Source organism: Danio rerio, chromosome 13 (genome assembly GCF_052040795.2).
Source record: "Danio rerio strain M-AB ecotype USA chromosome 13, GRCz13ab, whole genome shotgun sequence".
In the NCBI taxonomy this organism is placed as follows: Eukaryota; Metazoa; Chordata; class Actinopteri; order Cypriniformes; family Danionidae; genus Danio; species Danio rerio.
In genome coordinates, this window is record NC_141033.1 from 27,130,188 (window position 1) to 27,418,545 (window position 288,358).

The 288,358-nt window shown below is 36.0% G+C and overlaps 14 protein-coding genes and 5 long non-coding RNA genes across 51 annotated transcripts in view; 10 read left to right on the forward strand and 9 right to left on the reverse strand.

The window, feature by feature from the left end:
* The first annotated feature begins 10,367 nt into the window (after positions 1-10,367).
* Positions 10,368-12,800, forward strand: msx3 (muscle segment homeobox 3). Its single transcript, NM_131272.2, is given in 2 exon segments — positions 10,368-10,887; positions 11,289-12,800. Coding segments are annotated over 2 exon segments (825 nt in total). The 5' UTR covers positions 10,368-10,478; the 3' UTR covers positions 11,705-12,800.
* A 669-nt stretch (positions 12,801-13,469) lies between these two features.
* On the reverse strand, positions 13,470-17,385 carry znf511 (zinc finger protein 511). The gene is given in 6 exon segments (NM_001004531.1): positions 13,470-13,636; positions 13,742-13,906; positions 13,997-14,121; positions 15,668-15,869; positions 16,981-17,054; positions 17,168-17,385. Coding segments are annotated over 6 exon segments (834 nt in total). The 5' UTR covers positions 17,369-17,385; the 3' UTR covers positions 13,470-13,569.
* On the forward strand, positions 17,060-27,821 carry adam8a (ADAM metallopeptidase domain 8a). Of its 3 annotated transcripts, none has more exons than XM_087277666.1 (25): positions 17,060-17,223; positions 19,849-19,943; positions 20,031-20,104; positions 20,188-20,266; positions 20,365-20,441; positions 20,656-20,839; positions 21,047-21,112; positions 21,198-21,266; positions 21,366-21,535; positions 21,862-21,946; positions 22,055-22,188; positions 22,687-22,864; positions 23,738-23,827; positions 23,938-24,133; positions 24,275-24,341; positions 24,424-24,592; positions 24,679-24,756; positions 24,982-25,066; positions 25,164-25,278; positions 25,373-25,556; positions 25,684-25,719; positions 25,810-25,866; positions 26,469-26,540; positions 26,653-26,727; positions 27,101-27,821. In XM_087277666.1, the coding sequence occupies exons 2-25, from the start codon at positions 19,875-19,877 to the stop codon at positions 27,143-27,145; spliced, it is 2,454 nt and encodes an 817-aa protein (XP_087133792.1). In that variant the 5' UTR covers positions 17,060-17,223; positions 19,849-19,874; the 3' UTR covers positions 27,146-27,821.
* LOC147841068 (uncharacterized) lies at positions 27,141-34,150 on the reverse strand. Its single transcript, XR_015505979.1, has 3 exons — positions 31,868-34,150; positions 31,613-31,822; positions 27,141-29,832 (listed from the first exon to the last, which is right to left on the reverse strand). It is a non-coding gene; the product is annotated as an uncharacterized LOC147841068 (long non-coding RNA).
* On the forward strand, positions 27,904-36,547 carry spef1 (sperm flagellar and cilia associated 1). Of its 2 annotated transcripts, none has more exons than XM_087277687.1 (7): positions 27,904-28,094; positions 28,323-28,434; positions 29,240-29,390; positions 29,524-29,566; positions 33,518-33,587; positions 33,695-33,791; positions 33,901-35,343. In XM_087277687.1, the coding sequence occupies exons 1-7, from the start codon at positions 27,980-27,982 to the stop codon at positions 34,021-34,023; spliced, it is 711 nt and encodes a 236-aa protein (XP_087133813.1). In that variant the 5' UTR covers positions 27,904-27,979; the 3' UTR covers positions 34,024-35,343.
* A 13,769-nt stretch (positions 36,548-50,316) lies between these two features.
* Positions 50,317-65,946, reverse strand: erlin1 (ER lipid raft associated 1). 3 transcript variants are annotated; one of them, XM_087277884.1, is made up of 12 exons: positions 65,873-65,911; positions 64,856-64,983; positions 63,457-63,538; positions 62,228-62,274; positions 62,031-62,092; positions 60,654-60,779; positions 60,416-60,489; positions 60,279-60,337; positions 57,741-57,832; positions 57,570-57,659; positions 55,310-55,389; positions 50,317-53,096 (listed from the first exon to the last, which is right to left on the reverse strand). In XM_087277884.1, exons 2-12 carry the CDS (start codon positions 64,960-64,962, stop codon positions 52,887-52,889), a joined length of 1,029 nt encoding a protein of 342 aa, XP_087134010.1. In that variant the 5' UTR covers positions 64,963-64,983; positions 65,873-65,911; the 3' UTR covers positions 50,317-52,886.
* Positions 65,947-66,437: 491 nt separating this feature from the next.
* Positions 66,438-92,245, forward strand: cfap43 (cilia and flagella associated protein 43). Of its 2 annotated transcripts, none has more exons than XR_015505967.1 (38): positions 66,438-66,503; positions 66,777-67,030; positions 67,450-67,546; positions 67,650-67,817; positions 67,943-68,093; positions 68,828-68,987; positions 69,083-69,162; positions 69,277-69,408; positions 70,029-70,145; positions 70,271-70,351; positions 70,454-70,602; positions 70,709-70,812; positions 72,470-72,619; positions 72,718-72,881; positions 72,977-73,135; positions 73,257-73,381; positions 75,040-75,181; positions 75,314-75,412; positions 75,934-76,011; positions 76,146-76,271; positions 79,018-79,122; positions 79,272-79,388; positions 79,559-79,738; positions 79,835-80,041; positions 80,268-80,357; positions 82,256-82,336; positions 82,438-82,563; positions 82,864-82,983; positions 85,793-85,900; positions 86,136-86,222; positions 86,309-86,397; positions 86,483-87,423; positions 87,469-89,161; positions 89,252-89,411; positions 89,720-89,884; positions 90,106-90,186; positions 90,294-90,447; positions 91,904-92,245. XR_015505967.1 is itself a non-coding variant. In XM_087279373.1 (38 exons), exons 1-38 carry the CDS (start codon positions 66,463-66,465, stop codon positions 92,077-92,079), a joined length of 4,929 nt encoding a protein of 1,642 aa, XP_087135499.1. In that variant the 5' UTR covers positions 66,438-66,462; the 3' UTR covers positions 92,080-92,245. The 2 variants fall into 2 exon arrangements, 1 of the variants encoding a protein (XP_087135499.1); XM_087279373.1 differs by having other exon boundaries at positions 86,483-86,675; positions 89,049-89,161.
* Positions 91,818-94,365, reverse strand: sfr1 (SWI5-dependent homologous recombination repair protein 1). Of its 2 annotated transcripts, XM_087278373.1 has the most exons (4): positions 94,117-94,365; positions 93,621-93,947; positions 92,251-92,438; positions 91,818-92,107 (listed from the first exon to the last, which is right to left on the reverse strand). In XM_087278373.1, exons 1-4 carry the CDS (start codon positions 94,201-94,203, stop codon positions 92,104-92,106), a joined length of 606 nt encoding a protein of 201 aa, XP_087134499.1. In that variant the 5' UTR covers positions 94,204-94,365; the 3' UTR covers positions 91,818-92,103.
* A 5,091-nt stretch (positions 94,366-99,456) lies between these two features.
* On the forward strand, positions 99,457-129,334 carry col17a1b (collagen, type XVII, alpha 1b). Of its 3 annotated transcripts, XM_087279374.1 has the most exons (58): positions 99,457-99,610; positions 101,421-101,481; positions 101,656-101,706; positions 101,884-101,994; positions 102,672-102,899; positions 103,014-103,061; positions 103,153-103,182; positions 104,233-104,280; positions 104,532-104,672; positions 104,870-105,052; positions 105,706-105,777; positions 105,881-105,955; positions 106,627-106,701; positions 107,923-107,997; positions 108,106-108,258; positions 108,370-108,459; positions 111,593-111,637; positions 111,749-111,910; positions 113,274-113,504; positions 113,593-113,643; positions 113,784-113,810; positions 113,891-113,917; positions 114,188-114,250; positions 115,843-115,938; positions 116,065-116,109; positions 116,308-116,325; positions 116,410-116,463; positions 116,547-116,582; positions 116,663-116,698; positions 116,801-116,863; positions 117,749-117,784; positions 117,897-117,968; positions 118,131-118,157; positions 118,247-118,282; positions 118,377-118,412; positions 118,497-118,577; positions 118,980-119,015; positions 119,604-119,687; positions 119,776-119,853; positions 119,967-120,008; positions 120,115-120,177; positions 120,266-120,325; positions 120,472-120,498; positions 120,587-120,631; positions 121,117-121,194; positions 121,278-121,325; positions 121,731-121,850; positions 121,975-122,082; positions 122,486-122,602; positions 122,696-122,812; positions 122,894-122,989; positions 123,124-123,261; positions 123,367-123,507; positions 123,709-123,894; positions 126,353-126,514; positions 126,601-126,681; positions 126,774-126,854; positions 128,842-129,334. In XM_087279374.1, the coding sequence occupies exons 2-58, from the start codon at positions 101,427-101,429 to the stop codon at positions 128,883-128,885; spliced, it is 4,629 nt and encodes a 1,542-aa protein (XP_087135500.1). In that variant the 5' UTR covers positions 99,457-99,610; positions 101,421-101,426; the 3' UTR covers positions 128,886-129,334. The 3 variants fall into 3 exon arrangements, 2 of the variants coding, with proteins under 2 accessions (XP_087135500.1, XP_087135501.1); XR_015505968.1 differs by lacking the exon at positions 116,308-116,325 and having other exon boundaries at positions 116,065-116,129; XM_087279375.1 differs by lacking the exon at positions 106,627-106,701.
* Positions 123,001-127,281, reverse strand: LOC147834206 (uncharacterized). The gene is made up of 2 exons (XR_015505985.1): positions 125,063-127,281; positions 123,001-124,618 (listed from the first exon to the last, which is right to left on the reverse strand). It is a non-coding gene; the product is annotated as an uncharacterized LOC147834206 (long non-coding RNA).
* A 1,009-nt stretch (positions 129,335-130,343) lies between the features above and the next one.
* Positions 130,344-175,169, reverse strand: slka (STE20-like kinase a). Of its 4 annotated transcripts, XM_087278376.1 has the most exons (20): positions 174,475-175,169; positions 164,114-164,278; positions 159,240-159,288; positions 158,240-158,389; positions 155,689-155,761; positions 155,342-155,536; positions 154,709-154,790; positions 154,492-154,623; positions 153,009-154,355; positions 151,839-151,969; positions 151,595-151,718; positions 150,681-150,860; positions 146,028-146,120; positions 144,054-144,125; positions 140,262-140,391; positions 136,423-136,547; positions 136,141-136,329; positions 134,843-134,968; positions 134,627-134,740; positions 130,349-131,867 (listed from the first exon to the last, which is right to left on the reverse strand). In XM_087278376.1, exons 1-20 carry the CDS (start codon positions 174,622-174,624, stop codon positions 131,721-131,723), a joined length of 3,774 nt encoding a protein of 1,257 aa, XP_087134502.1. In that variant the 5' UTR covers positions 174,625-175,169; the 3' UTR covers positions 130,349-131,720.
* An 822-nt stretch (positions 175,170-175,991) lies between these two features.
* On the forward strand, positions 175,992-177,399 carry LOC147841069 (uncharacterized). Its single transcript, XR_015505982.1, has 2 exons — positions 175,992-176,064; positions 176,675-177,399. It is a non-coding gene; the product is annotated as an uncharacterized LOC147841069 (long non-coding RNA).
* On the reverse strand, positions 177,021-178,373 carry LOC147841070 (uncharacterized). Its single transcript, XR_015505976.1, has 2 exons — positions 178,121-178,373; positions 177,021-177,552 (listed from the first exon to the last, which is right to left on the reverse strand). It is a non-coding gene; the product is annotated as an uncharacterized LOC147841070 (long non-coding RNA).
* A 5,391-nt stretch (positions 178,374-183,764) lies between these two features.
* Positions 183,765-184,486, forward strand: si:ch211-223p8.8. The gene is given in 3 exon segments (NM_001145626.1): positions 183,765-183,904; positions 183,980-184,197; positions 184,284-184,486. Coding segments are annotated over 3 exon segments (561 nt in total).
* A 3,507-nt stretch (positions 184,487-187,993) lies between these two features.
* Positions 187,994-191,962, forward strand: zgc:153981. Its single transcript, NM_001077609.1, is given in 3 exon segments — positions 187,994-188,287; positions 188,563-188,780; positions 190,712-191,962. Coding segments are annotated over 3 exon segments (555 nt in total). The 5' UTR covers positions 187,994-188,162; the 3' UTR covers positions 190,924-191,962.
* A 4,774-nt stretch (positions 191,963-196,736) lies between these two features.
* dusp13a (dual specificity phosphatase 13a) lies at positions 196,737-208,252 on the forward strand. Of its 3 annotated transcripts, NM_001442105.1 has the most exon segments (7): positions 196,737-196,813; positions 200,964-201,092; positions 201,177-201,394; positions 204,038-204,254; positions 205,013-205,150; positions 207,392-207,609; positions 207,800-208,252. In NM_001442105.1, coding segments are annotated over 7 exon segments (1,110 nt in total). In that variant the 5' UTR covers positions 196,737-196,811; the 3' UTR covers positions 207,988-208,252.
* Positions 208,253-223,622: 15,370 nt separating this feature from the next.
* kat6b (K(lysine) acetyltransferase 6B) lies at positions 223,623-273,769 on the reverse strand. 18 transcript variants are annotated; one of them, XM_087279364.1, is made up of 17 exons: positions 272,150-273,769; positions 259,420-260,278; positions 242,198-242,306; positions 239,237-239,352; positions 238,962-239,043; positions 236,500-236,632; positions 235,078-235,976; positions 234,300-234,421; positions 232,450-232,550; positions 232,143-232,284; positions 231,678-231,839; positions 231,351-231,444; positions 230,132-230,363; positions 229,764-229,920; positions 228,554-228,826; positions 227,589-227,865; positions 223,623-227,489 (listed from the first exon to the last, which is right to left on the reverse strand). In XM_087279364.1, the coding sequence occupies exons 2-17, from the start codon at positions 260,038-260,040 to the stop codon at positions 224,884-224,886; spliced, it is 6,126 nt and encodes a 2,041-aa protein (XP_087135490.1). In that variant the 5' UTR covers positions 260,041-260,278; positions 272,150-273,769; the 3' UTR covers positions 223,623-224,883. The 18 variants fall into 18 exon arrangements, with proteins under 18 accessions (XP_087135490.1, XP_087135484.1, XP_087135496.1 ...); XM_087279358.1 differs by having other exon boundaries at positions 228,554-228,829; XM_087279370.1 differs by lacking the exon at positions 272,150-273,769 and adding an exon at positions 263,703-263,875 and having other exon boundaries at positions 235,924-235,976.
* On the forward strand, positions 266,855-272,690 carry LOC147841071 (uncharacterized). Its single transcript, XR_015505984.1, has 2 exons — positions 266,855-267,044; positions 272,044-272,690. It is a non-coding gene; the product is annotated as an uncharacterized LOC147841071 (long non-coding RNA).
* The window catches only part of adka (adenosine kinase a), a gene marked incomplete at its 5' end in the record, with an annotated part of 289,242 nt that continues 273,227 nt past the window's right edge, over positions 272,344-288,358 (reverse strand). For both annotated transcript variants that reach the window (NM_212791.2, NM_001272084.1), the window contains 2 exon segments: positions 272,344-273,897; positions 279,647-279,733. In NM_212791.2, coding sequence (NP_997956.1) covers positions 273,773-273,897; positions 279,647-279,733 — 212 coding nt within the window. In that variant the 3' untranslated portion in view covers positions 272,344-273,772.

Consider the following 288,358-nt stretch of genomic DNA (forward strand, 5'->3'; position numbering starts at 1 on the left):
CGCCGCCTGACACATAGAGAGCCATGTGCAGGAATCACACAAAGCATTGTCAATTGAAGTATCTCCCAGCAGCTAATTTATGATGCCCTCAAAGCAATTTTCACAGTCAGAAAAGTGCAATTGTATTTTCCAGCTCATTAAACCCAAGCACAACAAAGCTTTCATCCTCCCGCAACCCCCTCCCTCTCTTTCCACCCCTCCAACCCACAGTCTGCATTTCAAAAGAGGCAACATGAAAACACAAGCCTCTGCTAAGTGTAAAATAAACATTTTGCTCTTATTTCTGTTTTTAAGCTCACCACCAGGAATCTCTCAGTGCGTACGGCACGGGTGAGAGCACGGCAGCTTCAAGTGTTCATAAATGTGGCGGAGCTCAGATTCACCCAGAATTTAAGGCTTGTTTATTCAGAGGGCCTCTTTGCTCTCCTCCCTCCTCTTTGTTCTGGGTTTCATGGGAGGACTTGGAAATTGTAATCTCAGGACAATCAGGCTGACTTATTTGTTCAGGCCCTGTCTCACTCGTAATCGCAGTAAACCCTTTAAATCATGTGAGTACCTGTTAAAGAGCCGCACTGTGAGGTGCCTGCATTCCCCGGCCTCTCAAATCTCCCTGCTTGAAACGCTCTCTCAGTCTCAAGTGCTTAATAAGTGTTAGCAGTTAAATCAATCTCGTGCTAAAAAGCACTCTTGATAGATGGCTCTTGTTGAGTTTTGATCTTTGTTTATGGGACTTGATCTGGCTTGAAAAATCAGAGTAAATGAGGAGTGATGCTAGGATATGCCGACTGAATTTCTGTCCTGACTGTGAAACTTTGAGCTCGAGCAACATATTTTCCATAAAGAAATCGAGAATTGCATTTGCAGTGATTCAAATGACAAACATAGTGTGAAAGACATACAGACAAAAACTTTTGGAGTGGTTGACAAGTAAGGTCTGTGCAAGAACAGCCCCTTCTTATGGAATACTAGATTTCTGCTGAAGGAAATGTGCTCTGAAGAACATTGAGCGCTGGTTTTCGGTCAGGCCTCAATCAAAGCTGGGCTGTGGAACCAGAAGGGATAATTCACACTTCTGTGAAAACCTAACTCATTGATTCATACAGCAAGCCACTGCGGGCAGAGTAAGAGCAGATGGAGCATTCGAATGTGTGGTCACATTCTTTGGTTCTTCACAAAACCACAAAATGGCCACAATTAGTTTCTCATCCCAATAGTCAAAACCATGTGACCACGCTCATTGTCCTTTGCTTTCCCTCAAAAATCTCGGCACTAATCCAAAGCTGAAGTCCAGAAATTGTCCACTGTCCTCTTTGTGGTGCACCTTATCCATGATTTGCTTTTTAGTGTGTAATGGATATTACATTTCCACTGGAGAGAAAACAGAAAAGTGACTGTAAATGCCAGTAAATGAAAAAAATATGCCTAGTCTGTCAGGACATGCAATTAAACTTGATAAACATTTAGGCAATTCCCTCACAGTGTGCTTTATAAATGATCCTGACATGAAAATGACACTGCAAAACCTCATTCTCATTTTCTCAAAATCTACTTGCACATAACAATATCCTTTTAGTGAATAGTTCGTTCAAAAATGAAAATTCTGACATCATTTACTTGAGTCTTGCCCTAATGTTGTACCAAACCTGTTTGATTTATTTTCCTTCTTCTGTTGGACTAAAAGTAGATATGCTGAAGAGTGTTGTTGTCTAAACACAATTGGAGCTCAATATATGTATTAAATAATTATTGTTATTTATTTAGAATTTTAAAAATGTTATAAAAAAGTTAATAAAAGTTCATTATTTGCATTTATAATTCCAGAAAGAAATCGTAACATCATGTTCCACAAAAGCTTTTTCATAGTTCAAAGAACATTTTCAAATTTTAAGAGCCTTTTTGTGCTAAGAAAAATTCACTTTTTCCACTCTTTAAATAAATGTTTACTGAAAAAATTTTTTGGCAACATTTTTTTTTGCAACCATAATTTTTAAGAGTAAACATTAATAAAGATAAAAAACAAATTTAAAAAAAGATGACCTTGAGTTTTCATTGTTTAATTAACTGTCCTATATGTTTATAATCCCTTTTCGCAGAAATATATTGTGTTATTTTGACAAACCAATATTATTTTATATTCTTGTTTTAATTTTTAAATACAAAAATGATCTTAAAGATGAAAACTAAAAACTAAATGACAAACAAACACAAACTTAGATATTGTATATACATACAGATATTAATATAAATATTTTTTCTTTATTTTTTTTTCTTTACATTTCTGTTTAAATTATTTCCAATAATTTAGACCAACTGTTTGGTTTGTAACTAATTAAGCAGTCAAAATAACTCATACATCATACAATAACTAATAAAAATCCATCATACAATAACTAATACAGTAAAGTACAATGTGTTTTATTGTATATAAATTCCTTATATTTGCGTGTCCATATGCATTGCACTGTGCATAAAATTAAAAAATGGACAAAAGCACGCACATCACTTTTAAGTGGTTGCTCAGCCAAACAGCAAAAAGTGCAAAAAATATATGTTTAAAAAGGCAGCAACACCAAAGCTCCAAAAAATGCCAATTAATTAAATGTAAAAGGTGGATACAAGGCGTGTAACAGTTTAAGCACAACGGCTCTTCATCTGTGTTCATCATAATATGTTGCTCTTTTTATACTCTTCTGGATCACATGATCTCACACATTATCTCACAACAAAAAATAAAAGAAATACACATTTATAAATTATACATATTATACATACATATTCAAAACGAAAATACAAAAACAAATACTAATAATACATCACAAAATAAAGAAAAAAAAAACATAACAGAGCATAACAAAGAAATACAACAAAATATAGCCAATTACTCTACCCAAACAATAACACTGTAAATCCCAATAAGTTAAGGTAACTCAAACCACTTGAGGAAAATTATTGCAACAAAACATTTAAGTTAAAAAACTAAACCCAATAATTACTGTGAACTTAATGCATTTGAGTAAATCAAGCAATTTGAGCACAGTAAAACTCAATAATTGAAGAGAACTCAAACCAACTGAGTACTGTAAAACTCAATAAGTTAAGGCAACTCAAACCGTTTGAGGAAACCAATTGCCACAAACCATTTGAGTTAAAGAAAAACTATATGACTATTGTCAATTTACTCCATTTAAGTTTAAGTAATGAGGTGTTTAACTAACTCATTACCTTCAACACTACTGTTCAAAACTATTTTCAAATGAGTAAAATTATCTTTAAGTACATTTTAAGTTAACTACACTAATTTTATTTGATAAAGTTGACTGTTGGGTTTTACAGTGTAGTTAAAAGTTAAAGAAAAGTACTAATATCAAACTCTTCATTTAAATCTCTTGGAAACAATGTATCTAGTGTGAAAATCCAACTTTTTGATTATCTATTTTTGCACTCTGCATAAAATTACAATTATTAATATATGCCTTTAAAATAATGTATACAAATGTGTATGACAGGAATGGATGGGCTGGATTAATAGGTTGATGGCTCTGTGGTGGGTTAAGTCTCTCAGCTGGGACACTCTGTGGTTCATGGGCAACTTAGCCTTATAATTGTTCAAAAAACATGAGTGCGACAGTTGAGCTAAAGCAGGCAAGATTTTTCTGCGAGGAAGTCAAATGGCTTTAGGATTGGGGCCATGATGTTAGCCTAAACTGATTGGGTCAGGTCAAGCTCTTGTTAAGTCAAATAAAAGGTCAAGATACTTTCTACTTATCCGTGTCACCCGAGGCCTCTGTTTTTAAGTGCCCCCTCTGGGCAGAGTAAAAAATCTTAAGGAAACCCTATGCGCATGGACATAAACACAAGCCCAACTTGCCAAAGCAGTTTCCCTTTCGGGGTAGTTAAGCATTTATGAGGCCTGACCTCCGTTGGTTTCTCGCAAAAAAACCTATTGGGTTCTAGTTCAAAAAGACAGCAGGAGTATGCTGCTCAGAATGTGTAGAAATAAGGAAATAACTCAAACAAGACTAAAGATATAACTCAACCATTTGACCATAGCAACAACAAGTTTAACTTTGTTTACACAAGCTTCCAGACGACAACCTTAGCTTTAAAATCCTAATAATGCTATGTATCACATAAAGAAAACTGAAAGGGGACAAAATTGACAAGAAAACATTTCTCAACAACTTTAAAACAAATCTATGATAAAAATAAAAACCCTACTTTGACTAGAACTTTTAGTAAAAACATTTTTCTTAGTGTTAAGATCAAGATCATTTAATTGTCAGAAGAACCACTTTTTTCTTTCAACCTTATTCTGCAATGCAAAAGTAAGCTCTTTTCTGCGAATGTGCTGCTGTGGGTAAATGACTTAGAATAACAAATGACACTAAACTGTCAAAATGCTTGCATTACATGATTATGATTATACATTACGTCCAGCGACATAATGAGATATATCAATGGAAGTGAAAAAGACCATGAAGTCTTGACATATTTAAGAGTTAAAGTGTGTGCGCGCCCTGTCTAATGTGAAAAATAAAGTGGATGAAGAACTTTTTGTGAAATGAAAAGGTTCTGTTGATGTAGTTTCTTCATAGAAGCTTCAATGTCAATAAATAACCCTTAATTTTAAGAGAGGAAAGAGGCAATAAAATAATAGCCCAACAACACTTCAGTGAAGAGCAATATACGTTTTGTTAACACATTTTAGAGGCCTGGGATTCAATTGATGTTCTTGTTTGCTGTCACTGATACAGCAATAATCATTATCCAAGAGGTAATTCTCCCCAGACTTGGCAAAGCCATGATTGTGAGATGTAAATGATAGTTTTAATTTTCCCTCAGCGGGATGCAGCCGATGTGCTCTGCCTACTTCTGTCACATCAACACTTCATCTTGGCCACCATTTCACAGAGGGCTATAACTATGTCCCATTGTGCCTCTGACAAGAGTTTAAGGTTCCAATTGTCTCTATAAAAGCTGGGAACAATGATCAGATGTAATCCTGTTGGAGCTTGATGCCACTTGTTGGATTTTTCTTTATGCGAGCGGTCAGTTAACTGACATCATGCGCCTTGTGGCGACAACTTCATCTTGACTTGAAATTTCAAATGCTCTTCTAAGCAAACTTATACTCTACAATCTTGAGATCACCTTGGCAACTCAGCACAGTTACTTGCATGCATTCCTATTACAGCTTTTAGCAGGACTAATAATTAGAGAAATTGCTCTACAACATACTTGTTTGCAATTCAGCCTCAAGTTGAAATGAATCATTGCACTGAATCAGCCAACTTTCAGTCACACTATGAAAATGTCCATCCTGCTCCATGGCGACCTTGAAGGACAGATCTGCTTTCAAGGTCTGAAATGACTTCTGACATAGTTTACTTGCCTCCACGCTGTGACAGAAATGTCTTCTGGAGTCAAAGGCGGAAATCTCTGAAACAGGGCACCACTTTAGAAGCCTTAAGCTAAACATTGTGAGATTATACTTCAAGGGGGATTTCTTTTTCATAAAGGTATATGTATAAAATGCAAAAGATAGTAGCCTAGATATATAATAGTCTGAAGATTGTCCAGCATAATTATGTTGATTTGACAGGATAAGATCATTTGCAGCAATAACCTTCTACCGCAAAATGATTTGGACTTATGAAACGGAGAAATAAAATAATAATTATCTAAACTTAAATCTTGGGCGAGAACCTCATATGCACAATAGGCCAAAGCATAGCCAAATTTAAGGAGAGTCATGAGAGCCTGCACCCCACTAAGGCACCGCTTGATACAGAGATGAAAACGCTCAAAATTGGACTACTGTAATGTGCGTATGTAAATTGATCTTGACAAGCCAAAGTATTATCCACAGAACAAGATCTGATTAAAAAAACAAAAACCATGAAGCCAAAAGTTCAAGTTCTGTGCCTTGGAGTATTCAAAAACACTGATCTCATTTAAAATGGTTACTCGCGCCCTTTGAAACCTCTGCAAGGATTTTCTTTGATCGTCTAAAAGCCTATGATTATCATAACATGATGCCAATACAATCTGTACGGATATGCCGCAAGATTTAATGTTTGTAGACGGCCCGTTTTAGCGGTGACTACAGAAAAGCGTACGCATGGTTATGAAGATGGAAATCTGTGAAGATGACAGTCGGAGATTTTAGATGCTCAGAAGTATTGCTTTCTCAAAGGTTTTCATACTCCAAAGAGAAACGAGGCACAGATCAGAAAGACACTAACATGCTAGGATGAGATCACAAAATAGAGTTGTAAAGCCACTGAGATGAGATGGGTCTGTGACCTTAAACTCTTTAAAGGGCAAATGTGTGTGCAAGGAGGGGGTCGTTTACTTTGTACTACAGCATAACCACACATCTGTGATTGGCTCAATGTACAGCATGTCAGCACGGCTGGAGAGGGTATGAAATGTCTTCAACTATTAATGTCAGTTGGGCCAAGATGATGGCAATGTAACTTGAACTATGCTTCATACATTTGCATACACTATCGATTCTGAAATATTAGTTTCAGTTTTCATTAAAAAGGTTTATACTTATACTTACTATTATACAGTTGAAATCAGAATTAATAGCCCCCCTTTGAATATATTTTTTTCTTTTTTTAAATAATTCCCAAATGATGTTTAACAGAGTAAGGACATGTTCACAGTGTATCTGATAATATTTTTTCTTCAGGAGAAAGTCTTACTTGTTTTCTTTTGGCTAGAATAAAAGCAGTTTTTAATATTTTTAAAACCCATTTTAAGGTCAAAACTATTTGCCCCTTTAAGCTATTTTTTCCTGATTGTCCACAGAACAAACCATCATTATACAATAACTTGCCTAATTATCCTAACCTGCCTAGTTAACTTAGTTAAGCCTTTAAATGTGACTTTAAGCTGCATAAGTATCTTGAAAAATATCTGGTCAAATATTATTTACTGTCATCATGGAAAAGATCAAATAAATCAGTTATTAGAGTTGAGATATTAAAACTACTTTGTTTAGAAATGGGTTGGAAAACAATCTTCTCTCTGTTAAACAGAAATTGGGGGAAAAAATGAACGGGGCTAATAATTCAGGGGGGCTAATAATTCTTACTTGCACTGTACTTAAAAGAATATTTTACTAAAAAATATTAAAAATTTGCTGTTAAAGGTGTTTATAATCCAAGATATTGGTGACTTTTTTTCTTTAGTTGAACATTAGCTGGAATCATGGGACTTGATTCAAACCAGCACTTTCAATTAAAATAAAGAAAACATGCAGGCGAAACAAAATGAATTGTACATACATTGAAAACTTTTCTTTTCTTTTTTTTTTTTTGAAGCCCCTCTTTTTTCTATTTTAATGTTCTTCAGATGAAAAAGTCTTCTATATCTATATTGCATGGCCTGAGGGTAAATATACATTTAAATTTGCTTTCGTCCAATGATCCAGCAGCAAACTGAAAATGTATCGCACCATAACGACAAAACTTTTCCCCAATAATTTGTACTTTGAAAAGATGCACTTTCCAACCACAAGAGACTCTCGGCAATCAGCACAGAATTCTGCTTGGCTTTATTTTTTTAAACATGAGAATCAAAGCTAAGGATGCATGAGAAATCTATGTAACCCCCCTTGGACATAGACAAACATTCCATCAAGAATCAGATCTTTGCAAAACTTTGAACTCATGCACAGAGGACTAACATAAACAGTATTGTACTGCTTAAGAGCAATTGTTCCATTGGCACAGCAATAGTCGAGTCATGAGGGATTCCCAAAGAATAACATTGTGTGTTTACATTTCTAGCAATTATACTAACCTCAAGAAGAGTAACAGGAAAAATTAATTATTCAATAAAAAAGGTTGAGAGTCAAGGGAGACGGGAGGAAAGTTACGCATGACATTAAATTCCCCAGAGATGAAATAACGTCCTGAGATGACGGCAAAGGAAATCACTTAATAGCTATATAGAAGCAAAAGGCAACAGTGATGTCCTCAGATAAAAATCTTAATGTGGTCTTTTAACATATCAACTTTGACATTGGCTCTGCAAATATGAAAATCTTGGTTTGTTAACAAATAATGAGGACATTGTGGCACACAATATACGGTACATTGAGTCTGGCTTCTGGAAGGACCAGGATAATCATATAATTGTCTTCTATGTTCTTGTATAATCATGTGAAGCTTTAACAGTTCAGTTGCACTATTATTGTAAAAAAAATAATGTATCTCTTCCGCTAATGCCTTGCAATTTCCAAAAGCAATTAATTTAATCTATTGCACTCCATCTTCATTTTGCAGAAAGCTAAATGTGTTTTCCTATTAATAATTGTCTACAAAAAAATCCTCATTAGACACTAAATTATTTCAATTTTGCATCAGTATATAATTGGCCTATAATTGTTGTTTTCTTTTTACATTTATATGAACTTGAAAGGTTTGTTTGGGCTCTTTCACATCTTAACCCTGTCAGCTACTACCATTTTGGGGTAATGAGTAGCACATAGACACACTACACTACTTACAGTATTTTGCTTTGTAATAAATCAGAGAACCACTTCCTTAGTAAATGTTTCAATATGTGCACTGGTTTTGAAGAACACTTGGAGTGGTATTCTCATGGGAGGAGGTTACATGGTCCCAGCAATTACATTCACCAAGGATTTCGCTGAAATTCCGCCTTGTCGAGAGCAGGGCAGGCACTCTGGATCAGCAAGAAAAAAGTTCAGAAAAAAAAAATCCAAAACTGTCATCGATCGCGTTGGCTTGACCCTTTGGAGCAGGACGTCATCGACATGAATGTTTAAAATACTTATTAGAAAACAAAGCAATTTTTTTTTTTTTGCGTTAGACTAGGCCTACTTTAAAATTGTTTCTCAAATAATGCCAAACAGTGTAATATTTAATAGACTGCATCAGTAATTTCCGTTAATTTGAACGATGAGCGTAAGAAGCCTTGCCAAACCTCGGTTTTGACAGATGAATCATGTGACTCTGAACTGAATCGTATAAATTACACATCTGGCTAATAACAGCTGGCCTAATATAGCAGGTCAACAGTCGAGGTTAACACACAAAAATAGGCTACGTTTCTAATAACATTTTTGATAGGCCTACTAAAATATCCCTGTCAAACAGCGATATTTTATTATACGAATGAATGCTTCTGAGATCTTGACAAGAATGTAACGTAAAACTCCCATCATAAATGTAAAAAAAAAACTATCATATTTTTTTATTTCATGAATTATGCCTAAATGCTAAATATGCGTACTACACACAATTAAACCAAATGTCACAGAAGTCGCTCATTTGGTTGATTTAGGCTAGACCGAAATCCGTTTAAAAAAACAGGCTTGTTTTTGGTTACTTTTTATCTTCTCGCAGTAAACTACAATGTAAACATGCTCTGATAATAAAAATGATCAAGTCTAAGTCTTCTAGAAGGAGACATATAGTGAGGCAACAGTTAACTGAGTGGTGCGCGCTGTCTGTGGGAACTGATTGCCCTCTGGCTATTGCCTTGACATTAAACTCTTCGAGGACAATTGGTTAAGTGGAGTTAACTGTTGCATATTCTCCCTGAGGTAGCTTCCTTTTTGATCTTGCCGAGACTGGCGCCTTCCAAAACAGGGCTTGTCTGCGTTATGAAATGCTTTGACTTACGGTGAGGGGTTGCCAGTTGCGCCTCAATGGAGGCTTTCTGCAGTCTTAAAGGGCCAAGACAAGCTTTAAATTGCTGTAATGCAGCGTGACAAAATCATCGTCAATTCAGTCACATCATTTTGTCCCGTCACATTTTACGGGAATCTTTGAAAGCGTTTCTTCCTCAGTTAAACATGATCCTGTTTATAATGTGAAACAGACGCATTTTTTAAAGTGAAAACTAAAATGCCAATCAAAAACATTTATTATTATTATTATTATTATTTTATGCATGTTGAACAAACACTTCTATGACACGTGTGATATAAAAATGTTCAGTTTATCCAGCGCTTTTATAAAGTAAATATCCCAGAAATCGTGGACGAAGAGGCCAAGGAAGTGGTTTGTTTCGCTGTATGTTTTCAATAAGAGTTCAGTTAATGAGTACGGAGGCCCGCTATACAGACATCCCCTCTGGTTAATTGCAACAAAACTTCTCAAATGGCTCCTTGCCTCCAAGACTGGAGCCCCCAGAGCAATCAATAAACCACCTCGGCAAGACAAGTATGATTAACCATGCAACATTTCTTTCAAAATCATTGTGACGTCTCAAAGAAACTGCTTGGACCAATCAGGACGAGTACGCGGAAAGTCATGTGGGTGAAATGTCAAGCCGATTGGAGGGCGGCAGGGAAAAAAGCGAACTTTTGGAAGTTTATAGCTGCGAGTGCGCTCTGCTTGGAGAGCGAGGCAAGCGTCGCAAAAGCGCGACGGCAGAAGGGAGGCGCTGCTGGACCAGAGTACAGTTCAGGACGACTCACATATTCTTGTTGTATGGCCCCTTTATCATCTATGATGAATTCTTTACAAGGGCCACTCTCCCAAGAAGGAAAACTACAGGAGCGCAAAAGCGCGGACAAAGAGGATGCTCAATCCAACGATAAAGCGGCTGTCAAAGGATGTAAAGGCAAAGCGCTGAGTCTCCCGTTCAGTGTGGAATCTTTAATATCAGACAGAACAAGCTCACGGACTTTATACACGTCTTCTGAAGCTGGTATTATATCTCCGACATCCGGTGCGGATGAGCGGCTGAAGCTCTCGCCCATGGCTCTTTACGCAGATAGGAAGATCCCAGTGGAGAGCGTCTCCAACCTCTCCGACTGCAAGAGAGGGGATATGGAAGAACTAAGTGACAAGGGACAGTCCGGCTGGTTTCAGACAACCTCGTACACTTCTCCGCCAAGTAAGCACCTCAGCAATAATTGTACATGATGATGCATGACAGTTTGACGATTATAAAATACATGCAGTTAAACGCGCTCAGGAATGAAGCTGAATAGCTGCTAATACATATACACAGACTTAAAAAAAATACACTACTATGTGATGTGCAGATGAAGATATTGATGTCATCTAATTGTAGAATTATTATCCAGTATTCCTGCTAGGAATACGCATTCATTTTAACAATGAAAATTTAGTGAATACATTTTTAAAAAAATGTTCAGGCCTATGTATAATTCAGACCTTGGGGATAGACTAGTCTTTAAAATTAACTTCGGCAGAACAAAAAAGTATAAATAGCACCTGTTACCTTGCCAATGTAATTGTAATTAATCTGTTGAATGTTTTTAATAATTTCAGGGCATTCAAGTCCACCCCCCTGTACCCTCAGAAAGCACAAGAACAACCGAAAACCGCGGACCCCGTTTACCACCTCGCAGTTGCTCGCTTTGGAGAGAAAATTTCGTCAAAAACAGTATCTTTCTATTGCAGAGAGAGCGGAATTTTCCAATTCACTCAACCTCACAGAGACTCAAGTTAAAATCTGGTTTCAAAACAGACGGGCGAAGGCAAAAAGACTCCAGGAGGCCGAACTAGAGAAACTGAAACTTGCAACCAAGCCGTTATTACCTGCGTTCGCCTTTCCGTTCCCACTCGGAACACATGTTGGTTCTCCACCACTCTACGGACCGTCCAGCTCCTTTCCCAGACCTGCCTTACCAGTCCCGGGACTTTTCGGTGGGCCAGTGACCTACGGAATGTATTATTTGTCTTAACAGACTGAAGCACGTCCTTCAATTCACCGTCTGTAACTGCTGCAATTCTGCCAGTCAAAAGACGTGTGAAATTGCAAATATGTTTCCTTTATAGAACTTAAGCAAATGCAAAAATTTAAAATAAATTATTTTTGTAATCCACACGGTTTATTCCAAAAGTAATAGTACCCAAATTGGTTTTAAAAGTGCAATGAATATTCCCCTTAATACAGAAGACTTTATGCTGTATTATACAAGTATAGCCTACAGACACACCGCTATGTGAATAATTGTCTTAGTCTCAGAGAAAATATTTCCAGTAGATTATTTCAAGGGCACAGCCGATCTAGAAAGTTTCTAGAGCAGCATCATTTGTTGATGTGTGATGCGAAAATAAACTCCTGGTTTGTGCCAGTTCCAAAAAGCTCTTAAAGAAGACCTTATAATTACTATTTTTTTTTTAATTAAAGTGCTTGTTTCGACTGGCAGCAGAATAGGCCTATACCGTAAAAATAAAAGTTTTACTGTGTCATTGCTACTTTCCATAGGTCTGCCCTAATTGGGGCCTAAATGGATTGTAAGAGCCTTTTTTAAATTAATCCATGTATTTTCACTCAAACCAAATATTTTGTAGAATATTACAAAGATTGTGCTCAGATATCAAAATTTGCAAATTCTCTACTGCCAATCTGGTTACGTGTTTTTATTTGTGCCCGCTAATAGTTTCAGATATTCGATTTGTTATTTGGTTGGTCTTTATTGAATATGATCAACGAGAAACAGCATCTTCAATTACTCTATACTTTTTCTTCCCGAACCTTTTGGGACACAGAGTATTTTGGCCTGTGTTTTTTGATTTTCGCCTGTTTAGCCATAATCCCTTAAGTAGACTACATGTATGCTAGTTTGCTAGGTTGTAAGAATAATGTCTAGATTTTTTTATTATTGTAAATACACGTATATATTACAGATTTTGCATTCCCTTTGAACAAAAATACAAACAGAATTGCTGATATTTATACACTGTTTACATTTATCTTCTGTAAATTATTGTATATTTTATATGTATATACAAATTAGAAATAATCTTTTGCATTAAAATAAATCTTCACAGAAACTGATGTGTACAATGTCATTATTTAAAACCTTTCAATTCAACCTAACAGTCCTGCTGTTTTAATCACTTACGTTTAGTGAATCTAAATAAAAAGCGCTTTGTAACATTTGTGACAGCAACGCGTTGCTCCATATATTTTTCAGAAATCGACGATTGCAAAGGTTTAATTACAAACGATCAGCGCTAAATATACAAAACGAACATTTACAAGATACACGAACATGCTCCTAAAATTAATATAAAGATATAACAAAAATAATCTATTTACTGAACAGACCAAACTGTAACGGTGAGAATTCCTGGCCCATTGGGTATTAAACGCAAGCCCTTCATATAACCTCTACACGTTACAAAATTCAACCCCTGTAAATCTGATTCAAAAAAACATGTTTGTTGCAATTTGTCACAAGTTTTTTATTAGGTCCCCCGACACCATAATTACACCCCGTGTTTTTTACCTGAAGCATGAAGCGATTCAGCAAACAATTCTGTGCCATTCGTTGAAAGCAGCATCTAGAAGCACTTACATTTACTGCAATGCATAACATCCCAGAATTGAAATTAAGATACTCCGCTTGACATTTTACTTATAATCTTTTCACTACAATCATCTGTCAGGTTTTGCATTCTAAAGTCATATGCCACATAAGAAAAAAAAACTTTTTAAAGTTTGCTTTCATGATTTTTATTATAAAAATACAGCTCTCAACAAACAAATGCTTTACTGAGCTCATGTGGTGAGCTGTTAGCGATGAAGAAAAGCTTTGGCCTATTTCTTCCTCCTTCCTCTGAAGCCTCTGACTGAGCCTTGACCGAAACAAATGGATGATGGAACTCTGAAGGAAAGATAATAATCAACAGATAGTTCTGATCACTGAGTCTACAGGGTAATGAAACTTAATCAAGTATTTATATTAATCCATGACCTAGAATCCACCCACTTGTATGAGTATCGTGGTTTTAGATTAGCTGCCTGCATTGGTTCTGTTTCCACAGGCTCTGGGGTCAGCGAAAAGTCCATGGACTCAGAGCTTTCTTGTTGCAGAACGGTTGCAGAAACTTCCATATGTGCATCCTTCTTCTGTTGAGTCTTTTTTTCTGTTGTTCTGTTGATGTGATTATCATGCTTAAAATTAGCACATAATAAAAAAGCCAAAATGTAATGACAAAACTGACATTCTGTATTAACACCAAACCTTCCGATCTTCTTTGACTTGTCAAATCTGAAGTCCGCTGGATAGCTATGCGTTCTGATTAGATGATCTTTCCTTTCTTTGCTCGTTTTGAATTTCAGTCCACATCCTTCAACCAAGCACTCATACTGAAAAGCAATATTAGTAAAACAGAATTAACAGATGTTTATCAGAGAAAAAGCAGAGAAAAAAATATATTTGCTGGTTTAAATGGCGTATCGAGAGTAGGGAAGATATATAATGATATATGTACTAATATTTAATTTCACTTATTTTTGGTTCTTTTAAAATGAGTTTCAACGTTTTAAGCGCCAAAATGTATCAGTATTTCCTCAACCAAACTGTTCCAAAATTGTATTTACATTTTTTTCTGCTGTATACAAAGAATATATTTTGAAGAATTTCGGTAACCCATAGCCACTGTCTGACATCCATCATAGGAAAATATACAATGAAAGTCAATGGCTAGCATTAAAAATATTATAATAAAAATAAAACGTGTATTTTTGTGCGTTTAACAGAAAATAGTAAAAGATGACAGAACTGTCATTTTTGTGTTAGAACTATTCCTACTACAACTTGCGGATGAAACCAGTAGATGGCAGCATTTCTCTTGGATCTAGTTAAATGTGAAGCTTACTTCTGTGAGTAAATGTTTTTACAGTTTTTCTAATCTGGTAGGCATTTACACAAATAATTCATATAAGAATTCTCTCTAATATATTTGTTTTATCAATCTGTGGTCAATTTATATATCTATAACAGTTAACAGTAGTCAACATATACACTGGATCAAAAACTTTTATCAAAGTGGTCCTAAAACTATTGACTTATTTAGAGGTTTTGCTAATGTCCTAAAAACAACAACACCCATTTTTAGCTTGACAATTTTGATCATTTTTTTATATAATTCAAATGATTTATCCACAATTCACACGATTCTATAATGAATCACGTGACCACAATATATATATAATACAGTTGAGTCAGAACTATTAGCCCCACTGAATAATTCCCCCTTCCCACCCTATCAAACATAATAGTTTTAATTACTCATTTCTAATAACTGATTTATTTTATCTTTGCCATGATGACAGTAAATAATATTTTACTAGACATTTTTCAAGAAACTTCTATATTGCTTAAAGTGACATTTAAATGCTTAACTGGGTTAATTAGTTTAACTAGGCAGGTTAGGGTAATTAGGCAAGTCATTGTATAACAATGGTTTGTTCTGTAGACTATCGAAAAACCAGATATCTTAAAACGGGTTGATAATTTTTAACTTAAAATGGTTCTTAAAAAATTTAAATATACTTTTATTGTAGCCTAAATAAAACAAATAAGACTTTCTCCAGAAGAAAAAATGTTATCAGACAAACTGAAAATGTCCATGCTCTGTTAAACATCATTTGGGAAATATTAAAAAAAGAAAAACAATTCAAAGGGTGATATCACTGCACTCCAATCTGGCTTTGAAAATGTCCTAAAACTATTAAACAACACCCATTCTTGGCTTGGGACCATTTTGATTAACTTTTTTTGATACACTTCAAATGTTGACTAAAGTAAAAATCTACATCTACCACACATTCACACAATGCTATCATTATTGGCCACAACACTTTATATATCACTCTCTACACTCCAAAATGGTATTGAAAATGAGATTACCATGCATTGTTTCTCCGCCATGATCTGGAAGAGAGAGTCATGCCACTCCAATATGTGGATCTCCAGCAGGCGATTTGATGGAAACGATCGCTTACAGTTGGAGCACACGTTTCGATGTAATGCATTGTAGTGGTGCTCATATCCTTCCAGTGTGTCGAATAATTGTTTGCATCCTGCAATGTGACACCTGAACTCAGAGATACTGGGAAGAGGTTTAAGATATAAGTGGCACGTTAGTATTAAGTCACAAGGATGTTGCTCAAGACGTTTCAGTCTTTTCCAATTGTGGAGTCATTAATTGTATTCTTGATGGTGGAAATTCACTGGCACAAAGGTTTTTAAAATAGGTCTGCAGGCTGGGAGGAAGCACTATTGGGAATGATTAAAATTTTTGGGCGGGGGAAAAACTTATAAAGTATAAAATAAATGACAATTAATAAATAAGTAAATACTTCATAAACAGGATGATGGTCATTTTAAATCATATGTAATAAAAGAAACTATTTATATAATTCATAAAATAATAAATAAAAATGAAATACTAACTAACAAATAAAGAAAATAATAAAAATAAATAGAAAAATGATATATTGTAAACAATCTCAAACTCAATCTCTCTCTCTCTCTCTCTCTCTCTCATATAATATAAGAAATTATCTTAACAAAAATAAAAAAATATTAATATTAATTAAATGAACATTAAAGACCCATATATACTATTTATTCTTTATAAAAAATATTAGGTCTTTATCCACTTTATTTTTTCACCTAGGGGATAGTGTTTTTTTCCAGTGTCTATTCCTGCCAGCTATACTTTTAGCTTTATAAAATTGCTCTTCACGCTGCTTGATTAGCATTCATATAACATTGTATAACTTGAGTGCACTGTATTAATTTAAACTCACTGGTGCAAACACTTTTACCATATGCAGATCCTTGAAATTATTCTGATTATTTTCCTGCAACAGCTAATGAAATCTTGCACATTTACAAAACACAGCTTACTTCCAAAAAAACACAGTTTACTTAAAAAAAAAAACACCCAGGGGCTTTTTATTGAACAATGATTGTATTTGGGAAAAGATTGAAAACTCTGTAAAAATCAAATTACCTTATACACAGTAACTGTTTTAATTCTGACAACACTAATACTATCAGTAGTCATCAGAAGTCACATAAAAGATACATTTGACAGCTACACAAAACAAAACCACCAACTAACTACATGAAACATACTTTAATGTTTAACAAACTCTGATTTATTAGCGGTTTTGATAATTAACAAAAGTCATCTCAGTAAGAAAATCACTCACGTTGGAGGCTGTTTGTCATCCACAAATGACGTCACGATATTCTGTAGGTACATGTGTCTGTTTATGTCGCCATCCTGTTGAAGAAACATCACACATGTCATTGCTGGTCACGTCGTCACGCTGAGAAGTAAACATGCGTTGTACGGCACTTTCCTGTAGTGCAACCGATAAAACACAATAGTTTTACCTCAAAATATTCATCTTCCACAGCAAATCGAAGTCGTTGAGGTCTGAATTCAAAAGGTGATACAGCTTTTTCTTCTCCAGCTTCGGCTTTTTGTTGTATATCATGCCTCTTGGATTCCCTGTTTTCAGTTACCGGTATATTCTTTGCCAGAATTTGTGGTGTAGTAGAGGCCAAAAGTTCAATTATTTCGGGTTGCAACATTATATGTTATTAAATATAAGTTAACACAAACATACTCTCTGCGAGCACCCGCCTTTCGATTGCCTGTTCAAAAGCCTTTCAAAATAAAAGCCGCTTTATTGGATTAACGGCACCCAGAGCTTGCGAGAAAGTATACATTTTTATATTGTTTCAAAACAAAGTGTTAGCCAATTAAAAAAATGTATTATATATACATCCATAGGAGGCTGTAACAGTCTGTACACACAAGTGAGACTACGTAAAAAACAAAACAAAAATAAAAGCAAAATAAAAGTAGCTAAAAACAAACCTGCACCTGCAAAATATAACCACTTGATGTCAGCAAAGTTATTTTCGCAATTCGATCCCTTTTCCGGACTGTTTGTCCTATCGAAGATGCTGCAACCGGTGTGCTCATGCAGCTGAAATTCCCATTCATTCATTTTCTTTTCGGTTTGGTCCCTTTATTAACTTAGGGTTGCCACAGAGGAATGAACCGCCAACTTATTGAGCATATGATTTACACAACGGATGCCCTTCCAGCTGCAACCCATCATTGGGAAAATACCCTCATTCATTTACATTTACATTTAGTCATTTAGCAGACGCTTTTATCCAAAGCGACTTACAAATGAGGACAAGGAAGCAATTTACACAAGAGCAACAATGAATAAGTACTAAAGGCAAGTTTCAGGTCTCATTCATTCATTCTTTCATTCATTTTCTTTTCGGCTTAGTCCCTTTATTAATCTGAGGTCGCTACAGTGAAATGAACCGGCAACTTATCCAGCATATGTTTTATGCAGCGGATGTATTTCCTGCTGCAACCCAACATTGGGAAACACCCACACACTCTTGCACACACTCACATACACTACGGACAGTTTAGCCTATTCAATTCACCTATACCGGCATGTCTTTGGATTGTGGGGGAAACCGAAGCACCTGGACGAAACCCATGCGAACACGGGGAGAACATGCAAACTCCACACAGAAATGCCAACTGACCCAGCCGAGGCCACCGTGTTGCCATATCCTCATATATTAAAGTATTAAAGAAAATATCACTGCAAGAAGTAAGCTTTAAAATATTTGTAAAAAATGTGTCACTTTTACTATTCATGGCATTTTTGCCTTGGCTATTTATTAATAGTCAAGTGCTTCATTGTTGGATTTTCACTCTAATTATTTTTATAATAGCTTATAACTATTTTAAAAGTAGGTTAAATATTTTAAAAAGATCAATCAATATATAACATCTGGATTTATTTGGTGATAATTTTTTGTTTTCTCCCTGTGTCTTCAGTTGAACTCTTTGTCCCGGATAGTCTTTTGTAATATCCTTTTAGTAATAACGAACAAAACCCACATCCTCAATGACATCATCCTCCAGGTGATGACAAAATCTCATCTCAGCACAAATTTACAAAACCGCTCTTCCTATAATTTCAGAAATTCACCTGAAACAATTTGTATGCTTTTGTGAAGTTGTGCCTCAAAGAATATCAGTGTAATAAATAAAATTAATTATAAATTAAATTAATTGGCACTGGAGGCCCAGAGTAGCATTTTATTAATGCAAATTGTTTAGAAAATGTTATACTATGTATAAACAAAATCACAATAGTCAAGAAAGAAGTCAAAAGTAAAAAAAAAAGAAACTAAAAGGACTATATAGTATTTAGTGCTGTAATATTTAGTTATTTTTTTAGTAGCACAAATTATGTATAAGAATAGTAATGTATACATTTATAGTCCAATTATACCATCTTGCTAAATGTTGACAATGCAAAAAAAAAAAAAAAAAATCCACCTTGGGAGCTTAACCAGATTGTGCAGCTTTTGTTTCAGTTACAGATTTGAAAAAAAAACAAAAAAACAAGTCAGCTGTTTTATTATGGAAAATAAATAAAATCTTAATTATAGATAAATTAATAATCAAACGCATAAGAATAAAAATAAATAAATAAATGTATGAATAATTATATTATATTATATTATATTATATTATATTATATTATATTATATTATATTATATTATATTATATTATATTATATTATATTTTAACAATCACAAAGTCCTAAGATACAGATATAATAACTATTAACTATTTAGCGTATTATGATATTGATGCTTCATAAGAAAACGGTCACATTGACCGGTCTGTGACTCATTACTGACCAGTTTGTTATTACCGGATGAGGAGGTCGTAAACTTCTATGCTAATTTACCGTATAACCGAGGCGGAGCTTTAACTTTCAAGTAGCCCGAGTTTGTTCCCACAGACAGCAGCAGCAGCCCTCGAGTCCCGGAGCGAGAGCACACACAGCACAGCGAGCCATGCGATACACTGGACTATTTATAACGCTGCTTTCTTTCGTTTATACATGGGGTGAGCGCACAGATATGTGAGGATTCTTTAACAGCGAGTCATGTCAGTTTGCGTGATGTGTTTTACATGTAATTTAATCCTGTGGTGGTGATTTGTTTGTTGCTGTAGAGAGTCTGGAGGCTTTACCTCATGTGATGCGCTATGATGTGGTCCGGCTTCAGGCACTGAGAGGGAGAACCAGAAGAAGCTCCTCTTCCCTCCAGGTCCTTACTTTAAAAACTGACATGTAGACATTTACACTGGATGATTGAGTTACTTTTATTCATGCTTGCTTGTTTTGATTTATTTAGAAATATCCTGAGCAACTTGAATATGATGTGGCCATAGATGGGAGAAACTTGACAATATCTTTGCACAGAAATAGGTGAGAATGGGACTGTCTATTGCAACAATGTATGTTAATACTATGTGGAGGCATTGCATTTATACTCGTCCTTTGTTTTATAGAGAACTTTTAGGGAAACAATACACTTTGACACATTATGGCGAAGATGGGATTTCCGAGACAAAGTCATCAAACAAATTTGTATGTGGAAATTTTCAACTAACATGTTAATTTGCTGTATGTTTGACACAGTGTGTGTATATGAAGCTTAATGCTATTGTCTTTTGTGTTCATATCAGAATCACTGCTACTATCATGGACACATCCATAATTTTGAAGATTCTTCAGTCAGCGTGGGACTTTGTTCTGGAATGGAGTAAGAAAAATTAAATATTAAGCAACTTTTGAAAAGAATAGATTGAACATCAAATATGTTGTAAAATATACATAAATATATATTAAATATTCTTGATGTCTACTTTGTGTAGAGTAAAAACATTGATTCGCAGTTGCATTTCTTTGGAAAACATTGACAAATGCTTACAAAATTTCCACTAATATTTAATGCATGTATTCTTGTTGTTGTACAGAGGATTTCTGAGAGTGAACGATCAGGTTTATTTGATAGAGCCCTTGGAAGAGTCTTTGGATGGGGACCATGCTATTTACAAGCAAGAGCATTTAAGGACCAAGCGAGGGGCCTATGGATACATTAATGACACAGTCTATGACCTTGGCCCAAAGTCTAGTGGGCTGTATAAAGGAAAAAATATGGTAATGATTTTATAATAATCTGTTATTAAACCTAAGCTGTAATTATTTCAGTGATATTTTTAGCATTTTATATTTAACCATATATTTAGTGACGGTTTTCAATGGAGAGAATTGTTATTATTATTAAGCAGAATGTTTAATTTGTACCTCAGCATCTTTTTATCTTACCAGTTTTATGACAAAAACTTTATGTCATCTGCCATTTAGAGAAACAAAGCCCCGAGAGGAGGACAGCAGATCGTTGAGATGGTTTTAGTTGTTGATAATACAGAGGTATGAAATGTGGTTTAATGAAAAATAGATATTGACTGCAGTGTTTTGTTTATATTATTAAAATTCATCAATACATTTTCTTTAGTACAAGAAGTTTGGAAGTTTTAAGAAAATAGAAGAAAGAATGATGCTGGTCGCAAACCACGTAGACAAGGTATACTACGACTTTTGATTTGTTTGATCTGCATGACATTATATATTGTGAAAAGGATTTTCAAAGTAATATTTTTAATATTTTCCTCCTTACCTTTAGCTTTACCGGCCTTTAAACATACGTGTCATGTTGGTTGGACTGGAGGTTTGGTCTCAAAGAGACTTAATTGATGTCAGCAGTAGGCCAAATCTTACTCTGGAACGGTTTTTAAAATGGCGTCGCGATAGCCTGCTTCAGAGGAAGAAACATGATAATGCCCATTTTATTACGTGAGTCACTGATTGCTCATTTTAATCTTCTGTGTTGATCATGTATACTGTCTGCATTTTTCCCTTTAAACAATTTTTATTATACAATGTATATGGTTATATCTCATGATGTCATGAGTATAGTATAACTACATTTTAAGTACTGTGCAATATTAAATAACTGCATGTGCTTACTAAATGTTTAGGTTTATGTTTAAGGGTTAGTTGCACACAATATTGCATAATTTATTATTATTGCTTTACTAATTACATGGAGCATGTGTGACAAACATACTGTAAATATCAGCGAAATATCCATTTATGACCGTTGTTCTTTTTTTATTCAGTGGTATTGATTTTGAAGGGTCCACAGTTGGGTTGGCTACATTATATGCAATGTGCTCTTCTTCATCCTCTGGTGCTGTGAATGAGGTATACCTATGAGTGTGTTTGTTTGTGTAAATAATGGATTAAGACTTATCACTGATGTTGGAAGGTAGTGGTAAATAGCATTAATTAAGATGTGCTTTCTTTTCAAAGGACCACAACAGCAATCCCATTGCAGTGGCTTCTACAGTTGCACATGAAATGGGACATAATCTGGGAATGTCACATGATGATTCAAGCTGTGGATGCTCCTCTAACAAGGGCTGCATTATGGGAGATACCATTGGGTGAGTCTCAGTAAAAATACTTCAGAAATGCAAGGCCATGAGAGAATCACTTATTGGTTTGCAAACATATGCAGTGAGGTGTGTGTGTGTGTGTGTGCGTGTGTGCGTGCGTGCGTGCGTGGGTGTGTGTATACACACATCTTACTGCATATGTTTGCAAACTAAAGTGCAAACATTATAAAAATGTATATTATTTATATAAACTGTATATATATTTTTTATAATCAGTGTGTTTAGTCAAAAGCCCCCAATAGACAAAAATGAACTTTAAATATGCTGATGATATATGTTCTTAATTGTAATAACAAAGTGTGAATGCTGGACACTTCGTGCACTCAACTGTTGCAGCTATCATTACGCAGTAGGAGGGCGGGGCTTTCAGACTCTATGCTGAATGGTAGAATGAGATCATAACGTTCAACTCTAGATAATCGAGTGCATTGCATAGCATTTTAAGTCGTTCACTGACCATAATTTTCTTACATACTCTTCCAACAGGTCTATTTACCCAGATTCATTCAGTACTTGCAGTCAGTCATCTTTAAAGGCGTTTTTGGAGAACTATGACACCAACTGTCTAATAGATGTGCCAAATGAGGGTCAGATATATGGAGGCCCAGTTTGTGGAAATGCCTTCGTTGAAAAAGGCGAGGAGTGTGACTGCGGAACTGTTGAGGTTTGTCACTTTGGTTTATATATAAAAAAAAAAACTGTTGGTTTCTCAGTTACAGCATGACATCACTAAAATTGATGTGTGTATTTGAGTCTATATATATATATACACACACACACACACACACACACACACACACACACACACACACACACACACACACTATATATATGACAATTTATTATTTCTCCAAAGACCCATGACTCTTTTGTCTCTCAGTGGAATTATATCATCATTAATATCATTATCACAATAAATATAAAAAAATATTGTGATTATATAAGTCCACATCACCTGTTGCTAGTGGAATGGCATTTGGGTGAATTAAACAATGATAATTAATAAAATGAATCTTCATTTTGGGTTTGCAGTTTCTTTTAATGATGAAAGTTTTGTGTCTTAGTTAGTGGTTCAAAAGGTGTAAATTTCTAATGTGTTTACAAAATACAGTAAAACAGCTATTGTAAATGTTAATATAGTTTAAAGTACAATAACTGTTATATTAACTGATTTCTATTGTAATATATTCTAAATATAGAATATTTTCCTATAACCAGTAGTTTTCAGTGTCACATAATCTCTCAGAATGAATTCTAATAGGATGCTGTGGTCCTAGAGGAACATTTGTTAATAATAATTCTTAAATCTTTTTGATTTCATAAAAAAATATTCATTTGTGCACTGAGGTACTCATTACTTAAAGTTTATAATCACATGAGGGTGAATAAATAAGTACAACATCTTTACTGTGTTGTGAACTAACCCATTAATTTTTCATGCTGAAAAAAGTTATATTTAAAAAAACATTTAAGTAATTGTGTGTTCAGCAAAAAAAACATGCATTTTGTTGACCCATGAAAACTGATATGATTTTAGGAATGCAACAACCCCTGCTGTAATGCCACCACTTGTCGACTAACTGAAGGTGCCCGTTGTGCACATGGCGAGTGCTGCCACAATTGCCAGGTATCAGAAAAGCTGCCCATCAGACTCAATACCGAACACAATTTTGAACTTGTTCTGAACATGTGAAAGTAAATTACATCTCAGTTTGTCTCATTCATCCGCCATTCTAGCTGAAACATACAGGCAGCCTGTGCAGAAAAAGTGCTCACGACTGTGATTTGGACGAATACTGTACAGGAGAGTCAGCTTTCTGTCCTGAAGATGATTATAAGATGAATGGACTCCCCTGCAATTATAATCAGGGATACTGTTACAACGGACAATGTCCAACACACAAGGAACACTGCAAGATGCTGTGGGGATCAGGTACTCATTTCTCAAATACTGCATTATGGATCATTTACTACTACTGTTTTACTATTTCAGTGTTTAATAATCAGCGTTTTTTTATTAAATGAAGTTTCATACAAGTATTTTTGCTATAACCTGTAATATCCCTGTGCTTAGGTGCTGATGTGGATGATGACGCCTGCTTTCAGTATAATGTGATTGACAGAACCTCCAAAAGCGCTGAGTAAGTTCAACCTTCCTTTTTTTTGATGGCTGAAGGCTAAAGACTTTTGTTTTCTAACAAGACTTTTTAAAAAAACCTATAGACACCGAAAATGTGGGAGAATATACTGTTATGGTGGGAATCCTTTTCCAAAAACCAACAAAAAAGCAAATGTAAATGTTCAATCAAGAACCTGCTACATGGCTTTGGATTCATCACCCACAGAAGACTTAGGCATGGTTCCTACAGGCACCAAATGTGGCACAAATAAGGTCATTAAAGAATCAATGTGTAAAAATACCCAGTGGACAAAAGCTTTATTTATTCATTTATTTCCAATATATTTTTCAATCAACAGGTGTGTTACAAAAGCCTTTGCCTCGATATCAGTATGTACGGCACTGAGAACTGCTCGGATAAATGCAACAATCGTGGGGTATGTGATTTAATTCTAACTTTTCGTTTTTATGTATATAAATTTTATTATTTATTTATTTTAAAGTGTATTTATCATTTTTAAAGTTATAATGTCCTGCTTGTCATTAATTCATTTTGTGTTCTATTAATAAATCATTTTAAAAACAGTATATTGTCTTGTCTGGAAAATATATTGTTGAATGCATAAACACATGTAACTTTATTGTCTACTTATATTTTAAAGGTGTGCAACCACGAGTTGAAGTGTCACTGCGATCCAGGCTGGGCACCACCCTATTGTGATATTCAACTCTCAGAACTTCACAAAAGTAAAACAATTACATTCCATTATATTCTGAATTACCTCAAGGTATTCAACCGAAAACTAATTCTATTTACTGTCAACTGTCTGATTTTCATCTTCAGTGAGAAAATCTGTGGTTATTGGTGTTACTACATCTTTAGCCATCCTTGTGCTGATCATTATTATTGGAGCGCTGGTGTATAACAGAAACAAAATAACAGAATTTAGAAAGAAAAGGTAAGACGTCTTATTGATTTCTGTGATCATTCATTTATGGTTGTATGCATTACAATTGTTTTGAGATTAAAGTAGCACTTTCTTTTTCTAAAAGGCCACAGAAGGGCATCCACTCTTCTTCAGGCCAATGCAATCCTGCATTTCAACCAGGAAGCGCAAAGAACAGCCCCAGAATTGCACAGCCACGTATCAGTCAACCAACTTTCCTTGAGTCGTCTGCTACTCAGGCCTGTAAACCTCTTCGGTCTGCGGCTATGCCCTGTAGACCAGCACCAATGGTAAAATTTAGGCTTGAAATGAGCTGCTTAATTTTATATTTTGTATTGAATGTTATTTTTAGAATAAATGATGAAGGAAATTACTGAATATAAATCTAAATACCACTTTTTTTTGCATTACGCACAGCCTCCAAAGAATGCACCACAGACCAGAAATGAACAGGTAGTTCATCTTCTGCAACAATTAAGCATTTGTATTTGATTCTATTCCTGAATAAAAATCTTTAATGTTTAAACATGTTTTTTTTTTTAGATAATGAAGCCTCCTGTACCACCTTCTGCCATTTCCAAAAATATTTATCCTCCTCAGGTGAGAAAATCTTAATTAGCATTTACAAAGTTGGGTATTTTGGTAATGCTTTTTGGAAATAAAGAAATACTTTTATTCAGCAATAATACGGTAAATTGATCAAAAGTGACAGTAAAGACATATAAAATGGTACAAAAGATATTTACATTAAATAAATAAGGATAGTTTATTAACACATTTTTGTTAACCTGATTAGAATAATTAAATTATTTTTGAAGAGTCATGTGACACTGAGGACTGAAAATTATAAGAATGATTAAAATTTTAGTATATAAAAAAAAAAATTATTTTTAAAATATAGTATTTTTTATGTAATATTTTTGTAATTTTTGTAATATTTGTTATATTTCTCAATATATTTATAATCAAATAAATGTGAACATCGAAAAGTCTTCTTTTAGAATGATTTACAAATCCTCTTTAAATTTTGAACAGTAGTGTACATACAGAACTGAATAATAATAGTCCATATAACTGTCAATTTAATGGAGGTACTTTTAATGACTAAGCTCACTTCAGAAGTGATATGAAGGTAAAGCAGTTTGTCCTTGTGAAACTAAAGAGTGTTGTGAGACTTATGTCTTGTCTAAATTTTGTTTTAGGCAAAACCCCTGCTGCCAGCAGCTAAACCCCTGCCTCCTTCAAGACCATTACCACCACTGGCATCTAAAGCTGTAAGAGCACATTTTTTCTAAAAGATTTGGTCTTGATTCAATTTGCTGCACTCTATATTACATAAATAACATACAAATATCTCTATTCTCTATTTGTTTGCATATACTGTAGGTGACTAAATCCAAATCACCTCCAGTGCCTCCTGTGAAACCCAGCGGGCCTCAGCCAGTATTCACTCCACCTCAGGTAATCTTTTATCACTTTGCATAGTGAAATATCTTAAAGAGATTCACATAAAATCTCATACTCCAATAGTTACAAATCTTGATAAGATATTGCTTCTGTTGTTCACAAAGGAAGATATTCTGAAGAATTGACCTCATTAGCCATTGACCTCATTAAACTTTTTTTCAACCTTTTTGTCCCCATTATGGATGCCAAAGGCTTCAACATTCTTCAGAATATCTTGTTTTGTGTTAAACAGTGGTTGAGTAACAAGTGATGACAAAATTAATTGAATAATGAACTGTCTCTTAATTCAAATATTTTTGAGCGTTTATACAGTTTAATTGTGTGAACGAATGTCAGTGCTTTAAAATCTCTTTTGCATCTACTGTAGGTAATCCAAAAAGTTGCACTGAAACCTCCAGCGTGGCCCAGATGATCTGGAGCAGTATGAGTTAACATGAATCACTGGGAGCTTCAGAAGAAGCGGTTCATGAGCTGAACAAAGCTCTTTCTTTGTGATGTGGCTCTGAATAGTAAGATGACGATAAGGAAGGGAAAAATGGTGACTGAATTTGCACTCTAGGAATCACTCACTTTACTGATTTGGTACGATTTGTTTGTACTGTCGTCTGCTGAATTTTGTGCTTTCTTTATTATCTATTTATATTAGGCTATTTTAATTTTGAAGAATGTTATGCAGCTGTTTACAGTCAGCAGTTTCTGACTGACTCCATGTAAGTCTACTAAGTGAGAAAGGAAACAGTCTGTCATGCAGTATAAAAGTGTGTTCATTCATGTTTCTGAAACGTCATATATTTTATATCTTTAAATTAAAATCTTATTTTCTTTATTTTAGGTAATTTCTTGTAATTTCAACATACTTTATCTATTTGGTCTTGTTTACCTCATTTCCTTTTTACATTATTTAATCTTCGTACGTTTTTCTTGTGATCCTTTTGCACTCAGACTAAGGCAAACATTTGTTTTGCCCGCCTAATGTTTAGACTTCAAGTTTGCAATGATCTCAGCTGGGCTGATTTTACTCCTTAAATGTGAGAATGCTCTGTTTTTTATTCTGTGTACTGTAATAAACTTTTTCACGTTTCTCAAAATGTCTTTATTCTCATTTAATATTTCAAATCGCATTTTCAAGTGAGCGAAATGACCTCTACGGCGCCCTGTATTTTGTTGCCTAGTAACAGGTCAAACATTTTAATGATACACCTGAAATAATAGTTGGTTTTGATTACTCAAAGGCTCATTTTAAATTATGGACGGGCCAAAACAATTAGACGAAGAAACCTTGCAAGACCTTTATGCGTGGATAGACAAGATACCGCTCTCCAGACCCAAACGCAACATAACACGAGATTTTAGCGATGGAGGTAACGTTAATGAATTCATCCTGGTAACAAACAAAACCACTTGTTATTTAGCCCTTTATGTTTGTTGACAGTGATACCCTCAGGTTTAATTTAAGCAAACCCGTGGTTATTGTTTGTAAAGAAAGTTACATTTTTATACGTGGTCATGATGTTATTTTAAGACTTTTAGCAAATTATCAATATAGCATACAGTATATTCCACTGCATTTTATCGATTTGCGCAAGCAGTTATGGCTGCAGAAGTGGTGAAGCATTTCTTCCCTAAGCTGGTGGAGTTGCACAACTACACGCCCGCACATTCCACGCAGCAGAAGCAGAGTAACTGGATCACCCTCAACAGGCGAGTGTATTTATTTGTTCTCCACTCACAGACGGCAATGCAAACAGCGCTCTGCTTATCTGACCCTGCGTGTCGCGTGAAGATTCCCCGAGGATTACGGGAATGCGACTTTACACCTCAGCAATAACAATTTTAAGATCTCAAAAACTAAGACCTAGTGTGCTGCCTACACATGTTTTAGTGCGACATCTTTCAGTACGTTTTTATATAAGCTTCGGGGTGTTTGTCACTATACAGCACAATTTGGATTTTATGTGTTTTATAGATGCCTAATAGACGTCCAAACATGGATGTCTTGTCTAACACAATGTAAAATGTAACAGTAGGCCAAAAAATGGTCAACAAAAAGACAAGAATGAGTCATTACACGTTTAAAGGCTGTCTAATGTGTGTATTTGATGAGTAGTCCATTCATTCATTCATTCATTCATCCATTCATTTATTTTTTATTCGGCTTGGTCCCTTTATTAATCTGGGGTCGCCACTGCAGAATGAACCACCAACTTATCCAGCATATGTTTCACGCAGCGCATACCCTTCCAGCTGCAACCCACCACTGGGAAACATGAGTAGTCTATATTGGATATTTAGATTTTCACTAGATTTTCAATTTATCCTTGTTTTAACCAAGATGTCTACATGTGGACATCTATTAGACATCTTTTCAATACATAATTATTTGGTAGGACTACAGTATATATTTTAAAACATGAATGAAGAGAACACAACACTACATTTTTATATGTAATATCATTATTTAATTTAAATAATTTGCCCTCCTTTTTAAATCGTAAATTTTCTTTAGAAAAGTTTTCTCCAAGCTAAACTTCCATATACCTGAGGACACGGTGAAAAAAATTGTAGTGAGCACACCAGGCTACATTGAACCAGCCCTTTGCTCTTTGAGAGAGAAGATCGAGGAAAAGAAAGAAGGAAAACAACCAGATAGCGCACAGGTGAGTACTTTTATTTTTATTCTGCATCTTTCTGTATAATTTCCTCCTTTTCAGTCTGACACTGAATTTAGTATTGACATTCAAGGTTTAGTCACACTGTCGACGTTATGATCCTTTATAATTGTTTTTATAGGACTTGGAGTATTACACCACTTCAGATGGACAGCAGAGATCAGGTAGATGCTCTAACAGATATTATGCATATAAATATGGCTCTAGCTTCCCAAGTAGAGAAGAGCAGTAAAGATAATTTAGAGGAGGTCTGACGTGGAGGTCACGTCCTGGTGAGCACCCCTGGACTGTGGTGTGCTTTAGTGGCAGACGCAGTAACTCGGGTTTTAAGTTGAGCTTCATTTATTTTTATAAAAGTCTCTCCACAATTGAATATGCCTTAGTTTGTAACTTAATGGGTTTGCTTAACAATTCTACCTTAATTTACGGACTCTTATTTCACTCCAATACTCATAACTTTGGTTAATCTTTGAAACACAGATTACGATATTTTAAATAAAATCTGAGATCTCATCTTCTCTTTTTTTATTTAATTCAAGGTTACCAAAATTACAGTAAATGACCCAAATAAGGTCAAAGATGTTTGATAATGGTCTGTTCAGTGCTCAGCATATATGATTACACCCAGTATGCGAATTATACATTGACCATTATGGGCGTCAAATTTTTCGACAATGTTAGTTTGTGTAATACATCCTTCAGTCATTTGTTTATTTAAATTACATCTAATTTATTAATTAAACATATTTAAGTTTTCAGTGTTTTTGGGGATATTTTGTGTATTCCGACCTACAGTATCCTCTGATTAGCTTTTTCAAAGGTTACTGTATCAGAGTTACAAACTATACATCTAATTTGACTTTACATTCTGGCTATAGAAACAAACATCTATTTTATGAGAAAACAGTCTTGTGAACTCTTACCGATTATCTGTTCTTTAGCTCTGCAGTTTCAAACTGATGAATGCATTTTCTTTCTTGCGTAGACTGCTTAGTGCGATTATGCATTCACAATGGTATGAACCATAATAGGGGTGGCCGAATGTATATTTATGTTATCTATTATTTTAATTGGTAACATTATTATTTAAAATACAGATCAGAGCGAACTATTTCTCAGTATAAAGGGCTGACCACCAATACATCTTGTTTTCATGTCCTTCAGGGTGGATAAAGTTTTAACAAGGGGGGTCAATGCCCTCAAACTCGCCTGTAATGCGCACCCTGAGTACACCCCACACAAATCTCTCATGTAACTTAATATTTTCTATAGGATGCTTTACAATTTTATATTTGTGCAAATGCATTAATTTAGTCAGTACTGAAGCAAATCTGGAGCTAATCTAACAAGATAACTTTTAACAGTAGTTGTTAAAAAATGAGTAGCCCAAATTTATATTTAAGGGAAATTTTTCAAAATTAACAAAAAACAAGAGAAACCAAAAATATTAAAAATTTCATTCAAGTGTTGTTTGTGATTTTTCTTGCAATATTTTGCATTAATTTAAATGTATTATCTTTCCATTTCTAAAGATGTTATACAGATTTATATTATAATTAATATATCTGTTTTATAAATCTGTTTTTTTTTTCAAATGCACCAATATATATTACCCATATTCACTGAGAAATGGATAAAAATATTCGTTTTCAGAACGGGGTGTACTCAATTTTGCTGAGCACTGTATGTGTTAAACAATTTAATTGAAGTCTTTTTAAGAAACATGTCAAATTTATACTGTACTAGTTCTCCCTGTCTTTTAGAAAAAAATAAATTTCTCATTTAATGTATTTTAGAAATGACACTTTGTCAGGGAACAAAATAAAATATGAAAAATGATAGTTTCATTGTAATTTTAGGTTGTTTTAGGGTTGTTTTAAAGCTTGTTTTGTCTTAAGGTTCTTTAAAGTTTGCTGAGTTCCAATAGTGGGCATTGGATATGAACCACTTTTTAAAATAAATGTGGGTATTTGTGTACATCTTAACAGTGATCAACATACTAACTACCAATTGCTATTTTGTAAATATTACATTTGATCATCATGGACGTTTAAACACAATGCATAACCAAGAGGTTGGTCAGGAGTTTTGAAGTCATACACCCCTCCAATAGATAAGCAAAGCCATTCTGTATACAGCTATTTAGTTCTTGATTAACACTATTTTTCTCACAATTATTTGTAGACATGGACTATTTAAGCCCGGCTAGCTCAGTCAGTAGAGCATGTGACTCTTAATCTCAGGGCCGTGTGTTCGAGCCCCACATTGGCCGTTTCTGTCACCTTTAGGCGAGGCAGTGGCGCAGTGGGTAGTGCTGTCGCCTCACAGCAAGAAGGTCGCTGGGTCGCTGGTTTGAACCTTGACTCAGTTGGCGTTTCTGTGTGGAGTTTGCATGTTCTCCCTGCCTTCGCGTGGGTTTCCTCCGGGTGCTCCGGGTTCCCCCACAATACAAAGACATACCGTACAGGTGAATTGGGTAAGCTAAATTGTCGGTAGTGTATGAGTGTGTGTGAATGTGTGTGTGGATGTTTCCCAGAGATGGGTTGTGGCTGGAAGGGCATCCCTTGCGTAAAAACTTGGATAGGTTGGCGGTTCATTCCGCTGTGGTGACCCCGGATTAATAAAGGTACTAAGCCGACAAGAAAATGAGTGAATAAATGAATGGACTATTTAAAAACTTCAAGGAGTTTGACATGACAGCCTGTTACTGCAGAGACATAGACGTTACATTTTTTTTAAAAGGCACTACTGATGGGCACTTCAGGCCCTATGATCCCTTTCACAGGGACTTTTTTTTGTCACAGGAAAGAAATTAATAAAGTATGTTTGAATGATCTCATTTATGCACCACCTCCTTTACCTAAAATTAGTCACATTGTCACCGTCAGTCAGCACACATCTACAGAAAGTAGCCGGAGTGAGATTGGTGTATGATCAAATATGGTGATTCTTTGATGCTACCAAAAGTAGAGATTAAAAGCCATTGCTTAATCTAAACTCCTGAGGATGTGTCAGCATGAGACTTTTAAGGAAGCTAAGTGTTCTTGGTGTCTGTGGTTATAGATAAACTCATAATACTCAAAAAAAAACTAAGCTCTTGCCTTAGTAAATGGAAAAAAAAACTTTAAAATTTGCAAGTTAGATGTTTTTAGTTCATAGAAGTTTATTTATGGCCTTTTTTTGTGCAAAGACGAGCAGCATTTCTTGAGAAAGTGTCACCACGTGTATTTTGAGATGGGTTTGTGTTATCTTCAGTTCATCCAAAAATAAGATTTTTATCAACTCACCCTGTTGTATTTTCACACATGTGTGCCAGTAAAACAGTTTTTTTGTACATACATTTAAAGTTAAAGCATTCCGAAACAAATCATGACTTCGCTTTTAACCAAGTATTTTCCAGCTGCGTTTTTGGCCAAATGCACTGCATTGTCAGCACACTTAACATAGAATAAATGATGTCACCTCCTTTATTTTTCACACCTCATCATCATCTTGGGTTAGTCATGGCATCATCTGGTTTCAGGTTTGACTCATGCTTTTCATGATTGAAAAGTTTCTGCACCCCTCAGCTCAATTCACCAGATCACTCTTATCGCTTCCAACAGGCTCAACACATGTAGCTAAAAGCTTTTCTCGTCCACAGCAAACTCAAGCCAAGAGTGTACTATTATTAAGTCTATTATGAGACCAGTGTGGCGAGATTAGTTCTGATATATTTTATTATCAAAGCACAGACCTCTTCTATTGAGGCAACAGGAGTCCTGTGTTTTCAACTTTTCTTTTTTCAGTAGGTGCTGTTCAATTTCAACCTGTTATTTTATCCTTATGGGATGTTTATAAGGTGAAGCACAGCTGGTGTTGATGATTCGAAGCTTAGAGCCAAATAAAACTCCTGCTCTGTAGTTACAGTCTGGTGCTGCGTCAATGTGTCTATTTGACCTTATTGTGTTTAATAGGTTCAAATGGAGTCTAATTAGTTTAGTCTTCCTGGCTGAGCAATTCTCACGAGCATTCAAATCTTCAAGTATGGGGGAGCTGCACTCCGCTAGAGGAAATTGAAGCAGGGTTTTATAAGGGTACAGTCTCAATGTCTTTGTTTTCCCAAATTCCTGCAGGGAATCATGTGATGGTTATTGAACCCAGTCATTTAAATCCAGCTACTGTGAAGAAAACAGAGAAAGTCAGGTATCAAGCGATGTGATTTTGTTTAAAATGTTTTTTAATGCAGTCATTAATGTAAGCATGTGAATCAAGTACAAATTTATAATTCAGTTGTTGTTAATCTTGCATAGGGCTGCTGCAACCATTGGACCAAATGTGGATCCAGCTGTACGTTTGCTTTTGGAGGAAAAGGAGCAGGCCATTTTGGCTTTACAGGAGACTGTTGGTGTAAGTTTTTAATCCTATATTTGATTTTAAAATCCAGTTAATTATGCAGGCAGGTACATATGGGACAGTTGATTTCTGCCACTTTCAACATTGTTCAATATATCTGCAGACCAAAATGGGGGATGGTTTGGAAAACCTGCATGAAAACAGTCATTATGCTTACAGTTGCTTTATTGGTGAATGTAAGCATGAAATGAAAATCAAAATCTACTTACTGGAAGCAAGGTTTTAATCCTATTGTGAATTAATTTAAGCATGTCTTATTTTGTCAATTGTTTGACATCATGTGTCACAATTTAAAGATTAAACTAGACTGCTGAAATGACTCCATTTAAATGCTTTTTCAATGGCCACATCTCAAAATCAAATGAATACCCCATGAGTAGAACAAATTCACAGGTCCAATTTTTTTTTTCCAATTACAGTCATATATGCATCACATTACATTTTTATTTATTTATTTTAAAGTATGTGTAATTTACATGTATTTACAGTACAGTTACCTAAAAAAAAATTACTGGACTATTAAAGGTTAGGTCATAAGAGTAGGTTCAGGGATAGGTTTAGGGATAGTTGTTCAGTACCTACACTGTAAAAAACTATTAGTTAATTTATTTTAAAAATGTGAGCAAACATGTTGTCTTAAAAGCATCAATTTGATTTTCATTAGAATAGTTTGTTTACTTAACAATTATAAGGTAACGAGTTTACTCTTTTTTTTTTTTAAATAGCCTAAACTAATCTAATTTTACAGTGTAGTTATTACCGGATTTTTGGGCAACACAGTGACTCAGTGATTAGCAATTTTGCCTTACAGCAAGAAGGTTTGCATGTTCTTCACGTGTTGACCTGGGTTTCCTCGGGGTGCTCCAGTTTCTCCCACAGTCCAAAGACATGCGCTATAAGTAAATTGGATGAACTAAATTGGTCAAATGTGTGTATGAATGCGGGAGTGTGTGGGTGTTTCCCAGTACTGTCCTGCGGCAGGAAGAGTATCCGCTGTGTAAAACATATGCCGGAAAAGTTGGCGGTTCATTCCGCTGTAGTGACCCCTGATAAATAAGGGACTAAGCCAAAGGAAAAGGAATGAAAAAATATAATCCTATTTCATATGTCCGTAAATCCAAAAAAAAAGGAAAGAAAGAAATATTTCAAAACTTAAACTAATACCTTTAAAGTAGGAATTAATTTTAAATCTTTGTTTCTTAAGATCTTTCAAAAATATTGATATTTCTATTATGACCTGGCAATCCCAAAACCTATCAAGTTAGTTTCAGCACCTTTAGCAAACAATGGCAGGTGGCGAGAGATGCTTATGTCGCAAAAGGAAATTTGTCCTTCCTGTGCTTTTCTGCAGGCAATTGGTCAAGGGCTGCAGGTCACATGTTCTTCCTGTCACTGATGCAAATGTGATAGAGTTTGCAAAAATGTTTACTGAGTCACTGTGAGTTCAGCAGCTGTGAGATTTGTCACCCAACAATTACTGTAGATCAAGCTAAATGTTAAGGTTGCATTAACACATTAGATAGAGAACTGCAACTTTTGCATTTTTCAATTTAAAAAAACGAGGAAATTCAGTAACGGCCTAGTTTATGGAAATGTTATCAATTTCTGTATCAACTAGTCAGTTTCTACGGAAGGAAATTACACTGCTCAATGTCACTGTGATTGTGACATTAGCTTTTGTTTGTCATTTTGTATCACTGCAAAGCAATTGGTTTGCAAATGTTATATCGTACACTTACAGCCGCTGTTGAATACCACCTAAATGTTTCACTTTGCTCCAGATTTTACAGATTAAAGTAAACCGATTGGAGCACCTTGTGCATCTTAAGGACCTACGCATTGAGGATCTCACAAAGCACTTAGAGCGATATAAAGCACGCAACTCATGAACATCATTTCAAAAAGTGCATAGGTATACGTAAGACTTACAAAAAGCTGGCCCATGATCCATATGAAATCATCTCTTTTTCCTCATTTGTTTTATGCTCTGTGATTGTTAGATTTTTTCTTTTAATTGTTGGCACACCAATTGCATTACCAAGGACCATCTAGAGCAGTTTATGCTTCACTGTGAAGTCCAGCAAACTTTGGCAGGAAAGTGTTTATTCCTTGATGCATTTCAGACATTCTGAAAATGATTCACCAGTATTAGTACTTGCTTTTTATTTTGGAATTTAAATGATATTTCTAAGTGTTTTTTTTTTCTTTCTTTCTTTCCCCATGCATTTATAAATTGATTTCAATCACTGTTAAACTTTATAAATCTTTAAGCAAAGCTTGCTCTCCAAATGAATGACTAAGTGTTGTAATTGCTCTGTGTTTTCCCTAAATTTTATTTTGGCATTTGTGTTAATGATACATTCATTTTTATGTTTCCATTCATGTTGATATTCTCAAATTTAGCTTTACTCTATTTTGGGATTTGCTGATCATTGTACATTTTTGTATGTCACAGTATTATTAGCTGTCATGTCATAAGACCAGTCTGTAATTTTTGTGGACAGCGTTAGATGTTGAAAGTAAAGATTTGCATTCAAATGGATTTGGTTCCTATGCAAGCATGGAGAAAAGTTGCAGAGGTTTTTAAGCAGATGGTTAACAAATAGTTATGGTTGTTTGTTTGCATGGACACATGCTGTCACTTACAGAAAGCAGAGTTAATTTTGACTAAATTTCACTTCTTCTTTCTTTAAGACCAAAATATCCTATTCCTACTGATGCTGACCTATAAAACTAAAGATGTAAAATTACTTTTTTTTGTTTGTGCTATTTACCAGCAATGTAAAAAGTGATTTGTTGACTTAAATATACAGATTTGTTATTTAAAAAGTGAGTAAACCTGTTGTCTTATAATTATTTGGTAAATTCATTGTGCGCAGTTGTACAAATTATGTTAACATAAAAGATTCAAGTTACAGGTTTACTCCCTTTTTTAACAAAGTCAACATGTCGGTTTTAAGGCAGTGGGTTTACTCACTTTACAGTTTTTCCTCAATTGCTTTAGCACATTTTTCAAAACAGACTTAACATTCTCTAAACTGTGTGCAAATCTCAAAACGATTTGTTGGAAATTCAGAACTTTGTAGCATGTCTGCAAAATGTACTCACCCGAAACATTTAATCTATGCTTCAAAACCAACTTGTTGTATCACTAATTTGGCCAAAACATAGTGCATTTCTGATTATGTGAGCCACACTTGTCAAAATGATTAGTTGTTTTTTCACCATGAAAATGAAGGTTTTAAAAAATCTGATTTTTACTGAGAAGAGTCAATAGTACATAGAAAAAAATGAATTTATACAGTACATTTATTTGAGTACAAATGTAGTACATGCATAGATCAATCTTGCTTGTCCAATAACTCTATTGTATATTTCTTATGTTACCACAAATAAATAAAAACACTACAAAATAAACATCCAAGAAAAAACAAGTTTTAGTGGACATCCTGTCGCTCTTGTTGACTTTGCCAGAGATTAAACTTCTTCCCATTTCTCTTCCACAAGCATGTTACTGCAGTTCAGGATTGTGAATGCAGTTGTGCTGTGGTCATATATATATATATATATATATATATATATATATATATATATATATATATATATATATATATATATATATAGTCAAAACTTCTCACAACTTCTCAATCAATTTTCATCAGCAATTTGTACACACACAAACATAAATATTTGTATAAATATTTATTTATACATAAATAAATGTATATATATATATATACATTTAGGTCCATAAATATTTGGATATCGACACAATTCTAACAATAATAATTATAAATCAAATTTTCTTTTTTTATTACTTGGATGGGTTTTTTTTTTTTTTTTTTTTTTGGGGAAGTGTAATGTTATGCAATGACCAAGTCAATCACCTGACCTGAATCCGAGTGAGCTTGTATTTCACTTGCTGAAGATAAAACTGAAGGGAAAATACCCCAAGAACAAGCAGGAACTGAAGACAGTTGCTGTAGAGGCCTGGCAGAGCACCACCAGGAATGGGTATCTGGTGTTTGGTGATGTCTATGCGTTCAAGACCTCAGGCTGTAATTGACTGCAAAAGATTTGCAGTCAAGTTTTAAAAAATGAAAATTTGATTTATGATTATTATTTTATTTCAATTACTTTTGGACCCTTAACAAGTGGGAGGCACATATGCAAACTGATTTGGATATTAATACCCTCAAATTAAAGCTGCCAGTCTGCAGTTAAAGTACATCTTGTTCGTTTAATTTCAAATCGATTGTGTTGTAGTACAGAGCCAGAAATGTTAGAATTGTGTCGATATCCAAATATTTATGTTTGTGTGTGTACAAATTGCTGATGAAAATTGATTGAGAAGTTGTGAGAAGTTTTGACTATTTAAATGAGAATTGACCTGTCAGTTTTGATCAACAAGTCAAATGCAATTTGGTTTTGTCCAAACTACAGAAATTTGTACTTGCTTTTTGCACATGTGCCAAAGCATTTGAAATTTGCTTAAATCAATAAAAAATGCCACTATGAGCTGAACAATAAGCTAATTGTTCAGAGATCTAAACTTATTCTTTTGAAAAATAAAACTTTCATTCAAGAATTGAGCCAAAGCAACTGAGAAAAACTAAGAAACCAATTGTTACTTTTTATAATGGTGAAAGAAGTTAAATGCCTTTTGAAGATTGCTATAAACAACCAGCCTGATCTCACGAGAAAACGTTTAGTATTTTACGTTTTGGCAGTTTAGTGGCTAATTCGTATGAATTCATACGAGTTTAGTCAAAAGAAATTGTACGATTTTAAAAAGGAGGTGTGGCACCTAACCCCACCCCTAAACCCAACCGTCATTGGGGGATGAGCAAATCGTACTAAAATGTAGGAATTAGATTGTATACGAATTCGTGCGAATTAGCCACTAAATCAAAAAGTTATGAATTGCCGTGAGATTGTGTTGAAACAACACTGCTCCTTGTGTAGACTGATCATTGGTAAGACCTCAATGTGCCACCATGAGCCACATCATTTTGTTTTGCCTGTAAAGGTTTCTTTTTTGCTTTTTTTTTTGATGGTAGCCTTCATCTTATTCACTGGTCTACTGAAGAGGAAAATGTAGCCTACATGTTGGATCGTTTGAGGGTGGCTAAAACTTTATGAAACCAAATATGCCAATAAAGACATTTTATTCAGCGGTCATCAAATCTCTATCCAGTGTTTAAAGGTACATTATATTCTCCATGATTCCCTGGGGGTTCATCAACATCTGCCTCTTTTCACCACATGCTACTCTTTATCACCAAGTCATCAAGGGGAGATCTGTAATTTGGGGGTTTCCGACAAACAATACAGATTTGGCTCCAGCAGACTTCTCTTCTCTCTGCTCTTTTTGGAGTTCACACAGCTTTTTTGGATGCAGGATTTTCAATCATTTTATGTCTCTCTCATGAGGCATGTGTTTGTATTCACATCAACCCCATTTGGAAACCTCAGACCAAATGTAAACAATTCGGCAACAAAAGTTGATAGCATAAAAAAAGCTTCACTGTCTATATTTGAGAGATTATTATGAATTTTGAAGGATTTCTTATAATTGGCTGGATGTTGCTGGATATATCCTGAAAGGGATATGTTTCATAGGGGTCATAAATATAAGATGCTGATCCTCATTTCACATCTGTCCATGAAGTTCTCCAAGCTCCCTGGTGACTCAAGCTGAGCTCTCAGAGAGAGGAATTCGAGGGTTGGATCTTTGGGTGGTAAAACAGCATTAAAGCGCTCTGAGTCACGTTGAATTACAGTCAGAAGCAGGCCTGAGCCCTTCAGCATACTGGCGGCAAATGAGGCACACTGTGAGAACGTCTGGAACGGGAGTTGTTCTGATAAAGAGAGAGTGAGTGTAAGACTCCCTCTGGTCTGTAACAATGTCTCATTATTAAGACCATCTTCCAAAGGTCAGAGTACAAAAGAATCCAAGAGAGGAAAAGTAAACTAAAGTTCTGAAGATTCAATTCTTCAGAGGGTTTTTCCAAGATTGTTCAAATGTCTTCTGATGAAAACAATAGCTTTGTTTTAGATTTTTGTAGTGTCAGCTTCACGTGTGCTTTTTTAAGTAATTTTTTTTACTTTTAATTTGCCGACCATGTTTTTGCACAAGCGATTAGTGGAAGGTCTGGCAATGTATGTTAATATAAATATTTATCATAAGCTATGTTTCCATCCAAATCATGCAAATAAATTTATGCGCAACACTGGAATATCACATTTATCACAATATCACAATAACACGTTTTCTATTTGTGTAACGTGGCATGGCAAGGATTGCTTCATGTGTGCTGTCAAACCAATGAAGATGTTTTCTTAATTTGCTGGTGTTTTTTATTTTTTATTTTTTGCACATGCTGAGTTCACTCAGCCATTGTTATTGTTTGGCCAAAGGAGAAATGGTCGTGCCCAATTGAGCCTGCTTCCTCTCAAGGTTTTTTTTTTTTTCCCTTCACTTTCGTCAATTAGTGAAGTTTTGTTTTTCACCACTGTTGTCACTGGCTTGCTTAGTATGGGATTTGTGGAGCTGTGCATTTATGGACTTGCTCTTTGTTTAAACTTTCAGCAGTAAAAATTACACAACACTGAACTGAACTAAACTGAACTTGAACTCTGAAAACTGGTCTGACACCGTTTCAATTCACTTGAACTTCTATGTTAAGCTGCTTTGACACATTCAACATTGTAAAAGCGCTATAGAAATAAACTTAAATTTAATTAATTATTATTAGATAAACTATAAGCGACAGAATAATATTAGTACAGCAGTGACGTTTGGGGGTCTAATTTAGCAGACTACCCTAGTCTGTACATAACTGTTTATTGATCGGACAAATGCATGTCGTATGAAACACTGGCGCAGAATTGTATAGAAGTGTTATAAAACATACACGTACAGAAGCAGAATTCACTTGCTGCCTTTATCTGCAGTTTTGTGTTTTTTTATCAGCTTTGGTGATGTGCAACAGCACCAGTCATATGGAATTTTTGCCTTTCCTTTTGCCCTTTTAATTGCACAACTTGTACATTCCATCTCCTTTAAAACAAAACCACAACAAATATGTTACATCAAAACTTCTTCCCTCCTCTACATGTTGAAATTGTTGAATGCTGGTTTTGATGTTGCTGTCATATGGCTTGTCTTACTTAATGTTTAAAGTGATGGCCATAATGGAGTAAAATTTAGTCCTCAGGGATCAGTATTTTGGCTTATAGTTATAATTACCTGATGTGAAAAACCCTATGGCAAACTAATTGTTCTGTGACAAACCAAAGATTATTGAAAACCAAGCAAACCAAAGTTGGATCTTCTCTAACATCACAGCAAAACTCCCCTTGTGAAACGTTTTTCTTAAAGATCCCATGAAAATTAAAAATACTTTTTTTTTTAGATGTCAGTAGTGTTAGTTTTTTAAATATCTATTTACTAAAGTGCCCCAAAACAGTACTAAAAGAAGATATAAATAACAATATAAACATGTAAAGCTTGTAATTTGTTACTTTCACCTAAATGGATCAACAATTTTATTCACGTCACCCCATACTACGGTTTTTCCTTAAATTATAACTCATCAAATGCTCTCTAGTATCTGACATGCCCCACCCCTTGAAGATGCTTCTCTTTAGCTTTTCATTTGATGCAATCTCAACCACTCTCACTGGCAGAGATGTGATAAAATCTTTTGCTATTGGTTGTTTTTAAAAAGCGGGAGGGGCTACATTATGTCTCACCCTGTTTTTGTGTTTTGATTAAGATGCAAAAAATATTAAGGCTCTATTTTAACGATCAAGGCGCAAAGTCTAAAGTGCATGGCGCAAAAGCATTAAGGGCATGGCTGCATCTACTTTTTCTATTTTAAGGATGGAAAAATACGCTTTTTTGCTATTTACATGGTGGACAAAATAGCACATTTGCTATTTACATGGCGGACTTTGTAAAGTAAATGAAAAAAACTGGATGCTTTATTAGCGAGTAAACAGTAAAACAGACCCTCTGCAGCACGAGGATAAAGACCGAGCCTCCTCCATTCATGCAGCCTCTTTACGTTTACTCTTTACTTTACTCCTTTACTTTCGTGGATAAGGAAATGGTGTTGTACTCACTCCACTGAAGACATCCATTAGCCTACAAATTTAATTTTGTTTGTTAAGTGCCAAGATTTGTTTAAAACTATTTCTAAATTCAGTTCTAATTTTCAGCAAACTAATTAACTAACAATAATAACGAAGAGTAGTCAAAACAGGTGGACAAATATAACAAGTGGACAAATATAGACTTGCTTTTATTATAACAAATATAAATATGCATATAATAAATAAATCTGTTAATAATAATTGCATTATACAAATGAAATTCAAATGTAAAGATATATGTATTGCTGTACATCCTGTGTGCATTAAGTAACGTGTACACTTTTAGGGTACATAACTAATGTGCCCTGTTCTGGACTTTAGACTTTTAGTTGGTCAGTGACACAGTCTATTTCAGTTCCTCAAAATAGCAACATACCAACAATGCACCTTAACAAATCTCCTTTTTTGACCAGAGCACTCATGAGTCCAAAATGTGGCGCAAATGGATTGACTATTTAAACAACGGGGAGCAAAACATGAAAATTAGGGTTGCGCTGGTCTGAAAATAGCCACAAATCGTGCCAAACACAACTTGTGCCTTATTGCGCCAGGTGTATGAGCATTTAAACATTAAAGTATATTAGGGTTTTTACAATGATTTGCTTCAATCATTGTTATGGTAAGTTTATTACTGTATCCCTGATTGCTACTTTTGAAGTATTTTCGTGGTAATCAAAATTCTGCCACAAATGTTCTCAATTCAGATAAACTTGAATTGAACCTAGACTATTCCTGTAAGAGCAATAGAAAATGCAGTCTTCATTACAGTGCTGTTTGCGGTTTAGCATTCAAGCCGTGTCCGTTATGACAATTTATCAACATATGGGGTTTAGATCATCAGGTCAAGTAAAGAAGTGTAAAATAACATGGCGGTAGTGTTGGTTTGTTTAGCTGACAGTAAAAACAAACAAAACTCAAGCCATGACACTGCACAGTAAATTCATAAAAAATGTGATGGTACAATTGAGCGAAGAAAAAACATATTTGTTTGACAGAGTTCAGATGTAAGGGATAGGCTTGATTACTATCCCAGTGCGTCTGTTTCTGTTCAGAATAAGACATGACTGTCTGAAGCCTAACTTACTTTTATGTTGTTTAAATGACTCTTGGAAGATTAATGAGGGAGGAGTTTGTAACGCAATGGAAACCACATGGTAATCAAACTGCCTGGAGAACATTTAAGTAAACATTCTGTAGATGAAAATGTCTTTTTTATCAGTTAATTGGCATGTTTATTGCGTTTTCTTCTTTTCTCATTGGATGACTGAAGATGATCCATAAATGTAGTTTAGGATTGATTTGCTCAGATGATCCCTTCTGCATGTGACTGCAGATGTTCACTTAACAGAATCCGTGCTCTCTTCTGAACTTAGGATACCAAACAAGCTGTCTGCTGTCATCAGAAACGCAATCAATCATCGAATATCTATTAGTCTAAATGAGATGCATCCCAAAAGCAAATACTTTACTAATTGCTGTGTAAGGCATGACAATTCAATGAATTGAAGATGGTTTCAGTTAGGTGTCATTTAACTTAATGTCCTTTAATATTGTGCCAATCTTGAAATGAACCAGTTCAGGAGTTGACTGATGACAAGCATGGGAAAGCTCTCGGAGTGGAAAACAGATTGAGTGTTAAAGTCAGTTTTCAGACAGGTGTTATCAGGAGAGATGTTAACCCTATGACACACCCAGGGGGTTAAACAAGACCTCAAAGCATTGCTTTCAAATCTATCCACCTTAAAAACAGACCTGCACTGAGTCAGTATGAGTAAGTGGTTGTGCAAGCTGTAAGATAACTGTTGCTTCCCTTGGCAAGATAAGAGAGCCACACACATGTGCACATTAACAATCACCAACAGGTACAGAAGCAAGTAAAGATTGACTTTAGCCAAAGAACTGACTTGCTTACCTGATTAAAATGCACAGGCTCTATTTGTTTAATTATGAATGCCTGAAGTCCTTAAGTCACTGATTTTTGCTTGATTCAGCATGTAGAATGAGCATTGGCTGTCAGTGAATGACAGCACTCCGATTTGACTGTTAAGCTATAAATCAGAGCACAGGTACAAAAGCTAAAGTGGCAAAACTAAGGCACAGGACACATCAAGTTGACACCAAACTTTTAACACCAACAAAACACAACTGTATTGGATCAAGCCTGGACCAAAAAGCTGCGTGAACACACCAAAGTGATGAAAGCTGACTGAAACAAGAGCCACATTCTGTGACTGCACAAGAGGACTTCTGCACTAGTTTTAGTTTCCTTGGTGGAATGACAATACAGACTACTGCAGGTATGGAAACCAACATCATCTCACATGGGCACAGGGTCATCCATTTGGTGTGTTCACATGCACATGCATGTCCCAGATGGGACAAGATGATTAGGAAAATTTGGACTAAAATCTCCAAAGTGACCAAACCTTCATAAGCAGAAAGAATCAAAGCATGAGGCTAACATTTTCTGAAGAGCATGTTGTGTGGACAGAGAACTTTACATTGTGATGAAAGCAAGTATAATTTATTTAGATACAATGGGAAACATCATGCTCATCAAACTAAAATCAGCCAATAATGTTCACACAGGACAATGAACACTATCACAGAAAAACTAAATCAGCAGTTCTTTGAACCTGAAAACTGAAGCTGAAATAATGAAATGGTAGCCCAGAGTCCTGACCTAAACCAGACTGAAAATCTCTGCAAAATCATGGTGACAAACTTATGGCTAAAATGCCACTACAATCACTAAACTGTGGAGGATTCTGGAGGATAAGTGGAGTAAGAACAAAGCAGAACAGAGTGAGAGTTATATTAAATCTTTTTTTTTTTTAAATACATGTTTTTTTTTTATATGTAAATAATTTCAAAAGAAAAAATCATTTAGTAAGTATTAAATAATTTAGCTACAATAAGTTATAGCTACAGTACACCATGTGTCGCAAAATCTGATTTGTGCGCATAAAACTCCCCTCAGAAAGTTCTGCATTATTGTGTTAATCAGAGCTGATTGAGAGAAGCCAGGCTCATCATCCGTCATGTCCTTACAGAAACGGCCTCATGACTGTCGCTTCAGGGCTCAAGCAGAACCATGAGGCATACTGAACACTGCACGCAATTGTTCAGGCTGATGCCAGTAATTCATAAATCTCATCAGGGTTGTCAGGGGAACAGGGCTGTCTGTAACACCAGCTAAAACCTGGCCACTGCCCTTCCTCAGACGTTTGCCATCGACTCCACACTACCAGGAAAAACAACATGCATGCGTCCTGCTGGGATGATGGCCTAGTTTTTCTGGTAAAAATAAATAATAAAAAGAATGTGTGGATATTTAATTTGCTAACAGCGTGCATGTGGTTTATTTTCATTCTACGTCAATGAAGGACGGAAAGAAAAGTTGGCCTTCATCCCTGTGCTGAGTAAGGCCGTGTTAGTGATCCTGTATAAGTCATTTGGGAGTCATTAAAATCTCTTTCCGGGCTGCTTTGTTATAGCGACTTTAGAGTCAGTTTTGTGCAGTTAATACAAATGTTTATTTGATGAGTAAACAATATTTACAGTAAATACTGATTATTAATGCAGTCTGCAATAATGTAGGTCTTAAACAAAAGCTCACCTCCTGCTTTCAGCCTTGGTGGAGCCACTTCCTTTGTGTCATCGATGAGTAGAGCAGGAAGGAAATATGTGCTTCATCCAAAATGTGTATGGGGCAACAAGCACAGATCTAAATTAGAGACTTTTTTTTAAACAGAATTTTTAAAATCATATTTTTTTTTTTTAACATTACCACATTAGTTCCACATTACCATTGTTATTTTACATTGGAAAAAATAACACAAATTAGCATTTTACTCTAAATACAACTATTAGATCAGTGAATATTTTCCATATTTAAAAGGAGTTTTTGTTCTATCCAACACCTGAAATTGTTATATTAGAAATGGTCTCTATCTCTTGCAGCTGGACAACAGAAAACAGACAAAAACAGGTACACCTCATGCGCTTTATTCAGTGTTAAACGCTAACAATGTGAGATTGAAAGCCATTTTACATGACATTTATTGTCATACTGCTGAAAGCAGCAGCAGATAGTTCACCTCTGATCTTGAAAATAAAATAAACCCTTTGAAAATGAACAAGAACTGAAACCCAACATATATCAGGGATTCAGCATCATTTAATAATGTTGAAGAGGTTTAATATGTATTAATTAGATTATAAACCTTACCATTTCGTGAGTGAGTGCATATTCTGTGTGGAATGGCTGTATTTAAAATTCTGTCGAATTTCGTCTGGTGCAAACAGCAGATTGCTTATCACTGCAAATCTTGTCACATAGCGTGTAGTTATAGGACATGGGGTTACAATGTAATCTGTTCACCTAATGTTTACATTCAGGGGCGCCGCTAGGGGGGAACGTTAGGACGAATCTAAGGGCCCACACATTTTGGGGGCCCCCAGAGACATTATCAAGTGCCCACAATCCGCAAACCTGCAGCTCATGTGGAACTCTGAATCTGTCTCATTTCAGAGTCTGCTATGAGGTCTCAGCACATTTTCAAAACAGAATATCTGACTTTAGCATTGTTTTTTCAAATAAAAAAAAAGAATGTTCACTTAGCAAGTTTCTTAAATATCTGCAAACGTCATTCCCTAAATGAATGTGTTTGACCATTGTGCTCGCATCTCCTGGTTTCTCCCCATTGCACTGCCACACATTTTTACTTGTACATTAAAAATTGAGTCATTTAACAAAATCTTTTATTCAAAGTTACTTAAAAAAAAGAAGGCTTCAAGTTATTTATCATAATAAATCAGTACTTGCAGCTAATGACGTTTCTGAGTTTGTTAGAAAAATTCAAGCTAGAATAGAAAATGATTAAAAATAAATAGGTTTTCATGATTTGATGATATTTTAAGTTGCCCGTTGCACATTACAAGAGATTCAGCAGTCTGTTTGGGATTGGGGATATTCCACCAGCAAGGAACAGATAATGAAAAGGTTCTGGAAGGTGACTTTGAGGCGGTGCCTACTTCCTGACAGCAGACTTCTTATTTTTCTAAGCTTAAACACTTTGTGTAAATCACCCTAAAAGTTTAAATGCAAAACCTTCTAAGGTCACCTTTATTGCCTTTCCGGAAGAGGAAATGGGTTTGTGTCTGGGGATTGACTTGGTCTGGTGACAGAAGCTGATCTAAATGGCTGATATTCGCTCAGGAGGTCCTGAGGGAGTTTGAGCTTCTGTTCCCTTCGTAAGGTCAGCTGAAGACCTTTTTGCCCACTTCCGTCAGTGACTGTTTCCTTCCTTTGTCCTTCTTCACGCACTGTTAGTAAGTCTGTGTCCAGTATCAAAAAGTTGAAGCAGGCTCATTTGTTAGTTGGAGATGAGAGTTCTTGACATTTCCTGTGCTTGGACAAATACCACTGACTGAGACGCTCTGAGTTTATTTGCAGAATAAACACTAATATGTGGGTCATAACTGCCTGTTGGGATTGTTCATCAACTTGATGAGTTGTGCTTGGAGAAAAACTGAAGGACTATCAGATTATTCCCCAAACGGGTTGTAGGACTGAAGATAAAAGCAAATATATCTCTATTGCACTATTAGAAAACACTAGGCCAGACAGACTAACATCATGGGCCAGATTAATCCCTCTTCTCCAGTAAAAAAAAAATACTGTTCCATTTACTATACTGCTATTTATAGTACATGTATACAATATAATGCTCAAAATATAATAATACAAATTTCTTAAAGGCACAAAGTGTAAGATTTTTATTAAATTTGTCCAAAAACCACTGGAACAGTGTTATATTTTGCTGACTTATGCAATCACATTATTGCAAACGTATTAAAGTATGTCCAAATCCAAAGAAATAAGCTATTTGAAGTAGTGACGCAGGTGTTTCCTGTCACTATGCTAATGATGTCATATACCCCTGATTTCCTTTTTTGTTTTATTTAAAACAAGGAAACTCCAAAGACACATAAATATGTTGTGTTTTATTAGATCATCGCGCAGTAGAACTGTAAGAACCCTTAAATGTTTTTAGTTTAATAAAACAGCACTGCTGCTTCTCCATGATTATGATCAGAAGAATCTGAAGCAGTCGACTCCAATGTTTTCAATCTTGTTTTGCTTCAATGGCTTTCAGCCTTACTCTGCGTCCTACTACCATGCTATTAAGTTTTGAATAGCTCAGTCATGAACATTACTGCAGGAGTCTCATAGGATGTAGAAGACAACAACTCCCATGATTCCACACTCAGTCATGCAGCAACAAACTATGCTTTTGTTTGTTGTAACTACATGCCCTTTAGTGGTAAACATGACAATGCACCTTTAATACATTTTTTGCACCTAATTAATAAGATACCCACGCCTGATTATCCTTGGCTGAGTTTGTTAGTACCCTAAGGCCCTGTCCACACAAACACTGGTATTTTCAAAACCACACTTTTTTTCTACTTGGTTTGTCCACACGAAAATGTTTCATGATGGAAACCACAACTTTCTTAAAACTCCAGCCAGGGTGAAGATTTTCCAAAAAGTGTGGATGCTAAAACCAGAGTTTTAGCCTTACGACATCAGCATGCTGGCTGTTTTTCTCCTCTTAGATTGGCAAAAATGGCTGGGTCCAAACCAAACATTAAACACATGAATAAGGCAAATTCTGCACATTTGAGGCAAATGAATAACATATTTCGTATTGTTCAACCACAGGACCATGAACAGACTCATTCACGTACTCATGTTTGCATTGACTTTAATGCTATTTATTCGGGAAATGTACTTAATTCCCCGTTTGATGTGAACAAGACAAAAGTGCCATTATTGCCACCTGTTGGTTCGGCCTGCCCATATAATGTATCACAGTGCATCGGAAAAACTTTTATTAAACTTTTATAAAAATACCCATGTACATGTGGACATGGCCTAGATCACGCTGGTGTTTATGCTCTTGTTTATATGATAATGTCTGTTCTTGATCATATGACCTAGTTAGTTTCTAATATACCTGCTAAGATTTTTTTTTTATATAGGTGTAATTTTTAAAACCACTTTTCATTTAAAGAAAAATTTGTAACCGAGTTTTCCAACTTAAAGATATTCTGTGGAATAAATCTAGAAAACTAGTTAGACAATTAATTCATTAATTAATTTTGAGTACCATTTTCAAAAAATCATCCTGAGGCCCCTTTGTTAATAACTATATAAAAACATATAAGCATCTAAAAACGGTTTATGTGATCCTGCGTGGACCACAAAATCACTCATAGGGGTCCCTGTTTTGAATTTGAATAAACGAGCTTTCTGTAAATGTATGATTTTGGGGATAGGACAATATTTGGCCAAGATACAATTATTCTAGTGTTAAAAAAATCTAAACATCGAGAAAACTACCTTTAAAATAAACAAATGAAAGGTATAGTTCACCCAGAAATCAAAATGTAACCTACCTCAAGTGGTTGCAAACCTTTAAGTTTCTTTTTTCTGTTTAAATCGGTTTAAATTTTCAGCTTTCTTCGTTATATATTATTCTGTGTTCAACAGAATAAACTCTAACTGCTTTTTGTGGACTGGACAATAATTGGCCAATATACAACTATTCTAGTGTCCAGAATTAAAGGGCTTAAGAAAAAAAAAATGTAAATATTGAGAAAATTATCTTTAAAATGAAAGGGACAGTTCACACAGAAATGAAAATGTACTCACCCCCAAGTGCTTGCAAACCTTTGTGAGTAGCTTTTTTGTTAAAAATCTGAAATAGTTCACTTTGGAAAAAAAATACTATTGAAGTCAATACTATCCTATACTGTACTAAAAAATACTATTCAAGTGGATTTTGTGTTCAACAGAAGAAACTGTTGACAACTCTTGCAAGAAAGTTCTTGGCAATGCATATTGTTAATCAAAATGTATGTCTTGATATATTTATGATAGGAAATTTACAAATTGGAACATGATCATGTCTTATTCTAATAATTTTTACTGGTATATTTCATTGTTGGCTACTCTTATATAAACCCATGCAACTTATGACTGGTTTGATTGTCTAGGGTCAAATACACAAACAACAGTGAGACTTTCTCACACTCCGTCAAGCAGGCAACAAAAACCAAGGGCCAAGTTTGGCATATACTTAAATTTATATTTTTATACCGCACTACTTACATATGAAAGATCAGATCTATTTCCTATTCCTCTATATTTCTTGGAAAATAGCTCAAACCAAACTACAACACAATTAATCGTGACACAATCTATGACATAAAGCTATGTGAAACACTTCCTTAATAGGACATGAAGTGCACTTCCCTAATGTGAAGGAATATGATCACACAAGCGTCGTTTTCATGGTATCAAAATAGGTTTTATTTCACAGAATTGAACATTGTCAAAATTTTATAAATTTTGCATATAAATGTTTTAAAATTAGGAGCTTAAATTACGCTGACATAAAAAAGTGACATTCACAGAGTGGGTTTATTCCAGGGCAGTCAAAGTCTGTCCTCTCTCCATTTAACAACCACAGGGAACACATCGCTTTAAGACAGTCATATTCACACTCTAAAGCAAAACCATGGATAAAGTCAAACTTAAGGGATAGCTCACCCAAAAATTGACGTTTCCTCATCATTTGCTCACATTTAAGTGGTTCTAAACCTTTAGGAATTTCTATCTTCAGTTGAACACAAAACAAGATATTCTGAAGAATGTTGAGAGGAGAAAGCAGTCACAGAAATCCATAGTAAAAAAAAAACTATTATGGAATTCAATGGCTGTTTTATTTCAACATTCCTCAGTGTTTCTTCATTTGTGTATTCAAAAGAAGAAACAAACTCAATTAGGAGCACAAGTAAATGATAGAATTTTGGGTGAACTATCCCTTTAAAAGGGAAAATGGCAAAGCAACAGGATGTAGCATCAACAATCGGACTAACTGTATTAAATCAGTGCTCGTCTCTTTAATCGACCAGTCTGCAAATGATGAAAAATCAACATGTCGTGTGACAGATTCACACAATCAACACAAACTGACACCCGACTCAAATTTCAGTCAAGTTTATATTGTTTTCTAAGAAAGAAAAAAACAGGCCATTCAAGTTAACACGCAGGTCTCTTTTCCTGAGATAGTACTGACAGACGCTATTCGAAATGATTTGATGCAATGCATTGCTATTATTGGCATATGACTGCAACTTATACAGATTTGACAACTTCCAAGAAAAGCTAAACCACAACGTTTTTTAACTGTTTGTTGCCTACTCTTGTAGTTCCTGAAGATCACTGGCTTCCCCTAGTGGTGACACTTTTCAGTATAAACACCCGCTCATCATAATGCTAAATGTTTGACAGTGCCTAATAATACAGCAGCCCTTATTGTTACTGAATTCCCTTTGAAATAAACTCATTCCAGTAATGACCAAATAAACAAGTTCAACTAAAGTCAGAAAGGCATTTGTTAGTCACTTCACTATATATACACGACCATCCGAAAGCAATCCAATCTCATTGCTTGTCAAAGCCCTGGAAAATGAAATCTGAAATTGTATGAAACCCTGCTCAGTATGAACCCAACAACTTGAAAAATCCACAGGGCCGCCACAAATGAACATGCTACACAACACTATACCACAACCCACTATTTCTGACATTACATGAAATCCAATTCACAACAAAAGTATTCAGGCGTCAATGATGTCAAAAATCTTCATCTTGAAGACCAACAAAACTCAAGCAAGGGATGATTTTAAAATGAGATCATTCTTACAAACATATAATAATCAGAATTATAATTAATAACATATAAAAGCCGCTGATCTTTGCAGTCTTGGCTCAACTAAATTAAGATTTTAGTGCTTATCAAGTTAGTGATGATGGACATGAGCACTTTTGCAAAAGGACTACTCACCAACATTTAATATTGTCATTGCTTACTCATCCTCACATCATTCCAGACTGGATTTAACTTATTTTGGAAACAAAGTTATTATTTTTTAATTATTTTTGTCCATTTAATTAAAACCAAAGTGATCCAAGCAAAGTTCAACATTGGAGACTGTTGGTTTGCACTGTATGGACAAAAAAAAAAAAAGATATTGAAAAATGTAGTTTATCTTTTCATGTTCCACAAAAGAAAGCATCACCGCTTTGAGGATGAACAAATGATGACTATTTAGAGGTGTAGTGAAACATCCCTTTAACAACATATGAAAAAAAGAAGATGACAGTTTGGCTGCAAAATGAGTTTGATCATATTGTAGATATATAAAGGGATAGTTCACGCAAAACTCAATCATCATTTACTTGTTGAAAACCTTTTTGAGTTCCAAAAAATGGTGGACACTGGTAGCCACTGACTTCCATAGTATTTGTTGTTCCTACTATGGAATGTTATTGGTTACATGTTTTCAGCTTTCTTCAAAACATCTTTTGTGTCAACTATCCCTTTAAGCCACTCACTGCCTTCTAATTAGTGTGATGCCTTATAATTCCAGTTTCAAAAGACAACACAAAAGATGAACCTCCAAATGTTCACATACTTTACGCAGACGCATCTGCATCTAACAAATAATTAGCATGGATCTGTAAAAGAGAAGAGAAAGCTGAGCAACAAAAAAAGGGGGGAAGAAAGCATGCTGATGTGAAACAGGAACATTTTAGCTTCGAATCTGGCGATAATCAATAGCACAATTGCTGGACGTTACCATTTAGTCCACTAATGACTGCTGGAAAACCAAAGGCTCTGTATGTCAGTCTCCTCAGCGAGCCAAGCACCCAACACCACTGCAGCAGAAGAGGGAAAATATCCATGTCAGCATGCCTCACAAGCACCCCTGCCCCAAAACAAGAGACAGAGAATGAGAGAGAGAGAGAAAGAGAGAGAGGAAGAAGGGGGTGGACAGATCTCAGGCCCTTCAGTGGCCTTCTGAGGCTTTGGGCTTGGACGCTTTCTTAAGACTCTCTCTCATGCTCAAGGACTCCAGCTGCTCGGATTCTCCTGCGGCCGGACGGGAGGCACTGCTGTCTACAAACATGTTTGGGATGTCCTGACCGAAGTAGATCTTGCTGTTGGCAGCTATGGCCTGGTACTTCATCAGCTGCAGATACTCTGGCGTGAGCTTGAGCTGTGGAGGAGGGAGACAGAGAAGTGTCTGATGAACGATCTGAGCTAGTCCTGTGTGGAATGTGCCTTCGTGTGTTCAAGGTAGACGCTACAGACTCCTAGAAGAGCTTTCGTAACATAGCATAGCTTGAATGATGTTTGAGGTTTGTGCAAGCTGAAAAAAAAAGTACTTCAGTATGTGGTTTTATTAAGTTTCTTTTTTTTAATCAATTTATCAGACTAGACTGGTGTATGTAATTTAGAAACAGTGAACAAAGCAACAGTTAAGTGTCTGATTTAAACTTGTACGTTAAACAGAGTTATAACACGGCTGTCTGGAATACTCGATTCTGATTGGTCAGTCGTGACATTCCAAGGTATGTTATTCAGAGTTAACAAATAATACAGGCTCATATGGGATCTTCGAATCGTTGAGCGTCAGTGAATAAGTTCAAATCCTTAAATCTGCATTTAAATAGATCTCCTTGTTTGTACTGCTGTGGTTTTAAACTTGTTTGGCGACATCTTCTGAATAAATAATGTATAGTTTGGTACATGGTTTGTTCAGTCGGTTTCACTTCTGTCAGCATAATTTTTTGGACTGTCTGGCAGCATCTTGTGACTGAATAATAATGTACAAGTTAGTGTATAGTCCATTAGCTGTTTTAGTTTTTGTCAGTTTAATTAAAGTCTTATTGTCATGTTTTGTGGCAAGTAGCCATGCAATAAGCAGCATAAAGTAAATCCAGGAGGATTGTTTTTTACAGAAACAAAGCCCTTGAGTCTTTGCGTCAGACTGCTTATAAGCAGGGCCAGACGGAATCTGCTGACATTTTTTGCTAATTCTGCTGAGAATTTTGCTTAAAATCTGGATTTCTGCGGAATTATTTTGGGAGTATCATAACTAAAACCTTAAAAAGTAATCCATCTTTTATTTAATGTTTAAATTGCAAATCCAATTATCAAGTCTCATATAATATATCTACTAAAAGACATTAATCAGATGAACATTTTCATATTAGTCAATAATATTACTGTAATTAATTTAAAAACTAAATAAACTTAGATTTACACACATTTACTAAAGCAAATAAACAGAATCAATGATGGGCTAAAAATCTGCGGAAAATCTGTGGAATTTTGAGCGTGCAGATTCCGTGTGGGCCTACTTATAAGCCAGTCCGGCTTTAATCTGAGGTGATAACCCAGCGGATGTACTTTATCTCTAACTTAATGCACTTAATAACATATTAAAACATCTTTAAAATAAAAAAACTCCCTTCATGCATTTGTCGAAATAGATTTTCCAGAATATGAAATAAAACAATTAACATCTAGCATGCAAAACATGCATGCCCAGTGTTTGAATTTCTTTCTACTAAGATGTAGGTGTTTGTGTAGCACATTTCGCAGACAATGCTAAATTTCAGTTCTGCTTTACGAGTAATAAAATGCTTGATGTTTATAATTGATGTGGTTTACAGTAAATTCCACTAAACCTTCTGTTTGTTTTATATGCGACCCTGGATCACAAAACCAGTCAACTTTTTGGAAATTGGGATTTATGCATCCACAATATTTGGCTGAGATACAACTATATAAAAATCAGGAATCGCAAGGTTAAATAAATATCTGATAATTGATAACATCACCTTTAAAAATGTCCAAATGAAATTCTCAGCCATGAATATTACTAATCAAAAAGCTGATATATTTACAGACAGACATTTTACAAAATATGTTCATGAAACATGATCTTTACTGAATATTGTAATGATTTTGGTAATTTAAAATGTATTTTAGGCTACTGCCAAATACATACTCATACAACACAACATTTTGTGGCTCAGGGACACATATATGTAGAGTTTCAATTAATTTAACTACTCTAAATACAGTTTAAATAAAACCCTCTATTTCGGAGTGAGGGAAACTAAAATAATGTCTATCATTTCAGTACATGTTTTACATTATTTTAGAGCTACTACTAACCCATTTTACATATCTTCTTAAAATGTGAATAGAAAAACTTGAATTATCAGTATCCTTTCATTTTCCCAACTTTGAACTGGAGAAAGTCAGGTGCAACATCTTTTCTAGAAAATGTTGGCAGGTTTTAAACGCAAGCATGTATTACTAAACATCTAGCCCCATAAGTTGTACTAAAACACAAACACACAAACAGAGCAACAACAAAAAATCTGATTTGTTAAATTGTAGTTGTGGTTTATTTACCGTGTTGGCTTCAGCAAATTTTGCAGCGGTGTAATATTCAGCATCTGCTCGTGCCTTCTCTCTCGCCAGGAAAGCAGCATCTGTTAAAAGAAAATCAACAAATCTGATAAATATGCATCTAGATCAGTCTCATAAATAAAACATTTACAAAATAAAATTTAAACGTGCACAGCAATGCATTTGTAAATTCAAAACACAATTCATAAATTCAAAAGGCATAAATATTTCCCCAATGCACATAAATGCATGTTACCTAAATACGTTTTTAATACTTATGTATTATGTAAATATGTATATAGCATGATCTTAAACAGATTTTCACCGCACATTAATAAAATATGTTAGGCACTGAATATGCATTTGAAAATAGTCATGCATACATGAAGTTCTTTGAACTTGTGTGCAGTATTTTTGAGACCTTCCTGGCAGGATATGATTCATAAATATTTTTTGGATGATATTTTGATTAGCCAATCATGGTGAGGGGCGACGCAGTGGGTAGCACGTTCGCCTCACAGCAAGAAGGTCGATGGGTCGAGCCTCGGCTCAGTTGCCGTTTCTGTGTGGAGTTTGCATGCTCTCCCTGCATTCGCGTGGGTTTCCTCCGGGTGCTCCGGTTTCCCCCACAGTCCAAAGACATGCGGTACAGGTGAATTGAGTAGGCCAAATTGTCCGTAGTGTATAAGTGTGTGTGTGTGTTTGTGTGAATGAGTGTGTGTGGATGTTTCCCAGAGATGGGTTGCGGCTGGAAGGGCATCCAAACTTGCTGGATAAGTGGGTGGTTCATTACGCTGTGGCGACCCCGGATTAATTAATGGACTAAGCCGACAAGAAAATGAATGAACCCTTCTTACTGAACAGACTCAAGAAACTCCACTTTGTGCTTGTACACCGCATGCAGCAAGTTGTAACAATTTTATTATCATGTCATTTTACTTGATCAGGATGTACATGCCAGGTTTTCAAACTCTTCCACACCCATTAGGACAAATGGAATGTCGTTATAATAGAATATGTCTGTAATCTGTAAAGCATGGAAGAAGTTAAGCCTGGTTTATACTTCTGCGTCAAGTGACCGTCGTTACCCACGGCGCATGCAACGCGCGTAGGTGTGCATTTATACTTCTGCGCGCTGTCTCTGTTGGTCTGCATTAACACTTCTGAAACGCTAGTTGGCAGTGAGGTGTAAATGTTCCTCTGTGTCAAGATTCTTCACTGCTGTTTTGGTTTCCTGAACACTTCTAGGATGTACAAGTGGCTCAAACTCGCTCATTTTGAGGCAGGAACCGGCGGACGTGCAACAACTTTAACTATGAGGTAAACACAAAACAAAACTTTCCATCCGGAGCTCCTTCACGGGACTCCACACTTGTAAACAATCGCTCCATCAGGCTCGCACTATTCACGCGGCTCTCGGTCCCACCCAGACTCGTTAGCGCTACCAAGCCGACCAATCACAGAGCTTGTGCTACGCTTCGTTGCGACGTGTAGTTACATTTTTTGAGAGGTGCACGTCAGCGACGCCGATGGCGAAGGGCTATGCGTCAGCGCTGTAGCTTATGCCGGCGTTTGACGCAGAAGTATAAATCAGCCTTTAGCTGTATGAATGCACTGTGCATTTCGAGCATGCAGTTGTAATACCAAACATCTGCTTGTTTGAGATAACCCACACTATTCTGCGACCGGCTGGCAAGATCTGCCAGTTGCAGAGGCAGCATGAGTAAGAGATTGCGAACGGTTGGACACTGTGCTATTCTGCAGGCACCAAATAACAAAAGCTCATTCGTCATAAAATAAAATAATGAACATTAAAACTGCATTTACTATCATTTTAACATTAAAAAATTATACGTTTTCAGCTTGTTTTCATTTTTAATATAAACAATTACATTTTAATATTAATAATCCAATTTTTGATGTAAAAAAATTTTAACTGTTGATGCGAACAATTGAATTATTGATATCAAAAAAAATAAAAAAAGAGCAAAAATATCCATTTTGTTTTTCATGTTTTCTTAAACCAATTGTTGACTAAAATTGTATATTAAGTAATTAAATGACATCATTGGCAACCATTCAACTTACATTGTTGGATCAAATTATGGAAACATTTATGTACTCTACTGAATTCATGAACTGTGTTGCAAAATGGATTTTGTAAATACGAACTGTGCTGTGCACATATATACATTTTGGTAAATTATTATTTTTAACCACATTTTGTGACATGCTGTGATAATACAAAGTAGACAAACCAGACCTTCAATTTCTGAGATCTTTTTCTCAGTTTCCTTCTCCATCACTTTTTGTTGGAACTGAATCTCTGCCACCTGAGCCACTTTCTGAGCCTCTAAAGCAAGAGCAACACACAAGACGAATGAAGACAGAACACTAGACATGATCGGCAGTATATTTGGATGCCTAGACTGACCTATGATGGCCTTCTTTCTTTCAGTTTCTGCCTCCTTTTCCACCACTTTTTGTGTCTGAACGGTGATGAGCAGCCTGGTCTTCTCTGCTTCCCTGCAGATGTACAAATTTGATTAAAATGACAGACAGATGCATCCAAGAACAGCTTATAAAGATGTCTGGTGGTTTTCAGCACACTAAAAAAATTCAACCCAGAGTTCAGGAACATTTTGTTCTAAATGTAATGTTACACAAGTTCCAAATAATGTTTATGAAAAAATGTACATTTTAAATAAAAGCTGATTGTTAGAATCTTCCGTTCACCAGAAAATCCTTAATTTTTTTATATTTATACAAAAGTATTAGTTCGTATGCTCATTTCGGTTTTTTCATTTTGCTAACCGACAACCGCCGCTCATTAATCGGTTATTAACGGTTAACTGGTCAGATTACTATTAATTTTATATTAAACAAATTGACGTGTCTATTTTGTGTCTGACACATTAAAAATTGCATAAAATACTGATTTATTTTTATATGCTAGCATATTAATAATAGAACAATACAACAGAGCATTTTCACGCACCTGCAGTGTTTAGCACAGAAGAGCAGAATAAACTAAATAAAATGAATAAAATAAATAGGACTGCCCTAAATTATTTTCCATTTAAATAATTAATTTATATTTCAAATCGAAAACACTGACTGATAATTTTTTAATAACCGGCATATAGGCTGTTTTTTTTTCCAATCATATTTTTGTCTTCTGTCAAATAAAAAAGCTGACTTCCTCAAATTGCTCGCTCCACGGAAAATATGCATTTATTAAATGCCCCGCTGTTAGTATTATAATAATCACAAAACCTTTTTACATTTTTAATAGAAATCATTATTTTAAAGATTATGTCTTGCTATATGGTTTCCTTTCTCTCCTTCGCGGTTCAAGTGCACGCTGCATGATAAAAAGACAACAACGCGCGCATATGTTGACTTTTTGTAAACAGTTTTGTTTTTTAAATATGATATTGCATTAATGTGCATACATGCTTTATAAGCTGTAAAATAAAGGTAAAGCCTATTTGTTGCGTTTATGACGCAGATCCAGGTCAACATAAGCGCTGGTTTGGCATCAACACATCTGTTTCAAACAGCAATATTCTTCTTCCATTTTGCTTCTTTGGCAAATGTGTCTGTAGGCACGGGTTATACGTTATCGTCCCGCAAGTTAAGTAGGCCTATTTCTTGCAGTTGAACAAGTGGCCAACCACAGCTAACATGCTTTTTTCATTCCAAAAACGCGAGGCGCACCTTACTGCCTTTATGTTGACAAGGAAAAAAGAAGAGAAGTGCAGCCCTCTTATGAAACGACTGAATCAGCTGGGTATCGATTGAGCAAAAGTGTTGCTGTCTATGTTGTTACAATTTTTATATTTGATAATATTGTGATATTGAAGATTTGTACATTCATACAGCTCTGGATAACTTAAAACAGCGATTAGACCTTCAGAGCGGTGTTAATGCATCCTGAAGTAAAGCGAAACGGCTATAAACTCCAGCATGATAGAGTGATTATATGCAGAGTCATACTTTATCTATAAATAAAGTATAACTATAGAAACAGTGTTCATCTTAACTGAAAGCTTCGGCGTGTTTGCTGTCCTCACGCATCATGCACCTGTCAGTCAGTCAGTCAGCACGTAACGCCAAAGGATTAAACAGATAGCGCACAGCACTATACGGTTACAGAGAAGTTTGCGCTGTTATAATTCACTTTCCTTTTAATACGTTTTGATGCGATTATAATCCGCTATTAAAAACAAAAACAACTATAACTGAATGTTTTGAATGGGTATGTAGCTGTGGCGGGAAGCATTATGGTCCCCGCCATGGAAGAATGAATGTAGCGGAAACCAAGCTCTTTAAAAGTTCTCTCTAGTTGTCTTGACAACACAAACTGCTGCTCTGGGATGAGCCGCGCACAAAAGATGCTCCTCTTAACGCAAAGGCGCATTCAATCGGCCCCTTATGCAGCCAAACTAAAACTATATAAAATAATAATTTTAATCGTTTAACTGATAGCATTAATCGATAACAAACGCACCCTTTCGGTTAACGGTTAATCGATTATTTTGAGCATCCCTAATTAGTTCCTATGAAAAACTATTTAAAAATTGTGAAAACACTATTTTCAACATTGATAATGATACTGTTTGTTAATAAATAATAATTAAATCTTCCTTAAAAATCAAAATAGCCTATTAGAATGACTTTTTAGGGATTGTGTGACACTGAGAACAGAACAAATAGTTGCTGAAAAATCACAAGAACAAAAAAAAACATATAAAAATGTCTTACCAATATTATTTTAAACTTTAATATTTCACAATATTCTCTTTTCAACTACATTTTTGACGAGCAATGAGAAACTTCTTTTTATTTAGCATAAAAACTTTTTATGCATAATGTATATTAAATGTTATCAAAATATTTTTCAAATAAAAGTGTGATTTAAAAAGACTTAACAAATATGTAATATGGACAGAACAATATATGAACTCACATGAGCTCATAATTTCTTCTGATTGCCTCTGGAATTTTAGGTTTGGTGACTCTCACGGCCTGCAAATGTTAACACAGAATTAAATAAATCAAAACTAAAACCTTATTAAAAAATAGCAATATAAAAAAAAATGATACCTGAATGGTGAGACCAGGGGCCATACAATTCAAGTCCTTCTGTAGTGCAGTCTTCAAGTTCTCATCAATTATGTCTGTCATAAAACAAACAACACAAATGCCAGTTCAAGACCAATGTTCATCAAGTAAAAAGGCGCCAAATATGAAACCAGTGACACAACAGAAACAGGGCTCACATAAACAACAGAAAGTTCAGTACACTTAGCAGAATAAACTGTTTGACTTATCGGTGACTTACCGAACAGCTCAATGTAGACTTCCTGTAGTGTGTGCACACTGCAGAACTGGTTTAACTCATGGTGAATTTTATTGAAGATTAGCGTCTTGTCATAATCTGCAGTGTAATTCCTCACTATATCCACCACTGTGAAGGAAGAGGACAAATGTATGATCTAATTTAGGCATTGGAAAGTGGTCAGTTGAGTTAACTGAAAAAATATTACATATTACAGTTTATGGTGAGTGGAAATGTAAGAAAATGAATAGGATGTGAATGACTGATTATAAACCATGTGTTTTTGTACAATACAGTGACATATAGATACTTTATTTACTCATCATTTCACGTTTGTAGACAATGTGCTAGTGTGGCTGTTAGATTGGATTCAACCATAAAGTATAAGTGTTATTTTGTGAAAGCAATCAATCTAATGCATTTTTTGACTACCTCTGGAAGTGGCCCTCAACTCAGTTTACACCTATATTTAGTGTCATCTGCTTCTGATTGGATTGATGAAAGCACTTCTTAATAGTATATGTAAACAGAGCATTCTACAGACAGCATCTTTGGATGAAAACAGCTACTGACTTCTAATTAGACTCATGCCTTTTTCTTATATAATAAATTACTTGCACCTATGAAGATAAACAATGACAAAAACTGAAAAGAATGGAATGAACGTGTGGCTTTTGGAGGCACGGAACCACTCTTTAGGAGTGCAGCCGCTCAAGACTGGGAGGTAATAATACCCAACAAAAAAAGGCTTTTCTTAAGATTTTTTGTGTTATTGTCAAAATATTTAAAATTTCTTAAAATCAAAAAGCATTTTTAAAACAAGCAAAACATATCATCATATTTCTAGCTTAAATGGGGTAAGCAAAATAATCATTTGTAAAAGGGAAAAACAACATTACTCACCCCGTTTGGACTAGAAACAAGACAAAGAATATAAGAAACATTGTTGAAAGAAAAGCTTTTTTTTGCAGTGTACTGAACCACTTTAAAGACAGACTTTGGCTAAGGGATTTTAAAATGACCAAAACAACATTTCAGATGGTCTGCTGGTTGGTCCATAAATGTTGTTTCATCCTGCCCATTTTTTGTTATCACATAATCTGTTGCACCTGCTGGAATTTATTGTTTTCATCATCTAGTCTTGCTGAATAAAACGTTTATCCTACTCAGATGTGCACGTATGTTTTTAGTGCATTTAAAAATTGTGTTCACATCTTTATGTTTTCATTATGCATTTTTCATGTAATATTCCAAAATGTGCATAAAAACAGGCAAATGAAAACCGAGCTAGTTATACAGGTTTGGAAAAAAAGATTGAAGGTGGAAAAAATAAAGACGGACCATCCCTTGTTGTGTAAACTCTCTTGTTAAGAGTCTTACCTGAGGTTGGAATGAGCATGTTAACCACTTCAATTCTGTCAAAATAGATCATTACACCCCCACTGTGGACGAGACAACAGAGAAATTGTTCATTCTGGAGTACTAGAAAATATCCTATACACAATTATGACATTACTTTTCCATTTTAAGCAGTTGTTTTAAGACCTGTTCAATTAAATAACAACAGAAAAGTTTACCTAGTTCCACAAGGCACATTTTTTATTTCATCTGTTTGCAGAGTTGTCTATAAAGATGAAGGGGAAAAAAGATCAGTGTCTTCAACAAACATTTCTAATAATCCTGGTATTCACACATAAAAGGATGGTTCACCCAAAACTATAAAACTCAAGCTGTCATCATTTTCCTCAGCCCTCATAAACCTGCTTGAGTTACTTTTTTCTGTTGATCACAAAAGATTATACTTTGTAAAATGTTGGAAACCTGCAGCCATTGATGTCCATAGTATTTGTTTTTCCGATGCAGGTCAATGGTTAGTGGTTACTAACATTCTTCAAAATATCTTATTTTAGGTTTAACAGAAAAAATAAAACTCAAAAAGGTTTGGAGCCTCTTGAGTGTGAGTAAACAGTGAGTACATTCTCATTTTAAGGTGAATTACCCCTTTAAATTCCAAACCCCAGATAAACACAATCTTAAGTTATCTTGTGGCACAATTTACACTTCTCATAATTTACTTAGGATTAACAACTCATACTGCGTATTATTCATACACTAATGTTTCACACTGTAAATTCCTAAATCCTGGGATAAGATCAATGATTTGCATATTTGCAGTGTCATTGACTGCATAAATGAGGCACATGTCCGTTTTACATCCACACATCCTTTTACATTTGCATCCTAATTATATGTTGACAACAACTATCAGTTTTTTCCTTAATTAACTTTTCAGAAAATAAATGGAATACTGGTTTCTCCTTGACTCCAGTTGTGATTTTCCATCACAGCTTCACATCTTTCCTTGAAAATGCAAGACTATACAACACACATTGCTTTTGTGACTTTCCAAAGCATGTGAATAGGAGTCACATGATAGGATGTCGGTTACTGTGCATTTAGCTGTAGTATTTGAACACTATATTATTTTATAAATTAATTTTGGCACCACAATGAGGTGGTTGACAGTGTAAATGCAGAACTAACTTGGCTTAGAAGTACTGCTATACTAAATAAAAAGTGTGAAATGGTCTTTTGCCATATAAGGTGTAAGCACAGTGTGAAAAGCCCTTATAAATATCTTTGGCTCAGTTAAAATGAGTTTCTTTAAATAAAAGCATCTGCTAATTGCAAAATATTAGATAACCTTATAAATAAATTAATATAAAATTAGCATCAATTTACAGCTTTAAACAAAGCCATAATTCATTCATAATTAGACCAAATGATAAATAAATGACAGTCGTACCTGCACTGATCTATAAGAAGTGATGAAAGGCAGCATTATATGGTAACCTGGGCCATTTGGAGAGGTCAACAAAGCTCCTCCTCTGTCAAAAAAAAAACATTATAAATATGGCAGCAATGTTATCTTCATGTGCATAGTGTTGTAAAAATTGTTAGAATAAAGATGATAATTCACCCCAAAATTAAAATTGGGTCATCATTTACTCATCCCCATGTCATTTCAAACCTGCAAAACTTTATTTTTTTCCTGAACAAAAATTAAGTTATTTTGAAGACTGCTAATAACTACTGACTTTCATTATATATTCAAAATGCACACATTTTGAATTATTTGGGCACAAGGGGTGTCTTTATAAACCACCTTACCCATGTCATTTTACAATTTGGTGTCTTCATAATCCAGCACACGCATATACACACTACACACATACACGAAAACACGTCAAAATATTATGTCCCCACATTGATCCGAACAAAAAAAAAAAAAACTAGTAAGACATTTTCAGAAGTGGACCCTGCATCTAATCGGTGTGAGCTAGAACCGGCATCCCTGGCTCATGTTCTGGAGCTGCCCAAAATTATCATCTAACTGGGAAAATATTTTTCTAACAATCTCAAAAATAGGTCAAAATCCAATAGATCCAGATCCCTGTATCGCAGTTCTAGAAATTTCTGATTTCTAGATAGCTAAAAACAAGACAGAACAAAATAGTTCCATTTGTCTGTCTACTAGCAAGGTCAATATCATTAAACTGGAAACAGAAAGCTGCTTTACATATATACATCTAATGACGGTTGTAATGAAATAACATTTGTAACTGGAGAAAATCAGACTCTCCTTAAAAAGAAAGAAGACTAATTCTATAAAATCTGGCAACTTTATTTTAAATACATAATTTTTGCAAGAAATAGTTCATTTGAAGAGGATTAGAGTAATTTACATAAAAACAGAACATTATTGTTTTTTTTTGTAATATTTATTTATTAATATTTTTCCTATTCAATTTTAGTTTCCTTTTTTGTAAAAATAGTTTTATTTTGTTATTATTGTATTAATCTTTTATCAGGATATTTCTGTAAGTATTGTTTGTATATTGCAGGTTTTATTGTCACTTATTGTGAGAATGTTTGTTGGATCAAAATTGTAAGTCGCTGTTTGAATTTCTAAAAAAAATAAAATAAAATAAAAAAAATGTTCCACATGGAAAAAATGTCAGCCGAACAGGTTTTGAGACAATATGAGGTTGAGTAAATGACAGAATGTTCATTTTTAGGTACGCTATGATTTCAGTGAAAAGCACACAATATTGTCTTTAGCCTTTTATAAGTGTTTTACAAATTAATAACATCGGCAGAAAAAAAATATCAATGCATCTGCAATCCAACTTCCTCAAACTCACCTGTAATACACAGCTAAATGTCCTTCCTCGATCTTGTGTATGGAAGAATGAAGCAGAATGGCCATTAGACCGGCCATAGCAGCAACAACTGCCCCAACATGTGCCATTATCCCTCAGTCTGCACTCACCTGCACGGAGACAAAGGGGAATGTTAAGCTGATCCTCTGGATATGGATAAACAATCAATTTAGGTGACAAAAGATCAGCTTATAACACAAACTAGTGCCCTGATTGCAAACATATAATCAGATCAGCCTGTGCTGCATAACCTCCATCCACACACAAATAAATAATCTCTAGGCAAACCGAGATAACAGGTTTTCAAAGTCCAACAGACCCACCCACAGCCCCCACACACGGAAGTTATACGAAAATGCAAATGCACAATACAAACATATGCAAATAACTGCATTCTTATGGCAACAGGGTGCATGCATTAGTGAAAGCTACACAAGACACACACTGCTATTTTAGGGAAACGACAGACTGTCAGCGAGCAGGCGGTTTGGCTGTGCTTTAACACCCAGTAAGCCTTCTACATAGGCAGCAAGTGAAGAAGTGCAGCTTTTTATTTTAAGACGCCTATTAAGCTTTCTTAGTAGCCTATTAAAACACAGCCTGCCCATTCCCTGTCCAGGCTATGTAGGCTAGCTCTTACTTCCTCAAAATGAAATCATGACTCGCCTGTATTACTGTACATTACACTGCAAATTCTGACATGAGTGAGATTATTCTGTAAGAAGACTGGTACATTAATCTAGTCACGTAATCCACACATTGTAGACGCCACAGCACCACGCACACACGACTCAATTCACGCTAACCAACGCCCGCGGCTCGCTAACTAGGCTAATTATATGAAATGCAAAGCAAACCTTGTGGCAAAACGAGCTTCTGTCAAGTTAAACGACATATACGAGGAGCTAGCAGCAGCCGCAGGAAGCATTTACAGACCATTCGTTCAGTTGACGGACAACGCCGTCCCTTCACTTTTGCAAGACATTACTTTTTACTCACGACGCTGTGCCCAACATTGTAGGTTGGAAGGTTCCCACTGAAACGCTTTGTGAATCCGATACAGATTCCCTTTCAAAATCTGCCCAAACAACCTTTCAAAATAAAAGTCGCCATCTGGGATAAAACGAAAAACATAGAAACAAACAAACAAAAAAGTAATGATAATATTGATGATGATGATTATTATTATTTATAGTAGAAGTAGTACTGGTAGTAGTAGTAGTACTACTACTGAAATGGCTGTTATTTTTATTACCTAGTAACAATAAAAGATTATTACAATAGCCTATTTATTATATAAATTATATGGGTATTTTTAATCCACGGACAGTAAAAATAATCAGTAATAATTTTAATAGCGAAAGCTTGAATCTATAAACTCTGTAGTCAAGTTATACAATATAATTTATATTATATTTCGTTAATCATTATAATTTTTAAAACATATAATATATATATTAGTAGTTTAATAATAATAATAATAATAATAATAATAATAATAATAATAATAATAATAATGTGTTAAAAGCTATGGTTAAAAGTCTAACGTTATGTGGTGTTGGTTGCTAAGGAAACGGACGCAAGCACAGATGGTGGCTGAAATGGATGTGCTGCGAAACTTCGAAGTTCAGTGAGTTACAGTCCATTGATTAAAAAGCGTGGATAATCTTTGATTAATTTACGTAACTGTTAAATAAATTGTAGCTTGTGAAGGTATCCAGTCTGTAAAACAGGATTATCTATGCTAACGCTCTACCTAGCACTAATGGTAAAATGCGTCTTCAACGTGCTAACTTTAATCCAATCTCAAAATATGTTACAAATATTGTAGTATTCGTTGCAAGGGCAATATGGCATACAAAAATACAGAAATGCTGTTTTAATGTTGATTATTATCTTCAAGATGGGTGCAAGGATTCACCAATGGCACATTTAGGTTTGTCGACAAGAAAACAGTTTGCTACACCTGCGGAAACTTCATCGTTTTCCTCAATGTGGAAACTAAAGAGAGGAAGACGCTGCAGAGTCCCGGCTCTGGTATTGGAGCATTTACAGCCAGTGGGCAACGTAGGTGTATTGCTTTCTCTGATCTCGGACTCAAGCCTTCCATCTTTATCTACAAATATCCAGAGCTTGAGCTGACAAGTGAACTAAAAGGTCAGTCAATGCTTAGTTACAGCTTTAGCACAGGGGTTGTCAAACTGGGGTCCAGGGCAGGGACACTTGGGAGGAGCAGATGTGTGTACTGGGGGTTAGTGGAAAAGTTTTGAGAAACACTGTAAAAAAAAAAGTAATTATTACAGATTAAAGTAACTAAATCAATTTAAAATTAAGGCACTACCCAACGAATGTAGTTTATTAAAAACATAAAAATACATAAATATTTAGGACATTTAGCATTTATGATATACATTTTTCACAAGTATGAATTGTGTCATTATACAGGAAACTATATCAAAGTGTGTTACATTTTAGCTGGTCATAGTGGTCATATCTGGGAGTCTGTGTTGTCCAATCTGTTTTGGTACAAAGTTTTTATACAGTCTATGGTACAAACTCATACCGTTTTTTTTTAGGCACAACTAAACTGGGCTATACGGCTTTGGCACTTTGTGATACTGGTCCTTATTTAGTTAGTGCATCACCCATGCCTGATCACATCATTACGTTATGGTAAAATACATGTTTCACTTGCAATTTTATTTAATAAATAATAGCTTTTTATTTTTATGTATTTATTTTTGTTTTATATTACTAACTAATACCCACTTTTTAGGAACTGGGAGAGTGGCCTTCCACTTTGTAGCCATTCTCTTTTGGATGAGGACATCTCAGCACTGGTTTTTAACCCCATGAACTGGTGTCAAATTTGTGCAATAAAATCAAAGTCTCTAACCATCTGGAATGTTGAAAGATGTGACAACTACCATTTAATGAAGCCTAGGTAGAGTGTCTCTCCAGCAGATGTCACTGTTATTTGCACATGGATTACATATACTGTACCAATGATAGTAATGCACAGGCATAATTTATTGTCCACGTTACCCTTTCTTTATGTTTGCTTGGCAGTGCTGTCAATCTCCCTGGCACTGATGGGTCAGCTATTGAGTGTGAACCAAATCAGTCTCATTTACTCAATGGGAAGCTGACATACTTAGGTCCTCAAATGCCCACTTCAGCAATAGCTGGACTGATTGGAGACCAAGCTGACAACTTTGTGGTATAAGCTATATCTTTAGTAGTGTATTTTTGTGTAGATATCTCCTGAATATTTATTAATGTTGTACAATTATTTGAAATCTTTTTTTTTTTTTTAGTAATACTGTTTTCAATATTAAAAATCTGGATATTATAATGCAATTTCCTTTGTTGAAAGTAATATAAAATAAAAATTTAAAAAGGAAAATGTGACTTTTATTTCATATTGCAAGCGCAAATAAATATTTAACTACTGAGAGAGACTTTTCTTCACAGAATTGCAAATTATATAAACTCAGCTACACTGTACAAAATTATATGAACAATTAGTTATTACAGCATATGTTTTTAATTCATTGTAACTTATTAAACTAAGTTTTCAATTTTGCACAAGCTGTTTTAAGTCAGTTTAACATATTATAAGTTCAGTGTACTCATAAGGTTAAGTTGATTCAGCTTAAATTTAAGGCAACCAGTTTTTTTTTACAGTGTATTACACTTTGTTTTAATTCAGTTTACATCTAGATTAAGATATTCTATTTTGTAAACTTGCAATTCTAAGAAAAGTTTTATCTTAACATTAATTAACTTTAAAATTTCAAGTTTACATACAACAATAATGATTTTTATATCTTTTATTTATGAAATATTAAGTTTCAGTTATGAAATGTTAATTTACATTTACAATATAATAAAAACTCGCATTCTCCTTTAAAAATGTTTATTCTAATCATACATTGTCTCTGTCCTTTACAGCCTTTGAAACTAATAAAACCTAGACTGTGTCCTAGTGCCATCTGCTGGTCAATTTCTTCTGACCTGTATGTTGGTTGCAAGGAAGGTTTTCTGCTATGTGTGAATCCTGAAACTTTGCATGTCTCCGTTTTATATAAACCACAGACCGAAGTAACCACAGGTATGCATGATTCATATTGAACTAGATGTCTATTTGTTTATTTTTAAAGTTTTGTGTTCTTGAGAGCTTATTTTAATTGTTTTAATGCATGACAGGTAATAGTGAAATGCCCATGCAGGAGGGCAGTTTCCAGAGCTTAGTCCTCCAAGACTCTAAACTCTTTGCTGCAGGAATGGTAAAAACTGTTATTTATTTTTACCCTAATAATAGCTCCGAAACTACAAACTACTCTCTCTTCAACTGAGACATTATTTCACCCTGATTCAAAAAAAAATCTAAATGATTACAGGAAAGTGTTTTACGAAGCATACAAATTAAAGGAAACAAACTGGAGGTTGTGCAGACCTGGGCTTTAGAAGAGGCAGCCTCTGCTATGTGCTTTTCTCCTGATGGTGAGACACTGCTGCTAACTTCTAATACAGTAAGTGTTTTTTTATTGTTCTTACACTGTCAGTGTCATTTTTGATGTTTTTTTTTTGGCTAAAATAACGTTAATGTAAATCAACTTATACAGGAAAATAATATCCTGTATATTACATGGGTCCTATTGTGCTTTTTACACAATTTTGGTTTTAAAATATATTTATTACATTTTAGAATATTATAGAAACAACAAAAAACGGGCAAGCGAGACAAGGGGAGAATCAAAATGCAGGAAAATGAAGAAAAAATAAATAATAAAATATTTCCCAGTACTGAGTTACAGCTGGAAGGGCATTCGATGTGTAAAACTTGCTGGATAAGTTGTCGGTTCATTCTGCTGTGGTGACCCCTAATGAATAAATTGACCAAGGGAAATGAATGAATGAATAATTAAAATATAAATAAATATTTTAAACTGAAACATCACAATCTGGGACACCTGAGATCCAAAAATGGCATAATAGATTATAATAGATAAATTATTATTATTATTTTTCAATTAAAATGTTATTAGAAAACCTGTTACAGACTTTGTATTTTTATTAAAACACAATGCAGAACTTATAAAAGAAAGGAAATTCACGAGAATGCTTAAAATCTTTTAGTTTTCTTTCTTAGGGCTGTGTTTACAGATTCAAACCACTGCTAAAGGATAAAGCTGTCAAAGTCCTGGATGTCCTTTGTGGAGATTTTGTGACTGTTGCTCCAGTTTACACTGATAGAAGCATTTGTTTGGTAATTATAATACATATATTACTTTAATATAGTAAAAAGTAGAATGCAAGGCAGATCTGGAATGAAAAGTGTTTAATTCAGTGGTTTTAAATATTAATAAGGCATGTGCATCTCCATTTATTCAGTCAGTTAGAGAAGCAGGAGTTGTACAGCTTTGGACTCTGGATGATGGACTTTGCATGGGCTCCATCTCTCTGCAAACTCACGTTAGTGCTGTATTTGAGGTTTTGTATGACACACACACTATTTTTCGTAAAACAAGTGAATCAGTACATAAATGTTTGTCATTTGGTGTGACTTTACTTCAGGTAACTAGTATGGCATGCTGTCCCATAGCGCAGTACATTGTGGTAGGGACTGCCACCGGAGATGTGCTGTTTGTGGAGATGACCACAAAACAGAAGCCCAGACTAGTTCACAGAGTTCATCTCTACCACGTCCCTGTAGACCATTTGGTGTGAGTTTCACAGCTACAGTATTATATCATATTTCTTGTGAAGGGGAAGAATGTGAAGTGAATGTTGAGCAGACTGTATTATTATTATTATTTGTTTGTTTAACAGATTTGATCAAGGTGGCAACTGCTTAATCACAGGGGCGTCAGACTCACGTGTGTTTGTGCTGGATTCAAGACCATCAAAAGGATTTGATATTATCGGATGGATTGGTAATTTATCATTGATCATTTTGCAACATAGCTTAATGCAACAATGGTAGAAAATATACATTCTTTTAACACGTTTTAATTAACAAATCATGAAAAAAATTGCATTATGATTTCCAAAAAATATATAGGAGCACAACTGTTGAGATATGCTTCTAAAATATCTGTTTTAATCACTTAAAAAGGCAATAGATAACCTTTTTTTTAAGATTCATTAATTTTTTTATTTTGTTCATTAACTTAACCGTTCCATTAGTTAAGACATTTTTACCTCCATTTAACACCCCCCTTCCCCTCCCCTCCCCAACAGCGACAGTTACTGTAATTAGATGTTGCAATCATTTATCCAAATATAGATAAATAATATATTATCAAATAAGATAATTACTTTTACCGTGCGTCTCACCACTGTGACCTTATTTGGTTTCCAAAAATGCCAAATAGTTTCCCCATATTCTCTGATAAACATACAATTTATCAAGTAATCTACATGTCATTTTTTCCATATGCTGCCGCATTTGCTAATCCCGTAACCCATTCTTGAAATGATGGTTGACCTGCTAAACGCCATCCACTCATAATGATTTGTCTATCAATCATAATACTTATTTGAATCCACTCAAACATCTTTACACCAGACCCCAACATCAACGGGTCTCCCAAATATGTATTTATTTTTATTGATTTATTTTTCTTGCAATACATGTTCACTTTAACTCAGAATTTCTGTATTTTAGAACAGGACCAGAGGGCATGTCTCAAGTCTCTTTCTTTGCTCTCACATCTTCTTTGCTGCCTTTTCATATATATATATATATATATATATATATGTGTGTGTGTGTGTGTGTGTGTGTATATCATATATGTGTACTTTTTGTGCATGCTTTTTTTTAATAAAAAATATCTGTTAGAATTATATCTGAAAGATCATGTGACAACAAGGATTGAGTAAAAGCTGCTGAAATTTCAGCTTTGCCTTCACATGGATAAATGACATTTTAAAATGTAATCAATTAGAAAACATTTCACAATATTACTATTTTTATTGAATAATTTATATAAGAAAGCATTGATGAGCGTAAAAGAAATAAAAATCTAACCAAACTCAAACTTTTGAACAGTCCCAGCAGGCACAAGACGTCAACATGACATCAGACTGACGTTGTACCCCAACGTTGTAGGACGTTGTTTTTTGTTTGGAAATGAAAATCAGGTTGACATCAGAACCCAACATCAGGTCGACGTCAAAGACAATGTCAAACATTTGACAGATGTTGCATTTTGGTTAATTTTCAACGCAACCTAAAAACAACAAAATATTAACATCTAATAATGTTACAGCTTGTGCCGATATTACCAATATGATGTCTATCAGACATTGGATTTTGGTTGCCATACCTGACGAATAAATGTATAATAAATTTGATTACAATATGATATTGGTTTAAGATGTTAGTTCAACGTTGGATTTTGGGCACTTTTCAACACAATCTAAAATCAACACGTTGTTATTGGACCTCAAAATAATATTGTCCTTAGACACTGGTGACCTAAATCTAACCTAATATTAATGTATTAATGATGTTGTGTATCTGCTGGGGAAGAGTATTTAACTTTTTTGCCTACAGTTTGAAATCATTTCTAACTAATCTTTTTTCAGAGGCTCCAGGTGCGATCGTAGGCCTCTCCACTCAGTACCACCAAGAAAGTAAACAGATTAAAGTTCTGGTTTTATGCAACAAATCAGAGAAAGAAATCAGCGAGGGAAATGTGCTTCTGCTACTGACATTATTTGCGCAACAGCTCACAGGTTACTGAGAAATATAAAAAAAACACATTGTCATTTTTTTTAAATGAGATTATGGACATACATCATAACTCATTCTCATAATGTCTTGTCACTTCCAGAATCAACCAGTTGTATGGATGCCCATGGCTGTCTGCGTAAAGAAGTGTTTGACAGCTGTGTGTTGGAGCTCCCTAACTCTCTCTGCTCTTGTGTACTGGCCGTAAACAAGATATTTGGTTACTGCCAACAAAGAAAAGTCCTGCAAAGATTCAGTATCCCTGAGGTGCTTTTATGTCACACAACACCCACAGTTTGATGACAGTTTTATTATGTGTTTCTGGAGGTGCTCTTAACTGCTTCTTATGAAATGATATGCAGAATGGAGAAAACCCTAATAATGTAGTTCAGCTGATTCCAGAGAAGGAGACAGGAGGCCATTTATTGAGTCCTGCATTTCTCCAGCTTTCTCCACATCATACCTGGCTGGCATCGGTTGGCAGAGACGGGCTGCTACGCATCTGTGAGATCTCAGAAATGGTATTTGCTTTTAAATCTGCAAGTTCGCCCATGTTTATGAGCGCTGGGCTAGGAACAACATGTTTCTCAGAAACTGCCCAAATAACTGTTTAATATTAATGTGCATACCTTTGACGTTCAGGACAGGTATGTGCAGCTGCAGTGCCACTCATGTTGGCAGGGTGGAGTCGGGTCTGTTTGTTTCACCCCAGACAGTCAGACCATCATCACCTCAGGCCTAAGGGATGGCTCACTTGTCTGCAGCAGGTGAGCGCAGAGATCTACAAAAATGGACAGATCTTTCAACAGATCTTTGATCTGTAGCAATGTTTTCTCTTTTTGCCCTTACGAAATCAAAATATACAGGAATCCACTGGAAAAGAAAAGGCAATATAATGCAGAATATGTTTCTATGTATGAGAAACGTTTTTAATATTCTGTAATATAAGGATGGGACATTTATGGCTATATGCTGATACTGTAAACGAAAAGTATCTAACAAGATTTGCACCACATTTTTAAATGTAATTGAAACAGTTAATTCTTCTTTCTTGAGGTAATGTATATTGTATTATAGAATAATGCAATAACATATAGTGGATAAAACATTTCGAAAATTATAAAAATAGCAGGATTTTGAAGAAGATGATGATATAGATGATATTTATACTGATATATATATATATATATATATATATATATATATATATATACACACATACATACATACATACATACATACATACATATATATATATATATATATATTTATATATATATATATATATATTTATATATATATATATATATATATATATATATATATATATATATATATATATATATATATATACTGTATATATACATACACACACACACACACACACACACACACACACACACACACACACACACACACACACACATACAGTTATTTATATAAATATTTGGACATCGACACAATTCTTACATTTTTGGCTCCATACACCAACACAGTTTGAAATGAAACAAACAAGATATGCATTAACTGCAGACTGTATTTACATCCAAATCAGGTAAACAGTGTAGGAATTACAACAGTTTTCATATGTGCCTCCCACTTGTTATGACAGTAACAGACTCCAAATGCAAATAGCACACTTGAAATGAACTCTGGACCTTTTATCTGCTGATTGTACTTGGGATAATGAGGGAATTACACACACCTGGCCATGGAACAGCTTAAAAGGCAATGGTCCTATTACTTTTGGACCCTTAACAAGTGGGAGGCACATATGCAAACTGTTGTAATTCCTACACCGTTCACCTGATTTAGATGTAAATACCCTCAAATTAATGCTGCGGTCACACTAGAGTTTGGGTGTATGAAATTATGTTGTACCGTACTGCGAAAAGGGCTGGGATTAAACAAGACATTAAAAAAAAAACAGAGTGATTAGTCCATGTTTTAAATTTCAGTCCAGAGAGGTCATGTTTTGATCTTCGATTGGTCTCACGCAATCATGTGATGCAATTTTGCAGGTCAAAGTTCACCAAGGTTGAACTTTCCAACGCAGCAAACTGCGAAACTTTTTGCACAAGCTTACGTTTCCTGTCTGATGCATTTACATGTTTATGAATGGAAGTCTATGGGGGGAGTGTACAGTGTGACTGCAGTGTCAAGCTGACAGTCTGCAGTTAAAGCACATTTTGCTTGTTTCATTTCAAATTCGAATGTTAGAATTGTGTTAATGTCCAAATATTTATGTATGTATGTATGTATACTGTTATATATTAAAACAATAAATGATTCTATTTATTTACAGTATAGATTAAATGTTCTATTGATTGTTTATATATAAGAAAATACATTTTATTGGTTGTAAAGGTGAAGATTTGAAAATGCTTATGAAACTGAAGATTTAAAATACATTCAAATTGAACAGGTTGAAGCTTTCTGGAGTTGGCAAAGCAAATGCAGCTACCCAGTATTCTCAGTCTGTTGCTGATTCTTTTGAGTCAGTGGTTTCATCAGAAAACACTGTCCTCACCAAAATGACCGACCGGGATTCATTTCATACAGGAGAGGTATAGAAACACAGCATTTTCTATCGTTTAAATAATATTTAGACACAATATTGTACCTAGCAGTTTTACTTGAGGAAATATTCTGTTCACTGGGATACAAAATAATAAACTGTCTCGGAATTCTTCCCGCAGGTCAGTCTTAAGGGAAAGATGAGTCACGAAGCTGAACAAGAGGAAAACTATTTTACATCCCCAACTAGTTATACTTGGCTTGATGGGAAACTTGACGCGGTTAGTTCTTGTCTTTGAATTTATTTATATGTTATTGTGCTTAATTAAACTATCAATATTATGTCACCTTGCGTTATCGTTCCTTAATATACATATTACATCATTTGTTGGCAGCAGCTAATTCTTTTCAGCTTGCAGCACAAACCATGGTTGATCATAAGTCTCCAGGAGATGGAAAAAACTCCAGTAATTACAGAACTTATTTATGTTAACAGATTAGATGTTTATCACCTATGTGGTACAGGGAAAGGTATTTTAATCTTATATAACATTGCTACATAACCTTGTCTGGGATAATTTCAGTAAAAATTATATTATATTCATATTATTTAATGAATTACTCCCCAAAATAAGATACTATTGAAATGATTGCGATCAATGAATTATAGAAAGTAATGAATATTTAATTAATATTTTTTTATATATTTTATTAAATGCCACAAACCTCAAGGATCTTACTTCAGGGAGAAACATAATAAGTGAAATATAACTATTTAAAGGAATATGTGGTATTTCATCAGGTTCTCCAAGAGGAAGCCCAGCAGTATGCAGAAACCAAGAAGAACCTAAGAAGAAACATAAAGGTTCTTCGTGATACAGTAAGAGAAATAATCTTCTATTTTAAATTTTTTTTATTTTGTTAAAACTTTCTCATTTGTTTCAATATTAATCATTTGATTCCAAACATTCAAATATTAAGTTTTAATATTCTTTGTTTCTGGATCAATCCAAGATTAAAGCTATGATGGAGGAGAATGAGAGTCTGGCAGACATAGAGAAACTTGAGCAACAGGAATTTAACCTGGATGTGGAAGAGCAGCAGAGGCTGCAGCTCGAGGGAGATCAAGAAGTCAACAGGGTAAACACAACTCTTACTCACTATCTTTCAGCTTAGTCCCGGATTTAATAGGGGTTGCCACAGTGGAATGAATCACCAATTACTCTGGTATATGTTTTATGCAGTGGAAGCTCTTCTAGCAGCAACCCAGCACTGAGATTACATTAATGAACAACTCGTGAAGCCCCAGAGCTGGGAAACAAGCACACACTATCCCAATAGATCCAACGCAATGTATTTTTAGTTCCAGTTTACCTTTGAATGAATGGGATACTTCTCTGGAAAATTTACAACTGAAAATATTAACATTGCACGTTGTGATTTAAGACTATAAAAAATTTGACCATGTGTCTGAATGTTTCTGTTTCAATACTAAACAGCGTTCTAAGTTTGAAAATGACTGTTTAAATTATTAAGAATAGGAATAAGGATGTTTGCAACCTTTTCACTTATTAAGTTTTTGATTTATTTTTACTTTGATGCTGCAATGAATATGAATGTATATTATCTGTTATATGTAAATGTTCCAGCATGAGTAAAACTCTTTATTAAATCTTCACATATACCTGGTAAGTATTTTGTCTATAAATGCAATCAGTTTCATCATTAATTATTTAGTGATCCACTAATGTTTTTTTCAGTTTCTTTATATTAATGAATTAAGACAGTGTCCCTTAATTTGATATCTGAACTACCTTTTAATTAATAATGTTACAAATAATTTCATAATCTAATAATACGGAATTAAAATACAATCTTGTTGGTGTAATTTTTGCAGCTGTACATTTTTGTACATTAAGAGACACATACAACACTGTTATTCTAATTAATTTAATATGAATACTAAATAGACATAAATGTTTTATGTTCATAAATGAAATACCTATATAGAAAAAAAATGGCAGCAAAGACAACAGTAGAATGTGAATAATATAAATGTTTGTGAATCAGCTGTCCACTGTTAACAAACACAATAAAACACCCACATATTTATTTATTACTTATTCTTTAGGACACAAAAGAAAGAATAAAACAAATTGACATAAAAAATATTCAGCAACCATGTAAACATCTGAAATCTTTATTTGATAAATACTGTCAAGTGCATACCAACTTCATCTACAGTAAAGACAGCAACACAAAGCAATACAATTAGTTTAAAGTTCCATTTTCTCTGTTCAAACGTAAATCTGGCTGACCTGCAAGTTTTTTTTAGATGTCAGTTGTCTCACCTTGAATGCAGACAACAGAAAACAGCTGTAGTCAGTCTAACCATCTCTGTAGTAAATATCCAGCTGACTAGGTGAGTTCTCAATGGGGAGTTTTGTGTAGGCGGAAGTAACGATACACTGTGTGGAGTAAAACCGCACACCACTTGATGTCATGTAAAAAGGATCTATTCACAACCACTCATACACTACCACCAATTCAGCTTATTCAATTTACTTACACCGCATAACTAATTTCTAATAACTGATTTTTTAAAATCTTTGCCATGATGACAGTACATTATATTTTTTCAAATATTAGTATTTAGCTCTAGGACTTAGTAGATGTAAATGTCCCTACCAATAATTTAGTTAACTTTAAAATAAAATCATACTCCATCAACCCTTAGTAACCTATTTGAGCACAAAGGGTTAAAGTCAAGCTTGCTATGAGTTCACTATAATACTATTAACCAAGGCTGTGCAATTAATCGAAGTTTCGATTTGGGCCTCCATGATTATGAAAAATAATAATCAGGATAAAACCGTTAAATTGCGTTACACACCTCTCTGAATTTCTCTTCATTCATACAATCTTAAAGCCAGATTGCAGTAAAATCATGTATATTGACTTTTGCAGCATGGGACGTCATTTGTTAATTGTTATTTGTATTATTAAGTGTTAATTTTATATTATTAAGTACTTTAGTCATGTTTTTAAAAGCACAAAAACAATTTGCGCAATGCATGCGCTTTAGGGATGTCAAGAGCGAGTCTACGCCCTTGATTTCGCTTAAAATTCAATTTAAAGACTTAACTATGTTAATAAGGTTAACTAGGCAAGTTAAGGTAATTAGGCATTTTAATTAAGTCATTGTATAACAGTGGTTTGTTTTGTAGCCAATCTGAAAAAAAACATTGCTTAAGTGGGCTGATAATATTGACCTTAAAATGTTTTTTAACAAAACTTTTTAACGAAACAAAACTAGTACGATTTTCTCCAGAAGAAAAAATATTATAGAAAATACTGTGAAATTAATTTGGTAAATACTTAAAAAAGAAAAAAAATATATAAAAAAATATATTTTTTTTAATGCATGTATATTGCATGTATATATTTGCATTTGCATGTATGTATTGGCTGCAAGGTGGTGCAGTGGGTAGCACGATCGGCTCACAGCAAGAAGGTCGCTGGTTTGAGCTTTAACTGGGTCAGTTGGCGTTTCTGTGTGGAGTTTGTATGTTCACCCCGTGTTCGCATGGGTTTTCTCTGGGTGCTCCGATTTCCCCTACAAGTCCAAAGACATGAGCTATAAGTGAATTGGTTAAGCTAAATTGTCCGTGGTGTATGTGTGTGAATAAGTGTGTTTGGATGTTTCCCAGTGATGGGTTGCAGCTGGAAGGGCATCCGCTGTGTAAAACATATGCAGAATAAGTTGGAATTCATTCCGCTGTGGTGACTTCAGATTAATGGAGATTAAAGGAACTAAGCCCAAAAAAAAATGAATGAATATGTATGTATGTATTTCAACATTTGGATGCGTGTTTGTGTTGTTAAGGTGAGAAAGGAGATCGAGATGGAGAATCTGGCCAAGTCCTATCAAAGAGAAGTCTTGAAGAGAGAATGCTGGGATTCTATGCAAGTCAAAGGGAAAGCCATTAAGGTCTCTACCCCAAAAAAAGAAACAAATTATATGGAGAAAAACTGTAACAATATCCACATCCACAGATTTCACCTGGCTCACCTGTAAGTACTAGAATTACTATACAGCTGCCAAGTGTCAGTGTCTTTTTGTGCTCTTTGTTGCCTCAGGCTTTTCATTCAGAAAACGAGGTGAAAAACTACCCAATGAAGGAACGCACTGCAAAAGAACTTGAAGAGCTTCGTATGGTTGAGAACATGAGGCAGATTGAACAGGAGGATTCACAAGTAAGTGTACAGTGCATTACTCAAACAATAATGAGTCAGTTTCTGGAATAGGTTTATCCTTAGCAACCAAACCCTAACATGGTACTGAACAAAACGCACCGTACCATGACGCAGAATGCACAGTGTTCTGTGAATGCTAGTGTCACAAATAATATAATAATTTTTCATAGCTTCAGGAGGGGGTTTTGGATACACTCTTTGGAGACAAAGAGGAAGAGGTCAGTTTGACTGAGAGTCCTGCTCTAACCGGCAGTCTGAGCTCTCTATATGCCGGTGTCAACCCTTATCTCTACAACCAGTTTAACTTACACATAAGAGAGCAGAAAATCAACCAAATCACCTTGCTCAAGGTGAGGAGTTCTCTGCTTGTCTTGGTAAAGTTTCAAATACACATTAAAAAGCTGACATGTCAACTAATTTGTGTCTTTTATGGTTGTTTTATGAAGGATGTTATATACAACGTTAAGAGTGCATTCAACAAAGAATTTGAGGCAGTTTACAAGCAGAAGGAACAGGAAATCCACAGAACCAAAGAGAAGAACAAGCGTATCTTTCAGATTATGGCCGAGCTGGGCATAAGTGAGACCCTCTGGGAGCCTAGTCTCACTGATAATGAGTGTCCTGAGAGAGCTCTCACTGTGACCGACTCAGAGGTAAAACAGACAGTTATAAAAAATAAAATTCGGTTATCTTACTTTCATTGGTCCAACCATTAGATGTTTTACCAGCGTTACCCAACAAGTTTAAACATGGACCTATTTTATGGCTTTGAAACTAAAATAGTTTTTTTATACATAAAATATAATTCATGTTATTATGCCAAACTGTTTTTTATTGTAGTGAATGGGCCTGACAGGGAATTTGTGTGTGTGTTTCTAGATCAAGGTTGAGAAATACCTCACCCTCGAGCAGAAAGAAAAAGAAGCAAAACTCAGAGAGGAAGAAGAACGGCAACGGCTTGCAGCCAAAGTATGACATTACTGTACCTCACAACTGGTGTTCTAGCTATTTTTTCCCATAACCTGTGTTTAGCACAAACAATAATTTTTATTACAGTGATAGAATTGTATTAATCATTAATCTTTTCCTTATGTGTACATATAAAGTTCATTATTTTTAAATGTTACAATTATTTTTAGAAATGTTATAATTAATGTTATAATTAACACTTTCAGTAAGGATGCATTAAAGTGATCAAATGAAGGATCTTAAGTAATCAGATAATAAAGATCTTAAGCAGCACAATTGTTTTCAATGTAGATGATAAATAAAGTATTTCTGAAGGGTCATATAAAACTGCACTGAAGTAATGCTGCTGAACTGAATGTATTGTATTTTGCTTAAATAACTGCAGCATTGGTGAACATGAAAACTTATTTTAAAAGCATTTTAAAATCTTACAAAACCTTTTTTACTTTTACTGTAGAATCATACATTACAATCATACACAACAAAGGGTTGGTTCACCCAAAACATTTAATTATGTTAATAATTCCTCACCCTCGTGTTGTTCCAAACCCTGTTAGTCAGTTTGAAACACAAAGTAATATTTTGTTGGAAATCCAAGTGCTTTTTGACCATTCATAGAAACAAAACATTGTTAATACATTTCATGTTACTTCAGTGGTCTAACTGTAATCATACAAAGCCCCAAGATCATTTTTGTGCACTAGAAAAACTGTAAAAACTACTTTGATCAGATCACATGATCAGGGTGCACATTTACTATCGGCAGTACAACCAAAGTCTCTTTAAGTTAGGTCATTTCACTCGACGAGCATCTTTGAAAGGCCTCTCGGGCAGTATACTCTGGCATTCTGTCTGAATGGGGAAACTTAAAATACTTAATCAAAACCGTTTGCTAAGCTTACGATTACATTACATATTTGGAATCACCAATAAAATTTAAAAAACACTGTCTTTTAAGTTTCATTTCTAAACATTAGAATTAAATAAAATCAGCATTTTTTTAAGTTCGCGACACCAACCTCATTTACGGTCATGTTACACATTATTATTCTCTGGATAATGCTTTGTCAGATCGCACTGGTCTTCAGAAGTCATTCACAACTTACTGGCCAATCTCCTACAAAAATAATAGAGACTTTTTATTTACAAGTTTGTGGGCGTTTGAGTACATGCTGTCAGACTCGAGCTTTATATGCATATATTTCTTATGTCTGTGAAGCATGTATTCGCTGACATTCCAGTTTGACCACAAAAACTGTTGTAAAAGTGCACCGAGCTTCTGGTCCGAGCTTCTCACCCACAGAAACGTCAGACTATAGTTATCGATGATTGGCTCCTGTACTAGTAGGCGGGGCTCATTCGTCATTGGGACTGTTACACTTTTCCCTATTCAAAACTATACAAGTGACATGTCTTGTGTATTTTATATATCTTTGGTACAACATACTGACAGTAAAGTCATCAGTGCAAGACACAAGTGTCATATTGTTCATAGTAAATGGGTACCCTAATCTAATATGAAAGAAACAGGCAAACAAATTAGTTTTTGCAGTTTTGGTGCACAAAAGTGTCCTTGGGGCTTCACATGATTACAGTTGAACCACGTGATGTGCAATGTTTGTACAATTTTTGTTTTTCCTTTACTTTAAATATCTCAGCAGCATTGCTGTTTATGGAGGATGAGAGAGATTTGTATTTCGTCTAAAATATCTTAATTTGTGTTCCAAAGATTAATAAAGATCGAATGAGATTTGGAAAAACACGAGGGTGAGTAATTATTAACAGTTCGGGGAAACTAATTACTTAAACTGCAATTTGAAAATGATCTTATATTTACTGATATTGTAAAATATACAATGTATTATGTTATAGCTGAACTGTTCACATTTCCATTGCAGTCTGAAAACATGAGAGATCAAGGACTCAGTGTGATGATGGGTGGCGTTCTGGAGCTTAAGAAAGAGGATGTGCTGAGGATGGTAAGCTTGAAAAACTCATCTTAATGGAATGCATAAACTTACTTACTAAAAAGGAGATAAAAGCAAATGAAGATACCATTTAATATATTCTGAATTTACAGGAAGTACCTCAGCCTGAGTTCATGTCTAAACCTGAGGCCCAGTGGACAGAAGAAGAGAGAAAGAGCTTCAAAGAGTTTGAGAAAAAAGCAAAGGAGCTCAGTGAGGAGCAGGAGAAATATAGAAAAGTATGACTTTGATCACTTAAACCTTAAAGGGATAGTATGAACTTTGTATAATTCTTTTTTTATTTGAATTGCCAAACTCTGAAAATATACAAAAAGCAACATAAAAGGTATTATTAGAAATCTTCTGAAGGCATTCAGTATATTTTTGTGAGAAAAAGATGTCACAAAATCTTACTTGCATTCAAGGATATTTAAAGCTAGTGCTTTAAAGTAATTCACAGCGAATGCTTGGTGTCATTGACAAAAAATCATCTTCATTTCAACACAGCAGACCCTTTTTCTGTAACTGTGTTTTTCTAGACACTGGAGACAGAGATGAAGAAACTGCTGACATCTATTAAAGAGGCTACTCAGATGTTTGACGAAAGACTTGCCAAGCTGTTTGAAAGGAAGGTGAAATCAGAGATGGTCATATACCAAGTAAGAGGATACAACACTGCTTTATATTTTTGAAGGACCCACCAACAATGTAATTACGTAATATTAATGGCCTGTTCATTCCGCTGCGTAAAAACATGTGCTGGATAAGTTGGAGGATCATTCCGCTGAGAGACTAAGCGATAAGAAAAAGAATGAAAATAAAAGGATGAGTCCACACCAACACAGTAACATTCTATCTGTGGCTATTTGTGTTTTTATCATTAATCAGCTTTTTTCATTATTGTCAAAGTATTTCCAATAACGTACCTCTGTGTCTTAATAATTATAGCTGCAATGTGGGATTTGCTTTTCTTTAACATTTGAAATTATTTTTAAAACTATATCTATTATAAAGGATTTAGATCGAATAAACCCCACACAATGGAATATGTTAAAGAAAATGGGAAAAGGCAAGTAATGTCATTATTTCCGATGATGGTTGGACAAATGTAGATTTACATCAAAATGTACTATCTGACATAAGTGGAGAGAATTTGGATGCAAATGTCTAATAAGATTTTTGAAATCTAAAAAATACTTAATTGATATTTTAAAAATCAAGGCCAAAAAAAAAAAACAATTACAAGACACTGGTTACTTTCTGAATCCCCAACAACCCAAGAAAGGCTAGAAATAGTATGTGATATTTATGTGATGTAAAAATGGACATTCTCCCTTCAACTCCAAATGAATGTATTTAGAAATATCTGGTCCAAGTGGACCGGGTACTCTAGATTGCTCCATACAATCTTTGCAGTAATTTAAAAATATTACTACCCAATTCCAATCCACAGAACAAACATTTTTCAATTTACTACCCATTGCACTCCCTCTCCCAATCCTCTCTTTAGATTAGGAATTTATAGCCGAATAAACAAAGATTTGAAAAAATAAAATTCTGCCATTGGACATGCACACTATTTTCCAAGTGTTTATGGTTATATGTTATGGACTAAAAAATGACATTTAATGTAAATAAAGTCCTGACTAATGGTTATTTATCTTTTTTCAAAACTGCATTCTGCTTTTAGTGTCAATGTCAATCTGACTAGATAAAATCCACTATTTTGATGAATCAGGGTAATAAAAACAGAACATTATTTACAAACCCTGTTTCTGAGTAAAGTTGTCAGATGAATGACAGTTAACATATAAATTCGATTAGGATCACATTCGTCAAATTTAGACAGACAGACAGACAGAGTGACTGACTGATTGATTGATTGATTGATTGATTACGCAGTTAGAGTTGGCGGGAGGGTTCTGTTCTAGGCAAAGCTCCATGGACGTGTCCATGCAGGCGTGGATGGACAGAGTGGGGAGAGCAGCAGCAAGTCAAAGAGAAGATGACAGAATAGAATCCAAAAGTGTTTATAAACAATTTAGAGACATAAAGCTGAGTAGCATAAACTAATACTATGGATAATACTATGTACAGATATCAGAAATGAGCTAGGAGGAGTTGGGGACGATGAAGGGAGTATAGAATTTGTGAGCAACCGAAAGCTGAAGAGAGATATGATGTATGATTTTAAATAGACCACTGTGACAGATGACCGGCTAACTGTCAGCTGATGCAAGCTTGACTAACATGTCTAATTGAGCTAACAATATGCTCCATTAATACTATTGTGATAAACTCAGTAAAACAAAGTGCATGGATTGTATTGTGTGTCACGTTTTAACAAAATGTATGCTATTTTTCTAAACTAATTAAAATGAGCTAAGGTCAGGATTTTTGTTAAATTATGCACTATTATTTTTCCAGACATCATCATAAACCCCTAGAACTTTTAGAATGTTTCATTCTGTCAGACTTTCACTTTTTTTAAGCTTCATGCTGATCACGATTGTAAGCACTCCTGATAATTTTTTTCATTTAATTATTATTTTTTTTACAAATTATTTCCCAGGTGATGATTAACTGAGAAATGTTTTTCATTCATTCATTTTCTTGTCAAGTTTTTACGCAGCGGATGCCCTTCCAGCCGCAACCCATCTCTGGGAAACATCCACACACACATTCACACATACTCATACACTACGGACAATTTAGCCTACCCAATTCACCTGTACCACATGTCTGGACTGTAGGGGAAACCGGAGCACCCGGAGAACCCAGGCAGGGAGAACATGCAAACTCCACACAGAAACGCCAACTGAGCCGAGGTTTGAACCAGCGACCTTCTTGCTGTGAGGCGAAAGCACTACCTACTGCGCCACTGCCTCGCGGAAATGTTTTTTCAACTCATTTTTAAACAATATTTTCAATAGCTAATTTTAATAACAAATTTCTTTTGTTTTCACCATGATAACACTTAATAATATTTTACTAGTTTTTGAGCAAAATACCAGCATTCAGCTTAGTGCGATTTAAAAGTTTAACTCGGACAATTAGGTTAACTAGGCAAGTTAATGCAAAACTGTGGGTTGTTAAGTAGCCAACTGAAAAAAAAAATCTTAAGGGGGCTAATAATATTGTAATTTAATTATTTATAATATTAAATTATCTAAAAATATTTATAATGAGTTTTAATCCATCCAAACTAAAGAAACAAGACTTCTTCAGAAGAAAAAAATGTCATTGTAAATACCGTAAAATGTTCTTGCTCAGCTTGGGATCACTTTTGATTTTTAAAAATCTAAATTTCGCTTTTTTTTTTAAATAATATTTCAACTGTACTTATGAATAAGAGCAGGTCTTATAAAAACAACAGGATGAATAAATGATAATGGTATCATTTTTATTGTGTGAATTTACCCTTTAACTGCTCATCTATTACTTATCAATAGTGACTTTATTTTTCAGGAGGAGCTCAAGATTGCAAATCTGGTTCTTTCCATTCAAACAGAAGATGAGATCCTCACCAGAGAGAAACAGCTAAGCTTTAAACTAGAAAAGGCACGAATTAAAAAGGTGATCTTCGTTTGAATAATGAATTGCCTCTTATCTCTTATTCAGCAGTGACGTTGCATGTTTACAGTAACTCTACAACATCAGAAATTGGCAGTTCTAACTTTCAATTATAATGTTCTTGATTATGACAAAAATGTCATGCAAGAACAAACTTGTGCAGCACACTAATCCGTTTCTTTGAGAGCGACTGTTTTGCACATGTTGGAGTGTATGAGTCACCTCTCTTTACTGACAGAATGAAATTGGGGAGGAATTGAAAAAACACAAGGAGACTGTTGATGAGTTTAGAGAGGCGTATGATAACACAGTCGCCGAGGACAAAGTAAGATTACAAACATATCTTGCATATGCATATCCATAATGTTCTCGCCAAAAAAAGTCTCATCCAACCATCTTCCTAATTTATAGCTACTCGACAAAGGATTCCGCAAAGAGTTTTATGATGTCCCTGGACACTCAATTGACCAGCTCTATAAACTTTACAAACGCAGACCAAGGTATTATTTCAGAAGATTTGCAGCTTGTTTGTTCATAAGACATGTGTTTGTCTGGTCTTAACTGAGTAAAGGTGTTTTTTGACAGGGTTCAGAGGATGAAAACACAGACTGAAAACAACCCATTTAAAGAAGGGGCAGCACCATCTGATGGACTCTCTTTGATGATGAAGGCCATGGAGGAGTTGGACACTCCAGAGCACATGCTGGAAGGTTTAGATCCAGCTGTGTGGGAGAGGTTTTGCCTGGCAAGACGGGCCAAAGTGGAAAGTGAACAAAAGGTAAGAATAGCTAGATAAGCTAAATGTCACCCTAATCAAATTTCTAAAGAGAAAGATCACCCAAAAATGAAAATTCAGACATCATTTACTCATCCTCTTGAGTTTCTTCCTTCTGTTGAACACAAAAGAAAATATTTTGAAGAGTGTTGGAAAGCAACAGCCATTAACTTTCATAGTATACTTTGATCCTGCAATGAATGGATGCTGGTTTACAACATTCTTCAAAATATCTTCTTTTGTAATCAACAGGGAAACAAAATCATAAAAGTATAGAACCACTTGAGTGAGAGTAAATGGTAAGAAACTTTATTTTGAGACACGTACATCATAGTTTATAAAGCGTTTTTGTTTTGTTTGTGTTTTTTTGGTCAGCTATTTAAGAGTTTTGTTTATGTTATAGAGTGTAATAAAGTGTAAAGCAGTGTTTCTCAACCATGTTCCTGGAGGACAACCAGCACTGCATGTTCTGGATATCTCCTTTGTCTGTCACACCCTATTACAAGTCTTTTAGTCTCTGCTAATGAGCTGATGATGTATTCTTAATAGGGTGTGTTTGGTTAAGAAGACATGGAAAATGTGCAGAGATGGTGATCCTCCAGGATTGTGGTTGAGAAACACTGGTGTAATGTGTTTGTGTCATGTTGTTGTTTTTTTAAAATCACATTTTTTGCTGTTATTTTATTTAGCTTTTTCTATTCTCCGAAAAATAGTCCATCTGTTTACCCAATATATTTCCTAGCTCTATGAAGCCCCTCCCTCAGTAATACGCAAAGGGCTCTGATTGGTCAGCTAGCACAGTGTGTTCTAATTCAGTGTCTCTCAACCACGTTCCTGGAAGATCACCAACACTGCATGTTATGGATGTCTCCTTTGTCTGTTACACCCATTACAGGTCTTTCAATCTCTGCTAATGAGCTGATGATCTGAATCGGGTGTGTTTGGTTAAGGAGACATGCACTGTAAAACCCAACAGTCAACTTTATCAAATTAAATGAGTGTAGTTAACTCATAATTTACTGAAAGTTAATTCTACTCATTTGAAAAGAGTTTGAGTTATTTAACTCAAATAAATACCTCATTACTTCAACTTAAATAAAGTAATTTCACAGTTCTCATATAGATTAATTTTTTAAACTCAAATGGTATGTTGAAATCGTTTTCCTCAAACAGTTTGAGTTGCCTTCTTGGGTTTTACAGTACTCAGTTGGTTTGAGTTCTTCATTTATTGGGTTTTACTGTGCTCAAATTGCTTCGTTTACTCAGATGGATTAAGTTCACAGTACTCATTAGAATTAGTTTTTGAACTTAAATGGTTTGTTGCAATCGGTTTACTAAAAGGGTTCGAGTTACCTTCACTTTTTGGGTTTTACAGTGTGGAAAATATGCAGCGCTGGTGGTCCTCCATGGACGTGGATGAGAAACACTGTTTAAATTCACTGATCACCTATGCTGCATTCCATTTCACTTTTAGAAATACACTCACAAACTTCCCTTCCCCCTGTTCCCTTAAGGGAATCCCTGCTGCTATTTTAAAGTGCGTTCCACTTTATCAAGTGAATGAGGGAAGCTTACATGGACATACCCTCAATCCCTAAATTTTGACTGAGGCAGCCATTCGGAATGCAATGCGATTGTGACAATACAACAGTGTTGTTTACAAGTGCTCAAGGTTTTAGTTCATTCCATATAAACCCATTCAGATCTTCTGCCAGTAGTATTTTTATTTTTTCACAGCTCTTAGCATGTCGGTTAAAGTCCATTTTCATTGCCAATATTAGCCAATCGTAATTGTTTGTTTGGTCACACTTTATTCTGATGGTCCGTTTATTGAATTAAGTTACATTGCATCTACATGCCAACTAATTCTCATTAGATTATAAGTAGACTGTTAGGTTGGGGTTAGGGTTAGTGTAAGTTGACATGTACTTGCAAAGTTTCTTATGGTCAGTTTAATGTCTTTTGAAGGAGCAGTATCAGCAGATATTAAGCAGACAGTCTAGTAATACCTTAATGGATCATCAAAATAAAGTGTTACCATTAGTTTTGGTTCAATCTTGAATCTGAGAGATTGACCTCGCTAGATCATGTTCTGCCAGTAGTTAACACGAAACACAATGTAATTAATGACGTGCATCTGAGGGAATGAGATGGAAGATAGTCAGCGAAGAGCATAAAAAACATTAGACTGGAATGCAGGCCAAGTGCAAATTATCCAGAAAGGTTACAAACTCAGGAAGAAACTTTTTACTAATTGTTGAAGCCTTAAAAATAAAGCAAATTCTGCAAAAGAAAGTATCTGCCTTTGCATTGAAATTTGAGTGTTGTAACTTTCAAATGTGAAATCAAGGACCCCTTTAACACTGATTTTATTAGGTCAAACTAAAGGCACTGACTCTGGCAGAAATGCAGGCCTTTCTTCAGAGGAGAATAGATGAGGATGACGAAGCTCAACTTGAAATAAAAAATCTCATCGATGAGCTCAATGGGTAACATCATTATAAAAATCAAGAACATTACAGTGCAGAGGCGAAATGATACTTGAGGATCTCTGATTAGGGAATTTCATTACTTTCCAGGCTGTGTGATGAGAAGATGAGGTTTCGACTGGACAGTATGGTGCAGATTGTTCTCCAGCAGGGTCAGGTTGAGGTGGAGGCTGGAGAATTCATCGCTGACTATAGCAACGCACTGCTGATCCAACGTAAAGTTGTTGAGGACCTGAACAGCACTATCAGGGTACAGAATTAATGTTCTGCTCACACTACAACATATTATGGTGCCAATTAAAACAATCATTGCTGAATGTTTCTCTTTTGTGCATCATCCAAATCATTAAGCAGATAATGAAATCTGGATAATCATTGTTAATGGCCATAATAACTATAGAAACATTTGTAACTTTAAGACGCCCCTTTAATATTATCATCTAAATATGATCATTTTTTCTATTAATATTCTTTACATTTTTTTTTTATTATTTCACTTATTTACACTTTTTTAAAATTAATTTATTAATGCGAGTTTGTTGTGGTTTTTCCTGTCAGGCTTTAGGAGATCAGAAAATCGCCACTATGGTGGAGTGTAAAGATTTCCGTAAGGGAATCATCCAGCAGGAGTGGGAGCACAGGAGAATGAGGATGCAGCTGGAAGATCTCAGCAACAAAGCCAGAAACATACAGACGCTGCGCATCACTCAGGACATTCAAGATGTATGGATTTAAGCTTTTATATATGGATTTAGGCATTTATATAATTAGGAAACTGATTTTAAGCATCTACATTTATTTCAAGATTTTGAATAATGATTAAAATAATCTCAATTTGTTTATTTTGGTCAGACTACAGTTGTCAAAGTAACCTAATGAAGATTTTTAAATCGATTTCTGTATTGCAATTATAAATATTTGTTTCTTTGTATTGTTTATGTCAGTACCTGAATGAAACAAATAATGACAACAGGGTGTCAAAGCAACTCACAACTCTTGAGAGGACCTTAGATTTACAGAAAACGGTAAGCTTCATTGTTATTTGTCAAGCACTTTCTATAAATAGGATGAAGAGTGATTTTAATGAGTATTTCAAATATAAAAGTTTGATTTAGCTTCCCTCTTGCCACAGGCTCATCAAAAGAAAATTGAGATTTGCAAGAAACAGAAAAGGCAGCTGGACAGACAAGTTGCAAAGATGCAGGAGAAGAACGCAGCCCTTGACTTGAGAGTGGCAGAAATGGAGATAACGGTGGCAGAGAGGAGAAATTTTTACGAGGCTGCTGGTAACTGACCTAATGTCTTGCCCATTAAAGACAGAATTCATCCAAGTATCAATATACTTTTAGCAGAAACAGAGTCTGTGGTAGTTTCATTGTTCAGGAACATGAGGATATTTTGATTACACTATTATTCAAAGGTTTGGGGTCAATACATTTCTTTAAAGTAAATTAATTTCAATTAAATTCAATAGGGTAATAAAAAAAAATGTAAAATTCAAACATTTAAAAAAAAATTGAAATTCATGGGCAAAAAACAAAACAAAAAGGGGGTTTCTAGCATCAAAACAAAAAGCAATGTCTGCGCAATAGCCTAGTGGTTAGCATGCCGACATGTGGTGCAGTAGCACGTCAGAGTGACCAGAGTTCGAATCCTGGCTCGAGGACATTTCCCTACCCCTCTCTCTCTCTAACTTTGCTTCCTGTCTCTATACTATCTTACTATCTTAAAAAAGGCCAAAAATAAATCTAAAAAATTCAATACAGCTTTGTTTGTACATTAAAATGTTGTTTACATTTTAACATATATTTTACCACAATTTACAAAAGCCACCCATTAAATTGGAATTTTAACAAGTTTATATAAAAGGCATATGTAAATTTGATATTTAAAAACTCATATTGGAGCCCCAAAAAATAATTAACTGCAATTATCAATATTTATATTTTAACACTGTCCTTCAAAGCATATTCTGTTTTATTTGTTAAATCACTATTGTACATTTACAATTAAAGTCAGAATTATTAGCCCCTGTTTTTTTTATTTTATCTTTGTCAGACTCAGGATGTTAGTAAATAATATTTGACTAGATATTTTTCAAGACACTTCTATACAGCTTAAAGTCATAGGCCTAACTAGGTTAATTAGGTTAACTAGGCAGGTTAGGGTAATTAAAAAATTAAAAACTGATAAAAAATATTATCAGACATACTGTGAAAATGTCCTTGCTCTGTTAAACATCATTTAGGAAATATTTAAAAAAAAAAAAAAATCAAAGGGGGCTAATAATTCTGACTTTAACAGTCATTTTATAAATTGTGCAGAACAAAGTATCTTAATCTGTAAAAACAATACGCAGAATTCTGAGATAAATTATCATAATTGACACTTAAACAGCAGAGATTGATTAAACTGCTCAAAAATGCTTTTTTGATGAATAATTTGACTACTGGAGTTATTCAGCTTGGCCTTCATATAAACAAATTGTGTATCTATATATTGATCATCATTTACTGATTAATGTTTATAAGTTAAATAAGAACTCTTTAAAAAATACCCTATGAACAGAAGTATATCGAATTAAAGAAAATATATATTTTTAATAACAAACTATTTGTACATTCTGCCTATGGTTGATGAATTAGGACTCACCATAGCTGTTTATCCATATTTATTAATGGTGCTAAAAATGCATAGGAGCCTGAACAGCTCACAAAATTTGATAACATTTTCTTTTTCCAGCAATGGAAGATAACCAGGAAACAGAGTCAGACAAGAACTACCAGGACATCCTCCTGAGAAAGAAGCTGCTGGCCATCGCCAGAGCTCAGTCTGAAGAGCTGCTCCTGCTGAGAGCGGAGCTGGAGAAACTGCGCATGAAGAACTTCCCGTCTCTCTCGCAACTGCACTACAACTGACTCTACATACAAAACGCAACAACTTTACCTAAACAATAAACAACACACAAAGGTGCAATAAATTATTATACAGTTTAATCAATTGACAATCTTTCTTCGCAAACGTTTTAATGAACAAAGCTCGCTGCAACCTGTTTGAACTGTGAATAAAAATTGCTGAAATGTATTCACGTGTCTGTGAAGTCTTCCTCTGTCCTATCAAAGTGCAGTAGTTTGTCATCAATCCCAAAGCTGTCAATAAGTTGTGACAGACTGGCTTGTTTTCCACCTGTGGCCAGTTCTCTCTGTAGTTCATACAGCACAGACTGAGCACAGGATCTCCATTTGTCTGTGAGCCTCTGCAACTCATTCAAGTCATTCTGTGGAGAGGGGAAAAACAGTGTCAAGAGCAGTATGCTTCGCTCACAAATAAATAATTTACTTACTTATGGTGATATTCATCAGAAGTACAAAATAAAAAGTATCGCTTTATATTAGACTCTGTCATTTAGTTTGTGGCATCTCAAAATACAATGTTTGCGTGTAATCATTTTTCACCATTTGGATGAAACGTGAATATATTTTATATTATGGCTGCACGATACTGGAGAAAATATGCAATATGCGATGGTGCTGTTGAGTGTTGCAATAACAATATTTCCTATGAAATAACTAACTTTTTATTAGCAATTTTTTTGACAAAAATAATTTAATCATGCTACGATTATACTAAAATAGACAGGTATTTAATTCTTTGAGCCAATTTAAAAAAAAAATGTGTCAAGGTTCAAACATTTAGACTTTAAAACACCTTGAATAACTGAAAACCACTGCTGGAGTTTTGATTCCTACTGGCTGTTGTCAATTTAATATCTTGTCTCCCAGCATTAATATTCACTTTCAGCTCTAGGTTCATCTAACAGCAACTACTGTAGAGGTGGGCATTAAGATAGTTAAGGCCTCTAAGAAATACAAAAACATAAAAGTAATTTAATTTATTGCACTTCCCTGTGATATACATTTAGTCATTTGGCACACACTTTTGTCCAAAGTGACTTACAATTGAGGCAAATCATCAGTACGAGGCAGTACACACAGCACGGGCTAATTATACAAAGGAACAGTTAGTGCTTAGAGAATATAGCAAGAGAATATCAGCAAGACATTTGGATATTGCATATACTATTACTGCAATAACAATGATTTTTCAATATATTTAAGCAATTTTTTATGGTGTGCCTGCGATCATTAGTTTTTGAAAAGTGACTTATATTTCATTAATATTTATTTCAAGTTTCCACATTCTTCTCTCGTGTCCCTTAAGTTCTAAATTAAGGGATAAAAAAAATATATAGAATTTTTTAGTATAGAAATTAAAATAAAAACGTAATTCCAAGTGGTCAATTTAGAAACTCCATTAATTTACTTATTTTTTTACAGAACTTACAAAAAGGCATACATACATATATCAGCATATGAGATGACTTATATATATATTATATTTTCATGATATTACTTTTTTGTTGTTGTCTTCCCGCCCTTATTTACGAATATATATTTACCTTTTTCCTGTACATCTTGACCATCTTTAATCTCCTCAAGGTTTCTGTTCTCTCCTTCACTGCTTTTCTCAGCGCTTCGCATTGCTGACTGAGGAGCTCAGCTGTGTGGTTCGAGTCTCTCTGCAGCTTCATGTCATTCCTGTTGACATCAGTCTCTGTAACGTTAGAGTCTCTGTCGTCTTTGACACCGTGTTTCTCTTCTTCTCCCTGCTGTAAAGGCTGTGGCTCAGTGTCATCCTCTATTTTGAGTCGTTTTACCACACTGAGGGGAGACTTGAACGAGTGTCGAGATCTTTTTAGCTTCTCCCTCAGCGAGGCACTCATGGACTGAAGAAAACAATGTCAACAATGATCAAAAGTAAGCTCAGACATGCAGCAGAATTATGTTTCGACGAAAAATAACATGTAAGAAAGAAAAAGCGATCTATCTTTTTCGCTAATGTTAGTTTATGTGAAAACAAATATCATATAAAGTCAAAAAGACAATAAGCTTTACCTTTGCAGCACTGGACCTGTTTGAAGACTGCTCTGCGCTTGGCGTAGTTTCATCAGCTGCTGTTGGTTTTATCGGGGTTGTCTCCATGTTTTACAAGATACGAAAATAAAAAAAACGACTACATAACTTTATCATTTGTGATTTAGTACTCTCCGAAGCAGTTCTGTGCGAATCTGATCTTCCATTTCTAAAGTGGTCAGTGAAGACAGCTGTTTTGAAACTGGTGCCATTTGTTTCGTCGTCACTTCCGGGACCTTGTTGCGTCGTTGTTATTAACAAGATTCATGGGTAATGTAGTCTAAAAGAACTATTAGTGTATTTTGTTAGCTCTAAATTTAGTTATAATGAATTTAACTTATATTAGTGGCCACGTAAATAAAGGAAAGTTGCTGTCCTTTAATTTGTAGGGATTTCGTTATATGTATATTCAGTGTAGTCTTGTGAGACAGTTAGCACTTTACAATATGCACAAACTAGCACATTACAGCCATTTTATCTTTGAATAATTCAGCTTGCTGATTTATGACATATTTTATACAGCATAGTAGACAATCACATTATAAAACTGTTGGAAGAAACTGTAGCAGAAAGCGGGTAACAAAAGTAACAAAGTGATTTTCTTGAAGCCCTGACAACATTTGATTTCCAGGCTATAACAGCACATTTAGCATGCAGCCCTTGATGAAGATGACAAATATCAGCTGATTTCGCGACCTTGTCCTACAGTTCGGTCTAAATTTCAGTTTTGAAGTGGAAAAAGTAAATTAATGTATGCTACTTTTTTTCTCATTACAAGTTGTGTTTCGCTTTTCATGTGTTAAGGTAATGACCAATCTACAGGTTATTTAGTGCAATAACACATCCTTCAGTTTGCAATGTCTAAGTTTTTCAGTTTAAAAGTAAAGCAGGTTTAAATGGCAAGAGTTCCTGTGGCGACGAAAGTAACACTGTTATTTATGTCCCACTGCTAATAGCCATGCCTTATTTTCACTTCCACATTAGTTTTCAGTGTTTTGGCTCATATGTTTTATAAGATTGATGCATATTGCCAGTAATAATTAAATAATCTTGAAAAATGTTATAAAATATTAATATTTTGCATTGTTGGATTGGTTTTGAAACATTTGATGAAACTGAAATTTAAAATGTAAATGCAGCTCAAAATGTTTTGCCAAAAAAAAAAAAAAAAACAAGGATAGGGGCGTCACGGTGGCGCAGTGGGTAGCATGATTGCCTCACAGCAAGAAGGTCGTTGATTCGAGCCTTGGCTGGGACATTTTTGTGTGGAGTTTGCATGTTCTCACCGTGATGGTGTGGGTTTCCTCTGGGTGTTCCGGTTTACCCCACAGTCTAAAGACATGTGGTAGAGGTGAATGAATAAGCTAAATTGGCCGTAGTGTATGTGTGTGAATGCAAGAATGTATGGGTGTTTCCCAGTGTTGGGTTGCGGCTGGAAGGGCATTCGCTGTGTAAAAAACATGTGCTGGAAAAGTTGGTGGTTCATTCCACTGTGGCAACCCCTCAAGAATAAAGGGACCAAGCCAAAAATTAAATGAATGAATGAATGAATGAATAAACAAGATTAAGTCAGTGAATCTAGCAAATATTGTTGTGCTACTTTTGACCCACCCGTGTGTTACTTTCAGTAACAATGTGCAACTTTTGTTTAAAGTGAAGTTATATTGAAGTTGTTCTTTGCTGATAGAAAATAACAACTGGTTTTGAGAGCACACAACAGGTTTTTATGAAAAATGGTACTTTCGTGCCCGCTCTTCCCCACTGAAAAAAACTCAGTGCCTCAGCGTTTTCTTTTAGTTATCTTTAATTCACAAAATATTACAGAAAATGTATACTTTAACATATCAGTTAGCCAGTACTGACTATTAAATTGACTATTACAAAAAACAGCTAAAAAAATCCTGGGATAAATTAGTCAAAATGAATAATGTTGAAATTAATCAAACTGAATCTACACTGATGAGCCCAGTTATGCAGTGTTTATATAACAGACAAGCTCAGTAAGCACTGTCTGCACACAGAATAATTATGGATTTGGAGAAACATTGATAAACAATAACAGTTAAGTAACACATTCATAAAGGGAAAGAATCAGAGTCACATTGCATCTGTGGTTCAGAACATTCACGTGTTTTTATTTAAGCTCACGACTGTTCTGCTTCTTCTGCAAATCTTGTTATAACTCGCTTGCCCGTGATACCATAATTGTTTAATAGCTGTAGACTCATCATGTTCTCTTACATTTTCCCGGTGATTTGAATGAGGTCTAGTTCAGTGGTCAGGGAGAGAGAGATGCACATGAGGTGGAGTCAAAGCTTTTGTGAATCATGTGCATTTTGTGTTTCAGCAGGGTGTGGTCAATGGGAAAAATGAATCAAAAGAAAAAAATATTAATCTCAATAGAAACAACACCCTTTTCCCTTGGGAAGACTGAATGTCCCGAATTCCATTTGGAATACTTGTGTTGTTCAATGATCCAGTCGTTACCTGATGATTCACTGATAATGAGTCATTAACTTACATAAATATAGCATTCAATTTAAAAACCTGTAAAAATAAAAAGAAGAACATCCTTGAATGGGCTATGTGCACAGTGTTTTTAAACCAACGGTAAACTTCCGGTGAAAGGTTAAAATGACTATGGTTCTTATGTTCTTATGGTTCTTTTTACAGTATCAATATCGTAATGTAATTAAATCACAATCAGCAACAATCCAATTGCATTGGATATAAACATGATATAGATTCTAAAAATATTAATTCGTTCATTCATTCATTCATTCATTCATTCATTCATTCATTCATTCATTCATTCATTCATTCATTCATTCATTTTATTTTCGGCTTAGTTCCTTTATTGAATTCTAAAAATATAAAAAAATAAACAGATAAAAAAGGCAAATATAAATATGTATACATTTTATTATTTATTGTTTTCACAGCTTAATTGTATTGAATAATTATGGGATAATATCTTGGCAGAAAACTAATAGTGCAGTGCATTTACTTTTTTCTTCGATTTTTTAACAGTTTAACTAAATGTAGGCCTACCGTATCCTTAATTAACCCCCCTTCACTTCAGTTTATAACTGCAGATACAAATGCTATTTTTTACTTATAAGCACATTCAATATGTGCTCAATATCTGTACTTTCATACTTTGGTATTAATAGATTTTTCATGACTAAATTAAGTATTGCATTATTTACAAATCATTTGTATTTAAGAGTAGTTGGTGGCTTTTAGAATCATTCAAATTGAGTTAGTAAACAATGAATAAATCAGTCAAATCAATATTTATATCTTATTATTCAGGCATATACTAATAGTTATTTTGTCTGTTAATAAATGCTTTATTAACTTAACTTCATCCAATTTTGTGACTTAATCTAAAATGAGGACTATTTATGCTTCATAAATCTCAAATAAATTATACAATTAAAGGCCCAGTATCAAATGAACTAATCTTTAAAAACCAGCAACTTCTCTCAAATGACTGGTTTGTCAATGGTGCAGTTGCAGTATGTAAGTTTGACACCCAGTGGTTGAACTAGGTATAACATTCCTGAATCAAAACAAACACAAGCGCAGGTTGCCAAATAGAGGACTGGAGCGAGTCTTACGATCGAGCCTAAAGGCTAAATTTAAATCATGTTCTTTACAAAAGCAACAGCTTGCGATAGAAGGTATATTTACCATATTAAAAGGAGTTTTTGTTCTAACCAACACCTGAAATTGTTATATTAGGAACAGTCTCTATTTCTTGCAGCTGAACAACAGAAAACTGACAACGATCACCTCAGGTAGGCTACAGCTCATGTGCTTTATTCAGTGTTAAATGCTAACAATGTGAGTTTAAATGCCATTTAACATGACATTTATTACCATAAACTGAAAGCAGCAGCAGATAGTTCACCTCAGATTTTGAAAATAAAATAAACCGTTTGAAACTGAACTTTAGAACTGACTCAGAGCACATAACAGGGATTCAGCATCATTTAATAATGTTAAAGAGGTTTAATATGTATTAATTAGATTATAAACCTTAACATTTTGTGAGTGAGTTCATATTCTGTGCTTGAATGGCTGTATTTAAATTTCTGTTGTGTTTTGTCTGGTGCAGACAGCCAAATTGCTTATCACTGCATATCTCGTCACGTAGCGTGTTAGGGTGACAATATAACATGCTCACCTAATGTTTAAGCTCGTAATATTTATATAATTTGCTAATTAACAACCTCATTTGGAACTCTAAATCTGCCTCTCATTTCAGAGTCTACCACTGTCCACCAGAGGTTGCATTTCGGTCACGAGCGCATGGTTTGAGAGCTTTTCTGAAAGAATGAATGAAATATGCGGTTTTCTAACAGGGCTGAAATTTAATTGGCTAACTGGCATTGGGCGGGTAAAAATATCAAAACAAAGACAACGTTCCAGCACGGAAAGCACATTTTCAAACCAGAATATCTGACTTTAGCACTGTTATTCAGATAAACAATAATGTTCACTTGCATGTTTCTTAAATATCAGCAAACATATTATGGTATTTCTATGCTTTAGAAGAGTCAAAAACGTACATGCAGCACCTTTAATTTAGTAAAGAAAAAAAAATAATTAACAAAGTATGAAAATAAACAATCATTAATCACATTATATATGTGATAAGTCAAGATTAGACTATTTGTATCTGCTATTATAAACTGCTTACTAACATTTGGAGTTTATGCTGAACAGATAAGGAATTTATATTTGCTATTAAAAATGATTTGTAGTGTGTAATTATAGTGTTACCAATTATACTAAACTTACTTTAAACCTTAATTGATTCCTGAAAAGTGCAAGTGCTGATGAAATGTATTCCTTGAAAGCTTTGATGGTTATTCATAAGTATTTGTCAGATTCATACATGTAAACATACAGTATTGCACTGCTGTTCTGCTTTTTAAAAGAGACAGAGCATGAAAGTCTGTCAATCGTCAGCTCTATACACAGTATGTAAGCCTTTATGACCTACTGTAACTTACTGCAGCAAACATTATTTTACAGACTGTCAAATAAAACAATGGCTGAAAGGATTTATGTTTAAGACAGTAGTTGATTGAACCTACTACATTTCTCTAGATGAAGTTACTGACGCACAGATAAATCAAGCCACACCTGTGTTCACCTGAACATGCCCTACAGTTTTAGTTAGCTGGAACATAAAGGATCAAAATTGCGATTCCCGAGGGTATTGTCTTCTTTAAAGCTCTGTCTGTGTGTATACCTGCCAGAAGACAGGGGAGTGGCTCGATATAAAATCCGACCCAGGAGTCCTGTGGAGACTTGCCTGTCAAAGCAGGGGGAAAATCAGCAAGAAAACGGCAGGTAACAACAGTCATGCTGCACAGGTGAAGTTCACAGCCAGCTCTTCAGTGGACTTATCTGCCTTCCAGAGAGGATAAATCTTTCTCTTCACAATCTTAGAACTAAAAAGGTAAAGCGTTTTTGTTGAGAACACAAATGATTTTGCTTTGGCACTTACATACGATATTGAAAAGATTAATTAGCTGCAATATATTTATGATTATGTTATTTCATTATAAATATAGATGTTTTTATTTATTTATAATTAATTACGTATATGATTGTAACAACCTGTTGATCTGCTAAAGTTAGTATTTATTTGTAAATACATTGTGATCCATTGAGATTTATTTAATACAGAGTTGCACCTGACTTGTAATAGTATTAGGTTTTAAAAGCTAAATGGTACACACTTAAAAATAGATTTTTTTAAATAAAATATAATAAATAATATAACAAATATAATAAAATGTTAATGTTATTGATGTTTTTATGAATAACTTTTAACAACTAGACATTTCACTTTGCAGATCTTTAAATTGGAAAATTATTCTTTAGATTATTAAAATGTTCTTCAGACAAAAAAGAAAATGGTTTATTTAGACAAATGTTTACTTAAAAGTCATTCAAGAAACCCAATTGGTTGTTCTTTGGCATTAGCTCTCTGTTTAGGAAAGTTGAGGGAAAGAAATGCTCCTAAAATCTGAACTGATTCTGGATCTGTGGCTTGAAAAGCTCTACATGGACAATGGATGTTAACAAATAAAAGCATTATTTGTCTACGGTGGATCATTCATCTCTGTGTTGAGCTTTTTCATGTATTGTGGTTTGCAGGGAGACAGTAGCTGGTTTTGCGTTTGAAATAGAAGATGAGGAGGGTGTGGTGCTGATAAATTGCTTTACTCTCTCTGCTGTAAATATGAGACTATAGTTGTTCGTGGAACTCTTTTGTGCGAGCAAATAACTGCCCCTTTGACATTATTTTTTTCTCTACTGTTAAATGTTGGTTGCGCTATATTTGGATATGGTGTGGAAAAGTCTTACAGTACATTCTTTGGGATTCTTGCCTGGAAATCTGAGTGAGATCTGCCAGGAAAGTGAAAAAAAAACCTTTGTTTATCAGTGAGCATGCAGTTCACCTTTCTTGTTAAAACCTGTTAAAATAGACATTCAGACGTATAGTTAAGCACTTATCACCATGTAAAAACATTTTATGTTTGTCATTTCACATGGACATTTAGATTAAAACTGATTAAATAAGCTACAGCTGGCTGTTGTTGTTTTCCTCAATGAAATAAATGCTAGGCCTATTTTAGTTCAGCAATGTTTTTCTATTTAAAATGTTGTACTTTTAGGAGATTACACAATTATAATTATGCACTTTAAATAAGACACTTAGCTCATAATTTCCAAAGTGGGAAGAAAGTTTGTTTATTGTTATGAAAAATAACACATAGCTGCACTGAAAAAATGGTTTATTTCATATTGTTGCAAAAATGTATATAAATTAAATTTAAACAAACATGTTAAGCTGTACATTACTAAATTTAATTTGTTTGTTTAAATATAGCATGTATAAATTGTTTACAACCACTTACCTTAAGAAATAAGTAAATCCAATGAATCATTTTTTTCAGTGTATTGCAATGCGCATATAGCTGACTACTTTTTTGAAATGTTATATGCAATAGACATTCTTCAAAACATGTTTTATTTTAGACAAAACTTTTAATTTCGGATCTCAAAAACGTTTAGTAAGATTTTTTGTAAGATTTTGTTGAAAATATCTGCTAGAATTTCCATTAGTTTCCAGTGTTGTCAATGATCATTTTTAATTTATTTATTTACTTGTCTTTATATGGCAAGTGCCTAATATTTTTGCCTTAAGTCCATTTTACTGATCTTAACATCTAATTTATTGATTTTGCTCATTTATTTAGTATGGGATGGACGATTTAAGACACCAAAGAAACTATACCGGAGGGAGTTTAGGAGACAGAGGTAAGGATGTTTGATAATTGAGTGAATTTGACATTATTTAATCGACGAATCTGAACCCAAAATCAGTTTATTGTGAACGCTGTGCCATCTAGTGGTTATTTAATAGGCTATTATAGAGAAACTTGTAATAATATTCCTGCTGCGCACATAATATAACATGTATTCTGAAAACAGGCTTCACTGAAACAACAATCTCTACTTCTAGAGTCACATCTTTACCTCCACGTAAGTTGCCCATATTTACCATTCACTACTCATTATATCTTTCCTCTATGTCTTTAATTTATACTTTTTATTACTTTTATCATTTCCTTTCATGTTTGTCATGCTGTGTATAGTATGTAACTTTTTTAGTCAGGTCAAAGTGGACTTTGTTATGATTTATTGTGTTTTTAACCCCAGGAGGCTTCAGTTCATCCACCAACAAGGGCATGTCAAGCAGCTCTGGCTCTCCAAGCCTGCTGGAGAAAAACATTTTGACACAAAACAACAGCGGCTCCTTTTTCTCATCATGTAAGTCAATATAAGAGCTATTTAAGAGCTATACAATAAACTGCTTCAGGGTTTTTTTCAGTAATTTGTTGCAGTATTTTTAATATACATTTTTTTAAAAAAAACTCTGCATGGTGCCGTTTCTGTAACAGTCAGAAATTAAATATTTCTTTTTCAAAAAAATAAATGACTATAAAAAAGATCAGTATTTTACACATTTTAGTAATATTTTTAATTTTAAAGTATTTTACCAAATTATTTTTAATGCAGTCTATTTATGTTTTCGTCATACATTTGCAAAAATATAATTTCCAACATAAACTGTAATTAACTTTTGTTTTTTAATTGTTTTTTTCTTAATGTTTTTATTTTAAGATGCTATGCATTTATGATTTATGATTTTTCGTGACGTTTAAGTTTAAAAATAAGGTTTAGGTTAATTGTCATGAGAAATTAATCATTAAAATTCTAGTTTCAATTTCCACACAAACACACGCTTGTACAGCTATCTTTATACCACAGACATAATGTTTTTATACTTTAAACAGACTATATATTCTATCCTGCTATTTTATTTCTTCAAAATTTTCACGTTTTACAAAGACACTGCAAAGCTTCCCTATAGTTTGTTTCAAATAATTTAAACATACCTCATACATTCACACATTTCCCAATCTGTCTATGTCTCTGTGCTCCAGCATCTGTGGGTGGGAGTGGGAGTGCAGGTGGGTTCGGCTCAGGATCAGGAGAGTTTCTGCTAGAGGACTCGTCTGTGAGTAAGAGCAGGACAGCAGGCAGCTCCTCTGGAGTTTTTGAGAGCGTCTCTGGCTCAGTATCCAGCCCGCGGGTGAGATCCAGCTCCACTGAAGGCATAAGAAGAACACAAGACTCCAAAAGCAAAAGCACTCATTCACGTCGATATGATGGTTTGTCTTCCAATAACTTAGAATAAACTAAATAAGCTTTTAAATGTTGTGCATTCAGTCTTTTCAGTGCTTAGATGGTTGCACTAGCATTTAATAATGTTCTTTAATCTTCAGGAAGCTCAAGTGACAGCTCATCCCCAGAGCTCTCAAGAAAAGAGTATGGTAAGACCTTCAGGAAATAAATAGCTACTTAAAATGGCTTTTGTTTGAAACAGATGAGCAATATCAGTTTCTTTTGGTTGCCTGTTTCCAGGTTCATCTAGAGGAAGGAGTCAAAGCAGGGGTGAGATTTTCATTTACACAAAAAAAAGAATTACTTTAAGTCAGTTTGAGTAATTTATTTGTATTATATAACAATGCAAAACCCATCAAACCATTGTCAGCCAACCCACAACCACAGGGAATCACAGGGAGTGTTTCTGATTGGCTAAAACAGTTGGCCTCTTCCCAATCATCTTCATTCAGAATACACATTTACATAAAACATTTTTTTAAAGAAATGTGTTATGCAACTGCTCGATTATGATTTGAGAAGCATTCAGCTGTCCAGAATTTCTGAAAATCAGTCCACTGATCAGGGTTTTTAATAGGTAACTAAAATTAAAACCTTGTTTGATACATAAAGTAAAAGCAAAAATATAGCAGCATAAACATGAGCTAATGCCACTGTTTGTATTGTTTTTAGAAAAAAAAACATTATTTGCAATTACACCTACACTCTCAGAAATAAAGGTACAAGAGCTGTCACTGGGGTGTACCTTTTCAAAAAGTACATGTTTGTAACTAAAGGGTCCTTATTAATACCACAAGGGTCAGCCTAGTATCTAAATAGTACAAATACATACCTCTTGAAAATTTTAGGTACTAATTTAGGCCTTTAGGGTACCAAATGGACCCTTTTAGTACAAATGTATACCTTTAAAAAAGTACCCCAGTCACAGCTACCTTTATTTCTGAGAGTGTATGATTTTTGCATAGTGACTATACAATATATCTTGTTTTACCTTTAGAAGACTTTAGATATCATATTTTAGTGGTTTACAATAACTTCATTCACAAAAATGTAAAACATTTTTAATTTGTTTGCATATATAGGCCTATGTACAGTATATATACACACACTAAATGTATGTTTTGTTGTAAAAAGTTAATGACAAAATGTCACGACAACAATTAATTTTATGTTGCTTTAACCTATTTTTTTTAAGTTATACAAAGTTTAACTTAACATTTGTAGTCAGTTTAATTGATGTAAGTTGAAATTTCAAAATCAAAACAATTTCTCTCAGATTTTCATCTGATCTGCTTTTATTGTCTTTCTACTTTGTTTCAGAGACAGAAATCAGGACCAGACTACAGAGCGCATCTCCCTCAACTAGATGTATGTTTTCTCTGTTTTTTTTTTTCCTCGAATTCAGTTATCATGTCCAATCAACTAATAGATCTGTAACACTCAACAGTAAATAAATGGACTAAAATCTTGCATTGTAATTAGAAAAAAAGACAACAGTATAGAAAATTTGGAACTAAAAAAAAGATCAGAAGTTTTTTTTTTTTTAACACCACATTAGCCAGTAGTGAAACACATGTTTGGACATGAAAGTTGTGTGTGATGGAGTGTTTCTGATAAAGGGACGGAGCTGGATGATGTAAAGAAGTTGTTGAAGACCTCTCGCTCCGCTAGCGTCAGCCCCACACGATCACCCTCCTCATCCCCTCTGCCAATCCCACGCAAGGCTACCACCTTAGACACCAAGACCTCCAGCAAACAAGGTAATGAAAGCCGCATTACAGGTGATCTTATTATATATGTGATTAGTAAAGCTTCATTAAACCATAAGTTCTTTCTACAGTCCACACACTTAGTTCTGTTGTACAGAGTGTGTTTATTTTCATGCTCAGCAACATTTTAAATTCCTGAGTTCATTCATGCATGTCAAAGCATTAGGAGCTCTTTTCAATCTTCTCAGTGGAGCAATACGACAGCAGTTTTCTCGAAGCAGATCTGGCCTCATACACCTGGAACAGCTCCACACTACCCTCTGCAGTCTCCACTGGCACCGCCACTGCTTATGGCTTTCAAAGTAACACCAACAATATGGCAACTGGAGCTTCACTGATCAGCAGCAGCACATCCCCATCCTCCTTATCAGGTCTATATAAATGATCACTTATTTGCTATGTTGACCTGACAAAATGTGGATTAGCCATGATTAACCATGTGGATGGATGATAACAGCCTAACGGTAGGTGCAGAAGGCTCCTACTGGCCCATATCTGTCAGCTGATAACTACTGATAAAGCCCATTCAATAGAGTGATAACATTTAAAGCGGGTGGAAAATGTACACGTCTGCTCTTTTTCTTTCAAAAATGATGAGAACTTAAAATGTTTTTAGCTAATTCATAGCTTTTTGGATGCATTGACATGGTCAAACTGCATTACTGATAAAAGTACAAAAAATGTATCAGCAATGCCATAGAAGGACAATGTTTTATTCCCTAAAAACCTTTCAGTTCCTGAAATCTTTTATTTGTTGTTTTAAAATGAAAATGTTCAAATGAACCTTCCGCATTTTAAAAGTGTTTCGTGGAATAATATATGGATGTTCAAGATTCACCAAAGAACCATTATTGCCAAATAAAGAACACTTTCATATAGAAAAGCCAGGATACACTTGTACTTAATGATAAATTCAAAGCCTATGCTGTGTGCATTAATTAACATTTAGTATTCATAAAAACTTAGACATACTTTGACAGACACACATTGGATATTTACAGATTTTTTTCTTCTTCCTTTACAGTCTATGGCTTCCACAATAATTTAGCTCCTTCCACTGGAGTCCTAACGTCCAGTGGAATTAACACACAATCAGGTATCCTCTAATGCATATGCTATTAAATAATTAATTATGACAGTACCTTGACAAATGGTAATGGTCATTCATTGTAAGTTTATTTTTTGTGTGTATTTTTTAGGATATGGAGTGCAGAAGAATTATTCCTCAAGTCCAGACAGCACTCTTGCAGTCAGCACAGGTGTCTCCACTGCAGGTGTTTGTTTTATTCAACTTAGCATAGACTGTTCTGCTGAATTGTCACAGTGTTTTTTGTGTTTATTAATTCTATGTAATATCCCTTGGAAAAAGAACAATTTTATAGCTGGATTAAATGTTTGGGGTTGGTTATTTGTTTTAAAAAGATCTTTTAAAAAAGTTTTTTTTCTAAAGAAGGCACAACATCTGCACATATATCATTAAGAATAAATGAAAAACATTTTAATTATATTCTAATATAATGATTAAGAAAAATTCTATTATGATTATTTAATGCTCAAGAAGCCTTTTCTTTTAATATCAATGTTTAAACGTTTGCAGAAACGGCTATAAATCTTTTTTCAGGATCCTTTAAAAAATAGTAAGTTTAAAAGAACAGTTTTTATTCAAAATATAAAGGTTTTGCAACAAAAATAATTTACTGTCATTTTAGATTAATTTAATACATCCTAATTTTGTTTTGTTGCTTGGTTTGTAAAAAAGTTGTCATGATACGTAAAGTTCAGAACTACAGGTCAATTTAGGATAAACTTAGTGCTCAAAGAAGTTGTCATTGTTGCTTGAGAAACAGGAAGAGTGTATATTTCTAATTAACTGGAAGAAGAATGTGACAGAAATACACTTGACATTTAAAAATGCAGTTTACTTGTTTTTGTGTATATTTTCTAGGTTATGGAGTGCAGAAGAATTATTCCACAAGTCCAAACAGCACTCTTGCAGTCAGCACAGGAGTCTCCACTGCAGGTGTTTGTTTTATTTATTTATAGTTCAACTCCATAATAAAGATAGACTGGGGTCAGTATGAAAAAGATTCAGGAAAGATAATAGAATTATCTTGTGCTCGGTTGCTGGTGTGTCAATTTATTAATTGTGTATTATTTCTTTTAAAAAATAAAGGTTTAATAATTTTTTTTATTACATTTGAGATTTAAATTTAGACATTTAGCAGACACTTTTGACTAAAACGATGTAAAATTAAGGAGGGATTCGGTGATTCAAAAAGAAGTAGGGAATACACACCAAAAGTGCTAATTGTACAAAGAAATGTTTGTTTTTAGAGAAATAACTGCTAGACTTAGGAAGGGGGAGTATTATTTTGAGAGAGAGTTTTTACAGATGGCTTGTCAAGCCTTCTCACCTGTGTGATGCACACTTCATAAATGTGCAATGGTTTTTTTAAGAGTTCTGGAGTGATTGCAAGAAAGTCTGGTGCAAATGTGCAAAACTGGTGCAAGTGTCAGTTAAAATCACAGAGAGATAAAATAGTGTGTTCTACAGGTGGTTTGTCAAGCCCACTCACCAGTCACCTGTGTGAGGCACACTCAGAATTGCATAGTGTTTTGTGGTATAATTTAGAATTCTAAATTTAAATATGCCACCAGTGTTAACATGATCTCGATGACTAGCATAGATATTCCTGTATTTAGAAAAGTATACAATTATATAAACATACAAAAGTTTGGAGTATGTTAGGCTTTTTATTTTATTTATTTTTTCGTCTTAAAAGAAGGGAGCAAATTAAAACAGTAACATAGAGCATAATGTTGTTACAAATAAACATCCATTACTCAAAGTATACAGTGTCACTTAATCCTTCAAAATGATCTATTATGATGATGATTCATTGCTTAAGAAATGATAATAATTATTGATGTTAAATCAGTGCATAAATATTTTATGGATCTTTGATAAACAGAAAATTCAGAAGAACATTGTTTATTTTAAAATAGAAACTTTTTTTTTTAATAATAAGTGTTAACTGACACTTTTCTCTATAGTTTTTATTATTTTCTTAGTTTCTGGTTTGGTCTCTGCAGGTAAAATTTAGATCTGCAGGGCAAATTGAGCTAAATTCAGTTCTTAAAAATAAGTTTTCATCTTGGCTAATGAAACACTAAGATTAGGTATTAGAACTGATATGAGAATGTGGCACTAAACATTTGAACGTGTTTTGTGTATTTGTAGGTTATGGAGTGCAGAAGAATTATTCCTCAAGTCCAAACAGCACTCTTGCAGTCGGCAAAGGAGTCTCCACTGCAGGTGTTTGTTTTATTCCCTCGGCAGATGGATTTATGATTACTTGTGTAGTTATCTAAACACATAGCCATTGTTGTGTGATAAACATGAAGACTTTTTGTCATATATTAGGAACTGGTTCAAGGACATTTAATGAGAATGTGTCGAAGAGATACCTGGTGATGGATAAGGAAAACATTCCAGCAAAGAGAGAAACTGACGAACTGATCCTGACCAAAGACAGTGGCAAACTTTTTAGCAACAGCGCCGCCAACGGGTCAGCAGGTAAACACACTGGGGGAAATCAGTTTTTACCGATTCGGTTAAAGTTGTCATGATTGATATTACGACCTAGACTTGCACTAGATGTTTAATAACACTGTCTTTGTATTAAAGATTCATATTCAGATGTTTCGGTGAAGAAAGAGACCCTGATGACCAGCTATTCTGAAAGTGCTCCTATCAAGTCTTATTCTGGCACACAATGTAAGGGATTTGATTTTCATGTTTCATCAATACGTTTGATTTCATATTATATTATATCATTTTTACATAAGAATGTGTCCAGTTTATTTCTGAGCCAAAATTAAATAATTTTACCATAATTTTCAAAAGACATTTGCTAAAATGTCATTCAGTGTACAAGCTGTTTATAGGCTACTCCTAATAAATATTGTCATGCATATTTATAACAATTATCATATAATGGCATATTAAAATACTTTATTAAATAGTCACAGTGCCCAATACAGAAATCTATGGCAATATATGGAAACATATTCTATTATTTTATATATTATTTTATATATATATATATTTTTTTCTATTGTTTTGCCACAAATTTCAGAACCCTGATGTCAATTTTCAAAACTCTAGTCAAAAAACTGTAAACAGTCACTACTTTTAACCCAGACTCTCCAGTGTTCAAAACTCTACATGCTGTGTTCATTTCTTTAAAGAAGTCTTGCATTTGCAGAATCATTGATTCACATAATCCTTTTATCATACAAATACTACAGGAACACATCTTTAGATCACCAGCACACAAGATGCACATCTTTTCAATAAACAATCTTTAACAATCATTAAATATTGTTGTTTAAAATATATGATACAGGTTCATTATGGTTTACATGTATAAAGGGAACCGTACAGACAGTGGATACACTGAACTAGTTTTATTCATTCCATCATAATGTATGTTAACTGTATTTTTTTCTCACAGCACATCCCCAAATAGAAAGCTGATATACAGTTGAAGTCAGAATTTTTAGCTCCCTTCGATTTTTTTCTTTTTTTTATTATTTTGCAAATTATGTTTAATAGAGCAAGGACATTTTCACAGTATGTCTGATAATATTTTTTCTTCTGGAGAAAGTCTTATTTGTTTTATTTCGGCTAGAATAAAAGCAGTTTTTAATTTTTTATGAACCATTTTAGGGACAAAATTATTAGCCCCTTTAAGCTATATTTTTTCTCAATAATCTACAGAACAAACCACTGTTATACAATAACTTCCCTAATTTCCCTAACCTGCCTAGTTAACTCCTTAACTTAATTAACCTAGTTAAGCCTCTAAATGTCACTTTAAGCTGTATAGAAGTGTCTTGTATCTAGTATCTAGTCCAATATTATTTACAGTCATCATGGTAAAGATAAAATTAATCAGTTGTTAGAAATGAGTTATTAAAATTATTATGTTTATAAATGTGTTAAAAAAATCATCTCTCTGTTAAACAGATATTGGGGAAAAAATAAACAAGCGGTCTAATAATTTAGGGGGGCTAATAATTCTGACCTCAACTGTATATCATGATAAATGGCAACATATGCAAAATACAACATATCGATTCCACATATTGTATATAAAATGTCATAATAGTCAATAATTTGTCAAAATAGTGTGTGTGTGTTCATATATATAACATAATAGATAATATATTTATGTACAATACAAATGAACTATTATGTCACATATGTAATTTGCAAATATTTTTATATATCAGATTTCTATTTTGGGATTTTGTGTTTCTATCAGTCTAGTCTTGTGGATTTGGTCACAGATTCTCCTCTACATAACAGTGGTGTTTTCATAACTCAAAAATCTTGAAAAGAACTTTCTGTTAATGTAAATCCAGGCCTGACATTGGTCTGCTGTGCCTGGGCTTTCTTATATACAGTACAGCGATGTCAATTATGAAAACATTGTCTGTAAAAGGGGTATAGATGGAACAAAGAAACCATAAATATGGAATAACGATGAATACAGATGAAATCTATAGATAATGTATAGTCCATTTGGGTCATCTTGCATAACTATTGTAAAACGTTCATCATCTAAACATGTAATATTGTACATAAGTTTCTATGCATCAAGAGAAATGCAACAGTTATTTATCATTTTGAGTGCTTGTATCAGTTGATTATAAGATTATGTTAAATAAACGAATACACATTTATTTAAAATGCAATGTATGAGTTGCATTTTGAAATGGGATCAATTTGATGTTTAATTGTATTATATTGAATAGGTGATCTTAGTTCAATAAACACAGTATTTTTGACATGTGTGTATTATATCCAAGCATTTGAAAAAAGAGTTAAGAGTTTTGCAAAAACATACAATTTTGGCAATGGTTGTGAATTTTGTGTCTAGAGTTTTGAAAACGGAAACCAGAATTCTGAAATTTGTGGCAAAGCAATTGTAAAGAACTGTATTATTCTAATGTTTTAATAGTTCCTATACTGTATGTAAACATATTTATGTTCATATTTGTAATTCTAACAGTTTAATAGTTAATATAAGAACATATAAATACATATCTGTACTTTTAAAAGTGAATACATGTGAACATATACACTGTAAGCAATTTGTAATTCTAATAGATGAATAGTTATATGTGAACATATATGTAAATATTGTACTTCTAATAGTTTAACAGTTAATATATGTGAACATAATGTACATATTTGTAATATTATTACACTGTAAAATGCAAAAAGTTAAGGTAACTCAAACCATTTAAGGGAACCGATTGCAACCATTTCAGTTCGAACAAACAATTTAAGTTCAAAAACTAATCCTAATGAGTACTTTGAACTTACTTCATATGAGTAAACAAACCAATTTAAGCACAGTAAAACTCAATAAAGAAAGGAAACTCAAACCAATTGAGTATCTGTAAAACCCAATAAGTATTTATCAAATATTTGAGGAAACCGACTGCTACAAACTGTTGGAGTTAAAAAACAAATCTATATGAGTACTGTGAACTTACTCCATTTAAGTTGAAGTAATGAGGTATTTAAGAGTTCAAAACTCTTTTCAAATGAGTATAATTAACTTTTAGTAAAATTTTAGTTAGCTACACTCATTTTGATAAAGTTGACTGTTGGGTTTTTCAGTGTAGTTTAATAGTTAATATATATAAACATACAGCATGTACGTTTTCTATAGCTGTTCGGTATATAATTAAAGGAATTCAGCCAAAATATCACAATTTTTTATATTTTATTGTCATAGAATTTATTTGAAACATTAAAGAAGACAATTTTCTTGCAATTAATATGCTTTGTGTAAAAGATTGATCTTTCTTTTTTTTTTTTAATCTTTCCAAAGATGGATCTGCATCAGTGTCAACAAAAGATAAAGCTACATATGCAGGTAAAATGTTTGATGTGACACTATTACACATAATAATGATGGTATAGAAGTATACAGTCACACAATATAAAGCCAAGGCTTACCAGTGTCCTGCTGTTGGTGTCCTGTCAGAGATCCACAAAGCAAAGCTTGAGGACGAGGAGGACGACTGTAAGTGTGGAGGGGGTCTGTGTGGTTGTGGCCCGAACTGCTGCTCTTGGTGGAAGTGGCTGCTGGGCTTTTTGCTCGGACTCCTGCTGCTCCTCGGCCTTCTGTTTGGACTCATTGCTTTATGTAAGTCTTGTAATTTTTTTTATACAATTGAAGTCAGAATTACTGTTTATAATCTAGCAGAAAATAAACAAATAAGACTTTCTCCAGGAGAAAAAATATTATAAGACACACTGTGAAAATTTCCTTGCTCTGTTAAACATAATTTGGGAAATATTAAAAAAAAAATATATATATAATAATAATTCTGACCTCAACTGTATATATACTTATTATTAAGTGTGAGGTCAAAATAATAATTACACAATTCATATAGCTTATTTTAGCGAGTGGAATGATACCATAAATAAAAATATATCGAATGATACCTTAAAATAAAAACTAAAAGTGTATAACCAAAATGTCTTCACACTAAAAAAAAAAAAAATTATATGATAAATAAATAAATGATTTCAGAATATACAGACTACAAAGAAGTCAAATTATCTGCTAGTGCAGTAAGATGATTATACTTGGTAAGATTTGTTGAAATAAGAAAACTTATCTAGGCTTTAGTAAAGAAAAAAGTCTTAAATTAAGTATTATAACACATTCCAAATGAGTCTCTAGTATTTATCCAAGTATTTAGTCTAGTTTTAATTATCTTAAAACTAGATTTTTAAACAGTTTGCTTTTCTTGTGTTCTCCTAAACTGGAAAATTTCTGTTAACTTAAGAATTGTCATTATAATTTCTGTCTAATGGGCCAAAGCATTTAACCTAAAAACAAATTTTTTGCATGAATTAATGTCACACATATATGGATATTTTCCAATTTTTTTATTAAAATTAATTCGACTGTAGTTACAATGCAATCTTATTACCTGTTGTTAATTACGTCACCGCTTAAAACATAACAGAATGTATTTTGTCCATTTTGTGAGGAAGTGTATAAGTAGGATTGAGCATTTTTAATTGGGAAACTTAGAACAAGTTATTACAGCTAAAAAGTATTGAAAATACAAGACTGGTCTTAAATTTAGGCTCTTATTGTAATTAAGCTAAATGTGCAAGTAAATACTTAAAATTAAGCTTTGCTAAGTAAAAAAAGGTAAATAATCTTAAAACAATCAGACTAATCGTACACAGTCTGCTGCTGCATATATTGTAATCTTAAAAAAAGCAGTAGAATTTTTTTTGCTAGAACTAAGATTGCAACTCTGGACTAGATAAAGAGTATTTTACTGTGCAAAAAGAACCACTATTATTAAAATAACCCACTAAAACTTTAATATTGTGGGAAGAGAATTGTGTCTTCTGGTGCATCAATTTCCGTTTTCACAGAGAGTAACTCAGGATTAGTTTTTAAATGTCCAGAACAGAAACACATAAATAAATGTGCCTTCTCATGTTGTCTTTTAATCAGTAGCTAATGTCTATTTTTGCAGCTGAGGAGGTAAAGAAGCTAAAGTCTCGTGTCAGCACTCTTGAGTCAATGTCCTCCTCCATGAATGCCCACACAAGCCGTCTGTCAGCTCCAATTGATGGCATTGATGAGGTTGGAAGTAAAGCGGCGTATGTGAATTCACTGGATTCTGCGGTTAATTCAGACAACATTGGACTGCAGAGAAATGTGCAGCAAATAGTGAGAGCAGAGATGCAGTCTGAACAAATGAGAGGTACAAGTCAATATATCATACAAAGACAAATGCACACATTTAATATCAAAAATACTACGATAATTTATCATAATTTTTCTGTTTTTAGCCTACCTTGCTTCTTCTGTCAAAGCTGAAAGAGGACTTCCAGGGCCTAAAGGTACATAAGATATTCAGTTTTTAGCAAACGTATACTACATTCAATTTTATTTATACCTTCCATGCAGATTTAGGAACAGTCAGTAACCTGCTTTCCCATCAACTCCACCATCACATATTTGTTCTTATTGTCTCTTTCAGGTGACTCTGGATCTCCAGGAACTAGGGGTTTGTATAGATTTAAAACTGTCTGTTTGCAAATTCATTGAACTTGAATGAAGTTGTAATCATGTTTCAAACGTTTTTAGGAGACAACGGTTTTCCAGGGATACCAGGTAAGAACAATGCTTGGTCTACTTCAGGGGTGTCCAGTTATGGTCCTGGAGGGCTGGTGTCCTGCATATTTTAGTTCCAATCCCACATCTAAACCAGCTGGTCAAACTCTTTCTAGGTATACTAGAAAATTCCAGGGATGTGTAAGGAAGTTGGAGCTAAACTATGCGGGACACCAGCCATCCAGGACTGAGTTTGGACACTCCTAGTATACTTGTACAATTAAACTGTTCAACAATCTGACTTCATTATGTTTTGATGTGCCTCTGTAGGTCCACCAGGAATGCCAGGACATTCAGGAAGGGACGGACAAAAAGGAGAAAAAGGAAGTGCAGGTACTTGAAAAATATTAGCAATCATCACTTATTTGAAATCACAAGTTAAACAATATTTTGCTCAGATGTTTAAGGCCGTGACACATCAAGCTTCCAATTAGTAAGGACAAAAGCTGACTCTATTGTCCTCCTCTCGCTGACCTAACAATTGTGCTTAAACACAGCAAAAGGAATATATGCAAATGCAAACTCCACCTTTTTCCTACACTCGATGATTTATTTGAATTCATTGGAGTAACCTCTGTCACAATGTAAACAATCAGTGACATGTTTAGCCCAATAAAGAGCACCTATGATGTTTGGACAGAACTGCGTGTAGGTACTGTGTGTCCACAGTCATATTGGAGTGTTAGAAACATAAGTCTTTTTATTTTATTTTATTGACAGAATTGATTGACAGACGTGTATTAACATGTCTCCATAGTAACACGTAAAATCATATCCACAAGACAGGACGTGCGCAAAGCAACTGGGATTAAAAGATCTGTTCAGCTTTCTGTGATCGGCAGCACCTCAAGACTAAGAATTACCAGTTTAAAAAGATTTTAAATCAGTGTGTTTGTAAAAAAAAAAAAAAAAAGAAGGTAAAATCGCTTCAAAAATTCATCACCACAGCCACATATCAGTACAATTATAAAAGAGGCTTCATTCCTGGTTTGTGGACTTAAATCAGGTTTATTTTGTACATTAACATAACAGATGTCCATACAGCAGTGGATATTAATATGTATCCTATCATATTTGCCAACCAAAAACAGTCCAAAGCTTAACGTTTGTGTCTACAGAACTTTATAAGGCCATTGTGTATGACTCATCGTTGCAGAAAGGCTTGAATTACTCTACAACAAATACATCAAATAACTATTGGGAAGGTTCTTACTGTAGTAAGGAAGATCTGCTTCATTCTTGTCTGTCACTGTGCTGTTTATCTACACAAGACGCAGCCTGGCAAGCTTACACCCATCAGAGAAACCTCTATGGCTCTGACATGCACGTGGGAAAGGTGGGCAGGGAGAACCAGCTCATTTGCATTAAGGGCACAGGCAACAAAAACAGCTACAATGTCTTAACCGCTCAATTTTTCTAGATTCAGAAAGTAATAATAAATAATTTGATGGGATGTTGTTCAGTTGTTTTATACTTGTCAACTAAATTAAAATTCAATACAATTAAAGTCAGTAGGTACACTTTAAGCACTAAGTGTAGATGATACCTGATGTACACTTTTTAAATGGGGTGGCACGGTGGCTCAGTGGTTGCACTGTCGCCTCACAGCAAGTAGGTTGCTTACAGTCCTCGCTGGGCCAGTAGGCATGTTCTCCCTGTGTTTGCGTGGTATTCCTCCAGGTGCTCCGGCTTCCCCCACATTCCAAAGAAATGTGGTATAAGTGAATTGGATGTATTAAATTGTCTGTTGTAAATATGAAAGTGTACGGGTGTTTCCCAGTACATGGTTGCAGCTGGAAGGGCATTTGCTGTGTAAAACATATGCTGAAGCAGTTGGTGGTTTATTCTGTTGTGGTGACCCGTGGTAAATAAAGGACTTGGCTGAAGGAAAATGACTGAATGAACTTTTAAAATGTTCACAACAGGTGAACATGGTGCAGAAGGATTCAGGGGAAGAGATGGTCAGCCTGGACCTCGTGGAGAGCCTGGGCCCCCAGGAGCCGGAGAGAAGGGTGAAAGGGGTAAGAATATCCTGTTTTACGATCGTAGGAATTTTAGCATCTAATTTATTACAGTACGAGCACTTACATTTGAGATCATATTTAAAATCATGATTATATGTGTGTGTTTTAAATGTTTGTATTCAGGTAGTCCTGGCCTTCCTGGTCTCATTGGTCCAACTGGGGCAAAAGGTCAATACTACATTTACGCTGTTCTTTTTATTTGGGTCATGACAGCTCATATTAATTATTTTTAAGTAAATTTATTTGCAAAGAATGGATTAAGGTTTAAGACATTGTTTAAATGATATGTTGACATATAATTGAAATCATTAAAACTGATGCAATATAAGCATGTGTTTGACCTGCATTATTTCTTTGTGTCAACAGGCTCTAGTGGTTTACATGGTAATCTTCCTTTACTAATTAGTTTATTAGCATTGATCATTTTTTGTCATCATATAAGACATTCATGTAAAAAAATGTGTGTAGGTGAACAAGGCCCTCAAGGCTTCAGAGGAGAGCCTGGTCCTGCTGGGCCAAAAGGTGTGTAGCTTAATAAAAATGCTTTTCACAAACTATTAAATAAAATAAATCCTGTAATTAATCCCTAAAATGTTTCTTTTCAGGTGATAGAGGACTTCCTGGTCTACCTGGAATTAAAGGTTTGGAACTATCAGTGAGCCTCATGTATCCAGTTTGTAATCGTTCTGCAATGTAACAGACAATGTGTGTGTTGTATCAGGTGATCATGGCGATAGAGGAGAGAATGGGTTGCCAGGTATGTATGTTTATAATGAGCCATATAAATGAACTTTATTGAATTGTGCCATGTTCGTGAATATTTGATTAAATGTTAAATCGTTGTGTCTCTTATTGACAGGCATTCCTGGAGTTGTAGGACGACAAGGACCAGCTGGAGAGAAAGGAGATAAAGGATCTGCAGGTCTGGAGGAAGTGATACAAACTTGACATTTCATTGTTAGTACAGGAAATAGACAAAAATTTGATTTTAAACCCTTATAAAACTTAGAAGCCATTATTATTATAAGCCGACAACACAGATAACAGGAAAAAGGACCATATTTTAATTTAATGCTGTTTTTTTCCCCATGTTTTCCACAAAAATATTAACCAGCTCTAACTTTTCAGAAATGATGATCATTGAGGGTTTTTCCACCAACACCAAATCAGCATATTATTTATGAAGAGTTATATAACTCACACAAAACAATGGCCATGACACAAATAAACACTCCCAGGGCTATTTATATCGAAGTAGATATTTAGCCGCACCATGTTGGTGTTTCGTAACATCTAATTTTTTACGAAGTGGGTCGTTAGCGGACTCAACCCACAACCTGGAGGTCCAGGACATACACTCATACACTACGTACAATTTAGCTTACCCAACATACCTATAGCGCAAGTCGTTGGACTTGAGGGGGAAACAGAAGCACGCAAAGGAAACCCACAGGGAGAACATGCAAACTCCACACAGAAATGCCAACTGATCCAGCTGGGGCTCGAACAGTGACCTTCTTGCTGTGAGGCGACAGTGCTACCCACTGCACCACATTGCCGCCCACACAAATAAATGAGAATTTAAAATATATTTAATTAAATAATTTATTTTAACCTCTTTTTAATGGTAAAATGTTTGTGGATTTTATTTGTTGGTTAAATTAGTAAATATCATTCAGTAACATCACTTTTTTGAAAATTCCTTGAACTACATTATTGAATGAACCCCTGTAATGCAGCTCTTGGATTGGTGTAAATTCTGTTATTAGTGATTTTACCTGAGTAATTGTTTTTTTTTTCATACTAGGGCCTCAAGGAGCTGATGGTGAAAAGGGTCAGAGAGGTTAGTGGCATTTTTAATGATTTGGAGCAAAAGAAATCAGTACGCTGTGTCCCACATTGGCATGTTATTTGAATCTGAGTGTGTATTTGATACATGTTGTGCTCATATTTAGGTGAGCCAGGATCAATTGGCTTACCAGGAATCAGAGGACCACCTGGGCCACATGGTGATCCTGGTCAATCAGGTAATAAAGCACATACTGTGCAATCCTCTTTTTGAAAAATGATCTTAGGAAGCACAGCTCCCACATGATTATAAGAGAAATAATTAAAACCATTAATATAATGACGAAAGAATCAGTTGCACTGTAAGTGTATCTTTTTTATGTGGTTATTTTTCAAATCAGGAGCCCCAGGGATTCAAGGACCTCCAGGTAACCTGCAATTAAACGTGCTTTATCCAATTGATGAACCTTTACTTGAAGATTTGATAGTAATAATGGTTTGCTTTTTTGTCCAATAGGCCTACCTGGCAATCCTGGTCAGCCTGGACCTAAAGGTGTGACTTTTAGTTTAATCTGTTGTCCTATTGTTGGAGATTAGAAAATGTGTGTACAACTTTGTCAAAATGAATAACCTGAAAACATTCACAGGTGAAACTGGTGAGGCTGGAAGAGTGATCAATGCAGGTAGGTCTAAGTGAAAATCTAAAACAAGTGCACGGTAAAGAGTTATAATCCTACTTTTTAATGTGAAATGATTTGATTTTACAGCAGGTTCCACCTCAGTGGCAATCCCAGGACCGCCTGGGAGCGCTGGTCCTCCTGGCCCACCTGGATCTCCAGGACTCTCAGGTACTCTGACACTGAAACATTATTTCACACATATTTTGATGTTTAATTTTAACAGAAGTTATTTGAACACAAGCAAATAATAGACATAATACAATAGATGCATGTCAAATCAATTTTGTAGATTTCATTTAAATGGGTTATCAAAATATCTTGGACATAACATTTATAACACATTGTTAAAAACAAACAAACCAACAAAATCCAAATTAAAAATACAACCAAATTAAAACTGATTAACAAGTAAAAATAACTGTGGCAGGGATGTTTGTTGATTAACAGAATTTTAAGCATTAGGAAGAATAACAACCTCGCACACATCATTTTTAACGCATTTTGAATGTCCAATTAATGACAGTTTAGCTATTGTGTGATTTTTATGTTATGTCTGTTTTGTCACACTAGGTCCTGTTGGCCCTGCTGGACTTCCTGGTCCTCCTGGTAAATTATCATTTTGCTTATACTGTGCTATATTACAAGCTGTATGTACAAAACTGGGTATATATAATATGAATGTAAGTAAAATAGAAATTATACTCAAAGTGAAGTTTATTTATAAACTAATTTTGAGAGGAACACGTGATTATGATTGAACACGGCTGGTTCCGCATTAACTAATGCATGATTCACCAATCAGATGATTCCTAACTCACTATAAACAGCCAGGGTTTCTTATTACAGTTATCTTTGCCTAGAAGAATTTCCCCTTCTACCCATACTCCTCCACCTTCCCCTTCATAGGATGGCACGGTGGCCCAGTGATTAACACGGTTGTCTCATAGCAAGAATGTCACTGGTTCAAATCCTTAACAGGCCAACTGTCGTTTCTGTGTGGAGGGGGGAGGGGGGTACCTCGAGACCTACCTGAGCTCAAACTCCCCTCTCGCCCTGCAAGAGGGAGGGAGCCCCGGGCTCAAGGATCTTATAAGCTCAAGGCTCTCTCCCAGGACAGCATGCCAAACTCACTTTATAATCAATCATCAGCTAAGTGTGAACTCTTAAAATGACCTCAATCATTTTTTTGTCCAGGTGTTAAAGGTGATAAGGGAGATCAAGGAGAGCCAGGTATTGGTGTGAACACTGGTGAGACTTTGGTTTCAACCAGAGCAGAAAGTAAGTGTTTATTAAATTATACATTTTTAAACACTGAACATTAGCAGCTTACAGAAATACATTAATGTTGATTATCTGTCATGTTTAGGACAGTATGGTGCTGTTAATGTTGGTGGTACTGGACTACCTGGTCCTCCTGGTCCACCAGGGCCCCCTGGACGTCCAGGTGCAATAACGTTATTGATTTTGTTTGTTTTGTGCCACATATTCTGTAATAAATGCGATAAAATCATTAGTGTGAAAAAATATGGAGATCTGTTGTCTGTTGTCTCCCTATAGGGGATTCCAGACCAGGTCCACCAGGACCACCTGGTGAGCCAGGTAACACAGTTTAAACAAAATTGACAATTATTTGCCACTTATCACACTACTTACTCAAATTATTACTTTACTACAGTTGCATAATCTTTTCTTCTTTATATTATAGGATATGGCAGACCTGGTCCTAAAGGAGAAAAGGGAGAGCCAGGAAACTTTGTGCCTAATTCAGGTTTGGTTATAGCATACATATGAAATTATACATTATTTGATTGTTTTTTTGTTTTTTTTAAGTCAGTTTCTGAATGCTTTCTCTACAGGCACATTTTTTGCAGGACCACCTGGGCCGCCAGGGCCCACAGGGCCTAAAGGACCAACGGGTGAGTCTAACCCTGTTCAGTTGATTCTACTTTTTTCCTTACTTTTAACCTATGACTAAAAATTTAGAAGACTTCGAAAATAAATGTCAGAAAGCTACAGTATTTAACCATTATCAGATATCTAATTATATATATGTAAACTTCAGGTCCCCAAGGTCCACGAGGATACACAGGTGAGCTTTTCTTTTCTTCAAACAATACCAGAAGAATTCATTTGAAATCAGATCACCACTGTATTTGACATGTGCCATTATTTTTTAGGAGAACCAGGACAGCCTGGCCTTCCAGGGAGTTCCGGAAGAGTTAGTAAGTTAAACACTTTTTTTATAATTCAATAGACACATGACATTTGCAGAAACACATGCTAAAACCTGTTTAAATGATTATATTATGCTTTAAAAACTTTCAGTTTAAATTAGAAAATATAATTACTTCGGATGATATCTAATACAAATATCTAAACTTCTATTGAAAAACATCTGCACTGATGTCCAAAGTGTACACTTAAATGGGATTTATTCATGTCATGTTTGATTCGGAATATATCACATATCCAAAAACTAAAGAATTATTACACTGGGACGAAACTTCAAAGACACACTTAGGGAACACATAAGACTTATTTCACCTTTTGAAAAGGAAATAATAGGAACCCTTTGTCAAGTACTAAACGATTATATTGTGTTTACTCTTAATTGAAAGATTGTTAAGAGATTATAAATCATCTTATACATAGTTTTTTAAATGCAAATATAATTCATATGCAACTTATTATTTTTTCCCCTTCAAAGTTTCTGAGTATGGTGTGGCTCAAGGGCCACCTGGTCCCCCAGGACCTCCTGGACCACCCGGTCGAGAAGGCCGTAAAGGTAAAAATCTTGAATAATGACGAGAACACATTCTGTGCACGTATATTCTCATCTACAGTCTGGTATTTTTATTAATTCCTTAGGAGATCCGGGAGTACCAGGTACTTCTACCTTCCAAGGAGAGTCAAGAGGTAAGACTTCATTGATCTAAGAAAACAAACAAATGTTCACTCTTGTCACTTCTCTAGACAAGAACTGTTACAAGTTTTTTTTGTCCACTGTAACCAACGATTTACTGTTATAAACATAATACATGTAATAATGTTATTAATGTGACAAAATATAGAGATCAAATTCAGATTTACAAAGAACGTTATACCTCGAGTTAAAGTTATACTTTGAGATCTATTGGAGATTCTAGACCAGGTCTACCAGCACCACCTTAAAAGTTAGATCATGTGTGGGATGTTCTCAGTTTGGAAATAGTGGACCCACAGAAACTTATTAAGAATATAATTGATCTCTAATTGTATCATACCTAGATTAGTAGTGGAGATACAAAGTTTTAACCTCTTTAACTTCCGTATGACTTCTAGTTGCAGCTACACACCAGGGACGGCCTGGTCCTCCGGGACCTCCAGGTCCACCAGGTGCTCCAGGTCAATCCAGTGGATCTGCTGCAGATTATCGTCGTTACATCATGGAGTATATGCAGAGTTAGTACTGCTACTTAAATCAGGAGCTCCAAACCTGTTCTTGTAGTGCAATTTTTAGGTCCAATAATTATAGTTCTGCTTTAGAAAATCATTTCTTCATGAATGTGTGATGTCTTTTCTGCAGGTGGCAGCATGAGGCAGCATTTGTCTGGTATTCAAGGGCCACCTGGTCCACCTGGGGCTTCAGTGTCAGTAGAGGATGTGGCATCTCGGGTCATAGCTTACATTCAGCGTGAGTTAAGCACCCTGTTGTGTAGTTGTTTGTACCTGCTTAGTTTAGGCTGATGGAGCTACGCTTTGGTGGAGCTGCTCTTCTGTGCATCAACCTTCAACGGTGACATTTGTACTAAACTGAATTAAACTTCCACAAGGACATTTATACTAAACTGAACTGAATCAGTGTAATATGATCAGGAACTACACCAGCACTCTACCACTACTCTTCTGTCTGATTGATTTGCTGAAATGTTCCACGATGTGTATTATCGCTATGGCCTTTTATTCTCTTCATCTCTTAATCTAGATGTTCATCTATGTGCTTAGGCAAATTGTAAACAGTGCTATGAAACAAACTGAATTGTAGTGTTAAACAAATGAATGTTGTTGCATCTGTGGTAAATATGTACTTGTTTCAGGCTCTGGAATCAGTGGTGGCAGCATTAGCCAAAGTGCTCAAGGTCCTCAAGGTCCCCCAGGACCTCCTGGTCCACCTGGAAGCATAACTGCTGATTACATCATATCACTTTTACAGAGTGAGTAAATCTTGTCTGAGAAACCTTTGTACTAATATAATTTCAATTTTAAATGCGAGAAATTGATCCAGAGACTTTGAATTTTGTGCTCAGGAGATGATGTAAGGCGTTATGTTGCTGGACCTCCAGGGCCACCAGGTTCACCGGGTATTAGTGGTAGTTCCTTTAACACACAGGAAGTTGCAAACTATGTCATGAGAATGATGAATGGTATGTCTCTGAACTAAATCTTCTGAAAGAGCTGCAATATATTGAATTCTGCAGGTTGGGTGACCTTTGTACCTTTTTTAGAACAGGGAATGATAGGCAGAGCTGGACCACCAGGCCCTCCAGGACCACCTGGCCAGCCTGGTGCCACCTACAGTGACATAACTGCTCTGATTCAGAGTATGTGATTCTGCTTAAAATGTCCTTTTATTTATTTTTAATATTAATCGTTGTATTTTAGATGTCACGTTTAATTGTATAATGCTCATGTAAAGAGTTTCCTTTACTTACATTCCCTTTGAATATGTTTAAAGGGTCAGGGATTGGTGGAAGCATTGGACGTCCAGGGCCTCCTGGTCCTATGGGACCACCTGGTCCACCCGGTGCCTCAGGAGGCAGTTCCTCTGCAGTCTCAGGTTATTCACTAGAGGACATCCAGCGCTACCTGCAAAGTGAGTGTGTGATGAGTATTTATTGTACTGTCGGATACTCTGTAAATGTATATTGTACTGTTTTATATCCATAAAAAATTTGTAATGTGATTTTATGGTATGCAGAATCTGGTTTTAGGGGACCTCCAGGCCTACCTGGTCCAGCAGGACCCCAAGGTCCTCCAGGAGACACAAGGAGCCTTGTATCATATACAGGATCTTCTGCTCGAGAACAGATCCGTACTGAACTGCAGGACTACCTAAACAGTGAGTGTCACTCAGCACATGCTTTAATCTGGATACTGACACCTCAGTGTAACTTTACATTAGACACTTGCACTTGGTGAGCTCTTGGCTGATTTAACCAGTGATCAAATTCTCCTACATTCTAAGATTGTAAACTTCACATATCACAGGTTTGTCTCACTAGTTGCTGCAAACATTTTAAAAAGTATCTTTCCAACCCAGGTGACACTATGAGGCGCTATGTCCAAGGGCCACCTGGGCTGCCTGGACCCCCTGGTCAGAAAGGTGACCGTGGTGAACCTGGGTACAGTTATCAAAATGGCAGAAACCAATATCGCTATGGCACTGAAATCAGTGAACCGGTGGACTACTCCAATGTTGCACTAAAAGTGACTGATTACATTAAGGGTGAGTACATTGTCATTCAATTCCTGTGCACCAGTTAAATATATACTGTATTAAAACAGCTTTAGCACAGGGTAGTTTAAAAAATCAAGTACAAAAACTAGCCAGGCTTGTCTCCCAAGAACCAAAATTTTCCCTTTCCCCATTTTTCTAGTTGCATTTTCAGTCTGAAGTGATATTTACAAACACTGAAGCGAAATTTTTATTGTGATTTATGGGTTACTTGCTAATGGAGGTGGACTGTAGATGTAAAAAAAAAAAGTAGCTTTATGTAATGTAACTGTGATCTGGAAACGTTACATTTGTCATTGTTTATTAGACCAACCAACAACAGGTGATTCAATTAACTACTATGTATTTATTTAACTGCCCTTACCTTGGACTACGAGATTGAGTCATTCAGTGTACCTCCGAAATTTAGGACCCAAGGCTGTTGGCATGTCGAACATAATAGAGTTCAAATACATTGAACAAAATCAATGTTTTGATGGGGTAATGGGGAAACCATTCTCATCCTCTGTTCAATTTAATTGAAGTTTATTTGTATAGCGCTTTTCACAATAATGCTCATTCCAAAGCAGCTTTAAAAAGTGCACATTATTACTACATTACAGTCAAAATAAGAAAAAGTTAAGGTTACAGGTTCAGCAGTTATCTTCTGTAAGACCCAGCAAACAATTTAGCGTTTAATAGACATCTAAACGTTGACAGCTTGGCTAAAACAAGGCTAGACTTGAGCTCTCAGTATGTATGTATTTTTTTTTTATTTAATGCCATGTCAGCAACCAAGGCTATTTTCATGGCAGGAATCTTTCAACAATAAATATACAATTTAAAAATCAACAAACAAAATAAAACATAAATTAATAAGATTTTTTTGTGTTAATACATGATAAAAATTCTAAAATCTTTTCTGGTTTCACTTTGTTAAAAATGTCCCTAAAAGAGTTCATTTCATAAAAAAAAATCTTCTGGAATCAGTAAAAGCAGGACATTCCAGTAAAATGTGTTTTATAGTAAGAGGAGTTTTGCAGCACAAACACTGAGTAGGGTTTTCACCTTGGAGCAAAAAACCATGTGTTATTCTCGTATGCCCAATATGACATCAGGTAAAAAACTACTTGATCAAATCGATTGTTAAAATGTCTTAAAATTCTGTGTGAAATTTCACTTGAGCTCTCAGTGAAAATCTAATAGACATCTAAGAATAGCCCAAAACTGTCAAATAGACAGACTTTATATGTGTGGTCTTTTATTTGATGACTAGTCTAGTTTTGGCCTATGCTTAGACATCTATTAGATTTTCACTGACAGCCCAAATTTAGCCTTGTTTTAGCCAAGACGACTATGTTTAGATGCCTTTTAAAAACCAAAAATGCTTAATGGGGAACAACTGCTTTAAAATGAGTTATTATCATGACCAACGATACATGTCTCCACATCCACATCTGTTCCTCTATTGACATCTGAGTGGAGTGAACTCACTGTCATGGTTGAAGAAACCCATCCGAAGTGATTTTAGCACTGTGATGCAGCGTGTTATTCTGCCAGGTGTAGCCATCACAAGATGAATACACTAAAGGCATAAAAAGATGGACATGGTCAGCAACAATACTCTGTCTGGCTGTGTTTAAAAAAGAAAATACCCCCTTCATTGTTGCACCATTTACATTTAAGCTGACTTTTTTTAAACAAAGCACCTGTGAGCAAAACTCGCTGCAATTGGTGGTTTAGTGCCTTCCTTGAGGAACTCAGCTCAGCTATGGTATTCAGGATGGAAGAGTGTATTAGATATTCACTTTCCCCACCTACAATCCCTGCCGGTGATGGCACTCAAACCTGTGACCTTTGAATCCCAATTCCAACTCTCTAACCATTAGGCCATGGCTGCCCTGGTGCTGCATCACCACCAGCAGTCTGAACCAAATGTTGCAGCAGGATTTGAGACTCACCAGACAAGGCAACCTATTCAAAATCTACTACTGCACAATACTACTGAGCACATGTGAGCCTGAGATTGTTCCAATCTGACAGGAGCAACACAATGACTTTTTAGCTCATCTGCGTTCAGGAATGTTCTTCTGCAGACTTTGACCATAACAAGTGGTTCCTCTTATTCTGACAATTCATTAAATCCTAGAAATGGGTTTATAAAACACGAATTGATAATCATGCCACATTCTAAACTTTTCTTCCAGTCTAGAATAGGTTTGAACTTCAGCAGATTGTCTTTAGATGAGTATATTTGGTTAAAGAGTAGATGAAGAGGTTCATCTAATAATGAGTAAGCTACATAGGAATCCAGCCAACATTTCTATGAAACTACCATAATAATAGGCAAATCCATCAAACTGCTGGTCCTCTACGGTGTCTATTCTTCAGAGACTATTCAGGAAAACACACTGGATGGATAGCTGGTCCATCACAGGGTTAATTAGCAAATCTCAATCTTTTTCCTCAGATCAAGGTCTGCTGCAGGACCTGACAGAGGGATACTGGAGGTCACAAGCAGGAAGCATCCAAAGACCCGCTGGGCCTCCTGGTCCTCCTGGCCCACCCGGGTACAGCCGTGTGATTGGTGCCTATGGGAACGTGACAGCTGATCTCATGGACTTCTTTAGAAGTTACTATTCACTTTGTCACTAATGCCGATTCTACATTTAATCACTGTTGCATTATTTGTTCCTAAACATTATTTTTTTATTTCAGCATATGGGACAATCCCAGGGCCCCCTGGCAGGTCAGGGCCCAAAGGAGAAAGAGGATATCCAGGACCTAAAGGAAATAAAGGTAACGTACTAACTGTCATTCACATAAGTTTACTGACCAATTAAACATGAAAGTCAAGTGCTATCATTTTTATATTGCTGTATGATCTATAGGGGACACAGGGAGCTCGGGGATACCTGGCCTACCAGGACAAAGAGGACCTGAGGGACCAAGGGGAGAAAAGGGTGAAAAAGGTTAATCAGTTTGCAGTTTTGTTTGTTCTAGAATGAATAGGGTTGGGTGATGTAGACCAATTTGGCATCAGACGAAACATGGACGATGGCATCAGCATTGTGGCGGTGAATTAATAATTTTTGAATAAATGAATAATTTATTTATTCACAACTTATTAATTATTTGTAGCTTACCGTTTCAACTACCTGACCCGCACGGTCTTTGTTATACCCATAATCAAATCATAAATGAAGTTCCACACAAATTACCACCTGTCAATCCCTTTTTCCGCGGGACTCTGGCATGAATAGGCAGAGTGATCGGTGTCGTTATAATGGCATTGACAAACTTGGTTGGTAAAAAAGGTGCACAACCAACAGTAACCAGCCAACAGTTTCTGAAGTTTTCACTAAATTTACTAAGTACAAGCGTGAAAGTGAAATATTGAAAAAAAGATGGAAGAGTCATTAGATAGATTAAATATTACGTTTAACAACTATATTGAGATGCGATTCAGAAGTACATCCTTGATAAACTGTCTGATGTGCACTGTTCTCTGGGTTCACCGACTGCCTGGAGCTCAGATGAGCGCATGTGCTGCAGCGCATGCCAGAGTGTGTGTGTGTGTGTGGTCAAATGATTTGCGTTTTCAGTGGAAAAGTGTGGACTAATATCTTTTCAGAAATGCATGATAAAACGTCAGTGTGGACGTGGATCGTTTCCGTTGTAAAATGCCATTTTAATACTAAGACTCATTACTGCAAATGGGGCCTAAATGTGTATTTTTTGTAAGCGAGTTTCTGTTGCGAAGGGAGCGGGTAGGAGGATCGCGATGCTGGCCCAGCATTGTGATGTATATCAGCCATCGGCGATGGCATTGTTTATGGACCACACCCTAGTTCACAATATTTGTAATAGAATAATGTTACTAAGTCAGTGTTTATTTCGCAATTGAAAAAAGCTTGAAGATTAATGTTGGTCAGTTTTTATCTTTTTGACTACATTTTAGTTTGTTCATCAACAATATTGTGCTGTTTATTCATTAGATGAGCAGATCAGAGCACATGTATTCATAGTTTGTAGTGGACTTGTCAAACTTCTGTTTATTTCAAGCCATAAGCTACAATCATTTATGCTCCTTATTTTTGTTTATGAAATTAAAGGGTTAGTTCACCCAAAATGAAAATTGTCATTATTTACTCACATTTCCCAATTGAGTTCTTTCTCTTTCCACAAAACATATTTTAAATTTCTAAAGTATTTACTCAATATTTTTTTCTCTGTAAATTAGGGTCTATACAGGAACCAGAGAGTGAAATTCAATACCTTTTAAGACTGTTTTAAGAGTCTTTTCATACATTTTAAGACCTCACCACCACTTTAGGTTTTAACCGGTAACCATAGCGACATTTTAATTTAAATAGTGTTTTCTAAATACTCGTAAGAAACGAATCCTAAACTTATTTATGTACTGAATAAAATGCTAATTCAGCAGTGGTGCCAACAACAGCAGGAATAACGGTGTTGCCTTGGTTACAGCAGTAAACACAGCAGTGTAATGTCAAATCTAGCAGGATTTTATCGATTTCATACACAAGAATGTAAACGATATTCACAGATTAAATTTAGGCAAACTTTAGCATACAACTATACACTGTATAATCAAAAATGACACAAAATGTAAAAGCTTGTAAAGCAGCATTTTAATAGTTTTTAAGGGCTTTAAATTTCTCTAAACTGATTTATCAGCTTCGAATACTTTTCAAGACAGCACAGACACCCTGTATATGGTTACTGGTTTTCAGCTTTTTTCCAAAATATGTGTTCAAAAAAAAAAGCAAACTCATAAAGGTTTGGTGAGTAAATACACACATTTGGGTGAACTATCCCTTAACACTGCTTTGTGTCTTATCAACAACTAAAAATCATCAAATGATAATGGTTTTCTTGACAGTGCTGCACCAAGCAATCACTCTAATATGCATGTATGTCCATGTTGACTTTTAGGAGAGATCCAGACTGGCAGATGGATACGAGCAAACGGCGTGTAAAGGCTCAAGGATTTGCTGAAGCACAATTTTGTGGATGCACTGACAGCATAAAAGAAATTGTTCATGTTTTTAAGAAGATAAATGGATAAACTAGTCTCTCTTTATGAAGTAATGCAGCTTAGAGGCTTGTTTGGTACTTATTTACCACAATATACAGTTTTATAATCAAACAAATGCATGCAAAATAATAATCCATACATTCAAAACTACTTCCAGGTCGACTAATGTGGGTTTACGACAATTATTTGTCTTCATTATATAATATTTAATTCATTGTAGCACTTAAAATGTATACTTGTCACCCAATAGTGGGCTTTGTAGTTGTATTATTACTATTATTATTTTTTTTAGTTTTGTACTGTACAATTTTTTTTCTATGAAACAAAAAATGTACCTTAAACAGCTGAGATTGTTTTAAACATACCAAATAAAGATCCATTCAAAGTGTATCAGAGAACAAGTTTTCGACATACACAATATGATACTGGGTAGGAGAAATCATAGACTAAAAGATATGGACGCAGTATCCCTGACGTTACCCATAGGTTTCGGAAGAGTGCAAATGAAGCAACAAGTATGCCCGGTTGACCGTCGCCATTTTGTTTGTTTGTATGTGTGTGTGTGTGTGTGTGTCTGTGTATGTGTATGTGTGTGTGTGTGTGTGGATGGAAGGATGGAAGGATGGATGGATGGATAGATAATCCATACGGACCCTGAACATGCATTAATAGCACCGCCACATTTGTACAGTGCTCCCAGGACAAATGTCATTCAACCGCACTAGTCAAGACTAAAGCCTAAATCTGAACATGCTGGACTTTAGCGCTGTTTACAGGTGTAATAATGATCAAACAAATAAAACAATGCACAGAGAACATTTCACAGGTTAGATTTTGTATTTTATGAACTTTTGTGCTCAACAAGTATGGATGATACTATACAGTCTGTTACTGCACTGACCATATGGCAAAGTAGCAGCAACTCGCACTAAATACTAGGCTTACGCTAGTTTTGTTAAATAAAATAAGCAGTTCAGCAGCTAATCAGCCGGAATCAGCTGAGGTGACAAAGATGGCCAGCAAAGACCTAGCTGTCACTCAAGTGGCCACGCCCTTAATTATGCAGACTTAATATAACTTATTAAAAATGAGAAAGGATGAGTTATATAAAAAATAAATTCATTAATAAAAAATAATAATAATAAAAAAAAAAAAAATCACACCCTCGCAGTTGTCATGAAGTGTAAAATTAGCTTTACACCAAAACCCTCTTTTGTACCAGGCTGCAAACATGTTTTTTATCAGCTGTAAAATTGGCCAATTTACCATTGCAGTCAATGAACATCTGGAGCCAGTCTTTAAAGGGGAGTCAATGAATTGCAGTTTCAGTTACTTCTACATTGGCTTTACAAGTCAGAGTGGGCTGTTAACGCTTGGAGAAAATAAAACCCCCAACAAATCAAAGAAAATACAATGAGTTTTATTTACAGCATTATTACAGTATATCAATGGACAAGCATTTAGATACATAAATTGACCTCGAAAATGCATCAGATATTCCACCAAAGTGCTGCGGGCGGTTAAGGTCACTGTTCAGCAGTATGACACTGGGATAATCGGCCACTTCTCTGTCTCTATTTGTGCCAACGGCAACTTTTAAAACCACCTTTTGTAAAATGCATCATCGGTTCCAAGAGTTTATGTCTGGTGAAGTACAGCATTTGGGATTTATCTCAGCATGCAAAAAGTATATGAGCACAGCATGTCATATATTATGGCTAAGATACAGATGCGTGACTTCTTGCACAAAACATATTATCAAAAATAGAGCTTGAATCAGATGAAAAGTCCTCAGAGAGCAACAGCGAGAAATGTTCAGGTCTTCCCACGGAAACACTTTTGCAGTGGACTATTCCAAATGCTGCCCTACATTTGACTATGAAAGCACGTGTTCTTCGGTAATAATAAAAAACTAAAATGAATCAGGATAAACGATGTAACGTGCGAGTTCATATATTGACGAAACAAAAAAAAAGAACTAACAATTAAAACCTTCAGTTCAATCCATAAATAAATCTTCAAACGCCATATATGAAACATTCAACAAGGCAAAGGCCCGCCCGCTTCAAATGAACCTGCTCATAAAAAATAAACTCGGTACTCTGGACCACAAAGTGACTTGACCAAATGAGAAATTACATCACATACAAATATTTGGGCACTATTTTTTTTTGCTAAAGCACTAATAAGATCACTACTGCATATGTTCAAATTGTTTTAAAGTGTCATCATACGGGTTACATTCCTTGACTGCAAATGGTTTCAACCATACTGCAAATAGTAAAAGCTAAAAAGAGTATTTTTGTTTTAAAAATAACTTTGCATGGACGTTAAAACGGGCATATAACAGCTGATACAAGACCCTAACGGCACTGAAACGTAATTTAGTAGCTGTGCAAAACATTAAGACAATTGAACGTCATGTTGTCCTTTAAAACGTGACCTCTATCTGTGACCTTATGTTTGTTATGGGCTTTGACCCTCATTAAGGCTGTTTTACGCAAATATTCCACAAAGACAAGATGATATTGCCTGAGTGTATTCGTTGTTGATTTGTGTTTATAATCTCAAGCACAAATGAACATGACCAGAAGACAACAAAACTAATATGTTAATCCATTGGATTTGATGTGGCGAAATCTGTGTCAAGGTAATGCATAAGGTTTGTCCTTCATCATTGGGAGATTTGAATCAGCTTTTCAAACCTCTGCAGCTATTCTGATCTCATACCTTTAAAAGACTCCTGACTAGAAGAGCTCTTGCTCTGTGGTGGAGGTTAAGAGCCGGAGGAGTGCACACTAGGAATAGGGTAGAATTTCGAGACTCTGCTCTGGGTGCTGGGATTGAGACATTCGGACTCTCCGCTCATCTTAAAGAAGACTTCCTGCTCCTGGAGTTTACGGGTGAACTCTTCCTCCAGAGCCTACAACAGTGCAGGAGAAAATCATACAGGATGTGTACTTGCAAATCCTACTGAAACATCAGATAATGTCTATAATAGAATACTCAGAATAATCCTACATATGATTAAAAATAATAATAATTGAAACCTGATTTATGTGTTCATAACTTTATATTTTTAAACTAAGCATATTGTATCTAAATAATAAGTAGGGATCAGGTTTGGTTTATTAGGGTTATTAAATGTAAATATGTCAAATGTTATACTTTTTCTGGGTAGATTACTTATGGGATGTTTGTTGCCTTTTCCGCTCTGTATTTTGAACTTGCACTGAAGACACAACTGAGGTGATTTCTGCATGTTTACAGCAAATGGGCACTCATGCAAATACTTACAGTTAAAATCAGAATTATTAAGTTAAATCTTTTTTAAATATTTCCCTAATGATGCTCAGAGCAAGGAAATATTCACAGTATGTCTGAAAATATTTTTTCTTCTGAATAAAGTCTTAAAGTGTTTTAAAAATTATTAGCCCCTTTAAATAAATTTTTTGATAATCTACTGAACAAACCATCATTATACAATAACTTGCCTAGTTAACCTAGTTAGGCCTTTAAATGTCACTTTAAGCTGTATAGAAGTGTCTTGAAAAATATCTAGTCAAATATCATTTACTGTCATCATGGCAAAGATAAAATAAATCAGTTATTAGAGATGAGATATTAAAACTATTGTGTTTTTGTAAAATTTTCCCTTCGTTAAACAGAAATTGGGGGAAAAAATAAACAGGTGGGCTAATAATTCAGGGGGTTTAATAATTCTAACTTCAACTGTACATGTGTTACCTAATATTCCACAGTACTGCCATTTCAAACAAAGACTATTCTTTTGAATTTTCTTTTTTATAAATAAAATTTGGAAAAAAGAACCATTTCTGCAAAATTAATCAGCATCACAAATGAAGACTGAAATAATGACAACAAAAATCTAATTTGTAGTAGTAATTTAGTAACAATAGTAGGAAATTACGTTTAAAAACTACATAATGACATTATGAGCCAATTATTAACAATATCAACACAATATTGGTTATATAATATAATAAAAATATGACAAAAAATATAGAGTAGCTTTAATGCACCAACATCTTATGCCTAGTTCAGACTGCGTGATTTTAGCCCCGATTTTGGCTCGCCGACAGGTTTTGAGAAATGGCCGACAAATGCCTGAAATCACAGGCAAAATCGCTGCTCGTGAGTGACAATCACACAGTATGAACCTTCAAAGACGCGATCTGATAGAATCGCTGATGAGTCGCCGATGCCAGCAAGATATTTGGCGTGCTAAATATCTGGAGCTGTCGGCGATTCAAATCATGCCGTGTGAATTGAATTTTGACTGAAAATAACATCAGCGATCGCCTACAGCCAATGAGAGAGCAGCTTTCACTTGTGTGTGCGTGTGTGTACCTGCTGCAGGCCAGCGGGAGGCTGGGGGAGAAGTAAAAAGCGCTCTTTTTCGGTTTATTTGGACCCACGAAATGGAGGAAAAACTAGTGGAGGTTTGACAGGACTCAGGAGCAACCGTGTCTGTTTGACGTTTCATACATAAAGAAATTAGTTCAGTATCAACTTTGAGGAGAAATGGCTAATTCCCTTTAAACCCAGGTGAGCAAACATTTACATGTTCTACTCCATTAAAGGATTCCTTCTCATCATGTAGTTAATAACAAAAGATATACTACGTTTTTTAGGCTGTGAGACGTAGTTTGGACGAAGTTGTTGGCAATTCTTCCTATAGTAAAGTCATGCAATGTGAAAGTCCCTGTTGCCGAACCATCTTGCAGTGTAAACAAAGCAGCGACGAAATGCTAGCCCAGATAGTCATGCAGTGTGAAAACATATGTGACACGATTACTTTGAAAATCATGCAGTCTGAACTCGGTATTACTGTGCATTCACACTGAAGGCGGCGAGAGTATCAAAGTAGCCAGAAGTCATTATTTCAATTAAAGCTGGCGGCTAGAACCAGCAGGTCATCACAAGTGTGGGCATTGCGGTGAGTTGAAATCAAGTTAACTTTATAGTAACAAGCTATGAGCTACGGTTTGGCGGCAAGCAATCAGAAAGTAGACGTCGATCGCTGAAGAGGATTCCAGAGAACATAGTCCTTTGAACTTTGTTTCCGACCACAATTGTTCCCAAGGGTTTAAATATTACGGTCACTGGATTTCCAGTTTCCAAAAATTACTGGTGAGTTACTGATGTGCATTAAGGTAAAAGTATAATATTTTATTAAAGTGGGAAACTCGTGCTAACTATGATGACAGTACAAAACAGTATTGCTGCTTCAGAATATTTCAGACATTTTGGATAAGTGAAGCAAAGCCACACCACATGGAACAACCGGGACTTCTATAGTTAAACAAATTTTATAAAAGACACGCAACATTTTCATGCAAGAAAGCACGTTTTTATGTGGGAATGTAAGTGATTTGCTGACATGCTTCAACAGCTGCTTTAAATATGAGATCAATGTAGCGAATTTTGATGCTCTCAGTGCTGGAGCTAAGAAGACAGACAGCGTTGTAACTAGGGTGGCCAGAGTGAACTTTGACACTCACACTACCTTAGCACAGTGTGCAGGACAGATTTTTTCTCTCCCTCTAAGAGCTTGTCTGGAAACCCACAATATATGACATGGGGGAAAATGCAGCATTCAAATTTAATGATCAGGTTTGATTAGATGCACTGAAAAAGTAAATAATGTTGTTACTCTACCTTCTTCCGTGGCCGAAGCTTCTCCCTCCATTCTTTTAGCTCCTGACTGTGTTCCTCATCAAGCTCCTTCAGCTTCTGAGTCTCATGCTCAATCAGCAGGTGACATTTCTCATTCTGATGGCAACAAGACAATCAACCAGATGATGCAATTTAAGATAAGCCAGAACAGAAGAGGGAAAGAACTCAAACATGCGAGCACAAGGTAATGTTGCAGACCTGCATCTGCTGAAGTTCTCTGATGTTGGAGTCGCACTGCAGCTGCAGGTCTCTCATCTGGTTCTCATGTTTTTGATGCTGATGAAGTCTCTCATTCTTCTGTCTCTTGTCCTCCTGAACTGCAAACTGTTGAAAAAGTGAAAAACACCCCAGAAGATTAACCCTCTCCCAAATCATGTGGATTGTTTTCACATACTGGGTGCATTTAAAATTAAAAACTCTATTTTCAAAGACTATTTTCCAAAACCATTTTTTACAAATATGTGGAGAATATTTTAGGTCACAGCCAAAAAATATCATACCCATGAATGACTTTAGCTGAATTCACCCACACTAGAACACTGGAAAGCAGCTGCAATGGAGATATTAAGGATGCAAACCTAAATATTCTTTTAAAAAACTAAAATAATGGAAAATGGGGTTTTCTATGGAAATGGTGTAAAGAAATTGTGGACAAGTAATGACCAATATTGTCATTGATATTGGATTTTTAGAATAATGGCCCATTAGTTCATGTTAGTTAATTAGTTTACCAACATTTAACCAAGCGTGAAAAACCTTGTAAAGCATTTATTGCTCTTAGTTCAACATTAACTGATGCAGTATAAAAATCAAAAGTTGTGCTTGTAACATTATTTAATGCACTGTGAGATAACATGAACGAACATGAAAAGTTAAACTTATTAAAAAAATCTAAATAACCTTAATTAGGGTTAACAAACATGAATAAATACTGTAAAAAATGTATTACTACTACATACACTATAACATAATAATAACAGTTAGCTCATGTTAGTAAATACATTATCTAACATTAACTAATGGACCATTATTTAATGCACTGTGAGATAACATGAACGAACATGAAAAGTTAAACTTATTAAAAAAATCTAAATAACATTAATTAGGGTTAACAAACATGAATAAATACTGTAAAAAATGTATTACTACTACATACACTATAACATAATAATAACAGTTAGCTCATGTTAGTAAATACATTATCTAACATTAACTAATGGACCATTATTTTAAAGTGTTACCAAATTAATGAAAGTCATTGTGCATTTATTTGCTTATTTACCTTTAATATTCATATTATTGTTACTATCAATATTTACAACAGACAGTGTGTTCAGGGTTTGTTAGGGAGGATTTATAAATATAAAAAAATCAATCCCTGTAAAGATAATGACATTTGTACTTGACACAAAAATAAAGGTAAAAAAGCTACTTATACCAAGAAAATGCTTCTGCTTTAAATAACTCTTAGTGATTTTCTTGATGCAGGATCTGACCTGTTTGATTTTTTCTCTATCCTGCTCTGGCGTCCCGGTGCCAGTGATGCGGAGGCTCTTCTTAAACATGGCCATCCGCGTCTTGGCTTCACTGCGCTGGATCTTCGGCAGTCGAGCTCGTTCCTGCGCCTGTCTGTTCTTCATCTCCTCAATCAACCGCTGGTTATAACCCTGCATCTGCTCCATCTCCTGAAGAGCAGCCATGAGGGAAAAATGGTCAGAGTGCCTTACGGAGCACAGCAGTATTTGATTTTGCTGTCCAAACCGATGGTCGGGCCTCACCTTGTCATGTCTCTTGAGGAGCTGATGTCTCTGCATGAAGTATTGATCCTTCAGCTGCTGCTTCAGTAACTGGTGTTTCTCCTGCAGGTGGCGCTCCTCCAGCTCCCACATGGCTGCTTCTCTTGCTGTACGTTTTTTATAAGAAAAAATATATAGAAACAATATGATTTTTAATTTGTGATGTATTCTGGGTCTCGTTTAAACACAATAGCCTGTAATGACCACTTGTCATTGACCACAGCAATATTTTAACCATTTAAAAAAAAATTATCAACCACTGAGATTAAGTATATAATAATGATATATATAAGATTTACAACGATGATTTACAAACTTGTTCAAATAGTATTTCTGTACACTGTAAGCATACCATAGTAACATTAGCTGTTTGATTTTGGCATTTGATAAAGTGGATCCAAAAACTGTGATGTGTGACATCAGACTTTACAAGCTTAACAACCCATTACGCATTAGAACCAGACCGTTTGACTCCACTCAGGTTTAGACATGATTTGCAGACATGAAGTCACCGTTTATCACACTTCATAGACAGCAAATCTCGACACGCTCTGTCTATCTGTCTTTACACAAGCTACTCTCATCAAAATATATCTCGGCCACACCTCCCGAGACATATGGCTGACCTTCATAAGAACTTGAGGACTTTATAATTGGACCTCTGTCTGAAAATAACATGTGGTATTGCTCTATTCCAGGTAGAGAGCTTTAATGTCAGAAGAAAGTAACATGTTTGGTTTGTTTCTTTGACAGATAGAATTGATGACCTAAAAAGTATGACCTAGATAAAGACATCAGCACATATGTGCTGCATGTTATTTATTTATAATGAACATAACCACAATACAACAAAAAAGTTTTGCAGGACTTCCTGATGAAACCACTCAGTAAAGTTAAGAGTGCAACTGTCTGAAAAATATGCAAATGTGCAGGCAACACAGTACACACAGACACAAGCGCTCGCCGCTCAGACACAAAAACATTTTAAATTGTCTAGAAATGTTAACAGTTTCCTCAAAAAATGTTTGAATATCATAAGACTTAAGAACATTTTAGAAAAATAACTTCTTATAGTTGAAATCGGTTTGGTCTTCAACTGCTGTTGCCCATCCCCCTCGAGTTGTGCGTTAAGAGATGCTCTTCTGCATACCTTGGTTGTAACGCGTGGTTATTTGAGATACTGTTGCCTTTCTATCAGCTGTAACTAGTCTGGCCATTCTCCTCTGACCTCTGGCATCAACAAGGCATTTGCGCCCACAGAACTGCCGCTCACTGGATATTTTCTCTTTTTCAGACCATTCTCTGTAAACCCTAGAGATGGTTGTGTGTAAATCTCAGTAGACAGCAGCTTCTGAAATACTCAGACCAGCCCATTTGGCAAAAACTACCATGCCACATTCAAAGTCACTTAAATTACCTTTCTTTCCGATTCAGATGCTCAGTTTGAACTGCAGCAGGCCATCTTGACAATGTCTACATGCCTAAATGCAATTAGTTTCTGCCATTGGATAATTAGAAATTTGCGTTAAGCAGTTGGACAATAAATATAGTATACTAACCTAATGAAGTAGCCGGTGAGTGTACATTACACAATTGTATAACTGATTCACATTCATCATAAAATAACATTAAAACAATATATTATCAGTCCTTTTTTGTAATATCTAGCTATCTATTAGGGGTGTCAAAATTAATTGTTTCTTCGGTGCACAGCGTTGCAGACGCGGACAATTCGATATCGGTTAATCATAACCGGTAATTATGTACTGACGTCATTTATCTCATATGGGCTATATCGCCGTAGCTTTCTATGGCGAAGGTCGCTATGTCGTCGTAGCTTACTATGGCAAGAGCGAGTATTTACAACGCTCCAACTACTTACAAATGCAGATACTGTGCACAATTTCACGGCGTGTGTGTTTGCTGGACAGTCTTTCACTGACACAGCAGAAGCCCCTGTTTCACTGCGATTGAGAAAATGAAAGTAAACTCTCTCATATCTCTCTCCGTCTCACTCACTGCTGCTCATTTGACCTGCAGGTGTGACTTTTCCTTTCCTCTCGGCTGTTCCACTGGATACAGACACAAGCGCATTATACTTCTGGATACAGACACAAGCGCATTATACTTCTAGATACAGACACAAGCGCATGTCTGCAGAATTTTCTCCACAGTGTCCATTATGGATCAGATGTGATCGCCGCTGCCGTTTTATCTGTGTTTAAACCAGGCTTCAGAGCCAATCACAGCCCTTTCAGTTGAGCGCGTGACCAATCAAAGAGGTGTAAGAAAGGAATTTCTAGACAAGGATCAAAAAACAATCTGGATATTTATATTTGTTTATTTGCTATAAATGCTAGTGTTGCTTAAAGGCGCAGTTTATATATCTGACAGTTTGTATTAAAGGACAAAATTGTATTACAGATAGTATAGAAATATATTTATACATTTTAATACAATAATTGCTCTGCTGTGAAGAACATATAAAACTGTATGAAAAGCATCGTCAATGCACCCTAATGCACCGAGATATCGAATTGAACCCAATCGATGGCATGATAATCGTAACCGAACCGTGAGACCAGTGTAGATTCACAGCTCTATCTATCTATCTATCTATCTATCTATCTATCTATCTATCTATCTATCTATCTATCTATCTATCTATCTATCTATCTATCTATCTATCTATCTATCTATCTATCTATCTATCTATCTACACAGAGTTTAAGTCAGAATTATTAGCCCCTCTTTGATTTATTTCTTCTTTTTTAAATATTTCCCATATCATGTTTAACAGAGCAAGGAAATTTTCACAGTATGTCTGATAATATTTTTTTCTTCTGGAGAAAGACTTATTTGTTTTATTTCAGCTAGAATAAAAGCAGTTTTTATTTTTATGAACCATTTTAAGGTCAAAATTATTAGGCCCTTAAGTCTTCAGAACAAACCATTGTTATATAATAACTTGCCTAATTACCTTAACTTGACTAGTTAACCTAATTAACCTAGTTAAGCCTTTAAATGTCACTTTAAGCTGTATAGAAGTGTCTTGAAAAATATCTAGTCAAATATTATTTACTGTCATCATGGTAAAGATAAAATAAATCAGTTATTAGAAATGAGTTATTAAAACTATTATGTTTAGAAATCTGTTTAAATATCATGTATATATAAAATTATATAATATATATAAAATTTGGCCCGGGACAAAGTTTTTTTTTTTGCATCTGGCCCTCGGCCCAAAAAGTTTGGACACCCCTGCCTTAAAGTGACATTTAAAGGCTTAACAGGGTTAACTAGGCAAGTTATTGAATAATGATGGTTTGTTCAGTAGATTATCAAAAAAATTTTATTTAAAGGGGCTAATAATTTTTAAAACACTTTAAGACTTTATCCGGAAGAAAAAATATTTTCAGACATACTGTGAATATTTAGGGAAATTTTTAAAAAAGAAAAAAAAAATCAAAGGGGTATAGGTATATGCATGCATGTATTATATATTCAAATGTTATTTATTTAAACAAATCAGAAATTACCGAACACATTAGCTTTTTTTTTTTTAAATATATATATTTTTTTTTTGGTAAATTCGAAATGTATGTATCTATCTATCCACCCAACACTCCCTCTATATACAGACATAGACAATTGTATAATGATTCAAATTGATCAGAAAAACTCATTAAAAAATAATTAGCCATTTTTATTGTAACTTCAAAATGCATCTCTCTCTCTCTCTCTCTCTCTCCCTTAAGTCACACATCCCTGTCATAAATGTAAGAAAAATCACGATAGGTTTTGTGTAAAGTGTATCTGACCTCTCATGAGCTGCTGCTTATGGTTGAGACAGTCTCTTTCTATAGTGGCGATCTCCAGTTTGTGCTGCTGGATGATCTTCTTCAGAGCTCCATCCAGCTCCTGCTGCTGTCTCTGGAGAAACTCTTGCTCCTGTCAGACAGTGGAGGAAGAACAAGAGAGAGGGAGAGGAGGATCGGGTGCAGAAACAAAGGGGGATGTTTTGAATTAGTCTCTGCATATGATCATGCTCCAAGGGGAAGCAGTCAAATATGAACACTAATCACAGCACTGATACCACAGCATTAAGAGGAAAGTCACACTTAAACCATTTAACAAAGATAAAACATTGATAATTCATGATAAATGGAAAAAGATTCATGAAAGGAAAGAAATAGAGAATAGATTAACAATACATACAAATTCAGCATACAGCTTGACAAAACCTAAAGGCAGACCCGATTGAGTTTTTACTTGCCCAACCAAAATTTTCACTGGCCAAAAACAAAAAAGTTAATAGCTACTTCTTAGCCACATATTTTAACTACTGTGTCAAAAAAATATATATATAAAGATTTTTTATAAATGCTAATGAGCAAAATTCAAAGTGTTATTCAAACAAAAAGAGCAGCATGGAAAATGTGCAGGTATTCTACTGCAGTTCTAAATTATTTAACAAAAGGTGACTGACTTGCCACACTGACGGCAAACAGTGCAAAACATCACTTAAATTTTTTTGCCGTGTTCTATCCATATAAATGTCTGCTTCCAAGATGTTAGAAACAGACATTTTCTTTTAGCCTCATAACTTGATGTTGCTGTGATTTTGAGGTCTCTTTAGGAGCCTTTAAAGGCTTTAAAAGCACAAACTGTTTCTGGATTTCAAGACTTTATTCACAAGCAATTGACAAATAGTCACAGGCAAAATAAACTTTAATAACAAGGCAGCATTGGCCTGATTGGGCCACTAATGATGCTATCTACTGTCCAGAGTGTCTCTCACGCTGGTCCGTATTTGTTGAGCACTGAATATGTTGTGAAAAGTTTAACTTATTTATTCATATGACTATCCAATACTCTGCTCTTAAAGCATTATGTGATCCTTCAGAAATCACTCAAATATTGCTACTAAAAAAAATCTTATTAGCATCATGTGGTTGTTTTTTGTGGATAAGATAATTATATTCTGTTTTTTTGTGGATAACATGACTATATTTTCTTTAGGCAAGTAGAAAGATCAGAATAAGATATAAAATTTTACAGAAATCCTTTACATAATAATTGTATTTGCTGTCACCTTTGATTAACTGAATGCTTGCTGTTGAAAATATTCTATTTTGAAAAATATAATTTTTTTAACAAATGTTACTGTCTCTAAACTTTTAAATGGAAGTGGATTTTTTACCAACATCATAAGCGACATGCAATCTAAATCTGCTGAAACCTGTGGAGATCTATGTGGGCCTGCCTAAAGGATAAGCATAACAATAAAATAATGACTAATTCAGAGCAATATTCTTGGTCTATAAACAACGTATAAGCTAATACAATATCATAATAATTAATAATAATACAATTCATAATAGCATCTCAAAGTCATCCTTATTGTTGACTCCTGCTTTCAAATGGCCTTCAGTGACACACAGAAAAAGCAGCACATGTGACAGAAACTTGACCAGAGTTTCAGTAACAGTATGAGAGAATGAGCAGATAGAAGAGATACTGAGACACTGCAGCAACACAGCGATAGCACTCCAAAACAACAGAGCACCTTCCTGCCCGCATGTGCCGTCCACATCACAACTACGCTGTTATCAGTTCTGCTTGTGTCAATCAGTTTGAGTGTGACGTCAAACAATGATTCCAGGGAGGCATTGGGTGAGAAGATGCAGAGACAACTATTCACACTAGATTATGTATCCTTTATTTTTGGTTTAAGGGATAATTTACTGAAAATTTACTCTTAACCTTAAGCCCATTTGGATCAAGTGATAACCATACCCACCTTCCTTTTTTGTTAACGCTACTAAAATGGTAGAAGACAGTGTGGTTTCTCTATTGCATTGTGTTGAGTTTATGCTAGAAATGCAAAGCATGCTACTGTAAAAGTAGTTCAAACTAACAATCATTCAAGGAAGAAAGACAGGAACAGGGGAATGTTCAACAACTTAATCAGGATATTTGTATATGAATATTTTTATATTATATATTTTAAAATAAGGGATAAAATCCTACTCAAATCTAAGAGTCCACTTTTGCTCCACTTCAAATCGCATTTACAGAAGCTGATCTTTATAACTATATGAAGCGGGTCCGTCAGTAATCACCATAAGGGCTGATTTACATGACTTATTCAGTGGCTGCATATAAAGAGCAACGGTCAATGGATAGAATGGTAAACGCCGGGAGAATCCCGGCGAAGACAAGAGGGTTGACAGGTATGGCCCAAACTCACCACTGCTATGCAGATTTTCCACTCTGCATCATTGCAGTGTGTAATTTTGTATGGTAACGTACACTAACCATATTCCGTACACAACAATGTTCCGTACAGATAACCTTTTAAAGCTAATCTCTCAATAAACACCTACGGGTCGTAGAGAAGCTATATATCCGTTTAATCTTTATTTTTCACTCCTTCACCGTCGAGCACAACAGAGACCGAGAAAATTTATTAAGTTTGCAACAGTACGTCCACCTAATGCCCTTGAAAATATATGGTGGGCAAGCTTAAAATGAAAAATGAAATGGGAATATTTAAATGTCAGTTGTGGGTGATGACCACATAGCGCAACTCTCCACCAGAGAGAGCCTAAAGTAAAACAAAACAAAACAAAAGTGTTTGGATAGTCTTTGTGCAGTGATGATGTTTATATTCTTAAAAGGTCAATCAAGTTAGTATTAATTAAACATGAATTTAATGTTTTAAATTGTCATCCTGTACTAAAATAAACAAACATAAAAATTAAATTATTGTATAGTTATTTCATTTCAAACTTTCATTAAAAAGTATTAAATATAATATTAACTTAAAGTTAAACACAATAACAGTATATTGTGACATTGTTTTTAAAAAGACTTAAAATAATGTCTATTTTTGCCAGTCAATTGAAGTTATGCGCCCGATTCAGAACACTATTTTATTCGTGTACAGAACACCGTTAATACCTATCATCTTCTGTACACATGCGTATGTGCTATTTTTCCCATCTTTTCTTAAAAACTACTGGTACAAAAGACATCAATGGAAAATTTGGATTGCGCAATAGGTACCCCACAAACCACACAACCACACAAACATGCTTATCTGGCTTTCAATGATGGATGAGTGGTCATTTGAGTGCGCTGAATAGCAAAAAGTGTACGGAACATGGTTAGTCTACGTTACGTGACTAAGTGAAGGTTACAGAGAAAATACCTGCTGCACTTAACGCAGAAGTATAAATTTGCCTTTAGGAGATACCAAAACTTTGTTTATTTTTTAGCAATAAAACATATATTTTGAAGAATGAGGAAACTGGTAGACATTGACATCTATAGTACAAATAAAAAACAAGATAATATGAAAGTCAATGGCTGCTGGTTTCCAACAGTCTTCAAAACATCTTTTGTGTTTATAACAAGTGGACGTTGACAATCGTTATTTTTGGGTGAACTGTAACTTTAAAGTGTATAAATGAATGTCATCTTCTTTACTAAACTACAAGTTCCTAAAAACGTGCTTAATGCATTGTGAATGTGTATTTGTGTGTGTATCTTGCGTGATGGACGGGCACATGTGAGAGGGTTGAGTCACGAGGAGAGAAGAGACTTACATCCTGCATCTGAGCGTTGAACAGAGCACATGAGGACAACTGAAAAGACTGTATCATAACCTGGGCCACACCCTGTGGAGTAAAACACAGCCAACTCCACCACGTCAGGAACAGGGGACACACACCAGCACTCAAGCGTATCACACGCAAACCAGACACACATCTCACAACATCATCTGCTCTCCTCATGGCAGTAATCTGTTTGCTTCCTGGGTCCCGAGATAAGACCCACGTGCAGCGAGGATAGTTCTTCCTGATGATGCATGGGGAGCGGGTTTAGCAGCTGGTGAGTCTGAAGTTATCATCATCAGTTAGTGCAGCTGTCGTAATTGACATGCATGATGAGATGCAGCAGTCATCATTAGTCTGTTATATTCTTCCTGAGTGAGTCCAATGTGGCCAGGAGTATTAGGAAACCCATTTCTAAATGGTTTGGCTGCCTCAAGCATTTCTAACAAGTGCATAAATCTATTACATAGGCGTGTGATCGGTTAAGGCAATGTTTAGTAAAATAGAGTAGGGTTGCGTGATGAATCAAAATAAAAACAAATCTGTGATCCGCTTGATTTCAAATAGCCAAATCTCAAATGCTACAATTTATGCAAATATATATGGGCATGTTTACGTGCAGATGAGCGTCTCGTCTGGTGTTTTAAGTGTCTCAGAGCTGCATCTGCTTGGGTCAATTATAAATGTAAGAGATGCTGATGACAAATTGATGATCCATCATAATGCTGACAGTGTTGATAAGAAACGCATATGAACAGGTTACTGTGCACAAAATGGAAGCTTTAAAGCCTTGTTTGGTCTTCTGTTCTTCCACTATAATTATGGAGCCGTAGATACAGAATTTATTCAGCAAAACTACCATTGAAAACCATTATAAGCATTAACCTCTTAAAGTCAAGTGCTATTTTGGGGTTTCCGCCTGGATCTTGCGTACCCAAATTCAAAAGCAAACCAAATCCACATGCAGAGGTGTAAATGCCAAAGTTTTGCATCATTATAAAAAAAACCCTTTTGCATTTTCTTATATTACTGTTGAAAGTCATTAAAATAATTGTATACGTTGTCTGTGTTATAATAAACCTCTCAAAAATGTATTTATTTATTTATTTATTTACTTATTTATTTGTAAACTCAAATTTGAAAGTGCACCTTTTAGGCTCTGTGTGGTCTAGGATGCTATAATTAATTTTGGTGATTCCTGCACATGTCAGTAATCATAGGAAAAAAGAAAAATGGTTCTATCAAAGTTTATGCAGAAGTTGTTCTATTCCAACTGAGAGAACTGAACCACTTATAAAGGTATTGGGCCAGTATGGATCTTTAAAATGTAAAGAATGCGAAAGTAAATGACGGCACAGACACGGTACCAGAGTTTAGGAGGTTAAAATAAAATATTAATTAATAACTATAATATATATTTTAGTCATAGTTTAGTTGCTATATTTGCACATAGATGTTGTTGTTTTAATTATTAACCACAGTTAATGAAATTAAACTATTTTCTTTTATTGTTAATATAATTTGATTCTAATATGGGACCACAAAATTTTGGGACAATTTTGGGGAGGCCTACAACCAAGCACATCAATACAGAATTGTCTTGTACTGCATTTTAAACCTAACATGAACATACTTTTTGAAATTTAGTGTTTTTCCTAACACACACCGCTCTAGAACAGGCCTTCAGGGTGAATACACTAGGCTTCAAATCACCTGATCTAACCTATGCTTTTATCTCTAGATGGAAACCAATCTCTGCATTTATGTTGGAACATTCACTTTAAAGCCTTCCCAGAAATGTGAAAGCTGCATTGCCAGCAAAACGGAGCACAAACTCTCCATTAATGCCCATGGGCAGATTATTTTTTGATTTATGCCAATCCTACATTAAAGATCAGAGGGGCAGAAGAGAAGAGTAGAAGTGGTATAGAAGTGTGTGTGGTGGCTGGCTGGCATCTAAATTACCTCTCCATGCTGAATGGCAGCTAGGTCTTCTTTTAAGCGTTTCATGAGCTCTTTTCTCATGTGTTTGGGGGACAGTCCGACCTCTTGTTTGACCTACAGTTTGAGCATGCAGACTGTTGGGATTGAAGCCTTTACTTGAACTGATTAGTCTGAGAATGTCATGCAAAATCCGCAATAAAGGGTGAATTTACTAAGGTGAAAAATGGTTTAGTATTTGAAAAATTATCATCCCGAGACCACTGATGATTTTCAAAAGGGTTAGCAGGTATAGAGATTATTCCAATAGCCCACAATCAGCTCCTACTGTTAAAGAGTTCAGAAGCTGAAAAACAGCAAAAGCCCACCTCCACAACCATGACAGGCATCAGAATGTGGATCCTTCAAAGTAAGATTTAAAAGATGCCCACTACTATATTGCTGACATTGATTCTGTCGTGAACAATGCAGCACTGCTGTGTCAGCATGTTTTTAAAAGATCAGCATGAAAAGTCAAGTGTCAAAATGTCATTTTCATAAAAAGAAAAAAGGCGCCTTGTTGAAGAGGGGGGTCAAAATGTTGCACTGACTCCAGCTCATTTACCATCTCAAAAATGGCAATCAGAAAATGACTGCTAATTTTTAATATAAAGACCACTGCTGTGTATAGACTTAACCAGGCATGGTTAATATACGTTTGACTGGCCACTGTACCAAATGGTTGACCATGTTTTTACTGTTTTAAATAATAACTGTTAAAGTCATTAAATGAATAACTGTTTTAAACAATGGTTTACGCACACAGCATTATTGGTTTACAAAAAAAATGAATCAAATCAAACATAACCCTGTTGCACTACTACACCTTTTGTTTGTTTTATTGTAAAAAAAAAAATAAACAAAATAACATGCTAAATAACAATCTGGAATATTTTATGGCATACTTCAAAAAATAAAGATGTCTAATAAAAACATTAGATGTTGAATTAATAAAAAAAAATTAGTCTTACACTTTATATTTTCAGATTTTTCATAGTATATGTATAAAGTCCGGTAATTTTACTATAAACGGACATATCAACCATTAGGTAGAGGTTGGTATTTTTAGAAATTAAGGAGATGTTTAAAAAAAAAAACTGAGTTTGTTAACTTGCGACATTAGGAGTTAAGAAACGTAATCCATTTTTTTCTTGGTGGGGTAGCTAAAGGGATATCTACTTGCCTGAAAAATAATTTATAGTAAATATGCCAATTGATAATTGTAAGCAGCAGGTTTTTTTTATTTTGAATAAAATTAAATAGATAAAAAATAAAATTCACATTTAATATATTCATCCAAATTGGTCAATTTAGTCTTATTTTCAATAAGAAAAGCATTTATTAACTTAATAGAATGCTTTTTGAAGGATTGTGTAACTTGAGTAATGATGCTAGAAAAATCACCAGAATAAGTTACATTTTAAAATAGATTAAATTACAAAAAAGTTAATATTTTGAAGAGTAAAAGTATTTCAAAATGTAACTGTCTTGCTTGGTGAGCAGAAGAGATCTTTTTGAAACTGTTTAAAAATCTTACTGTTCCAAAACCTTTAACCAACAGTGCATTATCAATTTATATACATTTCTCGTAAAACATATTGTGTCAGTGAAATAGGAACAATTTTAGGAACAATGTTTAGACTCTTCCTCCCCAAGCCTGAAATAAAAAAAATCTGTAGTAAAATGAAATAATAAAGAATAAAATATGTATTTTTTGGTTTTGATACATTTTAAAAAGTAATTTATTCCTTTGATGGCCAAACTGAATTTTAAACCTGCTGATCAGCAATATAGTACTGTGCATCTTCAAATGAAGGTCACTTTTAACAGTATTTTTAAAACAAAAGAAAACTTATCTACAAGTAGAGACTAGGGTCTATAAATAAAGCATTCTCCTATCAAGAGAAGAGGCCCTTCACCACAGCACTGATTTCCACTCATTACATCACACTCACACAGGCAACATAATTAGTGACATTTACAAAAGCATAACATACATATACAGTACATACTTATTCTCAATAAATAAAACAATATTAATGCTTTATAGGTAAGAAACATAAAATATCAAGATGAATTCTAAAAGATTATCAAGAGAAGGAAAGAAAGGATGACACTCTTAATTGAAGCCATTAAAAAACTCTGTTCATGCATATGACAGCATTAGAAAGGAGCGAGCCGTTCAGTACAAGAGCCACAAAAACACTGAATCCCAAAAAGTAAAAAGCCTACTATACAGTTTTACTATTGCTGTGAGCAAATATCATGATGGCTGATAATGCAGAGCACAACCAAACAGCCCTAATATTCAAGTTGAAGACTATGAAAGCATATGCATCATGCACAAAAAAAAATAAGACCAGGGGCAAATCCACACCACACAGACCCAATTTCAACAAAGCCATGCATGAAACCTCTTCGTAGGAAGAGTAGGAAGAAGAGATGAAATAAAAAGAGCCTTTATTTTGTTCCTAAGCCATTTCTTAGCACCCAATTAACCTTTAAAGCGGTCTCTACGGCCTCTCTGAAGATGAAGGTAATTGAATGTGAGAGCAAAAGTTTCGTTATGCAAACATAACATGATAAGAAAAGCACTGCTTTGCATTTACAAGTCTGAACACAAAGGCAGAGGCACAGCTAAGATGCGTCTAAAAGGACAGATGAGGAAATCAATACCATTTGCAGCTGCGTTGTGATTCAGAAGCACAGCTGCCAATGTACATTAGCAAAACGCAAGAGTGTCTGCTTGGCTTCAGCATCCGCAGAAAACAAAAGTGAAAAAGCTGCTAAATGCAAACTAACCAGGGATGAGCATGAGTAATTCAAACTAGCTGAGTAGCAAACACTACTTACTACAAATGGAAAGCATGATATTGTAAAATGAACATGCTACACAAAGTGCTGTAACTTTTTGTTTTGAATAGAATGTGATTCTATGTAAAAATTTAATTGGTAACTGTTTTGTTATATATTTTTTTTCAACGCTTACCAAAAAACTAACCAGCTGTGAATTTAGTTTTTATTGCCATGTCAGCATGCGAAACAGAATAGACTATTAAAGACAAAAAAGTGACATAGCATGTGAATAAATCGATATAACTCGTATATCAAATCATTAAAGAGCCCATATTATGCATGAAAAAAGGTCATATTTTGATTTTCGGGGTCTCCAACAACAGGCTGATAGGCATGCAGGGTCAAAAATCACTTTCATTGTCTTATAATATGCATTTAGTTTTACCTAATTATCCAAACAACTCCCATATGATTCATTCAGCAATTCATTCGTTTTTCAAACTTTTCCTTTTTGCAATGCTAATCTGCACTGATTGATCTAATGAACCAGTCTATTGTGACTGGTCGACAGCGTTCAGCGAGAGACAGAGAGAAATGCCCACCACGGCTTATTAACATTGTTGAACTAGTGCAGAGTGTATGTGTGAGCCCAATGCAGGAGTGCATTAAAGCAATGCAGTTTAACACCAGCATATTGCTCTATTCTTAACCATGACACACATTCAGTATTAATCCACACAGCGGCAAAAGCTGAACTGTTTTTAAACTTGACCGCATGCGTGTAGGAACAGCTGACAGTGGCCATAGCAATGACAAATGGCAGAGGATTGCAGGCTCACAAACGCATTTAAATCTGTAATCAAAGCGGCACGCATCACGTTTTCAATGTGGGTTTAGATGCTATATAAGAATATAAAGAGTTAATCAGATACAGTACAAGCCACATGGAGCGGTTACAAGTAACAAAACGCAATTAGATACATAATCTGCAAGCTAGAGAAAAAAGGAAACAACCATCTTAATCGCACTTACACTTGAGAAATGGGGGAAGGAACTGAGTACTGTGGACTGTAAAGTTCCTGTCAAGCTCTGACAAAGTCCCATACATCAATAGTCTTTTCTGATCCCTCCTTTAACAAACGGCCGATGAATCATCCATTGTAAGCATTTACATTGCTAAAGCACTCATCAGAAAAATGAGGGAAACATATAATTAAGAGTTATATTTGCAAAAATAAAATTCAACCATTGACTCTTTACAGCCTCTTTTTTGGGTAGGCAAAATAACACTAACTTTCCCTCACACTTCAGAGCACAGTGTCTTTGCGAGATGATTCATCAGGGATACAGTGTTTGTCTTCCTTTTTTCTTTCTACAGTGTTTGTGGGCAGGGCCGGGGATTTAATTTTCCCAAGTCCCGTGCGCAACAAATGGGTGGGGCTTGAGTTCTGCATTGACATCACGCCGACACAGCAAAAGACTCGTTACCCCCCGATTAATTTAAACCACTCTGAGTTGACTCTTTTATAGATGAATCTGTAGTTTTAAACATGCCGTACGTTCAGATTAAAGCCTTAGCTAGATATTTCACTTCAATTAGAGCCGTGTTACACATTACATGGACGGTCATTTTCAAAAACCCATAATAAGGGCTCTAAGTATAAAAAAAGTAGGCAATCAAATACTTTTTTACAATAAAAGTTTGAAGTTAATGTTATTCTTCAGCTATCAAATTACTCTGAATGCTCATCCTAAGCACCAACAAGCAGAAGGTATGGCCTAATAAACAAATGCATGCATAAATACAGTGTTTCTGACTTTGTGCCTCTCTTTCTCAGTTACCTCTTTTTTGCGATTCTTCAGCATGTTCTGGAACTTGGAGAGCTCCTTGTCCTGCTCAGCTTTGATCCTTTTGGCTTCGTCTCTTAGTCGGTTGGTGTGGTCCTGCTCCAGACGCTCTATAGTCTGCTTCTGCTGTTTCTCAAGGTTCTCCACCTCTTGGTCATACTGCCGTTTCTTTCCCTGAGGACAGAAAGAGAGAGAGTGAGAAAGAGGAATACCGAATTACTGTAACTGACCACTAATGCACAGAGCAATTTGAGCTGTGCTTGTGTTCCTTTGAGACTTCATCGGGCTGGTGAACCTGAGCTAGCAGCAAGAAGAAAAAAAGGTAATAGTGCTACTGTAAAATATTTAGTTGTATTAGTTAAAGAAACAGTCAATCTCTGAGTCTCCTTTTTTTTTACTTTTAGTTTAGCTTAGCATAAATACTTGAATTGGATTAGACCGTTAGCATCTTCAAAAACAAAACAAATAATAAAAAAAGAGTTTTGATAATTATTTTTGTGCTTGTTTGTGTATAAAAGAAGGGTTAGAAATGAAAGGTTGCTATTTTTTGTTCAATATGTCTAGGGGAAGTATACTCTTATTCTGAAATAATAATCAGGGAAATTTTCTGTTGAAGACTGAATGAATTTTTAAAAATATATAAAATTCAAAAGTTTAACTCGAAAGGGCTTCTTGAATGAGCTTATTTTCAAAAATCAAAAGTTCCTTTAGCAAAAAAGCCAAATTTTGGAGCAGGAAAACTTGATTGGGTGCATCCACAAATCGCAAAATAATATTAACATAACACAAACATTGCTTGTTATGCTCTTAAATTTTCATCATGCCTTGTCTGAGTGTACATTAAACAGTCAAAAGCAGATTAAGATGTTGAATGGAAACAAATATAGTATAGGAATGAGGCTGCTGACCGACATTTCCTGCTCAAAGCGTCTGAAGAGTTGCTCTTTCTGCTGCTGCAGTTTATTGCTGAGCTGCTGTTGAGCCCTTTGCTCCTCTTTTTGCAGCAGCCTCAGTTCTCGTAGCTCTTGACGCCTACAGAACAACAAATAACTCTTTATAAACTTTTCAACTAATATATATTGTTATTCATGCATTATCAAATTCATCATTTGCAAATTGACTAGAAAGAGTAACTGATGTTTGTTCAGATACCTCAGGAATCTCAGTTCCTCACTCTTGGTGTCATTGTCTGTGACAATCTTGGATGTGGTGACACTGACTTCCACCCCGTCGACCAAAAACTTGCGAGTCTTTTTCAGGGTTTTCTTTTGGCGTTTGATGTCCTGTGAGTTACAAATTCCATTAAATTTTGATTATATAGAGCTTTTCACAACAATACAATACAAAGTTGCTTTACAAAGGGGGAATGTTATTACATTTCAGTCAAAATCAGAAAGAGTTAATTTCTTGTGTATCAGTGGCCAGTACATATACATGCAGTGCTCCGCATAAATTAATAAACCCCATTTTTATCAATTTCTCAGAAAATACAGGTAATATATTTTGGTGCATTAAAACAAAACAGATTTATAAAAAACATATAATAAAATATCATTTTAGTCATTGAACATCTTTAGAAATAAAAAAGATAATACAATTCAATTCAAGCAAAATATTACAAAAAAGTAATTACAACCTACAAATTTTTTTGTTTTGTTTCTCTTTTGCTCTTAAAAAAATTATATATATATATATATACATATATATATATATATATATATATATATATATATATATATATATATATATATAAACATATACATATATATATATATATATATATATATATATACATATACATATATATATATACATATACATATATATATATATATACATATACATATATATACATATACATATATATATATATACATATACATATATATATATATACATATACATATATATATATATACATATATATATATATATATATATATATATATATATATATATATATATATATATATATATATATATATATATATATATATATATAAACTATTTTGTTTGATTAGCACCATATTTAGCTTCGTTACAGGCTAATCTAATGTATATGCACAGGTATAATATTGTTAAGCTTCCAATAAAAAATATGAATTTAAATGAGAGATTTGTGAGGGGTGTACTTATATATTCTAAGCACTGTAGTTAACCTTCAGTTATAATAGAATGCACTTTTTAAAATGGCAATGTGTATAATACTTTGTTCAATAAAGTGAACTGGTAATTACAATAATAAGAACAATTTGTGTATTGCTTAAAGTTTAATGGAGTAGTTTACTTTCAAAACTATTATTTCAAACCAAATATGGGTACCTGTATTGAAACAGATCCTTCTTTGCTCTTGGAAAGGAAACTGGAAATGGACAGATTAATATCAATGCTATTAGTATCTGCAGCAGAACTGCTGCCTGAATCGGAGTCTTTTTCCTTTTCGGCATCTGGTTTTGCCACATCTACTGTATTGTGGTCACTTTCAGGCATGGCAGGGGCTTCCTGGATCTCTGGTCTGTCTTCAGGGGCTTCTGTAGGTTCTTCTGTAGCACTGACCTCCTCTTCTTTCACACCATTAATGACAACAACAGGAACTTTACTCACAGAGATGTCCTCTACCACATCTACCCCCCTGGGTTCTGAAATCTCAGCCTTAACTTCAGTTTTATTTTGGTCCTCTGGGACCGACTGATCTTCCTTTACTTCTTTAGAAACTTCTGGTGAAGTCTCCGGTTGCTCCTCTTTTACTTCTTCTGTAGAACCTTCTGGTGAAGTTTCCGGTTGCTCCTTCTTTACTCCTTCTGAAGAAGCATCTGGTGAAGTTTCCGGTTGCTCCTTCTTTACTTCTTCTGAAGAAGCATCTGGTGAAGTTTCCGGTTGCTCCTTTACTTCCTCTGTAGAAACATCTGGTGAAGCTTCCGGTTGCTCCTTCTTTACTTCCTCTGTAGAAACATCTGGTAAAGTTTCTGTTTGCTCCTTCAATTTTTCTGTAGGAACATCAGCTGAGGTAACTGTCTTATCTTCTTCTGGTTCCTTTCCATGCACCTCTTCTTCATTCTCAAGCTTGTCTTCAGTTTTTTCTGTAACTTCAATTAGTTCAGTAATGGCTTCTTCAGTAACACCATCGGATTTATTCTTCGGTTCAGCTTCATCTGAAGGTAAGGCATGCTCCTTTTCTTCATCTGTGATGCTTTGTGCTTTGGCTTTCATATTAATTTCTTCAGACTCCTCTTCTTTCTTCTCTAGTTTCTCTTCCACCTTCACTTCTTTCTTTTCCTCCTCACCAGTTTCCTCACTGACAGTTACAATCTCTTGGAGGTTAGTGTCATTTGCTGTTGGAGCATTCGGCTGATCAGTAACCCCCCCTTCTGTGCTAACTGGCATAGGAGATTCTTCTTGCTTTGATATGAGCTCATCACCAGAACGTAATTCCTCAGCGCTGGTGTCTGACACATTGGCTTCAACTATCTTCCCATCCTCAAGATGGTTAGATTCGTTAGCATCCACCATCATGGCAGATGTCTTGTCACAAGCTCGATCCTCAGGTTTTCTTTCAGGTTCAGCTCTCTCTGTGACCGACTCGAGAGTTGGCGTGTTCTGATTTTGTCTCTCATCCTCTGAGCTGCCAACACTGGTGTCCGATAATGCACGTTTGTGTCCTTGCACTGCCTACATGTACAAAATAAGAGACAAAATGACTGCAGTAGCAAAACAATGAAATAAATAACTAAATAATGCCACCATTTTATCATTACAACTTTATGAAAGTGAATCAGAAAGTGAACAAAAATGCAGTTGTTTGTACCGATTGGGGCTCGGGCTCTTCTTCCTCCTCTTCCTCTTTTCCCTCTTCAAACTCCTCAAACACTTCGGCTTTAGCTTCAGCAATTAGTTCTCGGAGTGGTTTGTTATCCACTAGACTAGAAACAAATGGATGCTGACAGAAGACAACAGCTAATCATTATCATGTCAATTTTAAATACACCCTTTAATTTGCATCAAGAAATAGAAAATGGGCCAACCTGTAAAAGCTGCAAGGCACTCCACCTGTTGTCTACATTCTTATCCAGTGCTTTCCGCAAGAAATCACTGAACTCAGGAGACCTGTTAACAGAGTGAAGGATCAAAAATAAACCCTGAGGTGGATATGAAAGGGGCTTTTCGTTGGAGGTATTACAGTGATGACTATTGAGCAACAGGCTACGCAGTTCGAAGCAGATCATGTGTTGGGACTCTGGGTGGGCGACTGCTTTTATGATTCATTAGCTCAAAAGCCTCCAGCCTGGATTTAGCAACTTTTAGTTGAAAGGTGATTTATAATACCAGTTAAATTATTTCTTAATATGCCCCATCAACATACAGCAAGTGAAATATCCTGAATTTAGAGATGGACCAAATGCAATTTTCTTGGCAGATTTCGATTTCTGAAGTGTGACCGGCTGATACAGACTTGCTGATTCAATTTTTTTTGCTTCTAAAAAAAAACTAAAACCATAAATAATAATAAAAATCATCGTAATAAAATATAAACATCCAAGTTATGAAAATTGTCCGATTCCAGACTCTGGCAAGTCAATTGGTGCATCTCTACCTGGAATGATCACTATTCCCTCTACTGCTGATCACAGTTTTCTTCTTTGAAAGTAAACTCTCACCATCGTGATGGAGATGCCAGAGTGGGGGGCTCAGACTTTGCTATTTTTAGGAGGACTCTCATTGGGTTCATCTCGTGGTTGGGTGGCTCGATCTGTGCCAGCTCAATCAGCGTCACCCCCAGGGACCAGATGTCCGCTTTGTAGTCGTACGGTCTGTCCTTTGACGTCTCACACATCACCACCTCGGGTGCCATCCTTGTATTAGGAGAGAGACAAGGAGGAGCAGAAAGAATTGCAGTAAATTAGCCGAATGAAGAACGTCATTATGTGGCACATTCATAATTCTGCTCATACACAGTGACAGATCTCATGATTCAAAGCAATACTTTAGAAATCGAATGACTAACCAGTATGGCGTTCCAATGAAAGAGTCTCTTCTCTGTAGGGTCTTTGTATTCTTTGCAGACACTCCAAAGTCAGCTGAAAAGAGACATTTATAAAAATTAGAGGAATACAGTTTGGCTGACAACAATATGGAATAAACACAATTATTTATTTTAAAATAGGATATTAAGAAAACTGAAGTTATGATGGACATATTTATAAATTATATTCGTGTGTGTGTATTTGAACATAATCTGGCATGTGATCAGGTGAAGACAAAAAGAAGGTAGACAAGATACATATTTATCTGTGTGTGTTTGAATTATAATAGAAATAATAATACTAAAATAATTCTAAAAAAATAAATAATATTCTTTATATAAATTTTTAATATTAGCCACACAATTAAAGTTTTTTGTTTTATCAGTTTAAATGTTTAGCAGTTTAATAGTCACCTAAATAATGTTTAACAGGTTTATAATTGTACCTCAATGTTGCACACCACCGCTAGACTAACACGGTAAGTTCTCTTGTGTTCAAATAATATAATTTTCCCTGTTATTTAGTCAACTCTTTATTTCATGTGATAAATAAACTAATAGTGAGTCAACAACTGTAAAAATATTAAGTTTAATTGAATTGAGTAGCCAATAGGCTTTAACATTCCACTCTAAAAATATAAATCGTGCATTTCTAAAAAAAAAGTTTCTCACTTTGCCTTTCCTTCAGTGTAGTCCCTGCTTTTTAATCCGCTTGTTAAGTGGGATGTCATGCTAAGTGGCTGCCGGGTCTAAGCGCTCTATCAAACTGTATGGTGAGACTCATCAAATGGTAATAATCAACGTTTACAAAGTGCTGTAATACTTTCGAAAATCACGATCGCAATATTTGTCTATGTCTAATATGCAATGACCAGAAGGTGATTAATTTTGTGTAAATTGTTAAAATTTAGTTACTTGTGATAAAGCAAGTGCAGAGACTGTAGTGTAGACCATGATTTAATATAAAATTCACTTTCATGTGTGATAGGACTAAAAATTTGTCATAAACGAATATTTTCTCAATTCAAATGAGTAGCGACTTGGTTCCGAAAACAGTATTCCATATGTCACCGATACGTCACGACTTAACAAGCGGATAGGTTAAATTAATTCTAAAATAAAATTTTATACATTTGTATTATCATCTAAACAATTTCATGACAACTTCAGGTATTACATTTCAGGTGCTAGGCTGTAGCACTGAATAAACAAACCATTAAAACCATTAATCAGGTCTTTTGCTTTGATGACAATGAACCTCACTGAGACCCCCCGACCTCTTTCAAAAAACCTTCAGATTTACGCTAATTACAGGGGTTGCACCATTACGCTCGAAAAAAAAACAGAAATTCGCATTCATACCAAAGAATCACATCCCTGATAATACAAACATACAAACAAATAGGAAAATATTTTTTAGAAATGATCTGGTGTTCTTGGGACTTAAGCCTGATTTATACTTCTGCGTCAGGTGACCGGCGTAACCCACGGCACATGCAACGCGCGTGGCTGTGCATTTATACTTCTGCGCGCTGTCTCTGTCGGTCTGCATTAACACTTCCGAAACTCTAGTAGGCAGTAAGGTGTAAATGTTCCTCTGTGTTCCTGTGTCGAGTTTCTTCGCTGGTTTTTTGCTTTTCCTGAACACTTCCGGGATGTACAAGTGGCTCAAACTCGCTCATTTTGAGGCAGGAACCGGCGGACGTGCAACAACTTTAACTATGAGGTAAACACAAAACAAAACTTTCCATCCGGAGCTCCTTCACGGGACTCCACACTTGTAAACAATCGCTAGCGCCATTCGCGCGGCTCTCGGTCCCACTCAGACTCGTCAGCGCTACCAAGCCGACCAATAACAGAGCTTAGGCTACGCGTCGTTGCGACGTGTAGTTACATTTTTTGAGAGGTGCACGTCAGTGACGGCGACGGCGAAGGGCTATGCGTCAGCGCCGTAGCATACGCCGGCGTTTGACGCAGAAGTATAAATCAGCCTTTATGTTTTAAATAAACATATTTTGATTACTGTACTTTTTAGTGTATAAATGTCTTGAACCCTTAGACCATGAACCAACATACTGATGTGCTATAGTGGGTATCATAATTATGCAAGTGCATTACAGTAAATATTACTAATAATTTTTTAACTCAATATCAAGACTATCCCTCGATTTCACAAACAAGGTTTAAGGCTAGTCAAGATTAAATTGCATGCTTGAGCTGTCTCAACTCAAAATAACTTGCGGAGAGATGTCTTAAAATACATCAGTGTCATTTTTTGTCTCCAGGTGCACACCAGTAATATATTTTTCTAAGGCCATTTTTATAAATGTGGCTTAAATAGCCTAATGTAACTAAGGACTAGTCCTGGCTTAATCTAAGCCCTGTTTGTGAAACTCGGCCTTTATGGCGTTTTTTTAAACCTTAATGCTCCATTAGGCTATCAAAACTGCAGGCAACCTATGTTTTTAATGCAGTCATGTGGCCCCCAGGCTTAAAGCACACTTCATTTAAGAACACTTCAAGAAGCTATTACCCAATTTGATGTTTCCATCTGAGGTAAAGAGAATATTTCCAGCCTTCAGGTCCCGGTGTATAATCTTATTCTCATGGAGGTAAACCAGCGCCTCCAGCGACTGTTTACACACCACCCGGATCTGAGGCTCTGTCAGTGGCCGCTCCAGCTCTGCAGACACACATACACATACAAAAAGGCTATAAAACATTCACCACTGCTCTAATCTTTTTATTTGCTGTGACGTGTTTTCACATTGAATTAGTCAAATGCACTGTAATGTAACAGTGGCAAAGGGCTCGTATTAATAGCCTTGTTCTCTGCTGTTGTTTTTGGCTGGGTAGAACACACTTTCCCCTTGTGACTGAAGCAATGTGAACAAGTCTTCATTACATCAGTGCTGCTGGGATAGGCCCTCACAGAATAGACAGAAGGCAACAGAGGGAGTCATAACAGTGAGTCAACAAAAGCATTTCCATCAGAAAAACACCTCCTCACCCCTAACACCTCCCACCAGCAACACCTCTCTTACAGGCTAAATGTGGAAAAGGCCAGATTTTCATCTTAGCAGACTAAACAGTCATAAGGAGGAGATATTTTATTTTTACAGGACATTATTTACAGTTACAGTTTACTATGGTTAGACAATTTGTGATTAGAAAAAGTCTTTGCAGATGGAAAAGAAGGAAATTGGATAATTTTTAGCACATTGCTTCTGGCTGAATTATTAATACTTCAAGAAAAACTTGTAAAATCTGCTTGAGAATTTGCTGACACGCATAAGGACATTTCAACAACGCTTCCAACTAACACAAAAAAAGGCTGAGTAGCTTTAAAGAAAAGAGCCTAACCACTCCTTGAATTCTGACTTTGATAATTATATAGTTGAGTCCAGCGGCAAAAATGAGCGCACTGTGCCAGTGAGGTCAGGAGGAATGGAACATCATCACAGAGAAGAACAGACTTAGACGACCACAGCGCTTTCTATTTCCTTCAGTTAAACAAAGACTGTAAATCTTACCCAACATCACAGCGTCTACCGCTCCTCCAGCACAAAACTCAATGAGAATCTGAAAACAAGAGAGACAAAGATTAAGAGATGAACCATTTAAGAATGACACCAATGCTATTAAAATGATATACAGACTATTGTAGTTATAAATAAAATCGTAGATCAGTAATTTTATGTAATATGCAACATTTAATCTCACTAAAAAACAATTTATACTGTATATAAGTTTAGGGTTTGTATGCTTTTTTTAAGACTTTTATTTAGCAAGGACACAAGAAATGATTTAATTATTAAATATTTATCTTTACAATAAATGCTATATTTTTAAACTTTTAGTTCTTGAAAGAATCCAGCTTTCAAATTTGTTAATAGCATAAAATGTCTTTTGATAATAAAATCTTCTCATTATGATGATTTATTAAAGAAGCTGTGACACTTTAGGCTGCAGTAAGGGTTTATATGAATAACCATAAAAATAACTCTATTTATAAGCTGATAGACTTGTGGGCATTGCTCAAACACGTCCACTACACACTTTGCGAGAGCATGAATATCGCTATTTACTATATTAGTGTAAAAAGCCTTAAATTCTTAAACTCTTTAAACTAGGGTGGATCCTACTTGGTTGTTATTTTTTATCATTCATTAGCTAAAAAAATTCAACCTGAAGTGATTCTATTGACCTTGTTCCTCTCTGTTGTTGTTATAATTTGACTTCCCCATTCCCATAAAATAATTATCATGCTTGCTTGTAAACTGCCTTAACCACAACTATAAACAACCATACTTAGCTTTGTCTGTCTTAAGGACTTGTATGGGGGAAAGCACCATGGCATATTTTAGATTTTTTTCATTTTTTTGTTGTCACTACCACATGTATGTAATAGATGTGCATATATATATATATATATATATATATATATATATATATATATATATATATATATATTTTTTTTTTTCATATTTTATACATTTATATAAAATATTAAATATTATATTCTGAGCGCACACCTTAGAAGAAATGCCAATAAAATTAGGGTTATTTCCAATCATTACGCACACACATTTTATAGGAGAACTTAGTTGAAAATATTTCAAATGCTGTGTGCGCACAGCAATTCATGCAAGTAGAACTAACTAATCTGCTTCACACTTTGTATGCAATATACACATTTCGGTAATAATAGCAGACTCAGACAAACAGAGAGCACCCAAACACTGCAGTGCTTTTTCATTCTCTTCATAAATACTAGTATCTGAATCGCAGCAATGGTTAGTTCGTTTGTCAACCTCTGAGAAAACAGTTTTCGGTCGCCTAGTTATAAGAGATGCCAAAGCACAAAGTGCATTGAAAATGGTGAAGAAAACCGAAACCACGTGCTCATGCTTTTCACATGCTTTTAGATGCAACATGTGAATAGACTCCAGTTGGGTTTTGCCACCTCAAGTCAGAAAAAACAACACACATAAAATGAGTGCGGTAACAAGCAGCAGTAAAGAGATTGTAAATAAAAAAAGGATATAAGCAGGGCTTTACATTAACACCCGCCAAATGTGGGTAGATTTCAGCTTTGGCGGGTTAGACAGACACCTCCACTAGCCACTTTGGCTGGATGAAAATAATTTTTAAATTGTAGTTTTCGTAAAAGCAGGGTTCGACAATATAAGGATGGCCCAATATGCGTGCAAATGTGATCTTAAAATTCGAGAAGTAAAATAATTGCGATCACGCGAGCAGAGGAATGCAAATGAATACCAAATGAGGATGATGATCACTCGCGCTAACAGCTCATGTGATGCGCGCGACTACTAAATGCTTGCGCGCTTCCGAATCGTGAAGCAACCGTGTCTGGAACAGGTTCTGGAAACGCAACTGTCATCGTTTCTCTTTTAAATAAACTAGACAAATAGTGATAAATATGCACCCACAGTCCTGATGCTTTTAAGAGCTCAAAATGTGTATTTTTGTAAGCAGCACCGGTTGCTTTCACTTTGAACAGATTATTAAATGGCCTAAAGTTAACCGTGAGCATGTGATCATTCTTTTATTATCACACACGGTACTGTATGTTTCACCTGCTTTCATTTGCTTACGGTTTTATTTGCTTTTTTGTTAAAATGGTTTAATTTTTTTTTTTTACAACATTACTTTAATGGGAGATGAACTCTTCATTTATGTGCAGTCAACTGGTGATTCGAGAGATCTTTAGCCAGGACAGATTACTGTGCATATTTTTAATACATGACAATAGTTATTTTTTAAAAGTCAATTGCTTTTCTTCCTTTTTTAAGAAATGTTTTGTTAAATAAAAAGAATAGTATACAGCTATACTTTGCTTGTTTTGACACATTAAAAATTTGTGGCTAAGAAATAATTATTGTTTCGTGTGGTTTTAGAGATAAAATTGGTATATCGCTAATTTTGAGCTCTAAAAAAAAAGTCATGTGAAATAAAAACTAATTGCAATATAACACTGTGAAACCATGACCCATTTGCTCATGCTCATTGAGCAAACTCATACTCGACACACAAAAAGTGAAATAAACGAGGACGCATGTGGACATAACACACAATTTAAATCAAGGAATTTTAGCATGTCAACGTCAAATTTATGCATATAAAATATATTTTCCCAACAACAAAATTGTGGCTAATGAAAATGCAGGAGTGGCTAGTAACATTGGAAAATTACTAGCCACAGTGGCCGGTGATTAAAAAAGGTAATGTAAAGCCCTGGATACAAGGATGTTGCAAGAGTGGCTTTTTGGTTTCTTTTCTTGTGCATCCCAGCCACTAGCACCCCATCTGCAAGATCTTTAGCATAGCGGTAATAATATAGTCATCCTACTTCACAATTTGTAATGTTGCAGTATGTTTTTGAATAATGATGGCTGGTTCCTTTACTTGAAAGCTCAGATCTGATTATCAGTTTGTTTTGTTAATGGAGTTTGTGGTTTACTGTTTGATTATTAGACACCTTACAGATGTTGATCAACCTTAAAGTTTGCTTCGATTGTTCAGCATTTACACTATCATTGCACACAAGTTGTAACATTTTATTTCCTAAGTTTGAGTCTCTTTAGCACTTTTTACCTTTATTACTACTTTATCACTTTATTGTTTATTTTATTATAAGACATAAGAGACGAGCTATTTTTGTTTATTCTTTGTTTTTGACTATTAAAACTATTTGCCTAAGTAATGTTGGTAAATTTAAATAAAATTGTAAAAAATAAATGCAATTATTTCTGAATGGACTGTAAAAAAAATATTCAAAAATGATTGATACTGAATGACATTACACATTATATAGGGATATATATATATTTTCTGTATCACCAATATAAATAGAGAAACATATACTGCAACATAAATGTCATAGAACAATATGTGGGTATATTATGGTTATATAATTTGTTTCCTATGCCTTTGCACTAATTACAAGGCTATTCGGAGGTCTTTGGTAATATCCCTCTCAGGTACCATTATAGAGAAACATAATATGATGAGAACATATTCAAAAACTGCTAAACTAATTTCTAGTTTTATTAGGTTACTCAAGCATTCACTTATTCTTTGGTATATTGGATGACAGCAAGCAACAGCAGTGTAGGTATATATGAAACCTAAACCTCTGAGTGAAATGATAAAAGCGTTATGTAAGTGAACATCATCACATTAGGCAGACCACAGCAGCTGGGCATTAAGGCACCACGCCTAGATGATAACAGGTGCTGCAGGAAAATCAATACAGAACTTAACATGCTACTTCTTGTAAGATGAGAGTGGACAAATATGACAAAAAAAGCAGAGTAAAATCCACCATCTCAACAAAGAAAGAGAACTTATGGTTTATTATACACAGCTTCTCACTAGAGCCTCGCTAAAATGTGAACTCGTACTGCTTCTGAATTAACTATGAACACTGACAGGAGGCTGGAGAATTATGTAAGATTACGTGACAAACAATTAACTGATGTGCAGATTTTAGGCAGCTTTCCATGAATATTTTACACAGCTCTGACATCGAGTGTAGGAACAATCTCTCTACGCACATCAAGAAAACAAGCTTGTGCTGCTATGAGCTGCACATTCATATCTGTTGATTAGCAGCCAGGCTAAGCAGACTGGACTTGCATCTAATTAATTCATGAGCACTTTCTCTGGTCATTTAAAATGGGCCATTATCCTTCTATACATGCCAGCCGCAGAGGGGTGGATCATATGAAACCATTCTGCTGTAATTATCCTGGGAACACGATGGTAGAAAAGTAGGATCCACTGACTTTCTTTAGTTAGAGATGAATAGAGAGGGATTATGGTCGATTAATATAGAGCTGTTGAGCCTTTTCATTTTCTTTATTCTGAATTAAATTACAACAAATGTAAATGACAAGGCTTATTAATTTTTAAATATATTATGTAATGTGTTTTTAAAAGTAATAAGTATGAATTATTAAGAGGAAGCAATTGTATGTGTGGGAATAGCCTTGATTTTATCCAACAGGATTTAACAGAACCATAACATCTTAGATTTAATCAGGAAAAAAAATCTTAATTTAAAAAATCTAAATATACATCAACAAAAAATACATGTAGCATATACAAGTAGTTACAGAATTCTCAAAAAGCCCACATTATGCTTCTTTAGCAGTCTGCAAGCATGTAAGAAAACACAGCAAGACCTAGTTTGGTTTGTGTACAAACACTTCTTAACCAACAACACCGTGGTACTCTATGATGAGTAAGGCGAGAGCGAAGTGTGCTCTCACTCCCACACCTCCTACAGAGGTCAATGTGTGTGTGTGTGTGTGTGTGTGTGCGTGTGTCTGATTGCAGTCCAACCGAAGTAACCAAACCCCTCCTGAGAAGCGTCACTCACCCAGAGTTTGCTCTCATAATAGAAAGCATCCAGCAGTTTGACTATATACTGATGGTCACAGGAGGCGAGGATGTCGATCTCCACCATGTAGTCCTCAAGCTCCTCTTCTGTTTTGGTATCGATCACTTTAGCTGCAGCCAAGATCCCAGTCTGTTTGTTCTGAGCCTGTGATAAAAGCAACCAGTGTGAAACATTCAACAGTTAGTAGATGCAATAGGGTGACTCTTCTATGATGCTGTAAAGGTCTGGAAGTCAAACAGCAGCTCTAATGCAGCACTTTGATGTCAGTGCAAGAGACTCAATGCATAGCTTTTTACATCTGAGCTATAATAACTTTCAGTGTCTTGCAAGTTATGCATCTTTGATTGGGCTGTACTATGAGCATTGACAACCTGGTGCATTTTTTCCCTGAACAATCGGAACTTTTTATTTTACTACATTTGTAACAATTGCAAAGACATCACCATCAGCGTCATACAAATTGCAACACTTTCTGTCACTAGCCTACATTAAAGGCAGCACCCTTAATGTAGGCTAGTGACAGAAAGTGTTGCAATTATATACAATTTTGAATCTTCTAAAGCATAAAAACACCATATGTTTGTTGATATTTAAGAAACATGCTAAGTGAACATTCTTGTTTTTCAGAAAAAAAAAACTGCTGAAGTCCGATATTCTGCTGTAAAAATAAATAATATGCGTTACGTGCTGAAATGCTGTAATGGACAGGAAATAACCTGTCCATTGCATGTTTAGCTAATTATATTTCAGCACCCCAGGGTACCTTGGTGGAACACAGCGCATTTCAATCATTCATTCATTCATTCAGAAAGGCTCTCATAGCATGTGTCCTTGACTGAAATGTGACCTCCGGTGAACAATAAGAGACTCTGAAATGAGACTCAGATTCAGAGTTGTACATGAGGTTATTAATAAGCAAATAATATAAATATTACCAGCATACACATTAGGCGAGCAGATTATATTGTAACCCCTTGTCCTAACAACACCCTAGTGATATGCAATTTAGCAGCATTTAGTTTGCAACAGACTAAACACGACAGAAATTTAAATACAGCCATTTAGAAGCACAGAATATGCACTCACTCACAAGTTTATAATCAAATTGTATACATTAAATCTCTTTAACATTATTATTAAACGTAGATGCTGAAACACTGATGTGTGTATGAAGTTCAATTGCAATTACTGTACTGTAATTGCAGTAGTTTTTTGTAATAAATGGAAAGTAAACTATACCTGTTTTTTCCCCTTTTCCACTGATCCGAAAAATGGTTTGATCAGAAACAAAATGTGATGTGATCCAAACTGTGAGATCTGTGATTTGGTACATCACTTGAACCTAGTGTGTGGCTGTCTTTAAAAGTTCTTAAATAAAAACAGTGTTTTCACTCTACAAAGGGATAAGACCTCTGTGACAGAAACTAGTAAATTAGTCACCCCTGACAGCTAATTTTCTCTCTGGGCCATTTAGCTAGTTACATTTACTTAGGGAGGAGGAACTCTGAAGTGATGCCAGCAAACCCAATATCGATGCCAAGCAAAAAATTCAACCACCAGTTGATGGAGGACAGCATCATGGGCATCACATGCTTTCAAAATGTATCATGGGTTTTGTGATGGATTGACTATAGACCTAGTTACGCAATTGAAAGAGAAAAACAAGTGCAAATATACAAACACAAATTGCATCGTTGCAGACGACACGTAAATGCTGTTTAAAAGCCTTCTGCATGTGTAAGTATTGTAACACTACAAAATACTGTGTCTGTGTTTTGCATGACACATGTTCGTCCAATCAATGTACACTTATCTAACCGTGCATTTCACAAAGCATCTAATTGTGATGTTGGACAATACAAACAGTTATTGGTTGCTTTACGTCACTTTGGTTGCCTTCTCCTATCTAAGTGACACACTGTTGGTCGATGAAGCTGCTATAAAAGCACAAACCAGGATGGACTTGCAATAGGGCTGCACAATGAATCATTTCAGCATTGATATCGCAATGTGATAGTTTGCAACAGTCACTTTGTGAGTATACGCAATATTGAGTCTGGATTATAATTATATAATATAATAATAATAATAATAATAATAATAATAATAATAAAATTGTTTTTTGAGGCCTGTGACTGTGTGAGGGATTTAAAAGCATTTAGGTCTAAAAAAATTATACTGAATTTAATTGTTTATAAAACAAAGACTATGCAGTATTGTTTTGCATTTACATGCTTGTAGGTTGTTTCTAATACTTTATATGCACTCCCTTGCAGAATCATCCCAATCAATCCAAAATGATCAATTCGATTTAAATAGTTATTCAACTCATCTAGTTAGAATACATTTATATCGCAACATATATACAAAAAAAAAATTAAAATATTGCAATGTTAGATTTTTCCAATATCGTAAAGCCCTAAAAGCAAAACTAAAAATTTATTAAACACAAAAAAAAACTAAATTCAAAATAACGATGAATGAATATTTTGAAGTGGAAAGCTGATAAATTGTGGAATTATAAAAAATTCTCATTTATGGTTGAGCAATATTAAAGAAAATCATCAACATCAAGTGACACAAAAATCAGAGAACTCAATATTTACAAAAGCTTCAGATAACTGGATTAAAACCGTTGAAGTAACGGTTTACTCAATTTGAAACATACTTGATCATTTTGATGAAATTATTACAAATTTCAGTATCACTTTGTTAAGAAAGGAATAAAAAGGGAACTTCTGTGCGCAACGTATAATTTAGCCTCTAAATGGCTGAGAATTAAACTAATTCCTGAATGTTCCCTGAGATTAGTCTATTCCCTTTGACCTACTTCATTACAAAAGCACTTACTCGCAGCTTTATTCCAACAGGATAGACATTCAGAAAGAAAACCTATACCCATATTAGCACACAAGGCTTTGAGTCATGTGAAAAGCCAACGGAAATCACATTTGCACTTCTATTATGAAATTCTGGAATAATGAAGATGGGAAATGTATTTCCACAATAATGGAAAAAAAGAAAAACTTTTGTAAGCCCCTCACTGTAACCTGTAAATGAGACTACAGTAATACCATCTATTCTTCAAATTAAAAAAAGAAAAAAGCAGAAGAAAAAAGGAGAACAAGACCGGGTTTCCTCATCTAGAGGCGTGTCAGATGCTGTTTGAGGAAATGCATGTATCAGTGAAACTTTGAGCTCATCCCAATGAGCTACAAAGCAAAATCAATGAAACTTCTCCAGTGGAGCTAAGTTATTGCATTAGCTAAACATTCAAGAAAATTCTATTCAAAGCTGAGGTGACTAATAGCGGGTGTAACATGTTATTCCACTCAACCTCTTTCCATCTTAGAAACGTTTTTTTCTAATCTGGAGTAGACCTTCGAGTGTTTACAGCTCAGCCAAAAACACAGAGGAGCGGGCAGAGAAAGGAAAGAGTCAAGTGAGGTGTGAGTTTATTGTAATAGAAAGTGCCCATTTCTGTTTTTAGCCTCAGGAAATTAACAAAGCGTCTGTATAATTATCCTGGAGAGAGCAGGTTCATTTGGTTTCCATTACTGTTCTCTGAATTAGTAAGTCTGGGCGAGCCACACTTCATAAGATGTGCAAATAATTGTCATAACTGAACTGTACTAGTACAACACATAATAATACACAATGGCAGGTCAATGACAATCCATTGTGAGACAACAGACTGTAAGATAAATCGCAGACAATACAGTTAAGGTAAGTCTTAAAAAAGCAACAAAAAAAGGAAAGATTTACATAGGGCTGGGCGATTTGGCTTGAAACAAAATTTCGATTAATTGCGCATTTAATTGGGGTGTAACGATTTATCGTAGTACGATTTATTGCGATGCAAAAATGTCACAATATGCATCGTGGCGTTATGACGATTTGATTACGATATGACGTTTGTTTTCTCTTATTAGTTGAGCTGTTTGCACGTGAGCTACGTTCCACCTGCTGTCGCACGTGAGTTCAGATTGCAGCAGCAGTACTGTTAGCAGACCAAGATGAGTGGAGTTGAAACAGAGGATGGCCCATCCTCTCAAAATCAGATGTCTGGCAACAATTCGGTTGTACAGTCATTGCTTTAGACTAGTCCGCTTTTTGACACGCATACTGGGACAAACATAGCCAAGTTTTAGTCTTCACAGTGATTTACATACTTTGCACAGCGACATGGATACCTTCTAATGGTGTTGAAAGAGTCACATACTGTATTTATAAGGTACAATTCACCCTAAAATATCATTCTGTCTTCATATAATGATGTATTGGCGGCCACAAAATCACACATGACGTGAGCTGACCGTGAGCTGTTACTACAGAGGGCGGACTATGATAGATGCGAGCGTGTTCACTGCTTCAGTGAACAGAACCTGCAGGTTGTGACTAATAGGTAATAAAGTAGTAAACAACATTCAGTTTGTGGAACAGAGTGATCATTCAGGAGCCGCGTGGGAAGAATGAACAGCAGTGGAAATGATATCGTAAGCGTGCACATTATTTAAATAATCATATCGCATTTTAGAGTTATGATTACGACGAGCATTAACCCTTTTGAGTACAGAGGTACACAAAAATGCACGTCAACATGATACACTTGATAGCGCCGACATCAGCGATGCCGAAGAAATAGTTAACCTGCCTAAACTGCTGAAAAGAGCCACGACTGTGCTGTGTAATGAAAAGACGGCCACCCTGTCACTCATCACGCCCAACATGAAGACAGCCATCCATAAAAACCTCTCAGTCAGACAAACATAAGTTCAGGATTATTTTAAAGAACTGCTGATTACCTGGAAATGTAGAATTTTTTTTTTTTTTTTGCAAACACAAAAAAAGCAAGTGACCAAGCAAAGCCTTAAGCTCTTACTGTTAAATTCAATTGAATTGAATCATTTCAATAATATTTTATAATAAGATTTTAAACTGTTTTAGTTTCCAGAGACAGTCCTGTTTAATTTATTTTCTTAAAGAAGGTTCAGTTTAACAAGTTGAAACAAAAGAAATGCATAAAAAATAGCTTACTTGGTAATTAAAATTTTTTTAATAAAATTTGCATTTCAGTTTAATTTAAAATTTTTATTCCAAATATCGTGATACATATCGAATCGTGAACATTATATCGTGATACACATTGTATTGTGAGCTGAGTGTATCGTTACACCCCTAACATTTAAACTCCATTACCATTAATGAATGATTATTTTATTTGTTTAATTTTTTGCCCTCGTAGTTCACAGACAAGTTTTACAGTAAATATGCTCACTAGGGAAGCTCCAATCGATCAGCCGATAATAACACAGGGCTCGAAATTGCAACCATTTTGGTCGCATTTGCGCCCGAAATTTCATCAATGCGACCTCATAATATATTTGGGAGCATTTCTGCGACTGCATATAATGGTTGTAGTGCGACCTGTTAAGATTTTTTTCTAAAAACGTGCTGAATCGGTCTTCCTTGCCACTGTATTGGTTCATATTAGCTGTCAATCATTTAAGTCTTTCCGCTGTCAGATGACAGGGAGCTTTTGTTACTGCGGGAAATGTAAACAGCTGAAGAGTGAAAAGTACACCGATTTGGAAACGCCACCTGGTTTTTGTTAGTCCTAATTTATGTTGTTTTCAAATACAATAAATCCTTTAAAATACAATTTGCAATGGTGCTCATTTATTTTTGGTGGGTGCTCCTAAATTTTTTCTAGTGCTCTTAAATATTTTAAGTTGGGAGCACCGGCGCTACCAAGTGAAAAAGTTAATTTCGAGCCCTGATAACATGACTTAATTGGTACTCGCTAATCACAAACGTTCGTTTATGGGTTCACAAACAGAAAAAGATGCATTTTAACTTGAATCAAATGTGCACTCAATGTTTTCCTTATTGAGGTACGTTGAATTATTCTTCCATAATTTGCAAACAGTTTACAAATTGCATTATTAGTCATTTTTCTCACCAAATTTTTTATCCGTTTTATCTATTATTTTCTGTAAAGCTGCTTTTGACCATGACGTGTCCACACTAAATGGTTATAAGAGACATGTTTAAGGGATTATATGCAAATTTATTCTCTCAGGATATGAGAGATCTCAACTTAAATATCATACTTAAAGTGAAAATGTGCTTTATGCAATGTTAAAGTTAAATAAAGCTTGAAGCATCAGAATCCGTACTCTGTACCAACCGATCACCATGAAATGGCATCAGTATTCGGTATTGGCTCCAAAAATCCTTACGAGAGCATCTCTAATGCTCACATATTACATGTGAAAGATTTTTGAATGAAGGGTACATTACTTCATTTAAAAAGAATAGAAGTAAACACACCCTATTTACTAATCGATGATTATTTATTGAACATCAACGCTGAACAACTGAAGTTATAAACACACATTACCTTAAAAAAGTTTATCTTAGAAAAAATAAATAACACTTTTGGAAACCAAAATAATTGTCAATGTTTTTCATATTAAATGTAGAAAACAAACAGTATATTTTCTAACTCAAATAACTAAATTAAATTTTAAACTTTTAAACAGTGCATTTCCTGCATCTTCTGTAAACAAATATTTTAATGTATAATAATTTTAATATTGTATGTAAAATAAGCCATCTCAAGGCATCTCTGGCGCAGCTTCCAATCAACGTCAAAGAAGTGCAAAGTATGGCTCAAGAATGGGTCCATCGTCCTATACTTGACCAGAGATCAGATGTGGCTGCAAAGTGGCCGTGGAAGTATAAACTAGCCTAAGCCTATCAGAGCGGGGTCACGTGACTCCACATACGGTAGAAAAAGTTATTAAAAAAATTAACCTGGAAAAGTTAGACCGATTATTAATTCTGAATGTCGATTTTGATTACTTTTCAATTGATCGCCCAGCCCTAGTTTAACATATTCCACAAGAATGAACCAAGGCCAAAGATATGTTGAACTGTCATTTCATGCTGATTTTAGCCACAAATGAGATCTCCTCCCAGAAATGTTCATACCACAAATTTATCCATCCAGAAAATACAGAACAGCTCACTTCCATATCAGATTACAGATTGAGATTAAAAACAATCCATGGCTGTCTGACTACCAATTAACACTATAAAACAACTAGCATGGACCAATTAATGTCCACCTTATTTAATTTTATGTTGATTTGAAAAGACACAACACAACACAATGTACACAGTAAGCATGGGACGATAACCGTTTTAAGGTATGCAACGGTTTGGAAAAGTCAAGGTTTTAAAACCACCTACATTTTTGCTATACAATTCCTAAGATATATGTAAGGTTTTTTAAAACATTTTGTTTTAAGTTTTGTTAGGACAACTGCATTTTCAGCAGAAAAGATATCTAAATATGTTGTTTTAAATTGTAATGAAATTTGTGTTTTTTTTACTAATAAAGAGAGCAGAAGTCAAAGATTCATTTGAATTATTTAGCCTGACATGTTTACTGCTCCAAAATATTATAAATGTTTCTCAAAATAAAATATAATGTGTTCAATAGGGGAAAAAGTTGTACTTTTTTTTTTTACACAGACATTGAAACAGAACTTATTTTAGAGTAGTAATCACAATACCGTAAAACCATGATATTTTTATCGAAGGTTATCATACCATCAGAATCTTATACCGACCCATGCCTAGTACACAGTATCGTTCCAAACAAGAGGAAAAAAAAAAGTAACAAATTGCTGGTGAACCGTACAAACAACAGATATTTATCATCACAGTCCCACACCTCTAGAATCACACGACGACCGCTAAACTGAGGCAGGAAGACCCTGCTGATTCACCCTCCTGATCAATTTCACCACACCTCTGCATGAGATACAACATTCTTTCATTGTCACTTCCCTCATTTAACACTGTCATAAAAGCACTAGCATTTTTAAATATGACGGGTTAGTTTTGCTCACTTATTTCAGAATAATATCCTCATAAACATATCGATTATATTGTGTGGTTTGTTTGGATAAAAACATGAAACAAAAAAAACAAGACTATTCTGTCTGCATATCATATGTGGTTGTGCAGCAACTCAATTCCTGAAGGGCCACAGCTCTGCAGAATTTAGCTTCAACTCACAACTGCTTAACAGTTCATAGTAATCCTTAAAATCATAGTTTAATCAGGTGTATTTGATTAGTTTTGAAGCAAAGCTGCAGAGCTGTGGCCTTCCAAAAATCAAGTTTGAAACCAATGTTGTACAATATATTAAGTTTATCACACCCATCTAGCTGTCACAAACACAATGCATTCCATAAATGGGAGCAGTATGGAAACATTCTCCAATAGATTCAAGTGAGTCTAAAGCAGGCAGTGAATGAAAGGAATGGTAAACTGTGTCAGGTTTAATTACCTTCAACTACAACAGGTTCTACAACACAAGCAAAACTAAAAGTATGTATTTGTGAATGCAATGAATTGGACAATCAGAATAACAACTACATCGTTTGACTTAATATATATATTTTTTTATCGAATTAAGAGGAAAATCCTATTTATTTCGATATCTTTGTAGTTAATGATGAAGTTAAGCATGGGATAGTCTAAGAATGAGATGGTATGATAACCTAAAATATCACAGATTGACAGCATCGTGTTTACTGCTCTAAAATATATTCTTTTTAAATGTCTGGGTAAAAAACAAAAACTTTTCACCCCTTTGAACATAATATATTTTGTTTTGAGAAACATTTAAGATATATTGGAGCAGTAAACATGTCAGGCTAATAATTCAAATGAATCAATCTCTGATTTCTGCTGTCTTCATTCATTTCAAAAATACTCTTTAAATTTAAAGCAGCATCTTTGGATATCTTTTCTGCTGGAGATACTGTTGTCCTTAAAAATATATATATCAAAATTTTACACATACATTAGGAACAGTATAGCAGAAAATTTTGGCGGTTTTAAAACCTTGACTTTTCCAAACCATGCTACACCTTGAAAATGGTTATTGTGCTATGCCTAAATGAAGCTGCCATTCATTTAAAATCAACATCACGTTACTTGTTTACCAACACGTTAATTCCCTACTGACCTGAAAATGATCAACATGGTAAAAACAGTTTTTGCTAAAATAATTGGCTAGATATTAGTAATCATAAAATCATTTTAAGCTTAATACCAACAGCTATATCTGCATTCTGCAATCGTGCATATTATTTTTGTGACTTGTTTTATTCTTCATAGTCATACAAAACATGACTAATCCTTATTTTGACAGAAGCTGGGGTTACCATGACAATACCGCTTATACTCATAACTAAAGATTAGAAGTGTAAAAAAGTACCAGTGAGTGAACTCAAAAGTCCTGTCAGGACTCAATTTGTCGCACTCTATGATGTGATGTACATAGAAAATGTTGAGACAGCAGGTTGACAGAAATAATTTCTCATGCCATTTAAAAAAAAGCGTGACAGCGCTAACCAGGAAGCTCAGCTCAATCATGAAGATTATGTCATTTGAAGATCAGTTAAAGCAGGGGTGTGCAAACCCCCAAAATAAAATGTCAGTCACCCGTAACCCTCATTTTTCTCTATGGTGGTTATAAATATAGAAACATAGCACACACAACTATAGGCCTATATAAGCTTATTGACAACACAAAAATGCAACAGTTTAATAACCATACATTTTTATAGTCATTTATTAATTTCATATTAACCTCAAATATCATATTTTTAATGTATTAGTGCCATAAAGGTTGTCAAAAAGTTTAACCTGGCACCACAAAATTAATCTGACACTATTGTTGTGCGGTTTATTTAAACACTGCAGGGGTCACAATCCAATGGGGGGGAAAAGAATGGCTGATAAATTTTTATTTCATACTGTTGTTTCTTTACTAATGTAACTATTAACTATCTCCTGTGAGTTATGAATAAAATATGGTAATTCTAATAGTTTGATAAATTTTATTTGAGTTCTGGAAATCACCATGCGATCCCTCGTCATTGTCCCAAGAACTTCTAGGGGGTCCCAACCCCCACTTTGGAAACCAATGTAATTCCAGATTACCTTCAAATTATATAATTACCTGCTTCAGTGGAACACAACATCATATGTTAGTAAAAATAAGCCACCATTTGCTTTCTATTTATAGTATTTAAAACATGATGGAAGTGAAAAGCTGTCAGTGACTCAAAACATCTCCTTTTGCCTTCCACAAAAAATATATTTAAACATTAACAAACAAAAATAACAAACATACAGGATACTAATTATAATACATGTATACACGTTGAAAATATTTACATTTTGGAGTATCTGAGCCTTTAATGCTAATCAGCAGAGTCAAAGAAAAAGAGCAAAACACTCAGGTGATTTACCTTGTAGACTTTGCCAAAGGCTCCATCCCCAAGCTCTCCCACGATCTCCCAAAAATCCTCGGGGTTGACGTCTCTGTTGACATGCTCATACTGTTTCTTCTTCTTCTCCGTTCCCAACTTAAATATCTTCCGAAAATTGAAAAAGGACATGTTCCAATCGCGATCTAAAGGTCTATGGTCTACAAAAAATAGACTGACACGACATAAACTGTTAATACTGTGCTAGACGAATCACTTGGGGAGTTGGCTAATGGGCTAGCATGTGGAGGATCGATCCCCTGCTAACTCATTTAACGTCACCAGTGCAGCTGCAGACAGCTCCAAGTGAAACTGTTAATGACAGCGAATATATTAGTCCCTGTGCAAGAGACAGAGATCAACCTTTATGTGGCATTTCGCGTCTCCATAACAGTGATTCATCCAGGCGAGCGACTCCTTCCAGCATACAGGGATGGAAAAGTAACAGTCCACTTCCTCTGCTAGCCTCACAGCGGCTACATGTGTGTGTGATCCTCTGCTTTTGCCTTACCCGTCTGCTAAAAAACGAGCTTCTCAATCAAACAAGCGTCGCGTATTCAAATATGTCGTTTAAACAAACTACAATACAGTAAAATCCATTTGAAGGAGGCAGATAATTAGCTAGCACACCGTAAAAAGCGGAGCGGATGCTGATGACCAAACTCCAGTCAGAGCTCAGTCTACTCCTCGGGAGGGGTGTGTTTTACAGCTTAGCCAACCACAACAGTTTCGATAAAACCGAATAAACCAATTTCAGGGCACAGGCATGCCAGTCGACGCTGCTCGCGGTGCCGAAACGGATTTTTTTCGCGCCTCGTTCAATGGTCGCTTGGGTCTCTCGTATGAAAGTAAATCAGTTGCGAAACTCGAGAGCTTGCAAATGTAAATGTGAGCACTTGTGATAATAATATTTGTATGTGTAGGTTGAAATGTACACTTACAGCTCTGATGTGAACAGCTGAAATCCTCGATTTGCACACACACACAACAACCCACACACTTATGTTTTAAATTCGAAGTTGCAGATTAATAGTTGTGTATTTGTAAAATGTCATTCACAAATACAAAGTGACAGACACACGTGTGCACGGCAAATTTGACTGCATCTTCGCTCTACAACCACAGGTCGGCACTCACAACCTCTCAGATTCGTCAGTACAACTACAAATCTCCCGCGCTCTGACTTTTGCTACACATCTCCCGCGATCTCTGTAGCAGAACTCATCTGTGCACTCGCAGATGCAGAGGCGTGAGCAGCGCTGGGCAGGGGAGGGGCGGGGCTGGTGTAAAGCTGTTTGATTGGCTGATGCCTGACCAATGAACAATGCTAGCAGCCAACAGGACTGAGGTGCAAAATAATCATTTCCCACGATTATTTTATTATTTAGGGTTTATTTAAACTCTTTTCTGAAGAGATTCTTGTTAAAAATAATAAATTCTGTGGAAATGTACATACCAGTAAAAGAGCAGCAAAGCCAGTTTATTGGCTAGAGCCAGCCAATGAGATGGGGTGTTTCTGTTTGTCAGGACACAGGGCAGCTCACGTTGTTGGAGGCCTCGAGCAATCAGAGGGTAAGTTATGATTTTTAATAATTATCTATATGTTCAATACTGTTAGCTAAGCTAAGGACTGTGCTGGGTGCTTCTCTTGTTTGTTTTTTTATATAAGAAACAGTTATGAGTTATCTAGGAGCTGCTTTCAATCATGTTATATGGTTCTAAAGATACGATTCAACCCACATGAAATAAGAAGTTGTAATAGTAATTATAGTAAATAATAGTACGTTTTTTAACCATACTAACTATAGTAAACTGTATTATACAGTATATATTGCAGTATCTACAACTTTGTTAATGAATGCAACAGCACACTGTAGTATTAACTAGCATGAACTTTAATAAATTGAAGTATACTTGTATGTATGTGAGTATATATATATATATATATATATATATATATATATATATATATATATATATATATATATATATAGCTTAAATTTGAAAAAATTGAAATATAGCTATCTGTTTAAAACTAAACATTCTAATGCCATTTATTATGCAAATATCAAGTTGAAACAAATCTGTTAAGAACACATATTTATATGTAAAACCTAATACATTTTAAAGCAGTTTCATTTCTTTCTAATTTTTACATCTACATGCATTACATCTGATTTAGGTCCACAACTTGCATCCTTCAACATGATATGTGTGTTCAAAGGAAGAGCAACTAGGTGAGGGAGACAGTGTCCATCGCTCGGCTGAGGGTCCACTTTGAGCATCTCATCTGCAGGGTTAAGCAACATAAGCTGAACAGTCATCATCTCTCTCTATTACAGCGAGCATCAACCAGCTTTACACAATGGCTTGCTTTCTGACCATTAGTTAAGGCTTGAGCAAAGGATTAAAGAGGAGATAACATTTGATGGGTAATGATGAAGTTGGATTTACCACCTCCATCTCATTATGAACAAGGAAAAACCCTGAAATATTTCAATACAAGTAACTAGACATTTGCACTGCACTTATTTGGACTGTAAATTTTATTTGACAAATTACATTCCCTTACAGAACAGGTGTCAAACTCAGTTCCTGGAGGGCTGCAGCTTTGCAAAGTTTAGTTCTAACCCTAATTAAACACACCTGATCAAACTAATTGAGTCCTTCAGGTTTGTTTGAAACTTTCACTTAAGTGTGTTGAAGCAGGGTTGCAACTAAAAACGTGCAGGGTTACGGCCCTTCAGGAACTGAGTTTGACACCCCTGCCTTACAGTAAAGTGTAAAAATACTACATTAAACAATTATCAAAATAAAAGTTGTGTTTGTGGGTGAGTGTGTGTTTTGTTCAAATCTGTAGTCATCTTGGCAAGAAAAAAGAGAAAATAAAGTTGGCTTCCTCTTGAATGATCTGAATCATTTTGAAGTGTTTGTAGATGAGCTGGATCATCATGTCATCTTTAGCATAAATAACATCCTATTCAAGCTATGCAGCTTCTCTGAGTTCCTCATCGACTTGAAACATGCTGATCTCTCCTGTCACTCCATCCTTACAGGAAACTGAGAAATAACCTATAGTTAGTAACGTTCATAATTAAAAAAGTGATATAAAGGACACACTGTACACAAACATGTAAATAGATAGATGGATAGATAGATATGATGCAGGTTATAATAACAAAAACCGGTATAATCAGTGAGAAACTAAAACGCCTAGTGTTATTTTTAATTGCTATTAATGTGTGTGTGTGTGTGTGTGTGTGTGTGTGTGTGTGTGTGTGTGTAAATATACTTCAATTTATTAAAGTTCATGCTAGTTAATACTACAGTGTGCTGTTGCATTCATTAACAAAGTTGTAGATACTGCAATATATACTGTATAATACAGTTTACTATAGTTAGTATGGTTAAAAAACGTACTATTATTTACTATAAATACTATTACAACTTCTTATTTCATGTGGGTTGAATCGTATCTTTAGAACCATATAACATGATTGAAAGCAGCTCCTAGATAACTCATAACTGTTTCTTATATAAAAAAACAAACAAGAGAAGCACCCAGCACAGTCCTTAGCTTAGCTAACAGTATTGAACATATAGATAATTATTAAAAATCATAACTTACCCTCTGATTGCTCGAGGCCTCCAACAACGTGAGCTGCCCTGTGTCCTGACAAACAGAAACGCCCCATCTCATTGGCTGGCTCTAGCCAATAAACTGGCTTTGCTGCTCTTTTACTGGTATGTACATTTCCACAGAATTTATTATTTTTAACAAGAATCTCTTCAGAAAAGAGTTTAAATAAACCCTAAATAATAAAATAATCGTGGGAAATGATTATTTTGCACCTCAGTCCTGTTGGCTGCTAGCATTGTTCATTGGTCAGGCATCAGCCAATCAAACAGCTTTACACCAGCCCCGCCCCTCCCCTGCCCAGCGCTGCTCACGCCTCTGCATCTGCGAGTGCACAGATGAGTTCTGCTACAGAGATCGCGGGAGATGTGTAGCAAAAGTCAGAGCGCGGGAGATTTGTAGAGGTGTACTGACGAATCTGAGAGGTTGTGAGTGCCGACCTGTGGTTGTAGAGCGAAGATGCAGTCAAACTTGCCGTGCACACGTGTGTCTGCCACTTTGTATTTGTGAATGACATTTTACAAATACACAACTATTAATCTGCAACTTCGAATTTAAAACATAAGTGTGTGGATTGTTGTGTGTGTGTGCAAATCGAGGATTTCAGCTGTTCACATCAGAGCTGTAAGTGTACATTTCAACCTACACATACAAATATTATTATCACAAGTGCTCACATTTACATTTGCAAGCTCTCGAGTTTCGCAACTGATTTACTTTCATACTCTCGTGACCAACTTCTCGTGGATGTTGCAGAAGGATTTCAGAGCGCGTGCGTTTGGCTAGGAAAGGCGCGTGCACGAATGTCGAAAAACTGGCGCAAGCGCAGTCGATGTTTGCCATGCAGAGTTATGGATGATTTGAGTCATGCAGTTGAATCGAATCATTTGAATTGTTCGGCTTTATTATATGCAATGCAAGTACAACAAATTAAAACAGTAAAGAAAGTTGCAAAGGCTAGGGAGAGATATATCACTGGAATATATTAAATTAAATAAAGGCTTGTACAATTCGCATAGCTTTTTGATCTTTTGACGGTAATAATATGGTCACAATATAAGGCTTTACTTCATTTTTAAATGCATGAATTTTTCCTGTAAATTCGACAAAAATAATTCAGACTTGTTTGGTAGCTGTATGATACGCAATTATTAGGGCGAAATTCACCCAAAAACTACATTTTGCTGTTAGCAATTCAAGATGTCCTCCTCAGTAGAAATTACTTTGCTCCCCTCCTTTAATAAGTCTTGAAATTGTTTTAACCCGTTACAGTGCCATTGCTTGTATTGATTTGTTTGGTTATGTTTGCATACATGACAACAGTTGGGAAGACAAACTTTTGACATGTTCCTAAAGTTGAATATACATCATCCTGTGAGGGCAACCAATGTGATCACACACAGCACAGGAGCATTTGCAGTGAACTGTTTTGTTAGTTTTGTTTTTGCATAGTGATTCTTTCACTGCTGATGTTCCTAGTGTATTTTCATGTTGATTTTTAAAAATAGATAGTAGGCTAACAGATTACATGTAATCTGGATTATGCAATCGAATTCCAAATATTAAACACTTATAATTAGAGTAAACTATACTCATAATCACACTACAGTTCATTTTTATTATGGATTTTATGATTATATATATATTTCTTTTTCTAATAAACCTCCACCTTAAATATGTTTATCATTCTTCATGATTCTTTGTGTTTATTCGTTATCTTTACTGGACATCCTTTAGTTTTTCCAATGGGTGGGTGTGTAGAATCATGCACAGATTCTGCAACAGAACTCAATGTTTTATATTGCAGTGATAGTGTGAATTTAATGTTTTTCAATAACTTTTTTGTAATGTTGCTGTTTTCTCCATGTCTAAAGCGAAGGTTTTAAACTCATAATGCATTACTTTGTTTTATTCAGTTTTATATCAGCAAAAACTAACAGCAAGGTAAATTACATTATTTTGAAGTATTAGCAGTACCGAAGGTGTTAAGGCCCTTGTTGATCATAAAGACTCGAATATTCTTACTTTCTTCAAATATTCTGACACTGTCATTGTCAGCCAACTTTATGATAATAAAACAGGTCATGGTCCAGTACTTACTGATTTAGTCAGACGGTGTGAGGACTCATATCTTCAGTTAAATGTATTAAGTGAAGTTTATTTATAAACAAATTTTGAGAGGATCACGTGCTTATAATTGTTCACAGCTGTTCCAACTTTAGCTAATGACTGATTATCCTATCAGACGCTCCTTAACTCACTAAAAATTACCAGACTATTCTCATCTCAATATCTTCGTCTTGAAGAACCCCCCCCAACCCTTTCCCTCCTTTCAAACGGGCGTCACGGTGGGCCAGTGATTAGCGCTGTTGCCTCACAGCAAGAATGCCTCTGGTTTAATTCCTTTCCAAACCAGACGGCATTTCTGTGCGGAGTTTACTCGTTCTCCCCGTGGTCGCATGGGTTTTCCCCGGGTCCTCCGGTTTCCTCCCACAGTTCAAAAACAAGCACTCTAAACAGCTAATCCAAATTTTTTTGCTAAACTCTGAGTACACCTTTTAGCATCCATATCTGACACTTAGCTACAGTAAGCAAGAGGGGGAGTCATCGAGATCTACCTGAGCTCAAACTCCCCTCTCGCCTTGCAATGGGAGGGAGCCCAGGGCTTGAGGATCTTATGAGCTCAGGGCTCTCTCCTGGGACAGCACGCTAAACTAGCTTTATTATCAATCATCAGCTAAGTGTGAACTCTTGAAAGACAAAAGATATGATTATCAGTTTTAGGAAGGCTGCTCACTCTTCCATTTAAAATCAGACTGTCGAAAGTGTGCAATCACCTAGGCACAATTATTGACTCTAAATTCACCTTTGATGAGAATTGTGAAGCAGTGTGTAAAAAGGGGCACCAGCAACAATTCTGTTTGAGAAAGTTTAATCCTTTCCCTATTGATAAACACATGATGATTTTATTTTACCTTGCTTTTCTTCAGTCCGTTTTATCTTTTACTTTGGTGTCATGGTTTGGGAACCTTTCTGTTAAAAATAAAAACACACTAAATCAGATAGTTAAGGGGTCTAGTAAGCTAAAGGCATCTAATATCCAAGGTCATATTACCCTGCAGCCCAAAATCGTTTACTCACTGAAGCTGAGCAGGGCTGAGCCTGGTCAGCACCTGGATGAGAGACCACATGAGAAAACTAGGTTGCTGTTGAAAGGGCTGTTAGTGAGGTCAGCAGGGAGCGCTTAACCTTTGGTCTGTGTGAGTCCTAATGCCCCAGTATAGGGAAGGGAACACTATACTGTCAGTCAGCACCGAGGTCCTGACTCTCTGTGGTCATTAAGAATCCCATGGCACTTCTTGTAAAGAGTAGGGGTGTAACCCCGTTGTCCTGGCCATATTTCCTCCATTGACCCTAAAGGCTGATTTATACTTCTGCGTCAAACACCGGCGTATGCTACGGCGCTGACGCATAGCCCTTCGCTGTGGCCATCGCCGTCAAAGCGAAGGTTTTAAACTCATAATGCATTACTTTGTTTTATTCAGTTTTATATCAGCAAAAACTAACAGCAAGGTAAATTACATTATTTTGAAGTATTAGCAGTACCGAAGGTGTTAAGGCCCTTGTTGATCATAACCCCGTTGTCCTGGCCATATTTCCTCCATTGACCCTAAAGGCTGATTTATACTTCTGCGTCAAACACCGGCGTATGCTACGGCGCTGACGCATAGCCCTTCGCTGTGGCCATCGCCGTCACTGACGTGCACCTCTCAAAAAATGTAACTACACGTCGCAACGACGCGTAGCGTAAGCTCTGTGATTGGTCGGCTCGGTAGCGCTGACGAGTCTGGGCGGGACCGAGAGCCGCGCAAATGGTGCGACGCCGCGCGAGCGATTGTTTACAAGTGTGGAGTCCCGTGAAGGAGCTACGGATGGAAAGTTTTGTTTTGGGTTTACTTCATAGTTAAAGTTGTTGCACGTCCGCCGGTTCCTGCCTCAAAATGAGCGAGTTTAAGCCACTTGTACATCCCGGAAGTGTTCAGGAAAACCAAAAAAGTAGCGAAGAAACTCGTCACAGAGGAACATTTACACCTCACTGCCAACTAGCGTTTAGGAAGTGTTAATGCAGACCGACAGAGACAGCGCGCAGAAGTATAAATGCACAGCCACGCGCGTTGCCTGCGCCGTGGGTTACGCCGGTCACCTGACGCAGAAGTATAAATCAGGCTTTACCCATCATGGACTCCTAATCATCCCCATCTGCTGATTTGGCTTTATCATTGTATCTCCACTCCCCCTAAAACCTGATTTATACTTCTGCGTCAAGTGACCAGCGTAACCCACGGCGCAGGCAACGCGCGTGGCTGTGCATTTATACTTCTGCGCGGTCTCTGTCGGTCTGCATTAACACTTCCGAAACGCTAGTGGGCAGTGAGGTGTTAATGTTCCTCTGTGTTGAGTTTCTTCTCTGCTTTTTTGCTTTTTCTGAACACTTCCGGGATGTACAAGTGGCTCAAACTCGCTCATTTTGAGGCAGGAACCGGCGGACGTGCAACAACTTTAACTATGAGGTAAACACAAAACAAAACTTTCCATCCGGAGCTCCTTCACGGGACTCCACACTTGTAAACAATCGCTCGCACCATTCGCGCGGCTCTCGGTCCCGCCCAGACTCGTCAGCGCTACCAAGCCGACCAATCACAGAGCTTACGCTACGCGTCGTTGCGACGTGTAGTTACATTTTTTGAGAGGTGCACGTCATTGACGGCGATGGCCACGGCGAAGGGCTATGCGTCAGCGCCGTAGCATACGCCGGTGTTTGACGCAGAAGTATAAATCAGCCTTAAAGCTGGTGTGTGGTGAGCGCCATTGTCTTGTGGCTGCCGTCATATCATCCAAGTGGATGCTACACACTGGTGGTGGTGTGGAGAGACCCCCCCTCATAATTGTGAAGCGCTTTGGGTGTTTGGCTATACATGATAAATGCGCTATAAAAATACACACATTACATCAAATTAAGAGAATTGCAAATTTCATTTTTAAGTGACACTGCTCAACCCCTTCCTTTGGTTCGCCGGTGTTTAGTATCAAGCTGTGTTACTAAACGGTATAAAAATTGTTTCATACCAGTAGCGATTAGACATTAAACTAAGGCATAGACAATACTTGAAGGGATTATTTATTCATTCATTATTGTTTTATTTATTTTTTGGAAGATAGTGTTTTGCATGTGTATGTTTTTATGTCCATTTGTTGTTGTCACTTTGAGTTTTTTTGTGTGGCACTGTTATGAAATGAGGACTCTTGACCAACAGAGTCTGGATGCAGGATGCGATGCAATCTCAGACCGACTCTATCTTTGGGTATAAATGAAGTAACCTAACCTAACCTAACGTATCTCTCAAAATGGTACAAGACTGTCCTACAGTATCTGACTACAATTCATAAGAAATCTACCCAGCTAATTGCTCCTGTCACACACACACTGTATGGGAGATGTTCAATTTTGAATCATTGACCAAACACTGACATCTACTGGTGTAAATAGGGTAATGCAACAGGGTTACACCTGGAAATGTCACTCATCTAGCTTACTCAACAAGTAGTTTCCTCCAATCTTCTCCTATTCTTAGAAATGGAGGATACGGATCAAATATTGGACAACGTTTTGCATAAATCTCCCACTATTGAAGAGCTGGAGGGTATATTACATGGGGGTCAGTTGTCTTGTAACCACGTCGATGAAGTGTGGCCTAATTTGTTCCTGGGGGACATGTAAGTAGGACTTTTATATATAGATGATTAAAAGAAAGAGTTAGCATGTTTATTATGTTGTTCTTTCTTAAACAGGTACATGTCTCACGACAAATATGGCCTGTGGAGCCTGGGTGTCACACATGTTTTAAATGCTGCACATGGTAAAATGTGTTGCAAAGGAAATGATGATTATTATGGGACAACCGTGAAGTATTATGGTGTGCCAGCCAATGATTTGCCAACATTTGATATTTCACCTTTCTTCTACCCGTCTGCACAGTACATTCATGATGCACTCAGCACAACAGGCGGTATGTAAAACTCAAGTTATTTTTTTAATCAGCCCTAATTGGATTCATTATTGCTGTCATTGCTTCAAGTATTTTCTTTTCAACAGCTAAAGTTTTTGTGCATTGTGCTGTGGGGATGAGCCGTTCAGCTGCTCTGGTCCTAGCTTACCTAATGATTTATTGCAATTTCTCTCTGGTGGATGCCATCTTGAAAGTGAAAGAAAGAAGATGGATTTTCCCAAACCGAGGATTTCTGAAACAGTTAATAACTCTTGACAATGAATTAAAACTACAAGGAACCAGTAACTAGATTTAACTAGAGAAGTGTACAGTTTATAAACCTGTTAATTAAATACATGAATGAACCGCCAACTTATCCAGCATATGTTTTACACAGCAACTTAGTACTGGGAAACAACCATACACATTCAGACACATCCATACACTACGGCCAATTTAGTATATTCAATTTACCTATACTGCATGTGTTTGGACTGTGGGGGAAACCGGAGTGAACTCGGGGAGAGCATGCACACTCCACACAAAAATGCCAACTGGTCCAGCAGGGGCTCGAACCAGTGACCTTCTTGCTGTGAGGTGACAGTGCTAACCACAGAGCCACTGTGTCACCTAATTTTATTACATTCATTCATTTTCATCTGCTTTTCCGGGGCCGGGTTGCAAGGGCAGCAATCAAGAACCTCAGACTTCCCTCTCCCCAGATACTTCCTCCAGCTCCTGGTGAGGTGTTCCCACACCAGCCGTGAGACAGTCCTTCCAGCGTGTCCTGGGTTTTCCCAGAGGCCTCCTCTCAGTGGGACATGCCTGGAACACCTCCCTGTAGGCATCCAGGAGGCATTCGAAGCAGATGCTGAGCCTCTTCAGCTGACTTCTCTCGATGTGGAGGAGCAGCGGCTCTACTCCGAGCTCCTCCTGGGTGACAAAGCTCCTCACCCTATCTATAAGGGTGCACCCTGCCACCCAGCGAAGGACATTCATTTCAGCTGCTTGTATCTGAGATCTTGTCCATTCAGTCATGACCCCAAGCTGATGACCATAGGTGACAGTAGGAACATAGATTGACCGGTAAATTGAGAGCTTTGCCTTTCGGCTCAGCTTCTTCTTTACCACAATGGACCGGGAAATTGACCACATTACTGCTGCAGCTGCATCAATCCGCCTGTCAATCTCACGCTCCATCCTTCCCTCGCTCATGAACAAAACCCCAAGATACTTGAACTCCTCCACCTGGGGTAAGGACTTTCCTCCAACCTGGAGATGGCAAACCAACGTTTTCCAGTGGAGCACCATGGCCTCGGACTTGGAGGTGCTGATTCTCACCCCAGCCATGTCACACATAATTAGAACAGAAAATAAGATTTTTAAAAAGTATTTAAAAGTATTCTTTGCAAAGAATAAGATATTATTGGATTTTACTCAACTTTGCCCTGAACAAAATTGGAGTTTTAAGTTGAATCCTTCTTTCCTACAATCACGCACAAAAATGTTTTATGAAGTGTTTTTTAAGGTGAGTGGGCTTTACAAACCACCTGTAGAAACAATCTTCTCACTCCGTAAGATGAGAAAAACACTCCCCTCTTCACTCTAGCACTTTTATGAGCACACACTGTTCCTATAATTAGCACTTTTTGTGTGTATTTCCTTTTTTTTTTAATCACTGAATGCTTCCTCAATTATAAGTTCCTTACAAAAGCATCTGCTAGATAACTAAATGTAAATGTAGTGAATCTTTCAAGGATTTGAATCTTGAACTGAAATAAAATAGCATATGCAAATGTATTTAAACTAAGCTTATCATCAGACATTGTTGTTTCCCTTCTTTGTTTCACCCTTCTCCAAAGTACAATACTCCAAATGTCCACTTAACACAATTGTCCTTTATTGTCCTGTTCTCTCGTCATCAGATGAATCATCTCCTAGTGTCACTTGTGAACAGACCACAATGTCCTGCCATAGAAATGGAATAAACTAGAACGGTCTGAAACATATCTCAAAATAGACAGGGATTAGTGGCTTAGTATGTGTCAAGCTGAGATAGCTTTTAATATTCTCAGCATTACCCATAGTAATTGCATTCTTACTAGTGACACCGACAAATTCATTTATCAGTTTTCTAATTTAATTCTTACTTAATTGTAACTTAACTGTAAATTTAACTGAAGAGCACTGCAATTGTGTAACAAGTAAAAACTGAATTTATAATTGAATTGTGGTTCTGGCTGCATGTCAAAGTTAAATTCAATAGTCACATTTGTGGACAACAAAATGTTTTTGTAAATGGTAAATATCTTATGGTAAATATCACAATAGTTTATCCTAGAACTGCACTTTATAACTTTTACCTGTATCCTGCACTTGCTGCTATTGCACTGCTGGTCAGACCTAAACTGCATTTCGTTGCATTGTACTTGTACATGTGTAATGACAATAAAGTTGAATCTAATAAAAAAAAAAATGGTCAGAGTCATTTTCTTTTATGCCAAAAATCATTAAAATATAAAGCAAAGATCATGTTCCATGATGATATTTTATAAATTCTTACTGTAATGTAAACATAATTTTTGATTAACAATATGTGTTCCTAAAAACTACAGGCGTGCTTTTCACAACGTTTTAATTTTTTTTGAACAGATTCCAGATATTCATATAGTTGTACCTCTCCCAAATTTGTGCTGTCCAAACAGACGCTACACCAATGGAAAGCTTATTTATTCAACTTTTAGATTATATATAAAACATAAGCTAGGTAATTGCACCTATCTTATACTGTGTGAAAGGTTAATAATTGAATTAAAAGGCTTTTTAATTGCAATTGGTAATTGAATTAGAGACCACAAAACATTTCTAGTAAGAATTGAATTAAACTTTATACTTCCGGTTAATTATATATGTAAGTAAGAAATAGAGTGCTCTATAATTCTGCTGGTAGTACATGTGTGTCATTCCTGCAGGCACAGGACGTCAACATGATGTCATATTAACGTTGTACCCCAACATTGTAGGGATGTTGGATTTTGTTTGGAATGAAAAACGGGTTGACGTCAGAACTCAACGTCAGGCCAACGTCTAACCTAAAATAAACTTAAAATCAACCAAATATCCATGTCTAATCATGTTACACCTTGACATTGTGTGGAAGTTACCACTATGATGTCTGTCAGACGTTGGATTTTGGTCACTTTCCAACACAACCTAAATCAATCAAATATCAATGTAATGACGTGTTATTGGACGTCAAAATAATGTTGTCCTTAGACGCTAGCTAGACATTGAATTTTGGTCACCTGACGTCATGATCTAAATCTTACCTAATATTAATGTCTTATGATGTGTGCCTGCTGGGATGAGTAGGCCTAACTCTAAGAACTTTAATCTAATTCAACTTGCCATACTGTAACTTATCATCAGATATGAACACTTGATACAGTGTCAATTAAGTTTTCTTTGTCATTATTAAAGTTTAGTGCAGTGTAGGCTAATACAAATAGGCTACTTTTTCCACTCTAGTAAAGATTGGCTTATCAAACCCTTTTGGATAATTCACTTCATTTAGAAATGCACAATAATTTTCTCTTATTTGCATGTCAGATACCATGCCTTGAAATTCACGTGTTCAATATGTTCTATATTCTCGCGTGGGAATTCTTTATTTAGAGAAAAACATCAGATTATTTGCTTGCTACACAATGGAGGTTGTGACTTCTAGAGCCACCATGCGCCCCCTGGAGGAGACAAACACAGTGCGGCATTGAAACGGTTACTCGCCGTTTTTGAGCGCACAGACGTCCATCATCAGCGCAGCTCTGAGATGCTCAGCGGTATCGGGTAACCGAGCAGCGTCATAAAGAGCACCTGTTTGTGTGGATCACGACGTGCCAAACGGGTTATGTATGCTGAGCCCCCGGGAAAACAGCAGAAACACATCTTCACTGGCATAATACTCGGATCTGGGTCAATTCGGCACAATGACAGCTCAGAAAAACAAGCACGGTCTCCTGCCTATTAAAGAGTTGGAGAATGTTCTGGACACATGTAAACTTGACCTAACTCCAGTCGACGAGGTCTGGCCAAACCTGTTCATCGGAAACGTGTAAGTACAGGCTATAAATTACTCAGTCATGCACTGATTCAGGCTATTCAACTGACGCTTATTTAACGATTATTAGCCATACATCTATGTGGTTTTGGTTAACACCATTTGTTAAAAAGGGATTTGAGAATCTATTTGTTCAAATAAGTCACTTAGGCTATATTCACTTCAATCATATTACAAGTGAAATGTTTTTGCAGTAAAATGACTTTACATGACTGCCATAGTGGTTGCCCTAATAAATTACATAACACATCTTTGTCTTTCTCTCATAGGGCCATTGCTCAAAATAGAAATGCTTTGAAGAAAATGGGAATCACTCACGTTTTAAACGCTGCTCATTCCAAGCAAGGCAGCATCGGGGACCAGAGTTATTATGGCAATTCAATTTTATATTATGGCATCCCAGCAGAGGACTCTTCATCATTTGATCTTAGTGTGTACTTTAAAACAGCTTCTGATTTCATCCACAAAGCCTTGAGGAAGAAGAACGGTAAGTGTTTATTGTTAGTGATACTACTGTAATGCAAAACAAACAAACAAGCGGAAGACTGTTATAATCCACTTTTGAAACTAAAGATGTGTTTGCACTTGTATTTTAATCTGGACCAAATACATATATACAGTTAAAGTCAGAATTATTAGCCCCCTGTTTATTTTTTCCCCAATTTCTGTTTAACTAAAGAAGATTTTTAGACACGATAGTTTAACAACTTTTTTCTAATAACTGATTTATTTTATCTTTGCCATAATGACAGTACATAACATTTTACTATATATTTTCAAGACATTTCTATACAGCTTATAGTGACATTTAAAGGCTTCACTAGGACACACCCCCACATTATTGCATATGATGGTTTATTCTGTAGACTAATTGAAAAATATATGGCTTAAAGGGGCTAATAATATTGACAAAAATGTTTTTTTTTTTTAATTAAGTCTTTTTCCAGAAGAAAAAAATATTATCACACATACCGTGACAATTTCCTTGCTCTGTTAAACATCTTTTGGAAAATATGTCAAAAGGAAAAAAAAATCACAGAGGGGCTAATAAATCTGACTTCAACTGTATATTTCTGCTTCCTGGTACACTGTCATTTTTACATCCTAACCTTTTGCAACTGAGGTTACTAAACATCCAAAACAATGCCGTGCGCTGGGCTAAACACTTGTTGTGTGTGCATACATGTTATGATGCTTACAAATGTGCAAGAGCACTGTAAATTCTTCAACTATAGGCTAAGCATATACATATCAACATCGCAAATTTGACAAGTAAAATGGTGTTCTGTTCCTTTTATGATAGCATCTTATGACATCACGTCCTGTTTTTAGCTGTTTTAGATGTCTCTTGTAGGTGTTTCGTTCACATTCCAGTTGAACTGCTCTAGATTTCATTTAGAAGTGGACTGAGACCAATTTGAGTTACATTTAATGAACTGCACTAAAAGCATTTGCACCAGAGTTAGTGCTAATTGAACCATATATGTCAAGTGTGAACACCCTCATATTGTAGAAAGTTAATAAAGCTAGAAGTAAAGTATTTCTATAACTTTTTCACATAGTAAATTGCAGACATGACAACAAAATACATTTTATATATAATCTAAACCATCCATTGTTAACTGACCACCTCAGTAGTCTTTTATATGTTTTTCTAAAAGGATTGTTTGTTTTACATCACTTTTAAGAAAAAAGTGAAATACTAAAATACAAAAGCCCTTGAATTTTCCCTCTAAGCCTGATAAACTTTACAGGTGCCTTAAAATGAACATTGGGATAAACCTAGGCAGAGTTGAATAATATGAGTTCAGAAATAACATAACGTAATAAATCCCATGAGTAAATTCCAGTAAAAAACAAGCCAATTGGAACAAAATGGCAACTGTAATGTTTCATGTGGGATCATTAATATGCACGCTGAAGGCATTGTTTGATTGGCCACAATAGTGAGATTACAACAATTACATATATATTTATTTCCCTTATGTTCAGGTTTCTCTAAGCTTGTATTATACTTACTATGTACGTGGTACTCTTATTTTGAAAACACCACAGGTTTTAAAGATTGGTTAAGAGGCAGTTTTGTAAAACAGGCAGCCATGTTTGACAACACAACTTAGAAGCATGCTATAGTATACATATATGTTACTCGGGTGGCATAAAGATAGCTCAATCCTTGCAGCTAAAATAAAGAGCTCATTAATATGCACAACCCATACATTCTGTGTAGGCATCAGAGATTAATTAAATATATATCTAAAAGTTTAGATAATAATTGAAAATACTCTTGCCATTAACTCTAGTTTGTTCAGTTTTTAAAAAATGTTGGAATATAAAAAGATATTTTGAAGAGTATATGGGTAACCAAATGGTTGCTGATCTCTATTGGTAATTACAGTCTGTGTCTTTTATGTGTAGGAAAGGTGCTTGTTCACTGCATCATGGGAATGAGTCGATCTGCAACTCTGGTTCTAGCATACCTTATGCTGCGTCAGCGTCTTACCCTGCGCACTGCCATCCAAACAGTCGTACTGCGACGTGCCATCTATCCCAACAGGAACTTTTTGAGCCTTCTCCTGGATTTGGACATTCAGCTACAGAGAAAGCGAATGCTGTGCCCTATTCTCTGACAGAAAAACACAGATGTCATGAGCACACTAATGCCTGTGCATTCATTTTATATAACTAGAGGATGAAGAGTTAGCCATCGTTGGTATGTTTACATTATTTACGATAAGTGTACAGTATATAGCCTATATTGTTTCATAGTAAAACTGGTGCCTTTGGGGTTTAGTGTATGTTGCTGTATAGACCATCTTTGTACTTTTCCATAGATTTACAGGATTAATTTTAATATTTGCTATAATTTAGCTATAAAACACTTTTTAATATTGAATAAGTGGCTTTGCTTTTAACTGAAACAATATTTAACATCTGTCCTACTTGCATTGCCTTTTAAACAGATTTTTCTGTACAATGTCTTGTAAATTTGAGAATGATGATTTTTATGAAAATCTTTATATGATATATTCAAGATGCAGCTTTATGAACAGCACACAAGTGCCACATGATCCTCACATTTGAAATGACATTTAACAATGGAGTCAGTATTCAGCACAGTGCACTAAATTAAGCAGTATTAAATGATTGAATTGTGGTTTATTATTCAGCTACAGAGAAAAGCCTGACTGTGAGCTGTATGAGCTTTTACGTTGCTTTTGGCAGCCAAAATTGGAGGAATCTATGGGCCAAGCACAACACTCTTCTGTTGACTCAATCCTAACAGCCTTGTTTAAATGACTGAGCAGCACTCGTTGATGTGTTTTTAGTGCACCTTTTTGTTTTAACAGTAGAATAATGTTTCATTCAGCTCATTGATTCACAGACGTTCCTTTGTTATCTTAGAGAACATTAATGGAGTGTAAACAGTTTTGCCAAATGCGCTGTATAGTTACAACCTTTAATTGCACATTTGACTCTTTCAGCTATGAGCAGGATGAATATTGAATTTGTTACACTGTTAGTTATGTCTGAATTTGTATGTATTTCTGAAGGTATAACGACTGACATATGGATGTTTCATACAAACAAGGTGCCAAATAAAGTTAATATTCATCTGTGTTCATTTAAATAAAATAAATGTGATAGTGCTTTGGGATAAGCATTTAACAATTTTCTTCATATTACTATTATTATTGCATTTTCTTACATTTTGTCAATGCTTACTTTTTAATTGCAACTTTAAAAAATTACATATATAAGCATTTAATAAGTGTTTATAGGATTTCAGCTTAAAATTTATTTTGAGCCATTTATTTACACAACAATGACATGTTGAGGGCAAGAAAATGCAAACTTAAAATAAAAATAAAAACATTTAAAGTGCAAGTCTTTGAAAGTTATTAAGTTTAGTTTAAAAACTTTATTAATCCCACTAGGTTCATTCCGCTGTGGTGACCCCGGATTAATAAAGGGACTAAGCCGAAAAGAAAATGAATGAATAATCCCATCAGGGGCAATTAAATTAGGGCAGCAGCATTTCATGATACAACAAACACATAGAGACAAATCACTTACAAACAATATTAAAAACACACAATCCAGCATGCTTTATAATAACTTCATAAATAGTACTAAAAAACATAGGGAGGACCCATATATAAAAAAGTAAAATCTTGCTAAAATGTAAGGTTGTAAAGCCTTATTTCCTCAGGAACAAAGGTGAATTGTATCTGTTAGAAAAGCATTTAATGTTTCTAAACTGTCTTCCAGAGGGCAACAGAACAAAAAAGGCTTCAGAGGATGGGAATCATCTCCTATCACACTTTGAGTTTTCCTTAACATTTGCTGTTCATGTAACTCTGCTAGACTCTGCACAGGCAAACCAATAATCTTGGAGCAAGTTTTTCATGAATATAACATGTTCAGTTTATTATTTGCATTCACAACCAAAACAACCATGGTGGGTATTTCTTTACAAAGTGGCATCTCAAATAACTGGAGAGGTCTGAATAGAGTTTTTAGTCACTTTTGCTGCTTTTGTAAATATGATAATTTTAACAACACTGCCAATTACTCATTGGCCAATATATATATATATATATATATATATATATATATATATATATATATATATATATATATATATATATATATATATATATATATATATATATATATATTTTTTTTTTTTTATCAGCATATGCCCTTTCTGCCAATGTAGTACTCTGTACATTTTACTGAGATTACAACCATCAGTTTTAACCACCCCACCCCCATTTGTAAGCAAAAACATTTCAAAAACCCTGAGGAAAAAAGTATTAAGTACATGGCTTGTCATATAAAATTGTCATTACAACTTTTTAGACTATGTTTCAAATAACTTTCATTGAAGATGGACTGGATCTATTAACTTTCCCTATATGGTTTGCATGTGGTTCCTATTTGGTTATTTTCTCAGAATACATTTTCTGGCTATTTTATTGGTAACCAAAAACTAAACTTCCAAGAACATTGCAATGATGTTTTATAATAACTTGTATGTAATGGGAACATTCTATTTTCAAAGCAATCTTTCTGGGCTAACCAACAGAAAATGACGGTAAACTAAAACTAAAAAATATAGAACATAGGAATTTAGGAATGTTAGCTGGGATGCTATTAGAAGTTTTATATTATCAAAAATATACATCTCATTTCTAATATTTTGGATATACCATTACTCATCAACCGTAATGCAACAACTGAACATTTACTCCTATGTGATTCTCAGTCTTTCCAGCAGAGTGCAGTGGTGTGCCATGAAAGATTTGCAGGCACAAACTAAAAAGGCTTTTAAGCTAGCAATGGTGTCAGGTAAACAAAAATCTTGGTTCTTTTTTTGCCGAGTGTCATCCAGTAGGCTGATATTTTCCTCTTTGTTTGTATTTGATATTTTTCATATGCGACATTAACTAATATCAATGTAAAATCTTTTATTGATTACCACATTATTACAGATATATTGATCAATGATGATTAACAGTCCCTTATCACTTGTCAGTGACATTGCATCTTGCAGATGTTCTTGAGTCACACAATATAACTGATCGGTGTTAACCCTGGAGAAGAGAGGCTGATTCTCCAGTGTTTTCACCCGGACAGTGTGACCTGCAGCTGCGCGAGCGGAGGAAGCAGGACCCGCTCGAATCCCCGGACACACATCGCTTTCAGAGAACATTCAATTAAGACACTGCTTTGCTTCCTGATTAGCTGCTTGGCTTACACTGTACGATGATAAATCATTGAGAAGAGGAACGGGGAACAGGCGCGAGCTGCTCAGCCAAGTGTGTGTGTATATATTTTGGGCTAAGCTCAGTCATCTCCTGATTTGACTGGAGGAAGCAGAGGCTCGGAGGGGGTGAAGCTGAAGACCACATTAGTGTCACATAAGAGCTCTGGAAAGCAAATGCATCTGTACGTGATTACATTGTGTCAGTGTTTTCTCAGGGAAGACTGTCAAGACTAAGATATCGTGGATAAAAAGAACAAACTAACATCAGCTGACAGAAACATATCATGGCCTAAACAATATGCTTTAAAGAAATATATCCACACGTGCTGGTAAGAGAAAATAAGTTAGCAAACCTGATTTATGTAAAAATCTGTGTTAAGTTTGATTCATTAACATATATCAGCTCAAACTATTGCTATGAATCAGTTTTACTAAGTCAACTATTCATCAACTATTTTAAATAAAAGTTAAAATTTTACCTATGGTAAATATTTCTAATGATTGTGCATTTATACACTCACTGGCCACTTTATTAGGTACACTGACTAGTACCAGGTAGGACCCGCTTTTGCCTTCAGAACTGACTTAATCCTTCTCGGCATAGGTTTCACAAGGTATTGGAAATATTCCTCAGAGATTTTGGTCCATATTGACATGATAGCATCACGCAGTTGTTGCAGATTTTTTGGCTGCACATCCATGATGTGAATCTTCTGTTCCTTCACATCCCAAAGGCGCTCTACTGGATTGAGATCTGGTGATGGTGGAGGCCATTTGAGTTCAAGAAAACTGTCTGAGACTATTCACACTGTATGACATGGTGCATTATCCTGCTGGAAGTAGCCATCAGAAGATGGGTCCACAGTGATCATAAAGAGATGGACTTAGTCAGCAACAATACTCAGGTAGGCTGTGGTGTTGACACAATGCTCAGTTAGTAATGGGCCAAAAGTGTGCTATGAAAATATCCCCCACATAATTACACCAGACTCATCAGACCAGACAACTTTTTTCCAATCTTCTATTATATAATTATGGTGAGCCTGTATGAATTGTAGCCTCAGTTTTCTGTTCTTAGCTGACAGGAATGGCACCTGGTGTGGTCTTCTGCTCCTGTTGCCCATCTGCCTCATGGTTAGACATGTTGTTTTTCATACCATTTTCTGTAAACCCTAAAGATCCCAGTAGTCCCAGTCGATCACAGTAGATCAGCAGTTTCTGAAATACTCAGACCAGCCGTCTGGCACCAACAACCATGCCACATTCAAAGTGATTTAAATCACTTTTCTTCCCCATTCTGATGCTTGGTTTGAACTGCAGCAGATCGCCTCGACCATGTCTACATGCCTAAATACATTGAGTTTCTGCCAAGTGATTGGCTAATTAGACATTTGTGTTGAGCAGTTGGACAGGTGTACCTAACAAAGTGGCCGGTGAGTGTGTGGTGGATAAAAAATAATTTAAAAGTATCATATTTTGGCTACTTAAGTGCAAAGCAAGCCTGGAGTAACAGTAGGTATCGTAATAATCACTGTTTTTGTAACAGAATAAAAATCTATGGTTACTTTACATTTTTAATGCATTATTTCTGAATAAAAGTAGGCTATTTAAAATCTTAGGTTTAAATGGTAGAATATGTTACGGCATGACTATTTACTCCATGAAATCTCCATGACTTTTAAAACCACAAAAGAAAAGCAGGCCGAATGATTCATGGATTGGATCAAACACTGCAATTTCAAATTGGCAACTCTGGACCACTTAATACAAATTACATACACTGAATTTCCAACTACAGATTAAAGAAAGCCAAGCTTAGTCACTGTGCACTGCAGTATCTTTTTTCCTTCACCGAGACAAGAAAAGAAAGACAGAAACAAAACAAAAAATCCTCAAAACATACTTGCTGTTTTGTGCTTCTCTCGTATACAGTATGAGGTTTTAATAACACTAAGTAATAAGCATTTCTTGAGAAGGAACAGGTGTATGCGGCTTTCACACCCAAGCCATTAATTCCTTTTTATTAGCTTCATAAAACCGTAATTACTACGGAGCTCAAAGCTTATTTTACCGGCATGGAAAGAACAACTCTTAGTTAAGTCTTTCCCTGTTTTACACATAGAGCCTAATTTACTGAAGCTTTGAGCACTAGCTAAACAGTTTCAGCTGGAGTGCAAAGAAGACAGCCTATCTTGGAGAAGAGCATCAGACACGCTCCAATTGCCCAACGTGTCACTGCACTTGCATGTGCAAAGATCTCACCATTTATCAAAGACTGGCCCTCCAGGCGAATGAAAGGAACATCTGGATTTCAAGAGTGTTTAACCTAGCAGCTGGCGAGACCTCGTGAGATGATGTGTACTGTATTTCCCTGTACAGTGACTCATGATAAAGATGTATGTGTGCAATGAAAGCCGCTGATGACCCACCTTTACCTTCGTCTGCACTGCGAGACTGATTTACAATATCGGGAGTCTAGCCAAGATACACACAATATGCGCAGAACATGCTCGGAAGATCATTGTCGAGGGAAAGACAGTCTTCTGAAAGCAAACCTGACTGACTGCCCACTAAAACCTGGAAGAGCTCTTTGTATCCAGGGAGGTTTATAATTATACACCATTTAAAAAAAGCAGCAGCCTCCAGAGACATATCTGTGGACTGGCTGTCGACAACGTCCCTGACCAAGGAGAGAAGAGCAGGCAATCTGAGAACGAGAGGAAGAAAAGGGCCACCGGCTGCAAAATGTAAGTTCAAAAAAGGAGGCGAGATTTTTTTTTCTTAAAGGCTTTTAGAAAGTAACATTGGGGTGTTTTTGGAGAGCTGGCTAACCTAATCGCTCATGGCTCTGGCATGGTGCGCTTTCTTTCCCACACCTGAGTTGTAAACACATTCGCCACAACAGTCAAGGAATCCTAAGTGGAATGATATTCCATAAAAAGCCCTCGGTATTCATTTTAATGATGTTAAGAGCTGAAGTGGAGTGTCAGTGCGCTCTCTGCCTCTTAGCAACAAAAAGATTTCACCAGCAATGGTCTCAGGTGGGCTCAGCTAGTTTGATGGGCTGTTGCAAATAAAGAGGAATGGAGAATGCATCTAAACTGCATGTCAGGCCTATTTAGAGTGAGCGGATTTTCTTTCTCAGCGTGTTATACGGGATGGATAGCAACAACACCACCCACTACACACATTAAATCTTTTGTGGCCATCTATCATAAATAATCATCTTCATGACAGATTTATTCAAACACGGTAAACACTGTTCAATAAATGAGACATCAACAACAACTAGTCGAGTAAAATAAATGAATATGTACACAGCATGTATTTTGTTCAGTAGCAGTTCACAATAAGTCTACTGAAAACTACTGAATCTACTGAACTGTTGCAAACAATTTATTTGTTTTGAATTTAAACAAACAAAAATAAGTTTATTAATGGTCAACTTAATTTGTTTGTTTAAATTCAGCACAAATTAATTGTTTACAACCACTAAACGTAAAAAAAGAAAATTGAGTAAATCCAAAGAATCATCTCTGGATGATTTTTTTCAGTGTACATGAATAATAATTGACTTTAAATAAAAATTACTCTAATTTGAACTAATAATGGGGTGGCATGGTGGCTCAGTGTCACTTCACAGCAAGAAGGTTGCTGGTTTGAGCCCTGGCTGGGTCAGTTGGCATTTCTGTGTAGTTTACATGTTCTCTCCGTGTTTACCGGAGTTTCCTCCGGGTTTCCTCTGTGTGGTCCGGTTTTACCCCACAGTCAAAAGACATGGGCTATTGGTGAATTATATAAACTAAATTGGCCGTAGTGTGTGTGTGTGTTGGCATATGTGGTTTATGGAACCAATTTTCAGGTTTACCCACCAGCATTATGAGACCAATCAGTTTATGAGACCCTTTTTGGTGGTCTCATAAACTGAAATTTAAGTTGATATAAAAAAATGGTTACAGCTGGAAGAGCATCCACTGTGTAAAACATATGCTGGATAAGTTGGTAATTCATTCCGCTGTGGCAACCCCTGATATGCCTAAAGGAAAATTAATAAACTAATGATAAAGTATGGCATGTACTGATAAATAGCAAACCTTAAAGGGTCATGAAACCCCCCTCTTTCAGTTCAAGTCTACCTCAGAATTAAAAAAAAATGCTCAGAGATGGAGCACTGCGAGCAGAGGGAGGAGTGGGCGTGTTCGGCAGAGCAGGGGAAAAAGAGTAACGAACGACTGAGACACAAACCGTGAGGAGACCATGATTTTATAGTTTATACAGTTAAAATGCAAAGAAATAAACAGTAAGTAATTTAATGCTCTGCCACATTTGTTTTTTGTAATTTCATATACACATAATCACAATTAGTTATATCATTATAAACACAATCATGTTTATATGAACACTATAAATGAGGAGGACTTCTCTCCTCCTGAATCCTCGGGTATATATGCAGACACAGTGGAGCAGTACAGCAGTTCTCTTGCCCTGTCGAATCCAACCATTAGCCCTGGTAGTAATCTGGAGGATTTTAAACATATGAGGAACACAGCAGCACAGATATAGGCGATGTGTCTGAATGGTAACAAACTCAACTGATAAAGACAAAGTCCGCCATTCTCCAATTCTCGTACAGCTCTCCTGACTAAAATGCGTGCTGCAATCCAACAGCTTTGCTGTATCGAAACATGCAACAAAACCCTTTGGATCATGGAAACAAACATATACGACCCGGGCTGTGCATTGACGCGGTCTCACCCAGTCATTTGTGCTTGGCAGGTCTGCCTTGCCTTCGGAAAGCTAATTAAAAAGCAGGGTCTTCTCATAGAATAAGAAAACTCCAATATGAATAATAATGAGAATCCGACGTCATCACTCCACTAGGAAATTCGCGATACGTCACAAATTTGGATCCTGCCCCAAAAAAGATTTTAAACCCAGAAAATGAAATTAGCTGAAAAAAGCTCAAAATTATTCAGTTTTTCCCTCAATTAAAGCTGACAGGTGCTAACGTTGTCTTAACTGATGCTCAACACACACAAACCTGTTAAAAATTTTTTTAAAAAGTACTCCAGGGTGTCTTAAACCTATAACTATGAAATTAGTCACTTATTTGAATTCATGGCTGAATAACAACAACATTGACTGCATGTGTGTTAATGTATTGACACTTTTCACATATATTTTTAAGCACTTTCAAAACAGCAGAAGGACTGACCAAAGTGTTGTACATTAAGAGAAAATAAGACCAATACAAAATCCAGAAATAGAAATAACTATAGGGTGCTCAATCGATTTTATTTATTTATTTTACCATTATTTGACCAGGAAGCCTCATTGACATTTAAAATCTCTTTTTCAATAGAGACCTGGCCAAGGTAACAGCCATATAGTAAAACAACTTTAACATACACGACACATCAAATTTCCTCAGTCCCCTCAACACAATCAAATGCTTCCAAATACCACTCTCTTTATAATGCCTGTCAATTCACCACAGACACCATTTTATTTATTTAGATTGCATGGCCATACAAATGAAAACAACTATGAAAATCAACAGATCAATAGGCAAGGAAAACAAGTGACCTTTTAAAGAGAAGAAATCTTTGTGCGTTTCAGCCTCAAACAAGAAATATGTTAATATGTTAAGATTACAAGATTGTAAACTTCTAAGAAGGTTATATGGATGGAGAAGACCAATTTTTGGAGCACGATTGTGTACACATTTAAACACAAATGAAAGAATTTTAAACTCAATCCTGAAGAGGACTGAGAGACAATGGAGGGCATGTACAATGGGGTTTATGTGGTCACATTTGCTCAAATTTACTGCAGCAAATTTTAACACAAAGTTCTGAAAGAGTGGATAACCGTCTCACCCGATGTTTCTGATAAAATAGTTTTTTTTTGGAAAGTAAAGAAAGAAACTTGGGGCATCAACGATCATTAAGGACACCAAGACAAGTGTATACAACTTGAATTAAAACAAACACACATTGTCCATGACTGAATTATTAATCTTAGCTTTATCAGATGGGCCAAAATTATAATCGCAGTCTTAGAGTAATTGAGGGTTGGACCTCGTCAAAACAAGCTTTTCACTCATAGCACACGTGCTGCCGATGATGTGACAATAAAAGTGATTTTATTTGAACAAGACAGTAGAATAAGTAATGAAGAGCTGTCTTTTTTTAGATCTGACTATCATCTGCATAAAAAAGAAATTCTACTCCAAACTTTCTCAAAATCTCCTCCAAGAGAAGCTAATTAGTACAGCTTAACTCATCATTAGTTCCTGTTTAAGTAATATTTAATTTAGGTATTAGGTATATAATTTAGTTTTGGATACTGAAAGGTGGCGACGCAGTGGCACAATAGGTAGTGCTGTCGCCTCACAGAAAGAAGGTCGCTGGTTCGAGCCTCAGCTGGGTCAGTTGGTGTTTCTGTGTGGAGTTTGCATGTTCTCCCTGCGCTTGCGCGAGTTTCCTCTGGGTGCTTTGTTTTCCCGCCATAGTCCAAAGACATTCGGTTTGGGGGAATTGGGTAGGCTAAATTGTCGTAGTTTATAAGTGTAAATGAGTGTGTATGGTTGTTTCCCAGAGATGGGTTGCAGTTGGAAGGGCATCCACTGTGTAAAACATATACTGGATAAGTTGACGGTTCATTCCGCTGTGGCGACCCCAGATTAATAAAGGGACTAAGCTGTAAAGAAAATGAATGAATATTACTTAAAGGCTTTCCTGAGGTAAATGTTTAAAAGTCAGGACACAAAAATACAGCTGAAATACGGAACTGACTGGGAAAAAAGGAATGTCTGGTCACTCCAGGATTATTAGTATGATGATAATATCCCAGACATTACTGTAATTGTGAAATTAAGAATGTCGTTTGGGCTAGGATGTCTCTCAAGGAGCTGTGTGCCTATGAAACCCCATCCGTTGCTGAACTGCAGAACTTCCTGTTGGCTGACAGACGCCCCACTGGACATGTCAACCACGTGTGGCCTAATGTGTACATTGGCAATGAGTATGTATTATATTTTCTCTTCAAATGGAAATTGAATGAAAATGTACAGATATACAGATGTTCTCAGTGTTTTTGTTTTCTCAGGGTTGCGGCGCGAGACAAGCCAATGCTGTATAATATGGGGATCACACACATTGTAAATGCTGCCAGTGGACCGCCTCATGTCAACACTGGACCCCGCTTTTACAGAGACATGAATATAGATTACTACGGAGTGGAAGCTGATGATTCCTTTGACTTTGCCATAAGTGGGTTTTTCTATGCAACAGCAAGGTTCATAAGAGCTGCACTGTCGAAAAATGGTGAGTTAAATTGGAGGAAACAGTTCTGTGAACATTCTTGATGTAGTGTTTTTGTAACGCTATACCACTGGCAGGTCAAAATTACAGTATATATATATATAAACTGTACCTTTGCCTTGTGGTTAATTTTCCTCTTTGCCATTGCATCTCTTACACAGCAGAATGTTCTTTCATGTAGAAGGTGATCGGGGCCAAAAGTCTTAAGACTGAATATGTAAAATTTGACAACAAGCATAACAGCCTCTGAAATTGCATATTTGAGACTATTCAAATGCATGATTCAACTATTTGCTGGGCACACATACTGTGCATCCGGAAAGTATTCATAGCATTTCACTTTTCCCACATTTTTTATGTTACAAAATGGATTAAATTTATGTATTTCCTCAAAACTCTACACACAATACCCCATTATAAAATGTGAAAAAAGGTTTTTGGAAATTGTTGCAATTTTATTGAAAATAAAAAACCTGAAAAATCTTGTAAATTTGCACCTTTGGCAGCAATTACAGCCTCAAGTCTTTATAAATTTAATGCCACAAGCTTGGCACACCTGTCTTTGGGAATTCTTGCCTATTCCTCTTTGCAGTACCTCTCAAGCTCAATCAGGTTGGATGGGAAGCGACGGTGTACAGCCATTTTCAGATCTCTCCAGAAATGTTCAATAGAATTTAGGTCTGGGCTCTGGCTTGGCCCCTCAAGGATATTCACAAAGATGTTGTAAAGCCACTCCATTGTTTTTTGGCAGTGTGCTTTGGGTCATTATCCTGTTGGAAGATCAACCGTCACCCCAGTCAGAGGTCAAGAGCACTCTGAAGCAGGTTTTCATTCATGATGTCTCTGCGCATTGCAACATTCATCTTTCCCTCTATCCTGACTAGTCTTCCAGTTCCTGCTGCTGAAAAACATCCCCACTGCATGATGCTGCCGTGTTTCACTGTAGAGATGGTATTAGCCTGGTGATGAGCGATGCCTAGTTTTTTCCAAACGTAACGCCTGGTACTCACTCCAAAGAGTTCAATTTTAGTCTCATCAGACTAGAGATTTTAGTTTCTTATGGTCTGAGAGTCTTTCAGATGCCTTTTGGCAAATTCCAGGCGGGGAGTGACTTCCGTCTGGTCACTATACCATACATGCCTGATTGGTTGATTGCTGCACAGATGGTTGTCGTTTTGTAAGGTTCTCCTCTCTCCACAGAAAAACACTGAAGCTCAGACAGAGTGACCATCGGATATTTGTTCACCTCCCTGACTAACACCCTTAACCCCTGATCACTCAGCTTAGATGGCCGGCCAGCACTAGAAAGAGTCCTGTTGCTTCCAAACATCTTCCACTTCCGGATGATGGAACCCACTGTGCTCATTGGAACTTTCAGAGCAGCAGAATTTTTTCTGTAACCTTCCCCTGCCTTGTGCCTCGAGACGATTCCTTTGTCTTCATGCTTGGTTTGTGCTTTGACATGCACTGTCAACCCTGAGACCTTATTTAGACAAGTGTATACCTTTTCAAATTAAGTCCAATCAACTGAATTTACCACAGGTGAACTCCAATTAAGCTGCTGAAATGTCTCAAGAATGATCAGTGGAAACAGAATGTACCTGAGCTCAATTTAGAGCTTCACGGCAAAGGCTGTGAATACTTCTGTACATGTGATTTTTCAGCTTTTTTATTTTTAATAAATTTGCAACAATTTCAAAAAACCTTTTTTACATTGTCATTATGGGGTATTGTGTGTAGAACTTTGAGGAAATAAATTAATTGAAATTTATTTTGCAAAAAGGCTGTAACATAAAAATAAATAGTGGAAAAAGGTGTTTCGACGTGAATAGACTTTAAAATGTGTATTCCTCATCATTCATCAGTGTCGTGATCCTTCAGAAATCATTCTAATATGCTGATTTGCTACTCAAGAAATATTTCCGATTATTATGAATGTTGAAAACAGCCAGCAAACATTTTTTTGTTTTTAATAGATGTCTAATAGATGTTTAATAGACATCTAAACATAGTCGTCTTGTCTTAAACAAGGCTAAATTTAGGCTGTCAATGAAAATCTAATAGACGTCTAAGAATAGGCCAAAACTAGCCTAGGCATGAAATAAATGAATATAGAATGAAATAATAGAAATGAATGACTACACATATAAAATCTTTCTAATCTGTCTATTTGACAACCAGTCTAGTTTTGGACTATTCTTAGATGTATAATAGACGTCTATTACACACAAAATAGTTTGCTGCGCACTTGAGCTGCTTTGCATTTTCACGCACATTGGGTATTGATTTAGAGTCTGCACTTGCTGGTCAAAACAATGTAAAGTAAAAGTAAACACAGCCGAAAGGTGCATAGATATCTTTTATACATTACAAATTTGACCTTTTCATTATATAATATAATTAGACACTGCTCATGAGTGGTTAACCAAACATTAGAGTTCAAATGTTTCAAAACCAACATCTGAATCATAAAACCTGTTTTGCTGAAATCTGAGATAATCTTAAATAGTAGTCTTACATTGCAAGATTGAAATGTAAACCAAATTACTTATTCAAAGCAAAAAATGTGAAAGTTTTAATTAAGAAAATAATTTTTGGCTGATTTCAATTGTAAAAGTAGTTTGTTGGTTGTGTTTCGCTCTTTAGGACGGGTGTTTGTCCACTGTCTGATGGGAGTGAGCCGCTCTGCCACTCTGGTGTTGGCCTTCCTCATGATCTGTGAGGATCTTACTCTAATGGAGGCCATTAAAGCTGTACGGCAACACAGGGACATCTGCCCTAACCCTGGCTTTCTTAACCAGCTCCGACATCTTGACATGAGACTCGTCCGAGAGAGGAAGAAAAAACTGGAAGCTTACAAATTGTAACTGAAAACTTGGTAACAATGTGATGAATCCCATTTCAAGAGCACGTCCCTAAAGAGCCTTCTCCCTCATGGTTTTATCCCCGTTCCACTGGGCCAGACGTTATTTGCTAATATTTATTGTGTCGCAATGGCAAAATGGATATTAGAAAGCTAAACTGAATGGTTTCCCCTTAAATAGTAAATAACTTTTAAAGGGCAGCTGGGTCGCAAAATAAATGGCAGGTTTTTAAATTTCTTCCAGATGAGACATACTTTGAACTTGTCTTAAAATGAGCCAGCAAGTATGTCTGTTTTTTTTTTTTACTGGAGTGAAATGAAATGGTTGTGGCTTGCTCTTTATCATGGGAAGGTGGAAGAGCCATGCATGGCTACATGTCTTAAGGGTTGATCCCCTGTAGTGAGTTTCTAATGGGTATCATATGCTCCAACATATTTCTGCTCAAATCAATTGGTGTCGTTGTGACTCACGGACATTTATGATGACCAAACAAGAATGAGATGATAAGAAAATTTCCAGAGCTGCTCTGAAATAAATTACACAGTAGCTCAGGAGTTATGAGGCGTTTTGTTTTGAATCAGGACAACCATTAATTTTCACCTAATTTCCCACTGGAGTCTGCGATTACAGAAGCAGAAAGGTCAAATATGTGTAAATACAAACTGTTCCATCAAAATATGCATTGATCATTCTACTCTAACGCAGGCACACAGAATTTGAGTCTATATCAAAAATTTTGTTTCACTTATGTTCACAGAAATGCTCCTAAAGATAAACCACTGCAGGCAATGTATGAGACACCATCTATATCTGATCTGCAGGGTCTGCTATGGTCAAACAGACAGCCTTTTGGACCAGTCAGTCTTATCTGGCCCGGTCTGTACATCGGAGATGAGTAAGTACTGAACCGTCCCTGAGAAGAATGACCAACTACACTTTTAAAGGGGTTATTAACTGAGAAATCTAAATGCCCTTGATGACATATAAGAGGTCACTGTACTGTAAAAATCTCATTTAAGTTAAACGTTTAAACAACAATTTCTCATTAGTCTGAAAAATAACAGCCATATAATAGATGGTAATTACAAAAGATGGTCAATACTACTTCTTGTTTAGCTCTGCCCCCAAATTCACACATGTAAGAATAAAACCAGCGAGACATACAAAGGTCTACGCAGAAAGCCAACGGTAAAGATGACTCTGAAGACAACAAGATTTTGGGTACATTTACAAACAAGCAGAGGCGGACTTAACTAATAAGTGAGGTAAGCAGCCGTTTAGGGCCCTGGGATATTAGGGAGCCCCAAACAATGCCAAGAAGCCTATATTAATCATATATCTCTTTTATTAATTTTCTATCATATGTTGAAAAATCTGTCTATAACCATTAAGATTTTAACGTAATTACTTCTTTTCAAAACTGGGGAAAGATATAGGTTGTCCATCTATGAAGGATTCAGGTTGTCAAACATACAGGCGGAAGTTTTAACATCAACAGGCAATCAAGGACATTTTCAGTGTATGTCTGATAATTTTTTTTTGTCCTGGAGAAAGTCTTATTTGTTTTATTTTGGCTAGAATAAAAGCAGTTAAATTTTTTAAACCATTTTAAGGTCAATATTATTAGCCCCTTTAAGCAATTTAAAGTCTACACAACAAAACATCGTTATACAATGACTTGCCCAATTACTCTAACCTGCCTAGTTAACCTAATTAAACTAGTTAAGCCTTTAAATGTCACTTAAAGCTGTATAAAAGTGTCTTAAAAACTATCTAGTAAAATATTATTTACTGTCATCATGACAAAGATAAAAATAAATCAGTTATTAGAAATGAGATATTAAAACTATTATGTTTAGAAATGTGTTGGAAAAATCTGCTCTCCATTAAACAGAAATTAGGGAAAAACCGGGGGACTAATAATTCAGGGTGGCTAATAAATTGTGACTTCAACTGTAATTCTAAAAAGGATATTTCAAAGTGGAAATTTTTTGACAAAAAATAAACATTTTTTTTAATGGATAATTCTGTTACTTGCTCTCATGTTCAATTCCCTGAGGCTTTCACTCATCTACTGAACACAAATTGAGATATTTTGGATGGAATAGACAGCAATGGTCCAGAAAAAAAAAACACATTGTCAAAACGTTTTATGTGACCTCTTTGGTTAAACTGTAATCATACAAACTCAAAGAAGTTTTGTCCACCAAAAATAAAATTGTAAAAAAAAATAAATAAATAAAAAAACTTTTTACCTTTGTCCTCCTTTCCATCATCAAGGTGTGTGTTTACTACAAGAAGTATGATTTATTGGCATTAGACTCATATTGCCTGCAGTAAACACAAGCCCTGATCTGATGCGGAAGACAGTGGAAAACAAAGTTGATTTTAGAGTTTTTTTTGGTGCACAAAAGTGTTGGAGATTTAAATGAGATTACCGTTGAACCAATGAAGTCACATGAAATGTTCTGTCATTATTTTTGGTTTCTTTTCTAGATTTTCTCAGGGCAGTTACTGTCTATAAAGAATGAGAAAGCTTTTTAATTTCATCTATTCATTCATTGCTTTTTGGCTTAGTCTCTTAACAGCGGAATGAACCGCTAATTTATCCCGCAAATGTTTTACTTAGTGGATACCCTTTCAGCTGCAACCCATCACTGGGAAACACAGGCACACTCTCATTCACACACATACATTACGGACAATTTAGCGTACCCAATTCATCTATAACACGTTTCTGGACTTTAGGGGGAAAATGGAGCACTCGGAGGAAACATGGGGAGAACATGCAAACTCCACACATAAAATGCCAACTAATCCAGCTGAGGCTCGAACCAGCGACCTTCTTGGTACCCACTGCATCACCTTCTCCAATTTCATCTAAAGTAACTTAATTTGAGTTTTGACTTAATTTGATCTCAGTGGTTTGGATTGACATATTGGTGATTAATTATTAACAGAATTTAAATTTTTGGTTGAATTTACCCTTTAAACTCTGTTCACTGAAGGGCTTTTATGGCATCGCTGCAAAACAGCCTTCATTTTTAGTGTAACCAAATCCAAAGCTTCTCATTATCCGTACCTAATCAATGCATGTAAATGATGTAGCCGTATGTTAAACAGCTGCTCATTTCAGGTCAACTGCTCGTGATAAAGCACTCCTCGCCGGGCTGGGAATCACTCATGTTGTAAACTGTGCCGATGGAGCGCATCGCATCAACACAGGCGCTCAGTTCTACTCAGACATGAGTATCAGTTACTGTGGAGTCGAGGCTGCAGATCACCCACAGTTTGATTTGAGCCAGTATTTCAGCTCCACTGCATCCTTCATTAAAGCCGCTCTCACTCCAAATGGCAAGTCTGACTTCTTTGACCTTTTGCTGACTAATTTTGTCAGCGATTGTACAAAAACTAGAATAAGCTGCAGAGCAAAAGAATAAATGGAGCGGCGCAGAGGCAGCGGGCGATACAGTCGTTTTTAATAAGTGAAATATGTAAATTCGAGCCAGTGTCAGAGATGCGGATTAAGTTCTCTGTTCTGCAGGTAAAGTGCTGGTCCACTGTGCAATGGGAGTCAGTCGCTCTGGAGCTTTGGTCCTGGCCTTCCTCATGATGTGTGAAAACCTGACGCTTACAGACGCCATCATCGTTGTCAGACTGAACAGAGATATCTGTCCCAACTCAGGCTTTCTAGAGCAGCTCAGAGCTCTGGACAAACATTTGAGGAGCTGAACATCAGCCATCGATTTAAACACCATTATGCTGTTTAATGTATCTCATGAGGACATGTGACTATTTTATGTAATGACAGAAAAGTGACTTTTTTTTTCTTTTTCTTTTTTTTTTTTTTTTACAAATTTAAACAATTTAAATGATGTGAAAATTAAGGATTTTTAAAAGGAGTCATGCAGGCAAACCTCACCTCTTATTGGGGGATAAATGTATCATATTAAAATCTATAAATGAGATCTCACAAATTAAAATTAGCCACTAAATCAAAAAGTTATGAACTGCTGTGAGTTTGTATTTTTATTCAAACCTCCAAATCCAGTCATGTAAATATCTAATAATTATTATACTACAAAATGAGTAATGAAGATGTACAGTATATACTCTATTTGAACAAAACATTTGTTTTGGTATGTAAGCAAATTCAGTGTTGCTTTTACTGTGCAGAACTTAAAGGCACAGTGTGTAAATTGTACCTCTAGGCATGTATTCACAACAAAGGCATTATTTTTGGTACATAAATATATAAGGTGTATACTAAAAAATGTTATACAACAACTTGCCTATGCCTAATTACCCTAACCTGCCCAGTTGACCTAGTTAAGCCTTTAAATGTGACTTTAAGCTGTATAGAAGTGTCTTGAAAAATATCTAGTAAAATATTATTTACTGTCATCATGGCAAAGATAAAATAAATCAGTTATTAGAAATTAGTTATTAGAACTATTATGTTTAGAAATGTGTTGAAGAAATCTTCTCTTCGTTAAACAGAATTTGGGGAAAAAAAATAAACAGGGGGGCTTATAATTCAGGGGGGCTAATAATTCTGACTTCAACTGTATATCTATATTTATATATATTTTTTCTTATTTTTTAATAAACACCTTTGTCAACAATAATGCTAATATTTCAATAAATGATATAGCCATGAGAATGACACGGGTGAAGAAATTGAAAGTTATTTAAAGGTCAAAATTAAAACTTAATTATTTTAAAGCATTAAATATTGAACCTTCATTCATTCATTTTCTTGTCGGCTTAGTCCCTTTATTAATCCAGGGTCGCCACAACAGAATGAACCTCCAACTTATCCAGCAAGTTTTTACACAGCGGATGCCCTTCCAGCCGCAACCCATCTCTGGGAAACATCCACACACACATTCACACACATACACTACGGGCAATTTAGCCTACCCAATTCACCTGTATGTCTTTGGACTGTGGGGGAAACCGGAGCACTCGGAGGAAACCCACGCGAAGGCAGGGAGAACATGCAAACTCCAGAAGAAACGCCAACTGAGCCGAGGTTCGAACCAGCGACCTTCTTACTGTGAGGCGACAGCACTACCTACTGCACCACTGCCTGGCCACAGTGAATTTTATATATATATATAAAAAGAAAGATTACTGCAGACCATAGTTTTAAATGTTAAACCTGCCCTGCTGCTTTAAAAAAAGTAAATCTCAATATATGAAAACAAAACTGCAAATTATAAACATTACCTCAAGTAATGGCTGATAGCTTAATGCATTTAAAGCACTCGGAACATAAAGCTTTAAATCAAACTATGAGTCAACTTTCATGCAAGATGAACTGCTGTAAAGTGGTATGACTGTAACACCATTTGAACAGAGAGAGACTATAAATAAGAACATTGTGCTGCTATCTCAGGCATTAAGTATGAACGTCACTCCCCACATACTGCGCACATATTTCTTAGCATTTTCTTAAAAGGAGGAATATATAAAACAAGTCTGATGAAAATTCAGCTAGCGACACTAATTTCTTTTTTCTTTGGAACACGATTTGAAATGCACGAAAATTAAGACCTCGTCTCTCCGTAATAGAGCCGCTTTTGTGGGAAAGAAAGAAGATTTCAAGGTTGAAGGAATAAGTGAACCTGACAAAACAGTAAAAGGAATTCAACATCACCAATTTAATGACTTCCCTGTCAAGGTGAGTGATGGTGGTGACTGAGTATGAGAGGAGAGGAAAAAAAAACATCCAGCGCTGATGGTTTTGAAAACCATCCCTCTCCGGAGATGATTCATGTGTCCTTTTCACATATCTGGGAAGCGAAAAGCAATTACCATTCCATTTGCAGCGGCCAAGCTCGCATTACAGAGACTGTGTTAAACTCGGTTCAAAAAAGAAACACCTTTTGGATTAAATTACAAGCACAGCTCTACAGAGATTTCCTATTTTTGTCAAATTTAGTCACTGGGCGCCAGGAAGGACAGCTGCCTGTAGGAGGGCTCGCAGCAGGCAGTGTAAGGAGGGAATAATTGGCTGGTGGAATTGGGCCCAGGCTGTACCGTCTCCTCTGGGACAAAAGTCAGATTCACTGGCCTTTGACTGAAGCTGCCATCTTCCTCCCTTGTATCTGTCACCAACCACAAACATGACAACACAAGCACCATCCGTGATGTGAACATGACTTTTTTTTTTTGTTGCGCTCGCTGGATTCTCGTATTTGCATAATGAGGCGAGATCTCATTTCTCGGGGCTATGGGGTGCGTTTGAGGGGTGTCTTGCGGACCAAATTTTCCCATGTAGATTTTGAGCAGTTTTTAAAAAGCTAACATGCTGGGCAGAGATACACAAACAAGCTTTCACACTGACAGCAATGAATTCTTTGTGTGTGTGTGTGTGTGTGGAGAAATTGGAATATATTATATTAGGGTTAACTTCTGTAGAGGCTGGTGCACACAGCAAATTTAATTTTGTGATTTGCCTATTTGCAGCAATAGCTAAAGAAAAATATAAAGATATATGAAATATAATATATCTTTATTGCATAATCATAATGAAAGGTTTATGTACAGTGTAATTCTTGAATTCATGTTGCGTTGCTAAATTTAGTATCCATTTATGTTAGAGTAGGGGAGTGCAGGGCACAAAGTAACACAGGGTAAAATGTAACACGGAGTTTTAAGGTATTTGCTCAGGGTTAACCATGGCATGCTTAAGGTTTTCACCACAGTGTCGGCAGACAACTTTCATTCATTCATTCATTCATTTTCCTTTGGGCTTAGTCTCTTTATTAATCAGGGGTCGCCACAGCAGAATGCTACTGAACTGCCAACTTATCCAGCATATGTTTTAGGAAGCGGATGCCCTTCTAGTTGCAACCCATCACTGGGAGTCTTATGGAGTCAATCTAGGGCCATGTATTCATGCAAAATAAAAGAAAGTTTTGCAAACAAAAAATAAAAATGTCCAAAAGGCGAAGCAGTGGTGCAGTAGGTAGTGCTGTCGCCTCACAGCAAGAAAGTCGCTGGGTCGTGGGTTCGATCCTCGGCTCAGTTGGGGTTTCTGTGTGGAGTTTGCATGTTCTCCCTGCGTTTGCATGGGTTTCCTCTGGGTCCTCCGGTTTCCCCCACAGTCCAAAGACATGCGGTACAGGTGAATTGGGTAGGCTAAATTGTCTGTATAGTGTATGAGTGTGTGTGTGGATGTTTCCCAGAGATGGGTTGCGGCTTGAAGGGCATTCGCTGTGTAAAAATGTGCTGGATAAGTTGGCGGTTCATTCCTAAGCCGACAAGAAAATGAATGAATGAAATGTCCAAAAATCGCAACGCGAAAATAACATTTTGAGAAATAAAACTAAATTTTGCTATCAAAAATGAAAAACTGCAAAGGGAAATTTAAGAAATTTTGAGAAAAATTAAATTTGCAAAAAAAAAAAAAAAAAAAAAGAACTGCAGCAAAATCAAGCAGAGCAAAGAAAAACTAAAATATTTGCAATAAAAAAAAAAAACTATATATATTTGCGAAACATTTTTTATAGCATTGCCTTTACAAAACCCGCCCAGTCAGTTTCACTTTGTGGCCCTAATTTGAAAAGGAGGCGGAGTCAAGGGAACTTGGGCGTTTACGGCAGGCCTGGACCTGTCTCCATTTAAGCGCCGTCATCACCCGTAGACACAGTAGAACCGAGATGGTCTTACAGCTCAGTAGGTCTGGTAGTAGGTTACTAAAATCAAATCAAAATGAGCATTGCAGTTGGCTGTACAGGCTCTATAAAGGCAATGCTATAAAACATTTTTTAAAGAGTTTAGTTGTTTTTTCACTGCATGATTTTTTTTCTTTGCATTTTTTTGTTTGCAAATTTGTTTTTTATTTTCTCAAAACTTAATTTTCCCTTTTCAGTTTCTAATGTTTCTTAGAAAATATTGGTTTATTATTAATAAATACAAAATTCATTTGTATTTCAAGCTTTTGGACATTTGCAATTATTAATTTATTTTTGCTCAATACTTTTTTTTTGTTTGCAAAACTTTTATTTTATTTTGCAAATATATATGGCCCTAAATTGACTCCATAGAAACACACACTCATTCACACTCAAACACTAGGGGCAATTTAGCTTTTTACTTTAAACCAGTAAAACCTTCTTTTGTTGGGATTACCGTCTTATGGGCTAAAAGCTGGAATCATTTTGAAAGATATAAAAAACACAGTGACTGCTAGCCAATTTTGAGAAAAACACGACACAGCGGGGTAGTTGTAACAAGGTGTTACAAACAAGCTACACACTGTTGGACACCAATTATACAAACAAAATAATTAAAAAGTTGAGTGTAATGTTGGGAACTTTTTTAATAAAAAATGATATAGAAGTAAAAATATTTTAATATATTTTTTTCTGCTAACAATGGAAATAAATGCATGGTATAATAATGGATAATAATGCAAATACATCCAAATGTGTTTATTCAATAGATAAATAAATAAACATGCTGTGCTATATAGAAAAAAACAAAATTTAAGTACTGAGGAAATAAACTATTTAAAGTAAACTGAATTTAAATGAGTTGTGTGAAATCTGCCTTAATATGCATGTGTTACAACTAACCCTTTGTCTGTTACAACTTGCCCCACAGGTCGGGTAAATAGAAACATTTTTACTCCTGGCATGTTTGGCAATATTGCACAGAAACCATCTGGCAATCAGGCTTGTGTGTTGTTGGTAAGAAATATGATATGTCTAACCACATTTCTTTGTTCATTATTTGGCCACAACCAAAAAAGTGTTACTTTGTGCCCTGCTCTCCCAGATCAGTTACTTCAAAAAAGTGAGTATACTTGCTGTAACTTGGAACTTAAATTGACTTATTTTTTTATAAATATGCACGTAGTTCATTTATTCAATTTTAAGACATCAGGTTTACCTAATTTTTTAAGTCAACTAATCACTTTTAAGAGTGTAGGATTATTATGATAATTGTGGTAACCTGGTTCTAACTCTAAAGCTAACCATAAACATAACATTGCCACATGTAAGGTTGCCAGACTAATAAAATGCCAATAAAACCAATAAAAATATCAATAAAGCTGCCAAGCAGAGATTAAGGTCCCATAATGCATTCTGAATGAGTAATAAATGAAACATCGGAGAATCACAAGCTAACTGTTTATAGCTAAATGACAGTTAATTTGAAAGGACTTTTAAAACATCTTCATTTAAACAAACCATGAACCAAATCAACCAGCTGAGTTGAATCAACATTGATTTGAAGCCATAAACGTTCATGAAAAACAAACAAAAGTTCACTTATATTCATGGAGGGAAGGACTGCAATTTCATGAGGGATTGTGAATGGCCCAATGTCCATAGGAACTAAAACATTTCAATAAATATTTAAATCATTTAAAGTTGTTGTTTGCATAGTAACATATTTAAGATTTAAAATATGCACCAAAAATCTGCACATAATTTGCATTGCTTTATGAGTGGACGAAGCTAAAAATATCTTTGGATGTTGAATATTTTTGAATATTTTGCAATTCTCTAATTCAGTGTTTCTCAACCACATTTCTGGAGGACCCCCAACACTACATGTTTTGGATGTTTCCTTTGTCTGTTACACCTATCAGTCACTACTAATGAGCTGATGATATGAATCAGGTGTGTTTGGTTAAGAAGACATGGATAATGAGCTTGTGGTCCTCCAAGAGCGTGGTTGAGAAACACTGTTCTAATTGAATTATGCCTTTACCTGGATGAACTCCATTATTTAAAATGACTGTCTCACAAATACTTAAACTATAATAGCAGTGTCATTTTAGTAACCTCACCTATTGACATGATATTGGTGAATAGCATATGCAGTTGCTCTTTATGCGTGTAGTGCTCAGTCACTGTGCTGTTTCAAGGAGAGGAAGTTACACACGTGCGGGCATTCGTCATATACAGTTGAAGTCAGAATTATTAGTCCCCCTGTTTATTTTTTCCCCAATTCCTGTTGTATGGAGAGAAGATTTTTTTTCAATGCATTTCTAAATGTAATAGTTTTACTAACTCATTTCTAATAACGGATTTATTTTTCCTTTGCCATGATGACAGTGCATATAATTTAACTAGATATTTTTTCAAAACACTTATACAGCTTTAAGTGACATTTAAAGGCTTAACTAGGTTAATTAGGTTAACTAGGCAGGTTAGGGTAATTAGGCAAGTCATTGTATAACAATGTGTTTTTCTGTAGACTATGATAAAAATATAGCTTAAAGGGGCTAATAATTTTGACCTTAAAATGGCTTTTTAAAAATTAAAAACTGCTTTTATTCTAGCCAAAATAAAACAAATAAGACTTTCTCCAGAAGAAAAAATATTATCAGACATACTGTGAAAATTTCCTTGCTCTGTTAAACATAATTTGGGAAAATTTTAGAGAAGGAAAAAAATTCAAAGGGGGCTAATTCTCACTTCAACTGTATATCAGTGCACAGTGCTCGTTATTTACAGTGTACATAATATACTGACACTGAGGAGAAGAAAAATGCTGAATAAAGTCGTTGTTTTTTTGTGCTCACATTAATAATGAGGCAGAAGCATTGAAGACATTTAGATAATGCTTTTTGGTACCTTTTTTAACTTTTATTAAGTCTGGACGATTGTTGTCTATAAAGTGTCAGGGCAGAGCTGCCACATTTCATCCAAAATATCGTAATATGTGTATCAAAGATGAATGAAGCCCCCTGGGTTTGGAACGACATGAGGGTAATTATTGACAATTGAATATTTTGGGTGCACTATACTTTTAACTGCTCACTGATTTAATCACAAACATTGACAACTAGGCGACAGTAAGTTAGGCAGCTGGACTGAATACCTGGCGCTTACAGCAGGGGGGCGGGGGGTTGGGGGGCACTCAAATGCGCCACTCCCCTCATCAGCTCCAGCGCTGCATGTTACTAAGGTCAGAACTCATAGATCAATAGCCTAAAAATATCATTTCAAATGTGCAGTCTATTCTGGGCCAAGCAAACATGCCGCGTCTGCTCTGTACAAACGGAGCACCCCAGGCTGTTAATATTGGAGGCAAGTACCACACCATTAGGACGACAAATGTTTTTTCATGTTTACACATACAATTATAATAGGATATTCTGGAAATCCAATTTTCTGTGTTAAGAGATAGGAGCAATTGTTCTGACCTCAGGGAATACATGAAGTGTTCAGATTAGGCTCTAACATGAGTAAGCAAAGTTTCAACAAACCAGACTATACAGTATATGACACTTATGTTTATGTTAGGTTCTTTCATGTTAAAAAAAATAATAATAATAAAATCCAATTCACACTTATTTCGTTTTGTTCAAGTCAGGCACTTTGTGCAAAAACTATTCCCTCATTTTCCAAATCGACCTCCTCAATCTCCACTAGATGACTTGTTAAAGCTTGAACCACACTCAAAACATTGCATTTCTACCATTTATAACCTGAACCACAACATTAATCCAAGCCCTGCAAATCAAGCCAGAGGCGCTTGGGAAGAGAACTTTGTTTTGAGTAATCTGATGAACATATTCTTGAGCTCACACATACCTCTTCTATATGTGCAAGACATGGGCTTATACAATGTAAGATTCTACATAGGGTTTACTGCACTAAAGCTAGACTTACTAAAATATACCCCTCTGTCAGTGATGCATGTAATAGTTGCAAACAGTCACCAGCAGATCTCGTCCACATGTTGTGGGAATGCTCTAAATTATTTGATTATTGGACTATAATATTGAAAACTCGGAAAGATGCATTCAACATAGATCTGGATACGAACCCTTTTCTGGCCATTTTTGGGCTGGCAGTAGACGCTACCCTTTCAGTAATGGTCCGAAAGGCTTTAGTGTTTACTACTTTAATAGCGAAACATCTCATAAAAGAAGTGGATAAAAGTGTTTACTTCTGACATGTCCAGACTCGATCCGGGAGGGCCGGTGTCCTGCAAAGTTTAGTTCCAACCCCAATCAGACACGACTAGCTAATCAAGCTCTTCCTAGCCATTCTAGAAACATCCTTGCAGGTGTGTTGAAACAAGTTGGAGCTAAAATCTGTAGGACACCGGCCCTCTGGGACCGAGTTTGGCCACCCCTGGTTTACTTGTATTAATTGGAAAAAATTAGACTACTGGTTCTTTAAAGCCATTTGACAAGTTGTGGTGCCCCTTTTAAGATTATCTGCAGCCAAACTCTCTTGATTCTTAAGCTAAGCAATAATATATGAATACATATGTATTATTTATTTGCAGTTTTTATTTATTTACCGTTTATTATTATTATACTTATTTTATTACCTTTTTTTCCTCAATGAGAAGTTAGAGGCTGTTGAGGGAGGGAAGTGTTCATTTGGGGTAGTGTTAACATTAACATGGAAAGATAATTTTAAAATGACTGTTATGGTTGATATTCCATATAAAAACCTACTAACAGAAATTTGAAATTAAATCAATAAAAATGACCTATTCTTTGCCATAAATTACATTGAAATTACTGAATCAAGACAAAGGAGCCTGTGAATAATGCAAATTTTAGAAGAAAATTTCAGATGGCACTTAGAGATTTTTGCATGCAAACTCTTCATGTGCAAGATCTTCTTTTAAATTTTGACATCAGAGTATTTCAGCTCTCATAACACGGATAACTGTGGCAACAGTTTAACAAAATGGCCACCACAGGCCTTATTAATAAACAATTAGTCAAGTGAACCAACAGAGCCTGCAGATCAGAAAACAGCTATTACTGGTCCCTATTAGCTGCGTTAAAACACGTTAACATGTAATTACAAGCCTGACCCATTAAAGCAAGACAATTGCTACATGATGTTCCCTGTTCCTTCCTCTCAGAGGTGTAATAAGATTCATATGTTCAACAATGGGTATGGAAAAAGATGTCATCCAAAGAACTCTTCGGGTGTGCTCACACTTGGTTTGATTAGAACAAATGTTGGTGTGATTGCCGTGTTAGTGTGGTTCATTTGAATAAGTGTGAACACTGCTATCAAAAACCCTGGTGTGCAGCTAACAAGCGGAATGAAACTATTGAAAGGATGATTCACTTCCAAACAAACTCTGTGCACTTCGACAATTTCAATGATCAACTGATCAAACAAACCAAAAACAGCACGTGATGTGACCACGAGTAGGACTGAATGCTGAAACATACCTGAATTGTCTTGTCATAATAATAATGTTGCCTGTTACACTTCAATACAAGCATCGGAAATGTGTGTAGAGGATGAATTCCTGATGCTGACTCCTTTACACATTTATAAGCTCTTCACAAGTTCTCAGGTGATAAATATACCATCACGTGTACGCACACGTACAAAATAAAACTTAATTCACAGCTTAGGTTTCATGGCTGTTTTCCTTCATGTGACCTCGATTTCTGCTGCAACAAACTTTAATGTTAAAAATTAAACAGACTTATTGATATTTTTTAGTAGCTCGAAACTATAAAAATGTACTTTATTGAACTACAATTTTCAACAAAGTTAGTTGGAGTGGAAATACACTAGAAGTATGTGACTTGTATTTTGTAATTTAAAGCAGTGGTTCCCAAAGTGGGGGTCGGGACCCCTTGGGGGTTTACGGGACAATGACAGGGGGTGGCATGGTGATTTCCAAACGTCAAATAAATGTTTTTATACTATTAGAATTACCATATTTTAACCATAACCCACTGAAGAAAAAAAATAGTATTTTTATTAGTAAAAAAACAACAACATGCAAATGAAAAGTCAAAAGATATATTATTTGTTTTCATAGGATTGCAATAGCATCAGCTGCAGCAGATTGATTTTTATAGCTGCAGGTTAAACTTTCTGACACCTTTATGGCAATCAAATACATTAAAAACAAATACAGTCCACAACTGAACATTGAGAATGATTTCTGATTGACTGTCTCCAAAATTAAACCAAGAGTAGACTTGTGCTGAAAACATTGTGTCCACCAGTCTTTTTAGCTGAGGTTAATAATAAATGAAACCAATTAATAAATGACTAGAAAAACGATAAGGTTGTTAGACTGTTGCGTTTTTCGTGTTGTCAATATGCTCATGCGTATATAGGCTTATTGTCGTGTGCGCAACTTTTGTATATTTATAACCACATCCGGGCGATTCAGTGGCGCAGTAGGTAGTGCTGTCGCCTCACAGCAAGAAGGTCGCTGGTTCGAGCCTTGGCTCAGTTGCCGTTTCTGTGTGGAGTTTGCATGTTCTCCCTGAATTCGTGTGGGTTCCCTCCAGGTGCTCCAGTTTCCCACACAGTCCAAAGACATGTGGTGCAGGTGAATTGGGTAGGCCAAATTGTCCGTATTGTATGAGTGTGTGTGTGAATGTGTGTGTGGATGTTTCCTAGAGATGGGTTGCAGCTGAAAGGGCATCCGCTGCATAAAAACTTGCTGGATAAGTTGGTGGTTCAATCCGTTGTGGCGACTCCAGATTCATAAAGCGACTAAGCCGACAAGAAAATGAATGAATGAATGAATAAACACATCGCAGAAATTTGGGAGTCGCGAGTTACTGACATTATTTTTTTAAGGGTCGCGGGCTTAAAAGTTTGGGAACTCCTGATTTAAGGATGTTGTTCCTGGAATTTAATCTCCTATTTAATAATGTTAAAATGTTGACTTTAATTGACTTTTTTTGTAGTTTGAAATAGTATATTGTATGGGTTGGTCATTAATTTTTTTTCCAGCTTAATCCCTTTATCAATCAGGGGTCGCCACAGCGGAATGAACCACCAACTTATCCAGCATTTGTTTTACACAGTGGATGCCCTTCCAGCTGCAACCCTTCTCTGGGAAACATCCCTACACAATAATTCACACTCATACACTACAGACAATTTAGCCTATCCAATTCACCTATGCCATGTCTTTAGACTGTGGGGGAAACTGAAACCCACGCGAACGCAGGAAGAATATGAAAACTCCACACAGAAATGCCAACTGACCCAGTCGAGGCTCGAACCAGCAACCTTCTTGCACCTACTGTGTCACCGCATCGCCTGGGTTGGTCACAATAAAATGCAATAGAAATACCTGAAAATAAGCTATAAGAAACTTTGTTACTTCACAGATTTCTTTCTCCTATATTGTTTTAAATGAGTAAAAAAATGATAAATAAGAAAACTGTTAAACTTTTTTCATATCAAAAGTTGCCAAAGCAGAGATCAAAGTCCCATGTAATGCATGTAAAACCAAATACATTGTCAAAACCTGTGATGTGACTCCAGTGGTTAAACTGTAATCAAATGAAGCTCAAACAACACAGAAACTTGGTTAATGATTGTCATGATAGTTGCTGTCAATGGAGGATCTAGAGCTCCAGGATTTCATCTAAAATATCTTAATTTGTGTCCGAGTCTCAGGGGGTTGGAACAATACTAGGGTGATTAATAAATAACTACATTGTAATTTTTGGGTGATCTAATCTAACTCTAAATCACATGGGTGAAACAAAAGATTGCATATTTACAGGGCGCCTATTTTACTCCTTTTTAAAGATTTAATATGTATTTTGCGTCTCCAGAATATGTCTTCAAAGTTTCAGCTCAAAACACCCATCAGATAATTTACTATAGCTTTCAGAATATTGGAATTTTCTGCTCTGAACAACATTGTAGCTGTTGTTGTTGCCTGTGACTTTAATGCTAGTTCTACCCGCCCACCATTCCCATGTGCCTGTCAGAGTGTGCAGATTTAACGTAACGTTTTTGAGAAATACTATAGTAAGAACTTTCCCAATGATTATTTGATGTATTTGTTGTGGACTTAATTCAAGCCTTTCTGCAACAATGAGTCACACACAATGTCGTTACAAAGTTCACGCACATGCAGCAAGTGCCTTTAACTTTGCACTGTTTTTGCACGGCAAATGTGACAGGATAGGATACACATTAATATGCACTGCTGGATGGATATCCGTTATGTTAATGTACAAAATTAATCTGATTTAACATCCACAAACCGGGATTAAAGCGTCTTCTTTTATAATTGCACTGACATGCGGCTGTGATGATGAAGATGGTAAAATCGCTGTAATTCATTACAAACATGCACTGATTTAAAAACATTTTAAACTTGTAAAACTCACTCTTGATCACATTTGATAATGATTGATGATCACAGAGCGCTGAACAGATCTTTTAACCCAAGTTACTTTGCGCACATCCTGTGTTGACATGATTATACGCACATAATTATACGGTCGGCCTCAAAATGAGAGGGATTCAGATCCTATTTTAACTTAAAGAAAAAAGGGAAAAAAAGAGAGACTTATTTTGTTTCTATCACTCCAATATGTCTGTGGACAAAATACCTGCAGAGTTCTGTCCGAACAGCTTACAAAAGATGATTTTCCACATAGATGCCCTTTAAAGTCTACATTAAGCATGTTTAGCTCAGCACACTGCGCTGTTTGTGACACTTGGTAAGTTCTACCATTAGATCTGGTTAATTTGTTTAGCAAATGTTGGCTCGGCCTTAAAAATAACAGATATATGATTGAATGGATTACCATGCAAAAGGTTTAAATGGGATTAATAGTGAGCTTCAAGCATTCGCTCCAATATTACACTGCAGATTGCCACCAACTTGAGAAATAAGAAGCAAACTCTTCTCAACGAGGCAGAGGAGAAATTGAATAATGTTGCTAATGCTACCGAGGCTTGAACATTGATTACTATGGAGTGGAGGCAAAAGACTTAGCCACTTTAAACCTCGGAGTTTCTCTACCCTGAAGCTCAATTTATTGACCATGCACTCAGCAAAGCAGCAAGTAAGTAAAGAGAGAGACAGGGCATGTTAAATCTCTTTAGATAAGAGGGAAGTAACAGGCACTCAAGGACTCAATCAAGTGAGCCCTGTAGAATTCAAATGAGAAGCCCAAAAAGGCAAACTGATGGAGGTGAGTGTTCCTGACGCAGCTTTTCTCAGGAGACAACAGCGCTCTCTTGTAGGATTATTAGTGCTGACCTGTGAAGTCAGCAATAATATCAGTGACTGGGATGCATTCATGTGTTCTGATGCTGTAAACAAAAGGTCCATCTCTTTAGCTTAGGTCATTTGGCTTAAGGTCAGTTAAGGCCATGATATACTGTACTCATAGTGAAGTTCTTGTTTGTTCCTCTTTCAGGGGTAAAACGAAGCTAAGAATCTCAAAATTAAAACCTTCTTTCTATTTTAAGGAAGGCAGAGCCGGATAATTTACCAAGATTATAATAGATTTTTCTTTAGTTATTTAACTTTTTGATTTCAAATTCACTAAGTTTAATGAGTTTTACTTTACCATTTTTTATATTTTGAAATTGTTTAGTTTTAGTTCAGTTTTTTTAGTTTCAGTGTTAGTTTTAGATTTTTTGTTTATAAATAAGCACATTTTTCAAAATCATCAAAATAAATATTGCATAATAAAAACTCTACCAAAGATACAGGTTTTGAAACGTATTCAGATGCCTCATGAACACTACCATCTACCCATCCTCAACTTCAAATACAACAGCCCAAGATAGCAGGCCTAATATCTTACAATAATGTGTGTGCAAGGCTGCTTTTGAGGTTTGATAAAAGGTAGTGACGTGAAGTTCAGATCATTTTTGCAAACTGGTTCTTTGTGACAATCCTCCCATCCCATGTTTTGACTCAAATATGTATTCAGCAATCATAATTTCAGTCAGTTAAAACGATACCATGATCTGAAAAGTTTCTTATAATTAAGTTTTGCAACACAACTGTAGCATGATTCACTTAATTAAATTACGATTTTCTGTTATGAATTACTTACATTTTGCCAGATCCTCTGATTTTAGGCCTTGGTTTACCCACGCTGCTATTGTTCAAGTTTAGTTCAGTCACAGCAGCAGGCTGTTATGTACTGTTTGTGTTCGGTTCACTGAGTCCCGCATGCGCAGTATTATCAGCTCACCGCTTCTCAAATCAGATCTCAGTGCACTGTTTAACTGAACAAGTCGGGAATTGGTTTATTTAGAGTCAGAGGAGGGTATCGGGCATGTTAATTATTAAGTTTGTAGACAAGTGCTTACTGAAGACGCGAATCATTTCAAATAATTCAGTTCGATTTGGTGAACTAGTTTAACCAGTTCACTTAGAGAAGATCCGATCAAAAAGAACGATTCGTTGGCAATCACTAATATGGAAATGAAACCCATTATTGGTCACAAATGTCAATAAGTCTCTGCTCGAGTCATCTTTAATGCTGTCACCGTGCTGCTGTCATGTCCACTCGTTGTTTTTGTCGCGGAAGCAACAGCGAGGACTGACTGGAGGAGGACCGGCTTGATCTGGGCAATGACAGCAGGATTTCTCGGGCAGACTCTGAGGTGCCGTATACAGGTCAAACACCTACAGTAGGTTTGTGCATTAAATACATTTACAAAGATGAAAACAAAGTAGGTTTTTCCTATAATTTTAGTTAGTTTCTGTTAGTTTTGAATGTACACAATACAGTTTTGAATGTACACAATACAGTTTCAGTCCCCTGCTGAACAATCCAGCTTAAACCAGCCTAAGTTGGCTGGTATTAGCTGGTGGACCAGACTGCTTTTAGAAGGGGTTTGGCCATTCCAGGCTGGAATGGAAAATGACCAGCTAAAACCAAGTTGACTGGCCTGGTTTAAGCTGGACATAGCTGGTTTTGGCTGGGCTCCCAGCTTGGCTAGGCTGGTTAAGATAGTTTTAGCTGGTCATTTTCCAGTCTGACAAGCTAAGACCAGGTTGGAAATGTCCAAAACCCCTCTAAAACCAGGCTGGTCGACCAGCTAAAATCAGCCAAATAAAAAAATGAAGCAGTTTTTTTTTCAGGAGGGTTAGTTCTTGTTTAAAAAAAAAAAAAAACTGTTTTAATTTTTATCACAGTCAACGATAATGTTTTTAAATGTTAGTTTTTGTTTTTTGTTCATTTTCGTTAACTATAATAAGCTAGAAAGTCACATCCAATTACATAATTGACACAAACCAATGGAAGTAAGACAACACTTACAAACATTTTGGCTTGATTCTGATCAAAAGAATGTCACATCAGTTCCTAAAGAAATTGCATTTTAATCAACTATACTTTGATTCTGTGATATTCAATTACTGTAAGATTTGTACTGCAGGATTACCATCAAAGGAGGTAATTATTGTGGCATAAATTTGTAATATTTACAGTCATTATTAGTTAATTTCTCTAATGTTATTTGCAAAAAATATTGTACACAATTTAATTTAGTATACATTGTATACCAAATCATTTGTCTCCCTTATCAACCTACAAGATTACTTTCAGGATCATTTGAATAAAGAGGCAAGTCACGATGAGCATGAGATGAAAAGACCATAGGCACTTTTAAGTCTGTCAGTGGCTCATCATAATTTATTTTCTGCTAAAATGTACAGCATTTAAGTGACCGACTAAAAAGGTAACTCATAAATACAGGACTGTTGCTCTGTTAATTAGTACAGTCAGGATATCCCTCTTACGTCAAACTGCCATTCTGTACAGGTACAAAGGCTACAAAATAAGCTATACAAACAGACACCGATACAATTTACCTTTTTACATGCCATCTGTTTTGTCTATCAACAAGGCTACTGCTCTACATTTCAGTAAAATATAAATCAGATGTTTTATAAAGATAAAAAAAATCTACAGATGGAATGAAAATGTAAGTTTTAAAGGCATTTCATAAAAGACCGACTTTGGAGTAAATTGACACTCATAATAATAATAATAATCATCATCATCATCGTCATTTTGCAACTCTGCCCCATTTGAAATGTTTTGCGTCTGTACCCTTCCCCCATGATTTAAATTCTACATGTACAAATACTGACGTTGACTGTTCTTTGCTATTATGACAGAAATTGCTTTAAATTGTATAAAAACAGAAAGCTGCCTCAGGTAAAGAAACTTGTTATAAAGTAACAAATTATACACAATTAGCAATAGAACCTTCCAAGCCGAACATGACGATGTTTTCAAATCTTTACAGTATTAGAATCAACAAAAATAGAGTTTAATTTTTCCTTCCATATGAGGGAAACCTAAACAAGGCCATACATTTAATATAAAATCGCTTGCTATTAAGCACAACACTGTACAGTACTACTTTGATGCACTGTCACTAACAAAGACGTTATAGCATGCTAAGTATAACCTTACATTTAAAAAAATATAAAAGTCGATTTACAATAATTTAAATAATATGAAGGCATGAGTACAGACTTACATATATAACCTTGCGATTGTTAAAGGTACATTGAAAAGGCTCTTTTGTCCAAAAACATACAATGCAGGCACATTTAAAGGTTCCATAATGCAGGTTCCAACTCAAAACAAAAAAATAATCAACCTCCGTCTGGGGAGATTTACGCTTACACAAATGTTACATTTTTAAATCTTATGCTGTAAGGCTTCCCATAAACAGGGGAAAAAGCTAAAATTTAGCCAATAAACAAAACGTTTTTTGCATTCTTACCAAGTGCTGGTTCTTTCAGAAAGATCCATAAAAGCGAACATTAACCATGAACATAAGAACAAACTAAATACCTCAAGTCAACTAGCTGACTTTGCAACATTATGACCCTTCAGGTTCAGGTCGTTGATTATCGTCTCATATAAGGCCCGTTTAGGGGTTGTTTGGACATGCCAGTGTTCACATAACTATGATGACCTGCTGGGCTGTACATCATATTGCCATGAGGAGGGGCCTGCATGGGCTGCTGCGGGTAAGGCTGGGTACCCATCATGCCCATCTGCATAGAGTACTGTGGAGATTGATTCATATAGGTAGGATTGCCATGGTAGCCCCCGTTCATCATGGGCTGTGTCACTCTGTAGGTGTTCATCGCCATATTGACGTTCACGTTCATGGAGTTGACGTTGTAAGCCGGAGCAGGCATGAGGTTCACCCCCATGTTCATCCGCGTCGGCATTGCCAGTGTCCTGCCAGGAGCCTGCATGGCTACGGACTGAGGACCCCTACCATACATCTGCTGCTGGTGGTGGGGCGGCAGAGGGGCTGATTTGGAGCGGATGGACACGGGGTGGTGATGGTGATTCTTGGGGGGCATTTGTGTTTGAAGTCTCTGCGAGGGGGCGAGGTTCATGTTTGGTGTAGCCATGTTGCGCTGCAGCATCATGGGTGGTGGAGTCATGTTGGGCGGAGGGGTCACAGTAGATTGCGACTGAGGACCTCCACCGGGCTGTGACAGCGACACCAGCGTGGGATTATGAGGACCAAGCTGCGTTGACAATGAGCCGTTGTTGTTTGCATAGGATGGGATGGAGTGTGAGGCAGAATGGCTGAAGGGCAAGGAGTGGTCCATGATGGTGTTGGTGAGCTGCTGTAGCTTATGTAGATGACCATAGTGTCCAGTTCCATACTCACCCTGGCCCATTCGGTCATACAGACCCAGGTTGGTGGAAGGATTGTTGGATTCGGGGATATCGGGCAGCTGCATGGGTGGAGGAGGAAAGCTGGCCGGCATGGAGCAGTGCGACAGGGGCTGCTGGTACTGGTGTTGCGGGTGTTGGTGATGTTGATGATGCGGATGGTGCTGGTGATGGCTGTGGTGGTGACTGTGGCTATGCCCATGCCCGTGACCATGCCCATGTCCATGTGAATGGCTAGGCTGCCTCTCGGGCACACAGCCTTGCGGAGACTTCACACTGCATCCCTGAGGGGAGCTCATGCTGGTTTGCTGGAGCATGCTGCAAGCGCCAGTATTGTTCACCACAGGACCGGCCATCTGCTGGGACACAGCACAGCTGCTCTGACTGTGGCTGCCACCGGAGGAGAGGTTGCCATAGGAACAGCTGCTCTGGGAGGAGGCGCCCGCTCCTGCTCCTGTGCCACAAATGCTGTTACCCAGTGTGGAATCATAACTGCTGGGATTCTCGTAATTCTCAGTGGTGCTCTCAATGCTACCCAGGTCACTGAAGCCACTATCCACCACCTGCTGAGAGTGGTCCGACACTGAGGGCACATCCATAATTGGACTGGTTTCCATGTTGTTATGAAGTGAGTGCACTGAAACGGTGCCCTGATCGGGGCTGATTTGTGTGTAACCACTTTCTAAAATAGACACGGCTGGACTGTTAACTGATCTTACAGATTGACTCGGGTGAGAGTGGACAGAAGACAGGGGGCTGCTGTGATCTGACTGTTGGCAATCATCCACAGGAGTCATCTGAGGGCTCTGCTCGACGTGAACATAGCGCTGTAGGCTGTGGCAGGCTTCCTGAGTCTCCGCACAGTCCTGAAAGTGCCTCTCCTGCTCAGACTCTTGAGTAAGAGACTGCACGGCTTGAGCCGTCTCCATGTCAAGCTCAGGGCAAATGTTATGGTCCTCTTTTATTGCCGGGGTCAACGGGCCCATTTGCTTTTCTTCAGGCTTTTCAAGATTATCTTCCTCCTCTGTTTCTGAGTCTGGAGTGTGATCTGAGTCCACAGTGTCACCATCCTGCATGCCCAAGTTCACAAGAGCACTTTCTGATGCAAGCTCCTCTGAGCAGTGAGACGGTGGTTCTCCAGGGCTCGGCTGCTCTTCAGGTTGTTTATTGTTGTTATTACTAGGACTCGGCTCTGTGTCTTCAGTAAGGTCTCTTTCTGGTAGTGGCACTGGATCCTCCATTCTCTGCTCATGACTATCATCTTCATCATCTGCATCATGATCATCTAGATGAGAAGGTTCAGGCTCTTCATCCTCATCCTCTTCCTCGTCTCCTTCACCAGAGCCTTTGACAGGTCTGCCTTCTGTTTCCCCCTCTGGCTTAAGGTCCTCAAGCTCCTCTGCATTTTGAGTTGACTGCTCGGGATCATCTATTGGACCTGGTGTTGTCTCATTGGTATCATCGGCAGAGGGGGAATTTTCCACAGTGTCAGACTTGTCTGTTGACTCATCCTCGTTTACTTTGTGAGACTTTGGTGGCTCGGGACTGGGGGGCACTGAAACGCAGGTGTCCAGCTCTGGGTCCTCTGGCCTGGACTCTCTGAAAGACTGGCATGGTCCTGAGAATGACGCAGGACTGGCATCCTGCTCGTCATCTTGCTCCTGCTCCACTGTGACCATTGGTGTCTCAGGAGGTGTGTAGAGATTAAGCTTAAATCCCATTTTGCGCTCTTTCAGTCTCCATTTAGGAGGGCCTCGTTTGACACCTTTGGGCCAGCCTTTCTTCCGTTTTGCAGGTCGAGGATTGTCCTTTTTCACTAAAACAGCAAAAAACAAACAAACAAAGGTTAAACGTATATTTATCTTTCAAGTACGAAACAAAAAACAGCAGCAAATGTTAAAACTTATAGCTTTACCTTCAACATTCTCTTCTTCTTTTGATTGATTTGAATGATTGTCTTCTTCATTTGTCCTTGGTCTTCCAGGCCGACACACAGCTGATCTCTGGCTCTTCTCCTCTTCCTCATCCTCACTACAGCACCTCCTGCTATGTTCTGGAAGAGGGCTTTCTACGTCAGAGTTTTCAAATGGCTCATCTAGCACCTCTGTTCTTTCCAAGATGGTTTCAGTCGTGACACTGCTGTTAATTCTTGTTCTTCTCCTTCCTCTCTTCCGTCGCATAGTTGGTGCCCGCTAAAAAAATAAATAAATAAAAATTATTTATATTCGCTAAGCAGAGAAGTGAATTTTGTATGCTTGAGAATAACTTGTACTTGAGAATGCAATAGTCACAGAAAGATGTCAAAGACTGTTAGACCTAACAACTGTCATAGCAAGAGCTGGCCACTTTTTTGTTGAATTGTCCCCGGTTCCCTTTAATCCAAAAAGCAGGGGTTTGGAGGAGACAGATACGGTCAAGGGTGATGCTAAACATAGGGAAATGTGGCTGCATTGTGAATGGGTTGCTTCATGATCTAAATGCAAAAGCCCATCATTTAGACCACAGTGCCTGCACCACAGGCCATTCATTTGGAAAGCTTAGCCTGCCCAAAACCCCAAATGAGAGTGTGCAGAATCAAGCTGACCGCAAGTTGCTCACAACATGCTCTCCCCCAGGCATTCTGGGATTGCAGTACCCCAATGCAAATAACCTGCAGCATTACTTGGTGATACAAACGTAAGATTTCCCACACAAATCATGAAAGCAATATTACTTAATTATGGACTTAAGGATTGATGGAATTTTCAGACTGATGGAGAGTTTGGAATATTGTTTCCATCGAGTGAAATACGCTTCCCAAATGCTTAAGGATATAAATTTGACCAACAGTAATACTAAAAGAACTGAATAAGGGAATGGACAAAATCAGCAATTCTTTACCCTTCGCTTAAGCCCCTGCCCAGACTGGGACTGAACTGCGCTGTCTTCTCCATCCTCATCGTCATCATCATCGTCGTTGTTGTCATCATCATCATCACTGCTGCTTTCTTCACTCACTTCGAAGTCTTTCCCAGTGCTGTTTCCAAACAATGGGTCTGAGTATCTTCTTCTGAAGTTCTTGCACTTGGTTAGCGGAGGTCTTGTGCCAATGTAGCCCATCCCCATAGCCAAATTCCTGGTTGAAGCAGTATAGTCTGCACGATGGTCCCTTGCCTGCTATTTCAAACAAACACAAACATGGGCTTGTCTAAGTTGTTTTAAATAGTCTGAAGCAAAGCAGACAAATAATATCTCAGTTATCCACTTTTCCCTTCATAGCACCCCTGCAGTGCAGAGATTGTCTCTTGATTAGCCGTTGATCTCAGCAACATTTATTTTTAAGCGGCTGTGGAAGATTACATTTCATGGGACATTCAGAGGCATTAATAATACAGGGCTTTGATTTAGGTCATTCAGGAAGCTGGGTTACAGTTGGAAGTGCTTTCAGCTATCTCTGTGAACTCACCCTGAACTCTTGAAAGGCAAATGATGGGATAAATTTAGCTCACTTTTCATGCAAGCGTCATCTTGAAGCTAACAATGCAGAGTCGAGGAAGGAATGAGCGACCCGAGCACATTGTGATCTCCATGATCTGTCTATTGAATAGGATTCAATTAAAAGCACAAGCTCTGATCTTAGACTCGGTCAGCAGAATAGTCTTTGATCGTCTTACCCATTACAGTATATTTGATTTTAGCATTGTGCAGCATTAAAGGATTATTTTGTGTTGGAGGGCAAAAGGGAACAGTAAAAATCTGCTACAACTGAGCCTGCAGTAAATGTAACAATGCAGGTAGAACATTGTAATTTAATATGAGTCAGCTATAATTGTCAAACTGGCCTTCAAGTCACGCATAAGATTACTGATCAAGCCTTTGCATATGTGAACAAACTAGATGTTTACTGTATGTTTAGATAAACATGGTTGGAGTTGGTCTGATAGATAAGAAATAGGCAAATATTGTAGGGTGGTCTTTATTTGTACTGGCTCCATAATACATTTATAACCTAAAATATGACCAAGAAATCATCAGTTCACTACCTTTTAAAAAAGGAATAATCTGGTATCTTTAGTTCCCAATCAAATGAAGAAGAGAAACTTTAACCTACCAGTGCCAAAGCACTTTTCAGGTCCACTGGTGGGCTCCTGCAGACTAAAGCTGGAGTCCAGCTCAGACAGTCAGGATCGACCTCATGTAGCCGTGGCTTTACTCTCAGCCTATCCATGTGCTCCTCAATTAGCTGATGTCTTTGGATGATTACGAACCTAGATGAGAATATTAGGAAACATACTTAAAATACATTTTCTGCATCAAATCTGAGAAACCATAATTCATTATTAATGCCCATACGAATATGACCCTAAGTGAGCTTTTCCTCCCCCCTGAAATCTAGAAATGTCTTTAGACATGATACAGTGCACTGAGAGTATGTGAGTAAATTGTCAGATTGACAGATACCACCACAGTCAAACCCACCTGCCATCCTGGAAATCAATCATGTTGAGCTGCTGAAGTGTGGTAGCGATGTCATGTGGACACATGCCCGTGGCTCGGCTCATTCCCCTGATGCTGACACTCTTATCTGGGTGGTTGTGCAGGTACTCCAGTATGACACTTTTCCAATAAGCCAAGTAGGACAGACGACCCAGATCAGATAGAGGCTTCTCTGGGGAGCCAGCCTGGCCTTCTAGCCTGGAAAGTAAGTAACCTGGAAAGACAGGAAGAGAGACAACGAGAGGAGATGAGACAATGTTGTTTATGAGCATTGTTGACAGATGGGGTTTGACTGTCACTATGACAAAGCATGAAGCAACTCAATCACAATTTATGAAGACATGACAATGTTTCCACAAGGTCTAGGAGGAAAAATATTTGAATATTATTTGACATATGAACAAATTCAAGATTTTCAAAGCCTAACAGTGACTTGTAAGGAATGGAATGATTCTGACAGCTTAAGTGCGTCAATGCTTACATTAAAGATATCATTATTAAAGTATAACATTTTGCTAACAGATAAAACTGAAAAAAATATAAGATAAAAAGAAATCACAAAAGAGTATTTGGAGCGCAAAGCCTGGTTTTAACACTTATAATAACATTAAGCTCCCCCAAGAATTATACTGGTTGTGCTATGGCGCTACATTTTCTCAAAACAAATGATTTAATAATAATGTCTCTCTATCCCAACACTAATTACTAAGGAGTTGATCAATGATTTAGCCTTATAATTAAAGTGTATATGAGATGGGCACGTTGTAACAAAATAAAAAGAAATGGTCCAGATTAAAAGACTGCCCAAAATAGTTTCATATGAAGACAACCATCAGCTGCACAAACAAACAATAAATTATTATTAAATATCAATAAATAAAAAGCTTAAAGGTTGAGCTGATTTTGTGACCAGATGATCTATTATACTGCGAGCATTCAAGTATTTTGCATTAACACAACATATGCAAATGCTCTTGATTTATATCATGCGCTATATTCACTTTATATCAACACATGTAAATGCTTTTGATAAATCAGTATAATACATAATTCTTTTCCTTTTATCAAGACTGTCTAGTCGGGGAAAAAAAAAAATAAAAATTTTCCCCTCCATGCCAACCACAATGGCATTTGTTCGCGGTGCAAACAATCTTACACTCATATCTCATAAGACTTCCAAAGCAGTTAATGTATAACTTACTGAAATCAATGAGGAACCTCCCAAATCCTTGCCTTTGGAACTGAGGCATGATCATTATGCAGGAGACATTGTACTTCTGCTGGCAAAGCTTTTCCTGTGGGAGAGAAAAAGAGAAAGATAGAGTGTGTCAGCGCACTGCCAACGCATGCAATTCACTGCACCTGCCGTTGTCCTGAACTGAACCAACCACACAAAACCCTTCAAACATAAGAAATGTTCAGATGCAAAAACAAGCACTGTACAATACAATTCTATCTTTAGCAACCCACTCTAGGTAACCCATTGTTACTCTGGCTCCACTATCATAATATGTAAAGGTTGAATTACCTTCGAAAAGTATCCAACGAGATGACAACCCTTCTCGTCATTCCGTGTTAGAACGTAGAAGAGAAAAGGCTCCACATCATAATACAGCGTCTTGTGGTCCAGGAAGAGCTTCGCAAGCAAACAAAGGTTTTGGCAAAAGATTTTGCTGATATTTCCATCAACCTGAACAAAAAGGACCAACATTGGGATCAGATTCCTAATCAGACAAGCTGGAATTCAAATATATTTTTTGCTTACAAAGCAAACAAGATTAAAATTATTTTCTGTCTTAATCTGACATGACTAATTGATAACTAACTGACAGTACAACTTTCATCCTTGTGACTTAGAAGCATCTTTCACCAAACGTGTCACTTCATAGCCTTTAATCTCAGGCCATAGCCACCTCTTGTTTTAATTATGCAGATAAGATAAAATTAGGATGCGGATGAAGTTGTGCATGAAGATATAAGAGCCAGCACTGACCTCAAACACTGAAAGGTTATCCTTCCTGTAGATCTCATTAGCTGGCGGGTGAAACCACCCACATTTCTTTGAATGCCTCTGCAGAATGTCTTGGCTTTTCATGTACTTTAAGCAGAACTCGCAGAGATAAAGCTTCGGTAATCTGAGAAGGTGAGCAATTAATTACAAAATGAAGAATGTAGCATGAGTTACAAGACTAGAGAGAAACTCTAAATCACTTGCTAGTTTACATTTGCTTAAGGCTGTGTTTGGCAAACATTTCAAAAACTGCTGTAAAAATGTTTCTGAATTAATTTCCTTGACTTGCCTTAAGTATTCAGGAGGGTATGGTGAGGAATACCAAGTTTGTATTTCATACTTCCCGAACTCAATTAAAGGAGGGGATTGTCCTTGATCACCGCCATTTTTCTGTGAAAAGTGAGAAACAGAGATCTTTGAATTTATATTAAGCATTTAAAAAATTAATTAGCTTTTTATATTACAGCCACAATGCACAACATTAACTAAATCACTTGTTCCAAAAACCTTTAATAATTAAGCAAAAGCAAGATAAGAAAAATTACAATTGCAATATCTCAATGTATATTCAAATGGAGTAATATCTAGGCCAGTCTCGATATCTATTTTTGTTGTACAATATATTGTATAAAAATGTTTTGCAATAAACAATATTATTGTCATTTTAAGACCATTTTATGCCACTCATTTTATAATGGCAGAATGACAATATAATATCATCATAATGCAAGTACACTCTTTCAAAGAACACATCTTATTTTTGTTCTTAAGAATATTTAATTTAATTATAGGCATTTTAACAATTTAAAAATTAAATCTTTGAACAACGAGGAAATAAGTCAAGCCAGACAGCTTGTTTTGTAATTTAATCCCTGAAGGACGGTTACGGTGTGTTGTGATGTCGGCCGTCACCGGAGAAAGTCAAATCTTTCTTTCCTTTTTTGACTTTTGTTTGAAAGCTTTAGTGGCACTGTAGCTGTCCAAGGTACTGTTGTAAGAGTTAAATTATAGCCTATATAGGCTATGCACCAATAAACAAATCAAATTAATGAATAAATAAAATAAATACGGATTCTTAAGTGTCGGTATTGTTTTTACTCAAAAATAAATAAATAAATAATGATAAAATGTTTTATGAAAATAAAATGAGCAATTTTCACAAATTTTTTTACGATTCATTAAATATAAGTTGGACATTTATGGGGCCATGTAACATGTTTCTGTGTTTTTTTTTTTTTTTTGTTCTCTGTGATCTTTATACTGGGTAGCTACGCTAAATATTTTCTTAAATGTCAAGCAGGAATTTGTCTATAGCTTTAATTATGAAGACAATTAAATCTTTAAAATAACAAAAATAAAATGATAAAAATACAAAGATAAAAAGAGCAGAATTTTGCTAAATTCTAAAACAATATTCGTTTTTATTTCACTTGATGCATTCGTTATTTAATGTATAAATACTGAAATAACAGGCATTGGAAGGGGGCAGACAGTGCTGGATATGTGCAAACCTTGGAATAAAATCCGGCAGGCACCCCTGATTACTTCAGTGTTTTTTTTACATTACAAACTATTGTTTTACTAACACTGACAGAGACAGAGGGGTTGCCCAATCAGCCTAAATGTTGCTAGAATAGTTTTTTTTTATGTATGAACGATATACAGTATATTGCATCACCAAAAATGATTTAGGTCAAGTCCATGTTTTGTGTGATAAGTTGATATATTGATTATTGTGGCAGGCCTAGTAATATCATTCTTAATTTCATTTAACAGTCTTTATTTCCAAATGTCAAAAAACTGCAGTGCACTCTTGTAGCTTTTTATGTTGAGGGTAGCCAATTTATAAGCAATTTTCATTACAGGTTTGTTAATGTGGCTGGAACACTGCAATCCAAAATGGATCATAAGTGATCTAAACTCATTGCAGATGCAAAGAGCTGCTCTGAGATGCTGAAATCACCATGTTGATTAATCATCCAGCTCTACCAGCTAAGACCAGCCGTTCTGCCAAGGCAATCCTATGCGGTTACTAAAGCATTTCGGAGCGATTTCATCATTCCTATGTGGTTTCTAGTGTGGTCACCTAAAAATGTGAGAAACAGCGATTATGGCTCTTACCACACTGACTCTCCTCACCTTAGCTGTGAGCTCCTTGACGTGTCTGAACAATTTCAGATCCTCTTCAGCCACGTGGTCATTGACTAGAGTCATCCTTCCTTCCTGCGGCTCTCTTCTCAAACATCTCTCGACGTTAAAGGCTGGGAGAGGTCAAAGAAGAGACTTTTAGAAGTCGATGTTCACACCATACAGTACAAACGAACTGAAAGGATGCTGACACAATAAAACCCAAAGTTAATATAAACAAGCACTAACCTTAGCCTTAACACAGCATTCAAAAAAATCTGTCAAACTGCTAGCATGCAAATCACTAGAGTCATGGAAAGGACAGCTGATAGGAAAGGCTCATATCAACATTGCTGGCCAACACACTAACCTCAAACCTCTAACCACACATCACAGTTTGTTTCTAGGCAACAGTGACCTCTAAACAAATACTCTATTTGTGCAGAGGTTGAGAGGGAACCAAACCAGGAGCAAGGGTCATTTGAAATGCAAACACTTTACATTAAAGTGCTTGTTACTAAAGGGAAAAAGCATTAATAACTTGGGTTTGAGAGGCAGGTGTGAGCAGCATGAGGACGTGAGCAGAGAGCAGAAACCTAAGGCTTTAGTGGCATCAGAATTAATAAAAAATACTGAAGAAAAAGGTTAAAAACAAAAATGCTGAGATGCAGTATTAGTTGGAAAACAAAAATCCATGTTATTTTGCTTCTAAAAATGAGGAAGATGAGTAAAACGGTTTAAGATGGAAAAAGCTAGTCGGCCGTTTGGAGGTTCAGGCGCCTGTGCTTACCATGGTTTGGGTCTGGTTTAACTCGTCCGTCTGCCAATCTGCCCTTCCCTGGTGTGATGTTCTCCCTCTGCGGGGAGGCCTTAAACCTAAACCTGCCTAGCAGCTTGTGCTTTCTCAAGATGGGAGTTCGTTTGAAATGGAGCGCCGACTTAAACGGGCGGCCCCGCTTGGGCGGCAATCCTGAGGCTGAACTGGCCAGAGATGCTAATTTACTACAGAAACCCTTGACAGGCTTCTTTCCTTGAAGCTGCAGGGACATTTTGGGTGAGGTGGACATGTCCTGTGTGCGGCGCACTCGCTTGGGTGGTGCGTAGCTGGGGAGTCCCTTTTGTCGGGACTGTCCCTGAGTGGTAAAGATGTGAGACAGTCCATCAAAGAGTCCCTTTAGCTGGCTGTTGCCTGGGAGGCTACTAAGGGACGGGCCACTAGATTGGGAGGAGGAGCTGTGGGGCGAGTGGGCGGAGGAGGGCGAGGATGATTGGGTGGGGTTCAGCGAGATGGGGCTGTGTCCTTGCGAAGGGGACGGGGTAAGGAGAACGCTAGACGGGGCGTTTAACCTCACACCTGGTGTCATCATGCTGGCATGGTGTTTCCGATAGCCCCGTTTCCTTGGCCTGTGCTGATTCGAGGAGCCCGACGCTTCACCGCGCAACCGGCGACCCAAGGGCGATGGCGTGAAAAATTTGGAAAGCCCGTCAATGAGACCTTTGGTTTTCTTGTTGATTGGGGGCAACGTAGTGAGGGTGGGTGTGGATGTGAGGGGGTCAGTGAGACTCCTGCCGTCTGTGGTGGGTATAAAGGTGCTTGATGAGGGTGGGGTACAGAAAGTGCTTATGGAACCCCTACCATGCCGTGCTTTTTCAGACAGCTCAACGGATCCTGGACCACCACTGTCAGACCTGTAAAAGCAGATGTTAAAAACATGAGCCACAAGTGAATGAAAATCTCTGTGCATATCCTAACTGTGACTAAGCCTTGGTTCAAGAGCCTGATTTCACAGCTTAAACAACACGTTCCACCGTGTCTATCAGTGCTCATCAAGCCTTTAGGAGAGATGTAAACCCTCAGGTCTTGCACATTTAAAAGCTTACTGACCCAGACTCACCCAGCCCGACTGACAGTGTTCTGACTGAGCTTTACTTCGCAGCCATATGTTATAAATAGACTTGCAAAGAATGCCCCAGGCTAAAAGTACATTGTAGCAGTCATGCTAATTTTAAACCTTGTGGATGAGAGGGTATGAAAACCTACATATACTCTCAAGGCAAAGTTGTGAAGGACAAAAATCAGAGTAGGCCATCAAAAAAAAAGAAAAAAAAAGAGGAAAAAAAGCATTTACAGTTTAGGCAACATACTGATGTGAGACCTGTAACCTTAAGCCTCAAGCATAATGAACAAGACAGATGAAATAAGTTATCGTACATTGTTGGATGTGCTAGATTTTTTCTTGGCCTTCCTGGCTTTGCATATCGCCTTTTGATCTGGGCCGCTGTCTTGTGTAGCAACCGTTTTCCCTCCTGCTCCTTTGGCCTGCATACTTGGCAGATCCACATTCCTGGGGGAGGTCCAGGGGAAAAAAAGAGGGAGAGAGAGGGAGAGACAAAAAGAGAGAGAAGCATTTCAAGGATGGTTCATCATGTCTGCAGCTGTGACACTTTTCAGATATGTCTTTGTAGTACTGAGCAGTGATGACCTGCTGTGCCTTTCCCTTTATTTCCACTGTCTTTAGAAGAAATGAAATAGAGCAAAGAAAAACAAGCTTTCTGCAGGTAACAGACCAACAAGGAAATGCTAAATAAATGGCTTTGAAGTCGTGTGGGGTTCTCTGTTCTGACATGACTCCAGCCTTCCCATCCTCTTTAGAGAGGATGATAACATACGAACAAATTGAATGATTAGACCTTGGCATATTATGACCTCGTTACATTTTCGCATAACTAATTTAGTTAGAAATTAAATTATGCATGACCGATTATGTTTAGTATGGAACTGAAGCTCTCAAGATATCTTGTGTGGAATTAAGCAGTACTGATTAGAGACAGCAAGCTCATAGAAACGACCAAAAGAAAAATGGAAAAAATATATTACACATAGAAAACGATACTGGCCAAGCATTATTACTGCTTTCAATAATTAGAGACAAGAAAAAAAAAATGTTGATGATGATTTTTTTACAAAAAGAGTCTGACAATATACAGTACAGTGCTCAGCATATACAAGTACACCCCTCACAAATCCATCTTTTAAATTAATATTTGTAATAGGAAGCTATGAGCAAATGTCAACCTTGTCGTAACAAAAATTATGTTTTTACTAAAATAGCTAAAACCTTTCTAAGTTTGTGTAGACTTGTATTTTACAGAACTGTAAAAATACTCAATGTCGCAGTCATTATTCTGAAACAATTATATTTGATTTACCAAAGTCACACAAGTTGCAATTTCACATCCGTCACTTCCATAATAAAGCTTTTTTCCTCATGATTACGAAAATGTAAAATAAAACAAAACCAGCCATTTTTGTTCTATAGTGAGCAAACTCTTATCCTTTTGATTAGCATTATTTCTTTATGCTAATTTTTACAAAGTATGTTGTATACCGTAAACTCTGAATCACATCCATAACGCTTGTTTGTTTTACCTCATTTAAAGTATAAAAATTGGCTAGATTGATATTTTTCCAGATCCTTTAACTCTGTGGTTAGTTGTTTTGGAAAATAAAAACAGAAGTTTCAATATAATGTTAACATATACTTTATGTTTTGAGTTTTTACTGCAAATGTCACTTCCATTACGCTGAATTGCTCATATGCAATATTCTATTTGTGGATATAGATTAGATTATTTAGTAATGAAGCCAAATCTGGAGCATATCTAACAAAACAACTTACGATAACGGTCCAAAAACGAATATACCCCAAATTTATGTTATAGAAATATTTAAATACAAATTTTAAAAAGAGGAAAAATCAAGAGGCAAAAATAGGTAAATTTAGTTAAATTTTTTAGGTTGTAACTTTTTTTTGCAATATTTTTTATTTGTTTAATTGCATTATCTTTCAATTTCTAAATATGTTTGTTGGCTAAAATATTATTTGAATAAATACATCTGTTTATTAAATCTGGTTTGTTTAAATACACCAAAATACATTGCCTATATTCCCTGAGAAATGGGTAAAAATATTCATGGGTGTACTCAATTATGCTGAGCACTGTATTGTTGGTTTATTTCCTTATTACTAAAAAAACATGACCAAGTTTATTGGTCCATCACACTCTCTTGTAAATGAATGGATAAACTTAATTTAAAAATAAGACGTTCACAAAGGAAACATTCTTGCAATTCTGGTTTCGCCATTTCTCTAACTAACTATGATTAATTGCCTTTTTTAAAGAATGAATCGCATCAAATTAATGTGTTAAATTGACACCCCTGATGCGCAAGTTTTATTTAAAGCATTTTCTTTCACCCATAACAAAATCCAAATGGAATTTGATGGGATTTCTCATGGCAGAATGTCACCTCCCTCCAGCAGTTACAGACATTCAGCACTGAAGGCTCTTGTAAAATTAAGTGAAATGAACCTGTTCTGCTCTATTGAAACACTTTATGATGCTGCTCCCTTTTTATCTTGGCACTTACATGCCCATTTCAGACAAACTGCCATTAACTGAAAAGGACAAGCACAGTCATTTGCAAGCCAGGGGCGAAATCATTAACGAGAAAGAGACTGGAAAGAGAGAGACAGCCACTAAATAGTGCAGGACGCAAGGTACATATCATCTTACTATTATGTAACCAGAAGCCTTTGTGTAATGGCACATTTAAAGAGCTTCACCTTGAGAATGGAAAAACCCACAGCGGCAAACAAAGGCCTAATGTACCTTTTGGCATTCTGGAGAGCGGTGGGTCACAGCACTCCATATGGAAACCCCTGTCGCAGGAGTCGCAGAAGAGCATCTCGTCCTGAATCCACACACACACACGCACACACACACAGAAAGATGTCAGACACGCAAAAAATAAGATGCAATCTTCACTACACAAGTAAACAACATCCTGCAGTAAAAGTGTCAGAACACAAGCCGCGCTCTGACACTATAAAAGATGTCAGCAGGAACTGGGCCAAGGCCATCAGTGCATTTGAAAAAGAACTTACAGCATTCTTCCCCTGAATCTGACAGGAACTGCATGTTTTGCATTCGATGCACTGCCATCGCAGGGCCTTGACATTTGCAGTCAAATCAGCGGAGAACTTCAGGCATGATGGATGGCCTTTGAGGAGAAACGGGAAATAAAACAAACAGGCTTTAGAGAAAGAGTCTCCAAACATGCTCAATTAAAAGAGCGACATTACCTAATCCTTTAACTTTGGCAGGAAACACAAAAGCCTTACAGGATAAATGTTAACAGAGGCTTAATCAAGCGGAGAGAGAACATCAAAACGAAACAAATGAAAGATTCCCCCGACCGTGGATCGGTTAAATATTTACACGTGGCATCAACAATGCGAAGAGCCATGCGTGAAGACTTTCCAAAATCGGTGTCTAAAAGCACTGTATTATCAAACACTTCTGAGCAGCTAATTAAAGATAATTTGATCTTAACGAGGCAGAAACTGTACGCGCGCACACCGTAATGGCAGTCGATCCGTTATAGTCATGTAAAAGCATGCACTCCTGTCCCTGAGGGCTGCAAACCAGCTGCGGTTTACAGTGGGAGCACATTTTCTATACTTTCATGAACACTTAATGAAAACCACCTCTGCGTTGTTAAGTCAAACTCAGCCATAAAAATGTCACCGGGAGAACAATTCCTTGTGGCATTTCAAAATCACTGTTCAAAACAAATTACGACATAAGAGCAGGTAATTTAACAGGAACATGGCAATTCTGTCTGGAGGAGTGAAAAAATAAATAAATTAGAGTAAAAGAAACAAGCAAGCAAACTTGAAGCGGGGGAGAAAAAAACATGTTAGGAACTGCGCACCTTTCAGCTTGAATCCATCTGTGATTGTGCAAAACCCTTCAGCCTATACTTCTGCAGAATAGGCAATTTCTTGTATTATTTCAGTCACTACAGCACCAAACAGCTTGAGATATTCTATCACATTTCCTAAACGTACAGCCCTACGTACATTAAAGCAAACAAACACAAAAATAAACCATTACAGAAAACACATGAGCTATTCATAGAATTCATACCACATGGAATAAAGAGATGCTATCATGGAGACGTAGATAAGCCCTCATCAAAGAATTTATTGGCTATCGGTTTTTTAATGAACCAGCTTTAGAATTATTTCATGTAAACAAAGGCTAATGATGATGATTATATATTGCCGGAAAGAGCATTTATGGTGGTTGAGACACGTGCACTGATCAGAAGAGCTGTATGCAGAGAAATGTACGCATACAACAAACATATCAATCTTGTACAAGACTATTGTGACAAACTCCAAAGTGCCACTGCAAATTCATACTTAAAAGAGAATGCCTATTTAAGTCTGCATCTTTCTTTCACAGCTTTAATAAAAGACTCTTTTTGACAGAAGTTTGATCCACTTTCTCTTGGTTTAAAAAAAAGTAGAATTTATTTTTGTCTGGTTTCTACAGGTTTTGTAAAGGCACTTTGCAAGAAAAAGTCATAAAAATAGAAAGGTAAAACTGGTCACTGTGTTGACAGAATCTAAATGCCATAAATAAGGTCAAAATACATCTTAAACACAAATCACTGACTCCTTTAGTCTGTACCAAGTCTTTAATTTCTGGCTTCTCCAGTAAGCATATTCTGGTTTAATGATAATTAGATGTTTGTTTTGTAGAAAACAAAACCAAAAAACACTGAAGAAATCTTTGTCAATGCATGCAACATTTTATGCCACAACTTTAAAATTTAAGGCTCGGATTTAAAACCTTTTAAACATTTATTATGTTGACTTGAGAAAGCCAACATACTGTTATACTACTCTATATGTCTTGTCTTATGTCTTTATGATTATAACAAGTTTAATGTTTAAGAGCCTAGATTATATGATGATCTTATTGTCATCCCACTTCAAAGCAAAACTGAAATAATATATGTGCAGTTGCTTTTCTTTATGCTAAAGGCTCATGTACCCAGCCAGGTCAGAGGTCTTGAAGACCTCTTGAGTGGATCTGGACTCTTGAAGAATTGAAAACAACTGTTCATATTGTTATTTGCTAATGTGTTAATTTTGTCTAAAGTGATATTTGCCATTTTAAGAGAAAAATCTTTTAAAGTTAATTAAAGTTTATTAAAGTTAATTGAGATATTGAGATATAGTTCAGAATTGTACGCATGCACCCACGTGGAAATTTTTTAAGTCTTTGTTTTAACCAATCAGGTTAAAACACCTATATGTATGATGCAGTTAAAGACGTTATGTAAGAGTATAATTGATATGTAAGAGTATGTAAGAGTATAATTGATATTTTTGAGATTATAAGCAGAGTGGCCTACAAACTTATTGTGAGTGTTAAAGCTGGCTTCTGCTGATAAAACTGCAAACTATCTTCAGAATCAGAACACTTAATTTTTTAAAAATCTCTGATTCAGCTCGTCTTTATCTGACAGGCTGGTCATTTTTGAGTTCAAGCTGTAAATTATAGCTACATCACTGTCACTCACTATCTTTTTGAATCACATGATTCTGTGGCATCATCTGGCAATGCTGATGGTTAAAATACAGTACTGCTGAATGAATCCATCTCTGCTTAATCTTTACCATGATCCATGTATCCAAGCAATAAAAACAGAATTCTTTTTAAAGACTTTTTGTTATTTTAAATTACAATATATAGATATCAAATTTAGCAAAAGTTTGGTGGACATTTCACATACCTGTACAAATACAAGTTGCTTGTAAACATTACTAAATTCCTAGAACAAGGCAACAATGTCATGATTCCACTTCTCTAATTACTGTATCACTTCCACAACTGTGAGCAGATATTCAGCTAAATGGCCAGTCAATCTGCAACCAGCAGTTTCCTAGATAAAAGCTTACTTTCTTTTGGCCGTTCTGCACATGCTTTCAAATGATGAACTGTCCATATATAGGCACATTTGAGGCTGAGAGTTCAAACACAGGTCTTACCGCTGCTTCCACAGTCTGCACAAGACAGCAGCTCCTCTGGCCTCTTGTCTCGATTCGACTCCTTTGTGCCCAAACAGAAGCTGCATATGGGTATGGGGTCAGCACGTGGCTAGAGAGAAGGGAAAAACAGCATGATTTTAATTGTTGAAGACTTATTTAATTTCAGCTCTTAGGGTTAATCCAATTATCCAAAAAAGAAAATTCTATCATCATTTACTCATTCTATACTTGTTTAAATTTCTCTATCTTGTTTGAACACAATTTAAGACATTTTTAAAAAAGTTTGAAACCAGAATTCAGTCTTCCATTATCTGCAGCGTTTCAAAACATTTAAAAAAATTTTTGTGTTCAACAGAAAAAAATCATTTATATTTGAAACCAGCAAGTGTGAGTAAATAGTGATAAAGCATTTTATTTTAGGTGAACTGTCCCTTTAATTCCTCACACATCAAAACAAGCAAATAAAAAGTTTACATGTCTGACAAGATATGAATCTAAACCCTCTGCACACCATGTTAACAGCTTAATGAGTGCAGTGCCTATTTTACATAACACACACATACACAAAGATTTGTAACAGTGCGATTATTATTATACACAAGACACATGAGTGGCACAGTAAATGAGTACAGATTGGAAGATAAAAGATTTGGCATGTGTTGCGATTAGCTTTGTTTGAATATCGGGTGTCAAACTAGACAGGTGGTTACAAACCCGGGGAGTCGGCTAGTTATTAAGCATGTGATTATAGAGGACAGATACACGTGCCAGATATAAAGCAGCTCCTGGCAGAGGCAGGGTACCAACACAAGTCAAATCAAACACTAGTCATTCTGCCAAATGAAAATGCACATCATATTACATTATAGGGATGTCAGACAGACATACCAGTACTTCAGTATGAAACAGCAAGTAAAGCTACTAGTAAGAGCAATAATAGCCTCTCTGAAGTATTGGTAGACAAAAGGATTGATAAAAATACAGGCAAAAGGGTCAGAATGGTGATATTAAAAATAAGACGTGACAGGTGGCTACTGATCCAAACTACCAGCGTCTGTGAGTTTGGCATTGAGATGAACACATAACCTTTCATAATATACCCCATAATACTTGAAAGAATCATCTGTGCCAATGGTTTACTCCTTCAAATAAGTACAAATGCATGTTACTGCTTTTAAGTAGAATTGTTGATACCTTTTAAACTAATTATATACATTTGTCATAACTAGCACCTATTGTTTTTGCAGTCTTCAGTAGTTTGTTTTTTACCATAATTTTTTCTGATTGTAAAACAACATTCTGATTCAAAGTTGGGAATTTGTCAACAAATTGAGAAGTGCAGAAACAATTTGGTGTAAATGTGAGCACAAGCACGCACGCACACAGACAAAACAAAATTTAGATAATTACATTATGCTCTAACAACATGTCACAAGATTCTAGCGACAAGTAATTTATCCACACCAGACATAACATGAAAGAAACATTTAAATACCAGAGTCAATCAGAAGCGCAGAACAGTGCACTGATCTCCGAACTAAATGGTAAGGTTTATAATCTAATTAATACATATTAAACCTCTTTAACATTCTCAAAGGTATATGCTTATAGACTGATTTTTGTTGGTGTGCAATGAGTTAGTTCAAATGTTCACTTTTAAGCTATTTGTTTGCTAGTTATTTTATTTTCAAAATTACAGGCAAACTATCTGCATTTTCTTTCAGTATCACAATAAACGTTTTGTAAAAGGATGCCAAATTCCCACTGATAGATTTCAACACTTAAAAAAAGTGCATAATCAGCACCTGAGGTGATCATGGTCATAACAGTTTATACTATTATTAAATTGCAATGCTTCAGAAACGGAAACCATTTCTAAGATAGAAATGTCATGCATCGCTGTCGCAGATTGTTAGGACCAAAACTCCTTTTATCACGGCAAATATATTTTTCTCAAAGCATTATGTATTAGGACACTGTGAAAACCTTATAGACAAAGCGTATTATATTAAAAATAATAAAATTGCACATTGCTCTCATTTACTTAGAATTGAAGATACGATCATGTCCAAAAAGTTTGAGGTCAACAAGACTTAAAAGATTTGAGTATCTTTATAAAACATTGCCATTTGGAACTTCCTTAAAAGTATAAAGCAGTATAAGTGCATTTAACACCAACAAATACCATTCTTGAGCATCAAAATAACACAAGCATGTACAGTTGAACCCCATGAATTATTAGCATCCTATGTTCAAGAAAAAATATGATCAGACATACTGTGAAAATTTCTTTGCTCTTTTAAACATCATTTGGGAGATTGGGAGGAAAAAAATTCAGATTTTAACTGTATGTCTTATCTTATGTGTTTTTTCTGACCCCAGTTAACATGTCATGTGAGTCTCCTTCAGGCTTTCTATAGATATGTGAATATATATCTATGTGTTTTGTTTTTGTTGAGTTTCAGTTCATTTTAGTGACGTGTTTCTAAAAACTGTTCGCAAAGAGACAAAATAAAAAACACGCACACTGTGTATTTTCTTTATTTAGCAAAAGCACTCACATATGTCATTGTGAGTGCACACAAAAAGTAGACACCAAACAGATTTGAATGTTGTATAACACTTATTTGTTCGACTAAAATCAACAGTGTTTGACTTAGTGTTTGACTAAGTGTCTTTGGCACCAATAAGAAAAAAAGAGATGCTAAATAAGCCACAGTGATCTGGTGACCTCAAAGGGTTAAAATAAAGTCAGCTAGAATAACATTTCAATACTTGACAACATTACTTCTGGTCAAAATGTAGGCTTGGTAAGCATAAAATACCCAAAAGCCATATTGTTGACAGACATGATGATATTGGGACTACCCTAATGCGTTTTTGCATCAAACAATGTAGTGTGGTCAGGTAGCCAAGATCTCAGGAGATCAGATGCAAATCCAGACGCAGAATCCATGAGACGTGACACAACAAATAACAGGAAATTAAATTCAAATGTCATTGGACTACTGTAAAGATTACATTCTTGTGTAAAAGCCTTCAAAAAGGCAGCAGCCAAAACAACAGACATCAAACATGCAACAAATCTGCTACTACTGATGAAGGATAAAGGATGCCCAGCAGGATGTGTCCTGAATAGTGCACGTCACCACACAGGCAAACACACACACCGCCTTGCCGTATCACTGAGTGCTGTGATACACAACGCTGAGCCTGAGTAAATATTGGCAATGGGATGTTATACAACTGCGAGAGGTGTAGCCAGTGCCCTCTGAACGAGAGTAACGCAAGGTGCTGATGCCAAAAGACGATTAGAGGGAAGCGAACAGGCTCAGTGAATAGCTCTTGAGATAAGACTGTATCTTTCCTCCCACGAAAGCCTGTGGCATGCAGGACTCGTGTAGTGGAGATCAGAAAAAGGTTACATGGAATCTGACGGCAAAGTCTGCCACCACACCCTCATGTCTCCAAACAGTTGCATCTAAATCTCTGCACGAGTCGCGTAAGTCCATTCAAGCCAGAGTCTTTAGAGTTGCCCACAAAAACACATGAGTCTCCTGAGAGGAGGAACCGGTAGAACTTGAGAGTAAACAAGCAAGCAATTCGGCTCGATTCTCTCCCAAAAGGCTTGTCAGCAAGAGACGAAGCGATCTGCTGGGGGATGGTGTGTATTAGATGCAGATGGGGCATTAGAAGAGCGAGTAAAACTACATCTAGTGGGTATGTTCTCTGTACCATCTCAAGAGAGCCACTCAGGCTGAGCTCCCTGCTGTGCCATGTTGATAAATATTGAGTGTCTGTTCTGGTGAGAAACCTGTTGAGAGTAATGCCAGACTAATTGTTTTATGCAACAGGCAATCAATCCCTAGCCTATTAATCATTTTGGCAGACCATCAATTTGCAGATGGGTTATTCATAAACATTGCAAGTTTTTATTTAAGTGCCAATTGAAAGGCTCCAAATCGATGGCCCCTGAATGATACGCACAGCTCTTCATACAAATGACTGCGAGTTGCTTAGTGCTCGGAAGCGAACGTGCGCTCATCGCCTATAAAGGGCTTCTCTCCCTGAGGGCAACGTAATCATGATACACAACAAAAATCCCACCATGCAAATAACGCTTGACCTCAATTGCCTTTAAACAATACATCTGTATTCACGCGCAGGAGGGGAAAAGCACAGGCACCGCCGTCTCGTATAAATACAAATAAACCTTCCACTGCAGCTCTACACACCACATCATTCAATAACATTAGCGCTAAATTGATTTCAATGGCAGAATTCCACTGCCTCTTGCTGGATTGCAGCTGAAACGCTCATTTCTTTCACACATGCATGTGCACAAAGATAAAAGAAACATGGCTACTTGAAAGCATGGCATGTTTGACGTCGAGAGAGATAGGATCTGAGCATGAGATATTTGATATGTTGGAAAAACGAAACAAAAATAAACACAGACAGACTCTCTTACATGAGGATTTCCGAGCCCTCAGACATAAATATATGATGTGAACTTCTGTACGTGGAGCCAAACTGTCTTTATGGCAGTGATTATATATGCTATACAACTAAACGGTTTATCCATCACAACTAAAATCATAATCACGTTTTCCCTCCACTGCAATTCATATGGCTTAAAATGACAACAAATCTTCAGTATATATTTAACACCTCTGAGAGTTTGAGTTGTAAATACACAAGCATTTACTGCACACTTAACACAGCTGTTAAATGCCCATAGACATTTATGTCTATTAAAAATACAGTAGATTAAAAAGATTTCTCAGTGGCAGGCAGTAATGGGATAGTCTATCCAAAAACAAACAAAAAAACTTGTCATTTACTCAAACTTGTGTCTTTCCAAAAGTGTATGGGTTTTTCATTTGTATGAAAGAAATCTGATCTGAGAAATGGTTCATTGTTTCTTGTCCATACAGAAGTAGTCAAAAGAGTCTTAAGTTGTTCCCAAATTTTGTGTGTGTGTGTGTGTGTGTGTGTGTGTGTGTGTGTGTGTGTGTGTGTTCGGCATATAAAGCCAGGGTTTGTTCACATTTGGAAGGCTCAATTTGGTAATAACAAACACTGGCATGATTTCTGTGTTAATGTGGTAAAATTTATTAAGTGTGGATGTTGCCATCAGAAACCCTGGTGTGTACCAAACATACTGACCAAGACCACTGAAAAGATGGTACTCTGTCTACTATCAAACAAACATGGTATGATGACCGGAACCAAAAAGATCAAAACAAATGAAAAACAAGACATGATGTCTTGATTGATATCAAGACATGATCATGTTTCATATCATTCGGTCCCAATAATTATTGAACATATTTTAACAATCCATTTAGGAATATTAGGATTTTTGTTTTTAAATCACTTTATTTTAATTTACTAACATTACTAAGGCAAATGGTTTTACTAGTCAAAAATACAAATATCTAATCTCTTCATAATAAAATAAACAAAAGTGTTAAAGAGACTCTTAAACTTGATTAATAAAATGTTACAAAGTGTGTGCAGTGGTAAAGTGCAAATACTGAACAACCAAAGCAAACTTTTTAGGGTGTGAATAATAATCATACAGTAAACCTTAAACTCTGTCAACAACACAAATTATGATCATCAATTCTGAGTTTTCAAGTAAAGGAACCAACCATCTTTATTGAAATACACTTTGCAACATTACAAATTGTGTAGTTGAATAATTATATTACCATCTACAGTAAAAATCTGTCAGGTGGGAAGCTAGTGGCTGGGATACACAAGAAAAGAAACCAAAAAGCCACTCTGGCGACATCCTTACATCTTTTTTATTTATTTTCTATTTTTATCTCCTCAATGCTGCTAGCTACCGCACTTATTTTTGCATGTGTTTTTATTCTGACATGAAGTGAAAAGCGTGAGCGCGTGGTTTACGTCACCATTTTCAATGGACTTTGCACTTGAGCTCCCCTAGAATCTCTCAGAACTAGGTGACCATCGACAGTTTTCTCAGAGGATGACAGACGCACAAACCATTGCTGCAGCTTCGATACAAATTTATGGAGAAAAGTAAAAGCACTGCAGTGTTTGTATGCCTGTGTTTGTCTGAGGTAATGTGTCTGCCAGTATCACCAAAATGTGTTTATTCAATACAAAGTGTAAAGCAGATTGGTTAGTTCTACTTGCATGAATCAGTGTGCTCACTAAATTCGGAAAAGTTCAGATGTTTTTCAACTAGGACTGCATTTACATTGCAGATCTTAATGATCAATTACGATTTTGTGACTGAATCTCATTTTTTGCTGACCTGCTTATATCATCTTTTAAAAGTGACTTGTATACAATTTTCTGCATTTTCTGCATTTACACAGCAAAAGCACAATGACGATGATTTTATCGGCCAGCTGTACGGTAACTTACTTTTCAAATTATACTTTTTTTTTGTTGTCGTTCTGTATCTTTAGACATGGTTTATAAAAGTGTGAATGCAAAAAAACAAAAACAACAAAAAAAAACAGGATCAGATTCACAATTTTCTTTTTTGGTTTCCTTCAAACAAACAAACAAACAAACAAACAAACAAACAAACAAACTACAAGTGTGAACACACCAATTTTTTTTAGTAAACTCAGAATATGCAGGTGTCTTATTAAATATGCCAAAATATTAATGAGCTTTCTGAATTGAAACAATGCAAAGATAATTAGCACATCAGCCATAGTGTTTAACTTCTTTCTTAATTCATTGACATCCTGTGCCAATGATACTTTAAAATAGCATTTTAAATACCAAGTCACTAAGAAATAAAAAAATAATAAAAGCTAGCAGTATACAATCCTAAATAAAGCTGTCCTCAATAAGCATATCATTCCAAACCAAGCCATGGTTACATCTTTAACAATGTAAACAAACCAAGCACCAAAACCAGCATCTCTACTTGCTCATAAATTACACTTGGACACGTTTTGTGTTAGTGTGAGTACAAATATGTGCTGCCTTGTGACTACACCCAGCTGGATATTGTGACAAATATGTGATCTGGAATGTTTGCAAAGGAACATTCCACACATGACACAGCGTTCCCATCTAAAATGGGCAACAATTGCGTATTACTCCAAGACCGGTCTATTTCACTGACTGAGTCCTTCGTCTGAAACGCTCAGCTCATGAATTAACAATGCCTTATAAAAGCATTTAAAGTCTATTTAAAGCAACATGACACAACCAACACCTCAATGTGCTCGTTTCCCAGTTGTTCTGTCCACTAAGTGGAGCTAGCGCGCATCCAAATCAGACAGATCACAGAACATTCTGTGCTGTGTTTGGCTGTGAAGTAAAGGCCAATGAATCCTGACTGCAGCAACTGAGCTGGGAACAAGCACTTCAGGTGCAAGTGAACAAAACAATGGGTGTCTGTGACACCCACAAGAGTATGTACATATCTTAAACTGAACAATGAAGAAGTGAACTGCTAAGAGGAAGAACAAAAGGTTCACATTTATATTTCAAAAGGACATAATAAAGGTCAAAATAAGTTTGTCATCATGCTGAATATTCACTGTTTTAATTTAGTCCCCTTTTTATATTATTTTAATCTATATTCAACTTACAACTAAAGCTGGGCTCACTTTATTAACTCAGGACTAGTGAAAAACACAAGAAAGTGCTGAAAAAGCAATTCAAGCAATGAATGAATTTAAAATTGATAAATAATTTAAAGTAATGTTAGATTTGTTATTTGGTGCACTTTTAATTTACATTCTTGAATATTTTACTTTTTGAATTTGTCTTGTGCATAGTGTAGTGCATATAAACAATGTCAAAGTACTAATATACACAAAAGAAAACAGTACAGGGTTTTTCCTGCATAGAAAAATTATAAGGCAGCTGCCTCTGTCAAATTCTGTGCCACCACTGCCAAGTGATGCTCAAGCTCCAGTCATTTTGCCCTTTGGGTAGATAAAATGTTATGCAAAATATTATTGTATCTATATCTAGTTTTATTTAAACATAGTCCATGTCATTATTTGTCATTTAATGGATTCGCCAAGTGTACTTGTGCAAGTGCACAAGCTGCATTTACCTGTGATGAGCAAGTAAAGACAAGTGATGCTGCAGGTTACCAAAATTGTCAACTTTCAGAGAGCAGAATTTGCTGACTGTGACATTTGGTCTGTGATACTCAGTGAAGTGGGAATTGACTGGTACACACAAAGAACGGGCTTTTATAGAGCTAAACACAACAAGGATGGATCGAGTCTTCATTAATAACTGATGCAGATTCGTCAATTAACTTTTTTAGTTTACGGAGAACATCACTATTGTTTAGCACATCTGCCAGAGCCTCAACAGAAGCTGTCATCACTCAATCAATGTTTTGACTGCATGCTAAAATGGCTTAAAAAACAAATGTCATGAAAGACCAAACATGCATTTACCTCAGAAAATTCAATCATATTAGTCAACAAAAAAGCTATTTCGAAATAGGGACATTACATCAAATGTGCAATTAATTACATTTTATTTATAATTCAAGTTTGTTCAATAATGTATGAATAAATCTGTAATGATCATCTTTAAAGCCATTGTTTGTTCATATTTAAACAAATCCCCAACTAAATGGTGTATAAAAATGTTGTAATTGAAACATTTTAAAAATATAGGCTTAGCCTTTTAAATCTAGTTTTGTTCTTCTAATGTTTGCATATCTTAACAGAAAATATATGTATGATTTGGATTGTTGTTTCACAAACATTAAGCACATGATATCGAATAGGCGTGGGAATCTTTAGGGACTTCACAATCCAATCTGATTCCGATTCTCAGGGTCACACTGAGTAATGATTCAACAGTTTGCAACACCATGCAGTAGGTCTAGTTCAAGTTTTTTAACGAAACTGCATTAAAGAACACAAGCCACAAGCCTTCACTCATCATGAAGTGTGCTGCAATGTTGACATACTATTTTGTCCATCTCCTTTAGCGATTCTAAAACCAATGGCACAACATACAAGTAATGCAGCACAGAGCCGCGTCTAGGAAAACCCAAGGTTTAGCTTTCGGGTGGAATTTGGTCACACAACATATTAGAAGCATCTCACCTGTAAATATACATCTGTCCAAATGAAGTGAACTCAGCAGCACCTGCATGTACACCTATCAGTGCTTTTTTTCTTTTTTAGAGCAAAATGTTTGCACAGGCCCAACTTGTCACAAACTACTTTTGTGAATCGACCAAGAATCGTTAAGAGACAGAATTGCGACGCATCATTTTTTTCCTTCCACCCCTAATATCTAATTGAATTAACACTTCAGTAAATAATGAGTACAGTTTAATTCACAGTTATTTTCTGCCATTTTGTTGTATTTTGACAACAAAAATTATTCCAAACAAAGCATCAGATCAGATTGGTTGTTTTCTTTTAGATATTCAAGGTTTCATTTCATCAGTAATCACATTGCTACACACTAAAGTGGTTGCACAGAGAGCACATTAATATAGCGAGCTTTAAATACACCCAACCTGTCGTGTATTTAGTTGAATATTGTTTCTAATAAACCTGAATATTATATTGAGGTTTTTTAAGTTTAATAAAATTACTGCTGCATCTCATTTATGATCTTTACTGACATTAATCATAGGATCTGAGACTGCAATAAACTCAACCTTTAATGCACTTTAAATACAATTTTTTACTTGATGCAGTGTTTTAAGTAGCAAAAAATGTCATAATACTAATCGTGGGATTGGTAGAAATGATTGAGCATTAGATACCTAGTGTTGCTCTTAAGTCTTTTAAAATGAAAGTCCTTAAAGAGGCACAGGAAACCCCTCTGCTATTCTTGATAAATAAATATATTAGCATCTACATCAATTCACCACCTTCTAGAATAGCACATCAGAATAAAAAGGAGGAAATCTGGTAGACAACAAAATAGAAAATAGACAAAAAGAAAAATAAAGACTTTCCTTTTAGAAAACAAAACAAGTATCCAAGCATTGCACACACAAGAAAATCTAAGATCTGCGTTTTCAGTGCCAATAGAACTTTGATGTGCAACATGTTGACTTTGATGAGACATAACAGGCATGATTGCACACTCTGTCACTTTTATGGTTGCATCTTATGAAGTGATCAGTTTAAGATTCTTTAGTCCATGCCATGCTCACATTTGAGTTTTATTTGATGTCCACACGCAACACACTAAACACTCAATGGCTCTAACTCTCATGTTTTCAACTCCCAATAAATGCATGAATTAAATGCATTAAGCTGCTCTGGATAAAAGCATCTGTCAAATGCATACAAGTAAATGTACAGCTAACATTTAAGGCTATATGATGCATTAACTGGTATCTGATGGCTATGCATTAACTGTGTACTGTTACACTAATGATCAGTAAAAAACCACTTACATCAAAAGTAAACATGGGCTTCAGCCCACATTAAATGTGATTGCCTAGCCTCTTATCTACATAAGCTTCCTGAGATCTCCCCCTGTATAGCCACAAGCAGGGGCATATCACTTTTGAATGGTGGTATCAATGCGGTTTTGACTTGCCCTCATGCCATAACCAGACACTGGCAGCCATTGACACGTAAATTGCGTCTGTTGGCTCGGTTTGTGTGATCCAATCCAGTGACATGCACATCAACATCATATTTCAAGTGGTTTGAGACCAAATACAGTCAGAAGAAAGAGAGAGAGAGAAGTACAAATTTTATTTAAGCCTGACGACGTCTCACGCTTCAGTTTGAAAGAGGAATGTAGGGCAGATCTGTTCTAACGCTGACCCGTGACTCGTCCCATTACATTTTCCAACAGCTCTATTAGCTCATCCAGGCCTCTGAAGCCCAGGAACTTAACGAGGATGGCAGGGCTATTACATTACCATTACTTCATTCAGGTCAGTCTGCCCGAGGAAAAGCAACAAGGCACACGCTCAGGTATCTGAGACTCAGGTTAGCTAAGTGACAATTACTCCAGCCCTAATTAAGCCATCTCCACTGGAGGCTGTGTCTGACCCTCACTAATTATGCATATATGTGGTGGCAGTGGCTTAATGCTTAGGGACTTGAGCTGTTAACACAAAGCAGACAGGTTCAACGGCAACAAAAATTGATCCAGGAGCTCTAGAGTTTCAGAGATCTCAGTCTTGGCCCATCAATAGTGACTAAGCCCAAACATCAAGAAAAAAACTAAAACTGAACTGCTGGCCTCATCAGCCAGCAAAAACAAATGTTCAACTAGGGCCTTAATATGCATCTCTAAAAACATTAGCGAGTTTCTTCACTTTAGCCGAAGGCTCTCTAAGACTGCTGTGCAAACAATAACGCTGATTGAACAGTTAAAAATACACCAGATACGAGGAAAGAAAGTGATTCTACTTTGAAAGAAGCATTTAACAGAAGTCGAAGGTGATGGAGATGACATCAACAAACTGCACACTGAATGAACAAACAGTCTCAAACTCAAAAGAACAGTAAAACATTTCATGTTGCTTGGCTGACTTACTCGAGCAGATCATTTTACAAGTGCAACATTAAAGTTCAGTCTGAAGCAGTGTTCCTTTCTTTTTATTTATTTACAGCCACATTAGCAAAGACTTATGTGAAGGCTTACAACTTTATAGTGACCAACCAGGGTCTAACTAAAATCAGCAGCATCTATGGTGAATACAAGTTTAATACTACGTACTAGGGATGCAACGATTTGGTGCACCCTGTGATCCGCAGTTCAGAATATGCTTTATTAATATTGGTTTGTTAATAAAAACTACTGCAACAAAGCAAAAAACACAATCCACCCTTTGTACGCTTCATATTACCTTTCACATGCATTGCACATGTGAAGACCTGTCCAGTCACCTCTTAGTATGTAAATATGTTGTTGACATCACGTTTCCTCACTTTTCTATGTGTGGAGTTTCTGTGGGTTTCAGCATGGCAAGTGAAGGAGATACAGCGCAAATGTGCAGGTGAGGCCAAATCACAGCGCATTGCCTTCAGTGTTTCAACAGATACTCAATGTAAATTCAGACGGACACAAAAACATAACAAATGCAGTTTTGTGTTGTCGTTGCAAGGATATCCTACCAGTGGTCACTAACAGGTAGATAGAGGTCTTTGTCCAGACCCAGAAGCGTTCAATAAGGACTCGACCATGCAGCAGGTCTGTTACTTCAGGCACGCACCTGCTGAGTGTTTCTCCACACCTGATCACTTCAGCTATTCACTGTGTTTACGCGCTGTCTGGTAAGAACAGTTTTCTCCTCAACTGACTGTTCCCGCTGAATTAAGAGAGAAGAGCCGAACACACTCTTTCCTTATGTTTCATTCACTACGATGGTGCTGATAAGTGAAACTGATCTTCCTGGAATCATAATAAAATCATATAGAATGCATTGTTGCCTTGGTAATGCAAGTATAATGTAAACAGAAGTAATCAATACTTTAAAAGTGCTCAATTATTAGGATGCGTTGACAATTATCTGCATAACTTGTTGATGTTGAGTCGATATGTAATATAGAAAAAGGGGAAGTTTAAACTCTCTCTCTTTTTTTTTTATTAATTTGAAAATTTTTCAAAGTACCCTACTTTTATTTAAATAATGCGAGAACATGCACATCTACAGTCATATGTGTGAAGCTGTTGCATTGTCAGGTGTTTGTTACCCAATAATATGTTTATTGTTTTTTTAATTGTTCTGTAGGCATTTTTTTCTAAGCATAGCACAAACTGTACTGTGACCCAAAAACCGTGAAACATATCAAACCGCCAGTAGATTGAACCATTGCACACCTAATATGTACATACAATTTCAACATAAAATAAAGCACCAAAGAAGTTGCATGTATGCAAATATCCAAAAATATATAAAAGACAAATCACCATTTGTTATATTAATCTTACTAACAAAACAGAGTCTGAACATTTACAATACACCACCTCTTTTAGAGTCCCATATGGACTATTTGATTCATCTTCCAAAGTAATTTGTGCACTTCTGGCTGCAAAGAAAACTTTTAAGGCACAATTCAGAGGTTTCTTGGGAGACTAGAGTAAAATGCATTGCTAAGCTCGTGAAATTTCTAGAAAGTGAGCAAATTGCATCAGCCACAGCTGGTAAACAGCGGTCTTAGTACTGTTTCAACGCCATTACTGAAGAACAGATGTAATCAGCAAAGCTTTAACAGACTGTCATCGAATTACTATCTTTTAAACTAAGCAAGAGTTTCAAGAACGTTAAAAAGAGAGGCCAGACATGAGATCTAATACACCTTCAACGCAAAATCTAATCCTGCCAGCTAATGGGACAAAAGAAAGCCGGATTTGGCCCTCTCTTTTCTCATAATTTAACCCCTCGCAGAATATGATAAAGAGGCCTGGAGCAGCTGCAGACTGACCAGTCCCCAAGCACACAATTAACAACAAAAGAGCCCTTTTAACGCATTGAGCTAATCAGCAGCCAGCCCACCACTGCAGTCCCCCTGAACCATCTGCAAGACGGCAGACCGTCTCAGTGATTGTCGGAAAAAAAAAGACTGGCACCATGCTATCATGTCCTAGGGTCAATGAAGCACATTGCTTAGCAACAGTCAAGCCCCCGTGCATGGAAACCAAAAGCTTTTGCTTTCAAAGAGCAACTCAATAAAGAGTGGACAAGGGAATGTGCTCCAAGATTTGATTACCAAATGGCCTCTGATTGTTCGCCGACCACTGTAGGAAAAAGAGTGCATCAAGAGTCACCTAGTATGGGCCTTAAGTGACCAGCAAGTGATGGACAAAAAGACTTTCCCTACATTTTCACTTGTCTATAGACTACATCTATACAAAGTGTGTGTGGTATGATGGAGAGACTACACATGCTGTATAATTACAATTGCTGAAGGAATGATACAAGTAGTATAATATTATGTTTACAGCTTTTCAAATAAACATTTTGAGACAAAATGCTAGATAAGGTTGAGTCCCAGTTCACCACACAATTATAAGCACTCAATAAAAAATGTAGGATTCTGCAATAATTTTTGACGCTGACATTGATAAAATGACAAATTTTAACCTATGTCAGATTTATATCATCTTCAGACAGTACAGTTAATAACTGGGGTCAACATTCGCTTTTATTAAGCTTGTAACTTAGTCAACATGATATTAAAATTATTCCCATTTAATTCATGAATACATGCAGTTAAAAGTTAAAAGAAAGTTTATCTTTAAAATATTTATCATTGCTCGGCCAGTGAAGCACTTTGGTTGACATTATAAATCTCTTGTCAGCCAACGCCTCGGACAATTAATGACCACATTACACAATCCAAGCAATTTTTAGAATATAAAATGAAGTCACATACTACATTCCTTAAAATCAACAGAAAAGTTTCACATTACAGAATAGGTTGCAAATGCTATTTCACGTTTACTTACAAGAATAGTTCACAAATGACTCTTACTTTACTCACCCTCAAGAGACTAGAGATGTAAGTGATGTAAGAAGATATAACAGGTACTTTTCAGTTTAAAACACGCAATCCAAGAGCTATTCACAGACAAAACACAATTATGTGGCTTCTAAGGATACAAAGTGGTCTTAAGCAAAAGAATGCAAAAAAATAAACTGTTTACGACATTAACTTTAACCTCTAGCTTCTGCAAAAAGTCCTGAGCATGTTCACAAGAGTCAGGAGTGCAAACTTTCTGACTTGTAAATTAATTTGCATGGGTGCTGTTGTTTACAACTTCACTGACACATCCAAAATAATCACATTAAGGCTGTGTTTACACTAGTGTGTTTTCATTTTAAAATGGTGCTTTAGAACGGAAAAGGCCCCTCATCCAGACTGTAATATTAGCTGTATGTCAGAAAAATGTCTCTGTCCACACTATACAGCTATAATGTAAGATATGCGAGCATTAATGCTCACTGATAGGGCTGCATGGAACTGGATAAACATATGATATTGTTGTTGAGTATTACAATAACAATATTTCTTACAATATAACATTTATATAATATAACATAATATAATATAATATTCAATAGAAAAGTTTTTTTTTTTTTTTTGCCTGTTCTTAAATAAATTTAATGATATTAAAATAAATGGGTAGGCTGCTTCCGAAACCACCTACTACTCAGTAGGTACTGCATTAGAATGTATATGTTCTACTCAGCAGTTAGAAAAGTGTGTTCTATACAGTACGAATGGAACTCGTACGTCCTGAATTCGAACATACTACTTGGCTCGTATACTGACTTTGTGTACTATATAGTATGGAAGTATGCAATTTCGGACGCAGCTCACATTTTCAAAACACGATGACTGAGTAAAAACCTGATTGGCTGTTTTTCCACTCATCTTAACTCCATTAGGCCGCTCCAGCAAATAGCAGAACAGCAACTACTGAGGAGGTGGGGATTAAGATAGTGAGGCCCAATATGATAACCAAATAAATGTAATTTATAACATATGTCTGCGATACACATGATGCATATTCTAACATTGCAACAACAATAATTTTACGATATATTGTACCACCTTACTCACTGGGCATGCACATTATTCTGTCACCCATACTTGAGAGGGGATTGACGATATTGTATATCAGTGAAATTATATGCAATTTACTAGAAAACAAGTAAGTCATCTATCGTGGATAGCTGCTTGTGTGTTTTTTAAAAAGTTTGTGCTTCAGTCTGTTTATGCCAAAGTGGAACACCAACATTTCCGAACTAAAAAGGGGTCTCTGCCCTGTTTTCGCAGGTCAAAGATTCTTTACTTATGCGTTTTCAAATGCAACAATATGCAACTCAGTTTTTAATTTAAGCAAACAGCAACAGCTTACATGTAAGAGCTTGTGTGTCATTATATGACAAGAAGCTTGCACCTGACTAATGTCATTGCACTCAGGATTTTTTTTTTTGCAGAGGATGTGAATTAAAATTAAGTCATCAATGCATCGATAACAACTGAAACATGGTAATAAATTTATTTTGCTTCCATGTGTTATTTTTCCACTTAAAGTGCTCATAGTGACATTTTATGAATCACCAAGGACCACAGTTTAAGCTATAAATCTTCTTTAATGCTCTGCCAAAGAAAAAAAAGTCACCTACATCTTGTATGGCCTGAGGGTTTGTAAATTAACAGCCAATTTTCATTTTTAGGTGACCTATCCCTTGAAGAATTATAAATATGGAAATCACACCTGTAATAATGATTACAGGGAGGTCTGGATGATGAAACTTCAGGACAATGTGCAAGCACAGTAACTACCAAAGATTTCCTCACTCCAAAAACACAGCTACTCCAACATCTGTAGCATATCATGCCCTCATTTAGAGAACTATCTTGAAGCAAACCAAAGATGATTTAAGACTAAAACACAGTCTACTCATTTTTCACAGAACATTTGAATCACAATGTTAAATCAAACCTAACTTTACTCATGTGGATGACAAAGTGGTTTTGGCGGAATGGTGAAGAAACTCTTTACCTAAACAATAAGTTATGCTATGGTTTCAAGATATTTCAACTATTTAGGACAAAAAAGCCACTGTTTTGTCTTAGCTACAGTTAAGCCCTCAAAAGCTACAAACACTGGACTTGAACTACCAAATAACTGACTTCCTAGATGTAACAACCTCTGAATGACGCTTATGGCTGTGGGATCATGCCAACTTGAGTATTTCTGGAAGGAGTATTTCTGTTCCTGACACTTGTTGTGTACAGCAGTATTTGAAACCCTGCTGATGTCTCAAAACAATAGTACACAATAACAGGCTAAACTTTATCTGGATAAAGACACCATGAATGCCATTGCTACTGAAGGTGTGTTTTACACTTGGAGTTTGTTAAGTTCTGGGAAGAAAAAACCTCTTTCAGTGAAACCTCAACCAAGTTTGTTTGGAGCTAAAACAAGAACTATCTTTTTAGTGGTCTTGGCTACTTTAATGTTGTGCACCAAGTTTCAGATGGCAGTGTTTACACTTTTTTTAAACGAATTGCACTGAAATAAAAATCCCACCACAGTTTGTTCTAAGCAAGCCAAACCTACAAAGTGTGAACACAACACACCCTAAACTAAGAGGCTCCAAAGATATTCATGAGGAAGTCCTTGCAAGATTGGGCTTTGCATTTGCAGAAATAAAAGCAAAGAGACAATCAAACACCAATACATACTTTTGACATCCGCAAACAGAACCAACATGGATAAAAATATTATTGACGCACCTGGTCTCTTTCATGGGGGAGTAGTGTCACAGGTGGGAGGTCGACACCAAAGACCCCCACGTTCCTGAAGCAAGACTTTCCTCCAAGTCCACCACTGTTCAACCTGTAGAGCGGCCCATCTTTGAGCAGGCGCCCGTTGTTAACCGCCCGCTTAGCAGCTAGCCTCAGCCTCTGCTGAAACCTGGGGTTTGCCACAACATTCACCAGGTCGCCCTGGCTTCTAAGGAATCTCTCAATGTTCCTTAGAGAGGAGCCAGACGGGACGCCCAGACCTTCAATAGCCCTCCTAAGGATTTTATTCCAATCCACATGACGCAGATCTCCTGCAGGTATCACAGATCCAACAGAGACCGTGCCAGAGCCTCCCAACTTGAAAGGCGTAATCCTTCCTGGGTTATCCGGGTCTTTGTACGAAGCGCACCCTTTGCTGGTAACCTTAAGGATGGATCCATCCTTCACAGCGAGCTCCAGCTGATGAAGTACGACGCCCTTGTCTAGTCCACGTGTAGTTGAGACAGCATGGCAAATCCGCTCCTCCGAAGGCCGCTGCTTCTGCCTTTTGATCTTCTGAATAGCCTCAAGAATCCACTCTGTGTACAGGGGATTGGCCAGTTTCACCATGGTGAAATAAGTTGTTTCATTAAGGTGTGATCCATGAATACATTCCTTTCTTTTAAGAGTGAACCATATGCATCCACAAACAAAAGCCAGCCATTAGTACATCATGTTGACCAGGATATGGGACTGATGTAACTCCTCAAAGATCAGACTGGCTATTCATTGTCAAGGGAAAAAAAAATCCTTTGTGGTTGTAAATCCAAAGTGAGAAGTCTTGCTGAAAAATCCTTTTGAGTTACACCTGTGGGGATGAAAGAAGAAAAACAGAAAATTCATGTTACTTTACAACAAAACAAACACACTCTATAAGAGCTAGTTAAATGGGCACAGCAACTTGATCTGACAGGTAAGGCTAACCAACACTAATGCTCATTCACAATAGTCATACATCTATCCCAAATACAGTGAAAGATGGGTTAAATAAACAAATATGGACTCTTATCTCAAAGTTACAAACAATGACCTCACATTTAACCATAATCTCAACATCTGACATTCATTCATTTTCTTTTTTGGCTTAGTCCCCTTATTAATCTGGGGTCGCCACAGCGGAATGAACCACCAACTTATCCGGTATTTTTTACACAGCGGATGTCCTTCCAGCTGCAACAAATCACTGGGAAACATCCATACACTATGGACAATTTAGCCTACCCAATTCACCTATAGCGCCTGTCTTTAGACTGTGGGGGAAACGGGAGCACCCGGAGGAAACCCACGCCAACACGGAGAGAACATGCAAACTCCACACAGAAATGCCAACTGACAGGCCGAGGCTCAAACCAACGACTTTCTTGCTGTGAGGCGATCGTGCAACCCACTGCGCCACCGTGACGCCTCAACATCTGACATTTCTGACTAATTAAAAAATATATAATAAACACAAGCTATCAAGCCAATTAAATTGACAGCAATTTTATTCGAAGAAAATAACACGCGTGCATATACAAACATCACACACAGTTATCGTAAGAATTAGCACATGTGACATGGGAGGATACGTTCCATAAAAGGATAATTCTTTCAATTCCAAAGTAAATAAACAAGCAAAAACCATGAGATTACAGATGAATGTTGATTCACATTTCAATAAAAAGTTAGACACATGACAATATTATACCTGATATCTGATAACCTACTCCCACACACAAACAAGCAATGTCTAGCACGTGTCTATGATGCCCATGTCTCTATGCAGATAGTCAGCTTACTAGATATAATGCAGTCTAGGTAGACTTCTCACTAGATATTGCGACACTGCATTAAAAAACCTCTGACAGCACAAATTTTGCAATCCTAATATTTAATAACAAGCTAAAACACAATATTTCACAGATGAAAACGTAAAATGTCATTAAGCTCATTGGCTGTTGACAGTGTAAAAAGCCAAACAGTTTAAGCAGGGGAAGGACAGTGCTGCGAGCAGCCAGCAGGTGACATGCATTGAACAATTTCTCAAGAATTCCTCCGCTCGCCAGCAGCAGCAGCAGCCGTGTAAACTCAACCACAACTTATCTGCCATAATATTATTACATAAAGAGCCTCGCAAACATACTGAGGGGAACACTTGACCCATTCCTCTGAGACATTAAATCCGGCCTAAGCAGATCCAAGAAAAGCTACGGTAAATAATTGAACATTGCAACTCGGTTAGCCTACAAAACAACCACAAAACAACTCCAGTTAACTGGAGGGGCATGACAGCAAACAGTGTGTTAGTGGATCAAATAAAACCAGACACCCGAGCGTAAAACAAAGTCTAGTGAATAAAGAGACACTCACTCGTTTTGGGTGTTCAACACGAACTTAAAAAACACAAAACAGTGTTGTTTCCGAATTTGACACTTGTCTAACGTTAATCTATTCTGAAATCTCGTCTGCACTCTTCCAGTTTTGGTCACAAACTACGACTTGGCAATGGCATTTCACATTAAGAGTCCAACATCATCATCATCATCTCAAATGTTGACAGCCAAAACAAAACACAGCATCACAAACGCGTCCTGACATTCGTACTTCAGCTCGAGTCCACGGATTAAAGCCCAGACCGAGAGCTAAAAGTCAGGCGAATATCAGAAGCATTCGGTTCTTATCTCGAGCATCGGCTTTCTAAACAGCCCCGGAGCTCAAGTCTAGCACGCTAGGCTAAAGCTGGCTAAATTAGGTTATGCTTTATGACTACTTCCGACAGATGACTATCTATAATTTATGATGACAAAGTCAACGCGTCAATTAACCCGCGGTCTCGCAAACCTTGTTTTCTGGATGCTTTAATACGGTGGACAGGTCAGGTGACTTCTCCGCTTTGCCCGGTCGCGTTACTAAACAGACGCCATTTTGTTACAATGTTGTAGTTTACATGAATCCGACATGACACTGATTACAACCCAATGGAGTCTCATTAAACCTTACCTTCACAAAGACGATCCCGCCCAAGAAACTTTAATATTGGTTAGAAAGGGCAAACACTTATCCCTGGTTTGATAACAAAAGTGTCAATCAGAAGCAAACAGTTCGGCCTCTCGAGGAATCGGTTGGCTTCATAATCTGTCAATAATCACTTGACCCGCCTCTTAAAGGCACAGCTCACCACAACTGAACATTCTGTCATCATTTACTCACTCGCACGCTTTTTTTTCCCCTCTCCCCCAAACCAGCCTGACTTTCTTTTTATCCGCGAAGCAGCACAAGGGGAGATATTAAAGCAGAACGTGAGAAAAACTGACAGCCTCAGGTGTAATTCAACTGCTTATTATAAACACCATAAAAGTGAAGGCTGTCATTCAGCCTGTCGCCTCCTGTTTAGTCATACGCGTTATTACAACAAGAGGGCGAGTAAATGTCAGCATTTTCCTTTTGAGCTAAAACTACCTCTTTAAGGTGACAAACACTATTAGTGCGCACCGCTAATGCAATATTAGAGCTGCTATTCAATCCCCACTACAACGACCAGGAGCCAGGAATATTTGCTTATCACGTAATTTAATGAGTTTAAAACTACTTGATGGCTCTTTAATGTAAGATCATCCGAAACCCGCTCTACACCTTTAAGAAGGCTCCCCCTTATGAGCATCGCACTACACTGCAACATGAGCAGATCGACCTAGTCACACTTTTTGGAGAATAATGTAATGGTGAATAATTAGTCCAAGCGCTCGAGTTATCCGTGGCATTCCCCGTCCTGTGAGCACTGTAATCTAATATAATAATTAGTTCGCGCTTTACAAAGGGCTGTGAACTAGTACCGAGCGCGCGCTCATCCTCACGAAGATATAGCGTGCACGCAAATACACAACATTTATAAACCCTGCGAATGTCTAAGCGGATGATGATGGCATAGCATTTCACCGCGGTTATCCCGAAGCACAAAAAATAACTCTTGATTATTTATGTCTAACGCATGCAAATATGCACTCATATTTCAAGAGCAAGCAACTGAGGACAGATAGCATCTGGAAAATTCCATTTATGCGGGTCAAGCAGTAGCTTGCGATACTTGCGCGGTTCGTGTAACCCAATAACCTTAATAGCCCGAATTAATTTCCCCGCTCGCGTCAAGTTACATCACTCACGACAAGTTCAACTTGAACGATTAAAACATGCCACCGATAACAAGCCACCGCCGAGATAAATGCCCCGACAGCGCTGGCAAAGCGAACATTTACCTTTAAGTTCCTCGCGCGATCTCTCCACGCTCCTCGTATAAGCAATAAAAAGAAACCGCGCTTATTTCTGAAGCTGATGATATATGCGTAAAGTAGCCTGATAAATCCAAGAAGGGTCCTGTTTGATTCGGAAGATGAACGCACGCGTAGGCAGAGGGAACCTGATAACAACTAATTGAAAGGTTAATCTACATAGGAGTCTGTGACAAAGTAGTACCCTCCCCTTTCGGCACTCCATCAGCCACAGAGGAGGACTAACTCGCTGTAACCGCTATGTGACATCACATCGCTCATTGGGAAACAATGTACATTGTTTCAGACTACATGGCATATGGGTGGGAAAAGAGGAGACAAAATGTGCCCTGTCTGTGAAGAGGAAAAGGAAACTTTTAATATCGCTCATTGGCATATGGATGTCTAAGTCAGCATGCGTTTATGCTTGCTATATTGCAAACGTACTATATGTGAGAAAAGATTATATGTGTCATGTTTTTAACAAGAAAAATTAAGTTTCATATAGTTCAAAAATAAAAATGTGTGGTTAATATAGTCACCCTCTAGCTATTTATTTATGTATGTATTTATTTATTCATTCATTTATTTATTTAGGTAAGCTTGTTTTTTTAGTCTATAAAAATGCAAGTCAGTGAAACTTCTAGTTTAAAAAAAGCATACACATAACCAAAAATAGGAACACTACTTAAATGAGTCATGAAACCTTTATAATCATGACATGACACGTCATGAATGCCAGATTTTATGCATGCTTATAACAACTGTTATTAAATGACATTTGCTCAGTTATGCCATTTTATGACAAGTTTTGTTGTCTTGATAGTGTCAAGTTGTCATGACAAATACACAAACAGTTTGTGATGTATTTATGTCAAGTTGTTATAACAAACAATGTCATATTTGCATTTAAAATGTTATAACTGAGCAAATGAAACTTAATGACAATTTTTATAAGCTAAAATCCCATTATATGATTATAAAGGTGTAATGATAGTCTTATGAACACCCCTTCAAGTAAAGTGTCACCCCAAAAGTTAATATGGATTCTGACATTACTTTAAAGTTCTTAACAATTGCTGCGCACCGCTAATGCAGTGTTATACCTCCTATTTAATCCCCAATAAATGACCAGGAGCCAGGAATTTTTGCTCATCACGTAATCTAATGAGTTTAAAACTACTTGATGGCCCTTTAATGTAAGATCACCCAAAACCCGCTCTACACCTTTAAGAAGGCTCCCCCTTATAAGCCACTTTACTTGAATGAGTCATGAAACATTTATAACCATGATATGTCACATCATGCATGCCAGATTTCATGCATGCTAATGACAACTGTTATGACATTTGCTCAGTTATGCTTTTTTTGACAAGTTTTGTTGTCTTGATAATATCACGCTGTCATAACAAATACACAAACAGGTTGCAAAGTATTTATCTCAAGTTGTTATGACAAATAATGTCATATTTGCATTTAAAATGTCACAACTGAGCAAATGAAACTTAATGACAGTTGTTATAAGCTAAAATCCCATTATATGATTATAAAGGTGTAATGATAGTCTTATGTACACCCGTTCAAGTAAAGTGTCACCCCAAAAGTTATTATGGATTCTGACATTACTTTAAATTTCTTAATAATTGCTGCGCACCGCTAATGCAATGTTATAGCTGCTATTCAATCCCCAATAAACGACCAGGAGTCAGGAATTTTTGCTCATCACGTAATCTATGAGTTTAAAACTACTTGATGGCTCTTTAATGTAAGATCACCCAAAACCCGCTCTACACCTTTAAGAAAGCTCCCCCTTATGAGCCACTTTACTTAAATGAGTCATGAAACCTTTATAACCATGATATGTTACATCATAAATGCCAGATTTTATGCATGCTTATGACAACTGTTATTAAATGACATTTGCTCAGTTATGAAATTTTATGACAAATTTTGTTGTCTTGGTTACTTCAAGTTGTCATGACAAATACAAAAACAGGTTGTGATTTATTTATGTCAAGTTGTCATAACAAACAATGTCATATTTGCATTTGAAATGTCACAACTGAGTAAATGAAACTTAATGACAGTTGTTATAAGCATGTATAAAATCAAATGACATGATTTAAAGGTGTAATGACAGTCTTATGAACACCCCTTCAAGTAAAGTGTCACCCCAAAAGTTAATACCTATGGATTCTAACAATACTTTAACGTCTTAAACAATCGGTCTTCACAAAACACTGAACATTACCTGCAACATTATTAGCTTTAATCCACAGCATCAGTAAATGATTCAAACTGGATCATAAGTTTTCTGAGGTGTACTGGTGTATTCATGAACTCAAACACACATGCAAGCTACTGCAATTTACAACTTGTTATATGCTTAAAAAAACACTCAAAAAAAAAAAAGAGCAAGTGAGTAACATTTTTGATGAGCAAAAGTCAGTATATTGTCAGGAGTCACATGGTATTAGTTTACACTTATTCTTTTACTCTCAAAGTACCAATATTGACTCACCAAGGAGCCTGGTTTCATTTAAAAATCATCTTTAATATTCTACTGAGGAACAAAAAAGTATCACATAGATCTTGGATGGCCTGAGGGTGAGTAAATTAACACCAAGTTTTCATTTTTTGGATGAACTACGCCTTTAATATCACCTATCCAGATCAATATCATGCGAATGCACGCACATATGCGTAATTATAACAAAACTTTCACACTGTTTTAATTATATATGATTTTATAATTGCTCGGAAGGTGTTGCACATTTAATTGATGTTTGTTTTTCAATATAAATACCAGGCTCAATTAAATACAGCTCAGTGTGTTTCACCACAGTTGGAGCAACACAACCAGCGTAAATCAAAGCCATTTCATTTACAAGAAAAAAATTAGCGACAAAACCCCCTGACAGTTCTCGACTGCACATGACTTTACCCTGCAGTGAAAATTTGGTGTAGTGCAGGGCAATCTGAACCACGGACATGTTACTTTTTTACTGTGCCTGAAAGGAAAACAAATTGCACACTGAATAAAACTTGAGCCATGCGGGATGTGGTTACAGTTTGGCAAAAGCCTTCAAACTGGCCTCCAGCAAAGCCTGATCAAGGTGATCTGACACCAAAGGCTTGTCTCTTTCTGAAACCTGATTTACAGAACAGGGTGAGCTACTGGGAGTTATATTCTAACACTATTTATTTTGGTAATATCCTCACACAGCCGTTTTAGTATTGAATTCGGACCATTTTGGAGCGGTTATTGGAAGTTAAACCTATTGGTTATCTGCTGCAGTGGATCATAACACGCTACCTGCCGATTCTCAGGTGACCGCTGGCATTATTTTTAGCCTTAGACTGGCTATCGCAAGTGTTACTTATTTGTATGCCAAAAGGGAAGGTGCATTTGTTTAGTTTACACAGATACGTTGGAATTATTCATGTTTGCATATTTCCACCACTGGCACATTTATATTCACATGCAGTCAGGATAAGTGCTTCGAACAAGTGTATAACAGCGGTAGGGCGAGAAGATTAGCTAAAACTGATGACCTTCCAGATAATGGTTTATTTTTCTAAACACAGAGATGCAACTGTTCGATAGATGTCCAACAGGATGTTATTTTGCCTTTTAAATAATTGAAATATTACACTATTTGCTGTTACGGTGTACCAAACCAAATCAAATAGCATTAAGGATATTGTGCATCAATCATTGTGAAATGTATAAACTTTATATGAGGTCATACAGTAGCCGGTCTTATCTGTTGCTTTAAATAAACTGTAAATATGATACTATTTGGCAGTTCTAATGAGATAACAGAACTTAGAATTCATTTACTGAGAACATATGCTGCTGTTTTTTTTTTTTGTTTATGTCAGTGATTATAGATTTTATCCATTCAAATGAATTATTTTAAAATCCCCAAAGACCCAGTTTCAAGTTGTTTGCATAAATAAACATGTCAGACCCTTCATTCATTTCTTTTCGGCTTAGTGGCGCTATTAATCCGGGGTTGCACAGTAGAATGAACCGCCAACTTATCTAGCACATGTTTTACGCAGTGGATGCCCTTCCAGCTGCAACTAGCGCTGGGAAACATCCATACACACTCATTCACACACACTCACACACTACGGACAATTTAGCCCACACAGCGACCATCTTGCATTGAGGTGACAGCACTGCCTACTGCGCCACCCTCTTTTCAGACCAACTTAATAATAAGTTTTTAATTACTCTATACTAACATTTTAATGAATAATTTGGAACAATGTATTACATACACACAAACGGATCAAACACAGACAAAAAGGGGTTTCAAGCATCAAATAATAATTAAAAAAAACTAATAGTGGAATTTGTCATGGTAATTTTTTTCAGAGAAACATTACATAATAAATATTATGAGTTAAAGACAATACCTAAAATGGGTAACATTTTACAATAAGGTTTTAACTAGTTAAAACATTTACTAACATGAAGAAACAATGAATAACACATACAGATTTCTATATAGTCCTTTTAAAATTACTTATTGCATTAATATTAACAAGCAAGACTTTGGATTTTAATAATTCACCGCTAATGTTAAACTATGATTAATAAATACTGCACAAGTATTGTTCATTATTATAAATGTTTATGATTACATTAATATTAATTAATGGAACCTTATTGTAATGTGTGACTGAATGCAATTTTGTGCCACAATGTGTGGTAGCACTTCACAATACTGATCCATCATTAATTAATAACTAAGCTGGAACAAACAACCAAAGCAATATTAACTGTCTAGTAATTACTGTTAACTGTCACAAAACTGATTAATAAATAACGAATGAATAGCCCACATATGACACTGATAGTTCACTTAACTAGCCAATAACTACTTTCATTTATTCAATTTATTTTCGGCTTAGTCCCATTATTTATCCGGGGTCGCCACAGCGGAATGAACCGCCAACTTATCCAGCTTGTTTTAACGCAGCGGATGCCCTTCCAGCCGTATTCCATCTCTGGGAAACATCCACACACACTACCGACAATTTAGCCTATCCAATTCACCTATACAGCATGTCTTTGGACTGTGTTGAACATAAAGTCTGCACAGAAACGCAGAGGCTTAAACCAGCGACCTTCTTGTTGTGAGGCGACAGCACTGCCTACTGCACCGCCAATAACTACTTTCTTAGGAACTAATTAGAAAGTTTCATAATTAAAAATAAGTAATAAAGGACAAAACTGCAAAACATTACTATTTTGACCACTACTGTGAACAAATATACAATACTCTTTACATCATCGATTGGTAACCTAATAGCATATAGATGTTTGAATTCGATTCTCTATATGCAGAAAATAAAGTTTGCATTGTAACTCACTAGTAATTACTTCAGTGTTACTAATTATTGATTAGTTATGGATGAATTATGATACTTTTTCATTAGTTCTTTAGGTAGAATGAAAAAACAGTATTTATTGACTAGTTAATATTGAATTATACCAGTTTCATCTGTGAGATATTCCTAATCTATTAATCAACTTCTTTATAGTAATTACTAGAGACTTCTTAACAGTACTGTTATTACTTTTTAATTTTTAGACTATTATTACTATTAAAGTACTAATTATTTAACAGTAATTACTAGATAGTTAATATTGCATTAGTCAATTTCCCTGTTTAGTTATTAATGATGGTTTAGTATATTACCCAATAGGTTATACTCCATGTCTATGGTAAAATACTTCCATCCTCATTCAGCATAATTATTCTTAATATATATAAAACAACAAGTGTTCATATTTTATTTTAAATGATTAAATATTCTTGCTGACAAATGGCATTTTAAAGTTTTAAAGTGATGATAAGTATGTTGAAATGCTAATGGTCTAATCCGATTCAATGACTTTGCTAAGCTAAGCTAAAAGTGCTCCCACCACAACAAGAGATTGGCTGAACGGATTAAAAAAATGATAAAACCTAACTTTTAAACTTTTTAGGAGAGTTAAAAAAATGAGCCTATTTTCCAATAAAATATGAGTGTTCCTTTACAATATACCAGCAAATAGTTCCTTGTGTAGTTATTAGTCATGAATCAGTACACTAAAATATTACACAATAGGTTCTATGTTTATCCATGTTCTATGGATAAACATGGGTGAAATAATTATTATCCTCATTTAGAATATTTTTTTTCACCCACAAATGTTCATATTTTATTTCAAACGGTTAAATCCTCTTGCTCACAAATGGCATTTTAAAGTTTTAAAGTAATGATGAGCATGTTGAGATGCTAATGGTCTAATCTGATCTAATGACTTATGCTAGGCTAAACTAACATGCTCTTATCAGGCAAAGAAATCAGCTGAATTGATTAAAAAAAATGGTAAAACTCTATTTTTAACTTTAGGGGAGTTTAAAATGAGCTTATTTTCCAATAAAATGTGAGTTCCTTCAGAATACCAGCAAACAATTCCCTGTGTAGTTACTAAAGGTACATCAGTACACTAAAGTATTACCTAATAAATTATACTCCATTTTTTATGGTTAAATATGGGTAAAATATGGGTTCACTTTTATTTTTAAGTAATTAAATCATCTTACTGACAAATAGCATTTTTAAAGTTTCAAAGGAATGATGAGTGTGTTAAGATGCAAATGGTCTAATCAGATTCAATGACTTATGCTAAGCTAAGCTAAAAAGTCTCCCAAAAGTCAAAGAGATCGGCTTAATGGATCAAAAAAAAAAGTTAAAACTTAACTTTTAAACTTTTTAGGGGAGTTGTAAAACGAGCCCATTATCCAATAAAAAAATAGTGTTCCTTTAAAATATACCAGTACATACTTCCTTGAACACCGGGAGAACATGTAAAACTCCACACAGAAATGTCAACTTGTCCAGCCGGGACTCGAACCAGCAACCTTCATTCTGTAAGGTGACAGTGCTAAGCACCGAGCCACCGTGCCACCCTAGACAGTTATTACTTAACAGTAATTACTAGATAGTTAACATTGCATTAGTCTTTTTCCCTGTGAAGTTAGTAATGATGGATCAGTGTTCTATTATCTAATAGGTTATACTCCATGTCTATGAGTAAACATGGGTAACATAATTACACCCTCATTTAGAATACTTATTTTCACCCAGAAGTGTTCATATTTCATTTTAAACGATTAAATCCTCTTGCTAAAAATGGCATGCTAATAGTCAGATTAGACCATTAGCATGTTGAGATGCTAATGGTCTAATCTGATATAATGACTTATGCTAAGCTAAGCTAAAAGTGCTCCTATCAGACAAAGAGATCAGCTGAATGGATTAAAAAAAGGTAAAACTCAACTTTTTAACTTTAGGGGAGTTTAAAATGAGCCTATTTTCCAAACAAAGGTGAGTGTTCATTTAAAATATACCAGCAAACAACTCCCTGTGTAGTTATTAATGGTACATCAGTACACTAAAGTATTACCAAATAAGTTATACTCCATTTTCTATGGTTAAACATGGGTAAAATAATTCCAACCTCATTCAGCATACTTATTCTCACCCACAGTTATTAAAATAGAAAAAATGACAAGTGTTCACATTTTAATTTTAAATGATTAAATCCTCTTGCTGACAAATGGTATTTTAAAGTTTTAAAGTGATGCTGAGATGCTAATGGTCTAATCTAATTCAATGACTTATGCTAAGCTAAGATGAAAGTGCTCTCACCAGACCAAGAGATTGGATGAATGGATCAAAAATGGTAAAACTTAACTTTTTAACTTTAGGGGAGTTGTAAAATGAACCCATATTCCAATAAAAGATGAGTGTTCCTTTAAGTTATACTAGCAAATAATTACAGTTGTAATTAATTTCTGTAAATACATCTGTAATTATATTGTTGACCCAAAACCTAATACTTAAAACGATCACATTATAAAAATAACTCACCAACAAACCTGTTTCTATCATGTACCAAAAGACATTTGAGTTATAGTAGTTAAAGACACATAATATACTTTGAAATATATCAAAAAGTGACTTGGCCCAGAGCTTGGTCTGAAATGTTGTATGAAAGCAAGACACCTGTGAATCAACTTACTTTTTTATAAACCTCTCAGGCAACTTTCGCAGGTCTTAAAAGCACCCAGCATCATTGTAAAACCCACAGCGGGAGGATTAGAGAAGTGGAAAAAACACCAGTATGACCATGTGCGAGAGCTGAAAATGTGAAATAGTGCTCAAGGACTTTGTCCTTCGCTGTCATTAAGGATTTCGCAGACTAGCGGGTTGTTTTAAACCATGTGCTTGGTGATGCCAATGTGTGTGTCATTGACAGAACCCGGATCCACTGTGACAAAAGGGCAGCTGTACCTTCAGTCTCTCTAATGATGCTCACAATAGCTACTCTTCATGCCAAATCACAGAGATGAACCCATGCAGACCTGCTACTGTCATCAACGGGACAGGAAGAAGCTGGAGGCTTTTTCTAACCATCCAAAAGAACACACAGGTGAGTAAAACAGGCCAATAGTGGAGTCCCGCTTCTCTGTTGGACCAAAAACACACATTAGAATCCCAATTCAAGCAATAAAACACTCATTTTTCATAAGCAATAATGCAAGGAAGAGAATGAAAGTGACAGCAGTAATACAGGCTCTTTTATTCTTATTTTGGCAGAGGTTATGCTCACACAACAACAGATTTCTTTGATCGTGACACATTCGAGTGTGCTTTTCACAATTACATTTGGTTTACAACAGCAGGACTGGCCAACAAAATTCCTCTGAGATAAAACAAGCCTTTGATTTCGTTAAAGTTCATATCATTCATCTGGCAACTGTAATCAATGTTTGTAATTTACGTATCAGTTTTTAAAGCAGTCTCACCATATGATTAAGGTAATTATGTAAGCAAACAGTCACATCTTAAAATACAGACGCCTGTTTCTGCCATAGGATCAAACAAATGAAAATAATATAAAAATATGGTAATTGTGACTCAACTCAATGCAATTTTTTGTTTGTCTCATACTTAACTTTTTTATTTACCTGAAAGTACATTGCAAAAAAAAAAAGTGAATTCTGTGACAGTCAACATTGTGAGACTGAACATATTGGAACTATATTTATTTTGAAATTCTTTGTACATATGAGTTTGTATGTATGTTTTTTTATGTATTTATTTTCTCAGAATTGCGAGCTTTTTTGCAATTTGGAGTTTAACTTAAACTTTTTTTCTTCCAATTTGTATTGTACTTTAGATTTTTCTGTTAGAATTGTGACTATTTCTTGCAATAACCAGTTTATTGGCTGGCTTTTTTCATGCAAATGATTTCTTGCCGCAATTCTGCTTTCTTTTTACTTGAAGAGGTGTAAACTCACAATTGGTTGAAAGAACTGTTAAATTTGTCACGACAAGTTGCAATTCTGAGAAAAAGTCAGAACTGTGAGATTTGCAAGTCTCAGAAAAACTTACAATTCTCAGAAAAACTGAATTGAGAGATATACAGCATGACCGAAAGAAGTCAAGAGTTTGTATCTCACAATTTTAAATACTTTCATTCTGAATTGCCAATTTTTGGGAGTTTATATTCTTTATTTCAATTAAGTTTATATAGAAAGTTTTTTTTTTGTTTTTGCAAGAATCTGAGTAATCAACCAGAATAAAATATATTCTTGCAATTTTATCTCAGAATTGTAAGAAGAAAAGTCACAACAAAATTTTATATATTTTATTCCAATGGCAGAAAGTAGCTTTCATACGTTCTGACCATGATCTTTAACTGCAATACTAAAATGGACTCATTAAAAACAAATCAACACTTTCATCACAAAAATTCCTCTTTTTGCCTCTTTTGTAAACAGTTGAAATGTGAAAAACATCTCTGTGATCGCATCAAGCCGTGAGACAGAAAAAACCCACGAGGCACGGAAGGCAGCAGGCAGTGAACAAGAGAGGAAAGAGGAAAAGAAGATAAAAAGTCAATTAAAAAAAGAGAAAAAAAGAAAGGCATTAGTCCTATAAAACACTTGTGCGGCCAAATCTTCCGGTCTCTCATCGGCCCGTCAGTGGAAGTCTGGCTTTTCTGGGAATGTGCAGCCCGCGTGGCGAATGATGACGTTAGCAGCGTAGTGTCCAGCGCGGATGCACTGCTCAAAGGTCTTATCCTGTACCAGCTGAGACAGGAAACCTGCGCACAATTCAAACACAGAACAGATTTCATCCCAATCAGAAAGCGTGCAGAAACACACGCACGTAAGCATATGTTTAATGAATGCATACATGAACACACATCCAAGCGCGTAAACACACACACACATATATAAACATATGTCGGAGACTTTTAGCCTAGAAAATCGATTTGGTTGCCTGTAGTTTCTTTTAAAAAATTAAGGAAATCAGGCTTAAGGAGGGGAAAGGTGATGCTTTAATGCTGTGCGATACAGAAATCCTCCAGCTGCCCTCGGGCTCTGAACCCTCCCACCTAGATCTCTGCTCTCTGCTGCATTGAAAAACAGCTGGCAGATTCATTTTCCAACGTGCCGGAGCGCTGGCCTCCAACCTCTTGTTGGAACGGATAAAGGAGTTAAAAAATCAATACGACGTTTGAGCAAACACGCTCACAGCTCTATTAGTCGCAAGGTTGTCCTGGAAGAGCTACAGAAAGACATGTTAGCAAGTCAGGCTTGTGGCCTTTGAAAAGCAGAGGGCCGAGTAAGAGGCGGCGTATGAAGATGAATTACGCAGAGCCAGTGATCAACATTGATATTTTTGCTTTACACATGGAGCCAAACAGCGTTGTGCTTTACGCATTTGATGGATGACTTCACAGTTGAGATCGGAGTAGACGCGCGGTTATTAGCAAAACCCGCAGATTAAAGATAACGGCTGCGGGGAGTCTGGAAACTCCACTAATCCATCACGAAAGCGATCTATTTCCCCCTTAACTGTGTTATCTGGGGTTAAATAGTACAATGGGACATTGGCGGCTTTTTGTGTGACGAAATGAAGTATAACCAGAATCCGTCTGCAAATTGTCATTCCGGAGCAGCTGTGCGGGGAATAAATAAGCATCGTGTGTCAGAGCTCTTGCATCACGATCCCGTTTCCCAGAGGTTACAGATCAAACCTAATCCTGGATTAAATTGTCTTGTCAATAGTGATTTTCCATCGAACATACTTTCGTCTAGCACAAGTCTGAGTCTGGGACACCTGTTTCAACAATTCAGGCCATTTGTGTGCTGCCTGGAATTTCTTTCAGCTGTAAATTATATGTGAATTATTGTTAATTATTAGTTTCATAAGCCTAGGTGTTGCAGAGGCCAAAAACCTTTAGAATAATGTCTTAATGTTTGTTTGAATATAATAATAATAATAATAATAATAATAATAATAACAATAATAATAATAATAATAATAATAATAATAATAATAATAATAATAATAATAATACCAACAACCACAACAAAAAAAATATTTGGGTTTAATCAAAAATTTTCCAGAGATGCTAAAAGGTTTAAAATAATAATTAAATGTCTGAATGCATATTTATTAATAATAATAATAATAATAATAATAATAATAATAATAATGTGAATGTTAAACCATTTATTATGATTAATATGACTTCTTTACATAAATAGTTATTTACAAGCTTTTTTCTTTGTCTGAATTATGTTTGAATAAATATTCATTAAAGGGCACCTAATTTGACCCCTTTTTCAAGATTTAAGAGAAATCATTAGTGTCTCCAGAATGTGTCTGAAAAGTTTCAGCTCAAAATACCCATCAGATTATTTATTATACCTTTCAGAATATTGGAATTTTCTGCTCTGAACAACATTGTAGCTGTTGTTGTTGCCTGTGCCTTTAATGCTAGTTCTCCCCGCTTACCATTCCCATGTGCCTGTCAGAGTGTGCCTCAATCTTCACCTCAGCTGTGTCAGATAAACAGCACAGTGACATACATGAAAAAAGCAGATCTCATGTAACATTTGTGGAAAAAAACTACAGTAAGAACTTTCCCAATGATTATTTGATATTTTTGTTTTGGACTTGTGGCGACGCAGTGGCGCAGTAGGTAGTGCTGTCACCTCACAGCAAGGTTGCTGGGTCGCTGGTTCGATCCTCGGCTCAGTTGGCATTTCTGTGTGGAGTTTGCATGTTCTCCCTGCATTTGCGTGGGTTTCCTCCGGGTGCTCCATTTTCCCCCACAGTCCAAAGACATGCAGTACAGGTGAATTGGGTAGGCTAAGTTGTCCGTAGTGTATGTGTGTGTGAATGTGTGTGTGAATGTTTCCCAGGGATGGGTTGCGGCTGGAAGGGCATCCACTGCATAAAAATGTGCTGGATAAGTTGGCGGTTCATTCCGCTGTGGAGAACCCGGATTAATAAAGGGAATGAGCCAACAAGAAAATGAATGAATGAATGTTGTGGACTTAATTCAAGCCTTTCTGCAACGATGAGTCACACACAATGTCGTAACAAAGTTCACGCACACGCAGCAAGTGCGTTTAACTTTGCACTGTTTTTGCATGGCAAATGTGACAGGATACACATTAATATTCACTGCTGTATGGATATCCGTTGTGTTAAAGTTAAAAATAAACCTGATTTAACAGCCACAAACCTGGATTGAATAGTCTTCTTTTAGAATTGTATTAACATGTGGCTGTGGTGTTAAAGCAAATACGGTAAAACCGCTGTAATTCATTACAAACATGCATTGTTCTCAAAACATTTTAAACTTGTAAAACTAATTTTTGATCACATTTGATAATGATTGATGATCACAGATAGCCGAACAGATCTTTTAATCCCAGTTGCTTTGCGCATGTCCTGTCTTGTTTATATGATTATATACATTACTATAGAGACATGTTCATACATGGCTATCAATCAATTTGGTTGGCGGGGAAACCGCACTACTATTTTACGTTGCGGTCGGCCTAAAAATTGGAGGGATTTGGATCCCATTTTAACGCCAGGAAATTTAAAAAAAGAGACTTATTTCTTTATATCATCCCAATATGACTGTGGACACAATACCTACACACAGTTCTGTCCAAACAGATTACAAAAATAAAATTTTCATCATGGGTGCCCTTTAATAACAAATAATATATGGGTTATTGCTATCAGTCTTTTTTAAATATGTTTTTTTAAATGTATTATTATTTATATTATTATTAATAATAATAATTACAATAACACCAGCAACAGGCATTTAATTATTTTTAATAATTTTTACAATGTAATGATAATGAGTCCAAAGACATGTGGTACAGGTGAATTTGGTACACTTTGCTATCTGTGCGGTGTTAGATTACTTGCACAATTTCTTCTATTTTGTTGCTTTGATCACTTCTATTGTCCTCATTTGAGAATCTCTTTGAACAAAAGCATCTGCCAAACAATCAAATCTAAATGTAAAAGCGATTTTTCAAACACATTCTGTCTAGGACTAGTCTGAGTCAAACACACCTGTTACAACAATTCAGTCCGTTTATGTGCCAACTGGAATTTCTTCTGTCGAATACAAAAGAAAATATTTTGAAAAATGTCTCATCGCTTTTTGGCAATACAATCAATAGAAGTCAATAGAGTTCAAATGTTGTTTTGCGCTGGTTTTCATTGTATGCACGAAAACCAGTAATCATCATCAGTTCCAGAGAAAAATGAGAAGTCACAGGTTGAGGGTGATATGAAGGCGAGGAAATGATTTAACCATTTGGCAGATACTTTTCTCCAAAGTGATTCACACTGCACTGAAAGTACAATTTTGACCAGTTCTTACTTTTCCCTGGGAATTGAACCCACAACCTTGGCGTTGCTTGCACTATGCTCTCCTGTTTAATAAGGGTGTCAAAATTAATTGTTTCTTTAGTGCATCGCAATGCAGACGGGAACATTTCGTTATGTAATTTGTTACATTATGTACTGACATCATTTGCATTTATCTCCTATGTGTATGTCGCCGTAGAATACTATGGCGAGGGAGATGAGTGCGAATAATTAAAATTCAAAAACTCAGCACAATTCACTGCGTGCATTTGCTGGACAGTCATTCACTTAAACTGAACTTAAAGCAAAAGCCCATATTTCACTGCGATTGAGAAAATGAAGGTAAACTCCATTTCTTTCTCTTTCTCTCTCTCTGTGGCTCCTTTGACCTGCTGTCATGACATTTCCTCTCCTTTCAGCGGTTATAGTGATGCTTGTGAATCCACACATAAGCGTGTCTTCAGAGTGAGTTTTCTCCACTGCATCTATCATGGATCAGCTGTGATCGCTGCTTTCGTTTGTCAGTGTCACTATCAGTGTACAGCCCCAAAACCTTGCAGCCAATCGCTGCCCTTTTTGTTGAGCGTGTGACCAATCAAAGGCGTTTAACAACTCGCTTGACAATGCTCGAAAAGCAAGAGGGTTATTTACATTAGTTTATTTGCTATAAATGCTCATGTTGTTCAGTGTATATAATTAAGTTTTGTTTAATGCATTCAAAAAGTGTTTTTTCTTTGAGCAGGTGAAAATAAAAGTACGGTTCATATATCCGACTGTTTGTATAAAGGACAAAATTAAATACAAAAAAAAAATTTATACAAAAATTATTGTGCTGCGAAGTAAAGTATGAAATTGTGTTTGGAAAGAATTGTGCACCAAGATATTTAATTGAACCGAATTGATGGCATGATAATCGTAACCGAACCCTGAGACCAGTGTAGGTTGAAGCTGGATTTATGCTTTTGCCTGGCGCCGCATCACGTATCTGTGCTGACTGTGCGCGCACGTCGCAAAACGGACGAGGCTTTTATACTCGACGTGTTCAACGTTGTGATATTTTTTTAAATGGCAAGGGGGGGTCAAAAGAAACTGACTGTAAAGACAGACAGATAAATAGAGAAGTAGGAAGTTTCCGAAACTACGTCATTTCATTAATATCATTCAATACTTTTAAACTAATTATTTTTATTGTTTTTATAAATTATTTTAATGATAAGTATTTTTATAACCATTTAAGATTTTTTTAAGATCAAACTTTGATGCATCACTTGCTTTCGTTCATATCTCGGACAGTTTTACCTTTTAAATTTATTAAAATATTAATAAAAGGGGATGGGTTGCTCTACAAATATATTTTATTATGGCAAGAATAAAAGCAAAAAAAAGAAAAGTTCACTTACTAAATAAAATACTGATGTTTTTATTTTATTTAGCCTGCTCCACAATTCACACATTACTGTCTGGTTAGTTTCTGTCCTGTACTTATGCTAAAAAGGCAATAATGGTCCAACATTCCTGACCATTATCACCAGTAAAGCCTAGAAAAACAGTATATTGTAAACCGATTGGTTCAAAGACTGCTTTTTTCTGTTATCAAATGAATAATTTGTACCTTATTTATAGTTTTGTAACTATTAAATTGTTTTAAATTCAAAATTCAACTATATACATCATCAGTGTAAAACCAGTGACTAGTGGAAAAACATATTCTGTAATTGTGTACCTGGGTCTCAACTTTTGCCATGATCTCTTTCAGTTTTAACAAACGTATCCTTCAGGTTTTTCAAAACCTTTTAACAAAAACGTTTTCTTTTCCCACAGCTGTTTCAATTTCTAGTCAAGAATGATTGATCATTAGGTTATCTCTATGATCTTGGATCATAAAGATGTCTGTACTGTTGTACTGTTTCTGACTAAATCTTTTCAGAGTGTTTCATAATGAACTTAAATCAAATGCGGCGCCGCGCGCACTGTTAGCTCGAGTCTCAAAAAATACCATGCGCACCGCCAGCCGAAATCATGTCACGCGCACCCAAAGTAAACATCCGCAAACTCTGCGATGACGTCACATTCGCTGCGTGCACTCAAGCTAACAAGCGTACCCCTCGAGTATAAACCAGACAAGAAAGAATACCATAGTTTTAGTAGTACAGTACCTCCAACAAAAGCGTCTCCAGCCCCATTGGTGTCCACTATCTCGCTCTGGTCGATCTCCAGGACAGGGAAAGTCTCCACCTTGTCACCTGTGGAAAAGATGGTCCACGGTAAGTGTGAGCTTGTTAAACTATTGTAGAGCTGAAAAATGAGCCTCATTTACAGACCGGCTGTTTGGTAGACGTGTGAGACTTTCTACTGTCAAATATGGTCTTTTTTATATAAAAGACTGTATAGTTTCCTTAGAAGCTCAAAGAACTTTTTCATTTTTCAACAGTGTCAAGCATAGATTCAAAGCCGCAAAAATAAAAAAACATCACTGTTTCGAGAGCTCACACGCCTTGTTTTCTGCGTATGTCTCCTTTACAAACAAATCTAGTTAGCATGATGCTAATCATCCATGACACAGCAGAGACAAGAACCAACTTAGCATCATGAAAAGATGGAGAAGTTCCCTTAAGACATGCAGAAATGAACAGAGGGATGTGCCATTTTCACTGGATGAGCTGTAAGAGCCCTGCTTGGGCCTTGAACTCAAGGAGAGGCAATTATATCATTTGGCGGTTCTTCAGCACCGCAATTCTTGTGGAGAAATGAATCAGCTCTCAAAAATAGCATTTGAAAGACGGCGTCAGTCTATTTTCAGCATTCAGTCTGAATGATCTGTCCCCTTTCGGGCTAAAATAATGCATTAACTGTCCCGCGGTTCCCTCTCGAATGCCTTCTGCCATACGCTTGTGTTTTATTCATGCCATTAGGCTCCATTAGGGTTGAATAAGGCTGATATAACTTTGCTTTGCAGTAAGAAGAGCACTTCAGAAAACCTGATATTAGATTCTTGAGGGTGTTCAGAAAATTCCACATGTGGCAAGTCTGGCAACACAATCCAGCACTGCAATTTGCCATCTGAAACTGAGCTACTGCTGCCTTCAAGAGCACCTGGTGGGTGCCGACTGCAGCCGCTATTACCACATGCCACACAGTCAAGCTGGAAAAATAAAAACACGACATGACAATTGCAGTCACATCTGGTATACAATTAGATTAACATAATTGAATCCAATGCACTTTTACAGAGAACTATAATAATACAAATTAGTTATTGGGTTTACTAATGGCCTGTTTCCACTCAGTAGTGCACTTCGGTACAGTACAGAACAGTAGGCATGAAATTTTTTAGCACTACCACAAATACTAAAATTGCGAACTGTACCACTTTTTTGGCACCCTATTTAAGGGTATTTAGTTACATTTTACAGTACCAAAATGGTGGAGCTATATTCACGGCTTAATGCTGTTGGTTTATAGTGTCACCAGAGATTGGTTTAGAATCGTCACCAGAGGTTGCAGCAAGAAAAGTGAACAACAACAACACAGAAAGTGCTATTTTTAAATACACAACTTAAACACAACAACATGATAATACAATGTTGGTGGGCAGCAATCAACCATGCTCAAACAAAACTTGTTAATTTCTTGTGCTGCACCCAAATCTGTGGAAAGCACAATGTGTACCAATTTCCTTTTTTAATTGCATATTTGCCATATAGATGTATTTGAACATTATGAACATTAGTTAACAAAAGACGCAATGAGTGAACTGTCCATATGCCTTTCTTCTTTGAGTGAGAATCACAATCACAACTTTATGGCATACACCACACTTATTAAATAAGGGTATATTTGGCAGTGCAAATGCAACCCTGATCAGGGTGACCCGTACCAAACTGTACTGTACTTTTCTGAACCACGCAGTTGAAACGAGGCATAACATATCTAGTCATCATGTTGACTATATACAGTTTCAAGCTAATTTTAACCTATTCTACTAACCCGAACCAAACAATATACTAATTGTGCTTTTGCACTGCATTGTATGACTCATCTGCATAGTATGGGGTGTTTTCCATTGTGTAGTAGCAGCTCAATTACAATATTTACATTCAAATTTACTCATTTAGCAGACGTTTTTGTCCAAAGTGACTTACAATTGAGGAGGCATTTAGTGATTCAATAAGACACAATACGCACAAGACATTCTAATTATACAAAGCAACTGTTGGTGCTCAGAGAATTAGGAGTAAGTGTGAGTGATTTATTTTTTTAAATCGAGAGAAAAGTGTGGTTTGTCAAGCCCACTCACCAGTGTGAAGCACACTTCATAAATGTACAGAGTTTTATTTTTGATTCTGATTGTAGGAACGTGTCTGGTTTGAATGTGCAAAACTGGTGAAAATCAGTTCAAGTGTCAAAGAGATGAAAGATTGTGCTTTCTACAGTTGGTTTGTCAAGCCCACTCATCTGTGCGAGGTAAGTGGGGGCCCTGGGGTAACACTATTTTAATGGTCCATTTGAGTGTCAATAGACTGTCTGCTTAATATCTGCTGATACTGCTCCTTCAACAGACATTTAACTGCTTATAAGAAACTTTGCAAATACATGTCAACTTACACTAACCCTAACCCTGATCCCAACCTAACAGTCTACTTATAATCTAATGAGAATTAGTTGGCATGTAGATGCAATGTAGCTTAAATTCAACAAACAGACCATCAAAATAAAGAGTGATCGGTCCTAGTCATGAACATTGTGCCTGATGCTTTAAAGCAGTACTAAACTACAGTGAAAATTATTCCCAAGTATTATGATTATGTGGCACTTATCAAGCTCACTTGAACTGATATTCTCTCCTTCCTTTACTATACGTTATAGCACTAAAGAAGCATCAATAAATATTAGAAGCAATGCTGAAAGATACAGAGCAAAATCATGTCTCGTGTAAGCACTCAATCCATCTAACCGCTTAAAGGCATCAATAAAACTACTCATAAACAATGTCACATGTACCTTAGGGAAGTAATTAACTGTTCATATTTTGTGAGTCAGTGAGAAAGATAGCACTTTGTAAATATATGTACTTTATTAAATATTCATTACATTTTTACTGATTACATTAAAAATTACATTTACATTACATCTATTAGTGATGCCTGCATGTTTGAATAAATCTGTCCTCACAATAAGCTATTACAGCTATTATAATATACTATAATTCAAAATTAATTAATAAAATGTTCAACATAGGGCTGGGTGAATTTGCGCGCACACACACACACACACGCACACAGGCACCCACATATATATATATATATATATATATATATATATATATATATATATATATATATATATATATATATATATATATATATATATATATATATATATATATAGTTGAAGTCAGAATTATTAGCCCCCTGTATTACTAGCACCCCTGTTTATTTTTTTCCCCAATTTCTGTTTAATGGAGGGAAGATTGTTTCAGCACATTTCTAAGCATAATAGTTTTAAAAACCTATTTCTAATAACAGATTTATTTTGTCTTTGTCATGATGACAGTAAATAATATTTTACTTGAAATTTTTCAAGACACTTCTATACAGCTTAAAGTGACATTTAAAGGCTTAACTAGGGTAATAAGGTGCACTAGGCAGGTTAGGGTAATTAGTCAAATTATTGTATGATGATGGTTTGTTTTGTAGACTATCCAAAAAAGAATTAGCTTAAAGGGGCTAATAATTGTGTCCCAAAAATGTTTTTAAAAAAATTAATAACTACTTTTATTCTAGCCGAAATAAAACAAATAAGACTTTCTCCAGAATAAAAAATATTATCAGACATACTGTAAAAATGTCATTGCTCTGTTAAACATCATTTGGGAAATATTTAAAAAAGAAAATCAAAATCAAAAGGGGGCTAATAATTCTGACTTCAACTGTATATCATTCGATATCGATAATAATTGAATATTTTTAACAATACATTTGGAATGCTAGGACTTTTTTTTTTAACAATTTTAATTTACCAACATTAGTTACTGAGGCAAATAGTTTTAATATTCAAGAACAAAAATATTTAAACAAAATATATCTCTTTATGATAAAAACACAAGTTCTAAAGAGACTCGTAAACTTAATAAATAAAATGTTACAAAGTGTGTGTAATGGTAAAGTATAAACACTGAACAATCAAAGCTAAATTTAAAGTGTGAATAATAATGATACAGTGAACGTCAAACTCTATAAACAACACAAATTGAACATTACAAATTGTGAAGTTGAATGACTACATTATGCTAAAAAATGACCCCATGCTAAAAATCTTTCAGATGGGGAGCTATTGCCTGGGATGCACAAGAAAAGAAACCAAAAAGCCACTCTGGCGACATCCTTACATCCTTTTTTATTTACAATCTCCTCGCTGCTGCCAGTCACAGCTTTAATTTTCGCTTTTGACAATGGTGTGTTTGGTCAATAAATATCGATACTGATTTTAGAGCCCAGCTCTAATTCAACAATTGTATCACTTAAAAAGGTGATATATAATGTGCGTTTCTGTAATAATTATTATTAATATTCAGTTTCAACCAAGAACTGTTCCTGTGGTGCATTTGACTTGCAAAAAAGTGGTCTATTTTTAATATAAACATGTGCCTACACTATTTCACTCTAGTATGGCTAGAGCACCATAGACAGACATGATGTCCTGTAAACATTCATTTGCTTGCAACTCCAAATTACAATATTTCAAACTCTACTTGAAGGCTGCGTACAACCTCACATTTGTTGACACCAACTAGAAGACCTAAGGGAGAAAGCTGAAAAACATAATCCAGCCTTAGCTAGACATGGTGACAATTCCTTCACCAAAACAGCCTGTAATCAGTAACAACACGCATCTACAGAGGGCTTTAAAGCGCACACCTGCTAATAGTAGCCGGTAAGTGTCAAAGACCATCACTTTGTGTGCAGAACTTCAGAGGAAACCATCAGACGCAGACAGTAAACAACAGTGAACGTGAGCGAAGCCTTTCAACTGACGCAACAATGAGCACTCAAGACACGTCTGCTGCGTGTGTGAGCGGTTTTTCCCTCAACGAGGCAGCCGATTGTGTCTTTGATAATTAATTACACAAAAAGCAGATCCTTTTAGAATCAGCTAATTAGCAGCAAAACGACTTTGCTTAATTAATGCAGGCAATGAAGCATGCTCGCCCGCCTTCCTCTTGAAATGATTAACTAGAGGATCTTCCGTGCGAATTAAGTTAACAGAAACTCATGATCTATCTATTATTTCGCAATTAAAGAATACAATATTTCCATTGCTGTCATAGCATGCTTTCTCCCTTGCGCACAACTACGAACGTGAGTCTAATGCGCAGTTTTGTTAAAACAGACGAGTGACTGAAGGGAAAAAAAAAATGACCAGAAGCAAATGAATGTGTTCAAAATGAAACTGTATGTGGTTCCTTCCTTCCTGTACATAGGCTGACCTGATTCTACTTCCTTTTATGACTCAGAAACAGCGCAGCTTGAGAGCGAGAGAAAAAAAAATAGCCATTAACTGTTCCTCCCTTTGATACCCATGACTGAACTGAAGAGGCTCTAGACAATAATGGACATCAAACTGACGATTAAGGCTCGTATGAAGCTACAACACTCTGTTTCTTCAGATCTGCGAGGGGGAGAGAGCAGAGACAATGCAGTTCAGCATGGTGCGAATGTAGGTACTAGCATGAGCTAAACCCTCCTGCCCTTTGATGACAGGTCACGCACCAGAGGCATGCTGGGAAATGTCCAAACATCCCAGCCGTGGTGAGTCATATGGAGGGAAAAAAATTATGAGGTGATTCTTGGAAGTGCGTGGTACAACATTAGGTCATATCCAGGGGTCAGAGTCCACAAAAAAATGCTACAATAAAAAATATATATCAAGCACACACTGCCTATTAACTCAATGTAAATTGCTACAAGGAACAAATGTCAATACAATAAAACTGCGGTGTGTAAAACAGATTTAGGGTTCAGAGGGAGGGCTGTGAGCGTTAAAAACTCTGGAAACATACACTGCCAGTCTTCCATCTTGGTAAACAAGGCTGAACTTGCATATGTGCTAGTCCCCTCGCATTGATGTTTAATGGTGCATGTTGCTCTAGGTGGTTCCCATAACCTCACTTTGTCTCCTACAAGCTGCATCAATTGATATGATAATGGGGGGAGGACGTGTGAAATGAGAGGGGCTGCGCTGGAGGACGAGGCGTCCAACCACTTGGATGCCAAATGGTGTCCGGGAGCCCCTCTCAGCTCTCAATGGGGACAATGACAAGAGTTTCAAGGAATGGAGGCAAGAGGCAGATGCTTGGAAAAAAAGAAAGATTCACACTACTAATTGGTCCAATAGAATGTTTTCATTGCTGCGGCTGTGTGTTATCGTTAACCACCATACAAAGCAAAAATAAAATAATAATTGAATATTGTCTTGCTGTACTCAAACTCTATTAACACTTCTTTAGTAGTTGTGATGGAAAAAAAATGTGGAAAATGGAAACGCAATTATACAGCTTAATGATAATGTGATAAAAACTGTAAAACATACTAACACCAGTAATTCATTACTATATATGCATGTACTATATATTCATATGCTATTTAGTAAACATGTTTTACTCACACACACACACGCATATACACACATTTTGTACATGCATACATTGGGGTTGGTAAATGAAACTGAAACACTGGCCAATTTAGTGTTGGAGGTTTCATGGCTAATTTTGACCAGCCTGGTGGCCAATCATCATAGCCAGTAATAGTAATAGCACAGTTTTGCTTAAAATATATATACGCTGCACACAAAATTATGGGTGAATATACATGCCCGGGCTGCTAAAGCCAAATCTTTGGTCACTTGTGCCAATGCCAAACACTGGTTTCAATAGTACCAGCAGCAAAAATCTTGGGCTGTGGACAATGTGAAACATGTATTGTTCTCTGATGAGTCCACCCTCACGGTTTTTCCTACATCCCAGAGATTTTCGTTGTGGAAAAGCCCCAATTCTATTCAGACTGTTGCATGAAGGAGGTGTATCAGGATGATAACGCACACACAGCAAGACTGGCGACGAGTTTTTTGATGAACAAAGTGAAGTGACATGTCTCATGGCCTGCACAGTCACCAGAACTAAATATTATTGAGCCGCTTTGGAGCATTCTGGAGCACAACACAGTGACCTGGCCACTTTTCTCCAAGAATAATGGCTCAAAATCTCTCAGGCCACAGTGGAGGACTTGTATCTATCATTACAAAGATGAACTGATAGTGTATGGGCAGCAAAAGGAGGCCCTACACCATACTAATGAATTATGGTCTAAAGCCAGGCGTTTCAGTTATATGCTTTGTGTGCTTTATTCACTAATATTTTTGGTCCAAGATTCATTCATTTAGAAATTTGCTGTTAAATAATACTGGTTGAGCAACATGAGTTTAGTTAGTTTAAAAAATGCTGCATTGCACAGCCATTAGTCTGAACAAGTCTTTAGTAGTTGTTTGGCAAGTTTGATAATCACCTGTCCTAATTCTCGGATTCAATTTAGAGAATCGACCTTATTGTAACTGACTTTAAAAACATTATTTAAAAAAATAGGGACTAACCTTCAACCTTATAAAGCCAGCATGAAATCAAAATGTACAGGGTTTATTTTGCTAGCACACATTGTTAGTGTGATTTTATTCATTGGCAATTTATTCATTTTAAGGAGATCAATTAATTCATTCAAATTAATCCATTTTAAAATGGGCAATGTTTAATCAAATCTGACTATTAGCTTTAGTTTTGGAGTCTAGTTTAGAGTCATAATATTCCTTTTCTGATGATGTCCGTTTGACGACTTGGTCAAAATATATTTAGCCACACCCCTCTAACCATTAGTTTGCTGTAGGTAAAAGATGAGACGAGTCGCACAAAAATAAAACCTCGGCCGCAACTCAATATTCTGTCTTAGTAGGAAATATATCATCATTGTGTAATAGGAGACCATTCCAACTTCAGGTTCACATGTAAACTGTCATTAAAATGGGAATTAAAGTCTTCTGGACACTGTATGTTTCTTGATAAATAAAAATATTTAGCCATTTATTTGAGAATCATAGTAAACTGGTCACATTGCAAGATTTTATTGCACTAGAAAGTCAGTTTGTAAGAGTTGATTGGTTGAGCTTTGGTACATTATATATATTTTGTACACAAGAGTCTGGTGCTATTCTGTTTCTGATCTTTTAAAAAGATTCAGTTCAGTCACTTGTTCAAGAACTTACGCTTGTACGATTGTGACCAAAATGTACTCTTAAGAGTCTAAAGAGTTATTTATTTGAAAAATCACACTAAACTATGTTTGATTCATTACAAAAATAGATGTGCATAGCTGTGCATATATGCATTAGACTGGCTGTTCTGTGCTTTTGATTAACTCATGAGAGTCATTAAAATGACAACTGAATGGTTCCACTGTATACATTTTAAATTAATAATATTAATGATGATGATGATAATAATAAAACCAACTCAGAGTAATTTGTTTGCAGATTTCGCTGTTTGGTGCTTGCTTTCAACCTTTTAGTACCCAGAAAGAATTCATGTGTGGGCATTTTTAGCGGAACTCAACATTGTTCAGTTCCCATATATTTTTTAATGATCAGCAAACCAATTTCTTAAGTGTCAAATGCAAGGCAAACCAGTGAGAGGGAAGAACAAGTGTGCTGCACAAGGGAAATTAAATCATTTAAAGAGCAACAATGAATCATTTTTGAATTAAGGTTTTACAAGAGGTTCTGGTCCAACGTGAATGAGGACAATTTATATAAGCACGCGAGAGCAA

What these genes read in the sequence shown, in the direction of transcription:
- spef1 (XM_087277687.1), top strand. Translation starts at nt 27,980, where the DNA reads ATGGACGGGCCAAAACAATTAGACGAAGAAACCTTGCAAGACCTTTAT. An exon ending in AGATGGACAGCAGAGATCAG is followed by an intron (nt 29,567 to 33,517) that starts GTAGATGCTCTA and finishes AAATTCCTGCAG; the next exon opens with GGAATCATGTGATGGTTATT. An exon ending in CTTTACAGGAGACTGTTGGT is followed by an intron (nt 33,792 to 33,900) that starts GTAAGTTTTTAA and finishes ATATATCTGCAG; the next exon opens with ACCAAAATGGGGGATGGTTT.
- col17a1b (XM_087279374.1), top strand. Translation starts at nt 101,427, where the DNA reads ATGGACGATTTAAGACACCAAAGAAACTATACCGGAGGGAGTTTAGGA. An exon ending in CAAGACCTCCAGCAAACAAG is followed by an intron (nt 104,673 to 104,869) that starts GTAATGAAAGCC and finishes CAATCTTCTCAG; the next exon opens with TGGAGCAATACGACAGCAGT. An exon ending in AGGGAGTTCCGGAAGAGTTA is followed by an intron (nt 120,632 to 121,116) that starts GTAAGTTAAACA and finishes TCCCCTTCAAAG; the next exon opens with TTTCTGAGTATGGTGTGGCT.
- sfr1 (XM_087278373.1), bottom strand. Translation starts at nt 94,203, where the DNA reads ATGGAGACAACCCCGATAAAACCAACAGCAGCTGATGAAACTACGCCA. An exon ending in ACAGGTCCAGTGCTGCAAAG is followed by an intron (nt 93,948 to 94,116) that starts GTAAAGCTTATT and finishes TGTTTTCTTCAG; the next exon opens with TCCATGAGTGCCTCGCTGAG. An exon ending in TCAAGATGTACAGGAAAAAG is followed by an intron (nt 92,439 to 93,620) that starts GTAAATATATAT and finishes CCCTCTCCACAG; the next exon opens with AATGACTTGAATGAGTTGCA.
- cfap43 (XM_087279373.1), top strand. Translation starts at nt 66,463, where the DNA reads ATGGTGGCTGAAATGGATGTGCTGCGAAACTTCGAAGTTCA. An exon ending in TGATATTATCGGATGGATTG is followed by an intron (nt 70,813 to 72,469) that starts GTAATTTATCAT and finishes ATCTTTTTTCAG; the next exon opens with AGGCTCCAGGTGCGATCGTA. An exon ending in ATTCATTTCATACAGGAGAG is followed by an intron (nt 75,182 to 75,313) that starts GTATAGAAACAC and finishes TTCTTCCCGCAG; the next exon opens with GTCAGTCTTAAGGGAAAGAT.
- adam8a (XM_087277666.1), top strand. Translation starts at nt 19,875, where the DNA reads ATGCGCTATGATGTGGTCCGGCTTCAGGCACTGAGAGGGAGAACCAGA. An exon ending in GAAGCTCCTCTTCCCTCCAG is followed by an intron (nt 19,944 to 20,030) that starts GTCCTTACTTTA and finishes TGATTTATTTAG; the next exon opens with AAATATCCTGAGCAACTTGA. An exon ending in TAGTTGTTGATAATACAGAG is followed by an intron (nt 21,113 to 21,197) that starts GTATGAAATGTG and finishes CATTTTCTTTAG; the next exon opens with TACAAGAAGTTTGGAAGTTT.
- kat6b (XM_087279358.1), bottom strand. Translation starts at nt 260,040, where the DNA reads ATGGTGAAACTGGCCAATCCCCTGTACACAGAGTGGATTCTTGAGGCT. An exon ending in TGAAAAGTGCTTTGGCACTG is followed by an intron (nt 228,830 to 229,763) that starts GTAGGTTAAAGT and finishes TGTTTGAAATAG; the next exon opens with CAGGCAAGGGACCATCGTGC. An exon ending in AGAAGAAGAGAATGTTGAAG is followed by an intron (nt 227,490 to 227,588) that starts GTAAAGCTATAA and finishes TTGCTGTTTTAG; the next exon opens with TGAAAAAGGACAATCCTCGA.
- erlin1 (XM_087277884.1), bottom strand. Translation starts at nt 64,962, where the DNA reads ATGGCACATGTTGGGGCAGTTGTTGCTGCTATGGCCGGTCTAATGGCC. An exon ending in CTTCTTATAGATCAGTGCAG is followed by an intron (nt 62,275 to 63,456) that starts GTACGACTGTCA and finishes TCATCTTTATAG; the next exon opens with ACAACTCTGCAAACAGATGA. An exon ending in AGAAGAAATTATGAGCTCAT is followed by an intron (nt 57,833 to 60,278) that starts GTGAGTTCATAT and finishes GTACATCTGCAG; the next exon opens with GGAAGCAGAGAAGACCAGGC.
- slka (XM_087278376.1), bottom strand. Translation starts at nt 174,624, where the DNA reads ATGTCCTTTTTCAATTTTCGGAAGATATTTAAGTTGGGAACGGAGAAG. An exon ending in GGTAGACGCTGTGATGTTGG is followed by an intron (nt 158,390 to 159,239) that starts GTAAGATTTACA and finishes GTGTGTCTGCAG; the next exon opens with AGCTGGAGCGGCCACTGACA. An exon ending in TGAAGAATCGCAAAAAAGAG is followed by an intron (nt 146,121 to 150,680) that starts GTAACTGAGAAA and finishes CTCAAACTGTAG; the next exon opens with GTCAAACAAGAGGTCGGACT.